General features: G+C 38.5%; 6 protein-coding genes and 2 long non-coding RNA genes across 15 annotated transcripts; 2 read left to right on the forward strand and 6 right to left on the reverse strand.

Annotated features, from left to right (window-relative positions):
• The first annotated feature begins 28,614 nt into the window (after positions 1-28,614).
• Positions 28,615-137,708, forward strand: gria4b (glutamate receptor, ionotropic, AMPA 4b). 6 transcript variants are annotated; one of them, XR_012590433.1, is made up of 16 exons: positions 28,615-29,205; positions 34,535-34,693; positions 80,577-80,816; positions 89,047-89,231; positions 92,029-92,082; positions 93,786-93,944; positions 96,751-96,918; positions 97,772-97,876; positions 99,450-99,560; positions 106,872-107,078; positions 112,482-112,855; positions 123,395-123,593; positions 124,918-125,165; positions 130,592-130,706; positions 132,519-132,911; positions 135,926-137,708. XR_012590433.1 is itself a non-coding variant. In XM_074611897.1 (16 exons), exons 1-16 carry the CDS (start codon positions 29,103-29,105, stop codon positions 136,088-136,090), a joined length of 2,730 nt encoding a protein of 909 aa, XP_074467998.1. In that variant the 5' UTR covers positions 28,623-29,102; the 3' UTR covers positions 136,091-137,702. The 6 variants fall into 6 exon arrangements, 4 of the variants coding, with proteins under 4 accessions (XP_074467999.1, XP_074467998.1, XP_074468000.1 ...); XR_012590432.1 differs by lacking the exon at positions 130,592-130,706 and adding an exon at positions 129,270-129,384 and having other exon boundaries at positions 28,618-29,205; XM_074611897.1 differs by having other exon boundaries at positions 28,623-29,205; positions 132,519-132,656; positions 135,926-137,702.
• A 1,251-nt stretch (positions 137,709-138,959) lies between these two features.
• LOC141752385 (uncharacterized) lies at positions 138,960-160,926 on the forward strand. Its single transcript, XR_012590228.1, has 3 exons — positions 138,960-139,006; positions 158,903-159,151; positions 160,557-160,926. It is a non-coding gene; the product is annotated as an uncharacterized LOC141752385 (long non-coding RNA).
• A 63-nt stretch (positions 160,927-160,989) lies between these two features.
• LOC141752384 (14-3-3 protein epsilon) lies at positions 160,990-176,635 on the reverse strand. The gene is made up of 6 exons (XM_074610265.1): positions 176,418-176,635; positions 169,216-169,415; positions 166,489-166,595; positions 165,453-165,659; positions 165,183-165,319; positions 160,990-162,100 (listed from the first exon to the last, which is right to left on the reverse strand). Exons 1-6 carry the CDS (start codon positions 176,479-176,481, stop codon positions 162,036-162,038), a joined length of 780 nt encoding a protein of 259 aa, XP_074466366.1. The 5' UTR covers positions 176,482-176,635; the 3' UTR covers positions 160,990-162,035.
• Positions 176,636-180,697: 4,062 nt separating this feature from the next.
• Positions 180,698-190,277, reverse strand: LOC141752420 (adapter molecule crk-like). Its single transcript, XM_074610384.1, has 3 exons — positions 189,755-190,277; positions 186,458-187,047; positions 180,698-183,226 (listed from the first exon to the last, which is right to left on the reverse strand). The coding sequence occupies exons 1-3, from the start codon at positions 189,972-189,974 to the stop codon at positions 183,092-183,094; spliced, it is 945 nt and encodes a 314-aa protein (XP_074466485.1). The 5' UTR covers positions 189,975-190,277; the 3' UTR covers positions 180,698-183,091.
• A 2,175-nt stretch (positions 190,278-192,452) lies between these two features.
• On the reverse strand, positions 192,453-205,789 carry LOC141753027 (uncharacterized). Of its 2 annotated transcripts, none has more exons than XM_074611332.1 (13): positions 205,675-205,789; positions 204,755-205,535; positions 199,493-199,553; positions 199,312-199,413; positions 199,024-199,182; positions 198,779-198,922; positions 197,284-197,598; positions 197,127-197,189; positions 196,923-196,980; positions 196,660-196,785; positions 196,460-196,574; positions 194,899-195,050; positions 192,453-193,023 (listed from the first exon to the last, which is right to left on the reverse strand). In XM_074611332.1, the coding sequence occupies exons 2-13, from the start codon at positions 205,259-205,261 to the stop codon at positions 192,897-192,899; spliced, it is 1,929 nt and encodes a 642-aa protein (XP_074467433.1). In that variant the 5' UTR covers positions 205,262-205,535; positions 205,675-205,789; the 3' UTR covers positions 192,453-192,896. The 2 variants fall into 2 exon arrangements, with proteins under 2 accessions (XP_074467433.1, XP_074467434.1); XM_074611333.1 differs by lacking the exon at positions 205,675-205,789 and having other exon boundaries at positions 197,284-197,449; positions 197,486-197,598.
• A 1,712-nt stretch (positions 205,790-207,501) lies between these two features.
• tlcd3a (TLC domain containing 3A) lies at positions 207,502-242,387 on the reverse strand. Its single transcript, XM_074611900.1, has 5 exons — positions 241,986-242,387; positions 231,473-231,559; positions 227,268-227,487; positions 220,971-221,066; positions 207,502-217,839 (listed from the first exon to the last, which is right to left on the reverse strand). Exons 1-5 carry the CDS (start codon positions 242,105-242,107, stop codon positions 217,534-217,536), a joined length of 831 nt encoding a protein of 276 aa, XP_074468001.1. The 5' UTR covers positions 242,108-242,387; the 3' UTR covers positions 207,502-217,533.
• A 13,127-nt stretch (positions 242,388-255,514) lies between these two features.
• LOC141753014 (uncharacterized) lies at positions 255,515-257,149 on the reverse strand. Its single transcript, XR_012590371.1, has 2 exons — positions 256,406-257,149; positions 255,515-256,214 (listed from the first exon to the last, which is right to left on the reverse strand). It is a non-coding gene; the product is annotated as an uncharacterized LOC141753014 (long non-coding RNA).
• A 5,538-nt stretch (positions 257,150-262,687) lies between these two features.
• LOC141752749 (ubiquitin carboxyl-terminal hydrolase 2-like) lies at positions 262,688-273,570 on the reverse strand. Of its 2 annotated transcripts, none has more exons than XM_074610909.1 (12): positions 273,211-273,570; positions 267,920-267,967; positions 267,702-267,825; positions 266,685-266,796; positions 266,471-266,581; positions 265,922-265,986; positions 265,715-265,818; positions 265,474-265,554; positions 265,291-265,369; positions 264,580-264,687; positions 264,339-264,459; positions 262,688-263,567 (listed from the first exon to the last, which is right to left on the reverse strand). In XM_074610909.1, the coding sequence occupies exons 1-12, from the start codon at positions 273,364-273,366 to the stop codon at positions 263,462-263,464; spliced, it is 1,215 nt and encodes a 404-aa protein (XP_074467010.1). In that variant the 5' UTR covers positions 273,367-273,570; the 3' UTR covers positions 262,688-263,461. The 2 variants fall into 2 exon arrangements, 1 of the variants encoding a protein (XP_074467010.1); XR_012590333.1 differs by having other exon boundaries at positions 262,993-264,017; positions 264,120-264,459; positions 273,211-273,568.
• Positions 273,571-282,114: the final 8,544 nt, after the last annotated feature.

The raw sequence follows: 282,114 nt of genomic DNA on the forward strand, positions 1-282,114 counted from the left end.
TCGGTCGAGTCGTAGCTCGACCTTCATCCACTGAAAATATCTAAGAGGCTTTTGCCAAGAGGCCAGATGATGTTCATAAACAGAGCTGATGGGTGATAATGTTCTCAGATATTCTGCCCTCTATATCTGTCCATCTGCCTGCTAATGCAATCAGCTCGAGCTACGATATCCATGTTTGCTGTATATTATTAAGCTGAGTGATTCAAATGAAGTTTGAAGGCTCAAAGTATGTCTGCCTGGGTCGAACACATCTCGCCTGATAGCTTAATGCTTAATATTTAATATGTAACACGGCCTAGCGATCTGTGAACACAAACTGTAATATACATGAGCAAACACGCAGAGTGAGAGATGGTAGCTGCTCCGTGAAGCGGAGGACGTTTGGTCGGATAAGGAGCTGAGCATGAGGACCACTTGACACCAGCAGACTCCATATATCTGTCGCTCGGCTTCCCTTCAGGGTTTGGGTGGAGATGACTGGGAGAGTCTGTGTGGTGGAGATGAAGTGTTCATGTTGTGACAGTGGAGCATTGAGAAACCATTCATGCTTCAGCCTGTTTCTCTGTATTAATGGCTAGTTTTGGTTTTTATAGCTGCAGAATCAGAGCACTCGTATGAATGAGCCAACCGTCTGTCAACTGGAGGCTTTATTCATAGAAGCTACTACTCTAAGAAAGATATTTCAATTCTAAACCTCTCCCTGTTTATGCAGTAGTCATGTTTGATTTACCATTACATTATTATTATTCAGAGAGGGGATTTCAGTACATGGAAAGCATTGTGTTGGACAAATATATAACCAGATTTATCCTTTTATATCATCAAAAGAACTACTTAAATATCCATCCTGTTTACTCATGATAACATTTCTTGTTAGAGATTTTACTTTTATATATTAAGGCACGCTCGCTTGGGTGTGACCAACAGTAATTTCATTACCATAGGCACTGGTGTATTTACGTAGAATTTAATCATTTCAAAAAACTAATTAATCTGCTGTTGAAATGTTACCTGATTTGCTAAAGACACGTGATTTGTGATTTAAAAATAAGATTATTATGCGTTACATTTATCCTTTAACATAGTAGTTCCCAAACCCAGAGGGGAAAAAGGTGGAAATAAATTAAATGTACCAGATGAACAGATTACGGCGTATTAGGGCCATTGTAGGTAAAAAAAATATATAATAATTACGGAGCCTCGGGAAGGGGATTATATTTTGAGAAAAAACTCAGAATGTTCGAAACTAAAGTCATAGATTTACGAGAAAAAAACTTGAATATCCTCTGAGATTAAAGTTGCAAATTTCCGGAAAAAAAATCTTGGATATTCTCTGAGAAATAAAGTGGCAAATTTATGAGAAACAAATCGGATATTCTGAGATTAATGTGGCAAATTCACAAAAAAATTCTGATATTCTGTGATTAAAGGCAAATTTACGAGAAACAAAATGGAAAAATTGAGGAAGGCGAAGGTCCTGAAAGATACATATACACATTTTCTTTTATGTTCTTAATGTGTTCTTTTATTAACATTAGTACTAATATTAAAGAAGTTACAGTAAGGTAGGGAAGAACAACTTTTGTCTTTAACTACACAAAGGCGCGTGTCTTTTATTTCAGCACAGCTAACACTAAAATCCAACTGTTGAGAAGACGTTGCTCTTAAAACACTGCGTTACCATAGTTACACACTGACGCTTTTAACTGTCACTGTGTCAGTGTGAAGGGAAAACAACACAGAAAAGGCACATAACATAACTGCTTGTGTTTTAACCACAGATTATGGTGAATTATGTCCTTTGAGTTTGCTGAGAGAGGTACGATGGCCGTAATACTCCACCGTACTGACAGGGAAGAAAACAAAAACACATGTGATGCTCATTGAGTAAGGTTAGGATTAGTAGTGTGACTTCTGATTGCACTTTTTTAAAGGATAATATACTTTATTGCTAACAAGTCCTGGTGAATCATCTTTACCACCCTCTTATAAGCGCTGCTCTGCCCACTCAGACAGGACTGTTCAAACCGTCCAGACAAGCCTCTCCAAAAAGAGAGATGTGGAGTGAATATATAGCTCCTCATATATTCATTTATTTATGACACCTGCATATGCTGCCAAAGATGAATACAGTCACACAGAATTTGCATTAGTTATAATTAAAAACATCACCATTGGTGTGTTCTAACCGTTGTTTCAGAGGACAGTGATTCACATAAACGCATCTGCAGTTCATTTTTTTTTGGCTGTAATTGTTTTTTTTGAACAGCATTAATACATAGACTGCAGTCAATTAATCAACCCTGCATAATAATACCATTAATATGATGGAAGTCTGTGGCAATTAAAATGCACTGCTTCAGGCGTCATTTGTCATTTGATTTTTTTTTATGTAGCCCAAAATCACAAATTTGCCTCAAAGGGCTTTATGATCTGTACAGTGTACAATAATATCCTCCCATAGAAAACCTTTAATGGGAACAAAGGAGCAACAGATGAAGAATCTTTCTTCCAGGATGGACAGACATGGATGTCGTACGTACAGCGTAGACATGAATCAGTATGTGCAGATTGTTTCATGTGAATCACCTAAATCTGCAGTTTCCCCTCGGCTTTACGGAGCTTTATAGCGAGCACCAGCTCTGTAACCGTGTTTCCATCAATGGATTTGAAGAAAAGCTTTAGAAAAGCTGTATGGAATCGACAAAATTAGATAAAACTTAGATAAAAGGTGGTTTTTGCTACCTTGATGTGCTAAATGGATTATGGAAACACCTTTGCTGAATGAATTCAGACATAGCGAACATTTAACTCACATAACTGATCAGCTGTTTCTGCTGTTGGCGTCTTCCCAGATAACATTTTTATATTGTCTTTGTCTCCGGACATCATGAAACATGACCAATACTCACAAGACCTTTCTTCATTTTTCTCTCGTAGATGGTTTGATGGCCAAGATGACTTGTTTTGTTTCTGGTTCACAACCTCTACTACTCCTTCTCCTCCGTTTACTGGTGGATTACAGCCATGCGTAGCCTATAGCGCCAACTTCTGACCAAACTACACTGTAGCTGAGTTTATTCACTCCAAACTAGTTGTTTTCTTTTTGCAACTTTTGCTTAAAATTGGCTTGACAATTGAATGGAAACAGGACTATTGAGGGAATCATAGCTCTCATAGTGTCGTTTTCAGCCACAGGCAGCGATTCAAGACATAACATGATGTGAAGAGACATCATTGACTGATGGACATGATTTCAGTGTGATATATTATAAAATTTGTACCTGCATTTACATAAATTGTATGGTTATTTTCATATTCCAGTCATTACAGATACCTTAGAGAAGCGTGTCGTGTTAATATGATTCCTCCTCAAGCTTTGTACATGAGCAGGTCTCAAACTTCTCATGAGTCAGCAAGATAATCTGGCATATGTTTAAAGATATATTTCCAAAACGTTATTGATGTGACATTGTTTACATCTCTTTATACCGACTCGAATCAAATATGCAATCTGTGTGAAGACGGTCGATTAAGCCCAGTTCAGCCTTCAGTCTGTCTGCTGTTAAATAGTGGATCTAATTGTGTGTACAGGCACACATTATCTCTCCTGTCACAGTACGCACAAAGTCAAACGGCTTTAAGGCAGGTGCACGTCGGAGGACACCCAAACAGCTCAAGCGGTTCAGCTTCACAGAGACAAATGCGATGAATTCAGCCACACGGACACCATGTCGTAGGAAGCAGAGAGCTCGGGCCACATGCCACACTCCATACAGGCTCCATTCAGCCGCTGTTGTCGCCGAGGATCAAAGCGTTCGCCATGGCGCTCCCTTCCAGTGAAATTTCAGTGCTGTGCAACTCTCAGCTCAGCTGAGGGATTAGGCCAGCCTTGAATTTAAAGGGGTGGGGGTGAATTTTAGCCTACAGGGGGTGGCATGTTTCTATTTATGGCTCGAGTTGCATAAACTCAAGCTTGGTGTCTTGCAGGCATTCACTGGAGTCTTGGCCCTGATTTGAAAGAAATACTGCGACACAATTATGGTTCGTTTATTCAGCATTATGAAGGAAAAAAGGATATTTTTTTCACGGATACTGATATGACTTTTACATACTAAGCATTTTTTTTTTTCCCTAGTTAGATTGCTAAAACTATTTTTAGGTGTATGAGAGCATATCTTGGTTGCATTGATAGTAAGAGTTTTCTTCTCCATGCGTATCCAAGCTTAACCTTTTATAATTAATAGGAACCATGCTGTTTTTGTCGTCTTGTGTGAAACGCAGGTGTCACTAGATCATCGGGGGCCTGCGGCCTGGTGTCACATCCTCCAATCATACAAGAGCTGAGCGCACGTCGACCAATTACACACCAGCTGTGTGAGAGGCGGGCGTGGGCGGGGGGGGGGGCAGTAGAAGAGGATGCACATGACGGAGAGACAGAAATCTGAACAGAGCCGTTTTGACAGGAATGGCATGTTTCCCATTTTCTATTAATAGTTGAATATTTGTCGTTGAGTGAATAATCTCCTTTTCAGCTGGTTGCTGCTTTCCACTCTGTCAGCTTCAACACTGTGATATAAAAAGACATATTCACTCTTTCCCTCAAAACTTTATTCATGTCAAAGAGCCACTGAAGCTATTCACTACTGAAACAGACTTTGAACTTCTCCCACTACCACTAATGTTAATAATATTCATGCATTCTTGTATGAAACCTGATCACAACGTGTGTCTTATTTCAGTCCGGTCAGGTGAAGGGCTTCCCGTAGATATCCAGCGGAGAACTGCTCTGTTATCTGCATCATATCAGAGGTGGTCATGTTGATACATTTCAGTCAGCGTATCCTCATTCAACAGTTCATGTGATATCTTATTTTTGTGCGTTCTCTTGTCCAGCAACACGCGTCAGTTTCCGCTCGCTACATGGATACAGTCTGTTCAAAATAAACTTCCGTCTTCACAGGAAACTACTCGTGGAAAAGTTCACGGTTTGAGTTAAAACAACTACGGAAGTGGCGTTACTTAAGTACTGTAGTTACAAACTACAGATCATGTTGGAATAGAATCACACCAGCCGCGACGGCAGATCGGACCGGGGGCGTTGAGTGTGGGGCCCCTTTCCCCCTTCATACTCTCCTACATCTGGCACCCTTGCTCAAGTCAGACCAAAGGTATCTTTGAACTCGACCTTCATTTTGATCTCAACTACACACCTGTAAAGTTTTGTGACTGCATCTTGTACGGTTGTGATGCTACTAGAGCTGCAGCGAATAATCGATTAGCTGTCAACTATTGAATTAATCGCAATGTATTTTGATAATCGATTAATCGGTTTGTCATTTTTTAAGAAAAAAAAAGTCTAAATTCTCGGATTCCAGCTTCTTAAATGTGAATATTTTCTGGTTTCTTTCCTCCTCTATGACAGTAAACTGAATATCTTTGAGTTGTTGGACAAACCAAGACATTTGAGGACTTCATCCATAAAATCTGGTACACATGTTCACAATCTCCTGACTTTCAACGGGTCAAAATTTACACTTGTTCAATACTTTGGTTTATGACCAAATACCAATACCAATACCAAATATAGATATTGTTGTAAAGCAGCCATTATCACCGTGGAAAGAAATATCTCTGGGAAAACTTCCATTCCTCCAGTCCTGTAACAAGTCCTATTTAAAAATTCATGCAGTTGCCTCTCCTCCACTCAATAAATAAGCTCTTAATAAAATGCTAATTAATATTTAATTGTGTCTTTGTGCATTATTAAAACCATAATGGGCCAGTTAAGCATTCCTCATTGATTGTTTGCTAATTAACCGTGTTGATTTAGACTTGGAGATATGTCTTTATTCGTTCACTTTATGTACTTCTCCTGGCTGAGACGTGGCTCCGAGAGCAACAGAGACCAACAATACAGAAGAAAGAGAGAAACGTACACTGGTGCAGTCATTAAAAATTATTTGAAAAGGATTGATAATGTCCATTTCATTCCATGCCAGTTTTTAATACTTTCATCTTTTAAACTCATATTTATCCCCTCTCTGATGCAACACTAAATAAGCATAATTACTCTGGATATAAAGCAATTAATTAGGCTAATTAATTTCCAATCCGACTGTGATGTAAGGGTTAATCAGCCCACGCAGTCCTGTTTGTCTACAGATGAAGAGCAGACGTATAGCTGTGATGATTTGGCTGTCCTCTCTCTCACAGCAGTGTAGAAGTCCAGAGGAGCTTTTAAAAAGGCTTATGCTCAACAGTGGTTCAAATGATATGAACGAGATGCTTCCATTGGGCTATGTTTCCACCGAGCCGTGGCGTCTCATTTTGGCCTGCTTGTGATGCGTTTAGGGCTTTTCTCAGAACTTAGAGGAGCCCCGTATTTTACCAGATTATGCTGAAATCTCAAGCCTTTAAAAAGGTTCAAACGTTGACACTGCCTCTGATAGGTGGGTGTCTGAGTTCAATCATTTTGAACCGTGTAGCTGTTGAGTGGTGGATTCTTCCTGACTGTCTGATGTGATTAGGACTCTCCCTGATTCCTTTTGTGAGAGCGTTAGCTCTGATCTGCATGTGTCAGCTCTGCTGCCCATCACAGGGCAGGTTTTTTTTACTGTATCTAGATGACCTGCTGTGCAGCGGTCTGCGCTCAATCAGTCTTGTGTCACAGCGTCGGTGGAGCTGGGTGGCTTGTTTTGCAGGCTGTACTGTTGCACAGCTTCGTGTTATGTTGTGTCACAGCAGGGGGTGCAGTTATCAGCATTCACCCCCCGTAGAGCATGTATGCTGCTAATAGTAACTCCCATCTACAGTATGGCTCCTATCACATCCAAAGCTGTGTGATTTGCCTTTAAATGGCATCTCCCCATATTTCCCCCATCGTTTCACATCATGTGCATATTATGTTCTTTTGTACATTTAGTCTGTTAAACCCAGTGAGACACAATACATACTAGTGCTGGGACGATACATCTATCTCCCAATTCAATACTATCACGATACGTTGGTGCCGATTCGATATGTGTTGCGATTTTTAAGTATTGTGATTCGATATTATGATTTATTGCGATTTATGTTAACTTTTTTTAACACTAGAACATGGGAAAAAGTTGAATCATACACTTCTGGGGACTTTTACTTTGGAAAATATCTAAATTAATATAGTAAAAATGTTTGATTTTCAGCATGTATGTAGTCAGAGATGTCCTGAAGTCACATATATCAGGATCATTGTCAGGAATTATTATTTTATTTTTTTTCCAGAAACCCCAAATCAAAGAATTTCCCTAACAAATTAGTGATATTTTCATTTTAATGTATAAGGGACATGTCATGTTTTATACTTCTGGTGAGTATAATCCAATCAATCTTATTTCCATATATGTATTTTCTATATACAGTTCCCTTTGTTAACACCTTATTTTGAAAACCAGACGTAGTCACACGTGTATACTTCCTCTAACTTCTCCAAGTGCTCCGTTCTCTTTATACATCCATGGTCAGCTCCATCGGGGCCGTTTCAATGCATTTAACATAAATGTCAGTATATGGGTGCTCTACAGTTGTAGCGTTGGCCGATTTGACCACGGAGATGAAAGCGCCGGCCGGCTTGACTCGCACCGCAAGGTTGAAAGGATTAATAAAGTTTGTCGTCTTGGTTCAAACTATACAGAGCCTCTGTGTTGTTGTTTTGTAAATATAGACACAACTCAACCCGTTCCGCACAACTTGATTGTTTGATGCCTTTATTCACGGTGTGAAAACTCAACCTTTTCTGAACAAAAAAGTGTCAATATATAAATTATAAAATAATAATGAAAAGTACTCCCTTAATATTCCCGTTCTGTGTGAAAGTATTCATGATGCGCGAATTAAACGCCCCCAGTTTGGAGACTGAAGTTGTTTGTTTGAGAGGGATATTTTGAAAAATGCATTCATTGTGAGTGAAGACTTACTTCCGCAGGTGAGAAGTAGCATTAATTGCTGCATATAGTACAAATCTTCACTGTGCAGATGCACAAAGATGGGTGTCTGAGCCTCTAGCACCCAGTTATTAGCTCAGCCAATACGATATTTACTGCTGTTGTTTGTTACCATTACTGTTTACGGCTTAATCACAGAGCTGTCTCGGCTGTAGACGGGGAGATGGTGGGGCTAAATGTGAGACCTGTGATTTAGAAAAGCTGCTCTTACATAGACCTTTAATTCGATAATTACATTGCTTGAAAATCGCCTATCGGCTGCTGATATTAGTACACACACTGCTGCAGTAAATAAATCATTTAAAATGTTCACTTTATAGGTGTCAACTGGGCCGTTTGCTGGACATCCCTTAACACAGCCCTCGGGGAGCACCAAAATAACCCGCCGACCCCCCACTCAGGCGGAGGACTAGAAACCCAAAGGTGCTCTTGGAACACGACCACAAGCTGCAGTCTAACAGCACATATTTCCCTCTTGTATTCTGAAAAGTGCCATTCGTCAAAATTAATCAGCAAGACAAACACAAATAGTTAAAACTGCATTTGAATAATTAAATAAAAACATTATTTTCGTCTCCGTTTGGAATTCGGTGGCGGTGTGCGGCTGTTTGTGCTGCTCAGCTCTGTGTAATGGGACTAACAACTCCGATAAACCTAAACTGGAAATGTAATGAGAAACAATTCATCATGCAATACAACCGGCCTGTCGTACACTGTAATCTATTGACCGCAGCGGCGTCGTATCTCATTCTTTTAGGAAACATATTGCCTTCCTTGTAAGAATAATGATACCTGCTTCTGTGTTTATGCAGAACTGGCAGATATGCCTCATATTATTTTACTGTGAAATAGATGTATTCAGTGATGTAGTGGAGAGTAAGCTCTGTTTAAGGTGGTAAAGATATGTATGGTGTCACAGTGTAACCTACATTATGGTGCAGCAATCCTTCAACATGATTGGGAGCTTTGCTCATTTACATCACTGTAGTGTAGTATAGCATCCACTACAACAAACACCATCTTTATTAAGTTCTAATGTTTTTGTTGAGGTTGTTAGAAAATGTGTTATTTCAACACATTACGATCACGTCTTATTCGTGGTGATGACTGTCAACTTGCGGGTGTTTCTGTTATTTTATCCACTCCTGTTTCAGGGCTCCAGACTAACGTTTTATATCGGTTACAACAGCACAAAATTTAGGTGCACGCAAAATTCTCCACCTCAGCTTTTGGCGCCGCAATAATACATTTTAAGGGTTACCTTTTTTTGTCAGTTCCTATACACATTGGTAATGTCTTAACACATTTAAGTAAATGATTGTTATCAGGAAAAAAAAGGTGCAGATAAATGTCTTTTGAGTCAGATGAAGTCGGGATGTGATGGTGACAACACCGGTGTATTTGATGACTTTAGACTCGACTTTAACACCAGTTACTCGTGATTTCACTTGGACTTGAGCCTTTTGACTTGAAAATACCTTCCTGCCAAGCCCAAAGATTGAAAAGTATTTTATTTAAAAAGCGTGTACACAAAGACAATTAACTGCTCGGTACTGGAGGTAACTCCAACAGTGTCGGAGATGTTGGGTTTATTTACTTTTTGAGAGATCCTTTATTGATTAGTTTGGGAAGATTGGGGGAAAAAAACTGAACTGAATAAAACTGAATTTCTAAAGTAGTGTTTTTTTGTTGAACTCTGGACTCTTTATTTTTGGTGGATACTATTCTTCTTCTTCTTCTTCTTCTTCTTAGTCCTCTTGGCCCCCTTGGGAGTATAGGGCGTCCACCATGGATCTCCACCTCACTCTCTTCTGTGCAGTGGTCTTTGCTTCTTACCAGGAGGTCCCGATCTGGATACTATTGGGACATGATTATCTAACACTTAACTCCCCAGATCCACTTTGTTTGAACCAATCCGACAGCATCCAATCAAGTTGCAGGAGAAAACCATGAAGAACTAGAATGTCACTTGGAGAGCGCAGACCTCCGCCAAGCTGCCCGAGTACGATTGCCCCCCCTCTCCGTTCAGCTTGCGCCATCATCCACGTGTATTTTTGTTTATGTTGAGATCAGCTGTATGTAGCGGAGCAGCGTAAAACACTTCATTCAAACTGGACAGAAACAAATAAAACTCACTTAAAGTGTTGTCGTTACTCTTTGCCGAATCTACAGGTGTCCCCCCCTCCCTCCAGCCCACGCTCTCTCTCTGTCCCTCTCTCTGCTGGCAGAAGGAAAGTTGCAGGGTGACACGTCATCAGTTACATTACGCATGTCTTAAAGCCTGTTGTGGTAATGCACAGGCTAAGCGGAGTTATTAAAAAAATAGTTCATGAAGCCGGATCATGATCCAGATCGCCACCAAAATCTAATGGATTGTTCATTGTGCCACACCCCACCCCTTCAAAAAATGTCATTCAAATCCATGTCAGACTTTTGGAGTAATCCTCCAAACCAACAAACAAACCAACAAAGAAACCAACGCCAGTGAAAACATAACCTCCTTCCTAGGCCTTCGACCTTGGAAGAGCCTGTTGGCTCCAGTTACTCTGCTGTTAAAATGACATCACATTTGGTGAAGATGCCACTATGACTTGTTTAGGACTTGAAACTCAAAGTTTAGGACTTGGGACTTGAGTGCAAGGACTTGAGTGCAAAGACTTGAGACGTACTTGTGACGTGCAAAGCAATGACTTGGCCCCACCTCTGTCTGTTGGAGTTGTACGATTTTTGTGCTACACCCTCAGAGTAGTAATAAACTGGAACTGTCCTTTAAAACGGTCCTGTTGTACAAATCAGATATGAAAGTATAGTCTTTGCCATCCACCCTGATCGACACCTCTCTTAACCTTAGTTGCTCTCCCTTCAGCTCACATCACGGCTGTTGCCAGTTTCTGTCCTCTTCAGGTCCTCCATGTTGTCCTGGAGTCTCCCGTGATTTAGCTGCGTGACTATAGAGCTGAGAAATTAGAAAAGAGCCGAGCAGAAAGAGCGGGGGGAGAGAGGCCTCTGATGAAAACCCGGTGACAGCAGCTTTAATCACAAGAGCGCAGGCATTTGTTCTGTCAGCAGAAAAGAAAAGCGTCACAGGGGAAAGTGTGTGTTCAGAAACGGGGCTGATATGAGTGTTTCCTGCCTCGGTGGACGCCGGCATGTATTAAGGTGAGGAAAAACACTGCCATGAATGGCAGCACCTGGAGATATGTGAGGCTTTGTCTCATCATTGTCTCACAGGATGAACCCACACAGGGGGAGTCCTGCCTCTCCTCTTCACCTCCTCTCCTCATCCTCCCATCCTTCTCCTCCCTGCTTGTAGTGATTTTGGCACAATTGTTGGCAATCATTCACACCCGGTGGAAGATACTGATGGATGCAGGTCGACCTCTTGGGCTCCCTGGCGCTCTCAAACACAGAGAGAGGAAGACGAGTGGGGCCTTGTCCTCTGTCGTAATATATATCTCTGCAGGCCTTTAAATCACGGAGGCTGGCTTTGATTCAGCTGTAAAGATGAAGTTATGTTGGAGGTCAGAGTCATATATATCTGTTTGCTGATGGGTGTTGGCTTTAAAGAGTTATTGGGTATAAAAAAGTTATGGAACAAGAGTTACGCTGGCGTTTCATAAGGCAAAGGAGAAACAGCTGAAGTGTTTGTATTTACTGTTGTCGTATTTTGTCAGATACATAGATTCATTTTTTAAATAATGAGACTCAAAATACACTAATTTGAATGTACTTTTGATATTAAATCAATCAATTTTGCAAAGGTTCCTCACTAAGATTAGAGCTGAGGTCTAATGTAGATACATTTGAAAGGGTTATTTGCATTAAAACAGGGTTCTGTTCATGTTCGGCCAGCCGCCAGACTCCCTTTAGAAAACCTCTGATTTTCCTGCAGCAGGGTCTGACAGTCTGCCCCGCTCAGTCCTGGTTCTGGTTCTCTCGTGCTGATCCCTTCCCTCCAGCGGGACCAGCAATACGGCCTGGTGGCTTATGTTGGTAATTGTGATTTTCATGCTGGTTTATAGTTTTAACCACAAGTGCAGTACAGCTTTATTTTCCTACATGTGCACACAAGCGGGTGGGGATCGATCCTGCTTTTGATTTCGCTGGTCGAGATTGGAAGGTAATTTCGGTCGACCTCCGATTTAGAATCGAAATCGTGACACCCCTAACGCAGGCGCAGAACGTACGTGGTGGTTGGCCGTTGGCTGTAGTCTTTGCTGTGTGTTCGAGTGCAACTTTTTGGCCAAGACACGGTCAACGTGAGGCGACACAACAGCCTTTATCGCCGCTAGTTGTCTGATGTTGATCGTTCATATTCATCGTCTGGAATCCAGGAATATCTGTACTAAGTTTTGAGGTAATCCATCCAGTAGCTGTTGAGATATTTCAATCCAAACCAAAGAAGGAGACCGACCAGACTTTTTCATCTCTATAGCTACTCTGCTGGCGTGCTCAGATTTAAAGATGATGAGCATCATCAACAGATGTAACCTTGGGGTGTAAGTTCAGCACAGAGGCAGTTGTGTTGCATATGACTCTGGGGACGTGGGGGAAAGGTGGCAGCATACTAATAGGTCAACCTATTTACAAAAGTCCCTAGTTTTTATAGGTCAAAGTCTTAACCGCACATAATGAGTCATGCTCTGTGAGTCACACAGCAACAACAGCTGATAATGGTGGCTTTCTTTGTTCCCAGCCCACCTCAGCCACTCGCACAGTTCAGAAAAGGAGCTTAGAGAGGAGTTCGTAGCTGTGGATTATTCTCACTAATGGTTAAGACCTTCTGCAGTGGCGGCAACCAAGCGCATTGCGGGGACTCCACATTTTATATTCATGAGATGAGCAAAAAAAAAAAAAAGAAGGCAAGAAGGAACGAGCAGAAATGACTCAAGCCCCCGATTCATGCTTCAAGGAGCCTCCAGTAGAAAGGGAAGTGTATCAGCATAGGGTGGGGGTGCAGATCAATGAACCAGTAGATCAGTGAAGAGCTGTCAAATCCTATGTATCTGAAGGCAGAGCTCGGGGGCTTTGGTGACAGGAGGTTTCTTGGGTATGTCCCTAAACAAAAGCTGTGTCGTGTTTTGGAAATAGTGTCTTAATTGCTTGTCCTGAAACTCATTTTAATGACTTAAATGTTTCTGTAGACGTTGGTCGCCTCGGGTTGTTTACATCTACCACACATCGAGGTTAAGAGGGGAACATCTAGATAGGGCTGGAACGATTATTTGGAGTAATTTGAGGAATAAAAACTCAAATATTCTGCCTCAAAATGTTGTTTAATAATGGGGCTGTCATACAGCAGGCGAGATCACATAAACAGTGGGAACATAGCGGGGGAAAAAGGGGAGAGAGCGAGCGCCAAGAATCCCAGAAACTATCTAAGCTTTGGAAGAACTTCAAGTTGAAAGCACTCATGATGCTGTGCTAGTTGTATTTATTTCCACCGAGTAGTTCCTACCACTTTTCAAGGAACTAAAAGGTTCCTTCAGCCCACTGTTGTCTACCTTGTGATTGACAGGTCGCTACCACGGCGTTGTCCGGTCTGGGAGTTGTCTGTGTTTTTGTCTTTCACCCTTTTACAGTGTGTTTTCAGTTCATCAAAGTTAATTATAACAGTTTTGGTCTTATGTCTTATTCAGGGTTCGGTTGTACTTAGCTCCACTCTTTCGTGTCACTTCTGGTTGCAAAAAAAACAACAAGATCGTGACGGCCAAAATGCCAAAGTCGAGGCTTCAAAACCATAGTCCACAAACAAATAGGTGACGTCACGGTGACTATATCCACTTCTTTACATCGACGCTTTGGTTTTTGTCTGAATTCAACAAACAAGTGTCAATATAACACGCCATCACCAACGCATCCCTCTGCCTTTTATGTATTTTTACTCTTTTTTTTGGGCATAAATACGGTCTAAATAAATAAAAAGCCTCCGGTAGCCGAGTATGTGCTGCTTGATGAGAGAAACCGGCTGCAGCGCCATGGGAAACGAAATGAATTTCACCGCAGCAAATGTCATGTGTGTGAGATCAGTAAGGAGGCCAACCTGGTGGAGAGCTAACTGTGTGTTTGTGTAATGGTTGGCGGCAAGAAAAGGGTATTTATCATAAAACACCAGGACTGTTTCCTACTTACAACACAGAGCAATTCAGCCCGGAGCAGCTCACCAAGATTACAAATAACACACAGCAGCACGCAGGCATTCAGCTTCACTCATTCACATACACACATGTGCACTTGAACAAATATATATATATATATATATAAATATATATATGTATATACACCATCCCGGGGGAATGAAAGGTGGAGTGCTGTTGCAATGGGTTCCACTTGGCCTTCACAAGAAGAGACGGCTGGTGGCTGTAGGAGCTAAAGAAACATACAGATGTGGCTAATACAGCTGCAGTGCAGCTATGATGTATATTCTCTCCTGTGCATGAATTAATTTTGGTTCTTGCTGTGTGGCCTGCAGGCGGTAAACAGATTCAGTGTGCCGGTGGATACACTAGATCGATGTTTTTTATTAGGATTACTATATTACTCACCTTTCTCCGGCAAGTTAACCCATCTTCAGTGACACCACTAATGCCGACCGTACACCAAACGACTTTCACTGTGGAATAAAATCACAAGAGTTTTTGCTAGAGTTACGGCGCGCTCCCGTGATCTCGATCGTCTTGTGTAAAGTGGTCATAAAACTCAGTCCAAGCTGTTTTAAGTCTTGACGTTCCGATAAATTCAAACAGGTTTAATCTTACTTGCCAATTTTGAGACCTCAAAAATAAGGAGTATTTCAAACCAAAGCGGGGGGTCTGGTGTTCCTCCCTCAGAAAAAATTTAGTTTCAGAGGCCTACTTTTAATTTTACTTTAAATTCTCAGGAAAGAAAACTCAATAATTTGCCCCTCTGACATGAACTTGTTTGAATATCTGGTATAAACTAATATTCATCAGTTTTCATTCATTCATTCATTTTTTGCCCTGCTTTAGTATTTCTTTCTCTTACTACTCCATTTCTCTCTCCGTCTCTCACTAACTGAAGGTCCTTTCAGTCACAACGTGATAACGGCATCATTGCGCTCTGAAACCTGTTATTTCCAATGGTTTGTGCCACGCCACGATAGCTTTGCTGTGATGTGAAGCGAGCGCAGCTTGAATCGCACCCTGGTGTCACGAGTAGCTCTCCTCCGCCGGGTAAAGACCTTTGGTGTAGCTGTGTTGTCGTCTGGGTGGAAACAGTAGATCTTATAAACGCTGCACAGAGCCAGAAACAGATTAAGATAATGAAAAGGACAAAAAGGTGTTGAAAAATTGCCATAAATCAGAAGAAATGCGGGAGAAGTGTGACACTGGGAGTGGGCAACCCTCCCGGGAAAATCGGAGGGTTAGCAAGTATGAGTTTAATATCATCATAAACAACAGTTATTCTTCTTGTAAATTCCCACCAGGAGCAGGATGTGACATCATCTCTAAAGGAATCTAGTTGTAGTCTTGTAAATAGTGACCCTGAAAGATCCTCAGTCTTCGCAAAATATTAAACTCTGTGACTTAAGACACATTGTCTTTAGATGTGAGAGGGTGTCAGACTTTAGTCTTTTAAATGTTTTCTAGTGTTTGGTAGGCATCGGTATCAGTTAAGGAGTTAATAGTACCTGAGGAGATGCATGTTAAATCGTTTCAGCAGAGTAAAGAGAACCATCTCCATTAATACTGTTTAATGTACACCTCTGAAGGTATTCTCCCGTGTAAACCACTTGTTTAGAAGATTTAAATCAGAGTGCTTATTCATCTTTTCCGAGAGCATAATGATGCTTTTTTCCCTGCTTACTTGAAGGCAGATAGTCCCTTTGCAACGCACTGCTTGACAAGCAGAACGCACCTGAACTGCAGCTGCTGTGTTAAAGTTCGACTGCAGCACTTTGGAGGAATTCCCAAATCAAATAAAGGTGGTGGCGATAAGCTCCGTGCTGATTTGCAGTCTTGTAACTAAGCTAGTCGAGGGAGGAAGTGTCTCGTCTTGTATTATTAATGCCGAAGGAACGCCACGTCAGTTTGACTGTGAGTCCAACACTTTGCTCAAAACTAAATCAGACAAAATAATCTTAATTCAAGCTCCACTTACTTGCTTTTTTTCCAGCACTTTCAGCCAGAACTAAGACTATGTGACATGTTACAATGAATTTTCATGAACTGAAAACACACTATGAGGTTGTAAGACGAAAACATGGACAACTCCCAGACCGGACAACGTTGTGGTAGCGACCTGCCAATTACAAGGCAGCCACGCCCTAATAATAATAATAATGATAATGATAATGATAATGATAATGATAATGATAATGATGATAATAATAATAATAATAACAGTGGAAGATTAGAGAAATTTTGTTTTTAATTATATGAACGTAAATAAATAAAATAAAAATAAGAGATTAAAATAAGTAAATTAAAATAAGTAAATTAAAAGGAAAATAAATACAGAAATAAATATAACATAAATATTTAAATTTAATAAATAAAAAACCTGATGTCAAATATCTTTAAATTAGAAAATTATCTCATAACCAATCAGCAACATGCGATGAATGCCAACCCCTCCCCCAGGGTGATAATAATAATAATAATAATAATAATAAGGCAACAATTTAAAAAAATTATAATGAAATGATATAAATCTAAATAAATAAAATAATAAATACATTAAAATAAATAAATTAAAATAACATAAAAGATGGAAAAATAAAAGATAATTAAAAAACCTGATGTCAGATATCTTTAAATTACAAAATTATCTCATAATCGAATCAGCAGAATGCCATGACATGTGCTGATCCAAGGGAATGAAGCCTTTTAATCTTAACAGTCTTATGATCTTCAATCTAGTACCACTCTCAGAAAAAACATTACATTTATCATTCCTGACTTGTGAGGCTCTAAAGCCGAACAGTATATATCATGTATATATGTCAGTTCTGTCCAACACTTATCATTATATGGGTTATATAGTGTAACATTGCAGCTCCATGCACCGCTCATGGGGATTCACACTATTAGTCTTGTTTTCATCCAGAGACTTTTTATTGCAAAATATGAAAATGAAAATAAATGCTTGATGCCCACGTTACAAGATAATAAATGGTAATAAAGAAAAGAAAGGTGCCTCTCTTTGTAAAACCATGCGGATTGTGTTTTCTGGGGTTGTAATATCCGTGTACAGATTCCCTTAAGGGCAGCTTTATTCATTAGCCTTTATTGTCAACATATTCAAATTGCATTGTGGGAATTCTTAAATGGAATAAACAAAGCACCCATACACAAAAAAACTGTTTTCGGGTGTTGTTGTGAATCTTTGTAAAAGAATAATGCTGCACTCACATGATGGGAATAACTGCCTAAGTGAGTAAATGCTTGGAGAGGACAAACCTTGAAAGTGAATCCACGTTCAAAGTATTTTGAAGCCGTCCTGGTGACAGATGTCGTGTCAGGGTGTCCTCGGTGAGCAGCGAGGGGCTCGGCGGGTTGCATGTGGATGTATATTATGAGCGGCTGTCTACGATGTTCTGTAGGTTTATGGAGGATGAAGGACGTTTGCTGCGGTCGCCTCCTTCCTTTATCCCACAGTGGATACGACAGCACAGTGATTTACTGATGATTTGCTCATTTTAATCCCAGGTTTTATGCTCTTTTGAACCATTTTCATTATGGAATAACAAGTAGTGATCACTTATACATGCACATCCGTGTAGTACTGTACTGTTTTATTTAACCTCTTTTACCCGACGGACCTGGTACCATGTTCGGCTGAGCTGTGTGTTAAAACACTACCTTTAAAAACTCTGAACTGTTTCTAAAAGACGAGGCCTTAACGCTACTAAAACAACACTCCAAGTGTATTTTATCCAAACAATGTTTGTTTGGCAATGATTTCAATATTTTAGTTACAAAATCAACGGTCGAGAAATTTTATTTTTACTTTATGATATTGAATATTGAAGGTACATACTTGACTTTGGATTATTTTTTGTTATCTTATTTACATTGTTATTGATCTTATTTGTTATTATTTACTTGATCATATTTAATTATTATAATAAAACTACTCAATTTGGAGTCAAAATTATACAATTTAGTTTTTTTTTTTATTGATTTTATACTGTGCACAATGGTAGAATGTGATGATGCACAGGCTAAATGTCATGGCCAAAGGCTCCATTGTGTGCACATAGCCTCCTGTAGTGGATGTCAGTAGTATTTTAGAGCCAGATTCCCTTTCAAGAGGTAGAAAACCCATTTGGCACATTTTGGGTATCCAAGTGGCCAAATGGAGAGTCCGCCTGGTCCTATCCTGACTAAACCCTTTGTAGAATCCATGTGCTTTGTGTTATTTATAACTGCTTTGGCACAGTTGTAGTCAAGAAGTTGCTGAATGAATTCAGTGGCATCTCTGTGCATGGCATCATTGCTATAATGGTGTTATCCACTGTCTGATCTAGAAAACACTTTAGGCGAGGATAAAAAATGTAAATATTTCCTTTGGTTCATCACAATTTACTCAGGCATAGTAACAGTCACAATGTTACTGACATTGGGGATACATCCTCTGAGGTCTTACCTATCCATAGAGACCTAGATCATGCATATAGACCTGGTAGTTGTGGAGCTATTCTTGATTTATTTTGGGTATGTCTGTCTAGGCGAACCACACCTTCCAGCACCCTAGGGCTTAAGAGGTTAAATAACAAAACAGTTATCATCTCTATTTTTTCGCAGGAGGTGCAATATTTGTTAAAGGCAAAATATGTGTCCAAATAACATCTTAAATTAAATGTTGTGATGCTGCAGAGATGTCCTGACCTACACATCATATTGTACACACTTACGAAAACATCTTTGTTTGGTGCAGATCCCCACAAAAATTCACACTATAATGAGTATAATAATGAAAATGAGCATAATGATGTGAAAATCATCATTCCCTCGTTCAGCCGTAGAATGAACTGAGCTGCTCCACAGTCTTTCCACATAAATACCCCCCGGTGACTGCAGATTAAGTACCCTCTGGGGTACGAGTACAAACCAAAAATTCAGCAATCGATAGTGTATTAGAGCTGTGATGACAAACCACCATGCCTGGAAGAGAAAGCCGAGGCAGTCTGGGGTAAAATATATTTGAAAAATCTGAGCACATAAAAAGGGTTTATTTGGGAGCCACCACAGGCTCTTAGTTAATGTCCACTAAAGGGAAAAACCTGGATACACAAATGAAATGTCTTGCCCTGAGGGCTTCCCCAAGTAGTCACAGAATTATTTTTGTGATGAAAACCATTCAGGTGAGTTTATGTGAGATGAATACGCTGTTCCTGCCTGCAGGTATGACCCCAGAATTGAGGATAATTGAGGATAAATGTGACTCGTCTATGAACACCGTGTTCCCGGCTTGTAACCTGAACGCTCAGGCCAACAGTATTTCTTGTAATATTTCCCAACTGAAGGTTGATCTGTCTCTTCCATAGATGTGGGAAATGTTTATTTTGGTAGTGGTGGGGAACACTGAATCAGATTGATTCACCTCTGAATCACAATTTCTTTTTTTTACTATTTTGAAATAGATTTTTTAATGCCAGAATCGATATATTTGCTTCATTTGAGTCTATGTGGAGGTAGAAGGAAGTTTTTATTGTTGTAATCTGAGTAACGTGACGTCATATTCGCTTTGTTTCTGTCACCAAAACATACCGCGGCGAGCCGAGACGAGAAAGTAGAAAACAGCGGAGGGTCTGCGTGGATACTGCACCCTCACATGTTAAATCCTACACATACAGTAAAGGATGGAAACACTTTGCAGGAAAAGCAGAGCTAGACATCACAGCTAAAGCTGAATGCTAATATTTTCCGATGTGAAAGTCCCTAGAAGTGTATGATTAAACTTTTTCCCATGGTCTAGCGTTAAATAAGTTAACAAAAATCTCAATAAATCTTAATATCGAATCGCAATACATATCAAATCGGCACACAGTATTGTGATAGTATCGAATCAGGAGACAGGTGTACCGTCCCAGCACTAGTGTTTTGGAGGACTTGTTGCACACCTGTGACACAGATGTTGATTTGTAAATGTGGGATGAAACGAGGAGACTCTGACCGGAGGTGACCGACCGTCTGCCGGCTCTGACATGGAAGTAGAAATGGTGAAGCATCCTGTGAGTCAGACCTTTGCCTCAGTGAGCTTTTCTCAGGGGTTGCTGCAGGGCTTCCTATCCTCTCTGTCTTTTCTTGTCTCTTTCTATTTCCTTCATTTTCGCTCCTCCCTCCCTCCCTCCCTCCCTCCGTCGTGCCTCTCTCTGATGCTGCTTATTGTCTTGGTCTAGCTCAGTCAAATCACCCTCCATCCTTAACTCTTTTCCCCCCATTACCGGCTGGCTGTGGAAATCAATAACGCGCCTTCTCCAGACCTCAGCCATTTAATTTGACATTTGATCCAGTCGTGGGTTATTTATGTGGAGGAGATACAAATGAATTCCTTCTCCCTCACCTCCACCTCCACCTCCACCCCTCTATTCAGCTCTTTGTCTCCCCCTTTTACTCCGGAGAGGAAGTGTGCTTATGTAAGCCTCCTTGATACACCATGTAATGCCCACAGGACCCCATTTACAGCGATTGGTGACGCTACGGAGTCGTCGCCTGTGGTCGAGATCCCCGTTCCAGTTTGCATGACTAATATCTTGCATGACTAGTCACATGCGTCCCGCTCTATATACAAAGTAAGGCAATTGGCAATTTAGATGAGGCCTCACGCAGCTCTGGTGTCTCCGTTAGTTAGAATTAAGTCGCCACCATTTTGTAATCTGGATGACTCGCCCGGGGTTACGACGGTGTCAGATTGTGCGTGCTCGGGGGCTGTGATATTTAATATAGCAGAGGGACAAGGTGAATTATATTAGATCAGACCTTTTTGTGTCTTTCTTCCCAACATGACGTAATAATGACATGATCCGAGCAAGAACTCTGGGGCACAAATTAGATTATGTGGCGTTAAACATAAATTGGATTATATGACAAACGTGTACGTGGTGTTTTCACATGAAAACATGCAGGTTAGAGGAAGGTTGGGGTTAAGGGGTTTTCATGCACTATTTTGCTTCCATATCATGTCTTCTTTCAGACTAGTGGAAAGAAAACATCCAAAATACACATTTAGGTGTTTATTTTACTACTTTGTCCGTTTGCATCTGTAGATTTCTCCTAAAGTCACCAAAAAATATCATTTTTTATCTGTTAAAAAATGTACCTTAAGGGGAGATTTGTCAAGTATTTAATCCTCTTATCAACATGGGAGTGGGAAAATATGCTGCTTTATGCAAATGTATGTATATACTTATTACTGGAAATCAATTAACAACACAAAACAAGGACAGATATTGTCCAGAAACCCTCACAGGTACTGCATTTAGCATAAAACAATATGCTCAAATCATAACATGTCAAACTGCAGCCCAGCAGGCAACAACAGCTGTCAGTGTGTCAGTGTGCTGACTTGACTATGACTTGCCCCAAACTGCATGTGATTATCATAAAGTGGGCATGTCTGTAAAGGGGAGACTCGTTGGTACCCATAGAACCCATTTTCATTCACATATCTTGAGGTCAGAGGTCAAGTGACCCCTTGGAAAATGGTTGGTAACAATGGATTCATTAGGTTTTTTAGAGTCATATGATACCAGTATCTTCACTCTAGTTTTAAAACTGAGCCCGCTACAACCTAAAGATTGCAAGTTGTGTTAATGCGTTAAAGAAATTAGTGGCATTAAAACAAATTTGCACGTTTACTTTGACAGCCCTAAATTAAACCTAAATAATCTTTCAGCATGACTCCTGGGAGGGAATCTGAGATGTTTGATAAATATGACGTCTGTTTCCTGATACCTGGAGATACCTCTGACAAATAATACACCTCTAAACTCTTCATTGAGTAATGTGGTGGATCCATAATGTAATGTCAGTGATTAAGTAGTCAGAAATGATTGAACATCTTCTAATTAGAATATAAACTAAAGGACTTTTTAAATGTTTTTCAGTCACAGTGGAATGATTAAGCAGAAAAGGTCAGTAAAATATCTCTACACACAAACAACAAATATATGTGAATCAAAACTCTCAACTAGATGGAAAAACACTGTGGCACTGTGTTTGTGTCAGCCTAATGAGCAGATGCCAGAAGAAGAACTTAATAATCAGTCAAAATTGTTTTTTGTTTTTTATTATTTATCCCAAGATACATCTATATATCTAAAGTAAATTTGGTCAAAGCAATCAAAGGAGTGGATTAGATGCATTTTAATGACAGTTCCTCAAATTGAATTTCATGCAGTGATTAATCACTACTGCTGCTGTACGCAGTTGGCTACAAACAATGGTTTGTTTTGTATGGACGACATAATCTGCCAAAATAAATTAATAAATTACTTGATAAATAAAGAAATATTTCATTAAATGTAGCAAAAAGAAATATGAAATATAAATGTAGCCATTAATTAATTGATAAAATGTGACATAATTGATATTTCTTTTTTAAATTTGCTTCTTTATTTATTTATCTTTGTATTAATTCCCTTATTTATTTACTCCTCTGTTTAATTTCCCCTTTTATTTATTTATTTATGTATTTATTTTGTATTAATTTTTAAATGTATTTATTAATTTTTGCATTTATGTTTTATTTATGCATTTATTTTGCACTTTTTTTTAATCTATTTTATATTTATTTTTAAATGTACGTATTTATGTATTTATTTATTTATGCACTATTTACTTATTGTTTCCCCAAACTTATTTATTTCTGTTCTTTTCTTTTCACATTTCTTTATGCATTTCTGCCTCATTATGCAAATGAGGGGGCTGTCAATAAATGAATGAATACATAAATAAACACATATATTTAAAAATAAATATAAACAATACGTGCAAAAATAAATAAATAAATAATTAAAAAAAATAATAAAAATGTATTTTATTTATTTATCTATCGATTTGTTTATTTATTTATTTTTTAATTTGGCAGGTTCCGTCCTCTGTAGGCTTTAAGGAGAGTACATTGTTTCTGGTAAGTCCATTTTATTTTAAGCATGTTTTTTCACTAGCTAAAAGTAAAACCCTAATTAATTTCATAGTTAACGTGAATTACGGATGCACCCTGAACTCGAGGCTTCGAAACCGCATTCCACAAACCGATGGGTGATGTCGAGGTGACTATGTCCCCTTCTCATATACAGTCTATGGTCTGATCATAGTTTAAAGTTAACATGTTGATTATATCCTCTTGTCACTGTACTGAAGATGTTGTACAACACATGGTTCAACTGAGCGCTTCAATACAAAGTGAAGTTACATTCAGACTTGGTATATGGTTTTGTTGAAAGGATACTTCACAATGGAGAAGAGAGACTTTTTTTTACTCTGCAAACCTTTTCTTTTGCTGTCTTTGCCGTTTTTCCACTCGGCAGTCCTGGAAATTGTTAAAAGCATTTTTTTTAAAAATACTTTTCAATCCAGCTCAGAAAGACTGGGTGTCAAGAGCTGGAAATTGAATTCTCAAGTTCACTGAAAGGAGGGGGGATGAATCCTGTTGAGCAAACACACACACCTAGGGACGCGCACACACATGCACAGGTAGAGAACGACAGTGTGTGTGTGTGTGGGATTCCCCAACAGCGGTTGAACAACAGTCTCCGTCACCCCCGGTGTGAGCAGGAAAAACCTACTGCAGGCTTCCCATCTGTTCAACTCCAGAGTTATGGCAGAGATCCATCTCACACACACACACACACACACACACACACACACACACACACACACACCTCATTCATAAAGTCGGTCAAATTCAGACCCATGTCCACTGGGAGCTGAGTGTTCAGGAGAGGAGCTCCTCCTGAAGTCTACTTTTAACATACTGAACCACTTACAGCTTCAGCGAACAGATAAAGCGACGTGTCACTTGTTTGAACAAACACTCGCCATGGTTCTATTTAGGCGAAGTTTCGCGCAACTCCAACCTATTTTCACTGGTCAAAATCCACGCTGACAGTAACTGACAATTGTCTATTGACAACTGTCATTTGTATGCTGCTTTTTGCTTGTCATTTGTACGCCACTCTTGTGGGTCATTTTTACACTGCGCACTTTAGGCCTACAACAATGATTAATGAAAGTTAAAATGTTAAAAAATAACCATTATTCATTTCTATATCATTTTTTGTCAAAGCCACCGGGAGCCACTGGAGAGGGGCTAAAGAGCCGCAGGTTGCAGACCCCTGGGATAAGGGGGGTAAAATAAGTTAATAAACTAAGTAAATAAACTAAGTAAAACGCGTACGGAAACAACGTAACACAACTACAGAGAACAAATCACAAACGTAACTTACAAAACATAACACCGGTGTTGAACACGGGTCTCCTGGTTAAAAGTCTGATGTTTGTCTTTGTCTTTAATAGATGTGATGTAAACACATGCTGTAAGGTACAGTTCTGATAAAAAGAGATCCTCCACAGTGTCGTGCTGTTGTTCAAGTGCACATGAAACACTCACTTTACTGTATATGTCACATTACTGCCGTCCATTATCCAAAGCAAGCCAGCAAAACGTCTTTCAGTCCTTTCGGAGCAGTATGAAAATCTACTTGTAGAGACTTGAATCACATCTGGAACAGGTTCAGATCATAATGCCTTTTTTAAAGTTATATTATTAAGGCTTTTAAATCAGTGCAGACCTTCAAAATCTGCACTGACAACCACATTACCACTTCACCAGAAAGATCCATTTGAAACCAAAAAAAAGAAAAGCAGACAAGTTTCAAACCTTAAAGGAAATTGTTGCAAGACCTTCATCTTTGTAAGTTTCCTTTTTTCATCAACATGGATATAAGTTGTTCTTGATCACTGCGTCCTCGGTTTCAGTACCTTTTCTTCTTGCAAGCACTCGAAAACATTTTGACTGTCTAATTTGCACTTGAAAGATTTCTCGTTTCAGGGGAGCACAAGAGAATCCCAACATTTAATACAATGTGTTGTTGCCTTGAGGCGTTTCCATTCATTATACATGATGTCAATAGCGTCTATAGCCTCTGTGCCTTTTGGCTGCATTTGAATATAACCTGAGGCAGAGCCGGACCTTGTAAACCTTCAGGGCTCAGCCCAAACCTATTTTGTTTTCCCATTTACAGCAGCTATATGCGCTATTTTCTAAGCAATTTGAGATAACAGAATGCCTAATACCTGGACACTATTGATCTCCAACTGTCTTCATCATTCTGAAACCATAACACAACACAAATGTTGAGGATGACTAATTTTCACTCTTGCCACCTAAAAAGAGGACTTTTTTTTACTATTTTATAGTTATATAACGTAGGGTAGGAGTTTGGCGTAAACAGCATCAGTAATCTTGAAACATATTTTTGTTGTACTATGCTGTAGGGATGTCACGATACTTTCTGAAAACATTTGAGACGAGAAATAAGCCATGCAGTTTCTCTATTTATTTTGGATTGATAACGTTTATTTGAAAAGATTCTCGGGAGTTTCGAGAGGCGGCGAGTCGCTTCGGACGCCTGTGATTTGCATAAAGTAGACTAGTCCTCAACTTTATGCAAATGAGGAACGGCCGTTGTGATGCTCCGTCTCTCGAATCACGCCGCCACGCCACGAAAATGCATTGCACGGCTGCTTACATAGACAATGAATGGGAAGCGTGAAAGGACGGATCCTGTGGACATGTACCATAACAGCGTCCTGTCGTCCCGGGATGATAGAAAATGTGTTTGGGAAGCAGTAATCTCACTATCGATGTGTCCAGGGGACATACCCCATGAACAACAAATCCATGTTGAAATCGGCAGGATGAGAGCTAGTTAACGTTAGCTGTTAGCTCCATGCAGGAATATGCTGCTTTGATTTACACTATGGTGTGCTCAGGCTCTATTCAGTAAAAGTGAGTATTGGGTGAAGGTAAATTCTAACGTTATCATGATGTGTTCAAACGTAATCTTGTAAAATGTAGTTTTGGGTGAGATACTTGAAGGAGATATTTTCACAGCAATATAAAATAGATAATAAAGGGGGAGTAATGACCATCATCAAGCTCACCACTAGATGCCACCAGATCGTACACACCGGAACTTTAAAACATCCATCTAGCCTCTCAAACCAAGAGATGCTCACACGCCTGTTTTTGCTATAGTCCCAAATCACTGTGTGTTCGATTTAAGTGCGACTTGAATCAAAGTCCCTGTCTCTTGTGCTTTTTGTTCATCATCCTTAAGTGCTAAAGTACCAAAGTAAATATGTTCAGAGAGAGATGTACGTACAGTGTGACGCAAATACCAAGAACTACAATTAGGCAGCGAGTGATCTACCTAACAGTCCGTGGAGGACGATTGCTTTCTGCAGATTTGTTGCACAGCGAGAGACTTTCTCCTTCGTAGCAACAACACTTACAGAAAAGCTCGACAAACAGTGTGTGGTGATCATTTTAGTATTTTCATTTGCCTATATGCTGGAGACTTACATTAATAATGGCTTGGTGATAAGGTATTGACAGACTGATGAGTGTATTCACTGGAATCAAATCAGTTTCTCCAAACGTAAGCAGCATTTTCTCAATAAATAAAATGAATCTTTATTGATCTCCGTGGGGAAATCAGACCTTTGCAGCCGAAAAAATATAATAAGATACAGACAAAAACAGCATAGGAGTTTATTCTTGACCTTGGGAACTGTATATGCAAAACATAGTCTCAGCTCAAAGGTCCGCTTTCAGGTGCCTCGCATGGCCTTCATCGGTGAAAGGAACTGGCTGGAGGACGTCGGTCGCTGGCAGGAATGTAATTTTTGGTAAATGAGATTGATGGGAACATTGTCTATAAGTGCAACCTGCTTTAGAAAGTCAACCCACAGAGAGCAGAGTTTCCTGCTCTTTGTGAATCACGGGTTGAATTATTAAACATCAATATGGTTTTCTGTGGCAAGGTTTCTTTTAATTAGATTGGGAGTTCAAGCTTTCATTGCTGTTATTAGAGGTGGCAGCTTGTCTTTTAGAGTCACAAGATGAATGTCTAAAACTTTTTTCTCTCAAGGATGAATGTGTGCTGATCCTCCTTTGAGCAGAAGTTGTGTTTTTCGTATCTCCAGCGAGATGATTAAGTGACGCCACCAAGCCTTTCTCATATCCACAAAAGCAAAATCAACTTCCTGCGCTGCTTCCAACAGTGTCTCAATGGCTCATTTTCAAGCAGGTCTACCTGAGGCAGCTATCAAAATCAGCCAAACTGCAGCTTCACTATCTCCCGCGGTTCCTACTTTAACCGCCTCGAGGAGACCAGCCTACACTTCCTTAATGTCTCATAACTCTGCCTTTCACTTCTCCTTAGAGCACGCCCACAGAAAGATACTTTATCTTAATTAAATTTGAGAAGCGATGCTGCTTCTGACTGAAATTATGCGATAGTTGCTCAAAGTGACAACGTTTTAGTTCACCCAGGCGGCAACCTCCGGGTCTGAGAAGTGAAGCCAATGCTGAAGTGCCTTAAACTTGCTTTCTTTCTAATAGCCAGCAGGGGGCGACTCCTCTGGTTGCTAAAAGAAGTCTGATTGTAGAAAATGAGCCTACTTCTCACTTGATTTATTACCTCGGTAAACATTGTAAGCATGAGTTTATGTTCTCAATCACTAGTTTCAAGTCTTCTTCAATACAGCATGATGTTCATTTAGTAAATTATGGTCCCATTTAGTCAGATAGACCATAAAGCAGGGGATGCTTTAGGGCGGGGCTACCTCGTGATAGACAGGTCGCTACCACAGCGTTGTCTGGTGGTCTGTGTTTTCATCTTAGAACTTTAACCCTTTCACAGTGTGTTTTCAGTTCATTAAAGTTAATTGTAACATTTTGGTCACTTAAAGCTGAAGTAGGTGAGATTTGAGCAAATGTGATTAAAAAAAAGTTATTTTTATAAAACGGTCGCTATATCGTGACAACAGTACATGAAGAGACGATAACGTTTATCGTCCTGCTTCAGCCCCGGCACCGACCCGCTTTTCCTAGCTTCAGCCTCCGGGGCTGAAGCAGGATTCATGGAGAGACCTTCGTCTGGTCAGCTAACATTACTGCCAAGCAGGTGAAATATAGAGTGATATTGTGGTTTTAGCTGACGTGTGTTGCCTCACTGTTTTGAGCGATGCTCGTTCATGTCTATGTAGAGCGAGCACAAGCGCTGACTTTCGTTGACTTAACGGCCACAGGTGTCGCTGTTAACAAGCATTTCTGATTCTTACAAACAGTCCCTTTAAAAGTTTGCATCTCTTTGCTAAAGAAATAAAGTATTAACTGAGTTCATCTTTGCATGTAAACTATTGAATACAAATTGATACTCACAAAACATATCGCGATATTCGATTTTTTTTTCGATATCTTATTACACCCATATTAATTTGTGCATTTTAAACTGCATGAAGAGGACAGTGAGGACATAACAGGGTTTAGAGTTAACAGTGTGTAATAACGTGTCAGCCATCAGTCCTCTGCAGACATCTGCTGTGTATTTTTTGCATCAGCAGCTTCTGGAAGTTTTGGAGAGATGATGAGCTGCAGGGACTGATTGACTGACTGACTGTCCTCCTGTCCTCCTCTCTCCTGCACCGGTCGCTCTGGTAAAAAGGCGCATGTGTGTTGTTGCTGTGATCTGTGATGTGAGTTGATCCTCATCCAGACTCTCTGGCCGCCTCTGGCTGATGCTCCCCCTCCTCTCCTCCTCCTCCTCCTCCTCCATCATCTCTCTCTACCACCTCATCCTGGTGGTGGTGTGTTTGTGTTGTGCGCAAAATCTCCAGCGCCGGACGGACGGAGACGCAGTTCTGTCGGTACTAACGCTTGGCACTGCGGGAGGATATATACATCCAAGAAACAAGAAACAAGCCAAGCAGACATGGAGATTTAAACGCCTCTTTTTATTTTATCTTTTTTATATATATATATATATATATATATATAACCCTGTGATGTTGCTGCTCCTGGGGTGTTTATTAATTAAAACCTGCTCGATGTCTCTCATCAGTTTATAACCGAAACAAAATGAGGATTTCTTCTCTTCGCTGCTGGTTTCTGTTGATATTCTCTGGCTTCTTCTTCTTTTGGGGACTGGCGATGGGTGCTTTCCCGAGCAGCGTGCAGATCGGTGAGTGTGACACCAAAAAAAAAAATGATGATGCATGTGAATGGACGTCCTGTCCTGCTATTTAACAAAGTGGTTGCTGCAGTTTTCCTCTCTAAAACATCCCAGACATGGGTGCTTTCCATGTGCATGACAGATTCCTCCCCTATGCATGTTTAACACACCTAATGCACTGTGTATCTGCAGGCTGGAGAGTGTGTAATATCCCAATGCACTCACCACTGCAGCAGATCAGAGCAGCAAAGTGTGTGTGTGTGTGTGTGTGTGTGTGTGTGTATTCCCTATGCAGACTGCCTGTGTGCATTGACTGCTGTTAACATTCTGCAATAAACCTCTGCTCCTGCACACTCCCAAAGGCCTGCCACTGTTATTATTACTAAACATCTGCATGTAAACATCTGCATGTTTGCATTTATCAACTTAACAGATGTGGGAGGAGATTAATTTGAAAAGGCACCTTTAAAGGTCATATATCGTGCTAATTTTCAGGTTCATACTTGTATTTTGTGTTCCTACTAAAACATGTTTACATGCTTTAATGTTCAAGAACCCTTTATTTTCCCTCATATACTGTAGACCTGAATATACCTGTATTTACCGTCTGTCTGAAACGCTCCGTTTTAGCGCATTTTGATGGAATTGCCACAGAATTGCATTAACGTTGCGAGTTAACAGTTTGGGTCCATGTGTACTTCCTGTCAGCTGATGACATTCACATACACTGCAACCAGGAATAAACTGGGACACATTTATAAGGTTTTACGTTTAAAATTGTGTGTGTGTGTGTGTATTCCCTATGCAGGCTGCCTGTGTGCATTGACTGCTGTTAACACTCTGCAATAAACCTCTTGCTCCTGTATTCTCCCATAGGCCTGCCACTGTTATTATTACTAAACATCTGCATGTTTGCATTTAACAACTTAACAGATGTGGGAGGAGATAAGAGGTGGTGATGGATTCATGGGGGTTTCATTCCACCAGCAGCAGCAGGCAGATTGACTCGGTTGATTTAAAGGCATTGGGTATGAAAGGAAGGGCAAACTGTGACCTCCAGTTCATCACAAAAAAAAAAAAATCAATTATCAGAGAAGCAGTTTTTTCTTCTCTGTATATGAAGGTGTTAAAAACTGACTTTTTTTTTGGTGGCTTCACCCTCCACTGGCTGCTCGTAGCGGAGTCGAGGCACATCAGGAGCACTGAGGCTGATGAAAAATGACAAGCTGCTCAAATGATTCTCCTTGTCCTTTTATATCAACGTGATACTCGAATCCCCACCCCACCCCACCCCCGACACCTCCAGGGGAGGTCAGAGGTCACGGTCTGTTACAGAACAGCACCCCTGGAACCGAGGACACTTGAGCCGGGTGGGGGTTATTTAAACCTGTGAGGAACTGCTGTGCCATCATGCTGAAACTAATGTTTGCTGCTGATTTAAGCACAACTACATGCTGTGTGTGTGGATTTTCTGCTCACATTGTTTTCAGACACATTTTTTTTTGATATTATAAGCACTTCTCGTTATCGTTTGGCTAACCAATGATAGCAGACGTTGCTGATGTAATACCAGTGTCGTCATATTGCCCCTCTCAGCCCTGTAATTGACCTCTGGGAGTGTAAAAATCCACTATGTGCCACTATGTGTTTCCTCGCACACCAGACTTCATTAACCCGTTACCTAGTTTTGAGCAGCCACCACAGAGAGGACACACATCTCTCCAATCCTTCTGTTGGAGCCCAAGTGTGTATTTAGTGTCATTTATTATTATTATTATTATTTGTTTAGGCCGTTCTTTTGGTTCGTATCATTTCCGGTAATGGGCACATGGGGTGTGGTTTTCACTTATGTACCTGTGCACTTGGACGGAGGGATTTAGAGAACGAGGGAGAGTTAGGCTCGGACATTGTCTGTTGACCGTTACACATCATGTCACTTTAGTTTTTCCAATTAGCCTACATCATTGTTTGTGATTCTTTTCATTTAATAAACATCATAACACGCATTGGGACTAAGTATGGATTTGTTTTAGATCCTACTTTAGCCTCTCAGCTTTTATGATTGATAGTAGTCGCCACTCCCTCGTCAGCTTCAAATAATTGTGAACACTTCTTAGCAGCTCCCTGTCCACATGCCTGCAACACAGAAACAAGTGCACAAATACAGTCATGCTTCACAACATTCAGACACCATGTGATACGTGTTGCTGTAGTGTCTTTTTTTTGGAGTGTCATGGTAGGGCTGCAGCCTGTCCCAGCATGCATTTCTCATAGAGGGCAGAGGGGGGGTGGGGACATCCGTGACAGGAAGTCAGTCCGTCGTATCCAGAAAAATATACTCTTAGAATAATGAATAAATTGATATTCCAAGCAACACTAAAAGGTCCTTCAGAGATCTGGGATTTACAGATTCTGTTTTAAGGATCCTGAAGCTCTCATCACTACTGAAGAAGATCTTAATGTCGTTTGAGTAGCGTGGCTGTTTGTGTGCATGGAAACGACTCTCTAGAGTAAATTTACTGGTGTTGCTAAATTCTGAGACCTAATGAGACTAGTCACAATTACTTGCCAACCCTCTTGATTTATCCAGGAGACTCCGTTTTTCATTGCCCTCTCCCAGTCTCCTCCCTGGGTCACAATTCTCCCGTATTTCTCCCGATTTCTGGCAAATTTTCGCACTTAACCCAGGAATATATACAGGAATATCTGGAAAGATAATCTTTAGAACCATCAAAAAAATAGTGGCTTTGCTGACGATTGTCGGGAGGGAGGAATCTTGTGTAGTGTGTGCCCAGAGTTACGTACAGAAGTAACAACGGTTACGTAACAAATGTAGATACTTTACGTAACAAATATAGTTATTTTAACCCAAACCACAACCTTTTCCTAAGCTAACCAAGTAGTTTTGTTGTGCAAGTAAACCCAAAAAACTAAGTAAACCTACTTTGGAAGTTTATTTTGAAAATAGACTATATGCATGTAAGAGTGGAAACTGACACTCCGTCCCTGACACGTCCAAAACTGACCCTAGAGGGGTAGCTAGAGCGTCATAGTTTGAAGCGTAGGCAAAGAACAAGACCATATATTGCCTATAGTGTTTGTTCCATTGCAACATCAGCGCTCAGCAGCAGAGCTACGTTTCGACTACCAGACACCAGTAAAACATCCGCCTAAAAAGTGCCGCACAAAAGTAAAACAAAATTATTTCTATTCTGTTATCTCATTTTACCAAAATGGCCTGTGTTGAACAATAAAATATCATAAATATAATAAGCGTTTTCACTCCAGAATGGCAGCAGCGGCTGTTGTCATAAAAACATTGAAGTTTCATCTCTTTGCCTCCATGCTCTTTGGCGTTGAGCCATGATTTGACAAGTTGGCAGTGAGAATGTGTTGATATAAAATATGTAAAGGGCATTCCTACTGATCGGTTGCCAAGATAATCAAAATGTTCACACCATTTTTTTTTTATTCACACCTTCTGTAAGCAATGTGTGAGTCAATGAGACATGACGCCATCTCAGTGGAAATGATATGAAATTCAGAGCAGCGCTGGTGCTTTTTCCTAACCATTACTAGAGTTATGCAAAAAGATGGAGGGGATTTACATGAGTGGGCATCATAAAGGAGTAAAATATTCTAAAGTTTACCTTTTAAAGAGGTCAGCCATAAAAAGAACACGCTGGCATTTTGCTTTAAATGACATTTCTACGACTCATCCCGAGAAATATAGCCTTAAGTTAGGTTTCTAAATGTGAAGCAAACTGCTTCAAACCTAAAACACCGCTGACATTTGCACAACCATGAACAGCAAGATCTCCGTAGATGAAGAAGGCCTTAATGTAAAAAAAAAAAAAGAGGAAGAAAGAAACCAAGAGTCTTATCTCTGATGCCAAACTGATTCTTGGCACTGGAGCTGCTCATGCGTAACAAAACTGAATGAAAATCTGTGTTGATCCATGAAGGATATTCTGTGAATAATATATCACTTTTTCTGCTTGCATTGATATGAAAGGTGATTTACATGCCAAAGACTGTATCTTACAAGAGTTGCTATACTGCAGGATTAACACTGAATTGTCAGCGATAGTGATTTACCAAAACCAATACTGGCCTTTTATTACATTTCATCTATTGTCCAGTCAGCTGTGTCCACCTTTAATATGAGTGAGGTTCCTCTCTGACCACAGCTAGCAGCTAAAACAGTCTGAGAAACACTAATACACATTTGGTGAAAGCTTTTTAAACCCCATGTTGAGGTTGTGCTCACTAATGTTTGTTTAAATGTGTAATACAAGGACCTTGTTTTCCTGTAACCATGATCAATGTGGTCGTTCCCTAACCTTAACCAATCAGTTCTCTTTTTAACCATAAAGGTGAAGGTTTCTTGACCTTAAATCATGGCTTTCAATCTATTGATATATTAAATTGCAATTAATCGCATGATTGTCCATAGTTAACGGTGATTAATCACAATTTTGTTTAATCAAAATGTACCTTAAAGGGAGATTTGGCAAGTATTTAATACTCTTATCAACATGGGAGTGGGCAAATATGCTGCTTTATGCAAATGTATGTATATATTTATAATTGGAAATCCATTAACAAAACAAAACAATGACAAATATTGTCCAGAAACCCTCACAGGTACTGCATTTAGCATAACAAATATGCTGAAATCATAACATGGCAAACTGCAGCCCAACAGGCAACAACAGCTGTCAGTGTGTCAGTGTGCTGACTTGACTATGACTTGCCCCAAACTGCATGTGATTATCATAAAGTGGGCATGTCTGTAAAGGGGAGACTCGTGGATACCCATAGAACCCACATAAGTTTGCAGCGTTGTTTGACTTCCTTCGCGACAAGCTAGTATGACATGGTTCTTACCAATGGATTCATTGGGTTTTCTAGTTTCATTTGATGCCAGTATCTTCACTCTAGCTTCAAAACTGAGCCCTTCACTAACGCAAGTTGCGTTAATGCGTTAATGAAATTATTGGCCTTAAAATGAGTTTGCATTAACGCATTATTATCACGTTAACTTTGACAGCCCTAATACAAATCTCATTGTTTCATTCTCTGAAACTGACATCTTCTAGTGTACAGTGAAGATGGGTCAATACTAACTAAACAATAACTATTAAACCCACATAGGCAGTTAAAAAGGAGACTCAATCTGATCAAATAAGGGTGTGTGGCGCTTAAAACCTCATTTGCATTCAAACTAGTGAATATCTGCAGATAACGGTGAGATTGTTTTCGTAGTTTCTTGCCGTCATTTCCCTTGTTTCATGTCAGAAATAGTTGAACTGTGTCTTCTCCCCGTTCTGTTCAGGCGGCCTGTTCATCAGAAACACTGATCAGGAGTACACCGCCTTTCGTTTGGCAATCTTCCTGCACAACACCAGCCCGAACGCCTCGGAAGCCCCGTTCAACCTGGTGCCTCACGTGGACAACATCGAGACGGCCAACAGCTTCGCCGTCACCAACGCCTGTAAGTCGCTCTCATTGTTTCGTGTTGTGTTCGTGCTCTGTGGGGATTTGATCAGGGAAAATGAGGCTTCCTGTGTGTGAGGAGACAGCAAACTCAAACAGTTTAGATAACTAGTTAGTTAGTTTTGGCTTGTTTTGCTGTTAAACTGAAGTCTGGTTTGTCTGTGGACACATTTTGATCCCAAAAACCAAGTTATATACCGAACCGTGAACATTGTGTATCGTTCCACCCTATAATATAATGGGTGTCATCCCAAGTGGAAATGTTCTAACTGACACATATTTAGATTGGGTGTTTCCATCCTTCCAATAAAACCGCTCGGTGTGTGTTTGAGTTTGATGCCGCATGAGTGTACATAATATGTGTGCGTGTGATGATGTGGCAGTACAGCTGTGTGTCTATGAGTGTCTGCTAGTTCACATCTGATCTGAGCAAAAGCTGCACACACACTGAAGAGGAGGACAGCTGCTGTAAACACACACACATGGTTAGATCTCCTAACAGTACTAGGCAGTGATTTTTTTAGTGATGATCCCTGGGGAAACGTCCTCTTTCTGTGCTTCTTTCTATATGAGCGTGAGTGAGTGTGTGTGTGTGTGTGTGTGCGTGTGTGTGCAGGGGGTTGTGGGGGTTCCCACAGAGACCATAAAACACTGCAGCCTGATGTCTTCTACTATCTGTGGTGCGATCTGGTGTTAGAAAAATCAATGGCTAAATTAAGCAGAGAATGAAGTGCTGTTATGTTTGCTTGGTAATCGAGGGGGTGTAGTGTGTGTGTGTGTGTGTGTGATGACCAGAGACAGATGTTCTCATTGTGTGATCAGACTAGGAGAGCAAGTAGTTTGAAAACCCTTGACGTACTGTATATACTCCTACTTTTTAATTTAATGTCACCTTTTAGAGCAGGGGTCTCCAACCTTTTTTTCCTCCGAGAGCCAATTTGACCAAATGAAAGTGACTGAGAGCGGCTCGTAGCTGTACATTGCCAATAGCAGACATCATTTCTGTCTTACTTTTATGGTCCTTTAATAACATTTCAGCCACAGCAGTCATCACCTCTATTACAATCCTGAAGGGGCTTCTAGTGTTTAGTCGGGATGTGCTCCACTAAACGAAGCCTCTGTTACTGCGTCGGTTTTCTTCATCAAATTCGATTTAATTTCTTTAACGCATTAATGCAATCGATCTTTCAGAGTCTCAGTTTTAAAGCTAGAGTGAAGATACTGGCACTATGAAACTAGAAAAACCTAAAGAATCGATTGGTACCAACCATGTCATACTAGCTTGTCACGAAGAACGCTAAATAACGCTCCAAACTTACACTATATTTTGGCGAGGAAAAACTGGCATGGCCATTTTCAAAGGGGTCCCTTGACCTCTGACCTCAAGATATGTGAATGAAAATGGGTTCTATGGGTACCCACGAGTCTCCCCTTTACAGACATGCCCACTTTATGATAATCACATGCAGTTTGGGGGAAAGTCATAGTCAAGTCAGCAAACTGACACACTGACAGCTGTTGTTGCAGCAGTTCCTGTTTTCATTGTACTCATTAATATACGGACAACTATCACTGGATTACTATGATACTGAAGAAAACATAAAAACGTGAGGATTCTCAGGCAAGTTCTGCTTTAAGGAGTTAAAAGGAGCACCTTTTTTTCTTTGATTTCTAAACAAATTTATGGATGTTTGGCTGGAAATAATGATATCCTCAGAAAGTGTAAGTCACGCTAAAACTAAAAACACATGCATCATGTGTGTGTGTTCACATTTGACTGAGTTATGACAATTTTGATGCACCTGTCCGTTTCTCCTCATGCAGTATATCTTTACCTCTGCACCATTGCAGCAAACAAAAAGTCTAGTTTTCTTCTGCAACTTTAAATCGGCTTTTCTCTGGTGGGATTATGGGGAACCTTGAAACCGCACTGACGTAAGCATGCAGTTCTTTTATAACTAAATGTATCTGTACGGGTTTTTTTTTGCTTATTAATGACCTCTAAGATGAAATTACAGAACATGAAGCTGTATTGATCTCTGAGGGGAAATGAGCAGCAGATAATAATGCAGGGAGGAAATAGAAAAGTGGGTTATGAGCACAAGATTAGAATATATGTTGAGCAATTAAAACAATTGCAGGGTGATATATATACTGTATATATGCACACATAAGTGTATTTAAAGTGGACTGTGGGAACAGCATGAATATTAATGTGGCCTTATATTAAAAATACTTAAATATACCGTGTGTTTGATTATTTAAAAGAAACCTATACTTAATAATCTAGATCTAATGTGCTTGAGTATCTTTTTAATATACTCTTAATACTTTGCAAAAGAGACCAGCATCTGAAACATCTTTATTTCAAAAATCCTTTTTTTTATATTTGCTTGTATTTTACTTGCAAGGTTACACCGTCCTCGCAGCATTTTGTGTTCACACGGTCAATACGGACGCTGAAGACAGGAAACGGCGGTTAGAGGAGCTCTCAATGACCAACGCAATGTGAGCAGAGCAGCGGTTGTTCTGCAGCAGAGGCGTGAGTGGGTGTAAACGGTATATTTTCCAGGAACAGAAGAAAACTATGGGATTTTTCACCTCTGGTCTAATGGCTGCACAGTCACAGGAAGCGAGTCTGCAGCGCATTGATTGGCTGAGCCAAATCAGAGCAGAATTACATGAGCCAATCAATGGCTCTGATAGCTCAGGGCCAGCGGGGAATCTGAGATCGAACCACATCGCTTGCTTTCATCCCCCCTCCGCCCTCCACCTCCACCGTTTTACATTTCTCAGTGTCTTTATTCCTTCTCGGCGCCGGTTTCGCTCCATTATCAGAAGCCCTGAGATAATGGTTATGAATAGGCAGCGCTGCCGTGTGACGTTTAAGGGCATCACGTACATTTGGGAAGGGGAGATGAGAGACGGAGCTCATTTGTGAAGAGAGATTAGGCCATTCAGCGGCTCGCCGTTGTGCTGTCAGGACGGCTGATGGGGACAATTGCTGGGAGGACGGGGACAAATGTTGTTGTATGTTCCCCATTGTCATTGATAATCATGGAGTAGACCAGACACTGATAAATCCTGTTTGATTAACTCTATAGGCTCCATATTACTCACTGCGGGTTTACTGGTGATGTAAAGCTACTAATAAAATTTTTCTTTATCTCATAACTTAAATTAGTATTTCACACAGCAGTATAATTTATCAGTATGAAGTTAATTGTGACACTTCGGTATAATTACCATTAACAAATGAGACAATGGTCAGGACATTTAATATCTCCCAAAGGCTGAAAGTGTATTTGTGGTGCCAATATATGGAAATTATAGGACAGTAACTAGGTCCTTAAAGGGCGGGTCCATTATTTTATTTTATTTTTTTGAGGTTTTTAAATCATTCTGTAGCTTCCCCGTGGTGTTCCTTATCTATTAAAATCCAAACATTCACATTTTGATCAAATGTTTTAGCGTCAAAATATTATTTTCCCTTCAAGCCCTTCCAAAAACTCTTCCCCCGCGTGACCTGATGTAAGTTTCTGCATGATGACGCTGCTACATGTACAGTATATATACATCCTTATAGTCAGTGTATTTACGTTACATACAGTAACTTAGCCGACAGGAGTACCGGCACGGAAGCGAAGCAATGTACTGCTGTTGATGCCACGTTAGGCTGTGACCACGTGACCGAGCGGACGCTACTGCGCCTTCTCCATGGGCTCAATGGAAGCGGCAGATTGCCAGAAGATCCGGGTACTATTCCAGTCGGAAGTCGAGCCATTTTGTCTTCATGCGCCACTGAGCGACTTTCATAAGAATGAACGGGGCCCCGCCTCCAACGCTGTATCCAGTTCTCTTTATAAATCCATGGGGTAGTCCTGCTGCACTAAAATGATTAACTTCTCCTCCATATATTTACCGTACACTGATATTTACGGAAGAAAGAAAAATCTGGCGCCGCGCATACCGGCTGTGACCACTCCGTCCTCCTCGCGCCGATTACCTCATTAACGTTATGGTTCTCTTATAGCATCAGTTTAAATCTGAAATATTGCCGAATAGGCGCGTTTGCTTTTCGCTTTGACACCAAATCCTCCACCATCTCTTGGTCTGTCAACTCTCTCTCGTACTGTGTGTGAAATCTGACTCCTGCTACTCTGAGCTGTCAGTTTGTAGCGTCCGTCATCTGGCTATCTATTGACTTTGTATTGATAACACGCCACTGATATGCCAAAATGAACTAAATGGGTTTTATTTCTGTAAAAAAAAAAAAAATGACAGTGTAGTACCGGTAACACCGACTACCGCGACAAGCCTAATAAGCGCTTGGAAACGCTTGCGCGCCACGACAACGTTGCTTTCGCTTCTTAGCTCAGCCCCTAATGCATCGTTGGTTTTGGTCTTCTAATGGGATTTGATGAGAATAAGAAAAGTATAGAATAACAACAGCCTTATCCTTTAAAGCAAGAAGACTATATGAGCACTAAAATTCAAGTGTGCACCAGAGGACTCCAGATTTAATAATATGCATATAGTTAAAGGTAAATGTGTGTATCTGCTACCTGTTTCTTAATTTAAAGGTAGTTCTGGTGAGGAGGGGGGGTGTAATTGGTCTCTGAGCCTCCATTTGGTTTCATTTCATTGAATTTATTTGTCTGCACACAATGTCTCAGACACGATGATCAGATTTTGTGATAACGGGAAAAGCTGCAACTCACTCCTGCATTTTATTTTGGAAAGAGGTCAAAACAGTGACACAGTTGTTACTGACTGGCCTGGAGCTACATCAGATGTGTTTAATGTTGCCTTATGTCACCTACACATGCTGCATGATGAGGCATGAGGCATGCACACTGCAGATTTGATCTGTCTGTGCTGTTTCTGTTGGTATTTAGACAGAGAATCCCTCGTCTCTCACATGTGTGGAAGAGCTGGAAGTAAGATGCCAAAACAACAGACTGCCTGTTTTATTATGAAACAGTGAGGCAGCGTGCCGATCATTTCATGGATCTCTGCCTGCCTGTCAAGGTGCCATTGCTGGTAATGTGCTCCAGTTTGGGACAGTCGGAGTCGGAGTGACTGTCGGAGTCCTTGAACCTGAATGTCGCCTCAACCATTTGTCTCTTTGGACGTGAGGATGTCTCCTCTGGGAGTTAACACTGAAAGTCAGTGAGAACATCCAAAGGTGTTTCTGACAGTAAACAAACTTGTCATCAGCATCAGCAGTGAAATATCTTTGAGAAAAAAAGTAAAAAAGCAGACAGAAAATCGCTGCACTGAGACGTGGTACTTGTGTAATACTTAAGAAGTTGGGATATCCCGTCTATTTTCAGTACAAGGCGGCTGATACACTTGAGAATAATACCTCACCTCAACGATACTTTGCAGGATAATTCTCTAAGCTGACATTTTCCACGTTGAAGTGGAATGAAAATGAGGAGCATATGTGAAGGAAATAATTGAAAGGAGAAATCTTGTTTCTTGGTAACAGATTGAGACTGCAGTGAAACTCCACCCGCTGGATTTTACTTAAAGGTGCAATGTGTTAACATCTGGCCACATGTTCTACTCAAATAGGGGTCAGCATTTCACCTCTACTACTGGGTCCGTACAATCTAAATTTACAGCCAACTACGAACTAACAGCAGGGCAAGAATACCCGTACTTGCCAACCTTGAGACCTCAAAAATAGGGAGGATTTCGAAACCAAAGTTCTCCCCAAGACATTTTTGAGTTTGTTTCCTGCATTCTGGTGACTTTTAAAGAATAAAATAGCAGAATAATAAGTAGCTACACTGAAACTAAATCTTAAATACTTTTAATTCTCAGGAAAGAATACAGAATAATTCGCCCCTTTAGCGTGAACTTGCATGAATCTCTGTATTTTATCGTTTTTTGCCCCTGCTAGAGTATTTCTTTCTCTTTGTTCTCTCCATTTCTCTCTCCGTCTCTCACTCACTGAAGGTCCTTTCAGACACAACGTGACAAGGCACCACTGACAACTTTTCGCTGCGTTGAGCAAAGACCAACTTTGGGTGTGCAAATGTCTTGTTTTGTCAGTCCAAAATCAAAAAGATATTCACTTCAATATGATATAAAACAGAAAAAAACAGGAAATCTCCATATTTGAGAGGCTGAAAACAGCATTTAAACATTACTTTACGTTACTTTAACGATTAATCCACTCATCAAAATAGTTGCCAATCAGTCGTTGATTATTCGACTAATGGTTGCAGGTTTAAATTTGGAATTAGGAGATTTTACAGTGGTGTTGCCACCGAGTATTCGAGCCAAGGATCTACGGGTTACTTTTAAAATTACTTTATAGGGTATGTTGTTGACAAAAAACATGTGTACTCCATCCATACGTTTGGTAAACACAATGTGAGGATGATTTGATAGAAGAGTTGAGGAGGAAAGGTGAGAAAATCTTCATGTTGCAAACAGCAGAAAGATTTGAGTTAAAAATAATATATATTATATATATATATAAATGATTTTTTACAGAGTCTGGGTGAAAAAAAAACTATAAATTAAATGAAAATTTGGACACTCTAACCTCCATCATGTATAAAATTAAATAAAATATGTTTGGGAGCAGCTGCAGAGTCCTCAGCGGCATTTCATCTGCAGCTGAACCTCCTCGTCGTGGTTACCTCTTAACCACGCAGCCACACAAAGGTTTTCTAAGAGGCGTGTGGGTGTGGAAGGGGTTAATTTGACCTCCTACATGCTGCCCCTGCCTTCGCCTTCATTGAAACAGTGACATCTTAATCTGCATTGAGTCATTTATATTCAGCATTGCGCTCTGACTCACTCCAGATCCAGAGAGCGAGCAGCCGGTGCTCCTATATGCACTCATGCAGCATCGGAGAGCGTCGCTGCACTTCCTCTGCTGCTGCTGCTGCTGCTCGCACGTCAACACATGCCTTCCTCGTCTGTCCTCCAGTATTTAAAAAAAAAAGCACTCCCATTTGTGTTTTATGTGTGTCTGCAGGCTGTGTAGCATCTATCCAGGTCTATTATCTTGGCCTCCGTGGGCTCCATTCAGAGGGACTCTGTGCTCTGGGGTGCTGCCCTTTAAATGGCGGGCGGTGCCCCTCATTTGTCTGAGGATCCTTCAGATGCACGGGTGAAGATACGCAGGCCTTTCGGCGATGTATACCTGTGTGTGTGTGTGTGATGGCTTGTGTTAGGGGAAAGAAAGGGTGGAGAGGAAGAGGAGGAGGGGGCTGCTAATGAGAGATTAATGTGGCGAAGCAGGGAGGAAGAGGGAGGATGGAGTAGTGAGGAGATGTGGGATTTTTACAAGCAGGGGATTCATTAGCCCGGTAGGTAAAAGGTAAGATGTAAGCATGATGATGTAAGTAACCCGACTCACTGAGCTACTTTGTACAATAGTAAAAGACAGAAAACAGAGCCATGATGAGGTGCAGAAGTCTAGTTATCTCTCAGAACACTTGAACTACAATATGCTGAAAGGTTATTATGGAATCTTTGCCCAATGATGCCAAACATACTGAAGCTTTAATTGATAAAAGTATTGAAATTGTGTTATAAATAAAAAAAAATCTGACGTGATTTTTCCTAAAATATTACTAAATAACCACAAAACATTGATCAAAAAGATTACTAAATATAGAAACATGAATAGTTCTGCACGTAACGAGCGAACAACGTGATGATGCGAAAGACGAAAGCTGAATACCTTTCTGCTGCAGAAAAAAATGATGCTCTAAAGTTTTCAATCTGAACAGGATCATCATGCAAATAACGATCTCCCGTGGCCGCCTGCGGGAAGTCCACTTCTAAGTGGTTAATGGGATTTGATGGGAATAAGAAAAATAAAGAGGAACAAAAGATTTATCCTTTAAAGGAAGAAGACTCTATGCAACACAATCTGAATTCATGAGCACTGAAATCCAACTGTGCACCAGAGGACTCCAGATTTAATAAGATGCATATAGTGAACGGTAAATGTGTTTATCTACCACCTGTATTTTATTTAACTTTCAGCCGTATTAGCATTTCTCATCTGTTCCCCAGAAATGTGTGACGGTACAATTTGATGAAAAGTGCCCCCTGTATCAATGCAAGGGCAAAACGCAAGGGCGTCCAACGGAAGAGTTGACTTTGCAGTCAGGAGGAACAACACCGTCCTGTTCCCTTTGCATAACAGTCTGCAACCCTGCTAGCCTGCCAAAGTACGCCGAGGTTAATCTATTTATTTTAAGTTTTAATTGACGCACAACACAAGCTTTGTGTGATGGTATTCAGATGTCAGGTTTCTACTAGTAGAAGTAAAGAAGTGCAGAATATCAGAACTGATTTGATCATTTTGGCGTGTTTTTTCCAATAAAAAAGAAATGTAGTGAAGTAAAAAGTATCTCATTTCCCTCCGAAGTATAGAGGAGTAGAAGTAAATTTCTATTTAAGTACAGTAGTAATAGTGTTTATGTACATTCCACCACGACCAACACTACTTAGTTCAGTGTTTTGCACCAAAATAATAAACTTGTCAGAAAGGAAAAGATGCTCAAACGGCATTTAGTTAAATATATATAGTTAAAAAGGTGCATTTTATTTCTTATGAATTAAACTTTTTCTTTGTAGGAAGACAGGATGTGTTATTCCTTCCATCTCTTGCTTGAATTTGAAATTCTCCTGACGGTTATTTAGCCGTTTTGTGGGAGGAAATCTTGGTCCTATTGTCAGATATCTGTAAAATAAACATCTCAAACTCAACCAGAAGATGAATATTTAAATATGGAAGGGTTTTATAAGACGTTATTGTATACAGAATGGTTTTCAATCTGCCACGACACAAACAGAAAGTAATTTAGCACCACGTGTTGAGGCCGTATTGTTAAACTCCTCGTCTATATTTAGAATAAGTCGTATGAATTCTTCCGCTTGGTGCTCATTGAGAAACAGCTGAAGTGTGTCAGCAGGTCATGCCGGACGGTGTAAAGGTAGACGGCAACGCAACACAGAGAATGAGTTTAATGTCCTCCATCATTTAGAGGGAATCAGTGAACATTTCGAGCCATCGGGGGTGAGAAGCAGATGCAGCCTCATCACCTTCTGACTCAATTAGAAAAATCTATTTCTGGATATGAGGATGTTCGGATGGATTCGCTCCAAACTAGGACAGGAAGTCATGCCAGTTGCTTTCTGTTAATCATTTAGAGATTTCTCTTCCAACTTTTAGCATCTTTGAGCTCCCGTTTGATTTTTTAAGGCGTCACTTTGGATACAGAGAGAAATAAAGAAGCCGCAGAATTGGATTAACGATGGCATAATTAGCCGTAAACGAAGCGAGGGTGGCCTTGAATCACTTCACTCTGTGACACACCTACGCTTCAACAGTTACTTTCTGTCAGACTGTCCAATGGGGGAATTTATTTATGTGTTTTGCTTCATGGTTATAAAAGAGTTGAACCAGACTTTGTTGAAGTGTAGTTTGTGCTCTAATGTACAGTAAGACTTGCTTCATGGGTTGTTGGGCAGTCTTGTGGTCACACCCTCACTTTCGCCTGAGGAAGACCATTTGTGGTCGAAACATCATCACATCCATGTAGAATAAAAGTATCATCAGGAACGAGACAGCAGTCCTGTTGATGATTGCCTGGGCGCTCTTATATACGACACAACCTGATCTCATGTGAAGGCGTATAAATAGCACAACATTTTAAGGACAATCTGCGTGTCATGATAACGCATTTTGACAGTAACGTAACTTCTGTACTTAAAGCTGAAGTAGGCGAGATTGGAGCAAATATGATTAAAGAAAGTTATTTCTATAAAACGGTCGCTATATCGTGACAGTAGTACATGAAACAGGTAACCTGACAAAAATCATGTGCCTCTGTGTCCTCCGGTGCTCCTAACGGCATCTGCAAGATTTCACAGGCCGGAGGAAAACAAGCAGTAAGAGCTGATCTGAGGTCTGCTGTCCAGCTGCCGTCTATGAGAGCCGGCTGTCAATCACTCGCAAACTCCGACCAAATGGTCAAACTAGGCAGCGCTGATTAAATATGAATCAATATTATGTTACGTTAATGCCTATTTCTCTCCTCAGATGTTTTCAGAATCATCTTGTAGTGCACGGTTTAGCTGTAAAATGAGAACGTTTGTGAAATCTGGTGAAGGAGCGCCAAGTTCCTGTCACATGACCGAAGCACAGCCAATAGGAACGCTCCCTCAATGAAATGACCTGTGATTGGTCAAAGTTTAGATTTTTAAAGCCTAAAAACAGAGCCATGAGGAGGAGCAGAAGTCTAGTTATCTCTCAGAACACTTGAATTACAATATGCTGAAAGGTTATTATGGAATTTTTGCCCAATGATGCCAAAAACATACTGCCTACTGACACTTTAAGTAACACTCACCATGAAAAGCATTGCAAATAGAGAAAACACAAGCAAACAGAAATGCTGTAGGACGTGCAAACACAAAACAATACAAGTGTCCAGGGGACACTAAAAACTGATGAACACGCTGGTAATTAGTGAAACACTAGCACTACTTGTAGCAGCAACATCAGTCATGCAATCACAATGTAAAAACAGAAAAACATTGTTAGCTCTGTGCATGTTTGATCCATTGTTAATATCAAAATATTGAGCATTAGTAGTTGTTTTGGCCTTTTTGTTGATTAACTAGAGCTGCATTGAAACGATCAATGAAGTCTAATTTGATTACTTTCATTGTCCTCCTTAATTAGGTTCATTCTGAAATGAAGAATTTTTAATTCTTTACAGTACAAATGGTGGCTAATAACAGGGTGAATATGTAAATGCTGAGTTACAAGCTATGATGGGAGTGTGTGACAGCTGACGATGGAGATGCAAACATGGAACCATGATGACTTACTGCAGCTGTTTGTCAAAGCTGTTCAAAGCTTTGGAGAGAAAAGACGTCTTTCTAACACAAGAAACCAAAAATTAAACCCACACGGACACCATCATCAAAAGTCCTTAGACACTTAGGCTGTACAGTATTCCAATGTATTTAGTAGTATGCTAGGATTTAGCCTTTAAACCCGCTCTTAAAGCACTGGAAAAAAATAATAATTGATTTTCTTGTTTGTGTTGTGTTTGTTTACTTTATAAGATACTGCAGGTGTAAACAATTTATTCTAACAGCTCATAGTGAAGTGAGACAAACAGGATCATCAACGAGGGGAGACGGTAAATATAAAACATTGATAAAATGATAAACAAAATTTACTCTAAATTGCTTTTTCAGTTACAGAAACTAAACAGTGGACTGATCTGGTCATGGTCAGTGGTCATGTTATCTCAGCAGAGGCAATCTCAGCAGAGGCAACTCTTTCCCTCTCCACTTCCCTCGCCACTCTGCTGCTGTGTTGCCGCTCTGTGAGCGTCAGTGCCCGGCTGGTGAGCGAGCTACGCCCGCGGGCGATTGTTGAGCTTTTCAACTCCAAAAAGGCAGATAAGAACAAGTTCCTGTTAATTCATAATTGACATTTGTGTTGTGATATTTAAACGAACTATCCGTCAACAAGGAAATAAAAGCCTCTTGTCTACGAGACCGGTTTGTGGAGCTTCTAAACTCTGAAAAACGGTGGAGCAAATGATAGATTCGCCATCTAATACTGTAAAACTGTCAATATTCAAAATCTACACACTTGATTTCTCGCCTCAAATTTTTCAGAAGTGAATTTAGTGATGAAATAGCTACAAAAAATTTAAAAAACAAGCAGTTTTTGGCTGTTGTTGTAACTGTAGCGTGTAACGTTCCAGTGCTTTGCATTGTGGGATACAGTTGGCGAGGTAGACTGGTCCGACGCAAAGGCTACTGGAGATTTTTTTCTAAATCAGTACAACATCCAGGTATTTTTTGGCATACTGGAGATTTAGCTTTTGTTCACGTACTAAAACATACTACATTTTGGCCTAATCAGTACGTACTACTAGTATATATACTAGTATAGTATGCGGTTTAGAATACAGCCTTAGTATTAGATTTTGATCCGACTCTGATTGAACACAAATGCATTTAATGTAATAGTCTGATTATGAGGCTTAAACAATGTTTATCGGTCATAACCTGGCATCTCTAAACCACATTATTGGAGTATTACATTTAAAAATGATCGAGAGAAACAGATTTGTCTCGCTTCCATATTTTGTCTTTCCCAGCAGGGAGGGGTTAAAGGTCAAGAGGTCACAGCTGTCGGCCAGGGAAAGCCAGGTCACGACTCATTCCCTCCTGAGGCCGTCCAGCGGGAGTTTGACCGTTTGACCCCCAACTAATGAACAAAGTCCTCGAAGGGGTTTCTCCATTAAAGCACCTCATCAGCTCACGCTGTAAATCTAATGACCATTAAACCAGAACTGAGCTAATAGTTTGGACACACCTTCTTGTTTAACTAACAGATATCAGTTTGTCTGTTGAGGTTCCTCATATTCTCATCACATCTCATCCGTCTGTTTGTCCATCGGAGCTGCTTGTGTAAATTTGAAAGTAATTTAGGCTCATAATGGTGAATCACCTCGTTAACAGCAAGTGAAAAACGTATTACCATCATCTCATTATCTGCTGTGATTAACTTTTTTTTAGAGCCTCCAGTGTAGGAAAGGAAAGTTGTAGACATTTTGGTCAATATTGAGAATAATAACCTCTTTTATATTACAGATACTATTTTACAGACAAAGCCTAAAGGATAATACCATATTCAATTCCCTTTCAGTTGGATGCATAAAAGGCTGCATTATTTGATTTTCCTTTCTTTCTGTGTGTCTTTATATTTAATGGAACAAGCCGAAAACACAACATCTTGTCAGCTTATACATTTTTTATTAGCAAAGCAAATAATTGCTTCACACATCCAGCACTTACAAAGCAAGATAATCATTCATTTGGAGTCGTGTTCACCTGATGAATGTAAGTCTGATATTCACGCTCTCTTTTCTGTTTGCATACGCACCACCAATAGGAACGCTGAAGTGATCTCCAGCTGGGAGATCAGCGAGCTCGGTCATTCCTATGAGAGTTGCTCATTGGCGCATGAAGCCTAAATGGCTCGACTTCCGTCTGGAAAAGTACCCGGATCTTGGTGGAGTAGCGTCCGCTCGGTCACATGATTTGGTCACGGGGTCCTTTCGTCACGCCGTCGTCACGGCTTGCGCTCCAGCCTCGGTCTGAGTCTCACTCACATGAACGGAGGAAGGGAAATAACTCTGGATTCAGCTATTAGTGCGTTTTACAACTTTAAAAACTTAATTTTTGAAATAAGGGCTATTTAAGTGTTCGTACTGGGAAATTGATTCACCTCAAAAAAAATTATCCGCTGAGTTACGGACGTCTCTTTCCCAATGTAGGTCTATGGGGAAAAGCATTTTTGGGCCCAGTGCATCACGTGACGGACACGGAAGTTGCAGTACTGCCGTTTGGGCACTACGAAAGTCGGGATCGTCGACCGGCGCTCTTTCTGTTTGTTTGTTTTTTAAATGGTGGTTGCTGGTGCTGCATTGGCTCATGTGTTCGACCAATCAATGTACACTTACGTTAATCACGGTTCCTCCTGGGATGGGAGAGTACCTACTCTGTAATAGCAGGAAAACCTCTGAGTGCTTTGAATTGATGCGTTTTCATATCTTGTGAATTCAACTTTTCATCTGTAGAGAATGAATATAGACATATCTCTGCTTTCAAAAGTTGCAGTCTCACTTTAGATGTAAGAAATAACCTCTTCAGAATAAGATGAAGATAAGAATGCAGAGATGTAGAGAGGTAACAAAATGCTCTTTTCACAACATAATCTTGATGGACGCTTTACGTATTTTTCTTGATTACAGCGTCGCTCCCAGTCCTTTTATCAGGATGATTTTTAAGATTGAACATGATCTCCTCTGTGTTGTCCTTCCTTCTTGATCTACATACCAAAGGAATTTCTTGAAATCTGCGTTGATGCAGCTACTTCCTGTCATTTAACAAAATGTGCTAGCTGCCTCATGCGTGCAGTACGTATGAGTATGTGTGTGAGCTGTAACAGCATCCTCCAGTGTGCGAGAACAACTCCCCTGGCCAGAGTGTGTTCCTGTTAAAAACCCATCTGTGAATTCACACGAGTCATTCGCTGTGATCCGAGAGCAGACCTGCTGCTATCTCCCTCCCACTCCCCTCTCTCCGTCTCCGTCACTCTCTTAAAATACTCTGGGCGTCTCTGTCTCGCAAAGCAATTCACTTCAATCCGTTAGGCTTTCATTAGCGCTAATGTTGCATGACCAATGTTGATATTAGCAGCTGACTGATGCGGTTGTTTGAAGGTCGAAGTGGACTGCCAAAGTTTTCCATTGAGGATTTTGTTATGTGCATTTTAGCCTTTTTGCGTGTCATTTGTACGCTCTTTTCGTGTGGCTCATTTTTACGCCATGCAACAAACTATGATAACGGCCACAGTTATGTACTTGTGTCACTGGGTTAGCCATTGTGCCACTGGGTTAGCCTTTGTGCCGCGGGGTTAGCCTTTGTGCTACACATTTCCCTATAGCACTACCGTTTAAAACAACCAGCTATTCAGAAACACGTCTGTGGCCGCGGTGCAACACATTTTAACCAGCCATGTTATATCAGCCAGCATTGATTCAGTGAAACAGTGGGACAACCAGCTTACACTCCACTGCACTCTGCACTGTCTGATGCCCACGTTAAAGTCTCTATAGGCAGACATACAGTCAGTGATGACACACACACACACACACACACACACACACACACACACACACACACACACACACAGACCTCTCACCCGATGCTACTACAGCTCCGTCCCGATGATGAGACTATTATTAGAGCGGATCATTACTAGTTATCAGTTCTCTGCCAGCCATTCACCCTCTGTGCATCAGTGTGTGTGTGTGTGTGTGTGTGTGTGTGTGTGTGCATCACGGTGTGTGCTTGACAAAGCTGTTGTTGGACGGTCTCACCATTTCAACCCACTCTCCCAGTGAAGAGCCCCTGATTGCAACATGATTGGCCAATTATTGCGCTTTTATCCCGCCAGATCCACCCCGTCATTGGTCGGTGGACAGAGGGAGGGAGTGGATGAGCTGATGAGAACAAGTTGGGCATTTTTACTGCCGTGTGTGGTGGCTTAATAACTCCATAGGAAATCACTGAAATGATTGGGTTGATGGCTGTGATTGAGGTCAGGATGCTCGCCGTACAGGAAAGGAAACAGAAGCTGCTGTTTGAAATAAACAAAGACATCTTTGTGGTAAAATATCAATCCTAAAAATCTAACATATAACTCTTCTAACCATGTTCATTACACAATGAAGTGTCTCTAACCTTCCACCGCTAATCAGAAAAAGAATTGTCTGGGATTGTGAAGACAAACTACTTATCAATCCACTCCTTTACTTCAGCAGCCAACAGTCAATACATAACAGACCAGGCTGGTATCAGAAACAGTTTGTACTTATACCTGCTTATATATGCGTTAACACAAATTTGTTTTAATGCCACTAATTTCTTTAATGCATTAACAGTCAATCTTTCGGAGGTTGTAATGGACTCAGTAAAGCTAGAGTAAAGATGCTGGTATCATATGAAACTACGAAAACCTAAAGAATCCATTGGTATCAATCATGTCATACCGCTTGAAAAAAAATCTGTGATTAATTGCGATTAACTACGGACAATCATGCGTTTAATCGTGATTACATTTTTTAAGCGATTGACAGGCCTAGTTACATTACTTTATTACATTTTTTACAAGGTAACTACTAATCTTTAACCTATTGCATTTCAAAAGTAACCTTCCCAACACTGTTCTTCAATGTAAACTGATCGGCAGTGGTCGTAGCAGGACTAGCATTAGTACAGTACAAGTGTTTTCTCCAGCAGTAACGTTGCTTTTGGTTTTAGATACCATGTAAAGATAAAATAAAAGTCACACGATACTGATTATATTTTCAGCGAGGCCCTTATTCTTGCTGTTTTCTGTCTCTGTACACACAGATGCACATTCACACAGCTGACGTAAGGGCTTATTTCCTGAGACAGCTTGCAGTGGATTTGGAGAGCAAGCAGGGAAGCGGCATGTTTATTCGATGCCCTTGACATTTCCCGGCTCCTCACTTTAGCTCAGTCAGAGAATCAAAACGCATTATTATTGAACCGCGGTCCTACAGCACACCACTACATCCAAACCCCCCCCCCCATCCACGTGCCCTGCCGCACCCTGGCGGTGATAATGAATTGTCCTTGAATCCTGACTGGGGATCTTAAACCCCCTCCTCTCCTCTTGCCGTAAATCCGCTGACTTGCCCGATCCTGTGGGAATTCAGACTGCATGATGATGCACATTAATGGCTCAGGGAGAAAAGACTTTTTCCCTCCGACGCCGCATGACTGGGACCGAGGAGATGAAGAGAAACAAAACAAAGGAGGAGATGGAGGTGAAGGACGGAGGGAGGAGAAGGAGTGGGTGGGAGAAACGAAAAGCATGTTTGACTTTGATTCATATTATCAGCTTTAACGGTTGCAGATAGAACGAGACAATGAGGAAACAGAGTAAAGCCAAATGTTCTCGACATGCCGGGTTGACATGCAGGAATACCTAGTTCCTACTGTACTGCTGTTCTGTTAGATCGCCGGGAGCAGCTGTTTGGAAAATTCATACTTTGTTGTCAGCTGTCAGGAACTCATTTTGTTATACAACGCTAAGATGTAAAATTTTCAAGAAGAAAGTGCCAAAAGATGCCGCTGCAGTGCAGACAGGTGGATTTAGATTTTTAATGAGAGCTTTCACAGAAGATCAAGTCTTTCTGCAGGAGTCGGTGCAGGTATTAAATAATGAAAATATACTACACTTCTTCTGCTGTGCGCTAGGTGTTAGCTTGTTTACTGATTTACCTTAAACCTAGGGCTGCACAATTAATCGAATATTAATTGTGATCGCGATTTTGGCTTCCCGCAATTAAATGAACATGATCGACTGCGATGTTGACGTTAAACGGTGTGCTCCGTTTTGGCTTCACTTTTGGGGAGCCGCCATGCCCATAGACTGTATATAAGAAGTGGACGTAGTCACCGTGACATCACCGTGACGTCACCCATTGGTTTGTGAACTGCTGTTTTAAAGCGTCAAGTTCAGCATCTTGACCGTCGCTCTCTTGGTTTTTGGCCGTCACCATCTTTCCTTTTGACCGTCGCTCTCTTGGTTTTTGGCCGTCATCATCTTTGCTTTTGACCGCCGCTCTTGGTTTTCGGCCGTTTGGCTGTTTTTGAATGAAAAATGAAGCTTTTGTATTTTCACTCACAGTGTTGTGTAACGTCAGTTTTAGATACCAAACCAGGTGTTATCTTTCAAATCACATAATAACTAAAGAATACAACCTGCAGTAACTGTTCGGTCTCTCTCATCTTCTTGCTCCCGCCCATCATCACTTTTCATTTCTCCCTGAGCTCCTTTGCCCCATTTTTTTTATCTGCACACACACACTCAGCCATCATTCAAACCAATGCATGGATCCAGCCCTCCTCCCAGTGTTATTTCCTGTCTCCGTGGGGAGCAGAGGGTGGGTTAATGAGGCAGACAGGCCAGATGATGCTCCTCCTGGTGAAGAACATCCAAAGTTCCTTAAACCTGCATTATGCAACATCCCTGTCTCACAGAAAAAAAGCATGAGACAAAAACAGTTTGAAAAAAGCCTGTCTGTGCCTTTTTCAGCTTATAATACTTGTTTAGGAATGTCCTCCCCGTATACATCTAAGCAAACTTAAAGGGAAATTTGGTTATTTTTCAACCCGGAGGCTATTGTCATATTTATGTTCACTATAATGACACTTCTATGTGTTTTTAAAACATTAAATTTAGCGGATATCCTCTCAAACATTGAGTCTTAAGGCGCTTTCACAAGCCAACATTTAGTCTGTTATAATCAAACTCTGGTGCAGTTCGTTTAGGCAGTTGTGAACGCAGTAATCGTACTCTGGTGCGGACCAAAACAACCAGTCCGAGACCGCTTGTGAGAGACGGTAAGGGTAATGTTTCAATGTTCACCTTCTTATGGATGTGTACCAAATGTCATGACAAATCTTTGCATAGCTGTTGAGACATTTCACTTAAACTTATATCATGTCAAGCTCATCGGGCAGTAGAGGAGGGGAAAACCAAATTAATTGGGATTCATCCTCAGGGGTATAAGAGTGTTTGTACAAAACTTTACCGTTAATCCACTCGATGATCGTTGATATATTTCAGTCTGACTAACTGGCGTTGCAGCCACGGAGCCAGTGTTCCTCCCGGGATACTGCCCTCCACATTTGTCATAGTTCATAACTATCTTGTGTGTGAGCCGGAGTGTGTTTGTGTTTGATATGTCAGTCTTGCAAACTAAACCCTGATGATGTGCATCCTTGTTAGATGGTTCAGATAGAGGTTGGTGTCTGTTGTGGCGACTGATGGGACTGAAAGATAATAGGCACAGAAACAGAGAGGGAGTATAAGATGGAAGCGTGCTCGGGGGATAGTGGAGATATGGAGGAGAGGTTTTCTGATGTGGTTTGACACCAGCCTAATATAAAATGTAAACACACACACACACACACATACAGGGCTTCTCATTAACGTGGATAGGTAGCACTGGGGGAATAGAGTTGTGTTGCTACTGCACAAAACTAGAGAGCTGCATGTTGGACCAAATCCAGACGGGTGTCGTCTTTCTCACAGTTTCTGTTTATTACAAGACCTTAAGAAGAATGAAGAAACTTTAATTATCTCTGCGGGGAAATCGGTTGTTAAAGCAGCAAAAGAAAAACAAGACACAGCATGTATGAAAAAATCTGAGACAATGAAAGCAAATGCTTTTAACCTTTTAGACCCCATCTGCTTGCTGGTAAGTTGGGTTAGGGGTTCAGGCCTTTACATACCGGGGGCGTGACAAGTAGAAAGAAGTTGTAGTTTTGTTGCCTAAACCTAAAGAAGTTGTAGTTTTGTTGCCTAAACCTAAAGAAGTTGTAGTTTTGTTGCCTAAACTAAACCTGTTTTTTTGTCTAAACCTAAAGAAGTTGTAGTTTTGTTGCCTAAACTAAACCTGTTTTTTTGTCTAAACCTAAAGAAGTTGTAGTTTTGTTGCCTAAACCTAAAGAAGTTGTGGTTTGTTACCTAAACCTAAATAAGTTGTATAGTTTTGTTGCCTAAACCTAAAGAAGTTGTAGTTTTGTTGCCTAAACCTAAATAAGTTGTATAGTTTTTTTGCCTAAACCTAAAGGAGTTGTAGTTTTGTTGCCTAAAGCTAAAGGGATTGTATAGTTTTGTTGCCTAAACCTAAATAAGTTGTATAGTTTTGTTGCCTAATAGCGACTGATAACGCCTATTTTAATGGCCTGATAACAGTAGAATCGGGTGCTAAATTGATCCGTTTCAGTAAAACCCTGATCCCTTTTCAATCCCATGTTTGCTGTTGTTACCCCAGGTACACCAACTGTTGAACCACATTGCAAGTTGGTGAACAGCAGAGCTGAACAAATAAGTAAACAGCAGCCAGCAGTTTTTAATTAAAGATACCAACACTGACAGCGAGCTCACCTGCTGACTCTCACAACAGACTCTTTGTCTGGATTTTGGTCACAGTTTGCAGGTGCATCACACCTCTATAGGGCTGCTATTAAACTCCACCTGTGATTTGTTCACACTGGAGATGAAGAAATGTTTTCCAAACCCTTCCGGCCACAACAGATCCACATAGTCAGTCTGCTGTAAACTGCATCCTTTCAATTTGGATTCAGTCTTCAGACATTAGATGTGCTTTCAAACACACTAGAGGGTCTCAAGAAATAACAAATCTTTATTTTCTTTATTGAGAAAGACCCATTATCATCTCCTCTGTGTTCATTATTATCCCTGAGCTGTAGCTCTGCAGGGAAGGCACGCTGGGAGGTTTTCTACAAACTACACAAGGCTTTGATCTGGATTTTAGGATCCTTTTGTAAAATCAAAATACAGCTGATAATGTTAAGTAAGAAGTCAAGAAGAAAACATCAAGTCAAGACAGTTTTATTGTAATGTCTTGACTTCAATCTTAAGCAATAGAAGGAGACAGACGGACCAAAACAAACTCATTTTTTATATATTAAATGTCTTTACATTTTCAAGATGATTTTTATTTTGAATTGTCCATTAATGCAATTGAATGCATGTCAAAATTATCATAGAAAATGTATGAAAGCAGACATATTGAACAAATGAGAAAGCCATGGAGCTCTTGTTCAGGCATAATTAATGGTTTACTCACAAATTGTGAAATTACAGCCAGTTAAATCATAGTGACACAATAATACAGTGTAGAAACCCAGAGGTTAATAGCAGGCCTTCAGATATATTGGTGTCAGAGACACTAAATACTGTAGGTTAGTTCGGCTGTGATGTGCTCTCCTGCTTGCCTTTATTTCCATTTGTAGTTTAATTCTTAGATTAGACAGCGTTGAGCCTATCGAGGATGGAGCCTGCCAAAAGAAAAAAAGAAAAGAATAAATGAATAAATGACTCAATAAATAAATAAATAAATATGTCATTAAATGTAGCAAAAATTATATTTAAAATAGATGTAGCCATTAATTTACACATATTTAAAAATAATTATAAAATTAATAAAAAATAAATGCAAAAATAAAAAAATAAATGACTCAATAAATAAATAAATATATTATTAAATGTAGCAACAATTATATTAAAATATATTTAGCCATTAGTTTACACACATTTAAAAATAAATATAAAATAAATACAAAATAAATGCAAAAATAAATGAATGACTCAATAAATAAATATGTCATTAAATGTAGCAAAATAAATAAAAAATAAATGCAAAACTAAACAAATAAATGTCACAAACCAATTGTTTTGACAGCCACAAGTAATTCTCTGCACTCAAGTCCTAAGTCAAGTCCGGTAATTTTCGGCCTGCGCATTTTGCATACTGCAATTTGTTTTTTGTTGGCCGCTGCATAGTTTTGTATGCAAAAGAAATTATCTTTTACATTATTTGTTCTAACTGGCGCTCAGTAACGTAACGTTAGCTCTTCATGGTTTTCTCTTGCAACTTGATTAGATCTGGGGAATTAATTAAGTGTCAACTTGCTGGGAATGAATAGCGTTAACTTAAGTTGATTCGGGAAATGAATTGACTCGTGGCACTCTTTTTAAATAACACACTTTTTAATCTTTGGTCAAGTCTTTTTAGATTTTGTCAAGTCGAGTCTAAAGTCATCAAATTTGTGGCTCGCATCCACATCTCTACTAGACACAAAGTACAGCTGAGACTGATGGGAATGTGAGTAGTTTAGCTTTGGCGAAGTCCTAGAATCACCAGAATCATTAGGATTCATCCTCTGGGAACCATGAATGTCTATACAAAATTTCATTGCGATAAATCCAATAGTTTTTGAGATATTTCAATCCGTACCGAAGGACATTGACGACATTTTCGGCATGAAATTGCTTTTTAAACTGTAATGAATATCAGCATAGATATGAGCTACTGGCAGACTTTTGTTTTTCATAACACCTCATGAGTCTTAACTTAACGTTGCAGTGAAAACAAGCTCTTCAGCCCACCAGTTTCAACGCTGTGTGAGCTTCTTCTGTTCCGCTGTGTGGCAAAAGGAGCAAGGGAGTAGCATGGGGAAGATGAGAGGATAAATCCTGAGACCAAATGGTGTTGATAACGCTTGTTACCAGCCGTAATGAGGTCAGAGTCGCCGCTGTCTGCCTCAGATGGAGATTTATACAGAAACAAAGAGGTCCAGCTGTCTCCCACAGCACATACCAATAAAGATAGATCTACTTGAGTAGCTTGGAGCATGAAGGGGTGACCGGCATGATGGAGAATGCCGTTGGTCTGATACAGAGGTGAGACAAACAAGCTGGGGCATTTCACATTGCAGAGGCTTAAATTGGGTACAATGAACCGTATTCACATTGTTTTTGATGATTGGCCATCCAACACCAAACTGTGCTTTCACATTGTGAACAATTTAGATAATGTGTCGCTCTTTTCTGACCAACAGTGGGTGGTCGGAGATGCTTGATTGCATCCATGTTGGAGTCTGTAGCTACACATCTTTAACACAGTTTTGACTGCTTTGGTCATTTCTTTCATAACAGCGTATTGAGTGTGGACTTCAGTCAGACTGGAGTCATGAAAAATACTAATTTTACTGTATCAGTAGTCGGGTTAAAAAAGGTCAAAAGCCAAAATGTTGAATATCAAGATGGAATCACCAAAACCAAAAAGGTTCTTTTTCAGTAAGGTGTTCAACAAAAGTCTTGATAATGAGCCTGTTTTCCTACAAATGTCCAGCAACATGTGTCCATTTCTGCAAGTTACATGCATACAATCTTTTCAAAAATAAACTTCCGTCTTCACAGGAAACAACTTAGTTAGGTTTAGGCAACAAAACTGCTCAGTTAGGTCAGAGACAGTTCAGAAAGGAGACGGTGCATTGAGAGTCAGTTTCCTGTTTCTGTGTCACGTGGGTTTCTTTAGGAGACTACAGCAGGTCATGAGTCTATTAACTCCAATGGGAGAAGTGAACGCAGATTATGACCGATTCTTTCTCCCCATAGTCATCAAAGTAAATATTGGACCCATTTGTCAAAAGCCACATATCTTCAGAACATTCTGATAATAAAATTACATTTTTCATTCGGACAAATTAGGAGAAAATTAACTTTGTTGGAGACCTTTCTCTGTCTCAGCAACACACTGTTGTGAGATCTGGCAACTGATGTTGTTTGTAATGCTAAATATGGCTGTTAGCTGTGTAAATATCTAATGTTAACAAAAGAAAATATAAATACATTATGCCAATATAACCCAATCTGCTTTCATTCATCCACACAACGTTCACAGCACTTCCAAACGAGGTGATCACGCCATGACCACGCCTGCTTAGGACTGTATTCCATTTCAAACCATTGGTGAAGCTTAAAATGCGTCATCCTTCTTATAGAGCATCTTTGGTTGGGTTTAGGAAAAGATTGTGGTTTGGGTTAAAATAACTACAGAAGCGGCGTTACTTGACTTCTGGTTTCGTGGCGTTTGTCGTTCTTTATACCTCCTGGTTCATGGTTCAATACAGTGCATTCAATTTCAGGTATAGGTATAGGTATAGGTATAGGTATAGGTATATCTCCGAAAGATGTATGAGACCAGCCTGAAGGGCGACATGTCTTGTGTTAAAGTGGACATTTTTGTCCTGATGGTGATGGTGACGCCACAAACATCTAACGTACTGACTATACAGAGTAGCTGCTAGCTAATAACACAGTGTATGTGTTTGTCTGACAGCTCAGACTGATTTAAAACTTAGCAGGAACTCCAGGTAATTATGCATTTTTATCCTCTTTTCTCTGCTTTTTCTTCTTTTGTTTCTGTGCATTCATTAGTTGGAACATTTTCTAAGTCATGCAGATGAATCTCTGCCTTAATTTGCACCACCTTGACCTGTCTATATTATTTACATCTGGACACTAGGTGGGTCATATTGGATAGTCGTTAACTGGTTACCCTTTGGTTACTGGGCATCAGTTCAGGGTCATCAAGTGCAGAATCTTGTCCCAGGTGAAATACTACAGGAGGACTTTACGAGTCTCACCCCAATCATGTGATGTATGAGTTTCTGTGTCTGGGCCAGCAGGGAGCTTCTTGGAAGAGGAAAGCAATTAAACACACCGGCTGAAGGGCTTCACCGTACTGAGCGTTACTGAAGTGTAACCGCAGCAGAAGGAGCAGAGAGAGAGAGAGAGACCAAAGGACCAGAGTTTACCCACCACCATGTCATCTCTTCTCCACGGCGAGAAAGAGACTGCATTAGCTGCAGAACAAATAGCGAGCAGAGAAAGGAATGACTGCTGGGAACGGACACATTTACTGAGAGGAGAGAGAGAGCGCTGGAGAAAGACAAAGAAGAGAAAACACCGGGGATAACAGATGGAAGTGTAGAGCTACAGTGTCTGGTTTGGACCTGAGCCGAATGTTCCCACGAGGATAGGAGGTGACGGTTTACCAAATACCTCTTTCACAGGTACAAAGTAAAGGGATCTGTGAGATGGTCCAGTTGGAAGTAGTAAAGTTATCCAAACTTTATCTCACCCGATGGGATCCTCGACTCTGCTCGGTCTCTGCAGTACTACTGTGTAGAGCTAAAACTGATCCTGCAGCGGATCAATGCGACTTCTCCAACATTGAAAACATCCTGATCCTCAAAATGTTTGAATCTAGACCAGTTAAAACCCACTGATGATGTTGTATAAACCCTCTGAGACCCACAATAGACCCCTTTTGTCTTTTATTAGGGGTGTATTCAGGGGGCGATAGCAGGTCAACAGTAGATGTCACATAGAAATGGTGTACATCATCTGAAAGCTGGGAACCTGAAGATTAATTTGAGATTTCATGAATTCATTAATTATTTAAAATGAATTGTGTGTAAGGGTTTAGAACATTATGATAGAAGTATATGATGGTCATCCTCATGCTCTATTATGTCTTATAAGTTGTTGCAGCAATTTTTGGGTTGATACCATTTTTTACACAGATTTGGTGCTAAATTTAACCATTTTTTACCACTCGAGAATTGATAAAAAATGATAGATAATCCTTCCAAAATACCACATTAAGATAACAAGACATTGAGGAACACCATAGAAAAATCCATGCTGTGATTTGGTTTCAAAAACGTTTTGACATTTGGAGATTTCTGCAAGAATTGCTTTTTTTTCGGCGATTGGATGGCGAGCACTTGTGTTGTGTAAACTGCTCAGGAACCCCCTTATTGTCAATTTAGCTAGGAAAGCCATCCATCCTCTGAATGCTCTATGTCTCTAGTTTGTGGCTGTAATATTTCATGAGGCTGTGATTATCCTAGAGGTCACCACAGGTCATTTTATACAGTGAGGTTACGATTCAAAAGATGGTCTCACTACAATGAAATGTCTACTATGGGACTAACATCATCACACATGAATACAGTTGGGCTCATTGGATCCACAAGAGTCTCAGCTTTACGCAGTTTTCCTCGTAACTTTGTAGTGTTATTTAGTGATTTTCCCGTTATTAGCATTACATGGTTAATACCATGGATTCTTTAGGTTTTCTAATTTCACGTGATATCAGTATATTCCCAATGCCTTGAAAACTGAGCCCGCTACAACCTCCAAAAGACAGAATAGCGGCTGGGCCCGCCAGCAGGAGTTTTAAGGGGTTAACACTAAGAAAAGCAATGATGTAACGGTGTCACCGCCCGTCATCTTCAAGGTGAGAGCTCAGCCTTTGATTGTGCAATTTGGATTCAGGAAACAATCCGTGTTGTATCGTGAGGCGTGTAAATCCAACACGGGGTCTGGATTATTCATGGTCTGAGTTTTAATAATACATCGTGTTTAAACTTTACATCTATATTTCACAACAATAACAGTGGGAGTGAGATGACGGTGAGAAACCCTCGGGAAGGAAAAGTCTTCCCTCGTTCAACAATTACCCTTAAATACCTAGTATCGTGTGAGATTGGGTGTCCACGCTCCTCTGAGCACCCAGATGGTGTTTGCCAGTGACGCCGTTTTTAGCTTCAACCTTCAATCCTTCATCACATACTGTAAAAACCCTCCACACACACACACACACACACACACACTCTCCGTTGGGTCTTTCAGTGCTCCCTGTTGGCGCCGCCCAACACCGCGGCGTCGTGTTCAGGCATGACTCTCTCCTCATTAACCCTCCCATCTGGTTGCAAGTTTGTGGCCGTGTTTAAATGGAGGCATGCTTTCCAACCGCCGTCACTCAATCACCTCTTCCTCTCTCTCTCTCTTTCTCTCTTTCTCTCTCTCTCCGGGTCTGGATCACTCTCTCTCTCTCTCTCTCTCTCATGTGGTTTGTTGTCTCGGTGTCTCTGTGGTTTCCCTTTAACCTCTCGGCTTTGTTCATCTCAACGGGTCAGACTGATAATTGAAGCTGATTGTTGATGTTTCATTCAAAATCAGACGGGTTCAATCTTCCATCTCTGAAATGATAGATGCACAATCATGAGCTATCATTAGCATCAATAAAACGAAATACATTACCAGCTAAAGCTCCTTAACTTTTAGCCACGCTGGCGGCGTGACTCTAGGAATGTCAGTAGAGGTGCAGTGATTAATCGATTAGTTATCAACTATTAAATTGATCGCAACTATTTTTGATAATCTGTTTGAGTAATCTTTTAAGAAAAAAAAGTCTAAATTGTCTGATTCCAGCTTCTTAAATGTGAATATTTTCTGGTTTCTTTCCTCCTCTATGACAGTAAACTGAATATCTTTGAGTTGTGGACAAAACAAGACATTTGAGGACGTCATCTTGGGCTTTGGGAAAAACACCGAACCACATTTTTCACCATTTTCTGACATTTTATAGACCAAACAACTAATCGATTAATCGAGAAAACAATCAGCAGATTAATCAACGAATCGTTAGTTGCGGCCCTTAATGTGACATCCTTCTAAATTTGTTTTATATTATTTTTAATTTAATCTGACGAATTAAGCAATTTGGGAATCTTGGAAATTCCGATCAGCATTTTTCACAATTTTCTGTCTTTTTATTGACGATTATTTTCATTTTCTCGATTAATCGATTAGTTGTTTGGTCTATAAAATGTCACATTACCTACTAAACATCATCATGCAAACATTTTCATTGTGCTTTTTTTTTATAATGAGCACTTTCCTTCAGGTTTGTGTGTATTTTTAGTCCATTCGTTGCAGGTGAAGCAGCTTTTTATATTTCCTGCTTCCACCCATCTTTCTCATAATGTCTCTGCGTTTAAGCTCTCTGTCTCTTCCATTAGTACTGATGTGTGGGTATATACTGTATGTGTGTGCGTGTGTGTGTGCGCTGGTAAGCCTGAAGGTCATTGTTGGTTGATGTCTTTTTCATCCACCCTGTGACCTTCTGTGTTCATCACCCACGGGTGAAAGCATCTCATTATTAAATTAATCACTTTTTGCACACATTCAACTCACTCTTTTTTTTATAAATGTATGTGCATGTTCGTGGAAGTGGTATTGTTGTATAGAGATTTATAATATAAACAGATATTTCTCCTATTTAAATATATTGGTTTCCGCTTAAAGCCTTATAGGCTACATCAAATGTGGTGGAAATGCGCTGTTAGGGCTTCTAAAACGCCGGAGTAGTGTGAACGATGGGTGTAAACGTAGCAAAAGTTATGCGTTTTAAAACATATTATAGCCGTAATCTTATGGGCCCATTTTCCTGCAGAGGGACTGAGTGGTAATCAAACATTTAATACCAGTTTTCACAGTTTGTTTGACATAAACTGATATAAAAATAGCAAATGGGAAACGATAGGATTGCAGCACTCCGCTATCAGACCGTTATTGTCGTCATTGAGACGACGACCTTCTTACCGGAATGTATCGGCGCTCTCGTCTTATTGCTTATAGCTTGTTATTGTAGCTGTAATGTAAATCCATAAGCACCCTCCGCAGATTTATATACCTGAAATATACACTATTTACATAAAGCCATTGCAGCATTTTCTCCTCTTTTTTTCTCTGGTGTTGATAAAAGGCAGCAGAGAGATGGGAGCTCCTCCTGGCGTTTCCCGACGATCAGAGTTGACGCTTACTTTAAGATCTAAATTACTCTCCTCCTCCTCCTCGTCCTCCTCTTCTTCCTCCCTCTCCCGTCTCTTTGCTGGGTAACTCTGAAAATATATAGTGTGCTTTTTGATATTTTCTGCTTGTCTGAGCTGCTTTCAGCGCTTTCTAAAAATAGGACAAATATCTCTACAGTGGTTAGTGCAAGGTAGCGGCAGGACAGAACATGTGAGCTGTGTGACAGCGCTGATGGGACTGGACCACGTTCACATCACAGGAGATGAAACACTTTGTTTTTCTCTGAATAACAGTGTTTTCAGGGATGCACAAGATGGATTTTTTTCTACCGATAACTGATAATTACCTGTTTCTCATGGCCAATACCAATAATATAACAGATAATTTCACTTTTTTTTTTTTATTTTAAAAAGAAGTTTATAACCTATAGGTTATGCACATCTGAAGGTAAAGGCTAAGATGTAGTGAGTAAAGACGGATGATTTAATATTCTGTAGCTCTGACCAACTCTAACTGACATAACTACTGTTAACACAACAAAAACAAAGACCAGTTCTGACTTTTCAAATGTTAAATAGTTTTTTTTCTAGTCAAGTAAAAACTTGCACATTTCAATCGTGTTGTTTTCCTCTGAAACTATGAAAAACATCAACACCGGCGACGACATGTTTGACTCTCTAACTGCACAACGACAACGCCTGTAATTCGTTATCCATGTTGAGAGTAGGGCTGTGTATTGGCAAGAATTTGGCAATACGATACGTCTCCTGACACAGGAGTAATGATTCAATATATTGCGATATATTGTGATACTGTAAGCAAGGAGATATATTGCGATTTTTAAAATTGAATTTTAGGAAAACTGTCAAATGCAGCATTTTTAGAATATAGGCAAAAATAACACATTTGTACTGCATGCAAAAAACTACATGGTTTGTGCCCCAAGGTGCATGTGATTATCATAAAGTGGGCATGTCTGTAAAGGGGAGACTCGTGGGTACCCATAGAACCCATTTTCATTCACATATCTGGAGGTCAGAGGTCAAGGGACCCCTTTGAAAATAGCCACGCCAGTTTTTCCTCGCCAAAATTTAGCGTAAGTTTGGAGCGTTATTTAACCTCTTTTGCGACAAGCTAGAATGACATGGTTGGTACCGATGGATTCTTTAGGTTTTGTAGTTTCATATGATGCCAGTATCTTCACTCTATCTTTAAAACTGAGCCGCAAGTTACATTATTAAAGAAATTAGTGGAGTTAAAAACAAATTTGTGTTATTATCGCATTAACTTTGACAGCCTTAATAAAAATCCATTCATCACCACAGTCCTACTCTTTTCTTGCTACCTTCTGAGATGAAAGCATCTCTAATTCTTAAAAAAAAGGAGCTTCCTGTGAGGATTAACACGACTAATACCGTCATGAATGGAAGTGTGACGTTAGTGAAATACAGAGAGGAAGGTTGATCCGTGGAGGGGAGGAGGGAGCTCAACAGTGCTCTGTCTGGACTCTGCTGTGTTGTGGCTAATGAGATATCACTGTCTGTACTGGCCTCTCGTTATGTCCTCTCTGTGCCCTGAACCTCTTCATCCTCTCGTCCCTCCTCTTCCTGACTCATCGCTGTGATTTACCTCCCCTCACCCCCCCCACAAACACAAACACACGCCATGAATATTCATCTGTTTGTTTGCCTAAATCCTATTCTCTCATTGTTTACTCCACTGCTCTTAAGACAGAGCTTGAGTAAGGCCCAGTGTGTGTGCGCGTGTGCGTGTGCGTGTGTGTGTGTGTGTGTGTGTGTGTTCCCAGCATGCACCTCTGAGGATGAGCGGATCTGACAGCATCAGCCGAAAAAGAACTGTTGTCCTCAGACCAAGAATCTCCCAGCTCTGTTAGTGTGTATATGTGTGCATGCATGTTGGCGTGTGCGTTAGTCTGTCTGTGTTAATGTGTGTGTGTTTGTGCGTCAGTGTGTGTGTAAGTGTGGGAGGATATGCTGTCTCAAAAATCAGTGAAGCAGAGTGTTTCTTCAACCAGTGCGCTTCCTCTTCCTGAATGCCCTTTCCCCCATGATGTCTCAGTGTGCGTCCACTTGTGTGTGCACATCTATGACCTAAAACAGATCCTATTAGAGATAATATTAGCTAGTCGGGGGGCCCTGCGGCGCAGCTCCGAGCTGAGGCCCCTGGGGCTGAAAGCAGACCAGCAGCCACCTGACTGAGCTGAGCAGGTGGAGGCCTCGTGGTGCAGCTCTCCCCCCAGGCCCAGGCTGTGCTTTCTGACCACGCAGTGAGTCATAAACTATTAGCTAGCATGCTAACAGAGCCCCAGTCTTTAATATGACATTAGTTCACATTATATATGGCAACATTAGAGTGCTGCAGGAATGAGTCCTAAAACCTGGAAATGAGTTAACATTTTATCACTTCCTGTTCCCTCATCTGGAAGTCAATGGGTTTTTAGTTAGATGCCTGAAATAAGGTCTGTGGTTAACACAAGCTGAAGAGATTTTAAAGTTTTGTTCTACGATATAAAATACGTCAATAAATATCATAAACGTTTGTTTGCCACAGAGCTTATTTTCTGCAATAATCCAAAACCCAATGGAACAATCCCGTTGGCTTTTTGCGTAGGGAACCAGTGTGATGCTAACTTCCTAATTGGCCTACAAAAATACATCATCCCAGCACCACTATACTGTAGCTTGCTAAAGCCTCGGATCACAGTTTGTCATCTCAAAGGACTTTACAGGCCCACAAGTTTGCAAAGAAAACAGGATGGTAGTTCTCATAGTTGCTGCTATATAATGGCATCGTGCGATACCAGTGATTGTTAGCAATGCTCGTTCATTGGTTACACCTACAAACGTTGGTTAACTATACGTAGCATGTAAGCAAACGTGCAGGCACTCCTGGTTCGGCAGGCAAAGGATTTTGAGGAAGTTTCTTGGCAGTGTAGCAAAGATAAATGTGTTTGGACCTACTGAGCACACGAGGGGATACTTGATACTACTACTATCTCTGGATTACTCTGATACTGAAGAAAACAATGTGATTCTGGAGCTTTTTCTCTCTATGATTTCTAAGTGAATTTATAGACATTTATTAGGGATAGATGGAGATAATGATACCCGCGGGAAGTGTAAGTCACTCCGAATCTAAAAATATGTGTAACATGTCTGTGTGTTGGAACTTGACTGAGTTACGACAGAGTTATGACTCAGAGAGGAAGTACACATTTGGATGCAAATTGCTCCTCGCAGTTTGAAAACCTCTGGACTAGATGTGACATAAAGAGCACTTTAGTCTTGGTTATTTCTGTAACTGCTGACATTTCATAGAGTGTAGAAAATATGTTTTAATACCAACAAGTACTTCAACTATTTTCTCTCTTTGCTTTGTGCAAAACAGTGCGTTGCTTTTTTTTCTTTCCACTGGTTAACAATAATTTAAAAACGACTAAACATGATTAAACATAGGTAGGTGCCTGTATCATCACGATCATATAGTAGTGCACCCCATTCATAGTTCTGAGAGAATAAGGAGTTATTTCCCCTTTGTATTAATGATGCTTGTATGTGCAGTAGAGTGTACAGCAGCTGTCGGGTGACACCGGTGATGTCTGTATTGGAAGAACCACGGCTATATTGGCCAAGTCACCTGTGGAGCAGAGAAACGTCGAGCAGCTGCTGTAAATCAGGCCGCGCAGATATGAAGCAGCAGCAGCGGCAGCAGAGGTGATCGTCAGGGGGGTCGTACTGCAGCTTATTGGTTTTCTCACTGCATGTGTGTGGATGTGTGCGTCTGAATGTGAGGGTTGGACCCATTTAGGGCCGATAAAGCATCACGGTTAAAAGCATGAGAACATTGGGTCTGTACTCGTAGAGGCCGGGGAGGAAAAAGGAGGTCTTCAGGTGACGCTGTAAATAAGGAGCACTTCTCCTATAGTTTTATTCTGTACTGATGTTATATGAGAAAGGGAAAGAAGAACTAATGAAATATATAAATTGGGAAGGAAAAACTTCACTGCTTAAAACAATAAGCTGGCCTTTAGTGATGGATGAACCCTCCAATGGGCAGAATAGCTGTTAAAATGGCAATACCCCTAAAAATAAATGACCTTTCCTCAATGATCCCAACACTCAACAGTAATTAACTTGGCGAGTACAATAATGGCCAAAACCATACAAATAAGAAGAGAATTCTTCTTCATAGACAAAATGACAAACATAGACAAAAAATGGAAATAAAATAAATAAATACATACAGACAAATAATAAATAGTAATAATAATAATAAAAGAAATATCAATAACACCTAAGTTATAATAAACGAGAATTCCTCTTTATGCAAATTTGATAAAAATGGCCACTTTCCCAACAACAAGGGAGGGGGAAAAATGGAAATAATAATAAAATACATAAATACATAATAAGAATAAAAATAACAATAATACAATTAAAGAAAATTAAAGAAAATTATAAAATAATTTAAATAGATGAAATAAATAAAATAAATACAAATATAAGAAATAAAAAATACAATAAATAAAAATGAAATAATAATAAGAAGAAATATAAATAAGACCCAAATTATAATAAATGAAAATTTATAAAATGGACATTTTCCCCAAAAAACATAACATATAATAATATATACATATGATAACAGATAGTAAGTTTAGATTGAAAAACTAAATATTCCAAAACCAGGGAAGAGGAAAAATAAAATAATAACATTACAATAAATACATACATACATAAAAATAGTAATAATGATAATAAAATTAAAATAAATAAATAAATGAGAAATTTAAAAAAAAAATACAATAAATAAAAATAATAATAAATAAATAAATTTGTATGATTAATTCACACACCAGATTCCCAGCACCTACTTATATCCGTGTGGTCCACGTTAATTCACCCGCACAGGAAAGATATAGACTGCATACTCTGTGTTTAAGGCACGTTTACAAAAGAATAAATTAAACTGAATATTGCTGCTTGAATAAAGGGACAAAAAACAACCTTTACACTTGAAAATATCTCTAAAGAACACCCTCTAATGTGAAATCAATGCACATCTTGGCGCACACAGTGATGTTAATTCACTTTAATGGAGTTCATTTGGTGCTTTAGCTGAACCTTGTGATATGTATTTAATATGAATGTTCCTGAGCTGAGATAATAATGTGCGTGTGAGTGTCTCTGAGGGACACCAGCTCACGGCGCAGCAGTTCATAATAGTCTGTTTTTCACACTTTGTCAATATTTGGCAGCCATCTGTCTATCAAATTCTCCTCTGCTGAAATGTGGTTTCCTTAAAAACAAAATCTGTCTGACATCTCCTCAACTCCATCAACTGTGGTCCTCCGTCCAGAATAAGGATGGTTCCTTAAAGCGGCTGTAATCGATATTTTCATGACAATGGGGGGAAAAAAATGTGAAGGTTGCTCATAGAGATGAACCTACAGAGAAATTATCATCTGAATCTGCAGCTCTCCTCGGCTTTCCAGAGCTTTGTAGGGAGCTTCAGCTCGTTGTTTAGCTGTCCGACCGTTAATTTAACTGTTCCTCAACCGGGGCGGACTCTCCTCAGTGCGAGGGGTCTGTGGCGATGTCGGCAAACCACCCGACCCTCATTGAAACACGGACCCCGTCTTGTTTACCAAGCTTTGCGAGTGTGACTTTTTTGCTGTGTCATCACCATTCATATCTTCACAACCAATGTGTTTATGATTAGTTTGTTTACAAGAGCACAATGTTCTTCATTGATCTAGCCGCTAAGTCAACTGAGGGGTCAGTGATGATGATTCGAGTCATCGACTTTCAGGAGCTAGCCCGAGAGAAATGCTCTATTCTCGTCCTAAAGAGGTCCTAAACTGAAACTAGAGTACTTCCTTGTTTTATGAATGAAGCGGTAGACGAGTTGAAGCAGCAGTGCTGTGTGTATTTCACAAATCAGCGACGGTCATCCTTGCAAACTCCACCCCGAATGTTCCTGTGCTTTCAGAAAGTACTACCCCCCCGGGCCATGAATTTAGAAACGCAAGGAGTTCCTCAAAAGGTTCCTAGTTCTGGGAGAAAGTTCCTGCAGTCAAAAAGGGTCTTTAGCAGAACTTACGTAGAAGAGAAAATGAAAGTGGATGGTAAAATGATCACCCAAACTCGTCGGATTGACTTCATTACATTAGCAACAGTGGGACTGACCTCGTCCTTTTTATGTGCTGTATATGAAATAAGCAGCTGTGGAACGGACTCCACACAAGAAGTGGTGCTGATAATACCGTTATTGATTTTCCTTCACGTTTACAAGAACATGATATACAAGTCCATCCGCTAATAGTGAGTCCAGGCCAGGGCACTGACTGCTGGGCTGCCACAAGATAGTCGCTGGCTCCAAACGCCGTCCACTGCTCCGGACCACTTTGTAGTTTTTTTTAGTTTGCTCCACTGTGAGCACTGTGATCCTTTATGTCGCTATACTTTCAGCTTTTAACCCTCTGAGACCCACAATAGACCTGTTTTTGTCTTTCTATACAGAGGTACAGGGGGTCTTTAGGAGGAGATAGCAGGTCAACAGTAGATGTCACATAGAAGTGGTGTACATCATCTGAAAGCTGGGAACCTGAAGATTAATTTGAGGTGCAGCTCAGCACTGTGTGACAAGTTGTTCTAGTCATAAATCAGAAATAAATAAACAAAATAAACTGTGAATGTGTATAAGGGTTTAGAACATTATGATAGAAGTATGTGATGGACGTCCCCTTGCTCTATTATGTCTCATAAGTTGTTAGGGTTAAAATGTAACCATTTTTTTCCATTCGATAATGGATAAAAATGACCAATAATCCCTCCAAATTACCACATTAAGACACAAATACCTTGAGGAACACCATAGAAAAAGCCATGCTGTGATTTGGTTTCAAAATCTTTTGACATTTGGAGATTTCTGCAAGAATTGCATTTTTCAACGATTGGATGGCGAGCACTTCTGTTGTGTAAACTGCTCAGAAACCCTCTTATTGTCAATCTAGCTAGGAAAGCCATCCATCCTCTGAATGCTCCAGGTCTCTAGTTTGTGGCTGTAAAGTTTCACGAGGCTGTGATTATCCTAGAGGTCACCACAGGTCATTTTATACAGTGATCTCAGGGGGTTCATCTTATCCCTGGACTGTTTTGTTGCCTTTCTGACACACGTTGTGTTTGTTGCTCGCAGCCGTCCTTGTTGTGATGAAACATCTGCTTGACCAATCTCGATCAGCAGCGCCGCCGGCCGCCCCTGAAAGTACCAGGAGCTTTAGTATTTAGGATTTAGTTTCACCCACAGAGCAGCGCTGGCGTTTCGTTCCAGGAAGTTGTCATAGTGGGAGAAGTAAAGGTGTTACTAATAACATTAACGATGGCTCTGTTCTGTTAAAGGAAGTCGTGACAGCGTGACGGCGAGCCGGCGAGCACAAAACCGTGAAACTGAAGCAACCAAATGGAATTCAGCCGTCATTAATTTTGTTATTTACACCTGTGTGCTTTATGTCACAAAAAGGTTTTATGTTATGGGGCTATAATGTCATTTAGTGTCCATTCCCTCCTCCACAGCCTCACTTCCACCGTCACTTCTTCCTATACCAGAGCAGAAATCTTAGCAGGAAGCCCGGCCAGCTTGATTGGCTGTTATCCATTATTCCCCAATAACTTTCCCCCTCTCTCTCTTCCCCTCTTCCTCGCTCTCCCCCCTGGTTAGCTCATGTTTTATGGATGCTAAGTGGTAAAGGATTTACGAGGCGTTTAGCTCACTCATCCCTTGGTGGTTGCACTTAAAACATTGCATAGTTTGGAGCGTTTTGTGCCCCTTGCTGATCTCTCTGAGGATCTCTGCTCCATTATGAGCTGTTATATTTGTTGTTTTTGGACTTGGAGATCTAATATGTGTTTTCCCCGCTCTTTCCATAGAAGTATAGCTGGTATATATAGAGGGCCATTAGCGGAGCTGGTGGCTGCTGTATATGGCTGACTTACGGTCATAGCTGTATTTGACCCATCTGTCATATGCTGTTTTTCCCCACAGGGGCAGCAGTATATGAAGCACTTAATGTAATTGTGTAGCTCCAGTTCACTTTCTGATTGTGAGATTTCATGCGTGTCACTAACATTTTGCCGATATCTTTGGCCGATAGCTTCTGATATGATTGATATGGTGCAGTTTGTTTGATTACATTTATTTACTGCAGGGTTTGTAATGAGGCTTTCTGAATAGATTTTAGAGTTTATAGATTTTATAGAGGTTCTAGTGGGCTCAGTTTTAAAGCTAGAGTGAAGACTATGACACTAGAAAACCTAAAGAATCCATTGGTATCAATCGGTCCTACTAGCTTGTCGTGAAGGAGGTTAAATAACGCTCCAAACTTATGCAAAATTTTGGCGATGAAAAACTGTCATGGACATTTTCAAAGGGGTCGCTTGACCTCTGACCTCCAGATTTGTGAATGAAAATGGGTTCTATGGGTACCCACGAGTCTCCCCTTTACAGACATGCCCACTTTATGATAATCACATGCAGTTTGGGGCAAGTCATAGTCAAGTCAGCACACTGACACACTGACAGCTGTTGTTGCCTGTTGGGCTGCAGTTTGCCATGTTGTGATTTGCGCATATTTTTTTATGCTAAATGCAGTACCTGTGAGGGTTTCTGGACAATATTTGTCATTGTTTTGTGTTGTTAATTCATTTCCAATAATAAATATATACATATATTTGCATAAAGCAGCATATTTGCCCACTCCCATGTTGATAAGAGTATTAAATACTTGACAAATCTCCATTTAAGGTGCATTTTGAACAGATGAAAACTGTGATTAATATGCGAATAATCACGATTAACTATGGACTATCATGCAATTAATCTCAATTAAATGTTTTAATCGATTGACAGCCCTAATTGTAACAATTTATTCGCCTGAAAATGTCTTATTCAGAGTACGGTTGTATTAGCTCCACCCTCTTGTGTCACATCTGGTTGTAAAAAAACAAGAAGGCGACGGCCAAAATGCCAAATTAAAAGCTTCAAAACGACAGTCCACAAACCAACGGGTGACGTCACGGTGACTACATCCACTTCTTATATACAGTCCGTGGTTTTATCTGAATATAGGAGGTTGTTTCCGCAGGATAATGAGAATATTTGAAGTTGTTTGATGAGATTTGGTGAAAGAAGTGTTTTAAGGCTCTTACCATACTGTAGTTGTGACACCATGGGTTTTAACCAGCTTCCTCCTTGTACGTGTGCACAAGGCTACCTCTAGTTCTCTTAGCATTCAACCTCAGGCTGCTTGATTTTATGACCAAGTGGAGGGAAATGGAGGAGGAGGAGGAGGAGGAGGAGGAGGAGGAGGAGGAGGAGGAGGAGGAGGAGTGTAAATGATGTGCAGAGCTTCATCTTCCCTCACGCCCTGCACCACCACCACCACTCTTTAACCCAGGGCATGGTGGGAGACAAAGTCAAGCAGACAGAATATAGCGCTGCTGCACACAGCGCATGTGTGTGTTCATGTGTACATGCATGTGTGTGTGTAGTGAGACGTGGTCTGTCAGTGGCACTCATGCATTATGTGGAAATGTGCTGCGATGATGTCCAGTGGGATTCTCTCTCTCTCTCTCTCTCTCTCTCTCTCTCTCTCTCTCTCTCTCTCTCTCTCTCTCTCTCTCTCTCTCTCTCTCTCTCTCTCTCTCTCTCTCTCTCTCTCTCTCTCTCTCTCTGTGTGCTTTGTGTGTTTGGTGCCAAAGGAAAAGTCATGTGCACAAATGCGTACATGCATGCAACATGCACTTGAATGCACACGAGCACGTGGCACAAAGGCCTTATTCAATCTGACACACACACACACACACACACACACAAACACACACACACACAGGAAATGAAGGAGGCAGTACAGACACCATGTGTACGTCTCACACAGAGTTGTATGTTGTCATTTTCAGAGACGCGTCGGTGTTACCTGCTGGTGTAACACGACACTGATTCAGTCTGCAGCCGTTGAATGAAAGATGCTCCAGTTTCTCTTCTGTATTTGTCTGCAAACGAGGTTGTTTCCTGTCCCACTGGTTTGTTTGTTAGTTTGTAAGTAGGATATTTGAGGGAAAGTCACGCAATAGACCAGGAAACAAGATCACATTTTGTTGCAGATCGTTAATATTTTGAAATAGGATTTCTTAACATTGCAAAGCATTATTGATTATTGTTGGTATTTTCTTTATTAAAGGTTCGCTATACGATATCCAGAGCATTAATGTAGCATCAAACAACTGTTGTCTATGTAAAGATATAGAGGAGTAGTGTCTACCTGAGCAGAGAATGAAGTCTCTCTCCCTCTGTGTGTGTTGTAATCAGAGCTTCTCCGTGCTTTGTTAGTTGGGCCTTTGCATGCTTTTAGTGCATGTTCTTGCATGTGAGCGTGCCCAACTGGCTATAGCTCACACAACGTTCGTAGCTATACCTACGGAAAGTAATGCACTGTAATTCATATATATCCCACAAAATGAATTCCACGTAATTGTGAATAAAGTATAAAGAGCGGCAATAGAAATGCTCCCGATCTCGCATTTAGCACCTTTAAATCATGTATAAGTGACCTTTTTGACAGGTGTATTTTCCCATTCTGAATTGCTCCTTGTTGTAGGAGTCATGTCCAGTCGTTAACTGAGTGTTAACCCTGGACACCACCAGTTTAAAGGTTTAATTGCCATGATTTAAGTGTTAAGAGACTGTTTTACTGTTATGGGTCAGACAGCTACAGTGATGAGGACTCTGTTGTCCAGCCGACACAGTGGGAACCCGTTCAACCCGAGTAATTAATCCTTTAAATAAAGGGAATATGAGCTTCATTGAAGCCGCTATATTGTGTCTGACAGTGTCAATAGAGGTGTTGAATTGAGCGATGGCTTGCCGCTGTGTTCAAAGCGGCTGCCTGCCCGGCGTGAGCGACGTTTACGGTCGGTAAAATACTGATGGTTTCTTTTCATCTGGGCCGCTCAGACAAGAGGTCCGTATGGATTTTTACCTCGTTGAAACTATTACGGACACAAAGGGGCTTCATCCTCGCCCCTTTCCATCCTTCTTTCATTAAAGACCTCCGCTCGCCTCTTTCTGTGAGTCGATGAACATGTATTACAACTATTTGACACACTTCAAGAGCGGCTGATGATACAAAATACCGTCATAAACGGCCTTATTACAGTAATTCCAGTCACCGGATCTCACTGGAAAAGTTTCCTACACACAATGTATTTGTGTTGGAAAATATTCTTTTGTGAAAATCTAAAACATTTCATCCTCATTGTTCTTTTTAAGAAACTATTGGTGTGATTACTCATAACTTTAAACTGATTATGATGCAGTGTCTAAATTGCTTTTCCACCATCACAAATAAAGCAGCCGGTTAGACTGTTATCAGCTTATTAAATGGGTGTTATCAGTAGTTATCAGCCTCATAAATGTGGGTCACAAGGGGCCTGCTACACCCACTAGATGGTTTTTATCATCTATTCACATGGTAGGAATAAAAGAACACAACAGCGACCTCTAGCAACCGTAGTAATTATGACCCGAGCAAAAACGGAAGTGAGGCGCTGGCGAGACTGGAGTTTGCATCTTGTGTGAAACCAACAACGTGTAGTTGCATTTATGTTCACAACCTTTAAGTATCACTTTCACTTTTCAAACATAGTTATAACCAAGTGGTTTTTGTATCCTAAACATAAAGAAGTTGTTTTGCTGTGTTCAAAACGTAACATTTCATTCGGTTTGACAACGTTTTGCTTTTAGCTTTCACGTTTACAACGCAGTAGGTGTAGCAGGCCCCTACTAACCCACATCTATGAGGCTTATAACGACTGATAACGCACATTTAATGAGCTGATAACAGTCCGATCGGAAGCACCAAATAAGAGAATTTGTGCAGCATCCAATCCAGAAGAATGCATTAAACACATTCATACTGTAGTATGAATGATGACTCAGGCAAATATGTGCTAAATATGGTACACACTTTATAGTTAATTTTTTAATGTATTATATTATTATTTGAATTATTATTAGTGTTTAAACGTTTATATCTTTGTAGTTTTAAAGTTTTAACTTTTTTAAAGTCTGTGAAATAAACCCCGCATGTAGACGTAATCACTGATTGATTTTTAGGAATTTTATCTTTTTTTTTTTGCCTTTTTTAAAACCACCTATAGTGACAGCTTTTCCGTACGTGTGGCTGTTTTGTTAATGTAACTGTGTAGTACTTCAGTTCAAGTCAAATCTGATCTTGTGGAATTTATTGTTACTGGAGGAGAAATCCAGGACGCCATAAATAATACAGGCTAAACAGACGCATATATTCATCAGCCACTATTCCACTTTCCCCTGAACTGTAATTGATTAAAGCAGATTTGAATATCTCAAATGATTTGCAAAGAATTCGCCATAACTCAAAACTCCCCGGCAGAGAGCATTGGATGTTTTTTGCTCTAAAACAAGTGGTGAATAATGGAGGTTTGTTCTGTGCAGCTGGGATCGATGATATATTGACGGGGGCAGAGGTCGGGGGCAGCCATCGTCAAACCGCCGCGCGCTGTGGGCGGGGCCTGACACCTGGGGGACCGAGGGGAAAGTGTGTCACTGGACCTTTTTCAACCCGCCACGGATTTACACAGATGACGAAGCAGTTTAAGTCCTGCTCATCGATAGGACCAGATTGGTAAAGTTTATCTCACCTTATAGCTTAGCGTAGCTTAGCAAACAACACGCTTAGCTTAGCTTTGTTAAGTTTCCGATGATCCCCGACACTTCACCCACATGAGGTTTACTTTACTAGAAGAGATGTTGGTTGGTTTCAGACGAGTGTTATGTAAAATGACAGCAGAGCTTCTGTTGCTCTGTTAGTGTGTCACACGCACTATGTCTGGCCCATTGATCCCAGCGAGCTGCAGTGAGTGTGTGTGTGCTCTGACCTGTTTGTGCAGTGGAGTGTGAGGCCAGCGGATGCTGTTTCAGGGTCAGCGCTGGTGTGGGACTAAATGGACCAGTCCAGGAGGCCGGGCCGGCCCACTCACTGTCAGTACTACTGCTGTCACATCACTACCAGGTCATACAGAGCAAACTCTTTGATACAGCTTGACTCTGATGGATCGCTGCTATCGGACGCCGCGGTCTGTTTGCTCTGGAGCAATCCTTCGCCATGTGTCACACACTTGTCACATCTCAGACTGACTTCAAGACGCTTCGATTTTTTCTGAAATTGAATTCTTTTTTTTGTGTTGTCATGAAAATGGGTTGTCCTGTTTTGCTGTAAACGTCATTAATAGGCAGATCGCAGGCGATACCGACCAACTTTACTGTCTTTCAGATGCTGTAGTAGGTTCAGTTTTAGAGCTAGAGTGAAGGTCCATATATCACATGAAACTAGAAAAACTAAGCATGTCATACTAGCTTTTTGGAAAGGAGGCTAAAGTTATGCTAAATTTTGGGGGGAAAAATTGGCAGTCCCTTGACCTCTGACCTCAAGATATGTGAATGAAAATGGGTTCTATGGGTACCCACGAGTCTCCCCTTTACAGACATGCCCACTTTATGATAATCACATGCAGTTTGGGGACAAAAAAACTGTAAAGCTGAGACTCTTGTGGATCCAATGAGTCCAACTGTATTCATGTATGATGATGTTAGTCCCCATAGGAGCCATTTCATTGTATTGAGAAAAACATTTTTAAACGTGACCTCACTGTATAAACCGACCTGTGGTGACCTCTAGGATAATCACAGCCTCATGAAGCTTTACAGCCACAAACTAGAGACCTAGAGCATTCAGAGGATGGATGGCTTTCTTAGCTAAATTGACAATAAGGGGGTTTCTGTGCAGTTTACACAACAGAAAGTGCTCGCCATCCAATCGTCAAAAAATGCAATTCCTGCAGAAATCTGCCTGTAGTGACGGCGGCTGTGTCCTCGTAAAAGCCTTTCATTTTGCTTTGTTCAATTTTAAATACATCTGTGTTTATAATCTACTCCAACGATGGATACTACAAGCAACCACGGACGCATTCAGCTGAAAGTAGAGTCACTACGACTTGCCACCGCTGTAACGATGGCGGAACACACAACAACGTGGTTACCGGATTCGTCTAGGATCTTTGGTTTTTCTATCCCCCATAAAGGGGAAGTATCCGTATGTGTCCGGTCTGGTCTATAGCATAAGCAGACTTTGTCATTGTTTCTCATCCTGGCTAGTCCACATCTTAATATTGGTCAATTAATTATAAGTCCTCATTACAAGACGAATGACCGAATGGAAATCCAGAAGTGATCCTCATGTTTGTCATCGGGGGAAAGATGCTGAACAAAGTGACTGGTGAAGAGGCGTTGGCCGAGCTGTTAGCTGTTTATGGTTTTGATGGATTCCTCCTTCGTTGCCGAGGCAATCTATTTTAATGAAATGGATAACACTCATCATCTGCCATTTGGCACATAGCTCCGTCCTGTACCGTCCAGTCTGCCAGAGCTTCTCTGAGCAGAACCGTCTCGTTGGCTGCTCCTCCTGCATGTGTGGAGATGTGACCTTGAAGGGATCCTTTGTAATGTTCAGAGTTGGACCGATGGTGAAAAACTTAATGGAATATTGCAGCATCGGAGGTGCCAATCGGACAGCTGCTGCAGGGTTTCCGAAACGCTGATGTTTTTCATGATGCTTTTAACACGTTTTTTTGTGGCAAGAAGATTCTCTGAAATACAGCTTTGAGATACTTGTATTGTCCATTTTCTGGCACTTTATACTTCTGCTGATCTACTGATTAGAGAGAGTGAGAGTGCAGCAGTTAAAATAACATCTTTTGTAGTGGTAGTATTGTTTTTATGTATTATCAGTTTCAGGAGTCGGTGGTATGAATGAGGCAGTAATTAGAGACAAACGCAGCAGAGGGAGACAAAGTTTGATCAGGTTTTCATCTCAGACCGGCGGCTGTCCTCACATGTTGATGTGTTGTTATTCAGTCCGGTATTTCTGCATGTACAGTAGCATCTAGAGAGACGGTGGGGGTGGGTTGACATATTTAGGGATGTGTGTGCTTTTATGTCATCTCGTCCCTTGAGGGGACATCAGTGGGCTGTGTGGATTTACCAACCTCTGGACTGCTTTCTTGCTTGAGTGGACGCTCTCTCTACCACGAATCCTGCGAGCCTTCATCAGTCGATATGGACACACACACACCCTCAGAGTAAATGTTAGTCAGTGGTGTCCTCAGGGAGAAGGTGTGTCCATATGTGCAGTAACTGCAGTATTTTTTTTGTTGCTCCAGCATTCAGATCTTCTCTGTAAATGACCTGTTCTCTCTTTTGAGATTAAAAAAACAAAACAGTACCCAACATACAGAGAAATGCATGTTATATATTCTCAGTTTTCATGACGGCGCCCCCTATCTGTGCAATAATCAGTCAGAATGCTGTTGTTTCTTTTACCTACATAGTGCGTCTCATGCAGCGGTGCGCCAGCTGCAGTGTGTGAGCACAACAGACAACTTAGTCCCCAGTTCACCCGTCCGGGAGCGTTACTGTAGCAGCCACGACGCTGCGTGTAGTGTCGAGGACACATGCAGCCACTTTCCCAGTAAAAGTCTCCACCGCACATTTAGTTTAGTTTAGCAGGTTGTCATCTGTGTGTCTGCCCGGCGCGGTGTCCGACAGACCGTGTTTGTGCTACGTAAGCAGCTGTAAAATGGTGCGTAAATTTAATCTTCCTGATCAGTTTTACTGCCATTTCCGCATCACCTTACTGTATATTATCTTGAATAGGAAAACCAGCCACTACAAAGATATTTGATAAATCAAATAAATGCATTTAGAAAGAGTTAACAGGCTCTGTTTTTTTCCTCTCATCAGTAAAACAAGCAAAATGTACACTAGCCTTTCACGTTAGATTCAATGTCACAAAAAGGCGTGTGAATGACACGATATTACGCAAGGCAAAAAGTGTGCAATAAGAACCCCATTCTTGCTTTAGGCGTGTCATTTTCATCATGTAGTCTGTACTAACTGCAATGTAATGATGTAAAAGAGGAGAATTCAGGTGGATGGGTCCAACAAACACGTTTTCTGTAGTGATGTTATGTTGTTGCCGTACATATTTTACTTTGGTTACGTACTTATTTTAAGGCCAAACATGACGTTTTTCCTTAACCTAACTAGGTGGTTTTGTTGCCTATTCCTAAGTCAATGGCTTTGTCGCCTCCTGCTGCTACTGCACGTCAATACAGCTGTGTAATATTCCTGTATCTGCGAGGCAAATCGTGACACTGACACGCTATCCTCTGGTGGACAGGCGGGTCTATTGCACACTTTGGTGTGAAATCGGGTTGGAATATTCACTGCAATCAAAGGGACAACTTTCAGGTTTCAGTTTGACTTGAAAGTCGACAGTTTCATCATTTGAGATGAGGCATCACAGGTCTAGTCAGGTGCAATTCTTCAGATCTATGAAGATAAATATTTATAGTAACATCTCCCCGGCTGACACCGACACTGACTTTAAATGAGTCATGACACGAGGAAGAGCAAACTTTCAGCTGTGATGTTACAACAAACTCCACCACCGTGTGTTTTTTCCTGTAGTTCCCGGCACCTCCATGTACTTTAATTGTGTGTACAACCGTCTCTCTGACTGTTTGTCTCAGTGAGGCAGGAAGCTGCTCTCTGTCTCTACAGTAGAGTTCGTCTCTCTGTATGGAAACAATGGCTTTGTCAGTAAAGCAGCCTTCTTGTTTGCTTCCCCCCCTCCCCCTACCCCCATTTTCCTCTAACAACAGGAACATCTTGAGCTCTTCCTCCAGTTTTTACCGCTCGCTCTGATTTCTCCTCGTACCCGGAAACTGGCAGAGGATGCTCATTATCTTCCCTTTCTGTTGTTGTGTGTAAAAAGTGTGCAATTATGGCGCGTCTCTTGTAGACAGCCAAACCTTTCTATAATGAGGAGATCTCCTTAAGCGGGCGACACTGTGCATGTGTACACAGCTTTACGACGACGTGGAGTTTTAATTCAAAGTCTGACCAATAAAACACGACAGACGCGGGTTCATTTTGTGTTGTTTTGAAGTCGTGAAGCGGCGTGAATGTGTTATGTTAACTGGGAAGACGTCCTCCTGAATATATCTACACAACAGCGAGGGGAATGATTCAACGCGCCACGAGGAGATGTCGCTACTTTTGTCGGTGTTTAAATGAGATGAAAGCTTCAGAGGAAACGGATACGTTTGGGTTTGATCTGTGTTTACTGCATTCAGCGGTTCCCTTGAAAGGATTTAAAGTGGTAATCAGTGGGATAATGGTTTGTTGTTTTGTCTCCAGTCGTGGCGCCAAGCATTCATTGCTGTGGTGATTTCTGCATGTCCCAGCCATCAGTTGTCATTCAGAACAGCGTGCCTTCTTTTGTCTTCATCATCTGCTCAGGTGCGTTTGTCCAATAAGATGGATATCACGTCGTAGTTCTTCTTGTATTCATTCAAAGGAAACTGGAAACTTCCTCTCTGCTGGTATTAGCTTCCTGGCGTTGCGCCGAGATTTGTATCATTTAAAAAAAAAGAAGAAGCTGTGTTTGTCTCTGGAGATGAGCCCTCATTGTGTGTGTTGTTGATTTGCTGCTACACAATGAAATGATCACGGGGGGGGAAATGTGCTTAATAAAAGATATGTGAACTGATTCACAGCCTGACAGCGTGCTCGTTGTATAAACTGTGTGGATGCTTCATTTGAGGATAATAGATGGAAAACAATTAGCTTTTTGTTCAAACAGGAGAGGCCGATAAGGAAATGTAAATATATTACAAATGTATTATGTTTAAAGCTGCATCCATCTTTTATTTATGTAAACAGTCGATCAAATGACAGCTCTACAAAGACTTTTAACCTTCTTTAGCACATTGTTTTGGTTTCCAGTTTGTCTTCATTTGGCTGCTTTCATTTTATGTAAATCATTTGACATGTTTTTAAAATATTTTAGAGTATTTCTACTCTGTTTTATTACAATTTTTACTAAATGTTAATATAAGGAACTTTCATTTAGTTTTGATTTTGGCCCCTGTGAACAAAAGCTATCTTTAGAAAAACTCATTTGACTTCAGCAGGGTCTGACAGCCCCACTAACTCCATCTTCATAATTATTAATATTTTTTTTTTCTCCTCTCTCCCCCAGTTTGTTCCCAGTATTCCCGCGGTGTCTTCGCCATCTTCGGCCTGTACGACAAGCGCTCGGTCCACACGTTGACATCCTTCTGCAGCGCCCTGCACATCTCCCTCATCACGCCCAGCTTCCCCACCGAGGGCGAGAGCCAGTTCACCCTGCAGCTCCGGCCGTCCATCCGGGGGGCGCTGCTGTCCCTCCTCGACCACTACGACTGGAACAAGTTCGTCTTCCTGTACGACACCGACCGGGGTGAGTGATGACGACGGACTGCTTTTGTCCTTCCTCTGGAAGTTTAAATAAAACGTGCAGCGTCAGCGTGTTCTAACTGACGACCTTTTAAAGCACCGAGTGAACTGATTCTTCCACTCTGGTGACTTTATTGTGTTACACAGTAAAATAAACCCATCGTCCATGGATCGTTTTAAAAACTAAAAAAAAAACTCCTCTGTCATTATGCCTTTTGCATTTCCTGCATCATGTTACCAACTTGCTAGCTTGCTAAATCGTTATATATCCGTTGCCTAGCAGCGGTGTTCTCACGACTTGAACACCAAGCATATCGTGTACACGACTTACCATGTTGTAAACACGAGCTCACGAGTTAAATATAGGTATATTTAATTCAAAATGATTGGATTTAATTGCACTAAATGTGTCAGCAGCAGCAGGCGGGTTTGTGGTGTGTCTTTGTCCTTGTGCCCCCTACATGGCGAGCACAGAGGTGTGAATGGACGTGGCGCAAAAATAATGGCTGTTTTTAAGCCCCGACATGTCTTGGGGCCACCGAGTGATCAATATTGCTGTGCAGCTGCTGTTAGAAGTGTTGTGGATGGTGTTAGACCTCTCTCTCCATCTGTCTCTGGCTCCGTTCCCCTCCTGACGAGCAGGACACAGTATTTCTCTCATTCTCTCTCTGTGGATTTTTTCATTTTTTCTCCTCTTCTCTCACCACATACACACACTCTCAGAGTCAATAGGTTTGTACTTACTCACCCCCCCCGTGTCACATTTCCATTACAAGACAGAATGGATACGGGCTACTGCTTGGATCACATCTCCACATCTCGCTTTCATACATTTTCCACCAGGTAGTGGTGGGGGGGGGGTTTCATTCTGTCTCTGCTGCGGAGGAGACTGCAGTGAGTGTCTGAGCAGATTGGCTCTATAGGAGCTACAGAGTATCAGGACCGCCTCCCTTCAGAACAACTCATTCCCTGCCTTCTTTTCTCTTATCTCAGGTTGTACACGCTTCACTGGGTAAAAAGCCTCCTCTCCTCTCAACAAAACCCACTAGTATCTGATCAAGTGTTCTCAGAAAACACAACAAAGGTTCCTCTATCTGTACGACGGCGCTGCCCCACAGACACGGGAGCTGACTTTTAGTTTGCTTTAAGCCTCAATCTGCCATCAAAACTAGGGGTGTCACGATTTCAATTCTAAATCTGAAATCGAGCGATCATCAAAATTAAAAGCAGGATCAATGATTGTTTCTATTTTCTGCACCACGCCCCCTCCTGTGCGTATGAAGGAAATTACAGCTGCACTTAAGACATGTAACAGCCACCTCACTCATGGTTTGAACTATAAACCAGCACAAAAATCACTATTTGCAACATAAGCCATCATGTTCTGACTAGACATATTACACTAACAAAACACTAAAACAAACACTTAAACTACTTAGTCCAGCACTCGGGACAAGGCAGGCATGATGGGAAATGTAGGCCGTCGCTGTCGCTATGATACTCAGGGCACATCCTGCATGTCTGTGGCATTTTGCACTGCATGAATTAGTCTAGCGGCTAGCGGACTTTAGTTAGTTAGTTAGTTTCCTTACTCATCGTAGCTCTTCTACTCTTAACTTTTTGAATGTTAAGTCACTGCATCTCCCGACAGAACAACACCACGGTTGAATTTCAGCCTACATGCATGTTTTTTTTAGCTCAACATTGTTGAATCAGATCAGCTGATGTTGGTAGCGAAAACCTAACGGGACTGCCTATTGCCGTCTCTTTGCTCCGCTCACAGGTTGTCAAAAGCTTCGCCTCTGCCCTCAGTGACACACAGCGATCAGAGTAGAGAGAGAGAAACAAGCACGACAGTACATGACAAGAAAACCATATTTTTATAGATTACAGCCCACTTGTAACTCACTGCAGAGAGATTTATGTTTTGTTTTTGTATTGATTCTGTACTGAGGTGGGTCACACAGATACTGGTATTGAAAAGATGCAGCTTTTTATATTGTAGACTAATTTTTGAAACACTTTCTAAATGAAAGGGAGTTCAGTTCTCTTCTTAAAGAAGAATTTGAACATGTAAATGACAAAAACAATGATCTGTTGATCTTTACGAATCAGGACTCCATAGTCGAACAACGACATGTTTAAATCGAAAATCAAATTGAATCGTTGATTTGGAGAATCGTGACAACCCTAGTCAGGATGTAAAGAGAATATCAATTATAGCAAAGATGTTTCTAAAATCTTTACCAACTCTACCTTTAAAAAGAAAACCAGTTATATATGTGGTGAATTCTCTGGAGCTCAACAGCCCTGATGTCTCTGTCCGTGGTGCTGAAATCAGTCAGCAGCCGTATTTCAACAGACTGTTGGCTGATGTTTGAGCTCAGCCGCTCTGAGGAAGTGGCTGTCATCCTAACAGTGGGAAACACTGGCTGTCGAGGACATACTGGATGCAACACAGCAGATATGAAAAACATGACTGGCTCACCGCGGGTAGCTGTGGTTGGATGGAATGAGTCATTCTTCATAGATAAACTATTTTGTTGGATTTCTTTCAGAAGGACTCCGGTCGTATTTGAGGGCAATTTTACTAGTTGTTTCATGTTGTAATGAAACATTTGTAGACGTGTTTATTGATTGCAATCACCGTAAATCTCTTTTGCTGCCTGGTTTTGCATGAAAGAGAAGTTCTGTACGAGCATTTTTCAGTCAAAGTCTTCTTTCTGCGAGGAAAGCAGAAGCACCGTCCTCCAGATTATTTTTTTTTTTTGTATTTCTTGTGGAGTATTTGTACTGCACACTCTATCCATGAAGTAGTAGTGTGAGTAGGAGTGTACTCAGCTTCTGAAGAGGCAGACGTGCATATTTTAAAATCCTCAAATGTCATGAGGACTTGTGTCTTTGTTAGAGGGAATGAATGTGTGTGTGTGTGTGTGTGTGTGTGTGTGTGTGTGTGTGTGTGTGTGTGTGTGTGTGTGTGTGTGTGTGTGTGTGTGTGTGTGTGTGTGTGTGTGTGTGTGTGTGTGTGTGTGTGTGTGTGTGCACGTCAGCAGTGACTGGCTGGCTGTATACGGACGTATTAGTGTGTCTGTGTGCGCATGCGGCTGCCTTTCAGGAGGCTTTTGGGTGCAGGCGGCAGCACTTTGGCCTGAGGATTTTGTTCACACACACAGGGCCGGGCAGCCATTCATCCAGTATCGACTATAATGTAGAATGAGCCCACGCATGGCCGAGCTCAGTCAATGAGCGCCAGTCTGACTCCCTGAATCACAGCTACCGCAGCTCCACAGCTCCACAGATACTGTAGTCAGAGCTGCTCCCTTTAGCTTCCTCTACTAGTCCCATAAATACTGTTATACGCACACTCATATAGTACATAAAGGTACATATACACACAGAATAATATATAATATATATAGTATATAATAATATACAAAAATAATCCATGAATTTGTAGAGTAGAGGAAACAAGAGATTAGGAAACAATACAGGAGAGTAAATGAAAGGAGAGAGGAAACTATGAGGGAGAAAATGAGAGGAAAGGTAATAAGAGGAGAGTAAACAAGGAGGTAGGAAAGGAAATGAGAGGAGAGGAAACAAGGAAGGGGGAAAGGAGAGTAGAGGAAACAAAGAGGTAGGAAAGGTAATGAGAGGAGAGGAAACAAGGAAGGGGGAAAGGAAATTAGAGGAGAGGAAACAAAGAGGTAGGAAAGTTAATGAGAGGAGAGGATACAAGGAGGTAGGAAAGGAAATGAGAGGAGAGGAAACAAGGAAGGGGGAAAGGAGAGTAGAGGAAACAAAGAGGTAGGAAAGGTAATGAGAGGAGAGGAAACAAGGAAGGGGGAAAGGAAATTAGAGGAGAGGAAACAAAGAGGTAGGAAAGGAAATGAGAGTAGAGGAAACAACAAAAGGAAAGGAGAGGTAACAAGGAAAAGAGAGAGGAAACTAGGGAGAAAATGATAGGAAAGGTAATGAGAGGAGAGGAAACAAGGAGGTAGGAAAGGAAAGAAGTTGGGAGGAAATGAGAGGAGAGGAAAAAGGGAAGAAGAAAAGGAAATGAAAAGAGAAGAAACAAGGAAAGGTAACGAGAGGAGAGGAAACAAGGAGGTAGGAAAGGAAAGAAGATGGGAGGAAATGAGAGGAGAGGAAAAAGGGAAGAAGGAAAGGAAAGGGGAGGAGAGGAAACAAAGAGGTAGGAAAGGTAATGAGAGGAGAGGAAACAAGGATGTAGGAAAGGAGAGAAGATGGGAGGGAATCAGAGGAGAGGAAACAAGAAGGAAGGAAAGGAAAGGAGAGCAGAGGAAACAAGGAGGTAGAAAAGAAGAGGAGAGGAGAGGAAACAAGAGGAAAGGAAAGGACTCAGTGAGGAAGGAGGAAGGATGAAGACGCTGACGATATCCGTCACACACTGAAGAGATCAACAGGGAAGAAACACACATAAACCCAGATGTGCACTTCCTGTCCTCGCCGCACGCTGCAGCTGTTTCCATCCAGCGTCCAGCTCGGCTTCAATCAGAACAACGTGCGTTGGCCCGTGGCGGTGGCGGTGTCTTTGACGCTGATGCTGATTGTGGCTGGCTGCTGCTCCACATACAGCCTCGGGGCTACACATTTATCAGCTGGTAATCAGCTGGCCCCCCTCGCACGCCGCACTCGCCTTCACTGCCACCACTGCGGCTTCCTGTCCATGCGGCACAATAGGGCATGATGGGATACCGTAGATACTGAACAAGCAGCTCACTCCAGCTGCTGATTTGTATCTGGTGAGATAACAGCGGAGTGGGTTTTAATTTAGTTTTCTATTCTAATACTATTAATTCTAGTAATTAGATTTTTGTTAGTTTTACTCAACAGTTGAACCTTTTAGTCTGATATGAAGTCATGAAAGTGCCGGGTGGGAGATGAGGAAGATGGGCATTTCCTCTGCCTCGAGCCGACGCCATCTTGGCTCTTTATGTTGTGGCTTCATCCGAGACGACCATGGACTGTATATAAGAAGTGGAGGTAGTCACCGTGACGACACCCGTTGGTTTGTGGACTGCTGTTTAGAAGCCTTGAGTTCTGCATTTTTTCGGCCGTCGCCAACTTGTTTTTTGGACGCCACTGTAATGGCCTTATATTTAATTTAAAGCAATTTAAAGCAAAAGTCACATGAGTCACTAGTCAGTGAAGTTAACGTCAACCACGACCGTTTCCTAACTCTAACTAAGTGGTTGTGTTGCCTAAACCTACCCTCGTGGGAAAATGTAAATGTATTTTGAAAGGACACTATGCATGTAACGAGCGCTTATTGACACGCCGTCCTCTCTCCGTCCAAAAGCACTTTGTCTCCGATGTCAAAGGGCGCTGACCAAGCGGCGGTATTTGACGAGTTAGGAGTGAGAATGTGTGTTTAAGACACATTTTATCGGCTTCTCCTTTTAAAATGAATCAGCTGGAAACATTAAAAAGTCAGTTTGTAGCATAAAAGAAACAAAAAATGTTGGTTTGTACAAACAAATGAAATTCATGGAGACTCCTCAAAAGAAGCTATTACTCTGCAGTCTGGTGTCATGTTGTGATTAAAAGCATAATGAAGCAGTTCCACTACTTATTCACAGTGTAGGTTTTACATTACACCATCATACTATCGCACCTCTGCCCTCAAACATATTGACTCCATGCCAAACGAGAAGGATAGCAGCACAGCAGAGTAATGACATGTTTCACACTAACAGTGAGCCAAAACAGCTGCTCATTTGTAGCTGAAGCAGCTTCAGTCAATACAGTCAATAGCAGCAAAGTAGCTGCAGCTACCGCAGGGAGTTGTTTTTATCCCTGCCTGTGGCGTCTCACCCTGCAAACACACAGTCTCTCCTTTTACTCTGTTTATTTGTCAATGCAAAGCTTCATTTCCAGCAATAATAGGAGACGCTTTGTATCTGATTTAGCCACCAGCTAGTATCCGACTGCGGTGCGGTCCCTCGGCAGGTAGACACAGACGCCGCTAAGTAAAGAAATAAAGTGTGTTCACACCAGGAGAGCTGGAGACGTTGAGTGTCTTGAAAGCAGCTTTTTTCTGTTTTGGGTTTTCCTCCTTGGAGAAAAAAACAGATGTGCATTGTAAACTGAGATTGATCAATTAACAGACGACTATCTTTGTCCCCAAGAGAAGATAGAAGACTGAAATATCTCAGTAACTGACTCCGGATCGTCATGAGCCACTTGCTCTGACTGGGCTGGTTATGCATGATCTCCTCGTCATATTTCTTGGCAAAAGTGGTAAAAAAGTAAAATCCTTCTATACGCTTCAACAGGCAAGTTTGTCGAGTAGAATATAATAAAATTCTGGCCTTTAAAAAGAAAAAGGGGGGCACTGTGTTGCCGACTGTGAACCGCAACATCCACGATTCAGGTCCAACAGGAGACCTTTTATTCGCCATCTCTCTAATGTCAACTAATAATAATGGCATAAAATAAAACAGAGAACAAAGACCTCATCAAAGCACATTTGATCTCTTCTAGCTTTTGAAACCCCATTTGTCTTTTGTTGTATCTGAGAGAATGAAAAATGATTGCGTCCCATCTGGGTTTCTGGTCATGAACCAGGTCTTCCTTCAGGGGTAACTGAGGACATCCGGAGATGATACATGGCGTGTTAACGTCTCAACCAGCAGTCCCTCCTGGCACCGACATCCCTCTAATGGGGAGCAGGGATCCGGGGAGGGGATAGAGGAGGTGGAGAGGGAGCCGGGTTGCCAGAGCACAGGTTAATCCACTAATTGGGAGCAAAGGGAGACGGGTTGCCAGATTGTGATGGCGACCAGGAGGGGCCGTTTAAGGGGGACATCTGTTCCTGCTGGAGAACAGCCGCCCTCACAGCTCCTCGGTTTCCTCTCTGACACTCATCTTCTTCATACACAAACCTGACAGCAAGGGTCCCCCCACACACCCACGTCGAGAGTCTAGTGTCACATCAGACTCATGGAGTCTGGACCAAAAGCCAGGAGCTGGTTGGAAAAACTTAAGAGCTTTAGAGGAGTTTCTTTTACATTGGAAAGAGATTGTTTTGCCAAGGACGTTGTGTCAACTAAAGCCAGTTTGAGAGTCAAACCAGTAATTATAAGCAATGTGTTTTGTCTTTTCACATCATCCAATGTGCCATATTTCAGCCAGGAAGTAAATCAGCCTCAGTTGCATCAGTAAACAAATTCAGGAGGTGTTACACTGACAGATAACAAGCATTCAGGGAAGAAACAGAGAAAATGGATCCAGATCTGCATCAAAATACGCACACAGACAACCATGCGATACATGCACTATTTTTCATTTGCGTCTTGGTTTTTGGCCGTCATCATCTTGGTTTTTGGCCTTTTTGGCCGTCGTCATCTTGGTTTTTGGCCTTTTTTGTCATTGCCATCTTGTTTTTTTGGCCGTTGTCATCTTGGTTTTTTGCCGTCACCATCTTGGTTTTTGCCCGTCGTCATCTTGATATTTTGCCCGTTATCATCTTGGTTTTTTGGCCGTCGTCATCTTGTTTTTTTGCCGTCGTCATCTTGGTTGTTTGCCGTCGTCATCTTGGTTTTTGCCCGTCGTCATCTTGATATTTTGCCCGTTATCATCTAGGTTTTTGGCCGTTATCATCTAGGTTTTTGGCCGTCGTCATCTTGGTTTTTGGCCGTCGTCATCTTAGTTGTTTGCCGTCGTCATCTTGGTTTTTGCCCGTCGTCATCTTGATATTTTGGCCGTTATCATCTAGGTTTTTGGCCGTCGTCATCTTGGTTTTTGGCCGTCGTCATCTTAGTTGTTTGCCGTCGTCATCTTGGTTTTTGCCCGTCGTCATCTTGATATTTTGGCCGTTATCATCTAGGTTTTTGGCCGTCATCATCTTGGTTTTTGGCCGTCGTCATCTTAGTTGTTTGCCGTCACCATCTTGGTTTTTGACCGTCGCCATCATGTTTCTTTGCAACCAGAAGGGACACGTGAGGGTGGAGCAAACTACATCCGAAAGCTGAATAAGACATTTTTAGGCCTTTAGACCAGGTCACCTCGTTACACAAAGAGAACACCTCCTCTTGCACTGAATTGTCCAGTATAATCAGATTTGAGAGACTAAACAAATGAATAGTACATAAATACAACATTATTTTACATTATGATACAGTAAATAAATAGATAGTAGTGTGTTGTGTGAAGTTAAGCTGTTCCCTGTATTTTATTTGACGTGTCTGGTCCTGTGTGTCTGACTGCATCAGGATACGCCATCCTGCAGGCCATCATGGAGAAGGCGGGACAAAACAACTGGCAGGTCAGCGCCATCTGCGTGGAGAACTTCAATGACGCCAGCTACCGACGGCTGCTGGAGGATCTGGACCGGAGACAAGAGAAGAAGTTCGTCATCGACCTGGAGGCCGAGAGACTGCAGAACATGCTGGAGCAGGTGATGCCACCGTGACAGCAGCGTTTAGTTGTTATCTGTGTAAATCTCTTTATATTCATACCATAAGATCAGCAAAATCACTTTAATTACTAAACTTTTTTCTCTGAAATGGAACAACAGGATTCCAGAAACTGAATATCTACTACGAACAGAAGTTAATACTTTACTCACTGTTTGTGTCACTTTTTTTTTAGCATGTTTGTGCTAATTAGAAAGTTTTGAACATGAGAACAGTCTGTTTGCATCTCAGGTGGTGTTAGTTGGCATAAGCACACTCAGAATATGATATGTGCCTTCCTCCTCCTCCTCCTCCTCCTCCTCTTCCTCTCCTCATACCTCCATCTTTCCCCGGGACAACTGGTGTCTCTGTAATTGTTCAATTATTCAGGAAATCTCCACTCTGACATCTGTCACAGTTCTAACAATTTACTCTGCAGATGTGTGAGAGTCTCTTTTGCCGCAGACAGCAGATGACTTCCTACTCACAACATCTCACTAGTAGATGTGACGGACTGTCGTATTTGTGTGATGATACACTTGTTTTGTGCAGGCGGTGGTCCGAGTCGCTGCCAACAACATGAAGATCTATTTTAGCCTGTATTCATTCCAACTGTCGTCCTCTTCATCTTTGCATCTTGCCAAATGCTCCTGATCCAGGACCAGGATTTGAATACATAATTGGGCCTCATTAGCTGCTTATTAACAGCGCGGTCAGCACATATCAAGGCTTAGAAGCAACCAGATGTTACTTTGAATGTCTCCGAATGTGTTTCACTTACAGATGGGAGTGTAATGTGCTGGCAGCTCATTTGCAAGTTGTACAAACTGTACCGTAGTAGCTGCAAAATAATTGGCTTAAAGTTGAAATTAAAGTCCAAGAAAGGTGACTAAATGTTCCAGTAGTGTACTGAAAAAAGCCCTTTTCAGACATGCACCTTGTAATTTATTCTATGTTTTATCTAACCTTTATTTAACCAGGAGAGTTTTTTTAGACCCCAAAAAAAATCTGTTTAAGTGCACACTATATTTAGGATATTTTCACTGCTTTACCTTTCCGACGGGAAACTGAAGCCGTTGTATTCATCTTCGCTCTTGTCAAAACCACAAGACTCCTGTAATTTTACCTCGCAGAACACGGGAGTTGCCTGTTGTTTGTGTTATTGTGTAACTTTGGGTTCACCAAAGTCACACAATAACACAAACAAACTAACCAATCGAGGCAGCGAGTCTGGTTGCTTTGGTGAGAACATAGATAACAGCTGCAGTCCCCCGTCGGAAACATGGACTGTATAGCTGTCTGACAGCGAGGTAAACTGGCGAAAATATTCTAAATATAGCGTACACATTAACTGATATTGATTCTTTTAAGTGTGTAAAATAAGTTTTGCTGCTGCCCCCGTCCACAGCAGTACATTGCTTTGCTCCCGTGCTGGTACTCCTGTCTGTTTCTCCAAACTCCATCTACTGTAGGCAATACACTGACTATGGAGAAGTACCTCATACAACCCCACTTCAAAACACCTGAACTATCCCTTTAAGGGATCTGCTCCTAATTCTTTCGTTTTAGATTTAAATGCATTTAACAGAATACAAAAAATCCCTTTTTCCAACTTCCGTACATGCATTTTGGGACAGAAAGCATAAAGAAGTCCTGAGAACGCAAACGAGTATTGTCCATCACTTTTCTGCATGATGAGGAGCAAGGACCAAGAATTGCCTTATATATATATAAATGTGTCAGCAATGTTTCATGTTGGCGTCTGAATAAACAGCAAAGTCCCATTTCCTTTAAAGTCACTGATAGGTCGGATCTGTAACATTTCCAGCATACACAAGTTGAATGCCAGCGCATTAACGTAAAGGCCGCAGCAGCTTAAGGTTAAATATGCATGTCTTGTTCTGCCTTTTAAAGAGCACTGTATAAAATGTAGCACTTAATTATCATCTCTTACACACAAAACAAGCGTGATAAACCATAAAACACTGTAAAGAGCACATTTTAAGTTGTTGAGGAGATCAATATTAAAAGGATTTTTTCCCCTCAATATAACCACAATAATAATCAGACAATATTAGAACAAATTTATTGAGTTTTTTCCACTTTTATGCAAACATTCACACACAAAATGCATTGGAGATACTTATAAACTATAAGTATGTTCATAAGTATTCAAGACAGCCCTACTTTCAACTGACGAAATGAAAACCTTCAGATCCTTTAATACGAACAAACTGACTCATGTCCGACCTCTCAGTAGTCTGGATCGGATGTTAATCTCTCCTCCAGCTCCATGTTGTGATCCAGATCAATATAATGGATGTATGTTCGTATTTTAATCTTTCATATTACAGCTGTCGGAGAGTTTCACAACCTGCTGCCCAGGTCTTGACAGCAGTGGAGCATGTTGGGGAATTGACATCAATCAAGAGTATTTTTTTTATTAACTTATTAACTGGATGTCTTGGATGTCCGGTGGGATTTCTCAGCAGATGTCAGCTTTCAAAATCAGTTTTTATCACCAAGATGCAGCTCTGTGTTTGTGCTCCTGTGTGTGTGTGGAGAAGAAGCATTGTCATGTCTGTGAAAGCGTGAAGTGTTTACTTCCTCAGTGAGACGCTGACATGACCGCCCGTTCATTTGTTTAGACGTCCCATCTTCTATGGATTAAACCTCGACGGTCCCACCGTGTCAAGACGCGCCACACTCGCCTGTCACATGCATCGTTTAGTGTGATTAACGTATGCTATGCTGTAATCCAGTCAGGTTAACGTTGATTTCTGCTCCGCCTCCTCGCAGATCGTCAGTGTCGGGAAACATGTCAAAGGCTACCATTACATCATGGCCAACCTGGTGAGTTTCCTTTCTTCTCTTTACCGCATGTACCTTCTCATATCTGCTCACCATCACCTCCCTGTACTTTCTGTCCATTCGTTCCGACGGTGTTTATGTGCAGACTGTGTCTTTAAAGGTCCCATATCGTGCTCATTTTCAGGTTCATACTTGTATTTTGGGTTTCTACTAGAACATGTTTACATGCTTTAATGTTCAAAAAACACATTACTTTTCTCATACTGTCTGTCTGAATATACCTGTACTCATGATCTGTCTGAAACGCTCTGTTTAAGTGCATTTCAACAGAATGGTAACGGTATTGCGTTGCTAGGCAACAGTCTGGGTCCATGTTTACCTCCTGTCAGCTGATGTCATTCACATACACTGCAACAGGAAATAAACTGGGACACATTTAGTATGTTTACGTTTAAAACTGTGAAATGGTCTAAATATTGTAAATTTGTGACATCACAAATGGACAGAAATCCTAACAGCTTGTTTCAAACGCACAGTTTCTGAATACTGGCTGTGTGTGTTTCTCCATGGATTGAGTGTTTTCACAGTAATTATATATCACTTAAATCTGCTTTATAATATAAAAGACGTGGAAATCTCACTTTTTACAATATGGGACCTTTAAAGGGCTATAGACCCTTTTTGTGTCAACGTCATGATGACGTCACGTTGTTATCTGGAGGCAAAACAAAAGAAAGTTACACATCTACAAACTATGAGCAACCCTTTCTCTCCATCTGTGAAACACTTCGCCGATATTGCACGACTCTCTTTTTGACTGACTTTACTGAAGGATAGTTAACTATAGACATCCAAAGATTTATACGCCCTCAATTTGTTTTTACAGCGCTGCTATTGGCCACCAGCCCGCTGGCTACTTAGCCAACTTAGCTTGCTAATAAAGTCTCAAGGTTGGCAAGTATGTTTGAAGGAGATGTTTTCATAGCAATGTAAAATAGATTCTGTAATAGAGAGTGAATTATAACCTTTTTAACTTCCTAACAAAAACCAGCATGCAAACGGTAATAAAGGAGTGGACATTGAGGTACATGAGATTTATTGTTTTACTTTTGTTTTTTCGAATTTGTATCGAGAATCATGGAATTTCACTGGTATTGGTATCAATTACTAAATTTCTGATATTGGGACATCCCTACTAAAGATCAACCAAAGCTAAGTGGAGTTAGTCACATCTAGTGTGCGTCTTCTAAAGTTACTTTTAGAAGAAGTTCCTCTCTGATGTATTGTCCCTCCACTGCAGCTCAGCAGGGAAACACAAACAGACTCTAATGATGGAAGATGTTTGCTGAAGCCTCTTGTTACCGTCGCTTCAATGCGATGTTTTGTGGATTTTGTCCCTCATCTCTATTGGAAGATGAAGGGATTTCTTCAGGGCCAGTATGTACAGCAGGAACATTTTCCTTTACAGTGTCCATACGGGCATGTGGGTATTGGATTAAACAGATGTTCAGCTCCTTCTGACGGCCTCCAAGGAACATGATAAGTGGTATGGTGATCCTGGATCAGCGCTAATGTGCCTTTAGACCACCTGCTCTTAATTACCTCACAGTAGTTCAGTGGTAGTTCAGTGCTCGCCAGCTGTGATCAAATCATCAATACCTACCGAGTGTTTTTTGATGTTACTGGTTTGTTTCTTCCTACCATCACTTGATTCAGTCCGCTCTCTCCCCTTGTCGTCCCTCAAGGGTTTTAAGGACATCAACCTGGAGCGCTTCATGCACGGCGGAGCCAACGTGACGGGCTTCCAGCTGGTCGACTTCAGCAACCCCATGGTCATCAAGCTGATGCAGCGCTGGAATAAGCTGGATCAGAGGGAGTACCCGGGCTCGGACGCCCCGCCCAAGGTATGTAAAATCAGATCAACAATGCAACATCTTATTGTGATTTGGTTCTGTAGCTGTGAGCATGCAGGACCCCTCTGGAAACTCTTTTGTGGTGGATTCAAGCGTGCCCCAGCCGTGTGCATCACTTTTAGTGTCCCCTGGAAACAGTTTCTGTTGGGTTTTGAGCTTCTTGCAGCGTTTTTTCTAATTTTTTTTTCATCAAATTGATGTTTCGTCTGTTGTCAAATTGGTGAATGTTTTCTGAATGCTGCGTGTGTGTCGTCATGAAGTTGGTGAAGATGTTTCTTCATTTGCTTGTGTTGTGTCTACTTCTACTTTGAGCAAAAGTTGGTGCTCAAAAGCCAACGCTCAAATCCCATTTGTGAGCTTTCAGGTCAGTTTTAAATCTCTACAATTGGATTTTTCAGACTGTAGTGAAATGAGCGGAAACCAACCTGTAGGCCGGCAAATGTGATGACATTTGTGTGAAGAATAGTGCTACATGCTATTTGTAGTCAACGGGCTCAAACATGCAAAGGCACGGTCCTTTAATTCCTCTGGGGGTGACCGGAGTTGTTACAACAGCGAAAAAATAGCAGATGCAGCAAAGAAAGATAATACAAGAAAGGACAGATAAGATGAAAAGGTTATGAATATATAGCAGCAGCGTGTTTGCAAGGTGTGCAGGCAGCAGCATGCTGATACAGAAATGCAGTGAAAAATGTCTCTATGAAAAAACTAATAAATAACAAACTATGATAAAAACACATTCACACGGAACAAACATCGTCGTCATCGGCAGCAGCAGCAGCAACCTGCTCCGCCTCGTCCACCGCTGTCATCTGCAGAGATGTGACAGACTGACCCACTTTACATTCGTCTTCAGGCACACAGATTGCAAATGGCACCGGGGCAAGAAGGCATCACGCCACGGTGGTCTGCAAACCTTCTCTACCCCCGCAGCAAATCTGTGTCCAACTAAGATTTCTATTTTAAAAAGCAGCTGCAGCGGAGTGGAAACGGAGTGAGCCGAGCAGTGTGTGTGTGGCTGATGGGTCGGGGTGGATCAAATTAAAAGTTTACACCACCGGGCGATATCACATGACGTTATGTGTGTGTGTGTGTGTGTTTTTATCCCCACTCCATTTCTTGATAAATTGCTCTCTCCTCGAAATCCACTCAGACTAAATTACTCTGCTCCCCATTACGTTGGACTACAGTCTCAGTCAGCCCGTCTTTCTTCTAATATACTGACACTACCGGTGAGTTTAGACCTTCCTCTGGCATGTTTACTCACTTTGCAAAGACAAATGTAATGACTGGTGTGTTAAAAGTTCCAGGAATCAGCAGGTAGTGAACTAATGAGACAGGCCAGTCACACTAAGGCTACAGCCACACTTAATATGTTTTCGTTTTAAAACAAAAACGATCTCCGTCCAGACGAGCATTTTAGGGCCGTTTCAGAATTAATCTCCGTCCATACTACGCCTGAAAATGCATATCACATGACCATTGTAATGCCGGTGTAAACAGAAAGCAGTGCTAGACGGGGGAATTAATGCAAAGGGCTCGAATTATAGCTTCCCTCCTGCTCATATAGTGGCATTATAAAATTTTGCAGCACCCCGATATATATATCTTTTCATAACATATGAACCTACATCTGTGCCAAATGTGTTGCACAATCATTATGAATATTTCAGCTTAGCTGCCCGTATGTGACCTTGACAGTGACCTCTGATGAACGATCTTTACGCCTGGTATTAATAAGCTTTCTTAATAAGCACTTTTTGTGTTTAATCAGGCTTCATGTGTGACATGGAAAGAATTAATCAACTCCCTTTTGCCCCCGTGTCCGTGTTCGTGTCCCTAATAGCAGTGAAGATGGTCCCGGCTGTTAGTGAGTTCATCCTGCACCTCGGTTGTTGTTACTTTGGGCAGCTTGTCAAAGAGTAACAGGGGGATAGAGTGCAGCCGTCTCCGTAGAGAGCCATAATGTCACAGTGAGCAGTGGGCTAATGAATAGGATTCACCCCCAGCCGGAGGCCAAGTTAATGAACTCCTGCTAGCCGGGATAATTAATGCCAGACTGCTACCCGGCCGGACAAAACACTCGCCTTTTCCCTTTCTTTTTCCCCGGCTCACTCTCCATCTTCCTGCCGTTTCGTCATTCACTCAATTAGTTTTGTGCCGCGCCGGAGGTGAATTTTGGGGAAATGTATGGTTCGTGACAGAGAGAGTGATTCTTGTGGACGCAGATAATCAGAGGCAACACAGAGTCTTCGGGGTCAAAGATGGATTAGGGGAAATTGGGGATGGTTTACACTGTGGGGGGATACGCTCTCCCCTTCTCTTTCCATTTCCAGAAAATAATGAGCGTAGTGAAGCTGCTGCCGCTCTGCAGCAGCCGAGCCGTTACGACGGACTGCTTGGCCCTGCAGAAACTCAGCGTGCTCTCAGAGGCAGACTTACGCAGATCGTTTTTAAGGGGATCTGACCAGCAAATATTGCACAACATTTTGCCCGTCCAGCTAAATCAGCATTTAATTGGCCTAATACCTTTTCTTAGTGTGTGTCCCCCAGCACTGTATGTACCCAAAACAGACAGAGCAGCAGGGTGGCTTCCAGGTTACAAAGACTGTAATTTAGAAATCACACGGTGCGTCCACACCAGGTTTTTATCTCCTTTTAATAAATCTAATAGGCCAGAGCTGAGCCATAATTCCTACTGCAGTGTTTAAAGCTGTTTTTTCTCACTAGAGAAACCTGCACATTACCCAACACACAGTAACGTCTGTATCTCTGACCTCCTCCTCTCGTCTCCCAGTACACCTCAGCGCTGACATACGACGGGGTGATGGTGATGGCCGAGGCCTTCAGGAACCTGCGCAGGCAGAAGGTAGACATTTCCAGGCGGGGGAACGCTGGCGACTGTCTCGCCAACCCCGCCGCCCCGTGGAACCAAGGCATCGACATGGAGCGCACTCTCAAACAGGTGAGAGGATAAGACATCTCAACTTACTTCCTTTTCTTTTACTTTCAAAAACTTTTGTTCTACTACTCCAAAGTACCAAAACAAACATGGAGGTGAACACATTTTTCTTCCTATGCTTCGTCAAGAAGTGTAGGAGGGTGTAGCCCGTGTGTTTATTTTTAGTTAGTCAGTAGACATGTATTTTTACACCACTACTATCCCTTCAATGCTTGAAATAAAGCCGGGAAAATGTCCCACTGGGTTGTGATTTCCTGTTTCAAGGAAGAGTACCTTATTTATCCATCTATTCATGTATTCTAGTCTGGTCTGCTTCTTGGTATAAATGCCAAGTTAGAGTTTTTTTCATCTATTTCTAACCCTGCCTCTGGTGTATCCTCACTGTAAATTGATGAGATGTATTCCAGCATTTCCTCTTTTTGTTTTTATTTAATGGTGTTATTATAGAATGTTTTATTAATTACGAGGTAATTATTCGCTGTGGGTGTAGATGAGGGAGGTTGTATTGTGTGAAGCACTCTGTGTTACATTTTATTTGTATGAAAAGTGCTATACAAATAAAGTCTGATTGATTGATTGACTGTCAATCATCTATCGAGTGACACGCCCATTAAGCGTCCAATACTGGGAAGCTGCGTGACCCCTCGCGTACAAAAACTCCCCCGTGGACACGTACCATGAGGGTTTGGCCGTGTTTTTCCTTTTACTTGTATTGATTTGCTTTTTTTCACCTTGTGAAAAGCTGCTTTATTACAAACTCTTGTAGTAGAAAATGGACCTTGATGTGCTGACGTTTTTCCTTCAACCTCTCTGTGGAGTAAATTAATATTATTTCTATTCATATCATTGTGTGCAGGTCCGGCTGCAGGGATTAACAGGTAATGTCCAGTTTGACCACTATGGCCGCAGGGTCAACTACACTATGGACGTGTTTGAACTGAAGAATAATGGACCCAGACGGGTAAAACATCACACCACACTGCTTACATTTCTGTTATGAGTGTATATTTGTCCAATACTGTATATTTTAGCATACACAATATATCCTCTGCTGTCATGTGAGGTATGTGGGGGATGGGACGACACAGTTCGTAGTGTGGCGTTTTTCTATTATCATAAGTAGGTTGTAAAAAACAAACCTCTGCTGCTGGTGTGAGAGGATGGATGTCTGTTGACGAAATTCAGGGGGAAATGGGAAAAAGAGAGAGAGAGCACTTGTGAGAGTGATGGTGAGAGGATGAAATGAAATAGAGAGCAATCAAGGTAGAAGAGGAGGAGGAGGAGGAGGGGTGAGGAAGCAGAGAGGAGTTCCCATCAATCAAAAGCTGCTTTGGCCTGTCTTCCTGTGCACAGCGAGGGTCCTGTCAGGACACCGTGTGTGTGTGTGTGTGCATGTGTGTGTGTCACAGCGTCTCTGCTACATTTTCCATGTTCCTCAATCATCCCAATGCCCCAGCACGCCGGAGGTGTCAGCCAATCACAGCTCTCCGTTCCCTCTGGCTGCCCACCAACGGCGGCCCAACCAGCAGCCAGCTGGCTCGCCCAGCACCTCCACTCTCTCTGACTTATAGCTGCTTATGGTCGCTGTCAAAGCTCTCTGTCTGTTACAAGATCAATACATCACTTTGACACAATATTGGTTCGCAGATATTAAAAAAAAATTCACATGCGGTGCCGACCGGCGCTGCCATGTTAGTATGTTCCTCCTCTGGATGGACAGAAGATGCTGTTATTGTGACCACAACATATCATGTCTGTCAGTTCCAGTCGGTCAGTTTGACCCTGAAGGACTTCTGGAAGCTGAACATGAAATCGCTTCTGACAAAAAGAAGCAGCACGACATCGAGCTTGAAATTGTAATCTTGCTTGACGGCGTCTCGGCTGAGGAAGGAATCTCAGCATGAGGAACAAATGTTTAAAAATTACAAAGAAAATTAACATGAAAGTAAATTTTTGGCTTTGCAAAAAGCAGTTTGAAAATATAATCTTGAATCTACTTACTTGCTACGTCCAAAGCTTTCACCCACATCACATGGTCATCATCATCAGCGGATGTGAAATGAGGTTAAAAGATGTTAACAAAAAGATGTTTTAAATAGAATTTGAGTCCAGATTATTTTATCAAACCAAAAACTACTATTTTAACAACTATGATCAATTCGCACATCAATATAGTTTTTAAGAAGTGGCAGTGGAAAGCAAACATTACTACTCCTTTCAACCTTGAAGCCAGATTCACTCCTTCCGTTCTTACCTTTCACAATAAAAGCCCTATACATATAATATTCGCAGGCGAGTATTTCGCATTGTCGTGTTGTTTATTCGTCACGCCTCCAGTGTGTGAAGGCCTTAATCCGAAAGTAGTAACCACTCATTTTGACGCTTAAAAAACGCTACCTTTCATCACATCATAAAGCTTCATTATACTTGTGATGTGAATGATGATTATAATGCAACATGCCTTTTGCAGTATGCCGTTATACAGTATGTTAACACGTACACATGCACAATCTAATACTTTGTTAACCCTGCAGATCGGCTACTGGAACGACGCAGACAAACTGGTGCTGATCCAGGACTCTCCGTTGCTTCCTAATGACACCTCCGGCATGGAGAACCGCACCGTCGTAGTTACTACCATCATGGTAAGAGACCGGAATGTACTCGCCAACACACTCACTCACACATTCAGTCATATTCTTAACAAATCTGTAATGCCAGGAGACTTTATTATCCAGCACATATAAACTTGTTGGAGCATTCATCAACATTCACAACAACCTGGCATTAAAGTCTGGTGGTCAGCTGCTCTGCTATCCTTCACCTCCTTTCCCTTGTAAGGTGCCTCAGTTTTTAATAACGTGCTTTACAAGTACAGTACTCTGTGTATTTGTACACTGTTAACAGCTGTTCTTCATGAACCTTGCATTCCTGGGTAATTGTTCTTGTTTGATGCTGTATTTTATCATTGATGCACATAAAGTAAACATCCGTGATTTCACTGTGATTTCATTGGTTTAACTGTCAAATTCGTGGCTAGTAGCGTCAATCGTTTTATCCAATTTACCTGAGAATAAACCGTCCATCATGTGTTCATGCTACAATGGAGCTATCATTAACGGTAATTTAAAATCAGTAATGTCCGGGTAAATGTTAAAGTAACTTAGAACAAGCCCAGCAGTTCATGTAGTGTTTTTTAAATGGTTCTTAATTTGACTTATTTATATTGTGTTGTGTATTTGAAACTGTGTAATAAGTAGGAATACTCTAACGTGTTAGAAGAACGCAGCCGTCGAGGAGTCCGAACCAATGAAATCGACGTTTAACCCCGCCTAAATTCGACAGTTAAACCAATCAAATCCTGGTAGGTGGGATTATACGTTCGAAGTTGAACCCCCCGCCCCTGATAGAGTTTGACTTCTTTTGGCTTTGTCAAAAAAAGTATGTTTTGTTGCCATCCTTTAGAGCAAAGAATGGGAGAAATCCATCATAAAAATGGTTAGAGATACCAATATTAGCCTCAATAGACCAGAATACAGGAGCGGCAACAGGATTTGTGGTGTGGCAAGATAAACTCCTTGAACATCACATTGATTATATGCTAGGATTTATAGTAAAAGTATCCAACTGATGACAAGAATGCTCAGATTTCAATACTTTATGTACCCCTGAAGTCCCTTATGTTGTGTGCTGTGACTGACCAGAGTTCAGGGATCACACATGCTTTGTTACGACATGATAACAAAAGTCTTTCTTGCTTTTACTCCGATAGAAACGTCAATAAACTCCAGAATCAACTACCGTCACTTACATTCTCTTTTATTGCACCAATAAACATCTCAAAAGGTAGTCAAACAGCTGCCGTCGCTGAGGTTTTCTGTTCTCATTACACGGATAAAAGAGTTCATAAAAATAGTTTCATACAGCTACAAAATCAATCCATGCATTTTACACATGATAGAAATGAATGGCCTTTGCATGGCATGTCAATCTCTGGCTGTAGCGGTGACTCTGACTACAGCTGAAGCAGCCAGATTTTGAGCGTACATGTGGCAGCTGAGTGGAGGAGGGAAGGAGGTGGGAATGGAGAGTCACAGCTCAGCACAATCCTCCCTCTTTTCAGCCCCTGATGAGGAACCCCATTTTAAGAAACTGAGCCCCAGTTGGACGCAAGCAGGATATGAAAAGCCCTTAATGGCAGAGTGACGGACACAGCAGCCCGAGCCAAAATGAAGCCCTAAAGACACTGGGCGAGAGGAGAGACACGGCGACTGTGTTAATGGACGCCCTGTTCAGACAAACTGAACAAGAATTGGAGCCACTCAGAGCCGTAATGGAGCCCCTCGAGAGGAAAATGAAATGCAAATGGAGGGAAAAAAGACTGTCTTTTTTTAAGGACGGTGCTCGTGAATGGACACCCATTGAGGCTCCCAAACAGCACAGTGTCTGTTTACTAGCATAAACAAGCTCCCACTACACCTGTTTGTGTGTGTTAGATTCATACGATGTCATGCCCGGTGTGTGTTTGTGTGGCAGCTTGAATCCCATCCTGATTTGAATTTGTAATTTTTCTGCAAAGATTTACGGACCCTGAACTATAAAGTGAGGCGGTACCAGAATGTGAATATGCATTATGTCTAAGAGAGTTCCTGTCTGCTCTAAATCTATCACTTTCCCCCCCGACTACCTGCTCCACCGTACAGTACATTACACACTCAGACAGATTCCTGAAAGCTTTAAAACAGCTTAGAAAGACTAATGCTCTCATAATCATCCAAGTTCATATCCATCATGCTTTTTATGCAGCATGATATTATAGTTACATCATGACGGCTGCCTTTCACCGCTTTTAATGTTTGTTTAAACTTAATGAAGTGTCCCGGTGTTATATTGCCTCTGTGTCGGAGGAACTTGTAAGAAGCAGTTATAAAAGAGCATGTTGGGAAATGCTCTCGTTTGTCATTAAATGGAGGCTGGTAGCTCTCTGGTTTCAGCGTGTGATTAAGCTAGGCTAATCATGTCTTGGTGCTGTATGCACAGCAGTGAAATCACTATCAATTGTTTCTTAAGACTGTCGACTTGAAGGTGCTAAATTCAACATTTAGAGCGTTCATATAGCAGCAAACAACTATCGTCTATGTAAAGATATAGAGGAGTAATGTCTACCTGAGCAGAGAATGAAGTCTATCTCCCTCTGTGTGTTGTAATCAGAGCTTCTCCGCGCTTTGTTGACATCGCCGAGCCAGCCATATATTCTTTTAGAGCGACACGCTAAAGTTCTGCACGAGACCAGAACCCAAACTCGTACCCATGCCTTTCAGACAGGTACTGCCGAATTTGAAACCTAACCCAAGACCTGAGGCTATATTTTTGTTATTTCCCCCTCCAAAGAAAAATTGATGTGCTTGCTTTTGGAAAGGTTTTCTCACAAATACAAAATAATGAATCTAACAATGGCAACACACAGTTAAAAAGCTTTTCGATGGGAAACAGTCCAAAAGGGTGTCGACTGTAGCTACTGCTGTTTGTTAGCGCTCTGCTGGCAGCTGCTTCTGGCTTTTATTTGGATCATTATGGTTAGATTTTGACTGGTTTCAGAACCCTAAATTTGTTAGCAAATCCATTTCATTAGCCCGTTCACTTTTACTACTTATAGATCTGCAACCACCTCATGATCTTTAGTCTGGTGAAATTTAATTCATAGTGTAAATAGCCGTTATTTGTCTTAAGCTCAAAGTATAACAGACCTCTATGACGTCTCAGAGCTGCCTGGATGTTGGTGCGTCAACAGTGAAGCTCCCAGAGAGGAGGACGATGTTTGACTGTCACTTTATTGGCAGGACAAGGCTGAAAGCTTTGATGAAGTGTGTCTTTGGCTTCAAACTTGTCCATTGCACTTTAAACCTGGCACACTGTCAATCTGCCAGAGGGCAAGAAGTACAGACAAGGTCCTGCTATAATTATGTTTCTGTTTGACCTTTGTTCAAGGAACTCTGAGAGAGGAGGACATGTTTGGATTTTGTGGATAGAGACCGTCATGACGATGCAGCTACATAGATGTTTTAGAAGACATTGGGCCTCATGCAAGAACCTCTTGTCTGGGCAGATTTGTTCTTTACGTACGAATGATTTAAGAGAACTTGTTGCATTCAGCAAAAATGGTCGTACTAGTAGTCCAAGTAAAAAATGTCCTTATAACAAGAATGGCAAGACCTTAATCTGAATGAAATTGGACTTTAAATATCACCAAAATCAAATCCTGGCTTGTCAATTTAGGTTTGACAACTGCTTTTGTTGTTTAGATTTTATTGGCATGGAGTAGAATATCAATACAATTTTTGCGTGCCAATTTATACAAGTCAGAAGTTGCTAGGAAAATGCAGAGCTTTTCTTTAGCGAGACATTTTTTGGCATCTAACTTCATGTTAAAACATTTCGTCTTTGTGTCACAGCTTTGCAATGACACAGCGTTGCCAGGGGTAGGGATATTTTTTTTTCGGGTTCTACTGAATTTATTATGTTAATGTTTTGCCGCTCTGCAACAGCAGGACTTGAAAATTGCCCACAAAATTAGCAGCAGAACAGGATGCCTTACACAGCAATTAGGAGGCATTAATTCTGCTAACAACATAGACTGTATATAAGAAGTGGACATAGTCACCATGAGGTCACCCATTGCTTTGTGGACTGCTGTTTTGAAGCCTTGGGTTCAGCATTTTGGCCATTGCCATCTTGGTATTTGGCCGTCACCATGTTGGCATTTGCCCGTTGCCATCTTGATTTTGACAGTCGCCATCTTGGTTTTATGGCCGTCGCAATCTTGGTTTTTGGCTGTCACCATATTGGCTTTTGGACATCGCCATCTTGGCATTTGACCGTCGATATCTTGACTTTTGGCCGTCACCATCTTGACTTTTGGCTTTGCCATCTTGTTTTTTGGCTGTCGCCATCTTGGCATTTTGCAACCAGAAGCGACACCAAAAGGGTGCTATGTACAACCGAACACTGAATAAGACATTTTTAGGCGACCAAAATGTTTCAATTAACTTTGATGACCTGAAAACACACTGTGAAAGGGTAAAAGTTGTAAGACGAAAACACGGACAACTCCCAAACCGGAAAACGCCGTGGCAGCGACCTGTCAATCACAATACACGCCCTAAAGCATCCCCTGCTTTATGGTCTATCTGACTCTAAATGGAACCATAATTTACTAAATGAACATCATGCTGTATTGAAGAAGACTTGAAACTAGTGATTGAGACCATAAACTCATGTTTACAATGTTTACTGAGGTAATTATATCAAGTGAGAAGTAGGCTCATTTTCTCATAGACTTCTATACAATCAAACTTCTTTTTGCAACCAGAGGAGTCGCCCCCTGCTGGCTGTTAGAAAGAATGCAAGTTGGCTTCACCTTTCAGACCCAGAGGTTGCCGTGTGGCTAATAATCACATCAGCAGTCATTAGGTTGAAACAAACAATTTACTAAACATTTTTACATTGAAGAGAGTTTGCTAAATCCAGCTAGGAACCGTTGTTTGATTTAATCTTACAAAAATGAGTAAGAGAGATTTTGGGTAATAATACAAAAATGGTATTGCATGAGGCCAGTAGTATGTTTGTGGCAACATAGTAGGTGTGTAAATGGTAACTGGCAAAAATTAGATTACATTAAAAAAGAGAAATAAGCAGCTTTTATTTGTAAAAAAAAAAAAGAGAAATGTCGTGATTTATACAACCATGCTTTAATTTTCAGTTTTGCTGCAGGTAGCAAACAGTGACTACTGCAAGTGTACAGGTTGTAAATGAGCAACAACATTCATTAAAGCCCTATGGTGATCTAAAACCCTTGACAAGGCCGTAATGCCCCACTGCAGCAGCCGGTCGAGTGCACTTCATGTAAAAAAAAAAAAAAAAAAAAAGCACAGTGGACATTTGCAAATATTTTTCTATTTATGCTTTAAATGTGCTCCCTCTTTTCAATGTCATCCAACCACATTAAATTACAAATAAAAATGGGATTAGTGCCTCAAGTGGCTACTGATGACTGAGACCCAGAAATGAGTCAGTTCCTGAGAAGCATTAATGTGTGTTTGCTTCATAATATTATGTTTTTGTGGTCAAGTTATTGTAAAATATGGAGCATCATTTTGCTGCTTTTTACGAGTCATATTCAAACTGAATGTGCAACAGATTGTATATCTTATATGATGCACAAAACGCACAAAACCAAACTTGTGTGGCAGCATACAGTGTCTGTGTGTTGCGCCCTGATGTACGTATGGATTTGTGACATCACTGGGCCCTGTAATGCGTGTGTGCTTTTAATGGCATGTTTAATTAGTCTCATTAGGCTGTGAGTGAAGCGGTGTGGTTGGGAGTATTGACCAGCCTGTCAGCCCTGCTGGCCTTTGCTGTGAAGACCTCTGAGGCGCTGCTCTCTTCTCATGCCAGAAAACACTGACTGCATCCTTTATCTCCGCCACACAGCGCTGTCATACACCCGGCTATCATACATCACGTGGATTAGGGATGTTTTCCCCTCTCATATACATCCATAACATCTGCAGAGATAAACTTGTAAATTGAGTCATGAATTCTATTTTTCAGCCGTTTTTGCAGAGTTGTCAAAAAAGTAATATTGCACATGTTGGACATTAATATTGCACACAATGAATAATAATAAAAGTCCAGAGTCAAGTCACAAGTCAAGACAGCCAAACAAAGTCATTTTTGATCAATTTTGAGGTAAATATCGGGGTAATTTGGCAGTTAATTCCACAGAAATTTCAAATAGGTTACTTGCTAATTATCACCTAATTACCATGAAATTTGCAGACCTGTAAAATGAAGCCAACTCTGTTATAGTGGCATTTTTCTTGTGCTAGAGCACGAGGTTGTGGAAACACAGATTTCCGATTCTGAATGTCTTATTTTGACTCTAAACCTGCACCATCATTTTGTCGTACAGTAACATTTTATTGAGCCGCGGGCTCAGCCGAACATTTGCATCTTCTCCCCACTGGGGAGTCTTTGGTTCTTTACTCTGGCCCGGGGCAAAGTCAAGCCAACACGTCTCAGGGGAATAAATTACTCCCGACCTCCACTGCCAGGGCCTTCCATGACAAAAGTGATTTGTTTGGAAATATGAGCACAGAAAGCTGGCAAGGTTTACGATTATATCACGTTCTTGGTCATCTATAAGCGACCGCTGGTCACAAACTGATGTAGCCACCTCTGATTACTGTAAATGTACAAGTGGAGTCAGGCTTTAAGTGTTAAGTCATTCAGTCTGACTACAGCTCATTTCTCACTTCCCTTCAGCTTTATGTCTGCCTTCGTTTCTGCTGAGTCATACTTTCCTCCCTTCTCTTTGAGTCTCTCTGTTTATCATGAATCCACATTAACACTTTGAGGATTTCTTTTCCTGCCTTAAACTCCCTCCGTGTGAGGCTGTCATTATGATTACACAAGAAGCCCCTTTCTGCTGTACACGAAATGATCTCCCAGCAGTCGGGATCAAGTTAGTTTAAAATCATCGTAATTTTTAGGAGACAGGGCTGCTCCTTGTGGCCTAAGAAAAATGTCAAATATATTTCCTACCTTATAAAACATTTAAAGCCTACATTGTTTACATCCGTGTTTGCTAGCTAGCTTCTTCTGCTGCATTTCTATGTTTCAAGGGGTGTTACTGCCACCATGTCTTTCAATGAAATAGCATGACATCATCAGCAAAACGCATCACCTGCATGCTTGTACAAACAAAAACATTGCTCCATTAGCACTCCTAGTGGTCACAGTCTGCACAGGGTTTCCTTTAACCTCAACCCTGGTTAATGAGCTACAGCTCCTGCTTGTCATTCTGTTGTTTGTTGGTGTGTCAATGAACCATTGTGCGAGCCCTCATGTCCGTGTGTCTGTCTGTCTGACGGTTTGGTTCACTGGTTGTGTAGGAGGGTCCCTATGTGATGCTCAAGAAGAACTGGGAGATGTACGAGGGCAACGACCAGTACGAGGGATACTGCGTGGACCTGGCCTCGGAGATCGCCAAACACATCGGCATCAAGTACAAAATCTCCATCGTTCCCGACGGAAAGTACGGCGCCAGGGACCCGGAGACGAAGATCTGGAATGGCATGGTCGGGGAGCTGGTGTACGGGGTAGGAGCTTTTGTTTTCCTTTTACTCTCTTGGTGACAGGAAGTGATTCTTCTCCTGAAAGCACTATGAGCTTTTCATCTAAGCTGACTCATCTCATTCAAACTTTAATTTATCAGAAAGATTCATGACAGTTTTTAGAGACAATACTGTGTCTTCTTCTCGGCAGCTTGGCTTGGCTGGTTCGTAGAACTGGAAATAGCCAGAAATTAGTCAAAATTCGTTCAATTTAAACTGTAAATCCATAATAGCAAAGATATATTAAACAGACAACATAATTTGTTCATCATTTTTCATCCTAATGACCTTTTGATAATCATAATAAAGCCATAGAAATATGACTTCATATATTTGTGCTTGTTAAAATGTAATTATGGAAACAACACATTCTCAAATAAAAGCCAGTATACAAATAAGAAAAGGCCGTTAGGAAGCAAGCTATATTAAAAAGACATAGATCTCATAGTAAATTAAGCTTAATGAGCCTTTTCATATCTCCATCAGTACAACAACAAGTCATGTCATACCCACCAATCATTAATCGCTTCTGCTTTTTTGCTTCTCTCAAAGAAACTCAACACGTCTTGCAAATATTTCAAATTAAAAGCTAACCAAGAACAGGAGTTATTGAGCAGCTGGAAGACTTTTATTGTGAAACATCACAAAGTTTTGAGTGTGAAAAAAATAAAGTCAACAGGGATTTGGACAATTATTACAATTTATTAACGTACCAAACATATAATTAATACGCTCTCCTCAAAGCCAACTAGACTCCAGTCAGGAACTTTACCTCGCTGATCATGGAAACACACATTCAAACTCGACAGAAACAAAATAAAACTCATAAAAAACGTCTTTGTTAGTCTTTCCACTGTTCCAACAATCACCAACTCTGGTTTGGTCGAAATAAACCCTTAATTCACGGAGTTAGATGTGAAAAGAAAGGGACGTTATATGCTCTCCTCAAAGCCACCAGACTCCATTGACAGAAACAGTAATTTTACCTCGCTGATCATTGTAAAACACGTCAAAACCACCGCAGTTAGTCTTTCCACTGGTTTGAAAGAGAGACTGAATAACAGATGTAAAAAAGAAGAAACCATCATAACATTTTATAACATTTACTAACGCTGTTTTCGGGCGCGTTTATGACATTGAATGTTACACACCACAAAAAAAAAAAGAAATACAGAAAGGCATACTCGTCTACTAGCAACGAGAAAGGAGTCTATCCCGTGTTTAAAAATGCAAAAATAGGAGCGACTAGAAATAACGAGTGAATGAAAACTATATATTTTTGTGAGAAACTCAAAGCAACAAAGTGGTGAGTATGACGTGTTGTTGTTGTAATGATGAAATTATCCTGAATTTATCCAGACAACAGGTAAACAGTAAGTGTTCAGTTTGCATCAACATCAAATGAAAACAGGAGCAGATCATCTTATTAAAATGTGATGATATGAATGCTGGTTCTAAATAACGGTCCTGCTCCACGTTTTAATAATGTACAGTAAGTTAAATAGATTCTCTAATATATAAAACATGTCTTTTTGTGTGCAGAATAAAGCTTTTACTGGAGGTTTAACTGGACAAGGAATCTCTGTACAAACAGTATTTCTTGATCTGCAGAGTTAATCTGTGTCTGAAGCTCCTGTGTGTTGTTTACTGTGTAGATAATTAAAACCCATCCAGCAGTCTCTGGTGGTTTTAATGCCAGCAGGAATTAGTGGAGCGCTACAGCTGAGCTTTTGGAGGGGGGTTAAAGAAGAAAAGCGGAGGTGTGGAGCTTGTTAGAGAAGCTCTGAGGTGACGTTTTGATTTGAGGGTGAGCGAGGTGTCTTTCTGCTGCTGACCTTGCAGTGGGATCAAAGTGGATTCAAGCCTGAGGTTTCCTGTTTGGGAGGTTGTTGGGATTTCATGGCCTGAAAAGAGATCAAAGTGAGGAAAGAGAGGAGTGTTCTTGTACTTGAATGTTGTTGAAGGACAAAAACACGATAGAAAGTGAACATATGGTCACTAACACGTAATTAAATTGGATTCAAGTTCAATCCAAAATATTTTAAACAAATAAATGTTATATTTTTTTCCGTCTGTGTCACTAATGAAGCAGCCCGGTCACACGAAATGGCGTATGAATGACACGATGATTCGCAACATGCAATGAGGACACTGTTCTTGCTTTTAGCTTGTTATTTGTACCCCATGTAGTCTTTATTGACTGCAATGTAAACACATCCATATAAATATGATACACTCAGAGTTAGTGACGTAAAATAAAAAGTGAGCAGGTCAAACAAACACAGGACTTTCAACCAGGAGACCGGTGTTTTGTTTTAGAAGTTACGTTTGTGACGTGTTTTCCGTACTTCTGTTATATTGTTTCGCTGTGTATTTCACTTAGTTTACTTACTTATTGTAAGCCCAACCATGATGCTTTTCCTAAACATAGCAAAGCGGTTTTGTTGCCTAAACTATAAGGCTGGCCAACACTAGATCCAGATATTAAACTATTTAATATTTATGATTTGAAATGCAGCCAGGATGGACTTCAGAGCCAATCGTAGGATGTAAAAAACACTCTTAACATACCTCACACCACAGGAATATCTGGAAAGATAATCTTTAGAACCATCAAAAAATCAGGGCTTCGCTGTCAGGAGGAATCAGGCCTAAAATCAGCTTGATTCTCGTGTAGTGTGTACCCGACATTGGTGAGTGGTTTGTTGCTTAAACCTTACTGCAGACGTTACCGTAGATTTGTTGCGTGGCGTACAAATTACACGCAAAAAGCCTAAAATGTGTCATCATGACACGCGGATCATCCTTGTAATGTTGTGCTATTTATACACCTTCCCATGAGATCAGGTTGGATGGAAGCAGTAGAACAATTTAACCTTTATCCAATTTTCAAATTTTCTTTCTTTCCCAGAAATCATTCTCTCCTGAGCAAGAAAAGATTTAGCAATAGCAATTTGTTTGAGATGAATTTGAGACCAGTTTTTCTAGTCCTTTTTTCTTCTTTTTTGATGAGCTAAGTGGCATTATCACAAAGTGGCATTTTCCTCGCCTGCGCCTCTTTGGTGCTGCAGTGACTCACCGTGAAGCGAGTGCGAGGAGAGGCACAGTTCAGGATATGTCAGGACTGATCAAGCACTACACTGCACTTTTGGTGTAAAGACTAACCAGGGTGGATCCTGAGCAAAGGAATAAAAAGTGCAGCTGTGTTCTCTGCTATTTCCATCCCTTTAAACAAGCGCACTGAGCAGAAATACATCCTGTCCTGAAGCTTTGCTTTGAACGGACGACATGACAACCAAAATACCTTCAACTCAGAACAGGAAAACTTAATATTGTCCTTTGTTTGTTGTTTGCTACGTCGCTAGTGGTCTCTGCCCTCTTCTTTTAATCCTTCATTTAGTGTTTGCCCATATGAATAGATGACAAAACCTACTATTGGGTGTAGCAGGGCTCTACTCACCCACATCTATGAGGCTGATAAGTAAGAGATAATGTACAGCAAACCGGTCATTGTTGCAAAATAGACTCTGACAGGGGATTATTTCACAAAACACGTAAAATGACGGTCCAAAAGAAGTCACCCTGTTACCAATCAACAACCTGCAGAATACAAGATTGACATCACGTTGGTCAAACCCTTTTGATTTAGTCCTATTTATCGAGCTGTAGCTAGCTACTAGTGTTAGATAACACAGCAGTTAACTTGTTGTAGCAGCCCTGAAGGACCCGTGAAGCAGTCCGTCGCCTATACCGAGATCCAGTCCCGGAGCACAGCAGCAACGTCAGGCCGCTGCATGCCACCGTATACCGCCGTATACCGCCGTGGGTCAGCACGGACCGCTGAGTGAGGACCAAGGCTGCCTGGGGCGGGCGGCAGCAGCATTAGTCGGACTCGACCTGATGTGGGCAACGGACTGCTGTACGCGCAGTTACAGACATTACAAGCGCTCCTGATTAGGGCGGCACAATTAATCAAATATTAATCGCGATCACGATTTTAGACTTCCCACGATTAAATGAACACGATCACATGCGATATTGACGTTTAAATATATCATATCTAAACCATAATCCTGCAGCCCTACTCCTGCGGCTGCAGTGATTGTCTTTAAGAAATCTTATAAGCCATTGTTTTACTGCTTAATTTTTCATTTTACATAAGAAAGTAGAGATAACCTAGACAACTAGTGTAGTAATAATAATAATAATTTATATAACACTTGTCAAACTTAAGCGCAAAGTGCTTTCCAGATTAAAAGATTTACAGAATAAAAAGAAAAAAAATCTGAATCCCATGTGAGCTCCCCCTTTATGACATATAAATATTGGGAATATGAGAGCACATAAAGCAGCACTGAGTCTTTACATTAAATGGATGTGCAAGTGCAAAATAAGAGAAATAACTAACTAAACTGACAAGACGCCGTGGGTTGTTTTTCCTCCTGTCCTCCCCAATCTTTTGAGTCACCAGCCGCAACTGCTGTGCACCAGTGTGTGTATAGCAAGTGTTGCACTGAAGAGTGTATTATTGGGGGAATAGGGGAAGCTGGCAGCTTCTTCTACGGCGTTCATGGGAACGTCTGAGGACATGGAAACTGTCAGCACTTTGCTTAGAGACCATTCATTTCTTCCCCCGGCAGCCTCCGTGCTACCACCACAAAAGCCCTGCCTCCTTTTACCCTGCCATGTTTTTTAGCGCACACCAAACACCCCGAGGCTGTCGTCTTAGTGCATTTTGCTGAGAATGAAAGAACTTAAATCTCTTTCATTTTTGGTCCCTGTTTTCTCCTTTTCCTACCTCTTTAAGTGTCAGTAATGAAACCTTGCTGATTTTAAGCCCTTTTGCTCCCAAGCCGGCCGGACAAGGTCACGAGTGTTGCTAAGTCACAAACTGTAATCTGGTTTGTGGATTCTCTGCAAGCACTTTTCCCCTCAGCTGCAGACCTCAGAGATGCCCATTTCTTTTTGCCTTCCTGTGCTGTAAGCATATTTCTCTGACACATTATTTTATCCTCCCTGCAGTTCCAGCTAAGCCTCTCAGCCTCAGAGCGGGTTTCTTTCTCAATTTCTTTTCTTCCCCTCTCTCTGTCTTAACTTGATCACTCCGAGGTGTATTCAGCCGCCGTCTAAACTTTATCGCTGTGAGATTTGTTCAGTCGGGGGAGAAATTCAGATAGCTGAGGAGAAAAGAAAAGATGGTAATTGTTGTTTTGTTTTCTGATGCCTGGCTGGCTCGCTATTGGCCTCCGGCGTGTCGTATCTGTGACTAAGTGATGTTTGATTGTTGCGTGGCCCGGCTCAGAGAGATGATCCATCATTTGCGTTTGTTTCATCATTTGGATTTGCTCTCATTCAGACAGCTGATCAGATTGCTTTTTACATCCACAGAAAGCGGAAATCGCCGTGGCCCCATTGACTATCACGTTGGTCCGGGAGGAGGTGATCGACTTCTCCAAGCCCTTCATGTCGCTGGGCATTTCCATCATGATCAAGAAACCCCAGAAGTCCAAACCGGGGGTGTTCTCCTTCCTGGACCCGTTGGCCTACGAGATCTGGATGTGCATCGTGTTCGCCTATATCGGCGTGAGCGTGGTGCTCTTCCTGGTCAGCCGCTTCAGCCCGTACGAATGGCACACCGAGGAGCCCGAAGAGGGCACCGACGGTCCGCCAAGCGACCAGCCCCCCAATGAGTTTGGTATCTTCAACTCCCTCTGGTTCTCCCTTGGCGCCTTCATGCAGCAGGGCTGTGACATCTCCCCGAGGTAAGACGACGCACTGTCATCTCAAAAAAGTACAACAGTTACTGAATGCTACAAAGGCTGGGGACACATTACATGACTGTTAGGCCACTTATAATCGCTATGTGCCATCACGTCCGACTGGATTATATCTGGACGAGTACTTAAATCTCTCGCCTGCCAATCCAGTTAAGACCTTCATCATCATTTCAAACACGTTTGATTGACGCACGTCTCGACACCCTCCAGTGACAAGCAGTAGAAATCAGTCTGTTGTTCAGTCTTGATTTTGTTAATCATCTTTAATTGTTGTTGGCACAAAGAAAACGGTTGTTTAAAAATTCAGATAAACTGTGTAACAGGAATATTCTGCTGTTATTATGAGTGTGTTTTTTTAATATGTTCCCACTCCTAACAGCTGTGTAGTGTGTCCTTAGCTTGAGTCACAACTGATGTTCACATTCAAGCTGGAAATTACCTAAAAAATCCTCCCATTGTGACTTTTCTTATTGATTTATTGAAGGTTAAATCCACTTGAACTACGATTATGATTTATATATGATACATTTCCACCATAATGATGTAATAGTTTAATCTCTGGATATTATTTTATTTACTTAGCAGTACAGTATATTACTTTAAAGGCCTTTACACAACTGTTTTGTCATGAATACTTTCACACAGAACATTAAAAAGCAACTTTTTTTCGGAACAAGGTTGATTTTTCTGAGCTTTCTCACCGCAAATAAAAGCATCAACCAATCACGTTTGCACATATTCAATAGGCGAGTATTTCTCATATTCTTGTCCTTTATTGGTCACGCCCTCGGTGTGTAAAGGCCTTAATGCTGTGAAAACCTCATAATTTAGTAACTGTCAAACTACTTAAAGATTTGATTTAATTTAAGATTTTGGATTATTTAATTCTGTATTGGTTGAACCTAAAGATGAAAACAAAAAAAGGAATTGTGGTTCAAAGAATAGTTCATGCTTTGGGAAATACGTTTGTTTGCTTTCTCTCTTGAGAGCGAGATAGAAAGATCGATATCATCTGTGTGTTAAGTGCAGAGCTGTTAGATTAGCTTAGCATAAAGACTGAAAGCAGGTCTGAACAACTAGCCTAACTCTGTACAAAGTTAACATAAATGCCCACCCAACAACTCTAAAAAGCTCTTTAATTAACATGTATATTTGTTTGCTTCTGTACACAAACAGAAATGTTGTACATGCTGAGTTACGTGATGTAATCTTGAGGAACAACAATTTATCTGTTCACCCAGTACGTCAACAAGCTCCACACAGTCGGTTGTACTTAGCTCCCCCCTCTCGTGTCACTTCTGGTTGCAAAAAAACAAGATGGCAACAGCCAAACTGCCAACCTGAGGCGTCAAAACCGTAGTCCGCAAACCAATTGGTGACATCAGTTGGCGTTTATTTAAACTTCAGTCAGGCTAGCTGTTTCCACCCGTTTCCAGTCGTTATGCTGTCGTTTTGGCTGAGTTTTCTCTTCCATTCTCCAGTAAACTTGCGGCGGTGACGCGCTTTGAGTTCAGGCTGGTGCACGCTAAGGGTAGAGTACGAGCAGGGAGGCATCTGATTGGTTCTTTTCCAAGCGGACCGCGAGGCAGTGATTGGTAGACGTTTTTACAGGATTACAGCAGCTACAGATGACGGCTCTTTTCCGGACGTTTTTCAGAGCTCATCAGTAATGGATCGCTGTCGGGGTGTAAAGACCATTTCAACCAATATAACAAATAGTGTATACTGGAGAACATCGTCAACCCTGCCTTTAACAAACAGATGTGATAAAGAAGCATATTTTCCAAGAAGCTGAACTATTCCTTTAAACTTCAACTAATTACACTACAAACTATTCTCTTAGTTTTTCTTTTATTGACTCAACATTGTGGAGATGAGGTTTTCATCTGCCACAATGTACGTCATCTTACCAATAGCAGCCTACTTATATTATTTAAATAAGTTAATGCATATAACCTGCTGTATATGAGTGGTAAGTTGCATGGGAACTGTAGTTGAAAATCATAATATAAAGGTATTAAGTACTGTGCTTGTGTTGCACTACAGTGTCTGCTGCTCATGCTGTGTGTATACCTGTGCGTGGTATCACACTTGTTGGTTGTATATGTGATGTGTTTGTGAGTCAGAGAGAGAGAGAGAGTCTATGCTAGTATTGATTTCTTCTCTCTCTCTCTCTCTCTTCTGCAGCCATATTGTTCTTCACTGTCTGACTTGCATACACACTGTGTTGTCTGCTTGTAAGGGAATTAGTTTGTCTCTGCGTCTGTCAGCTTCAGCGGTTGTGAACGAGCGACCGCGTTGGTTGTGTAGAGCTGCTGTCTGCTCCATATAGTATATGATTCATTAAGAACAAGGTGTTGTCTTCCACCGTGTTTGTGACTTCTCTTCCCTTTGTCCAAATTACGAGACTCAAATCCCAGCAACCCTTATGGGCTTCAGACCAGCAGGCTGGCGTCTAGTGAGCGAGGCGTACTTTGGTGCAAGGGTGGAGAAATTGGAGCTCTTGTCTTGGCTGTGTTCCTCTCCAGCCTTTAAGGGCTGGTCGTCTTTGTTTTTCAATCAAAGATCAGGCTTCCTGTCCGTCATCACACACTGCTGACGTCCACTGTCATGGTCAAACCTGGTAAAGCCTGTAATTCTTAATAGTTTCCCATTTCCTGTAAAGCCTTTTCTTAGCTGCTTTGTCAAGCTTAAAGTTCCAGCAGATGGATTGTTTGGGTTATTTTAATTGACTCCCATATATAGTTATTTTTAAGTCTTTCATATGATATGTCTTTTATCTGCTTTAAAGGGATATTTCGGGTGTTTTGAAGCGAGGTACTTATCCATAGTCAGTGTGCTAGCTCAGCAGTACATTGCTTTGCTCCTGTGCTGGTCTGTCTCTCCAAACTGGAGGTGTGCCGACCGCCATCTACTGTAGGTAATACACTGACTACGGAGTGGTACCTCATACAACCCCACTACAAAACACCCAAACTATCCCTTTAAGCCCTTATGGTATGGATCTGTAATAGAGTTGGTAAGATTTTAGGAGATGAAAGGTGGACCAAACCAGCCTGTATCTTTCAGCTTCCCCCCACACCAGAGGAGAACACAAGACGGAGGATCCCGAGGTACATTATAGCCTCACGTAAGCAACCTTTAGAGGAGACTGTAGTGGGCCTAAGCACACTTTATTTAAGGAGTACACTTGCTTTGTTCACATGTGTGCAGACCACCCACCCACCACCACCACCACCACCATAACCACCCTCCGCCCGCCACATCTTCGCCTGTGTACTGCAGATAAGGACTTTAGAGCAGCACAACAATGTCGGCTTCAGAATGAAAAGTCTACATTTCAAACGTCTCTGTGTCTCTGGCCGCTGCATTCCCCCCCCCCCTTACCCTGTCACTGCTAATCCCACGGGCCTCTCCCAATCCATCAGCACCGAGCCCCAGAGCCCCAGAGCTCCGGAGCGCTTCCACTCCAGTTTAGCCTGACAGGGCAACATGCAAATCCCCCCTCACACGGGGGAGATTAGACGGCGCGGTGGGAGTGACAAGGGCAGAGGTGAATGGGACGAATTTTGGGGCCGAGGGCCGCAGTGCTCACTCGTGTGTTGCAGTCACGAGCTGGCTGGACGGTGGAAACTCGGTCTGCATGCTGACACTTTTGGGAGGCTACAAAAGGAAGAAGAACTTCATGAGCTGTATGCATTGTTTACAGTATTTGTTGCATGAAACAGTTTAGGGTAGCAGGTTTGGGTAGGTTTAGGTTTCATCCAGGACACAGATAACGCAGCTACAGCTTATTAGTCAACAGCTACGGTAGAAAACGACTAGCCACTGGGCAGAAGAAGCCTCCAGAGCTGGATTATCTGCTCAACATTTGACTCATTTCATGACACAGCTCCAACAGGAACAGCAGAGGTTGAAATAGTAGTGAACATCTCCCCCTCCTTCTCTCTTAATAAGGGTTAATACTCCCCTCCTGCTCCCTCAAGGCAGCCCATAATAATTAACTCAGTGATTAATATCCTGGTCTCTGATGGTAATGTCTCCGTGGTAACAGGAGGAGAGGGGAGCTTAAATGAAAACGGTGACACGATCGTCTTTTTAATTGACTACAAATCCCTGATGAATAGAAGTGAAGTTATTCTGTTTTCTCTGCAGGAAGTCAGAAACTATCAATATGAACATGAAGGTGTGACAGGTCATTCCAGTCTGTTTTCAGTCACTTCCGTCTCCTCGTTTCACATGGCGGATCTTTTTCTGCTGAGTCATGGTCGCCTCTTCTCTGGCGAGCTAATGAGGACGCTGTGATTGGCTTGATTAGTCCTGATTAGCTCCGAGCAGCGTGCATGCTGATGCGAAATCTCCTGATGGCAACAGATGAAGCGTAACTTTTAATTTGACTTGTGTGTGAATATAGGCTGAAAAAGAAAAAATGACTTTCAAGTGGTCTATCTGCACGATTCCCATTATTCTATTAATTCAACGCCAATTAGCTTTGATATCCAGCTGACACGCCACCGCCGCTCTCCTGCATCACTTATTGCTGATGTCAGCAGTTCTTCGTCGTCCTTCACACTCGGACGATTTATCGCACTGTTCTTGCAAATTACGGGCATCGCTCGAGGCTCTGATTGCATCTGTATGTACAGTCGAGAGCCAATTTACTGTCTCCTGCTTTGATGTCAGGGCTAATTAAGTAGCTTTCATCAAAAAACAAACATCCCCAGTTGCCATTGAAACTCTTGTTTGTGGAGCCGCGGTTCAATCTGTTTTTTAGCTTGTGACCACATTGAGTGCCCCAATGAGTGCAGGTCTATGAGGTTGTGTGAGCTAAATTGTGCTTCATTTAAACCATTTTACAGGTAAAACAAAACACAGGAAAAGAGCAAAGAACAGTTTAAAAAAATAAACATAATGTTCAATAGCAATTTTTTTGTTTTATTTTATCTTTATTTAACCAGAGTCAAAGTCAATGGAGGACTCCATTTCTAACCAAACGTTAGCTACGGTTGCACACTGTTTGCACCCTGTAGCGGAGTTGAAAATAAAGGCACTCACGAGCACGCATGACGTCACATCCGTTGGATGTTCCCAGAAAGATGATGGAGGAAACCCACAAAGTTGCGGAAGGTCTCATTATTTAGGTTAGGTTACAACCTGTTCACACATTGGCAACAAAAAAACACATTAGCAACGATAAAAAAACATTTATACATTTAAAAACTTACACCTTTAATTTGCTCAAAACTTCTTCCACGTCAACAACAATAGTCATGTCTTGTAACAGAAAAACAGTTTTCACTCACAAATTATTTCCCGTTGCTTCCAGTCTGCAGTTAATGAACTCAACACTTCATAAATTTCACATTAAACGATTTTACAGCAGCTCAAAGAGCATAATCCCCCCCGTGTTCAAATTTCCCCACTGTGGGACTAATAAAGGAATATCCTATCTTATCTTATTCAGCGAGTCTTTTAATGTGAAAAATCAGCAGGAAGAGTTGAGTTTTGCTGTCTGTAGTTTAGCAGCGATGGAAAGACATGGAAAGAAAGTGGGAACTAGAAGTGCACTCGGAGAGCGCAGACCTCCGCCAAGGCAGGTTTTCATGTACGTCACTGTGGTGGCCTGTGGTGTTAATGTTAATTAAAGAAAAATTCCCAAAGCCATATCATGAATTGTTCATTGTGCCACACCCCACCCCTCCAAAAGGTTTCATGAAAACATAACCTCCTTCCTAGGCTTTTTACCTTGGTGGAGGTAATAATATGTGAAAGAAATCAGTATTGTTTTGATAAAAGAGGAGCAGTGTTGAATGACTGTTATTAGTTTTACTACAGTAAAGCTAAATCCTTTGATTTGTACCTAACTTGTATTCACGACCGTGCCTTTATTTGTTTGTGCTGGTTGTTATTTGACAGTGATACGCAGTGTGTAAATATTACATCAGGGCTGCAGCTGAGGTGAGGAGGGATCTGGAGTGACATTTTGTCTGCTATGAAAGTCCAATCGTGTAGTCTGGCCCCAGGTAACACATCTCCTCATTTATTAAGGCTCTCTGCTCAAGGTCAGAGCTCTCCACGTCTCTCTCTTCATCACCTCCTCCTCTTCATGTTGCTGTGTTTTCTTTCTCTTCTTTCTCTCTGTCCCACAAACTTCCCTTTAAATCCTGTAGAAAACCACACACACTCTGCACCAAATCATCTCTGACAGCAGCTTTTTATTTCACATCAAAGGAAATAAAGGAGGGAAGTGGGGAAGACCGGTCACTGTTACTTATGTGAACCATATCGTATTTAATCCTGAGATGAGATTTATTTTGCATCAGTGTTTCTTTTAATCTTTGAATTTTCATTTAACCTCTTAAAAACTTGTATAATTTAGTTTAAAAACACCTAAAATAACCCAAAATGAATCAGGTCTCCTCAACCATAAAGCTTATATGCATATAATTGGTCTCTTTTGAAGGTAAGAAGCTAAGGAAGATGATTAAATTGTAAGTAAACTGTATTATCATGGAGGTCTTGGTAAAAAAAAGGAAAGTTCCTTGCTTTGTGAGGTAAATTAATAGATTCAATTGATAAATTGTTGCAGATGAGTGTAGAAACGCCAACATGTAGACCATGCCAGCCTCTTCAGATCTCTCCTTAAATACAAATTAATTTATCTTAATAACCAGTAGGGGAAAAGTGCTGACTAATTGCTGTATAATTGGTGAAATTATTCTCTCTTTTTTTGTACGTTTAGTATTCTTTATACCCCGAGGCGTCCTGGACTGCTGCGATGAATCCCAGTCCCTCAACAGTGGAGCCAATTTCTGTTTTGTTTCCACTTTATTTCTTTCTAATACCTCCCCCGTCTGGTTTCTTCCACTCGTGGGAAAACTGAACTCGTACATCATTACAGTCAAGTTCTCTCCCCACAACGTTTCTCACAACATCCAAACTGCAGTGAAACAGTTTTCGATTTATTTTTTCTTTTGCAGATTGCACAAAAACACTTGTAATGACCACACTCGAATAAAGACACATGTCTTACTAGAAATGAAAAATGATTCATCATAACCCTCAGAGCTGAAAACATAACGCTGACATCAACGTCTGAATCAGGATCAGGGGGGATATTGGGTTTCATTGCTCCCATACGTATGTAAAAATATGTGCACTGAACTACAATATAACAACAATAGATATGGAAATAACAAGTAAAATATGTATTCTACAATATATAACAAGAGTGTAAATTATAAGATTGCTTACATCTGTTGTACTTACAAACCTTTTCTCTTTCTGTAGATTATTATTGTTTTATTTTGTTTTTATTTTATATTATTTTATTTTGTAAGTTACGTTAGTGATGTTTTTCACAATTTTTAGTGATGCACATGTTTTTAGTTAGTTTGCGTGCTTATTTTAAGCCCACAATTACACAAACCAACAGATCGAGCTAAAATTACTGTTTTTGTGAATGGAGTCTGGTCTGGTGAAGACAGCTTCAGTTACCCGTCATACAGGGCTATCTGACAGCGAGGTAAAGCAGTGAAAATATTCAAAATATAGCGCACACTTGAACTAATATTGATGTTTTTAGGTGGCTAAAATAAGTTTTTTTGATGCTCCCGTCCACAGCTGTTTCAGCTAGTGCTAGCCGACCCAACCATGACGTTTTTAACCCTAAACCTAACTAAGTGGTTTTGTTACCGAAACCTAACTGCATGACGTTACTGTAGTTTTGTAGCATGGCGTACAAATGGTACGCGAAAAGCGGCACGCAAATGCTGCCTGTCCGTGTAATATTGTGCTATTTATACACCTTCCTGTCGTCACTATGTGTCGGCCCTGTGATTGACTGGCGACCTGTCCAGGGTGTACCCCATCTCTCGCTCAATGTCAGCTGGGATTCGCTCTTCTCATGACCCTCAAGGATAAGCTTGTGTAGCTAATAGATGGATAAAAGTCTCATGATTGACCCCACCATATTGTTATCATCATATATATGATGTAGAATCCGTTTGGCATTGTCATCATTAATTCAAGGTGAATAGAGAAAACACAGAAAATGACCCAAACTCCCCCATCATCCCCTCTGTTTACTGCAGGCCCATCACTGTGTCACTGTGGATCAAACACAGCACTGAGGGGATGGCACTCCTCCTCTTGTCACATTATTACACTCCCACAATCCACTGCAAAGCGAGAAAGATGTAGCCGGTGTGATAGGGAGAATGAAGGGATTTTTTAGCAGGTAGGAAACGGAACTAAAGCAGCAGTATCTCATCAAGCCGTCACCCCTTTTACTCATTATTTTACAGCTCTAATTCTCTGCGCTCAAAAGCCACAAATCGTCTCGAGGGGTAAGAAAAATGGAGTGTGGGGAGAAAAAGAGAGGGAAGTCATTTGTATTCAAATCCAGAGCTAATACGTCAAGTAAGTCTATTTCATGGGCGAAGCTTCCTGTGTGTGTGTGGAGGAGACATGCTCGACTGCAGCACTTTCTCTATTGGACGTCGCCTGAGCCGCTACAGGCACTTTCATCGGCACAGAGCGAGAAAACAGAGGTTTCCTCACCAGTTCTGTGGTTAGAGTGACATATTTGTTCAAGGGAAAAGGTTCTTTAGTGATCATAGCATTTATGTGGATTTCAATTGAGAGAAAGGACGCTACCTACTGTCCTTTTTTGTAAACACATGCATATGGCAAGCCGCTTTAACATTTAATAGCTAGACAGGATATTCATTAGAGATATCTGCAACGTCATTTTGCCTCGTCATAACTCTAATTCAAGATATTCGTAATTACATTCTGACTATACGAATCAAACTACTTTTGTCATTCATGTGTATGGGGTTTTGTCATTATGAATAACCGCAATTCAGTTGCAGATATCTGCAACTCAATTATGGCTAGTCGTAATTCCAGTTCAAGGTATCTTTAATTTCCCTCAAATAAGCCTATATACTTGAACATCCACAAATTTATATTTCAAAGTTTGTATAGCTATCTTTTCCTATGCAAAATGTTAAATAACTGTAAAAAAACAAAACAACAACAACAACAACTGAATGCATGTTTTATTTTTATAATTTTTTTGTTTGCTGGCTTTTTTGTATTTTTTATTTATTTATTTTTATTTTATTTTGTATTTATTTATTTTTATTTATTTATTTTTTTTGTTATTTAAAATACTTTTTTTTTTATCTCACTACTCAATTTTGAACCATCATTCCCTGTGTAGATATGTTATTATATGTTATTTTGTCTAGGCAGTGGGCGGGTGGGAGAAAGTGAAAATGCTCTACAGTATGTTAAATATCTGTGAATAATGTTATTTTTCTTAAACAAAAAACTCCCCTCAATTATATATGATATCTACATTGTCTTTTTTAGATAACTAAAATTGAATTGTGACTAGTCATAATGACGTTGTAGATATCTCTAACTGGAGTTACGGATAGTCAAAATGTAACTACAGATATCTTGAATTAGAGCTTTGACTATAGGTGAAATGACGTTGCAGATATCTGTAGTTACGTCAGAAGGGAGCCGGACGTGACGGGAGGCGGATGCTATTCAAACATACGATGGCGCTGCACTGCAGCTGTATGGGTTTATAAAGTGTGTCCGGAGACAATAACGTCTAAATGCAGTTGTGGATATCTGTCATGTTAATTCCAGATAGTCAAGCTTCGCTATTAAATGTTAAAACAGGCTTATTATAACATGCATGGAGATTACAGGACATACAGGCTTCCTGTTTGTATTGGGAACACTGGAATATGGCCAGATGTGCAATAAGACACAGTTTGAAAAACCAGCCAAGAAACCCCCTGACTGTTGCAGATGCCTCTCCCCTCCTCATCTCTCTCTCTCTCTATCTGACAAGGAGGCCTGAGGGTTTTGTATCCTCCGCTGTTTGATTTGCACCGAGGGGAGATCTTGTTTGTTCTCCTCAATGCAGCATTTATGGTTTAAGATTCTCCTCACGACCTTCTGCTGCTCCTGAGCAACGGGCTATCTGTCTCCCCCGAGCGAACAAACAAGAAAAGAGCAGCACCGCCGTCGCCGCCACGCCGGCCGGGGGACCTGCAGCTCTTTTCATCTCACCAATAAAGAGGGGGGGGAAGAGAAGGGACAAGAGTAGCCAATCTATTCTTTATCGAAGCTGGTCAACACAAGCATGTGGGATGATTTTATGAGGCTCTAATGAGGGCTAAATACAGCTCTGGGAGGTTTGAGTGTTGTCAGAGCTCCACCGTGTGGTGGCACAGCTGCATTTTTGGTCTCTCCATGCTTCAGTCATATTTCATTACCTATAAACTGCTATTTCACTGTATTTACCAAAACTAACTGTCTGTTTTCTGTCTTTCTATCCTCTCCTCCTCCTTACCCTTATTTTTACCACTCCAATAATCATTTTTTCTGGCACTACTTTCTTGCAATCCCCTCCTTTTTGTTCCTTCCTTTTCTTATTTTTTCTATCTTGTCCATCCTGTACCCGCAATATCCGTCCACCTCCCCCTCCTCTCCAAGATCGCTATCGGGTCGAATCGTCGGAGGAGTGTGGTGGTTCTTCACCCTCATCATCATCTCGTCCTACACGGCTAACCTGGCCGCCTTCCTCACAGTGGAGAGGATGGTTTCCCCCATCGAGAGCGCCGAGGATCTGGCCAAGCAGACGGACATCGCCTACGGCACTCTGGACTCCGGCTCCACCAAAGAGTTCTTCAGGGTGAGCTGGTGCTACTGGGGTCAATGGGTTTACTCTCAGACACCCATGCAGTTCTCTTTGCAGGATCATAAAGGAGCTTAGCTGGTTTCCATGGCAACCCTGTGTCCTAGAAATTACAATTATGTTGTCCTAACTCGTTTGGTTAAATACATTTAGGAGGAAACGTACTCGCTGCCCCCTGATGATGCTCAAAGGTTTTCCAAAGTGAAGCACATTTTTGTACCACACGCAAGTTGTGCGGAGGAGGTCTGGGTGGATGTAAGAGGATAAGATTAGATAAAACTTTATTGATCCCTGAGGGGAAATTCACACAGAAACAAGCTTAGAGATTAGAGAACAGTTACAGTTATATTAGAGTGAATAATTGAAAAATAAAAAAGAGATTATTAAAGAAATAAAACCATCTGAAAAGTAACTCAAGCTGTCAGATAGATGTAGTACGATATTATTATTATTATTATTAAAGTACTAGTAGCACAAAATTCTACTTTAAAGTGATAGTTAGGGTGTTTTGAGGTGGGTTGTATGAGGTACTTCTCCATAGTCAGTGTATTATCTACAGTAGATGAAGTTTGGAGAAACAGACAGAAGTACCAGCATTGGAGCAAAGTAATGTCTACGGTTAGTTTGTGAATTTGTGGCTAAATTGTTACACAAATAGTCACTGGTCATGTCTATAATGTTAAATCCAGCTGTACATGTCCACCAGGTCCGCCGAGGACACTAGGAGACGCGCTGTTCCGCTCAACTGGACGTTCAAGCGGTGACGTGGAATGCACGTGATTGGTCCCTGGTTTTCTGCTCGCTGTTTCAAACAGGAAACAACATTGTGGCCTGCTCATAAATTTTCTGTTATTCCGTCTAAACAATCCACCAAAATCTACCTCTGAAAGCATCGTAAGAGAGAAATAGGCGTTGCTGCTGCTGAGTCTGGTTTCATTTTAGAACTAGATTCGCCTAGTTTGACAGCTTGGTCCAAGTTTCATGAGCCGGACGCGTCGAGCTGGACGGGCTCATTTGCATAAAGGACTGTTCCCAATGAGGAAACTCCAACACTCGGTCAACCAATCGTGTAAAACTGGTGGCGTGCTGACCGTCACCTACTGTAGGTAGTACACTGACTATGGATAAGTACCTCATACAACCCCACTTCAAAACACCCAAACTATCCCCTTAAACGCTTCAAAACTAGTAAACGAGTCATACCAACTTTTGAACTGAGACTTTTCTCCACCTGTTGTTGTTGTATGTGGATTTGCTGTCTCCTTCTTCCCTCCACCTCTCATCTACCTTTGAACCCCCAACCTCCCTCAAAACCCCACAGCGGTCAAAAATCGCCGTCTACGAGAAGATGTGGGGATACATGAAGTCGGCCGAGCCCACGGTCTTCACCAAGACCACGGCGGAGGGCGTGGCGCGCGTCCGCAAGTCCAAAGGGAAATACGCCTTCCTCTTGGAGTCCACCATGAACGAGTACACAGAACAACGCAAGCCGTGCGACACGATGAAAGTGGGAGGAAACTTGGACTCCAAAGGCTACGGAGTAGCTACACCCAAGGGTTCACAGTTAAGGTGGGTGGAATAGTGTAACAATATGTTCTACGTGTTGTTATGGTATTCCACCTTCCCTGGTGTGCCGCCTTTTGTAATTTTATCTGTCTCCACGTATACTTTGCTCGGTGTGGGAGGGTGGGGTGTTTGTGGCTTTTTTGTCATCTGTGTTTTGTGGCATGCATGTCGGGGTGATTATTATTTTTTTCTTCACAGATCTCCACATCAGGTAAATCTTTGTGCTTGCTTGTTTGGGCAGAAATGTTGGAATGGCATGCTGGTAAACTTACTGAAAATGTCTTATTTAGAAATAATAATAATCTGCATTTTTATATCTACCTTATTCCTGGGGGGGCGTTACTGTAGAAATCATTATGGGCGTAACTTCCGGTGAGGTAGCGGAAGAAGCAGTAAGCATACTTTCCAACCTGTGGCTGTGCCATGAGCTCAAACTGCGTTGTGTCGTGAGCATAGACTGCTCTCTTCCGCCGGGAAACGACAGTTGGTGTAGCTCTATTCGCCTTCAATTTAGCAAATCCTGCTTTATTTTGAACAGATGTTTAACTAATGTTAAATTAGCATTTTTCTAAAATGTCCTTGCGGAGCTCTGGTACTTGTTGCTCTGTTCGCAGCTGTACTAACCAGACAAAGCTAAATTTAATTTAATATTCATCTGAGGGCCCTTCTTCAGGTCGTCTCATCCCTCGATAGTAGAAGGCAGAGGTATGATCATAAAATCCTGATTGAGCTGTAATAGGTTTTGTTCACACATGTTTTACTGGATTTTTTAATACACTAGGAGAGAGGATTAGCGTACCGTTACCATGGAAAACGCCGGTTCCGGTTCAGTGACACGACTTGCCGGAAGTTGCGCCCATAATTCTCGCTAGGAAGGGCTAGGAATAAGGTGGATATACATGTAATTAGTAGAGATATTTGCTACTTCAGCTTTCCTTCACGCTTGACTGGTTCTTTCTTTTCAACTAAAGTGACTGAAATAGTGTTTTGGGAGCCATTTGAATGCTCAGCCCTGGGTAACTCTGCCAGACTCTGTCACTGCCTCCCGCACATAGTGGAATTTACAGACCTGCCAGAGAATACAGTGTCATTACTGTGGGGAGTTGCACTTTCAATCCGCGCACTCATCGATCAAAACCCGCCGGCAAGGTCTCACTGAAGGGAATGGATAAATATACTAAAGGCAAAAACTTCACAGGTGTGTATGTGTGTGTGTGTACAGCTCTATGATTGCTTGCACTTTCATTTATTCCTGTGGAGAACATGTTAGAAAATACCAGTCAGAGCACATTTCTTTATAAAGGCTCTGAGCAACTCCACTGTTTAAATAGATAATAGTGGAGCGTCATTGATCATGTGTTATGATAGAGTACATTAAAAACATTAAAGGGGACATATTATGCTCATTTTCAGGTTCGTACTTGTATTTTGGGTTTCTGAACATTATTGTTCTTAGGGCTGCCCCGTCTTAGTGGATTAGTTGACTAATACTCTAGGTCATTTTGAGCTTTGCCAATGCTGAAGTGCCTTAAATCTGCATTCTTTCTAATATCCAGCAGGGGGCGACTCCTCTGGTTGCTAAAAGAAGTCTGATTATATAGAAGTCTATGAGAAAATGAACCTACTTCTCACTTGATTTATTACCTCGGTAAACATTAACATGAGTTTATGGTCTCAATTGCCAGTTTCAAGTCTTCTTCAATACAGCATGATGTTCATTTAGTAAATTATGGTCCCATTTAGAGTCAAATAGTCCATAAAGCAGGGGATGCTTTAGGGCATAGCTACCTTGTGATTGACAGGTCGCTACCACGGCGTTGTCCGGTCTGGGAGTTGTCCGTGTTTTCGTCTTACAACTTTAACCCTTTCACAGTGTGTTTTCAGTTCATAAAAGCTTATTGTAACATTTTGGTCGCCTAAAAATGTCAGCGTTCGGTTGTACTTGCCTCCACCCTCTCGTGTCACTTCTGGTTGCAAAAAAAACAAGATGGCGATGGCCAAAATGATGAACTCGAGGCTTCAAAACCGTAGTCTGTGGACAAACCAATGGGTGACGTCACTGTGACTACGTCCATTTCTTATATACAGTCTTTGTTCTCAAGCTGTGGCCGGTTTCTTTTGTGTGAGTTTTTCATGATATGTCCCCTTTAAGGTTTTTTATTCTGTGTGAATACCAACAAAGTAATTTGTTCCAAAGCAGCCAACACCTCACAGCCAGTAAATCAAACAGTTGTTTTCTGTAAATTCCTCTGCACATGAAGCCTGAAGTAGAGCAGAGCAGCTACTGGTATGTTTTGCAGCCAAGCTGGTGCCAATTTTCAGCCACTGCTTTGACCAGGAAGAGTCCCTGACAGATCTCGGTAGTCCCCCTTCCCTCCAGGCCTCCATCTTGTTCTTTTTGGGGATTATCATCTTCTGCCAGTCACTTGTCCGGATACCAGCGAGGGAACACACCAGCACCATCGAGATCGGGCAGCGTTGTTGTTCAGGGCTGTTACTTCACATGGCTCCACAAAACATCATCAGCTAAAACTGGAATATCAGCTGTGTCGCTTTGTGTTTCTGATCCATCCCCATTTCTGACTGTTTTTATTTTTCATAATGATGCAGATAAATTAAAAGGATCAGAACATACGCTGAAGCAAATCTCTCCGCCATCGTCACAGCAGCCTTCAAAAGAACCCATGAAATTAAAACACGCTCTTATTTTAAACGGCTTTTCATAGACATTTTTATGCAAGTCAATCACGATTTTCCAGAACAGCTTAATGCTCGGAAATCCTGTGAGCTTGAATTGGCTGACGAACATACTCTATATGCATGTGTAAAGCAGGTCCAAATTATTCGGAGGTGTCTGGTTCTCAACGCGTTGGCTGGTGCAGACAATTTTGGGACCAACGGCGCCAATGCCAACATTTTGTGCCAATATTTCATGTTTTAAATCAGACCAGAAAAAGGAGAAATTAATTACTAAATTAAGCATTGTGTTTGCCATGCTTTTATCTATGTTAGGGTAGGAAAACATGTGACACCTTCATATCTGCATGCATAACATAATATATTCAGGATATTTGCACAGTAGTTCCCAACCTTTCCGTCTTATGATCCTTTAAAGCGAAGACGTGTATGTCGCAGATTACATTCAATAGGCTATATCGATGAGTTTCCAGCTGATGTTCCTTGCTCTGGTTGGTTCATTTGGATAGTTTTTGAGGCCTGAAGACATAAAACTACACAAACTTTGGTCTTAAACCAAAGTATTGGCCAGATGAAACCATGAATGTCTGCACCAAAATTAGTGCCAATCTGTCTGGTATATGTTGAGATATTTCACTGGATAATTGAGAAAAATCTGACCGGCTGTTGGCGTTAGATTAAAAGTCGGGGGATCACCGAACCATGAACTTCCATTTAATATTTGTTGAGATATTTAAGTTTGGACTGAAATATTACATTACCAGACATTGCCATCCCAAGAGCAATGTTGCTAGTGGAAATAAAAAAAAAAGCAGAAACATGTTTTTTCTATAGGCCGTTTTACAGCTCACATCATGATTATGTTACAGTGTTAGCTGGAGGCAAAACAAAGGAAAGACTGGAGGCTAACACAAATCACCTCAGAGTAGTAGACTGAAGTTAAAATGTCATCTTGCTGTGTGCCAGAATTGATATCTCATACATTTGAGATGACAAACTGTGATTCGAGGCTCTAGCGAGCTACAATATCGGCGAAAGAGTTTCAGAGATGGATACATACACGTAATCAGCCCCATTTTAGTCGTGGACAATATTAACTGACATCAGATTTTGTAATATAAAAAATAAATATTGGCCCTATATATCAGGCTTAGATTATTAACTTAAATAAGATTAATATTATATAACATTATTTTACATAAAACAGCACATTAAAGGGGGGAGATTTGTGTTCAGTGTGTGTTTTGGTCCTGGGATGTAACCGTTTAGAGCATTAACGCACTTTTCCACCCTTGTCCCTCTCTTACTGCTACTCCCCCCTTTCCCCTTCCCCACCCCTCTCTTCCTTCCCCTCCCAAATTGGACAGCATACTCACCCCCTCTCACCAAATATGTTTTATCGTTTTCAAGAAGTGCAGTTAACCTGGCCGTGTTAAAACTCAATGAGCAAGGCCTGTTGGACAAATTGAAAAACAAGTGGTGGTACGACAAAGGAGAGTGTGGCAGCGGAGGCGGTGGCGAGAAGGTTAGCCGCTATGTCGCTATGCCCATGTGACCTTGATGTGGGTAAACGAGAAATGTGTTTTGTTGGCAACAGGAGCATCTGCCGGGTCGACCCCCCACCGTGACTTCCTAGTGAGTAGGAAGATTTTAATCTTGAGAGGAGAGCGAGTACTGTCGGAGCAAAAATATTCGCTGTATGTAGCGATAGATTGGAAAAGTAAAACTGATGCTTAAAATTAGGGCTGTCAAAGTTTACCTGATAATTACGCGTTAACACAAATTCATTTTAACACCATTCATTTATTTAATGCACTAACGCAACTTTTTAGCTTCTTTTAGCTGGAGTGAAGATACTGGCATCTTATGAAACTAGAAAATCAATCCTTACGTTTTTACGTTACGATTTTATGTTATGTTACGTTATGTTACGTTGTTACATTACATTGTTGCATTACATTGTTGCGTTACATTGTTGCGTTACATTGTTGCGTTACATTGTTGCGTTACATTGTTGCGTTACATTTCAATGTTGCATTCTTATGTTACATTGTTGTTAAGTTATGTTGCTGTTACATTTTTACGTTACGTTGTTACGTTACATTGTTGTTACTTCATTAAGTTACATTGTTTTTACATTACGCTGTTACGTTACGTTATTATGTTACGTTGTTACTAGGGCTGTCAGAACGTTGTTACGTAACAATGTAACTTAATTTACGATTAATCCCGATTAACTATGGACAATCATGCGATTATTTAAATATTGTAATCGATTGACAGCCCTACTTAAAAAGAGTCTTAGAATATGACAGTAGTCCCATAATGGGTGTTTAAGCGTACATACCAAGAAGAAAGTAAATTTTCTGAGCCAATAGTTTTGGACTGACAGTACTAGCCTCTGTGCTTGTTGTAAGAAAGGTCCCGGCAGTATGCTCCCGTTCCAGAAAAGCGATGCAGCCGGGGCCCCCACGTATAAATATATGTCTGTTAGCTCAGCCCCTTCCCTTTAATACCTCCCAATAAACCCGACCCTGCAAATCTCGACCAATGAGCAAAGAGACATGTAGCACAAGTGGGGCCCCTTCCCGGCTTCGTCACTTTGTGAAGAGTACTGGCCTGCTCTTGTTGGGCTTCTTCTGATTGAATAACATAAAATAACATGTCCTATGATGTTATTTATGTTATTTTCCCCACCCCATCCTTTCCCCCGTCCCCCCCGTGATTTGAAGAACGCCTGTAAACCTTGCCGTATTGAAACTGAGTGAAGCAGGAGTCTTAGACAAACTGAAAAACAAATGGTGGTACGATAAAGGGGAGTGTGGACCCAAGGACTCGGGAAGTAAGGTCAGTCTCCACCAGCCGGGGAGCCTCTATGCACACTTTTATAACGCTGGCAGTACTGTTCTGTTATTACAGCAGGCTGGCTGATGTGACGCACATAATGCTCTGAGATGTGACAGACATGCAGGTAGAGATTTAAGGCGTAGCCCGAAGGGATACAGCATGACAGAAACAAGGCATGGTGCAGCGCTAACAGTTTTACAGCAGCTAAGCTACGTGTTGCCACTGCAGATGAAGAATCACACTCACATTGGTTGTCACCTCAGATGGTCCCAGGGCATGTTGAGACGTTACTGTATGTCACACTAGATGCCTCAGCTGTAGTAGCACACACACTAGACATGTTGATGATGCACTGGAGCATGGAGAGATTTTAAATAAAGCAGCATGCACTTTCCACATCTATCATGTCCTCTTAATCAGATACGTAAGTGCAGGACACTCACTGCAAATGAGACTAAGCATGACGGGCAGTGTTTTTTGTGTTAAGCTAAGACGTTGAATGCCCCTTTAAGGACATAGGTGATCTATCGTAGAGAGATAAATGACAGGGAGGAGCAAAGAGTCATAGCTCAGAGAGATCAGCTGCATACATTTGAATAAAAGGGTTTAAAAGGCGAATGTCACAGCTGACAGACAAGGCAGGCTGTTGCAATACTGTATGGAGGGAAATTAAAGGCCTAGTTCATCCAAATTGCAAAAACAGGTTTTCTCATTTACCTCAAGCCATGCAGATAATTTTAATTGCGTTTTTGAATATCAACGGCAACATCTCTTTTCGGGGAACATTGTCACTTTAGATAATCCCCAGAACGCGCTGTCAGCAGTTTTCATAGGAACTATCTCTACAGTAGAAAGTCGTTTAAGGTCCCTTTACACTGTGTGAGTTTGGGTTGTCTGAGGCCAAAGATTGTGGGAGAAACGCGGTAAAATCTTTGGTCAATATTCCAAAACGGGGGCCCTAGATCGCACCCTGACACAGCCCATTTCGAACATCTTTCTCTTCACGAGATCATGCGAGAATCGCGGGATCACATATCACACGTAAATCCATCTCGTCAGGCTTGTAGTAATGTGTTTGTGTCTGGCCAGCCAGTACACGTACCAATAAGCACCCTGTGAGGAGCTACTGGCAGCTACAGGCGTGGCTTTGGTCTGTGTGAGGCGTCATAGAGAGGTGAATGTTCGTTATAAACAACAATGGCAGCTCCTGAAGAGGTTAGCATAGCTGCAATAGCATCAGTTACATCAGAACTGGAGAGTATTACTTCATTGAAAGAAGAGCAAAGAACGGCACTGAAGCCTTTTCTCGATGGAAAAGATGTTTTTCGCTCTTCTCCCGACTGGCTTCGGCAAGAGTTTGATTGACAGATGGTTCATCCAATCACCTGCCAAGTATTTTGGCTGGTCCGTAGAGACACGCGGAAAGTACTTAAAATACCGTGCTATTTATACGCCTTCCCATGAGACCGGGTTGGTCTGGCACCACTGGGAATAAGTGAGCTTTTTTTGTACTTTAGGTGAACTGATCCTTTAAGGCAGAGCTAACTGATTTCTCTATAATGCTTTCTAAAATATTGTAGGCAGGATTAGGAGATTACTTTTGCTAGCATGGCTACATATGGCTGTGCAACAGTAGACTAAGAGGACAGAGGTAGAGTAGTGTTGTGAGTGTGAGTGCATAATGTGAAATTGAAGTGTTTCCACATTGTCTTGTGTATAAATGTTGAGTGTTTGTGTGCACCTTTTGCTGCTTCTGCTAAAGCTATCGCTGACGTCTGTGTTTGTTCCTCTCCCCACCGCCGCCGGCTACAGGACAAGTCGTCCCAGGCCCTCAGTCTGAGCAACGTGGCGGGGGTCTTCTACATCCTCGTCGGGGGCCTGGGCCTGGCCATGCTGGTGGCCCTCATCGAATTCTGCTACAAGTCGCGCAACGAGGCCAAGAGAATGAAGGTGGAGGACCAGTCCCAATCCCAGTCCCAACACTCCCATTACCACCATCCCCACGAGCACTGCAGCCCCCACCATAGCCCCGAGCCTAGCCAGAGTCCGAGGCACAGCCCAAGCATCCCCAACTTAGCCGAGTATAGCGAGGTTTTCAATGCGTATGGCAGCGATGGGGAAGCTGATAAGATGTAGTTGGGGTTTCCGTAGAAGGTCTACCTAAAGCCTTTGCTCCCCCCCTCAATAGCTCCCTGCACAGAGACTGTAAGTGAAACCTGTGATCGTATCCCCGTGCTAGCTTTGCCATGCTGAGTGACTGTCGTGACCAGTGGCAAAAATGCTTCCCACTTCTCTGTCCTATCTGCTCACCGTGTGGTCATGTGACGTCCTGGTCTGCGTTCGAGCTTTTTCTTCTCAATGTGACAGGAAGCGATGAGTCATCATCAGACATGACGTCGCCTCTACTGCTTCGCAGCTTGTGTGGCTGCAGACGTTGGCCCTCATTTATCAAGCGAGCATACCGTATGACCCATTTTCCTGGCAAAAATCAAGAAATATATTACTCATTCTGAACTCGGTGGGAAGATGATAATCATATCTGGTGCTCATAAGAATTCAATAATGTTGAAAATACACGATAAATGCCATGATTGATCACCCTTATCAAAATCTGATAATGATAATAAAATGTGAGTGAAAAGTTTATACGAATTAAGTAAGATTAGGTAGCTTAATTGGCATATAAATGATAGGAACAGTCTTAGAATACATTTTTAAAGTTAACACAGGGCATTTAAATTTGAAAGTGTTACTGTTCAGACCTGCTTTTCCGCTGCACTCTTGTTAACAGGTAGGAAAGGCATGTTAAATGAGGACCAATGTCTTACTTGTACACACACGTCTACACTTGTGAGGACATTTCATCAAACTGCAGTACATTCGTTCATCTAGTGTCTGAACCTCTCAAGCTCCTGGCCCAGTCGCCAGGAAAGAATGTTGGCATTGGACGTTTCTGCAAACCAGGGATACGTTGAATGTTTTTCAACGTATCGTTTTTGCATTCGGTCAGAGTGAACGTTCAGTGCCATTTTCACTGTACAAACATAGTAGTTTTAAGCCCAAACATGTAGTTATTTCCTAAACCTAACTTTAGTGATTTTGCTATGTTGTTAAGCTACGTTTACGCGACATTGTTACGCGACATTGTTACGCGACATTGTTACGCGACGTTGTTGCGCGACGTTATTGCGCAACGTTATTATGTTACGTTTTTACGTTATGTTTTTATTTTATGTTGATTCGTGACAATGTTTTGTTACGTCGTTTTGTTACGTTGTTGTTTTGTTACGTTGTTTTGTTATGTCATTTAGTTACGTTGTTGTTTCATTACGTTGCGTTGTTGTGTTATGTTGTTTCATTATGCTGCTGTTACGTTGTTGTGTACGTTGTTGCGTACGTTGTTGCGTACGTTGTTGCGTTACGTTGTTGCGTTACGTTATTGCGTTACATTGTTGCGTTACATTGTTGCGTTACATTGTTAAATTGCGTTGATAGGTTACGTTGTTATCTTCATTGATATGTACTTACATTATTATTTGAACACAAACCATGATCTATTTTCAAACCTTAACCAAGTAGTTTTGTTGCCTTAACCTAACCAATCATTTCACGTTAACCACGTGACATTGTGCTTATCTGCAAACGTGATACGAGGCTGATATGAAACAGATTTTTGGTTCAGAAACATCGACATTCAACATATCCGTGGTTTGCAGAAATGCCGCCTTTTTTTCTGGCAACTGGGTTCAAACTCCAGGTCCTTGTTTTTCTCATAGCGAACCATCAAAAGTCCTTCTTTTGTGGCCCAAAAACATGTGCACACACTTGAACCTGAGTGCTGTAACAGAGGGATATTACCGTCTCAACTCTGTCAGTTACAATAGGCCATCAATGTACAGCCGCAGAACAAATTTAATGAGAAACTAGCCCTGAGCACACAGGAAGCCCTATATAATAAACCCACTTTAAACACTGTACATTGTAAGGCTTAAGTAAGTGAAGTATCCCTCAAGCCGAGCTGACTTTATTGAGCTGTTTTCTCCGGATATTTCCCCCAGGTCCTCGACCATTAGACTTTCAGATATCTTTTTTCACACTCGGTGTATATCTGTCCAACGTGGTTATGTGTCCCCCATCAGCACTTCAGCTCAAACTCTTCATTAGCTTGACTGTTGCTTAGTCAGCTTCCCTGTCCTACTGCCTGCAACTATCACTCACTGTGTAACAATTCTGTCGCTAATGGATTTACATGTAGTATGGGGCTGGCTTGATACTGTACTGAATGGCTATGAAAGGTGTTTTGCTACACTACTGTATATACATTTAACTGTACCGTTTTGTGAAGCTGTTCTACCTGTTGTTTTTACAGCTACTGTTGAAGCAGATTGGAGTTTTCTCAAGTTTCTTTGAGATAGAAGTAATGTTGATGATTGGCTAATGGTGAAAAAATAACAACCCTGTGTCCTGAAAAATTACGTTCCCATACAACGAAACTGCATTATGAATTATGTTTCGAAGGAAACATATTTTGGCACGGATTACGTTTGTTTTTGACGTTGTTACATTGTTACGTTACGTTGTTGCATTATATTACGTTGTTGTTACATTGTTGTTATGTTGTTACGTTACCTTGTAACGTTTCGTTTTGTTGTTTCATTTCGTTGCTGCTTCGTTTCGTTGTTGTTTTGTTACGTTGTTTTTATGTTACGCTGTTGTTACATTACGTTGTTGTGCCATTTTGTTGTGGTGTTAGGTTGTTACGATATTTTGTTACGTTACGTGTTACGTGTTACGTTACGTGTAACGTTGCGTTGTTAAGTTACCTTGATAAGTTACATTGCAAGGTTACATTATTAGGTTAGGTTAAGTTGTTATGTTACATTGTTATGTTAAGTTGTTACGTAACGTTATGTTGTTAAGTAAAGTTGTTAGGTTGCGTCATTAGGTTTGTTCTTGCAAGTTTGTTCATTGGGGGCTGTTGTGGTGCTTGTTTGGGATGTTTAAGACTTGATCATTTTGGATGAAAACATGGATTACACATGGATGACATTAATGGGGATAGCTTTGTCTCTTTCAGAAAAACATTAAGCTTTATAAGATATCTTTATTGATCTCTAAATAATCTGTAAATATGTTTGGCCTAAAACTCCAATCTGCAAATGCACACATTTTTCTGATATCCACCTGCTTCATCACAAAATCTTTTTATTTCTCCTCAGCTAACTTTTACAGAAGCCATGAGGAACAAGGCCCGTCTGTCCATCACAGGCAGCGTCGGGGAGAACGGGCGGGTGCTGACGCCCGACTGTCCCAAGGCCGTCCACACCGGGCCTCCCCTCCGCCAGAGCTCCGGCCTCGCCCTGGTCTCCTCCGAGCTCCCGTGAAAACCAAAAACCTCTCAAGTGCCTTATTCCAATAACAAGAAACAAACAATAATCGCACCGCCCACGAAACAACCAGAAACTTAACCACGAAGAAACAGGATTCACACACCCAACGGGTCACCTCCAGCGGGCGAGACGGGCGCTAACAACAAATCCCGCTGTTAGAGGTTACGACTTGTTGTGTGGCTCGATGATTTCTCTCAGAAATCTGTGGAAACCAGAGGCAGAACAATCTCGATTTTTCTTTTTACGGAGGCGTACGTTTGAATCAAAAGGGAATCCACTGGAGCCATTCAACCTTTCCAGTGACGTGAAGAGGAGCAGGGGGGGAAGAAATAATATCATGATATATGATAAAGATGAAGACCAGAAAACTGTAAACTTGAAACAAAACTGTGCATTTTTTGGATTGCTGTGAATTGGCAAAAAAAAAAACTGAACCACAATCAAGATTGTTTTCAAACTGAACAGACATGAGCAGCGTCTAAGAGACAACAATCTCACTGGATATCAACAAGGACACTGGGAACACTGGGAGAGCTGTAGCCCGGTGCCATGACGATATGACGGAAAAATATTTGTATTCATAATAACAAAATAATTGATATTGAATATATGAGCAAACGTAGGAAACTGTGAAAATAAGTAAATATGTATATTCCATGAAAAACAAAATGAAGAATTTAGCTGTACATAGGGACGACTGCTTGCTTTTTAAACAGATGTACATAAACAGATACTGTAGTGGACAGTTCTTTTTTTTGTAAATCATCTTTAAAGATTTTATTCATCGCAATAATGAAAAAGATGATGCCACTTGAAGGAGGAGACGTGTGTTAAAAAATCTGTTACGTGTTGAAACTGTATTATATAGGAACTCTAAATGTGAATGGGGTATCAACTGCCCAGATATTCTGATACCTGTCGCGTACAAATTCATTAATATATTCAACGATGAATGTTAAGTAGCTCCACCCCCAATCCTTAAGCCACACCCCTCACTGTGCAGACGTAGACCCAGAGAGTTGCTCATGAGTAGAGCTTTATAAAATCAAGTTTCAGTCAGAGTATAACTATTTTTTTCATTATCTTTTGATCTATTTTTTGTACCGAGAAATTAAAAAAAGTGTTTTGGTTTTAAATGTGGACAGTCCAGTACTATCTGGGTAGATATTTTAGACCATTACGTGTGTGGAGACATGAGTTGAAACCATGATGCGAAATTGAAAAATGCCATTTCTCTCTATATGTTATTTGTCTGTTTCCCGAGCTGATGAAGCCACTGTTTGTATGTTGAACAATGATTATAGAGCCCTTCCTTATTGAAACACTGTGGATCCTCCGGGGAGGCTGCACACACCGTAGCAGAAATGTATTTGCTCCGCTGACTGAAGTGTCCTCATCTCTTTATTTTGGACAATCTGCAATAGGACGCAAGAAGCCACATCTTCAGCAACGCCAGCCGACGATGCCGTTGGTTCTATTTTCGTTCATTCTCATCCGGTCCGTTCCCGTTGCTGTGGCAGGATGGGGAAGTTTGGCAGCGGGAAAAACCAGCTGAAATATTTCAGGTCATGCCTTTTTTTTTGTCCTGCCATCCGTCTTTAGAGCTGAAGTTGTACATCTTTATTTTGATCTTTTTTAAGTAAAAACAAATTTCAAATTGCAATGTACTGTCATTATTTGACGAGATAGGCGAGAAGTGTTTATGTCCTGCGAGCAAAATATGTCGACTATTGCTGGAGTGTCATGAAACTTTGCATGTATATTTATGGTCCTCGTAATGAATCTTAAGTTTTTTGGTGACCAAGGCTGGATTACTTCCTTCCAAGAGGCACCAAAAGCCTCAGATTTGCTGTGTCGCAATTGGTTTATAACAATTTGAATGACTAACTTTGTTTGGAAATATGTATCACTAAAGCACAATATCAACTGACATTATAAGGTTCTTAAAGGAATAGCTCAACATTTTTGGAAATGCACTTAGTCCTCCAGGAAGTCACTACTCACGGCCAAGATGTAGTCCAGCATCTAACCTCCCTGTGAAAACATTAATGTCACTTTAACCGTCAGACAGAGCCGGACTAGCTGTTTCTAGTTTTAATGCTAAGATAAACCGATGAGAGTTGTAGCTATCTTCTCGTGTGTCTGTATGTATATTCTCATTAAGGTGGAGGGTATAATTACAGCAGCCTATATAGATATAGCCAGCCATATAGGCTTGAGGTGGTTTGAGGCATAGGCCATATAGACCTAGGGCGCCACCTTCTGGGGGGCGCTGGTTGACCTCAATAAATAAATACAAATATATAAATATATTTTTTTTTAAATACCGTTGAGGTTCCCCATTTTCTGTATTGACGTAACAAATGAACAAATAAATAAAAAGATTAAAAAAACAAATATACAATATCAGGGACCAATTGTTTATTTATATTATAATAAATACAGTTATATATATATATATATAAATATGTTTTATAAAAAAACTTATTAAACAATGTTTAATATCAGAATCAGAAATACAGTTGTTCCATTTTAGAATAAAAATACACAAACATAAAAAAAGTTATGAGAAAAAATAAAATAAGAATAGAGATGAAATGAAAATATGTGTGCATTATCAAAAATAAATGCAAATATATAATTAACTATTAAATAAATCACATAAACGTAAGTATAGGGGACATCCGATTACAGCAAATTATTAATTTTTTTTAATGAATGCATTTTATAATTATTTTTTTTAATGTGTACTAGCCTGTGGTTTAATAAAAAATAAAAAAAATAAAAAATAAAAATTGTGTCTCACTATCGCGTCAGGTGCGTCAGGTGCGTCAGCTGCGTCAGGTGCGTCCTACGTCATCATTAGGCACCTGAGTGACTGACAGCAGCAAAAGTTTGTCGCCAGCTCAGGTAGGATGTGTTTACTGATTTATTTTAGTGATAAAACCATTAAAACGTTTGTTTGTGAAGCGCCAAAACACAGTTAGTCAAGAAGAGTCAGTGAGTTGACTCATTAACGTGAGTTCATGTTAAACAAGGCTTCACAGTGTCAGCTCAGGTGTTGCTAATTGGTTGCTAATTAGCAACACTGGAGCTACTGGTTAACTTCTCATTTGAGAGGATATTTCTTGTCATGTCTTGCTTTAACTGACAAGTTCATATTTATTCAAGTCTGTCTTAAAACAACTCACATTATGTATATGTTGAGTATTCCTGTTTACTGAACTGTGGTGGAGGGATAGTACATGTCTTACATGAGAATATGTTATGAAGTGATCTGTTTGTATTGCTATCGACATTGACAGGAGGAATGATTACAGCAACCAATAAATGGTTTTATACTATGAAATGTTAACAGCATACTATGCAGACTATGACTTTTCTGTTAATGACATACTATAATATGATATTTTTATGGCATATTATACTATGACTTTTTGTTAATGACATGCTTTACTATGATAAATTGAATGGCATACTATTCTATGACTTTTTCTTAATGACATACTATATTATGACATTTCTTTATGGCATACTGTACTATGACATTTTAATAATGACATACTATACTATGATATTTTTTATGGCATACTATAAAATGCCATTTTTTATGACATTTTTAATGACATACTATAGTACTGTGACAGCCTCAAAAATGTGAGCTTTTCCCTCATATCATGACTTTTTTCGACACACTGACTTTTTTCATGACATTTTTCGACATACTACACTAGTACCTTTTTTTTTTTACTTTTTTCAACACTTTTTCATGAAAATTTGACATACTATACTACGATATTTTTCAACATACTACAATATGACGTTTTTGTGACATTATTTTACATACTATACTACGATATCTTTCGACATACTATTCTATGACTTTTTTACACTTTTTTCGACACACTATGACTTTTTTCATGAATTTTTTCGAAATACAATACTATATCTTTCGACTTACTATACTCTGACTTTTTGCGACACACTACACTATGACTATTTTCGACATACTATACTATGATTTTTTCAACATACTATACTATGACTTTTTTCATGACATTTTTCGACATACTATGCTATGACTTTTTCGCCATACTATTCTATGACTTTTTTACACTTTTTTCGACACACAATACTATGACTTTTTTCATAAAAATTTTCGACATACTATACTATGACTTTTTTCAACATACTATACTATGACTTTTTCAATATACTATAATATGACTTTTTTCATGAAATATTTCGACACACTATACTATGACTTTTTTCATGAAATTTTTTGACTTACTATACTCTGACTTTATGTGACACTACACTATGACTTTTTTACACTTTTTTCGACATACTGTACTATGACTTTTTTCATGAAATTTTTTGACTTACTATACTCTGACTTTATGCGACACACTACACTATGACTTTTTTACACTTTTCGACACACTATACTATGACTTTTTACATGAAATTTTGACATACTATACTATGACTTTTTGCATGAAATTTTGACATACTATACTATGACTTTTTGCATGAAATTTTTCGACATACTATACTACGATATTTTTCAACATACTACAATATGACGTTTTTGTGACATTATTTTACATACTATACTACGATATCTTTCGACATACTATTCTATGACTTTTTTACACTTTTTTCGACACTATGACTTTTTTCATGAATTTTTTCGAAATACAATACTATATCTTTCGACTTACTATACTCTGACTTTTTGCGACACACTACACTATGACTATTTTCGACATACTATACTATGATTTTTTTCAACATAACTATACTATGACTTTTTTCATGAAATTTTTGACATACTATGCTATGACTTTTTCCAACATACTATACTATGACTTTTTTCATGAAATTTTTTGACTTACTATACTCTGACTTTATGCGACATACTACACTATGACTTTTTTCATGAAATTTTTTGACTTACTATACTCTGACTTTATGCGACATACTACACTATGACTTTTTTCATGAAATTTTTACTTACTATACTCTGACTTTATGTGACACACTACACTATGACTTTTTTACACTTTTTTCGACATACTGTACTATGACTTTTTACATGAAATTTTTTGACATACTATACTCTGACTTTATGTGACACACTACACTATGACTTTTTTCATGAAATTTTTCGCCATACTATTCTATGACTTTTTTACACTTTTTTTTCGACACACTATACTATGACTTTTTTCATGACCTTTTTCGACATACTATAGTATGATTTCTTTACTTTTTTTTCGACGCTATACTATGACCTTTTTTACTTTTTTTTGACATACTGTACTATGACTTTTTTCATGAAATTTTTTGACTTACTATACTCTGACTTTATGCGACACACTACACTATGACTTTTTTACACTTTTCGACACACTATACTATGACTTTTTACATGAAATTTTGACATACTATACTATGACTTTTTGCATGAAATTTTGACATACTATAATATGACTTTTTTCATGAAATATTTCGACACACTATACTATGACCTTTTTTATTTTTTTTGACATACTGTACTATGACTTTTTTCATGAAATTTTTTGACTTACTATACTCTGACTTTATGTGACACTACACTATGACTTTTTTACACTTTTTTCGACATACTGTACTATGACTTTTTTCATGAAATTTTTTGACTTACTATACTCTGACTTTATGTGACACACTACACTATGACTTTTTTACACTTTTTTCGACACACTATACTATGACTTTTTTCATGACCTTTTTCGACATACTATAGTATGATTTCTTTACTTTTTTTTCGACACTATACTATGACCTTTTTTACTTTTTTTTGACATACTGTACTATGACTTTTTTCATGAAATTTTTTGACTTACTATATTCTGACTTTATGCGACACACTACACTGACTTTTTTACACTTTTTTCGACACACTATACTATGACTTTTTACATGAAATTTTTCGACATACTATACTATGACTTTTTTCGACATACTATACTACGATATTTTTCAACATACTACAATATGACGTTTTTGTGACATTATTTTACATACTATACTACGATATCTTTCGACATACTATTCTATGACTTTTTTACACTTTTTTCGACACACTATGACTTTTTTCATGAATTTTTTCGAAATACAATACTATATCTTTCGACTTACTATACTCTGACTTTTTGCGACACACTACACTATGACTATTTTCGACATACTATACTATGATTTTTTCAACATACTATAATATTACTTTTTTCATGACATTTTTTGACTTACTATACTCTGACTTTATGCGACATACTACACTGACTTTTTTCATGAAATTTTTCGCCATACTATTCTATGACTTTTTTACACTTTTTTTCGACACACAATACTATGACTTTTTTCATAAAAATTTTCGACATACTATAATATGACTTTTTCAATATACTATAATATGACTTTTTTCATGACATTTTTCGACATACTATAGTATGACTTTTTTCGACATACTTTAGTATGATTGTTTTTACTTTTTTTTCGACACACTATACTATGACTGTTTTACACTTTTTTTGACATACTATACTGTGACTTTTTTTATGACATTTTTCAACATACTATACTGTGACTTTTTTCGACATACTATACTATGACTTTTTTCATGACATTTTTCTCATACTATACTGTGACTTTTTTTATGACATTTTTCAACATACTATACTATGACTTTTTTCATGACATTTTTCTCATACTATACTGTGACTTTTTTCATGACATTTTTCGACATACTATAGTATGACTTTTTTCGACATACTTTAGTATGATTGTTTTTACTTTTTTTTCGACACACTATACTATGACTTTTTTACACTTTTTTTGACATACTATACTGTGACTTTTTTTATAACATTTTTCAACATACTATACTGTGACTTTTTTCGACATACTATACTATGACTTTTTTCATGACATTTTTCTCATACTATACTATGACTTTTTTCATGACATTTTTCGACATACTATAGTATGATTTCTTTACTTTTTTTCCGACACACTATACTATGACCTTTTTTATTTTTTTGACATACTGTACTATGACTTTTTTCATGACATTTTTTGACTTACTATACTATGACTTTATGCGACACACTACACTATGACTTTTTTACACTTTTTTCGACACACTATACTATGACTTTTTACATGAAATTTTTTGACTTACTATACTCTGACTTTATGCGACACACTACACTATGACTTTTTTACACTTTTTTCGACATACTATACTATGACTTTTTACATGAAATTTTTTGACTTACTATACTATGACTTTATGCGACACACTACACTATGACTTTTTTACACTTTTTTTGACATACTGTACTATGACTTTTTACATGAATTTTTTTGACTTACTATACTCTGACTATGCGACACACTATGACTTTTTTCATGAAATTTTTCGCCATACTATTCTATGACTTTTTTACACTTTTTTTTCGACACTATACTATGACTTTTTTTCCGCATGAAATTTTTCGACATACTATACTATGACGTTTTTTTATGAAATTTTTCGACATACTATACTATGACTTTTTTTTTCATTAATTTATCAACATACTATACTATGACGTTTTTTTATGAAATTTTTCGACATACTATACTATGACTTTTTTTTTCATTAATTTATCAACATACTATACTATGACGTTTTTTTTCATTAATTTATCAACATACTATACTATGACATTTTTTTTCATTAATTTATCAACATACTATACTATGACGTTTTTTTTCATTAATTTATCAACATACTATACTATGACTTTTTTTCCGCATGAAATTTTTCGACATACTATACTATGACGTTTTTTTCCATTAATTTATCAACATACTATACTATGACGTTTTTTTTCATTAATTTATCAACATACTATACTATGACTTTTTTTCCGCATGAAATTTTTCGACATACTATACTATGACGTTTTTTTATGAAATTTTTCGACATACTATGACGTTTTTTTTCATTAATTTATCAACATACTATACTATGACGTTTTTTTATGAAATTTTTCGACATACTATACTATGACTTTTTTTTTCATTAATTTATCAACATACTATACTATGACGTTTTTTTCATTAATTTATCAACATACTATACTATGACGTTTTTTTATGAAATTTTTCGACATACTATACTATGACGTTTTTTTTCATTAATTTATCAACATACTATACTATGGCGCTTTTTTTCATTAATTTATCAACATACTATACTATGACGTTTTTTTTCATTAATTTATCAACATACTATACTATGACGTTTTTTTTCATTAATTTATCAACATACTATACTATGACTTTTTTTTCATTAATTTATCAACATACTATACTATGACGTTTTTTTATGAAATTTTTCGACACTATACTATGACGTTTTTTTTCATTAATTTATCAACATACTATACTATGAAATTTTTCGACATACTATACTATGACGCTTTTTTTCATTAATTTATCAACATACTATACTATGACGTTTTTTTTCATTAATTTATCAACATACTATACTATGACGTTTTTTTCATTAATTTATCAACATATATGACGTTTTTTATGAAATTTTTCGACATACTATACTATGACGTTTTTTTTCATTAATTTATCAACATACTATACTATGACTTTTTTTCCGCATGAAATTTTTCGACATACTATACTATGATGTTTTTTTATGAAAAATTTCGACATACTATACTATGACTTTTTTTTCATTAATTTATCAACATACTATACTGACTTTTTTTAAGGAAACTTTTCAACATACTAAACTATGAATATTTTTTTCATGAAATATTTCGACATACTATACTATGCCTTTTTTTCATAAAAAATTTCTACATATATACTATGACTTTTTTTCCGCATGAAATTTTTCGACATACTATACTATGACGTTTTTTTATGAAATTTTTCGACATACTATACTATGACTTTTTTTTTCATTAATTTATCAACATACTATACTATGACGTTTTTTTATGAAATTTTTCGACATACTATACTATGACGTTTTTTTTCATTAATTTATCAACATACTTTACTATGACGTTTTTTTTCATTAATTTATCAACATACTATACTATGGCGCTTTTTTTCATTAATTTATCAACATACTATACTATGACTTTTTTTCCGCATGAAATTTTTCGACATACTATACTATGACGTTTTTTTATGAAATTTTTCGACATACTATACTATGACGTTTTTTTTCATTAATTTATCAACATACTATACTATGACGTTTTTTTTCATTAATTTATCAACATACTATACTATGACGTTTTTTTTCATTAATTTATCAACATACTATACTATGACGTTTTTTTTCATTAATTTATCAACATACTATACTATGACGTTTTTTTTCATTAATTTATCAACATACTATACTATGGCGCTTTTTTTCATTAATTTATCAACATACTATACTATGACGTTTTTTTATGAAATTTTTCGACATATATACTATGACGTTTTTTTTCATTAATTTATCAACATACTATACTATGAAATTTTTCGACATACTATACTATGACGTTTTTTTTCATTAATTTATCAACATACTATACTATGGCGCTTTTTTTCATTAATTTATCAACATACTATACTATGACGTTTTTTTTCATTAATTTATCAACATACTATACTATGACTTTTTTTCCGCATGAAATTTTTCGACATACTATACTATGACGTTTTTTTATGAAATTTTTCGACATACTATACTATGACGTTTTTTTTCATTAATTTATCAACATACTATACTATGACGTTTTTTTTCATTAATTTATCAACATACTATACTATGACGTTTTTTTATGAAATTTTTCGACATATATACTATGACGTTTTTTTTCATTAATTTTTCGACATATATACTATGACGTTTTTTTTCATTAATTTATCAACATACTATACTATGAAATTTTTCGACATACTATACTATGACGTTTTTTTTCATTAATTTATCAACATACTATACTATGACGTTTTTTTATGAAATTTTTCGACATACTATACTATGACGTTTTTTTTCATTAATTTATCAACATACTATACTATGAAATTTTTCGACATACTATACTATGACGTTTTTTTTCATTAATTTATCAACATACTATACTATGACTTTTTTTCCGCATGAAATTTTTCGACATACTATACTATGACGTTTTTTTATGAAATTTTTCGACATACTATACTATGACGTTTTTTTTCATTAATTTATCAACATACTATACTATGACGTTTTTTTTCATTAATTTATCAACATACTATACTATGACGTTTTTTTATGAAATTTTTCGACATATATACTATGACGTTTTTTTTCATTAATTTTTCGACATATATACTATGACGTTTTTTTTCATTAATTTATCAACATACTATACTATGAAATTTTTCGACATACTATACTATGACGTTTTTTTTCATTAATTTATCAACATACTATACTATGACGTTTTTTTTCATTAATTTATCAACATACTATACTATGACGTTTTTTTATGAAATTTTTCGACATATATACTATGACGTTTTTTTTCATTAATTTTTCGACATATATACTATGACGTTTTTTTTCATTAATTTATCAACATACTATACTATGAAATTTTTCGACATACTATACTATGACGTTTTTTTTCATTAATTTATCAACATACTATACTATGACGTTTTTTTATGAAATTTTTCGACATACTATACTATGACGTTTTTTTTCATTAATTTATCAACATACTATACTATGAAATTTTTCGACATACTATACTATGACGTTTTTTTTCATTAATTTATCAACATACTATACTATGACTTTTTTTCCGCATGAAATTTTTCGACATACTATACTATGACGTTTTTTTATGAAATTTTTCGACATATATACTATGACGTTTTTTTTCATTAATTTATCAACATACTATACTATGACGTTTTTTTTCATTAATTTATCAACATACTATACTATGACGTTTTTTTATGAAATTTTTCGACATATATACTATGACGTTTTTTTTCATTAATTTTTCGACATATATACTATGACGTTTTTTTTCATTAATTTATCAACATACTATACTATGAAATTTTTCGACATATATACTATGACGTTTTTTTTCATTAATTTATCAACATACTATGGCGCTTTTTTTCATTAATTTATCAACATACTATACTATGACGTTTTTTTTCATTAATTTATCAACATACTATACTATGACGTTTTTTTTCATTAATTTATCAACATACTATACTATGACTTTTTTTCCGCATGAAATTTTTCGACATACTATACTATGACGTTTTTTTATGAAATTTTTCGACATACTATACTATGACGTTTTTTTTCATTAATTTATCAACATACTATACTATGACGTTTTTTTTCATTAATTTATCAACATACTATACTATGACGTTTTTTTATGAAATTTTTCGACATATATACTATGACGTTTTTTTTCATTAATTTTTCGACATATATACTATGACGTTTTTTTTCATTAATTTTTCGACATATATACTATGAAGTTTTTTTTCATTAATTTATCAACATACTATACTATGAAATTTTTCGACATACTATACTATGACGTTTTTTTTCATTAATTTATCAACATACTATGGCGCTTTTTTTCATTAATTTATCAACATACTATACTATGACTTTTTTTTTCATTAATTTATCAACATACTATACTATGACGTTTTTTTCCATTAATTTATCAACATACTATACTATGACTTTTTTTCCGCATGAAATTTTTCGACATACTATACTATGATGTTTTTTTATGAAATTTTTCGACATACTATACTATGACGTTTTTTTTCATTAATTTTTCGACATATATACTATGACGTTTTTTTTCATTAATTTATCAACATACTATACTATGACGTTTTTTTTCATTAATTTATCAACATACTATACTATGACGTTTTTTTATGAAATTTTTCGACATATATACTATGACGTTTTTTTTCATTAATTTTTCGACATATATACTATGACATTTTTTTTCATTAATTTATCAACATACTATACTATGAAATTTTTCGACATACTATACTATGACGTTTTTTTTCATTAATTTATCAACATACTATACTATGACGTTTTTTTATGAAATTTTTCGACATATATACTATGACGTTTTTTTTCATTAATTTTTCGACATATATACTATGACATTTTTTTTCATTAATTTATCAACATACTATACTATGAAATTTTTCGACATACTATACTATGACGTTTTTTTTCATTAATTTATCAACATACTATACTATGACGTTTTTTTTCATTAATTTATCAACATACTATACTATGACTTTTTTTCCGCATGAAATTTTTCGACATACTATACTATGACGTTTTTTTATGAAATTTTTCGACATACTATACTATGACGTTTTTTTATGAAATTTTTCGACATATATACTATGACGTTTTTTTTCATTAATTTTTCGACATATATACTATGACGTTTTTTTTCATTAATTTATCAACATACTATACTATGAAATTTTTCGACATACTATACTATGACGTTTTTTTTCATTAATTTATCAACATACTATACTATGACTTTTTTTTCATTAATTTATCAACATACTATACTATGGCGCTTTTTTTCATTAATTTATCAACATACTATACTATGACGTTTTTTTTCATTAATTTATCAACATACTATACTATGACGTTTTTTTTCATTAATTTATCAACATACTATACTATGACTTTTTTTTTCATTAATTTATCAACATACTATACTATGACGTTTTTTTTCATTAATTTATCAACATACTATACTATGGCGCTTTTTTTCATTAATTTATCAACATACTATACTATGACGTTTTTTTTCATTAATGTATCAACATACTATACTATGACGTTTTTTTATGAAATTTTTCGACATACTATACTATGACTTTTTTTTTCATTAATTTATCAACATACTATACTATGACGTTTTTTTATGAAATTTTTCGACATACTATACTATGACGTTTTTTTATGAAATTTTTCGACATACTATACTATGACGTTTTTTTATGAAATTTTTCGACATACTATACTATGACGTTTTTTTATGAAATTTTTCGACATATATACTATGACGTTTTTTTTCATTAATTTTTCGACATATATACTATGACGTTTTTTTTCATTAATTTATCAACATACTATACTATGAAATTTTTCGACATACTATACTATGACGTTTTTTTTCATTAATTTATCAACATACTATACTATGACTTTTTTTTCATTAATTTATCAACATACTATACTATGGCGCTTTTTTTCATTAATTTATCAACATACTATACTATGACGTTTTTTTTCATTAATTTATCAACATACTATACTATGACGTTTTTTTTCATTAATTTATCAACATACTATACTATGACTTTTTTTTTCATTAATTTATCAACATACTATACTATGACGTTTTTTTTCATTAATTTATCAACATACTATACTATGGCGCTTTTTTTCATTAATTTATCAACATACTATACTATGACGTTTTTTTTCATTAATGTATCAACATACTATACTATGACGTTTTTTTATGAAATTTTTCGACATACTATACTATGACTTTTTTTTTCATTAATTTATCAACATACTATACTGTGACGTTTTTTTATGAAATTTTTTTGACATACTATACTATGACTTTTTTTTTCATTAATTTATCAACATACTATACTATGACGTTTTTTTATGAAATTTTTCGACATACTATACTATGACGTTTTTTTATGAAATTTTTCGACATATATACTATGACGTTTTTTTTCATTAATTTTTCGACATATATACTATGAAGTTTTTTTTCATTAATTTATCAACATACTATACTATGAAATTTTTCGACATACTATACTATGGCGCTTTTTTTCATTAATTTATCAACATACTATACTATGACGTTTTTTTTCATTAATTTATCAACATACTATACTATGACTTTTTTTCCGCATGAAATTTTTCGACATACTATACTATGACGCTTTATTATGAAATTTTTCGACATACTATACTATGACGTTTTTTTTCATTAATTTATCAACATACTATACTATGACGTTTTTTTTCATTAATTTATCAACATACTATACTATGGCACTTTTTTTCATTAATTTATCAACATACTATACTATGACTTTTTTTCTGCATGAAATTTTTCGACATACTATACTATGACGTTTTTTTTCATTAATTTATCAACATACTATACTATGACGTTTTTTTTCATTAATTTATCAACATACTATACTATAACGTTTTTTTTCATTAATTTATCAACATACTATACTATGACGTTTTTTTATGAAATTTTTCGACATATATACTATGACGTTTTTTTTCATTAATTTTTCGACATATATACTATGACATTTTTTTTCATTAATTTATCAACATACTATACTATGAAATTTTTCGACATACTATACTATGACGTTTTTTTTCATTAATTTATCAACATACTATACTATGACGTTTTTTTTCATTAATTTATCAACATACTATACTATGACTTTTTTTCCGCATGAAATTTTTCGACATACTATACTATGACGTTTTTTTATGAAATTTTTCGACATATATACTATGACGTTTTTTTTCATTAATTTTTCGACATATATACTATGACGTTTTTTTTCATTAATTTATCAACATACTATACTATGAAATTTTTCGACATACTATACTATGACGTTTTTTTTCATTAATTTATCAACATACTATACTATGACTTTTTTTTCATTAATTTATCAACATACTATACTATGGCGCTTTTTTTCATTAATTTATCAACATACTATACTATGACGTTTTTTTTCATTAATTTATCAACATACTATACTATGACGTTTTTTTTCATTAATTTATCAACATACTATACTATGACTTTTTTTTTCATTAATTTATCAACATACTATACTATGACGTTTTTTTTCATTAATGTATCAACATACTATACTATGACGTTTTTTTATGAAATTTTTCGACATACTATACTATGACGTTTTTTTATGAAATTTTTTTGACATACTATACTATGACTTTTTTTTTCATTAATTTATCAACATACTATACTATGACGTTTTTTTATGAAATTTTTCGACATACTATACTATGACGTTTTTTTATGAAATTTTTCGACATACTATACTATGACGTTTTTTTTCATTAATTTATCAACATACTATACTATGAAATTTTTCGACATACTATACTATGACGTTTTTTTTCATTAATTTATCAACATACTATGACTTTTTTTTCATTAATTTATCAACATACTATACTATGGCGCTTTTTTTCATTAATTTATCAACATACTATACTATGACGTTTTTTTTCATTAATTTATCAACATACTATACTATGACGTTTTTTTTCATTAATTTATCAACATACTATACTATGACGTTTTTTTATGAAATTTTTCGACATACTATACTATGACGTTTTTTTATGAAAAATTTCGACATACTATACTATGACTTTTTTTTTCATTAATTTATCAACATACTATACTGACTTTTTTTAAGGAAACTTTTCAACATACTAAACTATGAATATTTTTTTCATTAAATATTTCAACATACTATACTATGCCTTTTTTTCATAAAAAATTTCTACATATATACTATGACTTTTTTTCCGCATGAAATTTTTCGACATACTATACTATGACGTTTTTTTATGAAATTTTTCGACATACTATACTATGACGTTTTTTTTCATTAATTTATCAACATACTATACTATGACGTTTTTTTTCATTAATTTATCAACATACTATACTATGACGTTTTTTTTCATTAATTTATCAACATACTATACTATGACGTTTTTTTTCATTAATTTATCAACATACTATACTATGACGTTTTTTTTCATTAATTTATCAACATACTATACTATGACGTTTTTTTATGAAATTTTTCAACATATATACTATGACGTTTTTTTTCATTAATTTTTCGACATATATACTATGAAGTTTTTTTTCATTAATTTATCAACATACTATACTATGAAATTTTTCGACATACTATACTATGGCGCTTTTTTTCATTAATTTATCAACATACTATACTATGACGTTTTTTTTCATTAATTTATCAACATACTATACTATGACTTTTTTTCCGCATGAAATTTTTCGACATACTATACTATGACGCTTTATTATGAAATTTTTCGACATACTATACTATGACGTTTTTTTTCATTAATTTATCAACATACTATACTATGACGTTTTTTTTCATTAATTTATCAACATACTATACTATGACTTTTTTTTTCATTAATTTATCAACATACTATACTATGGCACTTTTTTTCATTAATTTATCAACATACTATACTATGACGTTTTTTTTCATTAATTTATCAACATACTATACTATGACTTTTTTTCTGCATGAAATTTTTCGACATACTATACTATGACGTTTTTTTTCATTAATTTATCAACATACTATACTATGACGTTTTTTTTCATTAATTTATCAACATACTATACTATGACGTTTTTTTATGAAATTTTTCGACATACTATACTATGACTTTTTTTTTCATTAATTTATCAACATACTATATTATGACTTTTTTTTTCATTAATTTATCAACATACTATACTATGACGTTTTTTTTCATTAATTTATCAACATACTATACTATGACGTTTTTTTATGAAATTTTTCAACATATATACTATGACGTTTTTTTTCATTAATTTTTCGACATATATACTATGAAGTTTTTTTTCATTAATTTATCAACATACTATACTATGAAATTTTTCGACATACTATACTATGGCGCTTTTTTTCATTAATTTATCAACATACTATACTATGACGTTTTTTTTCATTAATTTATCAACATACTATACTATGACTTTTTTTCCGCATGAAATTTTTCGACATACTATACTATGACGCTTTATTATGAAATTTTTCGACATACTATACTATGACGTTTTTTTTCATTAATTTATCAACATACTATACTATGACGTTTTTTTTCATTAATTTATCAACATACTATACTATGACTTTTTTTTTCATTAATTTATCAACATACTATACTATGGCACTTTTTTTCATTAATTTATCAACATACTATACTATGACGTTTTTTTTCATTAATTTATCAACATACTATACTATGACTTTTTTTCTGCATGAAATTTTTCGACATACTATACTATGACGTTTTTTTTCATTAATTTATCAACATACTATACTATGACGTTTTTTTTCATTAATTTATCAACATACTATACTATGACGTTTTTTTATGAAATTTTTCGACATACTATACTATGACTTTTTTTTTCATTAATTTATCAACATACTATATTATGACTTTTTTTTTCATTAATTTATCAACATACTATACTATCACGTTTTTTTTCATTAATTTATCAACATACTATACTATAACGTTTTTTTTCATTAATTTATCAACATACTATACTATGACGTTTTTTTATGAAATTTTTCGACATACTATACTATAACGTTTTTTTATGAAATTTTTCGACATACTATACTATGACGTTTTTTTATGAAATTTTTCGACATACTATACTATGACGTTTTTTTTCATTAATTTATCAACATACTATGGCGCTTTTTTTCATTAATTTATCAACATACTATACTATGACGTTTTTTTTCATTAATTTATCAACATACTATACTATGACGTTTTTTTTCATTAATTTATCAACATACTATACTATGACTTTTTTTCCGCATGAAATTTTTCGACATACTATACTATGACGTTTTTTTATGAAATTTTTCGACATACTATACTATGACTTTTTTTTTCATTAATTTATCAACATACTATACTATGACGTTTTTTTATGAAATTTTTCGACATACTATACTATGACGTTTTTTTTCATTAATTTATCAACATACTATACTATGACGTTTTTTTTCATTAATTTATCAACATACTATACTATGACGTTTTTTTTCATTAATTTTTCGACATATATACTATGACATTTTTTTTCATTAATTTATCAACATACTATACTATGACATTTTTCGACATACTATACTATGACGTTTTTTTTCATTAATTTATCAACATACTATACTATGACGTTTTTTTATGAAATTTTTCGACATACTATACTATGACGTTTTTTTTCATTAATTTATCAACATACTATACTATGAAATTTTTCGACATACTATACTATGACGTTTTTTTTCATTAATTTATCAACATACTATACTATGGCGCTTTTTTTCATTAATTTATCAACATACTATACTATGACGTTTTTTTTCATTAATTTATCAACATACTATACTATGACTTTTTTTCCGCATGAAATTTTTCGACATACTATACTATGATGTTTTTTTATGAAATTTTTCGACATACTATACTATGACGTTTTTTTTCATTAATTTATCAACATACTATACTATGACGTTTTTTTTCATTAATTTATCAACATACTATACTATGACGTTTTTTTATGAAATTTTTCGACATACTATACTATGACGTTTTTTTATGAAATTTTTCGACATATATACTATGACGTTTTTTTTCATTAATTTTTCGACATATATACTATGACGTTTTTTTTCATTAATTTATCAACATACTATACTATGAAATTTTTCGACATACTATACTATGACGTTTTTTTTCATTAATTTATCAACATACTATACTATGACTTTTTTTTCATTAATTTATCAACATACTATACTATGACGTTTTTTTTCATTAATTTATCAACATACTATACTATGAAATTTTTCGACATACTATACTATGACGTTTTTTTTCATTAATTTATCAACATACTATACTATGACGTTTTTTTTCATTAATTTATCAACATACTATACTATGACGTTTTTTTTCATTAATTTATCAACATACTATACTATGACTTTTTTTTTTATTAATTTATCAACATACTATACTATGGCGCTTTTTTTCATTAATTTATCAACATACTATACTATGGCGCTTTTTTTCATTAATTTATCAACATACTATACTATGACGTTTTTTTTCATTAATTTATCAACATACTATACTATGGCGCTTTTTTTCATTAATTTATCAACATACTATACTATGACGTTTTTTTATGAAATTTTTCGACATATATACTATGACGTTTTTTTTCATTAATTTATCAACATACTATACTATTAAATTTTTCGACATACTATACTATGACGTTTTTTTTCATTAATTTATCAACATACTATACTATGACGTTTTTTTTCATTAATTTATCAACATACTATACTATGGCGCTTTTTTTCATTAATTTATCAACATACTATACTATGACTTTTTTTCCGCATGAAATTTTTCGACATACTATACTATGACGTTTTTTTATGAAATTTTTCGACATACTATACTATGACGTTTTTTTTCATTAATTTATCAACATACTATACTATGACGTTTTTTTTCATTAATTTATCAACATACTATACTATGACGTTTTTTTATGAAATTTTTCGACATATATACTATGACGTTTTTTTTCATTAATTTTTCGACATATATACTATGACGTTTTTTTTCATTAATTTATCAACATACTATACTATGAAATTTTTCGACATACTATACTATGACGTTTTTTTTCATTAATTTATCAACATACTATACTATGGCGCTTTTTTTCATTAATTTATCAACATACTATACTATGACGTTTTTTTTCATTAATTTATCAACATACTATACTATGACTTTTTTTCCGCATGAAATTTTTCGACATACTATACTATGACGTTTTTTTATGAAATTTTTCGACATATATACTATGACGTTTTTTTTCATTAATTTTTCGACATATATACTATGACGTTTTTTTTCATTAATTTATCAACATACTATACTATGACGTTTTTTTTCATTAATTTATCAACATACTATACTATGACGTTTTTTTTCATTAATTTATCAACATACTATACTATGACTTTTTTTTCATTAATTTATCAACATACTATACTATGGCGCTTTTTTTCATTAATTTATCAACATACTATACTATGACGTTTTTTTTCATTAATTTATCAACATACTATACTATGAAATTTTTCGACATACTATACTATGACGTTTTTTTTCATTAATTTATCAACATACTATACTATGACGTTTTTTTTCATTAATTTATCAACATACTATACTATGACGTTTTTTTTCATTAATTTATCAACATACTATACTATGACGTTTTTTTTCATTAATGTATCAACATACTATACTACGACGTTTTTCTATGAAATTTTTCGACATACTATACTATGACGTTTTTTTTCATTAATTTATCAACATACTATACTATGACGTATTTTTATGAAATTTTTCGACATACTATACTATGACGTTTTTTTTCATTAATTTATCAACATACTATACTATGACGTTTTTTTTCATTAATTTATCAACATACTATACTATGACGTTTTTTTATGAAATTTTTCGACATACTATACTATGACGTTTTTTTTCATTAATTTATCAACATACTATACTATGACGTTTTTTTTCATTAATTTATCAACATACTATACTATGACGTTTTTTTATGAAATTTTTCGACATACTATACTATGACGTTTTTTTTCATTAATTTATCAACATACTATACTATGACGTTTTTTTTCATTAATTTATCAACATACTATACTATGACGTTTTTCTTCATTAATTTATCAACATACTATACTATGACTTTTTTTCCGCATGAAATTTTTCGTCATACTATACTATGACGTTTTTTTTCATTAATTTTTCGACATATATACTATGACGTTTTTTCCGCATGAAATTTTTCAACATACTATACTATGACGTTTTTTTTCATTAATTTATCAACATACTATACTATGACTTTTTTTCTGCATGAAATTTTTCGACATACTATACTATGATGTTTTTTTATGAAAAATTTCGACATACTATACTATGACTTTTTTTTTCATTAATTTATCAACATACTATACTGACTTTTTTTAAGGAAACTTTTCAACATACTAAACTATGAATATTTTTTTCATGAAATATTTCGACATACTATACTATGCCTTTTTTTCATAAAAAATTTCTACATATATACTATGACTTTTTTTCCGCATGAAATTTTTCGACATACTATACTATGACGTTTTTTTATGAAATTTTTCGACATACTATACTATGACTTTTTTTTTCATTAATTTATCAACATACTATACTATGACGTTTTTTTATGAAATTTTTCGACATACTATACTATGACGTTTTTTTTCATTAATTTATCAACATACTTTACTATGACGTTTTTTTTCATTAATTTATCAACATACTATACTATGACGTTTTTTTATGAAATTTTTCGACATATATACTATGACTTTTTTTTTCATTAATTTTTCGACATATATACTATGACGTTTTTTTTCATTAATTTATCAACATACTATACTATGAAATTTTTCGACATACTATACTATGACGTTTTTTTTCATTAATTTATCAACATACTATACTATGACGTTTTTTTATGAAATTTTTCGACACACTATACTATGACTTTTTACATGAAATTTTTTGACTTACTATACTCTGACTTTATGCGACACACTACACTATGACTTTTTTACACTTTTTTCGACACACTATACTATGACTTTTTACATGAATTTTTTTGACTTACTATACTCTGACTATGCGACACACTGACTTTTTTCATGAAATTTTTCGCCATACTATTCTATGACTTTTTTACACTTTTTTCGACACTATACTATGACTTTTTTCATGACCTTTTTCGACATACTATAGTATGATTTCTTTACTTTTTTTTCGACACACTATACTATGACCTTTTTTACTTTTTTTTGACATACTGTACTATGACTTTTTTCATGAAATTTTTTGACTTACTATACTCTGACTTTATGCAACACACTACACTGACTTTTTTAGACACACTATACTATGACTTTTTTCATCAAATTTTTTGACTTGCTATACTATGACTTTTTGCATGACTTTTTTCAACACACTATACTATGACTTTTTTCATGAAATTTTTCGATATACTATTTAACTGATGTGGTGGATCAGAAGGTATCTCTTTAACTGTGATGTGGTGGGTCAGAGGGTATCCCTTTAACTGTGTTGCGGTCGGTCAAAAGGTATCTCTTTAACTGTGATGTGGTCGGTCAGAGGGTATCCCTTTAACTGTGTTGCGATCGGTCAGAAGGTATCTCTTTAACTGATGTGGTGGGTCAGAGGGTATCCCTTTAACTGTACTGCTGTGATGTGGTGGGTCAGAGGGTATCCCTTTAACTGTGTTGCGGTCGGTCAGAGGGTATCTCTTTCACTGTACTGCTGTGATGTGGTGGGTCAGAGGGTATCCCTTTAACTGTGTTGCGGTCGGTCAGAGGGTATCTCTTTCACTGTACTGCTGTGATGTGGGTCAGAGGGTATCCCTCATGAAATTTTTCAACATACTATACTATGACTTTTTTCATGACATTTATTGACTTACTATACTCTGACTTTATGCGACACACTACACTATGACTTGTTTACACTTTTTTCGACATACTATACTATATTATGATATATTATACTGACTTTTGTATGTCTTTTTATGACAGTGTTTATTGCAAAGTGTGACGGCAGCAGGAAGGAAGAACCTGCGGTATCTTCTCTTGAAAGGACATGTCCTTCATCACGGATCAATCATTCTCCACTGGATCGAGGGGACTGTCAGCAGTTGAGATGACGCTGCCCAAGCAGACCACCCCATAGAGGATGGTTGATGCCACCACAGAGTCAGGAAATTTCCTCAAGTGTACTCTGTCCTTTCTTTATGTGTTGTCCGTCCAGTCCACTTTATTATTCAGGTAAACACTTTATTACAAATAACTTTATTACAAATTTTATTATAATCACATACATACATACACATACAGGTATACACTTGACTACCAAATTCAACCCATCCTAAGCATTTAGGGGCTATGGGCTGCTATGAAGTGCCTGTCAAGCAACTTGGGGTCTAGGCTCTCACCCAAAGATACTTCGATATGGGGATAGTAGGAGCCGGGGATTGAAAGGCCAAACTTGCGGTTAAAGGACTCTACGGTCTGAGCCACAGCTGGCCCAACACTACTACTTGTAAGATCATGTCGATAATGTCCTAGAAGTCATAGTATGTAAAAAAAAAAAAAAAAAAGTTTTAAAAAAGCCATAGTATAGCATGTCGAAAAAGTTTTAAAAAAGTCCTAGTAGTATGTCGAATAAAAAATGAAAAAAGTCATAGTATTGTATGTCGCCAAAAAGTCTAGTATGTCGAAGAAAAGTTTTAAGTCATAGTATAGCATGTCCAAAAAAAAAAGTCATGGTATAGCATGTCAAAAAAAGTAAAACAAAAAAGTCAGTATTGAATGTCGAAAAAAAGTAAAAAAGTCATATTATAGTATGTCAAAAAACAAAAACAAAAAAAGTCATGGTAGAGCATGTCAAAAAAAAGTCATAGTATGTCTCAAAAAAAGTTATAGTATGTCAAAGTAATAAAAAAAAAAGTCACGGTATAGCATGTCAAAAAAAGTATAGTATATACTAAATAAATAAACAATATCTCTAAAGTTTTATAAAGTGTTTAAAACAAATAAAACTAGCAAAACAAATTCAACTACTCGACTGATAACTGTACACCATCTATGCAGTGCTATTACATTCCATCACACTGGGCCTCTAACAGCAGGATGTGACAGGTACTGGTTTCTATTCATTTATAAAGCCCGTAACTTGCCATATCATATATATCATATATTACACCACTACTGAACTAATAGATCAATTTAAAACCATCTTATCCAACTATTTTACTCTTTAATGTAACTTTTTAAATGTGTTCTGATTTTGTCTGTTTATTTTTGTGTGTGTGTATTTATTCAGTTTTAATTGTACTCTGGACATCATTGAAACATGTCCTCAATGATTCCTCGAGATTTAAATAAAAGTTAAATGAATGAATTACGTCTTAAGTCGCTAACAACAACATGTAGCACGTCTCTACCAGAGACAGAGTCAGAGTGAAGTGGGGTTGCATGACATGACGGTAGATGACGGTCGGCGGCATCGAGAAACAGACGGGAGTACTAGCACCTGAGAAAAGCAATATCATGCCGTGGACAGGGATGGCAGAAAGAGAGAATTTCACTTTCAGTTCCCCGTCGGAAAACGGCAAAATAAAGAACGGTGCAAATGTTCTAAATATAGTGTATACTTACAGATTTTTTTTAGGTGGCCGTCCACAGCACTTTATTGCTTTGCTCCGGTGTCTGTTTCTCCAAGCTTGGGGCACGCTGACCGCCATCTACTGTAGGTAATACACCTACTATGGATAAGTACCTCATACAACCCCACTTAAAAACACCCAAACTATCCCTTTAAAATAGGCTTGTTGCAGTGGTTGATGTTACACGGTGGTCGGGCATACACCTATTACATTACGTACCCACCGCCACCGTCATTTTTACAGAAACAAAACCCATTTAGTTTGGCGTATCAGCGGCATGTTATCAATAGATAGTCGGACGACGGATGCAACAAACTGACAGTGAATGCATCACTGTCAGTTTGTAGCGTCCTGTTCAAGGGAACCATAACATTAATGAGGAACCACATCCCTACTTTAAAACACACCAACCAGAAATGACAACATCTCACACGTTAATTTAACATTTTTCAATTTGAAGTTTAATGTTAATTCCATGCTGTGTTTCAGTAAGAATACAGATGGTACTTGTGGCTCCGGTGAGAATATCCAGTAGTACAAATCAGATTCACGTTACACATACCGAACAGAAGGAAGAGAGGAAATGAGAAAAGTAGGAAAGAGACAGAGTTGAGACGAGAAAACCTGAAAGAGTCAGGAGAGTAAAGATACAGCAGGCCTCTAGTTCCCAAACTTTTTTTTTTTTTTTTATGGTGCCAAATGCAAAACTGCATTACGTTACAATCAAGAGTGTTGAGCAATCCCCTCCCACGCACACACACACATTTAGCCTGCTAAAAAGCCATTACCTAACTATCTGCCATTAGCAAAAGCGCTACAGCCTCGCAGCACAATACTTGGTCCAAGAGTGGACAAGAATAGAGGTCAGAGTGATGCTTGGAGAAGGGGGGACATTCTGCTGTTTGTCATAAAAAAAAAAAAAAAACATATTGATGAGTTGAAGGTTTGGTAACCACAAAGTAAAGAGGGCACTTAGTTCTTCCTAAAAGCTTTCACACATCCCTTTTAAATCTCCCATCGCCGCCTTATTTCCTCAATTTGCACACTGAAATGTTTCAAAACGGACCGACTGAAAGAAGCATGGACATTATATTGTTCATAAACACACGTACAGGAACAAAAACAGCAAAGTATTGTCTTTAAATAAACCCTTGCATATGTGTGTAACAAATACAGGCAAGCGTACTTGGCAACAGATGAAGTAAAGCAAAATAAAAAAAGAGACGAACCTTAAAGGGTACAGGCTTGCAAAATGAGTCATCAGAAATAAGGTAAACCTCCTGGGAAGTTGAAATGGAGACCCGAGCGTGCCATGACATGCATATGAGGAGAAAGGGTGAGACAGACGGGTAGAAATGGGAGGGAAAGGAAGAGAAAGAGTGTGGGCTGCAGTATAAACCCAGTTGGAAACTGGCTGGGGACAGGAGCGAGTGCTGGGAGGAGAGAAACAAGGGAGGAGGAGGAGGAAGAGGGGATTGTGTTGTTCAGTCTCTCAGGGGGGTCTCTTCCTCCGCATCTTGCAGTGCTGCTTCTTTGTTCTGTTCTTCACCTGAGAGAATGACACAAACATGAAACAATGTTATCTCTACTCACTCAATTAGACATTTTCAGAAGACGGATGAATGTGAAGCTCGGCCCTGCTGGGTGTGAAGTCGACCAGGAGAGAGGCTAGTTCAGTTTCAGATGAGTATGTTGCTCATAGAAATAGAACGGAAGATTCCATTCAAATCAACACGATGGTCAGAGCGGCGGATGTTTTTATGTGTACCATCACAGGCGAACTTCTATATCAACAACACTAACCCTCTCTCCTAAAAGATTAAACATTATGTCCATTCCTACACAGCTCTCCAACCATGTATATGTAGCTATGACGTTATAGCTGGCTTTAACAATAACAAAATAAAACTACTGTAAAACTAAAGCTTGATATATAAAAACTAAAACTAACCCTTTCTGAAAAACTAAACTAAAACTTGCAAACACTCTGAAAACGGACTAAAACTAAATATATAAAAACTGAAACTAACTAAACTAACTCTTTCTGAAAAACTGAAACTAAACTAAAACTACCAAACACTCTGAAAAACTAAAACTAAATGTATAAAAACTAAAACCAACCCTTTCTGAAAGACTGAAACTAAAGTAGAACCAGCAAACACACCCTAAACTAAAACTTAATATATAAAAACTAAAACTAACCCTTTCTGAAAAACTGAAACTAGCAAACACTCTGAAAACTAACTAAAACTAAATATATAAAAACTAAATATATAAAAAATAAAATAAAATTGAAAAGTCAAAACTAAAATGAAATAAAAACTAATTTAAAATTCAAAGCTATTATAACCTTGGTGCTGACAAGCAGATAATTTTGTCCTCTCAAACACAAGATGTATATTTTGTTTTAGCACAAAGCCACCCTACGCAGTTCCTTTATTCTAGAGAGTATAGGAATGTATTGAGGTTAAGATCAGAGTTGTTATTTGATGATTTATGGTCATTTTAAAGAGTTAAAACTAAAAATTCTGCTCAGTTAACATCACTGAAAGACACTCTTTCTATTAGAGAGGATTGGGATCATCGGATCAGTCAGTCAATCGTGCAACAAACAACCCCAACATTTAGAAGTTGTGTCAACATGCAGTCCAGTGAGCAACAGTTAGTCCACAGTGCCTTCACAACAAGCCACGGTCAGAGACGTACTGAGGGGGTAAAATGCCTTGTGAACCTGTACAACTGGTTGCTTAGAAAGGTTACCATAGAGACAGCACAGCCATCCGTGTAATGAAGAATTAAGAGGCACAAATAACAAAGGCTTGAGAATCCATCATGATTAAAATAGAAACCGTAACAGTGCTCATTAGCGCCGCAGCTAACTGGGATGTGAGAAAGCCACAGGAGATGGAGCGGCAGCCTCGCATGCTGTTACTGCAGTTTATCTGTTATATCACACTTCAATAAGCTGCGTTCACAGGTTTCCAAACTCTGCCGAGCACCGATAGGATCTGCTGTACCGCCCCGGTGGGCTGCGTTCAGTGATTCTGACGTGCACGGTGAAGGAGAAGGGTTTCCGCAAGTCAGTCTACATTTAAAAGCTGGAATTACTTTATTTTTTGGTGGAAAAATGAAGTGATGTTTCTGCTCACATTTCCCAATTAAGTGTGAATCATTTACCTTTTTTTTTTATTGAGAGCTGAAGTGAAACCTGAACTTCAGAGCACTACTGCTGTAGCAAGAATGACTCATTCAAAAATCATACTGACGTGGGGCGTTCTAGTGGCCTAAAAACATGCTGACATTTAACAACACAAAACTAAAACTAAAAATCCAGCCCTGGAACATTACTTGAATTAAACAACAGTATGTCAGGAGGGTCACTACATTTGTGGAGACAATGACTGTAAACGATGCAATATCATTATATAATATTTCTGTAGTTAACGGCCTTGAATTAACAAAGCCACGACCGTCGCTTGTCAACAGCATGGGGGACTGTGTCTAGCGAAGTGGCAAACTATAAGAATGAAGTGGGAGAGATTAACAGTGTAGTAGGCCTGTCATTAAAAAAATAAAACATGGCTCGCTCACTATTTTCCATCGACACAAAGAATTAGGGACGTCACGAGAACTGATAGTTCTGTAACTTCGGAAAATGTGACGGTACTAGTTTTTCTACAGTACCACAGGTACCGTAGATAGATTAACAAATACTGTGCCACCGTTGATTAGAAAAATGCAGAAGGATATATTGCGATACAATTTTGATTAATTGTACAGCCCTACTAGAAAGCAATAATACTCATCTCCCGATCACATATTTTTACTCAATATCTGAACTAAATGCTAAAAGCAAGTACCGTAGTAGATACTAATTTATCTTTGAATATGTAACATGTTCCCCTTTAAAAAACGTGACAAATAAAACCGTAATGAGATATTACTGCTCTCTATTGAACAGTATTTTTTTTAAACACAATCGTGTATGGTTTAGACTTTTACTGACTTGCGGACATCCTAAAGACACTAAAACAAGCAGCACTCTCTCGTGCAGAAGAAAGGTGGCAAACACGTGAAGATTGAAGAGAATAGATTATAAATAATGCAGCTCTGTAATCCTTCAGAGCAAGAGAGGCTATCACCTCCTCTCACTACAAAACAATAAACAAGGCTGGACTTTGTGATGTGAGGAGGTTAGTGAGGGATGTCAGGGGAGTGAGACAGGAGAGAGCTGTGAAAACGCCAAAGACAGACAGGAGGAATGACTTACAAAATACACTTCTATAATGGAAGAGTGAAGGAAGAGGGCTGTCCTTAAGAATCTACAGAAGAACGAGGGAGAGATGAGAAGTTAGAGCAGTGAGTGAGTACTGAGGGAGAAACCACTGAGATATGAAGGGGAAAGGTTAGAGAAAAAGATGCTTTTAGATGGTCAGCACTTAAAGACGAGTATCTCAGAAGCTGCAATCAAAGACGATCACAGGCGATTTGAAGAAAACAAATCAGCTTTAAAAAATACAAGAAAACATCTGTCAAAAAGCCAGTAATGATGGTGATAGTAGGGACGCACTCATCTGTCAGTATCACCACAGAGATAATACTAGTAGATGTTTATTCAAGGTCTCGCTCACCATCTCCCTGCACGTCTGAGGTCCATAGTGTCAAGTTGTCACGTAGCAACTGCATGATAAGTGTTGAGTCCTTATAGCTGTCCTCGCTCAGCGTATCCAGTTCTGCAATGGCATTGTCAAACGCGTCCTTCGCCAACCTGTCAGCAGAGAGGACACAAAACAAGAGTTAAACACAGATGGAAACTGGGACTGGTTTCAAGGTTTTTTAAATGCCGTTATATTTATATAATGATAACAGTTAAACAGACAACATAAAAAGATCACACTTACTTGCAAGCACGATCTGGCGAGTTGAGGATTTCATAATAGAAAACTGAAAAGTTAAGGGCCAATCCCAGACGAATGGGGTGCGTTGGAGGGAGTTCGATCATGGCGATGTCGCTAGCAGCTTTGTAGGCGACCAAACTGTTCTCTGCCGCCTCCTTCCTGTCGTTGCCTGTGGCGAACTCTGCCAGGTACCTGTGGTAATCTCCCTTCCTGAGCAGAGGGAACAACACAAATAAACACATGCATTAACAAACCGGCAGCGCTGAATTAACTGTCCGGTACACGTACATGAACTGCGGCACCCCTACAATGAAACACACCCGTGATGCTGCACAAGCCTTTTTAATATGTACATGCTGTGTATATTTACAATTCTTGGTTTGCAACTTTAACAAATATTCAAATGAAACACAAATTTCTTCTGACATCATCTTGTCACAGCGTATTTCATTAAATTATTATATTATATAAATGGTCTTTGCATTATTGTCTCATGCTGGTGTTTTAACTTTAATAACTGTGGGAAAAAACTGACATTTTTAAGGAAGCTGTATAATACAGGTTGGATAGATCCTTATAAAGCAAGTCTTTTTCAACTGTAGCAGTACTGTATATATCAAGATAACAACTTAATGAGACACATCACCTCAGTATCTACAGCCCAGCTCATACTGAGCCAAGTGAATAAAGAACCCTGCTTTGGTTACTTAGTAGACGTGCAGTGAAAAGACTACTGCCGCCTTAAAGTCCCCATCTAATGAAAAATACATTTTCCCAGTTTTAATCCTGTGTCCAGGGAATGAAATTAGCACCTGCCAAATACAGGTAAATATTTCAGGTGGAAGAAAATATCATGTATTGCAATACATCGAAAACCGAGTCTCAAAAACCTTGCATTGATTTCTAATTAATAGTTTATATGCAAAGATTAACTCAGTCAATACTTTATTTTATTTGCAAAGATATGCGCTCTCTGTGATAAATGCAAATCCTACTGTTCTGATTGCATAAAAAAAAGTAATGTTATGAAGATACATACATTTTGTAGTAGAAAACCTTAGACTCTCCCGTGGTTGCAGCTAAGATGAGGTGCTTGTCCAGTACATCCAGAATGTCGTTGCAGATTGATTTCAGCTCGTTCTCAACCTGCAGACCAAAACACACACACAAAAACACTGCCGTCAACGGTCTGTGTGGTCAAACAACACATTACAGGTCATCAAAGTTTCCTTCCAATATTCAGTTGTGATTCAAAGCTGATTTGGTATAACTCAACTCAGATTCAATGTCAAATAAACTGTAAATTAATTAATGTTTATGAGTTGTGACTGGCAGTAACTCATTTAAAAATACCAATTATTTCCAAAATGTACCACACCAACAGCTTAAAGTGTGCAGAGACACACAGGGCAGCTTTGTGGAAGCATTTGTCACAGAAAAGCCGACAGTGTGACTCAGTTCCAGGGTCAATGTCAGACATCGAAATATGACATGTTTAACTATATGGCAGCATGTCTTTGTGAATAACACAGCTCTTTGGATATAGTTTTGGACGTAGTGTTGACTCCAGCTTGTGTCACCTTTTTTTTTTTTACTTCAGGCACATACATACAGTACATTCAAGCACATTTAGTTTTAACAGCTTTTGACCTATTAAATCGGTAAATATCCGCACTAACATGCTAATATACACGGCCTTAATTACAGATCATTTCCTGAGCAGATTTCACAATCAGCAGATGGATTTATTAGTAGTTAATCTTTTGAAATCATGCTAAAATCACATATCTGCTATCATAATATCCTGTGGTTGGTTCGTTTGCTTTCACACCTCAAACAAACTGTACCAGAGTCCGCTTGACCAACACCACCTTTGGTCCACACCACGGTTCGATTGACAGCTTTCAAACCAGCCCAAACGAACCACACTAACCTGGCAAACGGACCGGAGTTCATTTTAACCGAACCAAATGCTCAAAGTCTCTTAACTAAGAAATAACCTACCAGAATGTATACAGATTCTCAGCTATAATTTAAATGTTTGGTGTAAGTAAAGTGACAAAAACACAACTTTCACACATTGAGTGTGGGTGAAATCCATTATCCTACATAAAGTCATGTACATGTTTCCTACACCTTTTCCACAGTAAAATTCAAGCACTCTTCAAGCATTTTCAAGGTGCATTTTCAAGCTTTCCCAGCACCTTACAGCTGTGGTAAATTACATTTTTATATACAGTACAAACTGTTTATACAGTATACTGATTATTTCATTTCTTCATCACATTAAATCAGATGTTTTAGGGCTACAAATGACCAAAGACTGTGCTATGTTTCGTGACAGTGGAAATCAAGCATATTTACTGTATTCATTTAGATATTTTCCAAAGTAAAAGTCCACAGAAGTGTATGATTCAACTTTTTCCCATGGTCTTGTGTTAAAAAAGGTTAACAAAAATCACAATAATCTTGACTTTGAATCACAATACATATTGAATCGGCCCCCAAGTATGGTGATAGTATTGAATCAGGAGATGGGTGAATCGTCCCAGCCCTAGCGGAGTCGTCTTTATTTTGTGTGAAAGGCAAAAGCAATATTTTATTTCTTTATCTAAAAAGCAACCTATTCAGTCAGATGGTGATTATAACACTGGTGTTTTCGAGGATTCCCAGCATCCATAGGAACCCTGCATATAAATAATCCCCCCTCCCTTCACTAAATGATGCATTACACTCAGTGGTGCCGCCAGTGACTGGGAGTTGCTCTGCAGCAGAAATGTAGAAAAAGAGATTTACAGCCGATTCATGGTTGCCGCTGCCTCATTAGTTCACTCAGACAAGTGTTGGGCTGTGAAACCTCAACGTTCGCTCTCATGGTGGAGAGGTCAGTGGAGGAGAGCTTTAAGAGTCCTCCCAGAAAGGGTAAAGCATCTCTGGCGAGCTGCCGGCTAGATATGGAAATTAGATTATCTGAGAGGGCATCAGCTACACTTATCTCCATGAAACAACACAGTAAGTAGCAACCTGAAGTTCTACTTAGAGTGGCGATATTGCTTTAACTTATCATGATGAAGTAAATGATGATTGCACGATGTAATGGCTGTAGAATAATGACACCATCTGCTTTTAGATTGGCGCCCTATAAGCCTCGCTTCCACTAGTTGTGCCTATACTACTGAATGTAATCATAAGTATAGGCACAATAAATCACAGTAAAAGCCCTACACACTGCAGCACTGCTTACCAGAGAGTCCAATTCAGGACTTTGTGAACATTAAAAACCAGAGATACCTGCTCTATGAACTAGTGGAAGAGAATCTGTGACTGCAACGGGGTTAACAGTGACTACTTTTGCTCCAGTTTCTCATCTAACTGAAACCAAGTCGATGTGTTAAAGTACGATTCACAGAAGACTTAATTAGGGCCGGGATGATCCACCTATCTCCCGATTTGATAGTCACGATACTTGGGTGCCGACTCCATGTGTATTACGATTTTTAAGTATTGTGATTTTGATTTATTGCGATTTTTTTAACACTAAACCATGGGAAAAAGTTGAATCATACACTCCTAGGGACTTTTACTTTGGAAAATATCTAAATTAATACAGAAAAAATGTTTGATTTCCAGCATGTATGTAGTCAGAGATGTCCTGAAGTCAAATATATCAGTTATTGCCAGGAATTATTTATTTCCAGCAACCCAAAAATCAAAGAATAAAGACATTTCCCTCACAAACTAGTGGCATTTTAAGTTTATAACTGACCGTTTTCCTGTATTCCTTGATCATCTTTAGTTTGTCTTCTCCGCCTTTGTTTTCTTCTTTCTGTTCCAGGCTGCTGATTATCCTCCAGGAAGCTCTTCTGGCTCCGATCACGTTCTTATATGCTACCGACAGCAGGTTCCTCTCCTCCACCGTCAGCTCCACGTCCATACTGGCCACGGTCTTCATCGACTCCACCATTTCTGAAACACACAGGAAAGCAAAATGGCATCAGGCTCCTCAAGTCTCTCAGCACAAAAAGTTATGAACAACTTGAACACTGTGTGAAAACAGATGTTGGTGATGTTTCAAAGCACCAGAGTATGGAGGCAAATGTGTCATCCTGAAGGTTCACCTCCACATTGAACTCTCAAATTCAGTCACAGAAAAACACAAGACTAAGTGAGAGTTGTCTTTTTCTACATTTTGTTTGGTTTTGACAGTTAAGAGGTATTCTCTGGACAGTATTGTTTATAGTCAGCTATCAATTATTTTAGTAATCGAGTATTCTACCGATTATTCCACAGATTTATCGGATGAGAAACACTTTTGCTTTATTAAAGAGTAGGGATGCACCGATACAGACATCGATATCGCGCCGTTACCGACTCAACTGTTGGATCGTGTATCGGTGACAATGGGCCCATCTATACAATTTAATTCTATGTTTATATACTATACACATTATATACTGGAATTTTAATTCCTGTTTAAGTTTTGACCAATTTGTTGCTGCAACAACGGGTTGTTAATTTTGAAGATTTTTTACCAAGTTGCTGCTGAATGTACTTTCTTATTATATTTTTGATTACTCTTATTTTTTATATTTTATTATCTACTTTCATGTTGGGCATTGGGAAAAACTGATCCGACCTTTTTCACCATTTTCTGACATTTTATAGACCAAACAACTAATCTATTAATCGAGAAAATACTCGACAATGACAATAACCGTTAGTTGCAGCCCTACATCACAGCTATATTGTATTGCGGTACACTTTTCAACACTCATGGTGAGAAGTTGACTGAGCATTCCTATGGCAGTGTTAAACGCTGTTGTGACCTATCATTGAAGCCCTGCAGAGGGTATCAGGCTGTGCTGTTATAAATCTACTAAGCCCTCTGACAGGTGACACCATTCTCTACCTCTGACCTAATGTACCTTAAACTACCTTTAAATCCTACCCTCGCCCACGCAAAGAGCACATACTCGACGGCTTCACATGGCTTTATATCAAAACTCTATCTGCCAAGGTTGAAATATGTTGGTCGGTTCTATTTGATAAGCGTTGGTAGTAATTTAATAATGATAATTTAATTTGTTTTGATCTTTAGTAGGGCTGTAGAGCAGTTTATTATGAGCGGCTCCCTGTTTATTTCTTGAACACTTTCTAGAGATGTTCCAATAGCATTTTTTCCTTCCCGATACAGAGTACTGTAGGCCTCAAGGATACACACAATTGATCGATTGCGTTAAAGAAATTAGTGGTGTTAAAACAAATTTGCGTGAACGTTGACAGCCCTAATTTCAACACAGCATGATAACCTTAGAATTTACTTTCGCCCAATACTCATTTACTAAATAAAGCCTGAACGCATCTTAATGTAATGGTAGAGGTACTATGTTGAAATCATGACAGCCAATGTTAACTAGCTCTCGTCATGACGATTTCAACACTGACGCATTAGTCTCTAGCCCTGACGATTTCTACGGTACCTGTGGTACCATAGAAAAACAAATACCGTCACATTTTCAGAATTTTGGCATCAACTTGGTACCGAAGCATCTTTTCTCGTGACATCCCCAGTACATAAATCGATTTTCTTAATTGAAAATGAGCACATCCTCCTCCCATTAACCAAGAGTTTAAACCCCAGTGCAGAGCCTTGAAAGGTTTCTGTCATCCTCAGTATTTTATTAATGGAGTGCCTGGGACACTGCCCAGGTATAACCGCCTCCAATGCAGAAGATTCACCACCTATGATGGGAGACGGGGAACGGAGCCAGGACAATGAACCGGAGGGCTGAGAGCTGGATCAAATGTGATGTCTTTCTTTAACATCCTCAAAGTGATTCAGTAGGGTGTGGTGTGGAAAAATGAATGCAGAATCCACAATGAAAACAATTTGACACTCGGCTCTGAAGGAGCTACTAATTAGTACAACAAGCCGTTTCTCTGGGGATCAACAAAAAACAGACAACATGGGGCCTCTTCAACCGAATAAAAAGCAGCTCAAGGACGTAGAGAAGGAACATAAACATCTAAATAAATTAAACTGGTTCAGCTATTGTCGGTAATATATTGTATATCATTTCTGGATAAACCTGAGAGTATATGAAACAATATTAATACACATTCTGTGGGCGACATCTCATTTTCTAACACATAAGTAGCATCATGTGTCTAATGAAATTTAAAAATGTAATTATTATCTTCAATATAAAACAAATCTGTGTCTCAAGCTGCAGATGAGTCACACCTTCCCATGCTACCCTGAAGGTAAGAGAGTGGTGTGTGCCAATCATTTGGCTTTTAGCTTCCCAGACAGGGTGTTATCTGTTGAGGCCAATAGCAGGGCGCTACGCAGCGTGTTGGAGAAACCTGAGACACGATGGTTTCCAGCCAGGAGGAGCACCATACTGCTCAAACACACTCAATGACCTCTCTGGGCTTTTTAAAAAGCATTTATCAGCATTACAAGCTCTAGACAGATCTATTGAACTGATCACAGACACTAGCTGAAACAAACTGGGCTTCATTAACCCCTCTTTCGACACCAACTCTTAGGGATGAAACGAAAAGATTGAAGAAGTCAACCTGCAAAACTGTACTTTGTGCAGTATATCGATAAAAAGCAGTCTTCTTACACATAATTATTTAATTGCTGCTAAGAGCTAAGACAGCATTTGCATTATTTTAAAGATTGCATTTGTCCTAGGGATGCACGATTATGGCCAAAATGATAATCACGCTTATTTTTTATCAATATTGAGATCACGATTATTCATTGATTTTAGCGACAACGTATTTTTATTGCCCTTTTCACATTTAAATAATGCTGTGCTACGTTCCTGCTAATGTACGATGTTGGAAAAAACTGACATTGCAATATTTTTTTCCCGCAATGTGAAAAAAATACAGGAATATTCACCCTATCCTTTTGTTTGCTACATTTTAAAGTTAAATGCTTCAATCTGGTGCACTTTGCGAGCAACTTTAAGATCCAGATAAACAATTGTGCGCTCTCAATTTAATCATAAACACATTGGTTGCATGATAATATCTATATACCCAAAAGTGAAGCCAAAACATCTGGATCACCGGCTAGTGGCTGGATGTTAGTTTAGGAGTTTTCTATAAGCAGACCGAACATTTTAAACGTGAATATCGCAGACGATAATGTTCATTTAATTGTGGGAAGCCAAAATCGCGATTAATATTCGATTAATTGTGCAGCCCTAAAACAACTAATGGAGAAAATAATCAACAGAGAAATTGACAATGAAAATAATCGCTAGTTGCAGCCCTTGAAGCGAATACTGCAGTATCATTGCTAATTGGAAAAAACAGTATCCATTAGTCTTTATACCATTTGCTCTTTATCAATGGAGACCTCATAAAAGCATTTTAGCTTGTCTGGAAGGCTGGCATTTTAATTTTTTTGGTGCAAATTGAAAATGCACATACACTCGTGGATGGCAATGTGCCTTTTGATAACTGAGTTACTCTCCAGCTGCATCACTGTCGTTCCAACAGTCAGTCTCTCTCTCGCTCTAAAAATAGCACCCAGTGGCTTGTTTTTATTTATACGGTCATTAACCCATAAAATGCATTCTAGTTTTTTTGTGTTTCTCATTGCAAACACATGGGTCTTTAAAGACATTTAAAAATAGACCAGATGAAACCAGAGCAAAGAAAAGAGTCGTGCCTGACACATCTGGTGGAAACAGCAGCTGCAGCACAGCTAAGACACAATGCAGACACGTCCAGTTGACATCAGTTCATTCAATAACAATAACTTAACTGATAATTGGTCAGCTACTTTAAATAATTTTGAAAATGCAACTGCATCATTCCCTCTAATATCGCAATATCAGTCAAAAATAATCACAATTCGATTTTTTTGTTTTTCAAAATTGTGCAGCCCTAGAGAGAAGTCTGAGATGGACAGGTTAACACACTGTTGACTATTCACACATTAAATCTTTTCTATAAACTGCCAGTGTCGCTTTACATCAAAATGAACGGGGACAGGCTGTAACATAAATAGAAAACAGTCACAGTGGATAAGACTCATATGTTGGACTGACTCTCCAGGCAGAGTAGAGCCCTCTCTAAAACTGACAAGTGTTATGTTTTCAGATAATAAGGGCAGGCAGGCTACCTACACTATCCAGGTAGTTTACCAACTGTCAGAGCTGAAATGATTTGACAATCAATAATTAGAGTTGTTCCGATACATACATACATACATACATACATACCAGTATTGGAAATACGTCCGATACTGCCCAAAATATGGTATTGCGTATCGGCAGTTTTAACACTTTTGATTTTTTTTAAATGGGCGTAGTACCCCTTTTATTCCCTTTCCATTAAATGCCTCCTATTTAGCCTTTTATTCCATTCAAAACTGATTAAATGAAAAATGATGCTTTTCCATAATTCCTTTAACACATCAACTCTTTTTTGACAAAGACAAACAACACCTCAAGCAAGTGTAAAAACTTTCTTTCGCAACTTAGGAAGTTTTATTTAATTTCTAATTTTGCCGTTTCCATACAGCTTTCTGATGCCTGACAATGACTGATATATTTGACTTCAGGACATCTCTAAATCTAACATTTTAATATATTAATTTAGATATTTTCCCAAGTAAAAGTCACTAGAAGTATAGAATTCAACTTTTCCCCATGGTCTAGTGTTAAAAAAGTTAACAAAAGTCGCAATAAATTGTAATATTGGATTGCAATACTTAAAAATCGTAATACATATCAAATTGGCAACCAAGTATCACGACAGTATTGAAATGAGAAATAGATGCATCCCAGCCCTATCATATAATGGCTCCTCTATCACTAGAGATGCACAGATCCAACTTTTTCAGTCCTGATACGGATACAGATACCTGGGATTTGCGTATCGGCCGATACTGAGTACCGATCCAATACCAGTGTTTAATTAATAAGCTGTATGCTTCACTGTGTGGGAGAGACTGGGACCATTCTTTTATGTGTAAGGCAACATCAGGCTTGACTTAAACATTACTTTCTTAACTTTGTTCTTTAATCGTGCACCAGCAACTTGGTAACAAATCTTCAAAATGATAAGAATTTTTATTTATTATTAAAATGATAAATCGTACACCAGTAACTTGGTAAAAAAAAATCCTCAATTAACAGAATTTGTATTTATTATTTAAATAATAAATTGTACACCAGCAATTTGGTAAAACAATCTTCAAAATTAACAAATTACAATGCAAGTGTTAACCTTCTTAATGCAGCAAAAGAAATGGTTAAAACTTAACAGGAATTAAAATGTCAGTATATAAAGTATATTGTATATGAACATAGAATAGAATTGAATAGATCGGATCCATCGTCACCAATACCCGATCCAGCTATTTGAGTCAGTATCGGCCCGGTATCCAATCCGGTATCGGTATATCCATACTAAAATTATTATTTTAATGCTGCAGTGGCTGAGTCACTCAATCTGCTATGGCAGTGTACTGTCCGTAGAAAAGATAATTCAACCAACAAACAATGGAGCGAAAGACATGTGCACCAGACTTGTATTGCTAAACCAACTACACTGTAAATTTACTAATAAACAGCTCAATTAACGTTGCTTAAAAGTTGGCTCAAGGCAAATTTACGGCCAAATCTGTTGTTCGGCTTCCAATCACACAGTAACAATACTCTCTGCCCCGCCTACTCCTGTACACCATTGGTGCCACCTATCAATCAATTAACCCCACCATGCAGTCGCATGATACTGGCCTCATTAAAAGTATAGTTAGCAACCAATTTCATAGTTTTTAAGCTTTATTAAAAGTGTGACGAATTGTTCCTGCTGCAACCCAAATTCAGTTAAACGAGTTGTTGAAGAGTAATGTCACTCTTGAATTCGGCTTGCAGCCAACAAGATCTTAATATAGTTGTCAATCTGCTATAAATTAACTGATTTGTCAGGCTGAAGTGTCTTTTCTTACACTTTGTGCGGGCGGATTGTTGGCATTTAACTGTGGTACAATTTCCTGCTACGTTTTTTCGATTAATACTGCTGTTTGTTTGACTAAAACCTGTTGTTTGGCCACCAATCACAAAGTAACACTCTCTGCCCCGCCTACTCCTGTACACCATTGGTGCCACCCAACAATCAATTAACTACTCCTGTACACCATTGGTGCCACCCATCAATCAATCAACCACTCCTCTATACTGTTTTTCTGAATGGACTTTGGTGCCACCCATCAATTAATCAATTAACCCCACCATGCAGTGGCACGATACTGGCCCCATTAAAAGTACAGTTGGCAACCAATTTCATAGTTTTTAAGCTTTATTAACGTGTGCTGAATTGTTCCTGCTGCAACACAGATTCAGTTAAACGAGTTGTTGAAGAGTAATGTCACTCTTGAATTCGGCAAGATCTTAATGAAGTTGTAGTTGTCAATCAGCTATAAATTAACTGATTTGTCAGGCTATAAGTGTATTTTCTTACACTTTGAGTGGGCCGATTGTTAGCATTAACTATTGTGCAATGTTCTTATATGTTTTTTTTATTAAAGCTGTCTATGTTTGATGAAATGTGGACGTTTTGCTTTAAATCTCAGTTTTTCTGAATGGAGTCTGGTGTGACGCGTGTCGGGTGCTGCTGAAGAAAGGCTAGTTAGCAATGTAGCTTAATGTTAGCTTCACTTAGCTCACCAAGCTAATGCTAACCGTTTAAACCAGCAGGCCACGTGACACATACAAAAAAAAAAAATTCGCCTAGCAACAGAATGCCCGTTGAAACGTTAACGGTTACATTTTAGAACGTTTAAACTGATTCAGTTTGGCTGTTGGAGAAATCTCCGCCATTTTGTGTCTCACCCCCAACAAGATCCATGTGAAGCTGCTTGTTACCTGCATCTCCTCAGCCTCTCTCCTGCAGCAGGGAGACACTGAGGAGACGGTAATACTGCGGGTGTCTTACCGTCGTATCTCTCCGCTTGTTCGGCGAGTTTCGCCTGGTAAACTAAGTTCTCTCTGTCCGCCATGGCGCTCCGGGTTTGCTCGTGTGGCGTCCCAGTGGAAAGGGGAAGGATTAACGGCTGGTTGTGGATCAGCAACAGCAAACCGTCGCTCCGCTGAACTCCAACTGAAGAGCCACCGGTAGTAACTAACTGGCGTAAAGATGGCGACGCTGCTCCATCCGGGATACCCACGCATGCAGCAGGAGGCTCATCATCATCAACCGCCCACGCCCACCGAATACACCACTCTACCAGGTTACTGCTATAAACTACATTAAAACAAGGAGAAATCAAGTTTTAGGCGATTTCTGAATAGATTTTAACAATTTAATGACTTTATTGTTATTGAATTGGTGCATATCTTCAATTCGGCATACATAAAAAGCACAAATAAGCATTTGTTTTATCATTTTATTCGCTTTAACTAACTAAATAACTGACTATTCTTCTAGATTAGAAATCTGATTTTCGAGAATAAAGTCATAACAATACAAAAAAAGGTGTAATATTACGAGAATAAAGTCGTAATTTTACAAGAATAAAGTTGTAATATTACGAGAATAAAGTCGTATTTTACGAGAAAAAAAGTCATAACAATACAAAAAGGTGTAATATGACGAGAATAAAATCGTAATATTACAAGAATAAAGTCGTAATATTACAAGAATAAAGTCGTAATATTACAAGAATAAAGTCGTAATATTACAAGAATGAAGTTGTAATATTCCGTGAAAAAAAATCATAATTTCATGAGAAAAGAAGTCGTAATGTTACAAGAAAAAAGCCGTAATTTTACGAGAAAAAAAGTCGTAATATTACGAGAATAAATTCGTAATTTTACGAGAAAAAAAGTTGTAATATTACTAGAATGAAGTCGTAATATTACGAGAATAAAGTCGGAATTTTACAAGAAAAAAAGTTGTAATATTACGAGAATAAATTTGTAATTTTACGAGAAATTTTTTTGTAATATTACTAGAATGAAGTCGTAATATTACGAGAATAAAGTCGGAATTTTACAAGAAAAAAAGTTCTAATATTACGAGAATAAAGTCGTATTTTACAAGAAAAAAAGTTCTAATATTACGAGAATAAAGTCATAACTGTACGAAAAAAAGTCATAAAATTACAAGAATAAAGTCATAAATTTACGAGACAAAAAGTCGTAATATTACAAGAATTAAGTTGTAATTTTACGAGAAAAAAAAGTTGTAATATTATGAGAATAAAGTCGTAATATTACGAGAATAAATTAGTAATTTTACGAGAATTTTTTTTGTAATATTACTAGAATGAAGTCGTAATATTACTAGAATGAAGTCGTAATATTACTAGAATGAAGTCGTAATATTACGAGAATAAAGTCGGAATTTTACAAGAAAAAAAGTTCTAATATTACGAGAATAAAGTCATAACTGTACGAAAAAAAGTCATAAAATTACGAGAATAAAGTCATAAATTTACGAGACAAAAAGTCGTAATATTACAAGAATTAAGTTGTAATTTTACGAGAAAAAAAAGTTGTAATATTATGAGAATAAAGTCATCTTACGAGAATAAAGTCGTAATATTACGAGAATAAGGTCAATTGAGGGTGAAATGGTACAAAAGCAAAATTGCAATAAAATCCCAAAACAAAATAAACATCTGGCATGATGAGACTTGTTTCTTCTTGAGCTGTAGAGGAGATAAGGTGCACATTGTAGGATCATCAGTGGTATCTTCTTAAAAACATTTTCTTTTTAAGTATTCATTGGTCTTCAACTAACTGCCATGACAGCAGTTACAATAACATAATTATGTCTATAAAATGAGAATGTTTTCTCTAAAAGGCAACAATCAGTGAGAGTTCAGTTCCATGCATCTTAATGCAATACCCGAAGAGCACTTTGCATAAAGGCATTACAACAAATACAAAAAAAAGGATTACAAAAACCTTTTAAAAAATAAGTGGTACCACTACACAGCGGACAGACCAGTCTGTGGAACACAATTATTTCTTCTTCTCGTTCAAATAAAGGATATGACTACAGGGAAATGTGGCATAAACAACAACCCCCTTTTTAAAAAAAATATCCAATTGATGTAAAAATTAATTAATAAAAATGCAAGTGATGAAAATGCATGTGAATTGATAAATGGAGCCATAAAAAAATGGATGTGTAATGAAAAATGATCAAGTGATTTGATTCATTTAAAGCTGATTTGACGAAAACAGTTGTGATGTGATGAAGAAAAGAGCCATGTTTCAGCAATGTTTTCAGGTGATTATACACTATTGAAAACATACTTATGAATACTATATTCCATTTCTACTAATAGATTCCCCGAAATGTTACACACTGTTCCTTTAACAAAGAAAAGTGGAATATGGGGACTTATTGCAATTGTTTATTAATCCATACAGGGCTGTAAATGACCCACAGGTTAGGCTCAAAATTTGTAATAAACATGTCACGGTAATAAAAAAATATGGCGTTTTTAATGCAGTGTACAACAAAAATAATTTCCTTAAATTTGAGTCTCAAAAACAAGAAATGGAGGGGAAGTTCTTACATATATGGGTAAATACTGCTCTCTCCTTACATCCATTTTATAGAGTTGTAATAGAAATTGTGCGCAGGTTCACAGGCCTCGTTTCAACTCCCACAAGTCGGCCAAAACTGGACACAGACACACCTTCAAATGTTTGCAAATCAACACTTGTATTTTCTCCATCGGTCTGAAAACATGGCATCAAAAAGAACACAAAAATAGCACCAAATATCAGTTGATTTAAAAAAAAAAGTTTTCCAACAATATACAGCTGGGGCAACTTATGGCACATGGAGCACACTAAATTAAATTTGATTGCATATATATTATAGATAAAAGTTGATGTTTAGACTGCAAAAGTCACTCGCACTTTGTGAAATAGTCTTATAACCTAAATAGTCTTATGTTTCATTTCTGCTTTACTACGTCACACTCTTAAAGAAAACCATGCATGTTGTTCCGATGTTACCTGCTGGTGTGGAGTTATTTCATCTCACGCAGGCGCAGAACGTCGACGGCTGTTGTCTTTGTGCGACTTGTTGGCCAAGAAAAAGGCGACGTGAGGCGACTCAAAAGTCGGCCTTCGTCGCCGCTAGTTCTCTGATATCGGGTTGGTGTGTCTGGGCCTTAACTAGCTTTTTTTGAGGGCGTGCCAAACTAGCCGCTAGGCAGGTGTTATGCAAATGTGTTACTTGGTGACATCACCATGTTACGGAAGAAAAGGTGGGACTTCAATCACGGCGTTTCAGGCAGTTCAGCAGTTTCTGTGGGGGAGAGTAACTCCCTTTGGCGTGGACCTTTTACATGCACAAAAAACTCAAAAACACCAAAGGAAAGGGGAAAAACACAAAAGCATAACAGGTCCTCTTTAACATATTAAAAACAATACCGACTGACTGATCGAGCCAAGTAGATTCCTGCTCAAAACTCATCTTTTCCAACACAAAACATGAGGTAGAGAGGACGTAACTGCAGATCCTCCCTGATGACTGACAAAAAAACAACTTTTATGTGCAGCTGAGGTTCGTCACTCCTACTGTAGTTAACCACTGTATACAAGAAGCATCCATTGCATTTGTGCGTCATGGGAAAGTTGACAGATACGAATATAAGGTACAACCCAATCTTAGTTTGCTATAAAACACAAGTAATAAGACCACAGGATGATTTTTTTTCTTTAAAAAACACAGTGTTATTGTCAGTCTCATTGCCATTTACCACATTTTACAACCATTTGCAAGCCACCTAGTTAGCATTCACCAGGTTACCCAGAGTAACAACAGGGATAATGTGAAGGAGGACATCCCAAGATACATCAGACCGGCACATACGGGTACTTCGCAAAAAGTCAAGGCCGCACCCCCCCGAAACAGCCTCAAATGTCAGTGTGAAAGCCTCGGCTAACCCGCTACACAACAGCTTTTCATAATTTTCTCTCCTGTGACAGCAAGTTTCTTTCCCCCAAAAGGGAGCTATTACCGGTTTGTTTAAAGTAGAAGTTTGGAGACATGTTTCAACTTCTCCTGTTTACTGTTAGCGTCTATGAGGGCTTGTTTTCCCACAAAAGGGGCGTGGTCACGAGAGCCTACTCTGGATCACATATTGCCGGTCTGATGTTTTGGTGATTGCTCTGCCTGCTTTTGAGGAAAAGGTCTAATCTGAAACAGGATTTTGTAAAATAACATTTAGCTAAGGAGAGCAGTAATACACCATTGCATGATTTATTTTCATATTGACATAATTCTCAGTGTTTAAAAAAGCTTTATGTGTAACTATAGCATGTGTAAAAAAAACTGATGAGAAACAATAAACCAAGAAATGACATGAAGTGATCTGTTTTACCGGTTATACATAAAAAAAAAAAAAAAAAAAAATGCAATACAATTTAGTGTTTTAAGGTGGATTTTATCTTAAAAAGCCATCTCTGAATGACAGTCATAAAAACCCTGCTGGAAGACAAAAATAAAATCCCTCATCTTCTAAAACAGCCTCCTCTTCCTCCTTGAAAGGATGCTCATTTTGTTCTTTCACACCGCTGCATTTGAAGTCTGAATAGTGTTTTTAAAAAGAGGAACATATAATAATAATAGGTGTACAGTCTCTGGTAACAAAAAGTTAAAGAAAATATAAGAAAGAATGTTTACAGTATTTAGCATGGAAAATGTGTGTATATATATATAGTCAATTCTATCATAATATTTTCCACTTTTGGTACAAAAAAAGAGGACTTGGGTTTGTAGTGTTGGGATGTAAGAAGTCGTCTCCTCCACATCAGGAAAAGTTTTTGTTCGTTTCACTCCGAGGTTCACAGTCTACAAAAACTCACTGATTCATGATTCTGTGAGAGACGCCGAGTGTTTTGTCTCTCGTGTGCAATCGATGTATTTCCCTTCTGTATGAATCAAATGCAGCGGGTAACACGGGAAGGGAATAGTGGTCGACTCTGCTGTGAGTTTGACGTCAATACTGGGCTGGAGGTGTGTAAACTACGGTTCGACTGATATCGGTTCCTGGCGCCTAATACTGACCCGTTTGGATTGAAACTTTTGCCAATTTAAACCAAAGGGGAACACCACCTAAATTAAGAACTCCAATATGTTATATCCATGGTCTAGTAAAGTTCAATCAATATGTGTGAACATGAGCTTCTCTCTCTCAAAGCCAGAAACCAGAGAAGTAGGGCTGTGTATTGGCAAGAATCTGGTGATAAGATACGTATCATGATACTGGGGTAACGATTCAATATAGTGTAAGCAAGGCGATATATTGCGTTTTTTTTAGGAAAACTGTCCAAGTATGAAGAATAGAACATAAAAACACCATTTTAGAATAGGCAAATAAGCCACATTTATACTGCATGCAAAAAACAGCATGGGATTATCATAAAGTGGGCTAAATTTTGGCGAGGAAAAAACGTCGTGGTCATTTTCAAAGGGGTCTCTTGACCTCTGACCTCAAGATATGTGAATGAAAATGGGTTCTAGCGGTACCCACGAGTCTCCCCTTTACAGACATGCCCACTTTATGATAATCACATGCAGTTTGGGGCAAGTCATAGTCAAGTCAGCACACTGACACACTGACAGCTGTTGTTGCCTGTTGGGCTGCAGTTTGCCATGTTATGATTTGAGCGTATTTTTTTATGCTAAATGCAGTACCTGTGAGGGTTTCTGGACAATATTTGTCATTGTTTTGTGTTATTAATTGATTTCCAATAATAAACATATACATACATTTGCATAAAGCAGCATATTTGCCCACTCCAATGTTGATAAGAGTATTAAATACTTGATAAATCTCCCTTTAAGGTACATTTTGAGCAGATAAAAAAAGGGCGATTAAATACTGTAATCGACTGACAGCCCTAGTTTTTGGATTTGGGAGAGAGTTGTTCTTGTTTACTAATATTTTTGGACTGTCTTAGACCATCGGAATAATATGTATGAATTTTGAAAACTGGCGTAGTTCCCCTTTAATTCCTTTTCGACTGAATATCTCTTATTTAGCTTTTAATTTTGCCGTTTCCATACAGCTTTTCTGAAGCGATACTTCAAAATGCAAATAAAAACATGTGCATAGAAACACGGCTAGTGTCTTATTTCTACAATAAACATCATATAAAAAGTAAATAAAACTGCTCTGGAGTTATTGTCCTATTCTTTTCTCATGACTTTCAGTTATGGTGATAAGTTAGGTTAAGATGAAGCTGATAATCAATACTCCCATGTAATTCTGGTTAAGACAACACACACGTTTCTTTAACATGTAACATTCATACAGCAATCAATAAATGCTGCTATCTATCTGAATGCAAGACATATTTAATTGCAGGTTTAGGAAGTAGTCAAAGAGGAAACCGACAATGTTGACTTTAAGCTAATATAGGCGAACCGATATCAGTGTGACCTTAGTGTAAACTCTTCAAAATGACAGTAGGCAAGATCATCCAACACGTGTTGTGTTGCGACAGGGTCCGGTGGAGCTCGTAGGTTCATAAACTTGTGTGCTTGTATAAATCTTTTCTTATTTCCGAGCATGAAAAAACGACCAAAAGAGAAGGGATGTGCTGGACGCCTTGGAGGTGATGGGAGTGTGTTTCTCAGCTCTCGTCGTCGGGTTGTTGTTGTTCCAACAGTCGAACGTGAGTGAAGGGGAAGTGGCCTCGTTTGCCCTTACACTCACCCTCCCATTGGCCGTTCACGTTGATCTTGGTCACTTTTACCGTGTCGCCCACCTGTGATATGACAGAAAATAGATAAATACAGGGGTACAATACACACGGAGACACTTCCTCTCTGTGTTAACTGGCAGCATCGGTTCATGCAAGTCGAACACATCAATACGAGGTCAATGTGCGACAGCCCACAGAAAGAACAGTATTGACGTAAAATTGACTGACCCATCTTCGTCTTTACAACTGCAGCAACCCAACATAGACATCCTAGTTTCATTGATATACATAAACAGTGTGACACCAGTTGTTTGATTACTTATTTCTTGTAGAACTGATTCATACTAAAGTGTCAATGGAAAATCTTTAATATAAATTCATGTTTGATTAAATTTTCAGTTCTACATGTTCATTTTTTTCACTTAATCATCAGCTGCTTTCGCCCAACTAGTTCAGTGCCCGTTCGGCTGAATGCTTGACTATTGGTTTTGCTGCTTGAAGCTTTCTCGAGAACCGTATATCCGAACAACTCAACGCGACACTTCCTCGGGTCCTCAGTAGGGATGTCCATAATTAACCGTTAACTGTTAACCGACATTAAGCATTTTAAACGATTAACGCTATCGGTTAAAACGGTTAAAAGAAATGTTAAACTCAAGAGCTGAGCGACTCAGAAGAGCGGCTCATCACTTTAAGGAGAAAAGCTGGTCCACCTTAACCGCCCACCTAAAGAGGCGGAGCCGGAGTTGCAGGACACAGGAAGTTGGCTCCGGTCTCTGACTCGCTTGAGAGAAGTGAAAGAGTTTGTAGTTTCGTAGCATTTATTCACCGACAAATAAACTGTTCACACACTGCTACACCTACGTTCACAGCTATAACACCAACAACAACCTCACACTCACCGCCAACTAAACTAAATTAGATGTGCGGTGAAGACTTTTACTGGCAAAGTGGCTGCATGTCCGCGACACTACACGCAGCATCGTAGCTGCTAAGTTAACGCTCCGGGACGAGTGCACTGGGGACTCCCGTCAACGAATATCTGTTGTGCTCCTACAGCTGGTACACCGCTGCATGCGAGGCATAAATCTTGTCGGTTAATAATCGGTTAACGAGGGTCGGCTATCGGTTAAGAACATTTTCCAAATTGAGCATCCCTAGTCCTCAGCAATATACCCGCCAAGTGTGAAGTTGATCGGATGAGCGGTTGTCGAGAAACTCAAGGGACATTCATACATGCGTACAGGCAGACACTGCTTTGTTAGATAATCAGACTGAATTGCAATTTCCTACTTTTTTCTTTTCTTAGATGTTCAAAAGAAGTAAATTAGAGCCAGTAGATGGAACTCACAGGATGTTGTAATTCCAGGTTATAAACTCTTTTGCAGACAACACACTTTAAATACTGTAGGATTTAATTTAAAATTAACACTGTAGATAAGGACTAACAATTATTCCGTAATTTACAGTGAGAGCATCGTGTACAACTCTGGGAATCTGGACTTCTCTCAACAAATAGTCGACACTTCAGCAGGCTGCACGAATATACTGCGACCTATTTTAACAAGCGGCAGCAGAGGTTCGTAAACAGTGCAAAGTCATCCGGTCTGCTCTATGTCACGCACAACGTCTGTGTCTGTGTTTTTTGAGAGGACTCAGATAAACAGCGGAGGAATTTAAGAGCTGGCTGTGTTGAAAGTTGGTACCATGTGTGTAGATTGATTACATTCATTTCAGTTGTAAAATTATCTTATTGAATTCAGCTTTAGCTTCTGAATCTACTGCCTGAGTTTACTACAGACCCACTGGACGCATCACTGTGATGGAGATAAGCTGGGAGAAGGAAGGTTTGAGAGAAAACCCACAGACACAACGACCACCACCGCCAAAATAAACCACGTATCACAGGTCGCCGTAGCTCATAGACGGTGGGATGCAGCAGGAATGTTTTCAAACACGTCGGAGGTAAACGACGAACGAGAACAACACGGATGTGTGGCGAGACATTGACGTCCGCGGTGAGAAAGAAAAAGGCGGTAGATGACGGGACGGTAAGAGACAACGTAGTGTAACATTTATAACATGAAAAAGCTGCTGAATGAGAAATACATCCACCATAATGTTACACGGAAACACAAGGTGTAAGCCGACCAGCTCACGGTACCGCCAGCTGTGAGCGCATCTGTTTTTAAAGCGTCTTTGCACATGTTCAGTTTGTAACGTTAACTTTTTTGTAATTTTCCAAATAAACCTGCAAAAAGATCCATCTGTTTCTGTTACAAAGTAACAAACCCAGTCCTAGTTCATTACATTATCGAGCAATTGGCAAACTAAATGAAATATAAACTAAAGAGGAAGTATATACGTGTGATTACGTCCGGTTTTCAAAATAAGGTGTGTAACAAAGGGTATATACAAAATACATATATGGGAATAAGATTGATTGGATTATATTAACCAGAAGTATAAAACATTACATGTCCCTTATAAATTAAAAATAAAATGCCGCTAATTTGTGAGGGAAATGTTGTTGCTTGACAGGATTTAATAAACAATGCCTGACAATGACTGATATATTTGACTTCAGGACATCTCTGACTACATACATGCTGAAAATCAAACATTTTTACTGTATTCATTTAGATATTTTCCAAAGGAAAAAGTCCCTAGAAGTGAATGGTTCAACTTTTTCCCATGGTCTAGTGTTAAAAACGTAAACAAAAATCGCAATAAATTGTGATATCAAATCTCAATACATATCGAATCAGCACCCAAGTATCGTGATAGTATCGAATCGGGAGATAGGTGTATCGTCCCAGCCCGAGTGACAACACTAACCGTGAGTTTAGATCACCGTGGGACGGCCTCAGATGATGTCAAACACTCTTCATTAACCTCCACTATTGTTTGCGTTTTGTTTACTAATCTGAGCAATCCTTGTTTATTTATCTAAACTAAAACCAGCGTGGCTTGTCTCACTGACTGGGCTCCAGTATTAATGAATGTACAATGTAATGTTCACATTAACCCAATGGACCGTGAAGAGATGCGTACATAAAGAGATGCCATTGTAAAGGATCTGTGTCCGCCTTTCTCTATAGCGCCATCTCCACTGCGAGTGTCTTCATGTGCGCCGTCAGCTCGCGTTTGTAAAGAAACTTTGTGTGTATGCTCGCATGCATGAGTAAACCATTAACAACAAGGACAATCTAGCCTCAGCTGAGACTCACAGACAGAAAACAGAGAGGAGAAAAAGACAGTGAATAGAAAGAGAAAATGAATGGTGGGTGCTACCTCCAGAGCGAGCGCTGTCTTGTCGTAGGCGTTGGGCACCCTCTTCTGAATGGCTCGCGCATAGACGGGCCCGTTCTGTAGGTTAGGGAGCTGGGCGTTGACTACAGGTTGAGCGTACTGGCCCGGGTCCCCCGGAGGAGCTCCTGTCCCGTCTGTGCTGCCCGCTACCCCTCCAGCTTGCCCCCCCTGTCCACTCCCAGCAACAGGGGGACCCGGGCCGGCAGCCGTGGGCGAGGCGGGCCGGTACTTCTCCACGTAGGGAACGGGGATCATCCCGGCTCGGCCCTCCTGGTTGGCGGCGTTCCACCACTGCTCCTCAGGCTTCTCCAGCACCCGCAGGATGTCACCCTTGCGGAAGGGGAGGTCCTCCTCGTCGTTGCCGGGGAAGTCAAATACCGCCCGTACAAACTCGGCCTCGTCGGTTGGCTGCGGGGCGCCAGCAGAAGCGCTGACGAATCCCGTGTGCTTGGCCTTGTTTACGGGCTCTATGAGCGTGGTGGTGTCCAGGTAGTGGATCTTATAAAACTCCAGCAGGGCCGGCAACGCCTCAAACTCCTGATCCCCAATCCGAAACCGAGGAGGAGCCAAACCTGGCGGAGGAAAGAATCAGAATCAGTTTTTATACAAGGAATTTGACCCCGGTGTTTATGCATCTTTCTAAGCGCAAGTCAGAAGGGTGCAAGTAAAGCCCAGTGGCGCAATGAAAGTGAGGGCCGGCGCGCGCCGCCTGAAGTGGGATCCCGGCCCCGCGGGGGCGTGAGCGCGTGCAATAAGACCCGAAAGATGGTGACGAGAGTCTAACGTCACGCTGCCGTAAAGTGGTATCGGTGCCATTGTATCGGAGCCGTTTTACGAATACGAGTATGAGTACATGAGCATAGTATCGGACCCGATACTGGTATCGATGCATCCCTATTAAAAAGCCTTTAATGAGATGGCTATTTCATTGTGAAATATTACATACAGTGCTGGTTCATTATGAGATAGGTTACAACTAGGGCTGCACCATTAATCGAAATCACAATTTTGGCTTCACACAATTAAATGAACATGATTGACTGCACTATTGACGTTTAAAATGCATGCTCCGCTCACAGAAAAGTCTTATTTTGATGCAAAGATATGTTACTTAGCAGGAATGTAGAACAGAGTGAAAGTGAAAGCAGTGCTCTATTGATTAAATTTTGGATAAAAAAAAATGGATACTGTTCCTACCCACAATGCCCCACACAACTGATACTATGGGGAAATAAAAATGCTAAGGAAGCCCAGAAAGGACAAGAGTTGAGCACCAGCCATAAAGAGGTACAAGCACAGCTGCAGACCTGCAAGCAGGGCTATGTATGTGCAACAGGGGCAGGATCACAGACATTCCTGAAGTGCCAATCTGACCAGTCATCCTCCAGTTGTGACAGCCCAGTCCCATTCAAACCAGTAGCAGCAGCAGCCCAGCCCACCTCACCAGCGCTCGGCTACACGAGGACAAAACACCGCCTCAATCCGAGCAGTGTAAACCACATGTAAAAGTTTTCATTTTTGTTCAAAACAGTGGATATTATTATACCACATATATGCCGAAGTTGAGAGTATAGTCTGAAAACACAGAAAATACTTAAATATGTGTGATAAAAGGGCGGGTATATCTTCAGATTGACAAGATAATGTTAAATTAGGAGAATTAATAATGGGAGTCTGGCGTGGGGCTAAATCAAAGCAATTCACTATTAAAATTAAAATATTATTATATCACATATATGCCGAATTTAAGAGTATAGTCTGAAAACACAGAAAATGCTTTAATATGTGTGATAAAAGGAGTAAAATACCTTCAAATAAACAAAATAATGTTAAATTGGGTGAATTCATAATTGGAGTCTGGAGTTACTTCACTATTAAAATTAAAACAGTGGATATTATTATATCACATATATGCCGAAGTTGAGAGTATAGTCTGAAAACACAGAAAATACTTAAATATGTGTGATAAAAGGGCGGGTATATCTTCAGATTAACAAGATAATGTTAAATGGGTGAATTCATAATGGGAGTCTGGCGTGGCTTGTCAGAGTGGGGCTAAATCAAAGCAATTCACTATTAAAATTAAAACAGTGGATATTATTATATCAAATATATATGCCGAAGTTGAGAGTATAGTCTGAAAACACAGAAAACACTTAAATATGTGAGATAAAAGGAGTAAAATATCTTCAGATTGACAAGATAATGTTTAATTAGGAGAATTAATAATGGGAGTCTGGCGTGGCTTGACAGAGTGGGGCTAAATCAAAGCAATTCACTATTAAAATTTAAATATTATTCTATCACATATATGCCGAATTTAAGAGTATAGTCTGAAAACACAGAATACACTTAAATATGTGTGATAAAGAGAGTAAAATATCTTCAAATTAACAAGATAATGCTACATTGGGAGAATTTATAATGGGAGTCCTGACAGTGGGGCTAAATCAAAGCAATTCACTATTAAAAATAAAACAGTGGATATTATTATATCACATATAAGCCGAATTTAAAAGTATAGTCTGAAAACAGAGAAAACACTTAAATATGTGAGATAAAAGGAGTAAAATATCTTCAGATTGACAAGATAATGTTAAATTAGGAGAATTAATAATGGGAGTCTGGCGTGGGGCTAAATCAAAGCAATTCACTATTAAAATTAAAATATTATTATATCACATATATGCCGAATTTAAGAGTATAGTCTGAAAACACAGAAAATGCTTTAATATGTGTGATAAAAGGAGTAAAATACCTTCAAATAAACAAAATAATGTTAAATTGGGTGAATTCATAATTGGAGTCTGGAGTTACTTCACTATTAAAATTAAAACAGTGGATATTATTATATCACATATATGCCGAATTTAAGAGTATAGTCTGAAAACACAGAATATACTTAAATATGTTTGATAAAAGGAGTAAAATACCTTCAAATTAACAAGATAATGTTAAATTGGGAGAATTTATAATGGGAGTCTGGAGTTACTTCACTATTAAAATTAAAACAGTGGATATTATTATATCACATATATGCCGAATTTAAGAGTATAGTCTGAAAACACAGAATATACTTAAATATGTTTGATAAAAGGGTAAAATATCTTTAGATTAACAAAACAATCTTAAATTGGGAGATTTCATAATGGGAGTCTGGCGTGGCTTGGACAGAGTGTGGCTAAATCAAAACAATTCACTATTAAAACACACATTTTTTAGTATCAAATGAACATATATGGAAAGATTAACTACACAGCTAAATAATTAAACATTTACCTGATCCAGATTGCCGGTTGTTAGTGATGCTGTTGATGATATAATGGGACACTTTGGAGTTCTCTGAGACGGACAGCACGTAGTCACCCGGGCTGGTTATCGAGTCTCTCACCAGGAAAACACCGTGTCTCTGACCCTGGAGGAGGGAGACAGCGTCCTGGCGGCTTAGCCGACCCCAGTACCAGCTAGAGCGGTCTTCGGCGTCAAAATTACCCGCCATGGAGGCTCTGAAACCCGGTCAGGAGGCTGGAGGCCCTTCACCCTTCGCCTCTCCCTCTTATCCAAAACTCATACAAAAAACTTTAGTTCACTAACCTCCTGGAAAACACACTAAAAACACTACAAAACCACACTTTTTTACAACTTTTACGACTTATATCAAACAATTAAAGTTGGCGGAACTTCTATTGCACACAAAAACCCCAATATGAATTGTTTAAAAAGGTTAAAATGACTAATTTAAAACTTAATGTGCAACAAGAAAAAAGAAGTCCCCCGACTGGAAAATGGCGGATCTGAGGGGAAAAGTTGACCTCATCTACCGGAAGAGGGAAAAGTTGACCTCATCTACCGGAAGTGATGCCTGGTGAATGGGAATGGTGCGTTCATGCTCCCCTGGAAAACACAGTTAAAAATGATTCAATGATTCTTCTATATCCTCCTGGAAACAGAGTTAAAAAAGTTACCTTTTTTGTGATTTCCTTCCTATTTAGGGTTAAAACGAAAATCTTAACAATTCAGGCTTGTTAAACGTTTTAGAGTATTAGGGCCACATTGAGGAAAAAACATAAATCTGAGATTTTTGAGAATAAAGTGGTAATATTATGAGAAAAAAGTCATAATATAATGAGAAAAAAGTCATAATATTACAAGAATAAAGTCATAATATTATGAGAATAAAGTCGTTATATTATGAGAATAAAGTCGTTATATTATGAGAATAAAGTCGTAATATTATGAGAAAAAAGTCATAATATTACAAGAATAAAGTCCTAATATTATGAGAATAAAGTCCTAATATTATGAGAATAAAGTCCTAATATTATGAGAATAAAGTCGTTATATTATGAGAATAAAGTCGTAATATTATGAGAAAAAAGTCATAATATTACAAGAATAAAGTCCTAATATTATGAGAATAAAGTCCTAATATTATGAGAATAAAGTCGTTATATTATGAGAATAAAGTCGTAATATTATGAGAATAAAGTCGTTATATTATGAGAATAAAGTCGTAATATTATGAAAATAAAGTCCTAAAATTATGAGAATAAAGTCGTTATATTATGAGAATAAAGTCGTTATATTATGAGAATAAAGTCGTTATATTATGAGAATAAAGTCGTAATATTATGAGAAAAAAGTCATAATATTACAAGAATAAAGTCATAATATTATGAGAATAAAGTCGTAATATTATGAAAATAAAGTCCTAAAATTATGAGAATAAAGTCGTTATATTATGATAATAAAGTCATAATATTATGAGAATAAAGTCGTAGTATTATGAGAATAAAGTCGTTATATTATGAGAATAAAGTCGTAATATTATGAAAATAAAGTCCTAAAATTATGAGAATAAAGTCGTTATATTATGAGAATAAAGTCGTTATATTATGAGAATAAAGTCGTAATATTATAAAGTAGTAATTTTATGTGTTATTTTCTTTTTTCTTGTTAACTTCTGACTTTTTTCTCGTAATATTATGACATTATTCTCATATTACAACGTTTTTTCTCATAAACTTCTGACTTTTTTCTCGTAATATTACGACTTTATTATCATAATATTACGACTTTTTCTCTCATGAAGTTATGACTTTATTCTCGTAACATTACAACTTTTTCTTCGTAAAGTTATGACTTTATTCTTGTAATATTACAACTTTTTTTCTCATAATATTACGACTTTATTCTGGAAATCTCAGATTTTTTTTCCCCCTCAATGTGGCCCTAATACTCCGTAGTACATTTGCACTTTGGCCCTCACTGCATTAGACTTATATACTATATACTTAGACTATAAACTGTGTTACCTTCATCACAATGCTCAAATGTTTTGCGGCTCCAGACAGTTTATTATTATTATTTTGTTGCCTAAAATGGCACTTTTGATAGTAAAGGTTGCTTTGTTTTACAGTAAACCAATGTCAAACACAAACCAAAAAAGATTCAGTTTAAATTAAAGTTTTCAAACAAAACAAATTGGCTCCTGGAAGTTTTTTTTTTCCCTCAATATTTCATCTCTTTCTTGGACTGAATTATTGTTATCAACATTATTGACATTATTAAGAACACACATGGGGAGTATGGACAGTAATTATGAAGATTTAAGTAAAATAAATAATTAAAAAATGGAATTTTATGTCAGTGGCCTTCTGCACTACATTTATTCTACCAGTAGATGGCATCAAACACTCTGTTATAAAGTATTTTTTCTCTTCTTCTTTGGTTCTTGTTCTGTTTTCATGTATTTATTGGTTTTAATGGATTGTTGTCTACTGATTAGTTTCCTATACATGGCACTGAGGTGAGATGTTTTTCTTGTCCCTGTACTGAATAATATGCATTTATAATTAATACTAAGTTGTTTAATAGTGTAAAAAAAAATACACTTACAATCCACCTCTTAACCTTACTTGTCTTTGCTCTGCACATTCACCACAATGATGTAAAAACTTCACACTAAAAATTTAAAAATATTATAAAATTGCTTTATTTCACCACGTTGCAAGACTCAGACAAGACTCCAATTCATTGTTACTGGAGCATCTCTGCGCTGGTTCATTACTCTTGTAGCCAAACACTGATTGATCAACAGCAGCTATTACAAACTATTATTAATCTTCCCTTCTTTGATTTGAGAACTACATAAAAACCAACCTCCCTCTTGTAAACGCAGCTACATCAGAGCCACACACACACACCACCATACATGTCATAAGAATTTAAGAATCAGTGTCAGTCCTCTATAAACTCTAAAGGAAACTGGTGAATGCACACATACAGTATAAAACTGAAAACACTAAAGTCTGTGATTCAAACAACAATGGTTTCCTATTAGAGGCCAGTTTTGGGCTCATTCAAAGTGTTCTGTGGTTAATAACATCTCTTTAGCTTTATAATCTACTCTGATACAGAGTTACTCAAACTTCTTCAGGTGGCTGTAGAGCGACTGGACGTACGTAAACACACACATGGGGTCTGGCTTGTCCCCCATCTCCATCATGTCCTCCACCTCGATCAGACGGAGGCAGTCGGCCTGCTCCCTGAAACGTAGAAGCATAGTCACGGGTGTGAAGATGAATAAACAGATTTATCTGTTTAAAACTGAAAGACAACAGAAATGCTGACATGAAGTTATCATTCAAAGTGCAGAACTCTTTCTGTTTGGGTTTGAGAAGTCTTTCGGTTCATATATGGGCTGTCAAAGTTAACACAACAATAACAACAAGTCAGTTTTAACGCCACTATGTTCTTTAACGCATTAACACAACTTGCGATTTTGAGGTTGTAGTGGGCTCAGTTTAAAAGCTAGAGTGAAGATACTGGTATCATATGAAACTAGAAAAACCTTAAGGATCCATTGGTACCAAACATGTCATACTATAGCTTGTCAAGAAGGAAAATAAATAATGCTCCAAACAGACATTTTTCGTTCATTATTTTGACATTTTTTGGGATATTTTTCAAACATTTTCCTGACTTTTTTTTAGGTCTCTTTCTGGATATTTTTGTCATTTTTCAGACATTTTTTTGACTTTTAAAAAAAATATTTTCCGAACATTTTTCAGAATTTTTGGGATATTTTTCTGACATTTTTTCAGACATTTTTCGGATATTCTTTAAAGAGTTAAGATACTTGTATCATATGAAACTAGAAAAACCGAAAGAATCCATTCATACCAACATGTTCTACTATAGCTTGTCAAAAAGGAAGATAAATAATGCTCCAAACAGACAGTTTTCAAAAATTATTCTAACATTTTTGGGATATTTTTCGGAATTTTTCGGACATTTTTTTGACTTTGTTATTTTTAATTTTCAAATATTTGTCGACATTTTTCAGAATGTTTTTGATATTTTTTTGATATTTTTCTGACTTTCTTTCGGTCTTTTTCTGTATATTTTTTGGACATTTTTTTTACTTTTTTATTTTTATTTTTCGAATATTTGTTGACATTTTTCAGAATGTTTTGGATATTTTTCAGAAATTTTTCAAAAAATTTTCGGACTTTTTTTCTGACATTTTTGCGGATATTCTTTAAAGCGTGAAAGAGTGAAGATACTGGTATCATATGACACTACAAAACCTAAGACATTTTTCAGACATTATTCTGATAATTTTGGGATATTTTTCGGAATTTTTTTCTAACATTTATCTGACATTTTTTCTGACACTTTTCTGAAATCTTTCTGACTTTTTTTGGTCTTTTTCTGGATATTTCTTGGACATTTTTTTAATATTTTTTCGAACATTTTATTTTACATTTTTTAAACTATTTTTCGGACTTTTTTTTTCTGAAATTTTTCGGATATTCTTTAAAGCGTAAAAGAGTGAAGATACTGGTATCATATGAAACTAATCCATTGGTACCAACCATGTCATGCTAGCTTGTCAGGAAGGAGGTTAAATAACGCTCCAAACTTACACTCAATTTTGGCGAGAAAAAACTGTCATGGCCATTTTCAAAGGGGTCCCGTGACCTCTGACCTCAAGATATGAAATGGGTTGCTTTCTTGGGAGAGAGTTAGATGAGAGATTTGATATCACTCATATATCTGTGCTTAGCTTAGCACAAAAACTGGGAACAGGTGGGAACAGCTAGCCCGGCTCTGTGCGAACGTAATAAAATCCTCCTACTAGCTCCTCTAAAGCTCACTACTTAACACGTTATATTTATCTACATATAGACTGTATTAAAAGACGTCTGAGGGATCGCCTAACCGAGCATAAATATGTTATTAGAATTAGGAATTGCCCCATCATGGCTAGACACTTCAGTGAGTGTCAAGCCCTAGCACCTTTTGAACTTATTTTAAAACATCACCGAGGTTAGAATACCTCTAATTTTAGTGCTTCAGTGTAATCAGACTACGCTCACTCACTCACAGCCTCACTCAGTCAGTGTTATCCAGCTTACTCTGCGGTGGTGAAGGCCAGCTGCAGGTTGTGTTTGCGCTTAGTCGCGTCCAGCGTGTTGTAATCAAAGTCCAGAGGGAAGAAGGAGTGAACCAGAGCACAGAAAGCCATCCCGTCACTCCAGCTGGACGAGAAGTTCTGGATATCGATGTTCTGAGAGAGAGATGGTGACGCGTTAAACACATTAAATCTTTCATGTATCTTATTTTCATGCAGTTATTGAGCTGCACTTATTTTGTATTTCTCGATAAAATAGCAGTCCAGTGTGAGATAAGAGAGAAGCGTCTTAAAGCTAATATAGATATATATATACATTATTACAGTATATATACATAGCAACGGTCTGTTATACATAGCAACGGTCTGTTACACATAGCAACGGTCTGTTACACATAGCAACAGTCTGTATTACATAGCAACGGTCTGTTATACATAGCAACGGATAGAAACGGTCTGTTATACATAGCAACGGTCTGTTACACATAGCAACGGTCTGTTACACATAGCAACGGTCTGTTACACATAGCAACAGTCTGTATTACATAGCAACAGTCTGTATTACATAGCAACGTTCTGTTATACATAGCAACGGTCTGTTATACATAGCAACGGATAGCAACGGTCTGTTATACATAGCAACGGTCTGTTAGACATAGCAACGGATAGCAACGTCTGTTATACATAGCAACGGTCTGTTAGACATAGCAACGGTCTGTTATACATACATAGCAAAGGTCTGTTACACATCGTAACGGTCTGTTACACATAGCAACTGTCTGTTACACATAGCAACGGTCTGTTATACATAGCAAAGGTCTGTTACACATCGCAACGGTCTGTTAGAAATAGCAACGGTCTGTTACACAGAGCAACGGTTTGTTACACATAGCAATGGTCTGTTACACATAGCAACGGTCTGTTATACATAGCAACTGTCTGTTACATATAGTAACGGTCTGTACACATAGCAACGGTCTGTTACACATAGCAACGGTCTGTTATACATAGCAACGGTCTGTTATACATAGCAACTGTCTGTTACATATAGTAACGGTCTGTACACATAGCAACGGTCTGTTACACATAGCAACGGTCTGTTATACATAGCAACGGTCTGTTACACATAGCAACAGTCTGTATTACATAGCAACGGTCTGTTACACATAGCAGTGGTCTGTTATACATAGCAACGGTCTGTTACACATAGCAACAGTCTGTTACACATAGCAATGGTCTGTTACACATAGCAACAGTCTGTTACACATAGCAACGATCTGTTACACATAGCAACAGTCTGTTACACATAGCAACGATCTGTTACACATAGCAATGGTCTGTTACACATAGCAACAGTCTGTTACACATAGCAACGATCTGTTACACATAGCAACAGTCTGTTACACATAGCAACGATCTGTTACACATAGCAACGGTCTGTTTTACATTGTGTTAACGATCTGTTATAAAGAAATTAGAATCAAGTATTCAACAAAGCCGTGTAATAAAGAATGTTAATTGGTGAATATGCGTACAGTATGATATGATTGATTGAAGAGTCATACCTGATAGCCAATGGTTTTTGAGCGGCACCACTCCAGCAGAATCTGTTTTATGCCGCTGGCGCTGGACGCCCCAAAACTCTGAGCGCGCTTCAGTTTAGGTTTGGAGTCTTTTGGTCTGCTCAGAAGAAATACAACTATGACGACACGGCATTGATAGATATGGATTAAGAGGAAATGGAGAGTATTTTAAATACACTTACTTTATAGGCTCAGAGTTCATCCTCTCAAAGAGAGCTCGCTTGGCCTGAGCCCCGTTGGAGCGTGAAAGCGTTTGTGATTTCATCAAATCCTCTTTAAACTCAACGCCCCCGACCTTGTTCGCTTTCCTGTGGAGAAACAGTGGATACATTTACATTTGGACTGTCAATAGGCTGTAAATGTACAAAACACCACATCCATCTAAAAGCAATCAACAGTGAGTTTTGCTTCATGTTACAAAACACGACTCACGGTCATGACTTACTTGTCCAAACTAGGTGAGAAACCAGATTTTATGATTGATTTGGAGGGAAGCAATTTTTCTGCAGAGACAGAAAGTCAGAGTGAACAAGAGAGATGGCATGACATATATTAAAAAGAGACAAAAACAAACAAAAAAATAAATAAAACAACAACAACAAATGCGTACTGTTATAAACAGGACCAATGAGGGTTTCCTATGTTTTACCTGCAGGCTGAGGAAAGCTCACACTTCTCTTCAGACTGGGACTGGGTGTCTTGAGAATCGGCACTGAATAGATGAGGTGAGACAAAAACAACAAAATGTAGGAAAACAGAAAAGAAAGAAATCTTTATTTGAGAGACAGATCCCCGGTTGAACTCACCTCTCTTAAAGGGGTATTCTCCAGGTTTTAATGTAGAGTCCTGTGATGCTGAAAGACTTGAGGACGAAGCTGTTACAGCAGAAGTCTCAGAGCTGCTTTTGGTCACCGCTGTCTGAGAATGACGGACCAAACCCTGAGATACAGAGACTGACTGCTCCTGGGATACCTGGGATACCTGGGAAACCTGTGATACCTTGGAAACCTGGGATACCTGGGACACCTGGGAAACCTGGGATACCTGGGATACCTGGGATACCTGGGACACCTGGGAAACCTGGGATACCTGGGACATCAGCTCCTTTGTTCCAGCCATACCTGCACAAGTGAAGATGGAATAGAAGAATCAGGAATAAATGGAGTGAAAATACAAGCCTGAAAGTAAAAATGTTGTAACTAAAGTAAAAACAATCACAAAGAGACACAAAATGACCACAAAGAGACACAAAACGACCACAAAGAGACACAGAACGACTACAAAGAGTCACAAAACAAACACAAAGAGACACAAAACAACCACAAAGAGACACAAAACAATCACTAAGAGACACAAAACGACCACAAAGAGACACAAAACGACTACAAAGAGACACAAAACAACCACAAAGAGACACAAAACAACCACAAAGAGACACAAAACAATCACTAAGAGACACAAAATGACCGCAAAGAGACACAAAACGACTACAAAGAGACACAAAACAGCCACAAAGAGACACAAAACGACTACAAAGAGACACAAAACAGCCACAAAGAGGCACAAAACGACTACAAAGAGACAAAAAATGACCACAAAGACACAAAATGACCACAAAAAGACACAAAACAACCACAAAGAGACACAAAACAATCACTAAGAGACACAAAACAATCACTAAGAGACACAAAACGACCGCAAAGAGACACAAAACGACTACAAAGAGACACAAAACAGCCACAAAGAGGCACAAAACGACTACAAAGAGACAAAAAATTACCACAAAGACACAAAATAACCACAAAGAGACACAAAACAACCACAAAGAGACACAAAACAATCACTAAGAGACACAAAACAGCCACAAAGAGGCACAAACGACTACAAAGATACACAGAACAACTACAAAGAGACAAAGTGACCATTAACAGACACAAAACGACCACAAAGAGACACAACATGACCACTAAGTGACACAAAAAAAAGACTACAAAGAGACACGAATGACCACAAAGAACTCAAAACAACTACAAAGAGATACAGAACGACTACAAAGTGACCATTAACAGACACAAAACGACCACAAAGAGACACAAAATGACTACAAAGAAACACAAAACCACAGAGAGACGTGTAACGACTACACTTGAGTAAACGTACAACATTCTACCACTACTACATACTACCACAGGTGTTGCTATGGTGTTCTAAGTAGTTAAAAAATCCAAATCCCATTATTGCATCTCCATAGTCTGTAGTGTTATTATGTAAATGAGCCACTAACTGGCCTCTTATATTCACCTGTTGGAGCCTCCGCTGTAGGAAGACCGGCTGCTTTAGGCACCGATGCTGGAGACTGGGCAGGTTTGGTGGCGACCAGACCTTCTGGACTGGGTTTGGTTGTCATGGCAGTGACAGGGAGATGGGGCCGGGGTTCACCAGCGTCTGAAAAACAGAGAATCTGAATAGTTGAGATTTTGAGTAATGAGTTTGGTTACACTGACAGAACAGATTCAGACAGAGACAGATATAGGCTTCTCTCTCACCACATTTAGCAGCAGACTCTACTGGTTTTACTAGATTTTCTCTTGTTGCTCTGGCTGCTGAGGCAGCAGACAGAGGGATGATTGGAGCTTCGGAGCTGGGTCTCATCACTGCAGTGAGGGGCTGATGGGGTTTGGTCAGAAGACCTGGTTCTTCATGGTCTGGAAGGAAAGAAGATCCACTGAATACATTCATTAAAACAGACCAAAACGATCAGGTATGAACGCACCCTTAAACTCGTTCCGATAAAGCCGCCTAAACTTGTAAAACATGTGGAGGAATCAACTGACCAGGCATGTTGGTGGTTTCCACGGTCAACTGAAGAGAGTTAGTTATGGAAGAAGACTCTGTGCTTGACTTCGTGATGGTGCTGAGGGTCAGGTGGCGGCTTTCTGAGGAGACAAACATAACCGAAGGTGAAGTCAGCTCATCAGGTTACCTGTGTGGAACTCACTCAGATTACCAGCCTACCTGGGTTCCCGTTCTCTTGTGCTTTCGTGGCAACATTCTTCTCTCCTTTTGCATCAGCGCCCTTCAGTAAAGACAAGAAACATACAATTATATTAGTTATCTTTTCAGGAATAAAACTGTTACATCCACAAACTGGTAGAGGGCCCTCTATCTATCCATAGCCTGATGTGATATCCACTTATGAAGACTTATGAACACTTACTGTATGTCAATAACGCGTTAACCCAAATTTGTTTTAACGCCACTAATTTCTTTAACGCATTAACACAACTTGTAATTTTTAAGTTTGTAATGGACTCAGTTTTAAAGCTAATAGCTTGTCGAGGAGGAGGATTAGAATATTGCTCCAAACTGGCCATTTTTCTAACATTTTTCATACTTTGTTTCTTTTTTAGATTTTTTTTACTTTTTTTCTGATATATTTTCTGATATTTTTTAGACTTTTTCCAGACTTGTTTTCTGATATTTGTTTTTAGATTTTTCGGATTTTTTTGCAGACTTTTTTCGGATATCTTTGAGAAATTTTTCGGACTTTTTTTTCAGACATTTTGGATATTTTTCTGACATTTTTCGGACATTGTTCAGACTTTTTTTCTGACATTTTTTCTGATATTTTTCAAACTTTTTTTCAGACATTTTTCTGATATTTTTCAGACATTTTTTGGACATTTTTCAGACTTTTTTTCTGACATTTTTCTGATATTTTTCAGAATTATTTGACATTTCTCAGATTTTTTTCTGACATTTATTTTTTTTATTTTTTCAGAATTCATTTCTCAGATTTTTCTGATATTTTTTAGACTTTTTTCAGATATTTTTTTAGAAATCTTTTTCACTTTTTTTTCGGATATTTTTCAGACATTTTTTTGACATTTTCAGACTTTTTTATGACATTTTTTTGATATTTTTGAAACATTTTTCCTACATTGTTTGGATTTTTTTCCAGACATTTTTCTGACATTTTTTGACATTTCAGACACTTTACATGCTTTTATCGGACATTCTTTAAAGCTAGAGCTAAAAATCTTGACCAGACAACAGACAAGACACCTTATCTATCAAAACTAGGGCTGTCAGTCGATTAAAATATTTAATCGCGATTAATCATAAAATAATCCCACATCTATCTGTTCAAAATGTACCGTAAAAGGGAGATTTGTCAAGTATTTAATACTCTTATCAACATGGGAGTGGGCTTTATTATTGGAAATCAATTAACAACACAAAACAATGATAAATATTGTTCAGAAATCCTCACAGGTACTGCATTTCACCTTTAAGAAGCTGAAATCAGAGAATTTTGACCCTTTTTTCCTAGGAAATGAGTCAAACCGTTTAATCAATTATCAAAATAGTTGGTGATTTATTAATCAATTAATCGTTGTAGCTGTAATTTCCTTTGCCAGCCGTTACCTCAGGAAGGTAAATAAGTTGTGTAAGACATGCCGCTAACTGTGTCTGTGTCTATTTATACATTTGTCTCAGCAACATCACTCACACTGATTGTTCTTTTGTCTGTCAGACTGCTGTGGAGCTAAAATTAATTTCAGGCCTTTATCCTCAGTGGTAAATCTGTGTGTGTGAGTGGGTGTGGGTGTGTGTGTGCTCACTTCTCTGAAAGTGTGATCTTCAGCTGTTAACAGCTGAAAGCTTCTCCTTTAATGACAGCTGTGTGGCCAACAAACCCATGTTCCCACCGAGAAGCTATTTTAGATTTTGCAATCAGTCTCTTTGCAAGAGTTTCCGCTGCACTCTTCTTACATCCCAATATAGCCCCAAATGGATGCTTTGGAAATCGGGGAGTTATAGCCGGAGCAGTTTGAGTATATCAGCTTGGCCTGTATTTGCCCCTTCTCTAACCCCCCCCCCCCCACCCCCACTGCCTTTTGTTTTCCAGAGACACACAGTGGTCTGGCAGCCACGCAATAGAGCCATATCAGCCCGCCCGTCAACTGGTCGTCAGGAGGGGGATTAGCACCACGGTGATCTGGGGGCTCCACAATAGCTCCTGTAGGATATCACAGTCCGACTGTCTGACCCCGTAAATCCTTTCAACCTCTGCTGGCCTGAGCTCCACATCACTTCTTAGAAACATGCAAACATTCTTTGGTTGGGTACTGACAAACACACACCATTGACTGATAATCCTGACTGTTAAAGCCACAATGAAATGAAACTAGGGCTGTCAATCGATTCAGATATTTAATCGGGATTAATCGCATGATTTAATGACAATTAATTGCAAATTAATCCCGTTTTTTATCTGTTAAAAATGTATCTTAAAGGGAGATTTGTAAAGTATTTAATACTCTTATCAACATGGGAGTGGGCAAATATGCTGCTTTATGTAAATGTACGTATATATTAATTACTGGAAATCAATTAACAACACAAAACAATGACAGATATTGTCCAGAAACCCTCACAGGTACTGCATTTAACATAAAACAATATGCTCAAATCATAACATGGCAAACTGCAGCCAAACAGGCAACAACAGCTGTCAGTGTGTCAGTGTGCTGACTTGACTATGACTTGCCCCAAACTGCATGTTATTATCATAAAGTGGGCATGTCTGTAAAGGGGAGACTCGTGGCTACCCATAGAACCCATTTTCATTCACATATCTGGAGGTCAGAGGTCAAGGGACCCCTTTGAAAATGGCCGACAGTTTTTCCTTGACAAAATTTAGCGCAAGTTTGAAGCGTTATTTAGCCTCCTTCCCGACAAGCTAGTATGACATGAAGACAGTCTCTCCTCGAAGGCATTCATGGCGAGACTGGAGAAGTTTCAGTCATGTCTACTTTTTCACTCGCGCTTGTCAGATTGTCGGCTTTGGAAAGTTACAAAAGTTGTTGGACACAACTAGGGATGCACCGATACCACTTTTTTTCAGACCGAGTACAAGTACAAGTACTTACATTTGCGTACTCCATTTGAGTACGAGTATGTCTCTAGGCCAAAAGACCCTCATTAACAGCCAGCTGGAGAGTCCCGCATATGAGGCGGTGCGCCGCGACCAGCTGTAGGTTGGCTTGGAAAGGCTCGGGGCGGAGGTTGCTTGCGGCCGCAGCTTTACAGCGCTCTCCGCCCGGACCTCGCCGCACCGTGGACAAAGGGCTCGCTGCACCCTCTCTCCCCGCCGGGGACGCCCCTCTGCTCCCGGTGCGACTGTCGACCGGGGCGGACTGTCCTCAGTGCGCCCCGACCGCGTCGTGCCGCCAGATCGGGGCCCGGCTCACGTAAAAGGCGCCAGGGGTCTGCAGCGATGTTGGCAACCTACCCGACCCGTCTTGAAACACGCACCAAGGAGTCTAACGCACGCACGAGTCAGAGGGTGCAAGCAAAACCCCGTGGCGCAATGAAAGCGAGGGCCGGTGCGCGCTGGCTGAGGTGGAATCCCGTTGTATCGGAGCCATTTTGCAAGTACAAATACGAGTACATGAGCACAGTAACGGACCCGATACTGGTATCGGTATCGGTGCATCCCTAGACACAAGAATTGCAAACTGAAGCGATGTGGTTCCTCAACAAAAAAAACACCCACTATTTTTCATTACCACATTTTTGCACTCCACTATATGTTTTTTCCTTGTAAATTTATGACTTTATAATCTCGCAAATTTGTGATTTTTTATTTTTGACTTTAGGCCCTGTCTTCACGTATATCCTCTACGTTTTGGCCTCTCGTCCACACGCAAACAGAGGTTGGGGTCACAAAAACGGATATTTTTGAAAACGCTTACTGAAGTGCAGATTTTTAAAAACTCAGTTTACTTTGGAATATTACCCCCCTCTCTCAGCTCCGTAATTATTATTATTTTACCTACAAAGGCCTTAAAACACCGTCGTACAAATTTGAACCGATAGAGCAGAGTATTGAGTGATGAATCAGAGGGCTATCTTGGTACTGGGGGGTTGAAGTGTGGTACGTCACGACGGGTCGGAGAGGACCAGGTGATTTCAGCGGAGAGGAATGCTCGCAGGGTATTCGTTTTCGACAGGACAGCTGGTTCTTCCTCTCAGGGTGTCGGCGGGGGGTATTATTGACCGGGACGTAGACGCAATTCAACTTTCCGTTAGGAGATTTGAGACCCGGATTGGCTGGGAAACAAGATTCCTGAGCGATTAGGGGACGGGGATTTATTTTGTACCTGACGTCATAAGAACAGAATATGTGTAACTGCAAGCACTGGTAGAAGCATGATGTGTAATATACTGGTCCCCGACTGTGGATCTGAATTCACTTTCAACATGAACTAAGCCGGTATGGGCTCCAAAGAGCTGCAGCTCAGTCCCAAATCACAGACCCCAAAATACATGTGCCCTTTGGAGGACCTGCTGTCCTGGGGGGGGGGGGGGGGGGGGGGTGTACATGTTAGTGTGTAAGCATGTGTGTGTAGTGGGGTTGGGTCAATGTAAGGATAGCACCCTGTAATGGTAATGGTTATATTTGAATATTCAAGGTTTATAATGCTTATAATGGTTTATAATGCTAATTAATTGAAAATAATGATATGATATAATGATATATATTAGTGGCGTTAACACAAATCCACAAATTTCTTTAATGCATTGTAACAGGCTTTTGGACATTTTTCGAACTTTTTTCAGACATTTTTTGGATATTTTTCTGACATTCTTTAAAGCTAGAATGAAGATACAGTCATCATATGAAACTAGAAAAACCTAAAGAATTCATTAAAAATAATCATGTCATACCAGCTTGTCACAAAGGAGGCTAAATAACGCTCCAAAGTTACACTAAATTTTGTAGAGCAAAAACTGTCATGGCCATTTTCAAAGGGGTCCCTTGACCTCTGACCTCAAGATATGTGAATGTAAATGGGTTCTATGCATACCCACGAGTCTCCCCTTTACAGACATGCCCACTTTATAATAATCACATGCAGTTTGGGGCAAGTCATAGTCAAGGCAGCACACTGACACACTGACAGCTGTTGGGCTGCAGTTTGCCATGTTATGATTTGAGCATATTGTTTTATGCTAAATGCAGTACCTGTGAGGGTTTCTGGACAAGCTTTGTCATTGTTTTGTGTTGTTAATTGTTTTCCAATAATAAATATATACATACGTTTACATAAAACAGCATATTTGCCCACTCCCATGTTGATTAGAGTATTTAATACTTGACAAATCTCCCTTTAAGGTACATTTTGAACAGATAAAGAATGTAATATTTGAATCGATTGACAGCCCTACTGCAATATTCTTTATTCTGTAAACTGTAAAAGAACTCACGTTACTTTCAGCATGTCTCTTTGCTCTCCATGGAGGAGGAGCTGGGGTGTTGCAGGGAGCAGCAGCAGCAGCAGCAGCAGCAGCAGCAGCAGCATGGCTCGATCCTCCAGTTGATCCTGATGTTTCACAGTATGTGGATGTAGACTGGCTGCTCTCTGAGTAAACCAGACCTCTCTGCTCTCCTTCTGCCTGTCCATTCTCTACACTTTCCTTCACCTTCACTTCAGCAGCACTCCTCTCCAGCTTTACCCCGGCGAGACCCTCCACCAGGCGGCCGAGGGCCTCCAGCTTGGCCCTGAGCTGCAGGTTCTCCTCCTGCAGCCTGGTCACGGCCTCGGCCAGGGGTCCGTTGGAGATGCTCAGCACCTCGATCTTCTGCTCTATGCGCTGCTTGAAAGCACTTACGTCCACGTGCATCTCCCTCACGGCTGAATGCAACGTGGACCTAAACTCAACAAGAGCCTCACTCACCATTGCCTCCTGAGCACCATGTGCGACTTCATCCATGGTAGTGACCCTCACCACCCCTGAGATTCAAGTCTTTTGAGTACTGGGGTGGTCGGTACGGAGCTCAGGAGTCTTTCTTTAGTTCGTTCTCTGATTCCTTAAAATGAAATGTTCTGAGTGGTGTTCCATGCCAATATTTCAGCCAAGATGCAAAAGGTTTTTTTAAAGGATGACTTGTTGCAGCACGACCCCTCGGCGGCGACTCATTAAAGTCCCATCAAGCTCCATTGAGGACTTCTCTCAATGTGCGTATTCTCTTACTCCCTCCTCTCATCTGGTCAAAGCAAGAGCAGTTGTTATTTATAAGCGGTGGAAAACTCACGCACAATGTCATCTTGGGAATAGAGATTACGTACAGCTCAGGCAGATCGGGTTCTCGGTGCATGCAGGAACTGAGGAATGATCGAACTAACCTTTCAGAGGGATCCAGTTGAAGTGGTGTTGGTGCGTCTACTAACTGTGTGTTTCCTAGATACTTACCCCTGCTGCCCCCAGTGTTGTCAAAGCTATCTATATGTCTCCTACGCTGGGGAGCAACAGGTTTGTGTCTGTATTTTGGGACAAAAAGTGGGTGGGGAAAGGTCAGATGGGGAGGAGGGGCCGGGATTATTCAGATGTTTTTGTCTATTTGCTGCTGGTTAAACTGTGGTACTATACAGCGTGGCAGCAGATTCCTGGAGTTCCATTTCAACACATATTATGGACACTTCATTTTACAGGTCCGCAAATTGCATGGTAATTAGGTGATAATTAGCAAGTAACCTATTTGAAATTTCTTTGGAATTACTGACAAATCATCCCAATATTTACCTCAAAATTGATCGAAAATTACTATATTATACACTATTTAATAATTATATGCTAAAATAGAATATAATGGTTAAAATAGGGTCCTTAGGCGTGAGAAGCGGCTGCTCTTCATCAGAGGTGGAAAACCAAAATCAATAGAAATGGGAAAAAGTGGAATATAATTATTAAATAATGTTTATAATAGATATAAAATAATAATAATAATAAAAGTCCAGAGTCAAGTCCCAAGTCAAGACAGCCGAACAAAGTAATTTTTGATACATTTTGAGGTAAATATTGGGGTAATTTGGTTACCTGCTAATTATCACTGAAATTTGCGGACCTGTAAAATGAAGTGTTACCCAGTTTTCTTCTGAAAGGGACTTAAACAAGAGGAAGACCAGATGAGTAACAAGGGAGAAAACCTAATATTTTATTTATTTTTTAGAAATTACTCCAGTGTTTAGATTAAAGACACAGAATGAGTTTAGGTACTATACTTTTTAGGTTAATTTTAGGTTTAATTTGAAATATATATATATATATATATATATATAAAATGTATATATAAATATATATAAAAAATATATATATATAAAAATATATATACATATATATAAATAAAATATATTTATATGATATATATATATATTATATAATATATATATTATATATATAAAAATAAAATATATATTATATATATAAATATATAAATAATATATATTTATTTAATATATATATATATATATATATTATATATATGTATATAAAACCTTCAGGATCATAAACTGCCTCTTAACTTTTTAAAGATTTGTGTAAAACAGCTTGCACAAACATTGCTGTACTGGCTGATATAAATAAAGTTAAAAAAATAAAGTTATGGTAATTATTTCTATTTGAAAGTTACATTTAAAGAAATATAGTGCTCTAAAAGTGATTAAAAAAACTCTACTACTATCAATTAAATGTCAGATAAACAAATCAGAGAAGCAGGATGATCTTCACTACACACCACCGTCCACGTCTGTCAGCTTGAGCCGGCAGTGCCTCTGGGTGGCCACGACTCCACATTACAGCTCAAAGAAACACCACGACCAGGCATAGACACTGTACACACTAGATCAAAAAAGAGGAAGTGAGAAGAAAATGTAGATTATTTTTATTTAAAGCAGACACAGATGATGACAGTGGTTTCTTTCTCTATAAGTTTCTTGCTGCAAATTATCCTCAAATTCCTTCGTGATGGATTTTATTCTCTCTTTCATTTCTAGTCTTATCATTTGCTATAAAAATATAGATTATAGCTGCTTTAAAATAAAATGAAACGCATGCTACTGATTGGGGCAAAACAAAACAAATTAACCCCCCTCCGCAAAACAATACAATTATTGATGGTGTGCAAATGCAGATTACAAGACAAGGCAAACAAAACAGAGACTTGTTCCAAAACAGTCTATCAAATCAAATTTATTGAATCTTAAAGGGGTGCTCTGAATTCACAAGTTGCAGCTACAGTACATAACTCCTCTCACATCAATAGTTTTAAGCTATTTCGTAAAACAGTCCAGTCCTCTTTTCAGATTTCAGAAATTTCCTTCAAATAAGTTCACGCTAAAGAACAAAAAAAAAAAAAGACAGATGCATCAAATCTGATATATTTATGTATGAAAAATTAGAATGCTATCAAAAATAATGTGGGGCAGGAAGTGTTAAAGGTTGTGAAGGTGCTGCGTTTAAGTCACACTCTGTGAGTGATATTACGGACAGCAGGTCAAATCTCCAAAACATACACATCCAGACAGATGAAAGGTCTAAAAACAACATAAAACACAGCAAACAAATTCACAATATGTCTATGCTTTAAAGGGGATCAACCTCAAATAGAAAAAAAAAACATTATGGGATTTGCTTGAAAATATCGATTAAATGTTATAAATCAAATGCTATAAAATATTAATATATAGGCCTTAAATTTAATCAGAATTAAAGGACAAGTTTTATTCTCATTCTAGCAGTAAATGCAGAGCAAACAGTTTCAACCAGTTAAAAAAATGAATGATTTTTTAAAACAAACAATGAGACTTTTCTTGATGATTGCAGTGAAAATGACTCCTTTGGATGATGATGATAATAAACACGATAAATACAGCCACAACCTGTAAACACCGCCTGCCAACTTTCACACTGGCTTAAGTGGGTTATCACAAGTAGATTTTACACAAGGCACCACTGGAGACCAAAATCTGGTTCGCCGTCTCCACAGATCAAAATCAGTCCCAGCAACACAAGTTGGGTTTTCGCTTAAAATCAAAGCTCAATCCGAAAATCTGTACGATAAAACGTCTATTTTTTTTGTGCAGTTCACCACCAGCCTAATGCCGCATTCACATCATATCAGAAGAAATCAAACAACTAAATATTGTTGCTGCGTGTTTAAAGACACCACTTTAGATGATATAGCTAAGTTTTCTGCTGCAAACCCCGCACATGTTCCACTTGTAGTTACTAACGCCGGGATCAAACTACACCATATTTCTGCCTTTTTGAGATGGTCAAGACTACACTCAGTCACAGCTTGGCGATGGGAAAGGAGGCACCAGATACTGACTTCAATGTTCCACCTGACGGCACCAAAACAAAATCCTTCATATCAAAGTCACTTCTTTGTGCATGGACATGCATGGACATAAATGTTGTCAAACTAGGTGAGAGGTGGCCAAAAATAAATATATTTATCGGTACATTGTGAGATGCTATGACACACTACACGATGCTATGACACACTACACGGGCGGTAAAGAACGATCGGCTCATTTTTAGTTCCCGAGGCTATAGAGTGCTCCGGGGTTGACGTATTTTTGTACGCCAACCCGGAAGTTAGCATCGCCCTGGGTTCCCTCAACAAAAAGGAAATGTCATTTTTCCATTGTGTTTGGGATTATTGCAGAAAATAAGATTTGTGGCGAACAAATGTTTATGACATGCTTTGTTCAGCAAGATAAATCTTCACAAATGAACTCTCTGAAAGTTAACAAGTCTAATTACTGCGCTAAAGTGTTAGCACCAAGGCAATAACTTAAAAGTGTGAGATGACTCGATATATAAAGTGCCAAGTACTGCTCAACATAGCATAGGCCTATGCTAAAGTAATAGCCTATCATGCAGCCTGCTATCACTTAACAGTGTGTGATGGCTTGGATTCAACTAGCACTCAACGTACATTAAGGGATAGCGTGGTGTTTGCCATCACTCAAAAGATTACATGCGGTCTGCAAACACTAGTTCAATGTGCTAAAGCGTTGGCGTGATATGTACTTTCACTCAAAATAATGTAAGCAAGAGGCTTAAGTGTAAAGTAAAAAGCTAAGTTAGGCGATAAACGAACAACACCACGATCGCATGAGAAAACACAACGAGGTTGTAAAAGCAGACGAGTCAGCGTGATGGCGTTTAGTAGGCTTATTTAGCCACTTGTTAGCATCCGCCTTTTTTAACACACATAAAGGCTTCAAAATTCATGAGTGGGGTTTTTATTGACGTATTTTATATCATAAAACAAAACATGAAAATCTCTGTGATAACCACAGATCTTATTTCAGGCATCTAACTAACTTCCTGTAGCACTCTATTGTGTAGTCTGATCCCAGCGTAAGACCATGCAAAAGCTACTCTCCATCCATTAGCTGGTATCTACATCCAACATGACATGAACGTGGCATTAGACCACAACTATTAAACCCGTTCTAGCTTTGAAAAACCTTCATTCAGCCTCGTCTGTGGGAATGCCTAATAGCCACCTCCAGTTCAAATCCTGCACGGCCCAGGACAGATAGACCAATCCTGAATCCATGTGTGTGAATACAAAGCAGCAAATTATGCAAAAAGTGTAATGGGGTTCCCAACTTAAATGTCTCCTAAACATTACGTTCCCATACGACTAAATTGCATTCTCAATTACGTTTGGAAGGAAACGTATTTTGTCGCTGGATCACGTTTGTCTTTTACGTATCACAAATACCTTTGAAAATCTGCGGGTGACGTAGTATATTGAGCAACCGTGAATGAAAATACATTAAATAAAAACATTGAATAATAACGAGAACTTTCCCTAAGAGGCCGGTGTTCGTGTCCTGTGTGAAACGTAGTCATTTCTTACGTTTTTGTTTTGTTTTTAAGTAATTTTACTAAGCCTAACTCAGTAGTTTTGTTGCCTAAACTCGTTAACTAGGTAGTTTTGTTGCTCGTTTTTGTTTTGTTTCCATTTACAACATTAATCACATGTTTAAAAGTGCGACCTTAATCTGGGAGAAAATGCCCTCAAAACATATTTTGGTTTCGCAAGTTTAGGTGTATGGGAACGTCATTTTGTGGGAGACACGGTTGCTTAAATGACGGGAACATGGACACCAAAACCAGCCACGGTTGTTGAATATTGTGCTATTTACAGCACCTCAAAATTTAAAATACATGTCATTTACCTTCAGATGATATAACCCTCACTCAAAATAAAGTTAGCAAGAGGCTGAATATTGCACTAAAGTGTAGTGTAAGTGTAAGATAAAGTGTTTGCATGGACTCTACTACATTGATACTAAAGCGTTAGCATGCAGTGAACTCTCAAGGCTTGTGATAAAGTTTGCGTGATATGGCTCGACAGTGTAAGATAAAGTGTTAGCGTGAACTCTACAATCGTTCAACATTAAGAACGATGCTTAAGCGTTGGCATGCAGTGAACTCTCAAGGCCTGTGATAAAGTTTTAGTCAACCACCACTCAACATGTAGCCTGTTAAGTGATAGCTTGGGGCTTGATATGTTCCGACAACGTAAGATAGTGTTAGTATGTTACAATCGTTCAACATAAAACGATGCTAAAGTGTTAGCATGGAGTGAACACTCATTCAAAATAGTGTTTGCAAAGAGGTTGAATATTGCTCCGCATAGTGTAGGCCTATGCTAAATAGCGTTAGGATGGTGTGGCAGAGCCATCGCGGTTCAAATGTTCATTTTGGTGTCCATGTTTCCATTCCCCATGTGTTTTTTTTTTACTGTATAATGTGAAACGTTTCAGTATGGTCAATATGTAGGACTAACATGTCACTTCCCCATACAGTTGACTTAAATATACCGGTAAGTCTCCACTAAACCAACAAGTTGGTGACTCTCTGGGACCCAAAGAAAGGTGGTGAGTCTGGAGGGTAGTTGTGTTTTTTAAAGTGAGAAGTGGTTCACTTTGCTATTAAGACAAATCATCTACAGCATGTTCTAAAACACCGAGAAGCAAATGGTTCTCTCTCTTCATATCACTACAGTTACTTTGATTAACTGACAATCTTTGGTTTACCAACCCTAAGAAGTTGACGTCATGTCAGAAAGCATAAATACAAGAAATAAAAATCTACACGGAAAAACAAAAACGCTTCATTTAAGAAAAGAATCAGCATACCATTCTAGATGTGATCATCTTTTCTCTCAGTTTCATCATCTTAAAATAAACTTCTATTACACACACATGTTAACAACTTCATCAAACTTCATCAAACCCTGAGCAAAGAGGATGCACTTAAGACTTTCGTTAATAAGAATCTAACAAGTGAAGATATGTGTACTCCGTGCATGCCTTGAACCTTTCATAACTCTTGACTTGAGGGATTCACAGATTTAGGATCAGATGCTGTTTATTTATGAGGCGGCGATCCAGACTCCTAGCGATGGAAATAATGTGGCTCGTCTTGCCTTTGCTATGAAAGTTACAAGATTTATGTCGTCAGGTCAGTGTGATCAGATCAGACCAATTAATCGTTGTTTTTAAAATATCGATATAGGTGTTATTTTGCAAGTTTAGAAATTACATTTGAATTTTGGACACTTACAAATATGTAATTTAGCTTTCTTAATTACCAGAGGGACACAATGAGAAGAAATGGTTAAATAAAGAACAAACAAAACAAAAAAAATATGATCAAATTTATGAAAATGTTACTGAAAAACTGTGGAATGTTATATTTTTTTTCTATATTTATTCCATGATTTCCAAGCTAAGCCTGGAGATTTAAATCTTAATGAACCTCAAATTTAATTTGGTCCATTTAACAGTTCCCGTGACGCTCTGTTAAATTTGACAGATGTCCGTAACTGTCGGTCAAATTTGGACCTACTAGTACTGTGCAAAGGGGAGTTTAAAATGACTTTCTGAAAATCTAAATAGTGATTCTAGTAAAAGTCAATAGGGGCATTTTCTGCCAAGTACAAACACGCTCAACTTTAGGGTGAGAGCTGCGACTATGCCTCAAATAGTTTTGTGTCATGATGTTATAAAAGCGGTTTCAATGGCTTTTCTACCTCGAGATAAAATAAGAATGAAATTCTGACAGAAATGTAATTGTTGAAAATTGTCATATTTAAATAATCCAGTAACACTTAACAATAAATGGTTAATTGTTTCAATAGGGAAATGCCCGCATAGGCCAACTAATCCTAACTGCTGAGTGGACAAGCAGGTAATCCTGACGACAGATGGCAGCAGAGAGGAGGGAGGATGAGGGTTTGCTCAGCTCTCAGCAGCTTTCTATCACTGCAGATACATCACATCAGCCAACAGACTGAGGGATGGAAGGAGAGCAGCAGGAAGTAGGTGACACACAATTTAAAAAGGAATGACCTGCAGTTTTTAAATCTTAAATACAAGAATACAAGTGGTCGACTTGAGTGACCACCATTGGTTTTGAATACAGTAAATGTTCTGAAAAGCTGTTAGATAAATTATAAACTGAAGTGTAAGGAATAAAATTGATGAACAAATTATGAATGTCTTTTTTTTTGTGGCTCTGTTTTGCCTTGGAGGTCAGAGGTAACCACCATTTCAGTTACACCGCTACATGTCTGGAGACTAAGTGGGTGTATAGCTGGGCATACACTGTACAATTTCAGCCTGTTTCTGGCCCGAATTTTGAGCCGCACCACTAGCAAAAAAACGCAACCTTCCTCGGAGCTTTCAAACCAATCTTTATTGACAACTGTCAACAGCCAGAATGGGCCACAGGAGCCGATCGGCCGTGTTTTTTTCTCTATTTTACACGTACAGTGTGAGCTGACGTGGCCGACGATCGGACCGTACAGTGTGAACACATAAGTCGTGAGCTTTGGCTTTACATCGCAAACGACCTACTCGTACAGTAGGAGTAGGTAGTACACAACAACATCTATGAAATCGTACAGTGTGTGCCCAGCCAGTACAGTGGGAGAGTTGGGGCTGAAAGCAGCACACTGAACCTGGGATGTTTCCAGTTAAGAGTGGCCTGGTCAGCAACGGACAAAAGGAGGCCTGCACTCTGCTGGGCTCCAGCCAAACGAGACAAACAAGCCCATCATTCAGCAGCTCGGCTCCCCTTACTCCCTCGTCCTCATGCTGCTCGTCAGCAAACCGGCTGTCCGTCTACCAACAAGAAGACTCATCACCTTTTCCCAAACACTGCTGTTTCCCAACAGACGACGTGGGATACCAGTGGGTTTAACCGTAGCGCAGTGCAGGACAATGAGATGCTCCACACAGGGCACAGCAACACTGCTGAACCCACAGGGGTGTAACAAATCATCTACTACGTCGATGTATTGATTTATACCCATTTACTTCCAGACGAGGGAACCGGAAAATGCTAATTCATTTCCAGGTTTTAGGACTCCTCTACTCCTGTAGAACTCTACTGTATATAAAGATGGACGATGCGTCTCCATTTCCTCCCGCTGTACCAGAGTGAAGCCAAAATATCCTGGATACGATTGCTGCCATCTTGAGATTCTGACGTAATTTGGAGCCAGAGTCTGGACAGCAGTGATCGGGAGGCTGGAGCCGCAGTATTGAGGTGCCGCCCGAGCCAATCACGAGCCGAGTACGGCCACGGTATTTGACGTGTACTTTGACTTTGTATTTTGGCCCATCTGCTAACATGGAGGAGGCGGGCTTTACGACCTATACTGCAGCCAGCCACCAGGGGGCGATCAAGATGTTTTGGCTTCACTTTTGGGGAGCTGTCATTTCGTCCATCTTTATACACAGTCTAGATGTTTGAAAGACAAAACTTCTTTTAATTTGAAAATTGAAAGAGCCCTCAAGTCACGGGGCTGCCACTTTTTTTTTTTATTAGAAATTTGAACATGGGGAAAAACATTTTATCTGTAATGATTTGCCAGAATCAAAAATTCACAGTAAGCTCAACAGGCCATGCCATGCACACCAACAAGGGACTCTTTCTAAAATAAACTGTCTCTTCGTTAAAGCAACACTATGTAACTTATGAAAGAAGAACAAAGAAAAGTTGAATTCATATCGCACTTTGCTTCTACAGCTATAAGGCCTTTACACAGCAGGGGCATTTTGTTTTTTTTGTTTGCATGTCAATATATTTTTTCAAACTGTTGTTTTTGTCATGTATACTTTCACACAGAACGCAAATATTGAGCAGCAAAAAAGCGTATTTTTTTTAGGAACAAGGTTGATTTTTCACACTGCGAATAAAGGTATCAACCAATCACGTTGTGCAGAATGGGTGGAGATGCGCCTATATTTATAAATCATCACCACAGAGGCTCCATAGTCCGAACCAAGACGGCAAACTGTATTCCTTTCAACCTTGACAAAGGCAGAGCAGACCACATCCACTCCTTCCGTTCTTACCTTTCACAATAAAAGCGTTAGGCATATGATATTTGCGGGTGAGTATTTCTCATTTTTGTTTATTCGTCACAGCCCCGATGTGTAAAGGAGTCTGGTATGACCAGTAGCTGCTAATAGCTTAATGTTACAAAACGTTAGTTAGATATTGTCGTATAACTGACATTTCTGAGTTCATTTTATATCTTTTCCCCACTTGTAATCATGTCGGACTACGTTTTAGCATTCACAATGATCCAAAACTTCACAGCAGCCGCTGTTCAGCAAATGTTACAAAGGCTCGCTTTAACATGAAGTGGATGAAACTGGCGATCATGACACAAAACCAATCGAGGAAGTCATGCGTGGAAACAATTTTGGATTTCGAAACCAAAGATTACAAAAAATGTGGATAAAAGGTAAGGCTTTTGCTGCCTTACAGCCACGTTATCAAAACTTGTAAAGCTTGCTAGCCATGTCGGTTCTAATTCGAACTATTTTCGTATTCGTTGAAACTTGATTTTTTTGTAAAAGTGACAGCCCTAACAAGTCAGTATCCAAACAGGAAAACTGAGCTGCAGTTGTAAACTTGTCGGTGTATGCTACAAAAACTGTTTCTTTTCAGCGTTACATGAATTTAAATTAATCAAAACACTACTGAGGTAAATTTAAGAGACAAGCAAAAAAAAACTGAAATGCAACACAAGACCATGAGATGTAGTGTGGAGTCCCAGAAGAAATGTACAGGAGAAAGAAATGTATGGTCCCAAAGAAATAACAAACGGAGGCGTGGATCAATTTCGATATGACATTAGTGTTGTATACATGCACCGCAGCCTCTTTTTGCATAGATTGAACATTAAAAAAAGGCCATAAACGCACACTTAAAATCAGTTAGTTCACTATAAAGCTTGAATGACCAAGAATATTAAGAGTTAAATTAACCTCAGGGTCTAGACTGTGTATGAAACTAACCCTGCTGCATTCTTATGAAAATAATATCTTCTATGTATTCTTTGATATGCATGTGAAACATGTGATTTTTTCTCTCATAAATGCCTTTAAGATTAATGTCTTTATGCAACCGTGAATCCAGCAACAACAACGAAAAATTGCTTTGCATGATAAAAACAAAAAATGGTCCTCTCAGGTCTAATTACGGGATATAGGTTTAAAACTATTTTTGTGATGAAACTAAAATGTATATCTTTAAAAACATTCAGTATATACAACCTTGTGTGAAGTACACAAGTGCATATAAATCTGTGGAGCCTAAACAGTTACTGGATGTTATAAATCAGGAATAATCACTCCTGATATCCTTCAATTTTGTGGCTGATTGCTCAGAAACTTATACGTCTGTATAAGTTTGCCCTGGCGAGCCTCTGCTCACCTTATTGCTCTGACCATGGCCCTGAGTTCGTCGCACATTAGGCATCACCACGTCCCCCCATCACCCTCCTTCTTACAGGAGAAAATATCCTTAACATTTGACCTTAAGTGAACCTCAAAGACTGCGTCGGCCCAAGCTGCCCTACATCAGCGTTTTTCTATGGCGGCTGCAAACGTTCCAGTGTCGTCTAAACGGGAGATCGTGGATTCAAAAGATGAATCTCTCAGTAGCAAGAAACCTAACACTGCTCTGTGATAAACCCTCATACATGCAAATGATATACACCTAGAAGTTAAAATCCTATTTTGTAATCTTATCCCCATCATGGCTTTACATTATTATATTTAGACATTAAGAGCATTCTGGTTGTAATTTTTTCAAAAGGTGAGGTCTTTGTATCAAGCTAAAATAAAATGGTTTTACGCCATGCATATCACGAAAAAAACTGAGAAAATGAAGAATGGTTTCCACAACTGAGGTAATCTCTTGTTGGTGCCACCATTCTCCAACTCCCACATTGGAGGATATTGCCAAACTGAATTCCTGAAAGCTTTCTAGAGCATGAGTGCAGCAGTAAATTAAAAGCATACCCCGTCGAAGGGGATGGCTTCTGGAAAACAAACGAGCCAGGGCCGTGAAAAGTGTTACAGCGAGGGAAATGGGATTGTTGCTGCAGATTTGCAACTGATGCCAAGATAAAAAGCTGTATGGGACACTACAAACAAAAAGAACAGGGGTGAAAAGTCACATTAACGGGGGTGTTAACAAAATGTAGCTCTAAAATGTGAATGAGGTGACATGTATTCCTCACAACTATTCCTGCTAATACTGCCTGAATTTGCCACACACGACTATTCCTAAACCTTCTCGTCGGTGTGATTAGTGAATGGATGGGAGAGGAAACGCAACTATCCCGACAGCAGCAAAAATCATGAAAATAAATACAACCTGTCGTAACAGCCACAAACACTGTAACAGACCTTCCAAGTCAGCAGAGGCTGTAAACACAGTAGGAGTAAAGAGATAAGATAATGTCTCTCCGTGGAAGCTCTTCTTCAGTTTCTGGTGCTTTTTACTCCACGTTTTACTCTCAAAGTGAAGCAAACATGAACCTTTCTTCAGTGTTGTAAATGTTGACAGACGCAGTGTAGCACTTCAATAAGATCCAGGCAAGAGCCAAAATCCCCAAAAAGAAAAAAAAATAATCATCAGTAGTAGAGCTGGATCGGTGGAGTAGGTCCACCTAGGCAGCAGATTTTGTAACGGAGGATTTAAAGTGTGCGGAAAATGCCCAGGAGTTGTGGGACAAGAGCAGGCAGTCCTGGTGTACTACAGTACAATGGTGGGGTTTGAAATGTGTTAAAGTCAAACTAGTGCCTTTGCAGAAGTAGTTGCGTTAGTAGCTGAGTGTGCGGCTTGAGCGAGCAATCGTGAACCGGATATCAATCATCCTTAGAATTGTCAGTGACAGCGGCCGCAGGAACCGGGTCTGGCATACGGCTGCGCCGGTAAAGACGGTAGCCCTTTCGGCAGAGAAGGACGAACCAGTAGACCTGCGGCGCCAGGATGCAAATGTTGCCCAGGTTGGCGGACAGTGGCAGATGGAAGGGCACGCTGTAGAGCGGGACGCCGTAGTGGCGGCCGTACACCCAGTACATGTAAGGGAAGAGGGCGATGCGGCACATGAAGAAGGTGAGCAGCACCATGCCGCCGTTGGCCTTGTGCAGCCAGCAGTCCTGGAGGCTGAGCTGGAGAGGAGACAAAAGCAGAGAGGGAGGGATAGAAAAAAGGACGTGGATGGTGAGGACATTTTAAAGAAGCACTTAAAGACGTATAGCACTTTTCATACAGGTTAGTGCAGAACAAGTGTGGACCGCAAAAACAACAGAAAAGACAAAACAATCTAGCAATTTAACAATTTGATAATTTGAGACCGATGCATGCCAGACAATAAAATTATAAAAAAAATTAATAAAATAGAATAAAAGCTATATCAACAGTAATAGTAGTAAAACAGTGTGAGGTAAAAACTAGATTAATAAAATAATAAAATAGAATGAAATTGTACAACTCAAATACAATAAGTGGATAATAAAAGAAAATAGAATACATTTTTACATACAATAAAATAAGTAATCAATAAAATATAATAAAATTATACAAATTAAATACAATAAAATAAATGACTACTAAAATAGAATAAAATTATAAAACTTAAAGACAATAAAATAAGTGATTAACGAAATAAAATAGAATAAAAACACACATACAATAAAATAAATGATTATTAAAATAAAATAGTACAACTTACCTACAATAAATAAGTGACTAATAAAATAACAATAAAATAGGAATAAAATTATACAACTTAAATACAATAAAATAAGTGTTTAATAAAATAAAATTGAATAAAATTATACAACTTACATACAATTAAATAAGTGAATAAAATAATAAACATTGTTAATCAAAGGCCTGGCTGAATAGGTATATTGAAGTAAAACTTGAAGTCATGTATGTAAGACTCCAGACTGCTGAACTCTGAGGAACATTTCTATTATTTTCACTCAAATAGAAATTCTAAAACAACCAGGACTGAAATCTTAAAGATTGCCTCTTTAACATTAGCATGCTTACTGTAGACATGCACGTAAATTCAAGCATGTTAGCATGCTCATGTCAAAATGTGCATGGTGATTAGCTAAAGCTAGGGCTGGGTATCAGTACTCGATAACTCAATACCAAATAAAAAAAAAAATAAGTTGCTGAGGGGCGTGTACGAAGGAGTAAATTTATCGTTTTCATCTTGAGAGCTGCTACTTCTATGCAGGGAATCGCAGGCTTTGATATATTGCTGTTTTTTTCACTTTGGCTCGGCACTGATCTACTGTGCACACAAATCCCTCCTCCTTCAGTTCATCTGGAATGACTTTATAACCGTCATTATTTTTGTGGACTTCATTTAGCATATTCTGTATGTTCTCTTCGGCCCAGATGTCAAGCAAACATCGACAAAGTCCAGGTCAGTCCTCTCCTACTCATGTCCTGACCTGTCATTTACCTGTGTCCACCTCAACAAATGCCTGCGCAGGCAGCCTGCCTTTTGGTTCACCTGGAAATGGTCCGAGACCACCTCTCGCAAGCAGTTGGGGACCGGTTGTTTTGGTCCTTATGAAAGCGCCTTAAGGGTGCTGGTATTGGACAATACAGTAAAAACACTTATTTTTTGAGACCTTAATTCCTGGGCTTCAACCGTTGTTGCTACCTCATCATCATTCTTTATAAAGTCACGCCAAACAACAACCAAACATATGTGATTCTATGATCTTCTTCTTATCTGTGATGTGAGAGACTGTGGGAGCCGCTGGTCTACACAACAGAGATCAATAGGAACCAACACTGCTGTTGAGAGCAGTAAAAACGTCTGTTAGTGCTGATCCAGTCCAAAGGACGGCAGCGTTTTTTTAACAGACAGAGATGAGCAGTGGAGCTTTGCTTTGCTCTTTTTCTCTGCTGACACCAGATGTCAGCAGAGACCTGAAAGCCCGCGGTCCACTGACTTCACAAGGCTCTTCTATTCTTAGATTATTTCACTGAAACACTCAGTCAGAGGCTGACTGTAAAGAACACGTGTTCTGGTCAAAGTGCAGGATGTGATGCCCACTGTATGAACTAATGAAGGCATAACTGCTGGTAATGGGTTAAGAGGCAGGAAGGGTGAACACTGCCACTCACCGATTTTTTGTTTCTTTTGGGTGAGCCATGCATCTTAATTATTGATGGTACAGTGACAAGCTACATCCCAAAATGAAATGGAGATACTCAGGTGATGTGCAGTGCCTTGCATCATCAAAAACCTGAGTAGGAACTGCAGAAGAAAAAGGATGAATGACTTTGTTTTGCCCAGTCAGAGAGCTTAAAGGGGACAGTGTGTACTGTAGCAGTAAGGTGGATCCATTAGCAAAAATGGAATATAATATTAATAAGTATGTTTTCTTTAGTGTATAATCACCTGAAAATAAGAATCAATATGTTTTCGTTAGATTAGAATGAGCCGTTTATATCTACATAGGGAGCGGGTCCTCTTCACGAAGCCGACCGCCATGTTTCTACAGTAGCCCAGAACGGACAAATCACACACTGGCACACACAAAATTTGCACTCGAACACACCACAAAGACTGCAGCCGATGGCCAGTTAGCACGTACAGTACATTCTGTGCCTGCGTGAGATGAAATAACTCTCCACACCAGCAGGCGGCGGTAGTGGTGGTAGCATGACTATCAGGCGGCGTAAAACACGCGTGTGGCACGTTCAATAGCATAGATATAATAGCATCCAGGACCGGCTTCCACCGAGTGGGGAAAACTATAGAGTGGATGTGCTAGCAGCGAACAGGGCTTTTTTAGCGTAACCTGTTCCTTGGCTTTGGAAGTACTGGTTGGTTCCTACTGTAGGTAGTAAGCTAGTTAGCCGGACATGAGAATGTTTGCAGATTATGTTAAGAGCAGACAAACACTGTTAAATCTATTTCTTACACTTTTACTTGTGTTTTTGGAAAGGCTCACTCTTAGAGCCCCATGGGTATTATTTCTGCATGTGGAAAAATCCAAAGCTTGACCTATTACATTTGCTAAGCTATGATTGGACAATTGCTGATTGTTTAGCAAATGACTGCCTAACTTGGCTGTATGGTAGTTGACCTGTGTGCCAAAATTAAGGTGGCCAATCTTGAAATGTTTACCAAAACCTTCGGCTGTGAGGAGGTTGAGATATAAGTGAGAGGTTGAGATATAAGCGACAGCAGACAGTAACATGACGGGTGTATGACTCCCCAGGTTTGCGCCTGGTGAATGCACATTTGTACGCGCCGTCTCACCTGAATAAGTATCTTCCCCAGGGAGACGAAGGGTGTGCTGAGCTCTGTTAGAAACAAGCAGCCGACGAAGAAATCCCCCTGGTCCCGTCTGAAGAACTGAGGAGGAGACAAACAGAGCACACACCGAGTGAGCAAACAAACATGAGCATGGAAAAACAACACAGCTGACATTCAAGGACATTTTCTGGAACAGTCTCAGTGGAAACATGCTAAGAGACGCTTCAGAAGACATTACAGGGCAACATCAGGTTTTAAACACACAAATCTCTAAAGTTTGATTCTGGAGTGAAGATACGTTTACCTTTAAATAGTTATATATAATATTCTGTATAGTGTTTTATAGCAGAAAGTCTTGGACAGGATTTGGACCGCCTCCGTTGAGTTATCAGTCGACAGCAGCTCTTTAGCGGCTTGGTGCACCTGAGAGATGTCACCGAAACAAAGCTAACACCAAAATGGTTCCCTTACTGTTGCATGCTGCCGTCTTTGATCAAAACTGCAAAAACAACTGAGCTGCGTTGTTAAGAGGTCGTGGTCATTTCACGCATTTCTGTTAGATCACGTTGGGTTAGACACAGCCCCAGGGATGTCTATGGCAAGCCGTTTTAACATTTAATTGCTAGACAGGATATTCATTAGAGATATCTGCAACGCCAACATATCCCTAATTCTATTTTGACTTATCTTAATACAAAGATAAATAAATAATTAAGCAAATTAAAACAAAAAATATCAATTTATGTCACATTTTATCAATTAATTAATGCATACATTTATTTTCAATATTATTTTGGCACATTTATTGGCGTATTTATTTATTTATCGAGTCATTTATTGATTTATTTTTTGATTGTGGCATGTTCCGTCCTCCACATTAATGTATGTGGTCCAGAAGTACAGACTTTCTGTGACCGCGATCTTGATCGACACCAATCTCTACAAGCCGGTTGAGTTCTACGCTAGAAACTCTAAAATGAAATGTGAATATTTGACTTTATTTTCCAATAAATACTTCCTAAAGTCTCTTTAGCAAGGATACAAGTACTCTGCTGCACACGCACAGTCGTACTGATCATGTTTCAATCCTAAAATTAGATTTAGGTGGATGAAATTTAAGACCGACACCCAGATTAAAATCCTTTACCGGATATTGGTATGACAATCTCTACGATTTTGTACAACGCCAGAAATCACGAAGGCAGATGTCTTATTCTACCACAACTTCAACATGGCAACGAAAAAAAGGGCGTGTGTTGAGGCGAGCCGGGGCAGAGGAGGGAGTGATGTCCTGTACATAAGTAATGAATGAAGCTTTCAAATATTGACCAGCAGCACAGTGCTGTGTGGTTAGAGAGGCCATCCTAAAATAGGTGAGATGGATAAAGAGACTCCAGACAAAAGACAAGCGCTGTCTGGTAGCCTAGCTCGCTGTGTGCTAGTGATGAATAAAGCATGAGTGGCTCCAGACGTGGCCTCGCCATCTGCCCATGAAAGAATGATTGAGACCACAGAGGGGAACTTTACACCAGGACTAACAAACTACCTGGCTACCTCATCCCGCCCCACCTGCCATGGGCGTAGGTTACCTTTGTCCAACCTTTTTGAGACTACCTGAAAGGTATAGAGTAATATGGAGGGCTACTTGTTTGATATAATCTTCCCGAAAAATATAAATTAGCTCGGTTTACCTTTAAATAATGAATGTAATATGGAAGACCGAACCTACCAAAATCAAAAATAAATAAATGTCTCAATGAATGAATAAATAAATAAATATTTAAATAAATGTAGCAATAATATAAAAAATAAATGCAGCCATTAAGAAACAAATTAATACAAATAAATACATAAATAAATAAAAGGGAAAATTAAACAGAAGAGTAAATAAATAATAATGCAATAAAATAATACAAAGATAAATAAATAAATAAGCAAATAAAAACAAATATCAATTTATGTCACATTTTTACAAAAAAATGAATGGCTACATTTATTGTTAATATTATTTGTTCGCACTGTGGTTATAGATTATATATGGTATGTCTTAATGTAAATATTTGTACATATTTCTTATATTCTCATTTCTTATTTAAAATGGTATTACTTACTTATATTACTATTACATATATTGTGTTTATATTGTAGCATTATGTACATGTTACATACTATTTTTATTTCTATTTTCTTACATCATACATCTATTTTAGAGCAACTGTAACACCCAAGTTTCCTCCCGGGGATCAATAAAGTATTTCTGATTCTGAGTATCTTATGAGAACAATCAGAGGCTTCTTAAGGGGCAGTTTACAGTGTACCAGAAGTACTCTAAATACATCAGTAAAACTATTCCAGTAAACTATTATATTGTATTATAATAAAACATATTGAATACTTTTACTTTTGATATTTTAAGTACATTTTGTTGATAATACTTCTATACTTTTATTCGAGTGCACTTTTGAATGCAGTACTTTTACCAGTAAATAAGTATTTTTACTTCACTAAAACAACCTGAACACACTATTCTAATACAACGCTACTCTCAACTAGTTTGCCTGCAGCCACTGAGAACAATAGATGTATTTGTGGTTGCTAGCGTCTGATGTTTACCATCTGTACAAGGACATATTTGAGCGTTCTGCTACATACATTAGCCTGTGTGCATTTACAACATGTGAACCACAATTAGCCACGAGCTAAAAGGTTGACATGAACATTAAATCAATGTCATGTATCACTGCACACTGTAGTGCTTTACGCCAGTCAAATCCCAACTCTCCCACAGCTTCTTCTGGTTTGTTCTGTCCCGGGTCAATGCGTTCCAGGTCCACCTACAGGTCTCCTCCTCCACACAAGGCAATCCTGAACCAAAAGCCCGACCCATCTCAACTGGCCCAGGAGCAGTGGTTCCACTCTGAGTTCATAATCTTATCTCAATCGATGCAACCGCAGACCAGCAACTCCCATGTTCTGAGAGGTAAAATTACTGTTTTTGTGAATTGAGTCTGGTGTGGTGGCTTTGAAAACCGCGATTGAGGCTTCAGTTCCCCATCGGAAAGGCTTGTCTAACGGCGAGGTAAAAATATTCTAAATATAGCGTACACTTAAACTTATATTGATTTAAGTGTACGCTATATTTAGAATATTTTTACCGCTTTACCTCACCATCAGACAGCCCTTTCTGACGGGGAACTGAAGCCGTTATATCGCTTTCTTCAAAGCCACCAGACTCCATTCACAAAAACAGTAAATTTACCTCTCAGAACACGGGATGCCACTTCAAAAAAATCCAAACTAACCCTTTAAGTTATTTCCAAACTTATTGCAGCTAACTTTGACTCAGCTAGTGCTAGCGTTCACATTATTCATAACCTTATTGATTAGCTTTGTTTCCATTTGATCCAGAACGCAGATGGACCCGCCCTTTATTTACAGCTGTGCTTTTCCTACTATGTCCAAATGTCTGCTGTAAAAAAGGCCTATTGTTAATTCAAAAGTTTTTAATATAATGTCTAACATTAGAGCTCACGGTATTTCTGAAATTAGCCCCGCACAAGTTCTCCAAATATAATATTTATTCCATCCTTAATAATGCTAATGTTTAGTTTTTTTAACTGTCTTGTTGGATGGCTCCACCAGCTCATGTGTTACCCAGGCGAGCCAGAGTGGCATAAAGCTGATGAGTGAGGGAACAAGAGGAGAATGAGAGGGAGGGGTGGTGAGTTTAGAGAAAAGAGAGGATGACTGCAGCTGGAGCTGAATAATGTAGGGTAATGTGATCTCATATTGCCACTGCAAACAAAAGGGCCGGGTTTCTACTGCACCTGGCCTGCTAACCTGGGTACTACTCGGAGAGGAGACATGTTTCTGTAAACTCTGAGGCATATATACACTCTATCGGCCGGTAGAAGACAGTCTGGAGAAAGCTCCTGAATAAACGTGCTCAAGTGCGAGGTACGTTATCAACACTGAAATACCCCGAGTAAGGCATTAGTCAGAAAATGGAGCACTACTATGAACTTCCTCGCATGCTATACTGCTCAAACTGTGTTCACAGTGAACTCAGGTTTAACAGTTCAGTGGGTTTCCAATTTGCCGTTCATACCTGCACTAAAAGTCATTATGGTCCACAGTACCTCTCCTCTTTTGTCGCCTGCTTCCCTCGCTTAACAACGGACTGTGTATTCATCCATTCAAATCATTTTTTCCGTGCTTTCTTCCTCTACATTAAGATCTTTGCTGGCGTCCATTTTCCTCTCGACATTCCTCAAACGCTCAGCAGAAAACAACCAGCACCTTTCATTTTCTCTTCCTGTCCATTCTTATTGGATCTGTCCACTTACAATTCAAGGACGTGAAAGAAAACAATTATTATTTGTTGCTATTTGTTCAAAGAAAGTGATCAATAACTGATAGATTACTGTTCTCTTCCCTTTCCTGCCATTTACTACATTGAAGCCTGAACACTTGTTATTCCTTTGAACTGATGAAGCTGGACTGTAAATGGAGTACACAGTAAATCAGTGAAGTCTACTGCAGAGAAAAACCTGAGGACTTGAGGTTAGAGTTTGACCAATACTTCAGTATTTAAGTACTGGGATTTAATCATAAAATGTATACTGCCTCATTGGTGTAATCCACCTCTGATGCTTGAAAAGCATTACCCTAAAAAGCAGTTGAAAAGTCGTAGTTAGGCACGATTAACTGTTCAAACAGGAATAATGGTGCATGTTCTCGAACAGTTATTCCTCCAAGGCATTCAAATTGTGTTGATGCAAAAATATAAAATGAAAATTAAGGTGTGAAAAAGAGAAAGAAGTTCAAACCCAGTAATTCTGCAGGTAGCACAGTGAGATAATAGATGTTTTGAGTACAGGTGGATGAGCATGTTTGCAAATTACTGTACTTTGTATTTACATTTTTTTTTAAAAAATTCAAACGTATTGTCTCCTCTCCACATTCCTCTAGGTCCATCTCTATCAGGCTGAAATCTGACTTGCAGAGACTTGAAAATTACTTGATTGGTAATCCATGACCGTGACCAGCATCATGTTTATTTTATTGATGCCACTTAAGTAATCATTAGGAGATAATGCAGCTTAAAGCGAGGATTGATTTGAAAACCATGCACTACATTACAGCACACACTAATAACGCATTACTGGCAGCGGACAGCACTGAGAGAACTCATGACTTATCACGACTCTCTTTGAGGTAACGTATAATGTCAACAACTATCAGTATAATCCTTTTTAGCTCACACACGCTCACCTAAATTCAGTAGGACTGATTGTCTCCATTAATAAATTATTAACTTGGTCTATAAAATATCAGAAAAAAAGAGAATACCGGCCCTTGTGATTTTCCAAAAGGAGTACGAATTAATTTTATTCATTTCTTTATTTTTATTTCTTTATGATTATTTATTTTAAATTTTTAAATTATTTTTATTTAAAAAGTAAATAAAAGTAAGTAAAACATTTTTTTAAATAAAAGCAAGAAAGTAAGTACATTTAAAAAAAAAAAAAAGAATTATTATAATTTTTATTTTATTGTATTTTATTATTTTAACATTATTATCATCATCATTTTTTTTTCTCCTCCCTTGTTTTTGAATACTTTGTTTTTCAATTTACAGGTACTATCTGTTATTATATGTACGAATTACTTTATTTGTTATGGTTTAGGTTGTTGTAGTCAATTTTCAGGATCCAAAGCGCAAGTTGACATATCAGAATTCCTTGTTTGGTCCGACCAATAGTCCAAAACCTAAATAATATATTCAGTTTACTATCATGGAAAACAAAACAAAAAAATAGCAAAAAAAATCATATTTGATTTCCTAATTTGGCTTGAAAAATTACTTATTTCTGTTGATCGACTAATTGATTAAACAACTAATCATTTCAGCTCCAAAACCCTCTGAAATAAGTCAAATGTTTTGTTTACTATAAACAAAGAATAGTAGCTTTAGACAGCAAAATCCAACTGAAATATATTTACTTTTCAGCGGCAATAACAACCACAAACTGGTGTCAATATCACACAGTGAACAACCCCATGAGATCCATGAGAGTTGTAGTAAACAGCCGGTAATCCCTCAGTTTAGATGAAGATCTGTGGTGCTAATCGTTTTAGCATCAGCGCTGCACAACAGTGATTCCAGGAAGCTAGTGATCCATCACTACCAGTACTGCCTGCATTACATTCAATTTTGATCTTAATTATTGGCCTCGGCTACCGACAACAACACCTCATCAATGCTGCCTCATTTTTCTCACCACCCTCCCTCCTCACCAGTGTGACAGGCAGCAGGATGGTGAGCAGCGCGATGTGATGCAACACCAGCAGGAACTCTCTGCGGACGAAGGAGTTCACGGTCCTCAGTGAATGCCGCTTGTAGTCCTCGTGCCCTTTGACGCGGAAGCGGTGGTAGTGACTGAGGTACATGGCGAAGATGTCGTATGTCATGTAGGGTACGCCGTACCAGATGACAAAGTAGGTGGCCAGCCAGTGCCTGAGGAAGAAAAAACAAAATACATGTAAATACTCAACATTAGATGAATCATATTAAGAATTCTGATTCTGATCTCAACTCATGCTTCTGTCTCGTTTTTTTCATTTGACAATGATTTCGCCATGTTTGCATTAGAGGGGAGATCAGTTGCATCAGACCAAAGTACTACCAAAGTGTGAGTTACTCCACGGGACAAACTGTGTGCAAGAGGAGGGGGGCAGGACATGGATGTAAATAAATTAGGGCTGTCAAAGTCAACGCGATAATAGCGCGTTTAGGCAAATTCGTTTTAACGGCACTGATTTGTTTAACGTTTCAACGCAACTTGAAATTTTTTGGTGGTAGCGGGCTCAGTTTTAAAGCTAGATTGAAGATACTGGTATGATTTTGAGGTCAGGGGTCAAAAGAGCTCTGACCTCAAGATATGTGAATGAAAGAGGGGTTCTATGGGTACCCACGAGTCTCCCCTTTACAGACATGCCCACTTTATGATAATCACATGCAGCTTTTTCTTTATATTTACATTACTTACTTTATATTCTTCTTATTATATTTTGTTTTATTTTGTTGCATAAAAGCCTATAACATTTTTTTTTAAAAAGAAGCGTGTCCTTTGCCAGTAATGATCATATTGTTGTACATAAAGACAATATGGATATTTATTCTAAAAAATGGTCTCCTCAAGAATCATGTAAAAAAAAAAAAAATCTTTGAGTGGGAACATTTTGGCCTTACTCAACATTTATCAGTCTTACATAAGATGAGCAGGCCAAACAGGCCATCTCTCAGTCAATGATTAAGTAGCATTAGAGCAGAGATGGCCCACTAGATGACCTTTAGTTTCAGTAAAAGTTAACACACACACAAACTCATTTAACCTATACGTCTTGCCTCTCTCATATAAGCATGTGCAGGCTTATGTAAGTACAGTATAATAAACAGCTTGGATGGCAGCAGCACTCTAATGAGCACCGATTACCGTGATGGTTAATTATGTGGACAGCACGGAGTAAAGCTGCAGGGCAGAGCTGAGCTACTGACCTCTGACCTCTGACTGGGCTCTTCAGCTCTTAAGGTCAGTGAATGGAGATTAAGAGCAGCAAGGCAACAACAAACAGCTCAGGGTAGAAACATCAGTATATATTTTCAGTTTTAAGGGCAATGGAAAATACGGAAGAACTGTTTTTGTGAGCACATACAGAAGAACAGTCTTCTCCATGTAAATACATGTACATACCAAATAGGGACGTCAACGGTTAACCATTAATCGGTTAACCACCGAGAACATGACCAATTACGCATGTCGGTCTATATGTTAATTTAACATGGGTGCCGAAAGGACACTTCAGCACCCATGTTAACCAATTGAGCTGTTCAGACAGGAAGGATGCACTGTGGCAAGCTCTGCTGCGCCGGGCCCGGTGTGTGCGAAACAGCTGGACACACACACGCTCTGCTCCGCGGCACCAGGCCCAGTGTGTGTGTGTGTGTCCAGCTGTGTCGCTCTCAGAGCGAATTAAAGAGCAGGCGAGAAAGCAGACAAATGAGTATTGTAAACGTTTCAACTCAGAATCGGTGCGTCATCTGATCGCCTTTATAGAGACCAACGATCAAATCAAGCGTCCGTGACCTGATCAAAATGCGGCAATACACTTCAACAAAGCCAACAAATGACAAAATAAAAAGGCATTTACAACAAAAAACATTCAATTTGCGGGATATAGCGCTTCGAAATGCGTCGCCAAAGCAAACTGAGTCAGAGTAAAAGGAAAGCTCCTCTTGTATTTTATGTCATTTTGCTCTTAAAAATCAACCGGTTAATGGGTGTCGGGCCATCGAAACACATATTCTATACACTTCCTCTGTGCTGCATCTTTCAACTGATCGGACGACTGCTTTAGGTTCAGGTAGTTTAGAGGAGGGACTGACCAAAACAGGAATAATATTAAAGCTACCTGTTTATTTGTATATATACAGTAGCTCTGCAGCTTTACAGCATATGTATTGTTAGTACTGTAAAGTCTTTTTTGAGGTTTCACTATTTAAGGTATAACTCCAGTTTATTACAACTTTGGCCTTGTTTTTGTAGCTTTAGACATTTCGATTGGTTAAAATGACAACCGTTCAATGACTGTACAAACCGAACCAGGGACTTGTTGGACCGTTGCACAACTATTACATACATGCCTGCTAATTATTTGATGAGGTGCCAGAGACATAGAGGAATGTCCTGCTTAGTACATATATTAGTCACAATTATTAATAATAATAATAATAATAATAATTAATTATTAATAATTATTAATAATAATAATTTAAACAATTTATATATAAAAAAAATAAAATGAATATCAGACAAAAACTCTTAAATAACGATATCAGTAACAACCTAAAAAAATCAGTTGGGCTCTAGTGAGTGCACCCAAAATGTTGACAGCAATCCCTTATTGCCTACGTAAAGCAGGGTGGGTCAAATTTGAACCAGGAAGTCGTATGTTTTTAAAAATCCATCTGGTCATGTTTCGTGTCCCATCTGATTTTTTTGTTGTGATGTTGTTGTATAAAAATCCAACGTCAGTATTTTTTCCCCCACTGTAAAAGTCAGCGCAACAGAGGCAATGAGGTCTAAATAAAGTGACAGATTGTGATGGAGTATTAAGAGTATTCATGGGTCTGACTCTGGAGCATGTGTCTCATAAGCTCCGGGCCGTGTGCACGTCACAGGACAGCAGAACTGAGCAGCGCTGTGGAGGACTTAAGCCCTGTGGGTGAAGGGGAGGGGCGGCGGAGATTAGCAGCCTGAAACTGGGCCTGCCCGGGTCTGGCCGCTGACTCAGTAGGATTAATACGCTAGCATTAGCTTAGCGGCACACTTCACTAAACGGCACGCTGAGGCTAATGCTTTGCTGATGCTAACTTAGCTTTTTTTGTTAACCAGACTGTACATGACGTAACAATCGCTTAAGCATTGAGGAACCACTGTGCTGCACCTTTCAACCCTGTGACGTGTCTATGACATAATGCAGTAAAGTCTGAAGATCATCAAGATGAAAACAGTGTTGTGGCAAACTCTCTAGTACAGATATAGCACAGCGGTAAAACTGCTTTAACTCAATTAAACACAGAGTTTCTTTAAAGTTTCTAAATATTTATCATTTGCTTTTCCAAATACCTATTCACTTTTCAAAATCCACCTGAACCACTCTTCACATCGGCATCAATTAGATAAAATAGATTTAAAAGAAAATCCGTCCCTTTTAAAGCTGGCTCGTTTGTTACTCCCGTTGTTTCCCTCTTCCAAAACACTGATGAAGAACACCAGGAGCAAATGCCAGGAGCTGAGTTTTCATTAAAACTAAATTATGACTGGTGTTTTAACTGCATGCCAAATTAATCACAGCTTGCCATATGACCAGTTGCTGACAAGCAATGTATCATTTAAAAGGCTATTTTTTAAAACTGAGTCCGGCATGTGACAACAGGGGTGGAGGGGAAACCTGGGGGAGGGGGTCGCCTGTAACAATAGGAACTTTACTGTATGTGCTGCATTTGCACGGTCAAGTTGTTGTTCGACCTTTAAATAGCAAAGACGTGTGGAAACAGGCTATTTTTTGAACATGTGCGCCAATGACAACATCAACAAGAATAACTAAAAGGAAAGTTCTGCGGATTGCTTGAACAACTGTCTCGTGCATGGTATTACGTCATTTATCGTGTCACTTTCTCCTCATCGGGGATTCCTCCCGGTGAAAGATCTTGTAGTGTGTGACTGCCTCTGTTGCCGGTCAGTCATGTAGTGTGAAAACAACAACGACTTAAAGACTCCTGATTACAAGACAGCAAGTTGTGTAGTGTGAACTTGGCTTAAACTCAAACCTCTGACATGACACTGATGGGTACCGGTAAGACAGTGGAATGATTGAGTGGGGAAATCAGTATGGGTGACCACATATTTCATTTAGGGATTAATGACATGAAGTCTAACCTGTCGTTAATGACACTGTCCCGGCATGATGCCACAACGATGACTCCTGCTGTGGTTGCCATGACAGCATGGATGGAGGACACCACTCTGAGAAAGAAACACATAGAGAGAAAGGGTCATATAAAGTGAGCCAATACATTCAAGAACATTCATTATTCACACAGCTTCTAATATAACATTAGGGTATTTAGGTTTTTAGCCATGCCAGTCAATGTGGGTCTGTCAGTCCAAAGTTAGCATGCTAACATGCTAAGCTAAGATGGTGAACATGGTAAACACTATGCCTGCTAAACATCAACATATTAGCATTAGGTGTTTTCAGACAAGAGGCTAAACCAGTGGCAAAAAGGCTAACCCAGTACCACAAAGGTTAACCCAGTACCACAAAGGTTAACCGAGTGGCACAAAGGCTAACTCAGTAGAACAAAGGCTAACTCAGTAGAACAAAGGCTTACTCAGTGGCACAAAGGCTAACTCAGTAGAACAAAGGCTAACTCAGTAGAACAAAGGCTAACTCAGTAGAACAAAGGCTAACTCAGTAGAACAAAGGCTTACTCAGTGGCACAAAGGCTAACTCAGTAGAACAAAGGCTAACTCAGTAGAACAAAGGCTAACTCAGTAGAACAAAGGCTTACTCAGTGGCACAAAGGCTAACCCAGTGGCACAAAGGTTAACCCAGTAGCACAAAGGCTAACCTAGTACAGTAGTCCTCTTCCAACTGGCAATGTGTGCAAGCAGCGCTGGCCGGCTTACGTCACTTCAGCGCTCCTATTGGCGGTGCGAATGCAAACAAACGGACCTCAAAGTACTGCTGTGCCTACATACAACCTCACAAAGCCAATATGTCCTATAAAATCATATTTGATTTGTTGGCCTAGCCATGTGATTGATAGCTCAATGAACAGGGTAAAACCTGACAAATCTGGGTCAAGTTTGGAAGAAGTGTCCCTTCAGGTGAACAACTCAAGCAGTCAGTGTACCATCATGGGATTAGCAGTGCTTGACCTCAACTTCCCTCGTCTATAAACAGACCTGTGACATAGGAGAACTTGGTACATCTCTATTTGAAGTGTCACGGTGTGAGGTGGCGTAAGACACACATAACATTCATAGGTGTCGCACCCCTCTGAAGAGTATACTCACAAGGCCTGAACTTGTGTCGTGTGAAATAGTAACTTGTACATTAAAAAAACGTACTGACTGTGATGTTCTGTGGCAAAAAAACATCAGAGATGCTGATTTGTTTTCCTAATGGTTCAACAGAGTTAATTTCTGGCCATTTTAAACAGGACGTTGGATTATATCACCAATTTGTTCAAACTATGAATGGCCGCTTTTGCTCAGACAAGCTCTCTCGCTGGCTGCTCTCCAACTTGGCAGCGCTGACAGTAAGCTGCTTTGAAATCAGAAAACATGTAATTTATTCCCCAACACTCACTGCAGCCATAATAGACAGTCGGCCCTTTAACACACCACTGTGTTTCAGCTTTTAGCTGCACCTTGTGGGTCTGGTTTACATTCACCACCTACTCATCACCACCTACAGCCATGAATGGAGACAAACACAGGTTACCTTGTGAAATTGCACCGACAATTACTCAGCCCTGGCTCGTTATAGATAGCTTGTGTGGGCGAGAAAGAAAACTAATTTTGAATCTAAACATTTTCTTGTGGTTTGTAGGCCTTGTTTAGGGTTAATACTGGATTAGGACAGTATTTTCAATTCATATTACCGCCAGAAATTAATCATATTTGCATTAGGGCTGCAACAAACAGCTATTTTCAATGACGATTAATCTGTTGATCATTTTCTTGATTAATCGATTAGTTGTTTGGTCTATAAAATGTCAGAAAATGGTCAATCAGTGTTTCCCAAAGCCCAAGATGATGTCCTCAAATGTCGTTTTGTCCACAACTCAAAGATATTCAGTTCACTATCATAGAGTAATTATTCTACGTGAGTCAAGTAACTTCCGTACTTAAGTAACGCTACTTCCACAATCTTTTCCTAAACCTTACTAAGTAGTTTTGTCGCCTAATCCTAACCAAGTCGATCTTTTATTTTGAAGAGACTATATGCATGTATTTTGAAGTTTATTTTGAAAAGACCGTATGCATGTAACCAATGAGACCCAGACCAAGGCTGGAGCGCAAGCCGTGACAACGGCGTGACGTTGGGACCCTGTGACCGAGTCATGTGACCGAGCGGACGCTACTGCGCATGTTCCATGTGCCCAAGATCTGGGTACTTTTCCAGGCGGAAGTCAAGCCATTTTGTCTTCGTGCGCCACTGAGCAACTTTCATAGGTATGAACGGGGCCCCGCCTCCAACGCTGTATCCAGTTCTCTTTATACATCTATGGTGTTGCTAGACATTCGAAGGAAAACGCACAGAAAATGAGGAATAACTTCATATATTATATGAAATGTATGAGGATAAACTGGGACTGTACTCCTGGAGCTAATCTTTCCGAAAAGAAAAAATGGAAGGAATCATGGGGTTTGAAGGTCTACATTGAGTCAAAAGTCAGAAATATAATCATTTACTAAGATTCTGCTGTGCTAGTAAGATGTTGTCAGTCTGGGTCACTCTGTTCATCCAGCTGGTTGATAAGATATCTCAAAAACTAGGGGTTGGACTGACATGAAATTTGGGTTAGAGATTAACTCTCCTCAGTGGATGATTCCTAATACGACCTTTCCTCTACATCCATCATCAGACCATAAAATGCCTTGTCCCTGACTGGTATCGTATAGATAACTCCTCATTTCAACTCTACAAATCAGCCGTTCCTCGTCTATTGCGGCGCTTTCAAAGCGAGCAACAGGAATGAATAGAAACAGCACATCCAACAAACGTTCAACTCAAAACGGCGCATCGTGCTGTCATGGATATAATGTGGAGAAATTAGGGCTGTCAATTGATTAAAATAGTTAATCAAGATTAATCGCAAATTAATCACATTTTTTTTTATCTGTTCAAAATGTACCTTAAAGGGAGATTTGTCAAGTATTTAATACTCTTATCAACATGAGAGTGGGCAAACATGCTGCTTTATGCAAATATATGTATATATTTATTATTGGAAATCAATTAACAACACAAAACAATGACAAATATTGTCCAGAAACCCTCACAGGTACTGCATTTATCATAAAGAATATGCTCAAATCATAACATGGCAAACTGCAGCCCAACAGGCAACAACATCTGTCAGTGTGTCAGTGTGCTGACTTGACTATGACTTGCCCCCAAACTGCATTTGATTATCATAAAGTGGGCATGTCTGTAAAGGGGAGACTCGTGGGTACCCATAGAACCCATTTACATTCACATATCTTGAGGTCAGAGGTCAAGGGACCCTTTGAAAATGGCCATGACAGTTTTTCCTCGCCTCCTTCCTGACAAGCTAGCATGACATGGTTGGTGCCAATGGATTCTTTAGGTTTTCTAGTTTCATATGATGCCAGTATCTACTAGCTTTAAAAAGAGCCCGCTACAACGTCTGAAAGATCGATATTGCAAGTTGCGTCAATGAGTTATACCATCAGCTATTAATGGTGTTAAAACAAATTTGGTTTAACGCGTTATTAAGGCACTAACTTTGATTAGCCTCACAAAAATATATATCTGAATAATTCGAAGCTATGTGTTTTTTTTTTTTAGAATGAATCATAATTTTTGGCCAATTTTTGACAGACCTAATCCACTCGGGTACTGGACATATTGTCAAAGCCAACAGAACTGCGACGCAAATCTGATTAGGGTGATTATCATTTGGACCCAGCCAGACTCAGGTCCCGGGTCAGGCCTTAATTAGTAGGAACCTGGAGGACCTGTGAATTCCCCTAGAGCAACAAAAGCTTAAGACTTTTAGTCCTGCTTTAAATAATGACCAGTTTTACAAGGCCAATAAAGGCTGCTTTCTTTCTCCTAGTAAATCGTGTGTTGCAAATGGCAAGATTGAGAAACAAAGAGTGTATTTGTGCCGTTTCCTGCTTGAACCTGCTGTCACCTCGCACCAATCTCCATGGGAATGCGGCCATGACACCGGCATCGGCAAGGCAACGAAGGCCACGTGACCGGCGTCTACAAAACCACAGGCCCGAGCTGGAAAAGACTAACTGGCCTCTCTCTCCATCCCCAGAAGCACACACACATTTTACCCCCACGCCTCACTGCCTTCTAGGGCTGTACGGTCGCATACTCTATCACAAGACCCAGATTTTACACAGCCCATTCATTGTGTGTCCGCCAATAACCCCCGCTCTCTCTGCTGATGAAAGGTTGAGGTTGGCGGGGTGAGTAGCGTGCAGAGGGGAAAAAGGGAAGAATGCTCTGCTGCCTTGTTCGGCAATGTTGTCTTTTCTTTCCTGCTGTGTCAGGCCGGTGAGCAACCTCGGCTTCCCTTTCACTACAACCAAGTCTTCCTACTGACTGCTCCGTTATACACGGACGACTAGCTCTTTCATGTTCTGTCACACGCTCAGTGTCTGACAGTCAGGAGTGGCATTTTTTTTTTCTGCTCCTCCAGTAAATGGGCTACGTAATCTGTAGTTGCATTGGCGCTGCAGCAGAGCGAAAGAAAAAGTGACAGCAGAGGCAAAAAAAAGAAAACGGGGTAAAGTGCATTTCATGGCAAGAAGGAAGGAACCCTCCCTCTGGATGCAGCTACATCTCTAACTGCATTGTTCCTTAACCACTTAGGTAGGATTAAATAAACACTTAATCAATTAGACAATCAACAGAAAATTATCTTGATACTTTTGCTAATCGAATTTGTTTGAATACCAGCTGGATCCAGCTAATGTGACACCCCTCTAAATTTGTTTTACAAACCAAGAAATTTGGGCTCTGGGAATTTCCGATGGTCATTTTTCCAGGGCTGCCTCCTCGATTAGTCGACTAATCGGTCGTTTTTGGTCTTAGTCGACTAAGATTTCTTTAGTCGATTAGTCATTTATTATGCTGTTAGGACTTATTTCCAAGAGACTTATGAGCCCATCTCTGGTAAACACAAGATTTAAAGTGGTGCTTTTGTGAGACCCTTTGTGAAGAAACTCTCCGTTTAAAATCGACTAATCGATTACTCGACAAATTCCTATGCCGACTAAGAATTTCTTTAGCTCTACATTTTACACAATTTTCTGTCAATTTATGGACTACGGTTAATCAAAATCAATAGATTTAACAATCATTAGTTGCAGCCTTAGAGGTGAATGAACTATGGCCTCTAGTCAGTGGTCATCATTAGGCAAACAACCAACAATATAAGGAAAAAAATCTCCAGATTTTTAACAAAGGTATAAATTATTTTAAATCTATTAAAAGACACTTCACTCACGTGACTTACAACTAGGGCTGCAACGAACGATTATTTTCATTGTCGATTAATCTGTCGATTATTTTCTCAATTAATCGATTAGTTGTTTGGTCTATAAAATGTCAGAAAATGGTGAAAAATGTTGATCAGTGTTTCCCAAAGCCCAAGACGACGTCCTCAGATGTCTTGTTTTGTCCACAAAGATATTCAGTTTACTGTCATAGAGGAGTAAAGAAACCAGAAAATATTCACATTTAAGAAGCTGAAATCAGAGAATTTTTACTTTTTTTCTTACTCAAACCGATAAATTATCAAAATAGTTGGAGATTAATTTAATAGTTGACAACTAATAGATTAATTGATTAATCGTTGCAGCTGTTATCGAAATCAATAGTTTAAACAATCACTAGTAGCTGCCCTAAAGTTGAGTGAACTACGGCCTCTAGTCAGTGGTTATCATAAGGCAAACAACAACCATCAATGTAAGGGACAACGTCAACACAATTTTAGAACGGCATCAATTATTTTAAATCAATTAAAAGACACTTCCCTCATGTGACTTACAACACCATTATATAATCAAATTAAATTTCCCTATGGTAAATATTAGCTCTGAGAAACGCACTATTTTCAGAAACGTTTATTCAACTATGTGGTAAGTTTAGGTTGCTTTCACAAGCCAACATTTAGTCCGTTTTAATCGAACTCCGGTGCGGTTCGTTTGGGAGGTTATGAACGCAGTAATCATACTATGGTGCGGACCAAACAACCGGTCCAAGACCGCTTGCGAGAGGTGGTCTCAGACCATTTCCAAGTGAACCAAAACGCAGGCTGCCTGCGCTGGCATTTGTTGAGATGGACACAGGTAAATTACGATTGCGGTGAAGGTTAACATGAGTGGGAGAGGACTGACATCTGGGCCAAAGAGAAGATACAGAATATGCTAAATAAAGTCCACAAAAATAGTGACATTTATAAAGTCATTCAAGATAAACTGGAGGAGAAGGGATTCGAGTCTGCAACTCCCTGCATAGAAGTGGCAGTTCTCGAGATGAAAAAGATAAATACGCTCCTTTGTAAACGCCCCTAAGCAAATAGTTGTTGAAAATTTGGTCCGCTTTAATTTGTGTACTGTGAAACCGAAGCAGACTTAACAGAAAACAAACCAAAAGTATAAATTTCACTTTGATCTGGACTAGCCAAATGGACTATGGCTTGTGAAAGCACCCTTAGGGTGTTTGGCTGGTGGTCATTTGAGGCCCGGTGAACGATTAAACTGTGTACTATAGAGGCAGAAAGCATTATTAACCATCTATAAGTCCTTATAAAGAGCACTGCTGCTGTATGAAACTCACATACGTTAACTGTGACCATGAGACTCTTAAACTGAGAATGTGCCGGGTGATTATAATCCCTGGTGAAGTCAACTGTTGTTCTTTAAAGTAGGCTAAAGAAGTTGCACCTGGTACTACATGAGATCCTATTAGCTGTTAAGCAGTCATCACTGCAGGTTTTCATTTTTGGTGCTAAGCTCCGAATGCTGTATTGTTTCAGAGATCACCCGTCAGTCAAGTAATGTGGTCTGTACTATTACATCTTTTTGTCAGCTCAGACATTATCATTGCTGACACTCTTTACCCACTTCTCTCTTTTCCAGACACATTGGACTCCTAAAGGGAAGTTCCCCCTGTGTGGCAGGCATGGAAAATACAGCTGAAATGTCCTAAAATGGCCACTAGATTGACTAGATTGACTAGATGCGTTGCATTGTGTGAATTGTAGGACCCATTGTTTTAGGGACTTGACCCATTCTAGGGACTAAAAATAAATATCTCTGCTTCTTCTGATTTGATTTTGAACATTATTCTTTAAATCTGTCTCTCACAAGTCCCCCAGCATTGTTTTTACTACCTCACTAACTACAGTAACCTAATTTATTACTTAGAACACTATAAATTATATTATATTACATATATAAGCTCCTAGCTACAGTTAACTGACATGTGCTGCCTGTTATGGTTCACAACATGTATTTAATTGGAGGCAGAACAAAACTAATCATCATCGTCGTCAGCCAATCAGGGATTTGCGTTATTAATATAATATTAAATGGACAACACACATCTATTTAACAAAATTAGATTTGTACAGGGTACAGGAACCACACAGGGAATTTAGATAACGTGAAATCTGCTACAACACTAGCCTGATCCATGCTTGAGACCTGTGTGGCAGAGTAGATACAGTAGACTTTAGAGACTGGTTAAGTTGTGAACAAGTAGTGCAATATCCCCTGAGGCGTGTAAGAACATTTTCCGTTAGATGAGCATTAGTAAATTAGTAGAAGCGTTATTCGGGAGTAGGGTTCAGTGTTTTCCAGGGCATAGCTAACTCAGCAGTCGACCCTGACCGGAGCTCAGAAGAGGATTAGCAAGAGTGACAGCGTACAAATGAGCATTGAACTGAGCTGTGCACATGTGAGCAAGTCACACTGACCCACACACGCATATACACTAACTATATCAATTATTACTACTTTGCAATGCCCATGAGCACCCCATAAAGTATTTCTGATGTAAAAGTTACTGAAGAGGCTGCAGATGTAATTACTTTAGTTCACAGAATTTATAACACATGGATCGAGCTCAAGGTTTGCCACTTACTGACAAGTTACAAGCCCATAGTTTTGCTGTGATATTTGTATGAACCACCATGAAAACATGCAACCTTTGAATCCTTATACATGCATGATGTTCATTGTAAAAGACAGCATACACATGCACAAATAAAACTCCTAATAACATGTTTATCAAGGCACAGGGTGCCATGAAAACATGCAACTTTTGAATACTTATAGATGCATGATGTTACACATGCACAAATAAATCTTCTAATAACATGTTTATCAAGGCTCAGGGTGCCATATAAACATGCATGTTAGTACAACTTTAGAGATGCATAATGTTCACTGTAAAAGACAGCACACATACACAAATACATCTTCTAAATAACATGTCTATCAAGGCTCAGGGTGCCATGAAAACATGCATGTTAATACAACTTTAGAGATGCATAATTTTCATTGTAAAAGACAGTACACATACACAAATACATCTTCTAAATAACATGTTTATCAAGGCTCAGGGTGCCATGAAAACATGCAACTTTTGAATACTTATAAACATGTTATTAGATGTTTTATTTGTGTATGCTGTCTTTTAAAATGAACATCATGCATCTTTAAGTATTCAAAATTTGCATGTTTTCATGGCACCCTGAGCCTTGGTAAACATGTCATTAGAAGATGTATTTGTGTATGTGTTTGAATACTTAAAGATGGATAATGTTCATTATAAAAGACAGCATACACATATACAACTTCTAATAACATGTTTATCAAGGCTCAGGGTGTACTTATACTGTAGGTAGTCCTTTATAGTATGACTATAGCATCCCCATATATACCTACAGGGACCCATAGTTTTGCTGTGATATTTGCAAATCATCCTTGTATAAAAGACTCTTTAGGGATGCACATTTTACACAACAATAAACACCAATTCAAATGGGGTAAATTACACATAAAATGCTGGTAATTCAGCATTGATGGATAGCAGTAAGCTACATGACAACATTAGCTAGCTAACTGAATGATGGTGGTGGAGGAGGAGGGGGGGAAACCATTACTAGCTTACAAGCCACCAAACACTTTTTTGTCTGATGGGTCTTACTTATCTTTCTGTCTATGGTAACAGTATGTCTATTGTATGTGTACTTTCTCTCAAACTGAGCTGCCTATCGATGCAAAATTAATTTCAGAGCAAACTGACAATAAAGTTGTATCATATCGTATCGTATGATGTTCATTGTAAAAGACAGCATACACATGCACAAATAAAACTCTTAATAACATGTTTATCAAGGCTCAGGGTGCCATGAAAACATGCAACTTTTGAATACTTAAAGATGCATAATGTTCATTGTAAAAGACAGCAAATAAATCTTCTAATAAAAGACAGCAAATAAAACTTCTAATAACATGTTTATCAAGGCTCAGGTTGCCATGAAAACATGCATGTTAGTACAACTTTTGAATACTTAAAGATGCATAATGTTCATTATAAAAGCATACACAATCTTCTAATAACATATCTATCAAGGCTCAGGGTGTACTTATACTTTTGGTACTTCTCAGTCCTTTATAGTATGACTATAGCATTTACATATATACCTACAGGGACCCATAGTTTTGCTGTGATATTTGCATGAACCCACATGAAAACATGTAACTTTTGAATCCTTATAGATGCATGATGTTCATTGTAAAAGACAGCACACATACACAAATACATCTTGTAATAACATGGCACCCTGAGCCTTGATAAACATGTTATTAGAAGATTTATTTGTGTATGTGTATGCTGTCTTTTACAATGAACATCATGCATATATAAGTATTCAAAAGTTGCATGTTTTCATGGCACCCTGAGCCTTGATAGATTAGATAGATTGATTTGTGCATGTGTATGCTGTCTTTTACAAAAAACATCATGCATCAAGGCTCAAGGTGCCATGAAAACATGCATCTTTTGAATACTTAAAGATGCATAATATGCATTGTAAAAGACAGCAAATCAAACATCTAATAACATGTTTATCTATAAGTATTCAAAAGTTGCATGTTTTCCTGGCACCCTGTGCTTTGATGCATGATGTTCTTTGTACAAGACAGCATACACAAATACATCTTCTAATAACATGTCTATCAAGGCTCAGGGTGCCATTAAAACATGCATGTTAGTACAACTTTACAGATGCATATTGTTCATTTTAAAAGACACATATAAACCTTCTAATAACATGTCTATCAAGGCTCAGGATGTACTTCTACGTTTCAGTGATCCTACAGGGACCCATAGTGTTGCCGTGGTATTTGCAAATCATCCTTGTATAAAGACCCATTTTACACAACGATAAATACCAATTAAAATGTGGTAAATTACACATAAAATGCTGTTAATTCAGCATATAGATAGCAGTAAGCTACATGACAACATGAGCTAGCTAACTGAATGATGGTGGAGGAGGAGGAGAACCATTACTAGCTTACAAGCCAGCAAACAAGGTCAAATGCTGCTAACACACATTAGCTCCACAGTGTTATAGATGTGATGACCGTTAGTCGTTACCTCTCGCTGACCAGCACCACGTCGGCATCGCTCCAGTGTCTGAACACACACGGTAGGATCCTCCTGAAGGCGAAGAAGAGACCGGGGAAAACTACGGCGCCACAAGCTAGAACTTGCAACATCCTGCCCGTTATTTTTCCCGTTAAAATCTGCCCGGAGACTCTGCTGGACCTCTCTACCTCTACCGCTGTCCCCTCTGGGCCACGCGGAGTTACCGGCCGTTGGTTTACACGCGGCGGCGACGGTTAGGCATTTTTAAAATGCGCTGCGCTGCGGGGGCCGTTGGTTTTTCACCGGGAACAGTCCACCATCCACACACACACACACACACACACACACATATACGCTCTGCTGAGGCTCAGCAGCAGCACCACTAACTGACTGTCGAGCTACAGACGAAGAGACACACGGAACTTTCTAGGGCGCCTATCAAAATAAAAGTCTTGATTGACCCCGGCGCCGGAATAAAGGGGGTACTTCCGGTGAGAAGGTTCACGAGGCTTTTATTTTGAAGGTCAGCTACTTTACTGCCTGTAATTAACTTGAAAATTAAAGGTTTGTTATTTTTTAGGGCTGTCAATTGATTAAAATAGTTAATCGCAATTTTTTTATGTGTTCAAAATATACATGTAAAAATTGTATAATTTTTTTTTATTAAGATTAATAATTAAGAAAATAAAGCCATGATATTACGAGAAAAAGTCGTAATTTAATGAGAATAAAGTCATGATATTACGAGAAAAAGTCGTAATTTAATGAGAATAGTCATACTATTTCAAGATTTTTTTTTTTTAATATTACGAGGATAAAGTCATAACTTTACGAGAAAAAAGTCGTAATATTACAAGAATAAAGTCATGATATTACGAGAAAAAAGTTGTAATTTTACGAGAACAAAGTCGTAAAATTACGAGAATAAAGTCAGAACTTTACAAGAAAAAAAGTTGTAATATTACGAGAATAAAGTCGTAATATCATGAGAATAAAGTCATAACTTTACCAGAAAAAGTCGTAATTTAATGAGAATAAAGTCATAACTTTACAAGAAAAAAGTCGTAATTTAATGAGAATAAAGTCATACTATTTCAAGATTTTTTTTTTTTTAAATTACGAGAATAAAGTCAGAACTTTACGAGAGAACAGTCATAATATTACAGTCCACCATCCACACCCACACCCACACACACACACACACGCACACACACACACACACACACACACACATATACGCTCTGCTGAGGCTCAGCAGCAGCACCACTAACTGACTGTCGAGCTACAGACGAAGAGACATACGGAACTTTCTAAGGCGCCTATCAAAATAAAAGTCTTGATTGACCCCGGCGCCGGAATAAAGGGGGTACTTCCGGTGAGAAGGTTCACGAGGCTTTTATTTTGAAGGTCAGCTACTTTACTGACTGTAATTAACTTGAACATTAATTATATTTAGGGCTGTCAACTGATTAAAATAGTTTTTTTTATCTGTTCAAAATGAACATTAAAAGGGAGATTTGTCAAGTATTTAATACCATACTTGTCAACCTTAAGACCTCAAAAATGGGGACCAAAGCGGGATCTGGGGGGGGTACGACGGAGTAATATTCTGACTTTTTTCTCGTAAAATTATGACTTTATTCTCGTAAAATTATGACTTTATTCTCGTAAAGTTTTTACATTATTCTCGTAATGTTATGACTTTTTTCTCGTAAAGTTATGACTTTTTTCTCGTAAAGTTATGACTTTATCCTCGTAATATTATGACTTTAATCTAGTAATATTACGACTTTTTTCTTGTAAAGTTATGACTTTTTTCTCGTAAAGTTATTACTTTATTCTCGTAATATTATGACTTTATTTTAGTAATATTACGACTTTTTTTCTCGTAAAGTTATGACTTTTTTCTCGTAAAGTTATTACTTTATTCTCGTAATATTATGACTTTTTTCTCGTAAAATTATGACTTTTTTCTCGTAAAGATATGACTTTTTTTCTGGTAATGACTTATTACTTTAATGTTTAAAAATAAACCGTTATTTTCCTCTCAAATCTGCCCGGAGACTCTGCTGGACCTCTCTACCTCTACCGCTGTCCCTTCTGGGCCACGCGGAGTTACCGGCTGTTGGTTTACACGCGGCGGCGACGGTTAGGCATTTTTAAAATGCGCTGCGCAGCTACTGTACTGACTGTAATTAACTTGAACATCAATTATTTTTAGGCTGTCAAGTGATAAAATCGCAATTTTTTTTATCTGTTCAATATGTATCTTTAAAGGGAGATTTGTCAAGTATTTAATACCATACTTGCCAACTTTGAGACCTCAAAAATGGGGACCAAAGCAGGATGTGGGGGGGTACGACGGAGTAATATTACGACTTTTTTCTCGTAAAGTTATGACTTTATTCTTTTAATATTATGATTTTTTTCTCGTAAAGTTATTACTTTATTCTAGTTATATTACAACCTTTTTCTCGTAAAGTTATGACTTTATTCTCGTAATATTATGAATGTTTTCTCTTAAAGGGGAAAATAAAGTCATAATATTACAAGAAAAAGTCGAAAATACTACGAGAATAAAGTCATAACTTTAAGAGAAAAAAAGTCTTAATATTACAAGAATAAAGTAATAACTTTACAAAAAAAAATTGTAATACTGCCTTTCTACACATCCAACAGACACATTATCAGTTATTTGTCTCCCTTTACCTATGGTTTGGTCCCCACCAACTCCTGAGAAAAAAATATCTGTCTCTTTAGCTGCCAAAAACAAGAGGCTAAATTGTGCTACAAAGTTGAAAGAAATACCACAGTTGAATCAACACCTCTCTGTATCTGCGCTGCATGCTTAACTGAGGCTATCAGCGATCTGATGCTGCTATCAGCTGTCACGTAAACGCTCCCTTTAAAGTCAATTGACCCGGCTTCACTGGTCTTGTTGGGTAGTGTCTGATAGCCGCTGGTTAAAGAGTGTCTGGCATCAAGATAATCACCATAATCTAAGTAAGCTTCCATATTGTAGCTGTGACAAAGGTTACACTAATATACTACTGCTCTGATCATTGGATTTTAAATGTGTGAATCAGGTCGATGAGGACAGAGAAATTAAGTTTACAGTTTTTGAAATTTTCAGCAGAACACTGTTTACTACACCTCTGGATGGCTCCTACTTCACGTGCACAACTCAATATTAATCACAGCATGAATACTTGGTTGCAATTTGCAACCACACCACTAGATACCGCCAAAGCTACACACTGTCCCTTTAGTCTATAAAATGTCAATAAATACCTGTCACAATCTCCTAAAGCATAAAAGTCTATCAAATCACTTGCTTTGTCTGACCAATAGTCCAAAACTCTAACGTCACACCCTTATCTCACACAGTAAAGTCACAATGCAAATTAAATTGTAAAGTCAAATGGATTCCCAATAACCAAATTGTGCAATTTTAAAATACAACTGCCAAATCTTTACAGTGGCCTGCAACACATATTTTTCCATGATGAATAGTGGTGTGACCAAAGTTAAGTCAGTCAGAATGAAACTTTCACACCAGAGAAGTCTTCGTTTCTCGTGTCTGGAATTTTCCATGACTCATAGCTTACAATAACTTTAAGGACCAGTGCATCCGTGGCTTCAGATAAGCTGCAATCACCTGAATATTCCTTGAGTTTCCTTATTGCCACTGTGACCACCACGAGAGCACAGTTAACTTTTGATTCCTCACTGTAAACGCTGACTTTGTGAACCCAGGGTCATCAGAGACATAGTTTTATTGTTTCAGGGTGTGCTACAGAGGCCAGATAAAGTCTTCTCTGACAATCTCAAAAACTGATTAAAAGTGTAAAGGCTTGACTTTAGCTCATCAAACATGTATGCGTTCTTTTGTTCTCGCAGTGAGCACTTCAGCCGCCACTCAACGGTGATAGGAGTAAGGAACACAATCCTCTGTCGTAAGCATGTCATGTATCTGCTAGATCACCAAGGCAAAAAGATAAGTGAAAAGCCATTTAAAGAGTAACGAAACTTGGAATCACACAGTTTTACGCCCTTTGTGAGCCAGAGGTCAGTTTGCTTTACGTCATGGTTTATCTAGTAAATTGTCCTCGGTGCTTTTATGGGTTAAGGTGTGGTGACTGCTCAAATCAAATTATAACTCTCGTTCATATGATCTTGGGTCGTCACGCTTTCAGATGGATGTTAAAAAACGAATTTATTCACAAAAAAGGAAATCATAGTCTACATGGGTCATTCATTCAGAGTTGTCGGACTGTACGAATACTACACTAAATCCATTTTAGAGGACCATTTTAAGCCATTTCACCAAACTGACCCAGGTACAAACATACACGTACTCTAGAGACCAAAGCGTAATCTAATAATAAACCATATTACCATAAAAGGGGCTGCACGGTGGTGCAGTGGTTAGCACTGGCGCCTCACAGCTAGAGGGTTGCAGGTTCGAATCCGGCTTGGGACCCTTCTGTGTGGAGTTTGCATGTTCTCCCTGTGTTAGCGTGGGTTTTCTCCGGGTACTCCGGTTTCCTCCCACAGTCCAAAGACATGCAGGTTAGGTTAATTGTGGACTCTAAAATTGCCCGTAGGTGTGAATGTGAGCGTGAATGGTTGTATGTCTCTATGTGTCAGCCCTGCGATGGACTGGCGACCTGTCCAGGGTGTACCCTGCCTGCCTTCGGCTGGGATCGGCTCCAGCCCCCCCCGCGACCCCTAACGGGATAAGCGGTTGCAGATGGATGGATGGATTACCATAAAAGAAGGCATGGTCAACCAAAATAAAACCCTAATGCCCTGTCATAACCATAGATAAACCCATAAAAATCCAGTGTGATATCAGTTCTTAGCCACACAAATCTCAATGTCAAACCACTTAACCATTGCTGCTTTGATTGAAGAGTCAGATACACACAATATTGACTAATAAATCGCCATATTGCATACTTGAAGTTGGACATTTAAAGTACAACTTGTCCCACTCTCGTCACATACTGACGCTTTGTCAGACCCCTCTGCGTCACTTTTTCCTTCACCCTTAACACGTGGGTAACAACCGCTCGGCGTCATTTTACAGTCGCAGTAAACACATGCTTAATGTTATGACTCTTAGGTTTAGGTAACAAAACCACTTAGTTAGGTTTAGGAAAAAAACAACATGGTTACTACGCTTATACAGTGCAAATGGGACTTGGCGTTATGACCACGGGACACGAACAGCGGACTACTGGATGAAAGCCTTGTGTTTGTTGTGTTCCACACCGGAAGTATAGCACAAATATCAAGACAGCTTACAGTCTTTGACAAAACAAGATCAAGCTGTTCATAACAGGTATTCTTTTAATATGAAAGATAAGAGTATCTGTGTTCGTTTGGTAGCTTTAAATCTGCTACAAACAAATTCCACAGGGATTCCACAGGGGTCTATCCTTGGCCATTTGCTTTTTGTTTATACATGATTCTGCTTGGCAACGTTATATTAGATGGGTCTCACCAAATGGCGTATGAATGCCACAATAATGTGTAAGTAAACTTGCGTGCAATCACAACGACGTTCTTGTCATTTCACGCCATGTAGTCTGGACTGACTGCAATGTAAACGCATCTGTGTGAGTATGCTATGCTCACAGGGCCGGCTCTAGCTGTTTTGGCGCCCTAGGCGGCGTAAGGGTTAGGGTTCAACCCCCCAGAACCCTGGTTCCATGATAGTTTATAAATAACTGTATTTGTTATAATATAAATAAACAATTGGTCCCTGACATTGTTGGTTTAACATTTTTTAGTCAGTTTTACTACAATTTACGATGATTTATGATGAATTTAAGATGAAAAAGTGGGGAGAAAAGTGTATTTACTTATTTATTTGTTACCTCAATACAGAAAATGAGGAAGGGCGCCCACAAGTATTGTTTTATTTATTTGTCTCTTTCTTTTTTTTTTAGAAGGTGGCACCTTAGGCGACCGCCTATATTGTCTATGCCTTAAACCGGCCCTGTATGCTCAGAGCTAGTGACGTAGAATAAAAAGTGAGAAAGACTGTGTATGGTGGAGTTATTTCGAAGTCAAGTTTCCGTAATTATGTTACGCTGTTTACGTATGTATTTAGCGTAGGTTACGTAGTTAATCCCATCCCATAATTTAATCCCAACCATGATGTTTTTTCCAAAACCTGACTAAGTTGTTTTGTTGCTTAAAACTAACTGCGACCATTATCAGAGTTTTGTTGCCTAAACATGTCCACGTTTATTTCACGGCAACATCGGGGTGTGTGTGTTTAAATGACACACAAAAAGCTGTTTCATAACGTAAACCTCGTGGCATGAAATGACTCATGAAAAGCTTAAAATGCGTTATGAGACGCGGAATGTCCTTGAAATTGCATACTATTTATAGACCTTCCCATAAAATACGGTTGATTATACAGTATATACAGTAAATGAAGATAATACAGTTTATCATTTACATTCTGAGATAATCTCTTCCTCATCGGGCTATCTCAATAAACAAGCTTGTAAACTCTGCTGATTTGAATTGAACAACTAGGACGTGATTTTATCACTTGAAAAGTACAATCCAAAGAAGATTCTTATATCAAAATGATTCTGGAGAAAAAGTTGTGCATTTATGTCAAACAGGTAAGACAACTGTAATGCTCTTCTGCTTTACCAGTCAAATATACCGTATTACTCCAGGACTTAAACCACTTCAGTGGCTCCCAGTGCAATACAGAAACAATTTCAAAACTCTAATAGTCTAAGTAGCACTTAATGGTTTGGCTCCAGTACGTTTCTGACCTGCTCACTGATTACAACCCAGTCCAGTCATCACGGATCATCATGCAGTGGTTTCTCCAACTCAACCTAAAAGATCGTTTTGGTACTTTGGTCCTGTTCTCTGGAACTGACGTCGATCACCACTGTGTCCTTTAAAACTATGGTGCATTTATTTTGTTTTCTTGCATTTATTTTTCTGAATGCATTTTAATGTAAGTATTTAGGGCTGTCAAAGTTGCAAATTTGTTTTAACGCCACTAATTTCTTTAACGCATTAACGCAACTTGCATTTTTTTGTTTGTAGCAGAGCGGGCTAAATAACGCTCTGTCATGGCCATTTTCAATCGGGTCCCTCAACCTCTGACCTCCAGATATGTGAATGTAAATGGGTTCTATGGATACCCACGAGTCTCCCCTTTACAGACATGCCCACTTTATGATAATCACATGCAGTTTGGGGTCAAGTCATAGTCAAGTCAGCACACTGACACAGTGACAGCTGTTGTTGCCTGTTGGGCTGCAGTTTGCCATGTTATGATTTGAGCATATTTTTTATGCTAAATGCAGTACCTGTGAGGGTTTCTGGACAATATTAGTCATTGTTTTGTGTTGTTAATTGATTTCCAATAATAAATATATACATACATTCGCATAAAGCAGCATATTTGCCCACTCCAATGTTGATAAGAGTATTAAATACTTGACAAATCTCCCTTTAAGGTGCATTTTGAACAGATTAAATATGAGCGATTAATGTGTGATTAATGACAAAACAAAGTTACATTTTTACTTTTTTTCATGTCTGTGACATTGAAACTGTAGTAATGTAGCTGGTATGATGTCAATATACTGTGAAAAGATAATTTTCATTGTCTGTTGTTGCTGTGAACCGCGCGCATCTCGTGGTAAAAATAGATGACACTTCAGACCTCTAGAAGAAACGCAAATGACACGCAGCCCAGCCACGTCTGAGCGAAACTACTCAAACAAGCAAATATTCCGGTATAAAATATGTTGTAATAATATATTTATTTTTAATTTCCATTGCAGTTAAACAACAGAAAAAGCAGGGGTTGCTGCAGCACCCTCAGCACCCCCCACTTCGCACGCCAATGACTTTTATACTGGCCATCAATGTGGAAAAAGCTCTCTGGGCTGCAGGGGACTGTTTTTGTTGCAGGTTGGTTGTTACTGGGAAAAACTGGCAGCTGTGACTCTTCCACACCGTCTCCATGTAAATGACATGCTGCTGTGGTGACTGTGTGTTTTCAGCTACAGTCTGCTGCGCAGCTCACCAAGCAGAGCAAACTGAAGGACGTTCTGACAGTAACCTTGTTCTGTTGGATCAATCTTTATTGCTCCAGCTACCGATGTTAGCTGGCTAGTTTAACTACTGCTGCTGACTCAAGGACAAGCTAAAGAAAACCACTGCAAACAGCTGCAAGAGAAGATCAATTCAATCTGTAAGTGTTTCTATAACCTAAGGCCTTGTATCTAATGTAGAGAGCACAATTGTTTTCTGATCTGTTGGTAAAGGTTTGGTTCGGTTTCGGCACAACAACTATTTGGTGAAGGCTGGACAAAGATTGTTGAATGAAACCAATGTTGACTGTTGATAGGAAACAGGAGGCGAACAGCAATCACAATCTTTGCTGACCCGACCATCCACCCCAACTTTATTCAGAAGGGGTTCACTTATAACAATGGGCCTCATGCAAGAACCACTCGTAGGAACAGATTTGTTCTTAAGTGGCTTGTACGAGTGAACTTTTCTCTTAGGTACGAACACAATTTTCGAGTGGTCCAGACCTGTCGTAGGAGTCATGTACAGTTAGTTTACTGTTAACCATAAATTTTTTTTAATGCATTAACGCAACGTGCGATTTTTAGGTTGTAGCAGGCTCGGTTTTAAAGTTAGAGTGAAGATACTGGTATCATATGAAACTAGCAAACCTGAGGAATCCATTGGTTCCAACCATGTCATACTAGCTTGTCACAAAGGAGGCTAAATAACTCTCCAAACTTAGGTTAAATTTTGGCGAGGAAAAACTGTCATGGCCATTTCCAAAGGGGTCCCTTGATCTATAACCTCAAGATATGTGAATGAAAATGGGTTCTATGGGTACCCACGAGTCTCTCCTTTACAGACATGCCCACTTTATGATAATCACATGCAGTTTGGGGCAAGTCATAGTCAAGTCAGCACACTAACACACTGACAGCTGTTGTTGCCTGTTGGGCTTCAGTTTGCCATGTTATGATTTGAGCATATTTTTTATGCTAAATGCAGTACCTGTGAGGGTTTCTGGACAATATTTGTCATTGTTCTGTGTTGTTAATTGATTTCCAATAATAAATATATTAGGACTGTCAATCGATTAAAATATTGAATCGGGATTAATCACAAATGAATCACCCATTTTTTATCTGTTCAAAATGTACCTTAAAGGGAGATTTGTCAAGTATTTAAGCAAATATGCTTACTTTATGCAAATGTATGTATATATTTATTATTGGAAATCAATTAACAACACAAAACAATGTCAAATATTGTCCAGAAACCCTCACAGGTACTGCATTTAGCATAAAAAATCAAATCATAACATGGCAAACTGCAGCCCAACAGGCAACAACAGCTGTCAGTGTGTCAGTGTGCTGACTTGACTATGACTTGCCCCAAACTGCATGTGATTATCATAAAGTGGGCATGTCTGTAAAGGGGAGACTCGTGGGTACCCATAGAACCCATTTACATTCACATATCTGGAGATCATAGGTCAAGGGACCCCTTTGAAGATGGCCTCCTGGGGCTGGATGCATAGCCTTATTATGGTATCATTGGGGCGTTAATTAAGCTAATTTACACAGCTCATAATGCACAATCATTTACGCACTGGTGGCATTCATCATTTACACAGTTATCTAAAGTTAGGAGCGTTTCTGATGTGGCACACTCTTACAAGCCCACGGTACGACAAAAAGGAAAGTTAAGATAAGAACATGAAAATGTTGCATGAGACCCAATATTTCTGTAGCTTATAAGACAAAAAAGTAATAATTCACATGGCCTGTTAGGTAAACATCGATCATTTTGGGGCAAGTCCCGACCAATGCTGTCCTTTTTCTTTTTGGTGTTTGCGTGCTCTACATCGCCTTATATATCCGACATGTTCTCGATTGGCTGCCACAAAGATACAGAGAGCTTTGACAGACTTTTCACTACGGTATTGATTATTTCTCTTCCTATTAAAGACGTTAAAGTTGAAAAATTGGATTAGCCAAATCCTCCTCATTCACTTGCACAGTTAGCTTGCCATCAGGCTTTGTCCACCCACACACTCCCAGCTCCTCTTCTTGCTTTTATGCATTACAGTGAGATGATAAGTACTTCCTGACCAGCGACTCCTGCAGCGAGTGAGCCATAAAAAAACAAATATAGCCCTGTGGTAAGCATTAATAAACCTATTAAATCAATACATGCCTTGTCCTCATGGCTGTGGTGATGTATTACAGCACACACACACACACACACATAAAGATGGGAGGGTTAGGGATGATGGGGGATGTGATAAAGGGGTCATAAAAGCAGAATATCCTCTGGTCTTACGGGAAACGAAGAAAGTCATCATTGACAGCCTCTCAGGTGAGTAACACAGCTCTCCTTAAAGTTATCTTAGATCTGTTTTAGAAGTTCAACAAAGAAATTTACATGCAACACAGACAACTCTAGCTTACAAAGACAGGTATCTCTGTACCAGTTTTTAGTAATCCTGCAAGGTAAGAATATTTCACGTGAAAAAACTAATGTAAGTCCAGGTAATTAGAGGCTTGAGACTTATTTACGTTTTTGTTATTGGTTTGTATTATTTGTTAGGAACTATGATATGGTGGTAAATTACAGGGTCATTAAACAGCAACTGATATGAACAAAATTTGCATTTCATTTCAGAATAGCATTCATTCTTTGCTTAAAGGATTATTCCCACATTTCATTTATGTTAATTCGATGTTTACGGTACATTTCACATAAATGATAAATTTGGGTCAGCATAAAATGGGGTCGTAAACTCTAATCGGCGAGTAAAAAGATGGACAAAGTGAATTTAGGTTGATTTTATTTGCTAACCAGAACATGTTAGATGTGTGCTTGCACAGAAGTTTAACTGTATGTTTGTGCTTTTTTGTTTCCAGCAGCTCACAATCCCCCAAAACATCTACCAAGACAGATTTATTCCCTGTTTTTGTGGCCCTGAATCTCTGAGACGATGCAGCTGAATATTCCTGTCCTGGCTCTTTGCCTTCTTGGCACAGGTAATAAGGTTTAAGGTTCACTTTACAAAGAGGTTTTAAGTTGTGACTAAATGTTAAATAAATGGTGCGAAGGTTGGGTTGAGGAACATTGGACATGTGTAGCTTTACCTTCATCAACTCAGTTTTAATTCCTATTTTATGACCTAAAACTTTCCATGTTGAGTATGAAATTGTAGCAGTTTATATCAAAAGTTTAACCTTATCTTTTTATAAATAACTTGAGGAATGTAATGAAAATGCCATTTTGTGAGCATGTACTGCTGTTTATTGTTAAAATAAATGTATTATTTTACAACTTTATATTACGAGCAGCCAGAGAAGATAGAAATGTTGTATATTTCCAAAGGTTGGTGACAGGCGGTTGATGGATAGAGGTCATAGCTTCAGGCTCATAAATGTTGATAGTGTTTGTCAAAAGGGTTAGTCATAGTCATTGTGAAGCTGTTTTAATGACGCTATTGGGTCAAAGATTACGTTTATTATCTTTTCCATTGTCCACGTTATTAATATTAACACATGAAGTTCTGACACAAACTAAATTGCACCATAAATACTGTTGATTATGATTAAAGGTCTTATTGATAACATTTTTATGCAGAGCTTTTAGAAAGGTGCCGAATAAAAGTATGGCTTGTCCTGAAAGAAAATATTATGATTGTGAATTAATCATTTTAAAAATGTTGGCGGGTCCAAAATTAATGTTTTGTTATAATAATATGTTAAATAATAGTTAAACCTAAGCATTTTTGTTTAATTCACAACGCTAAGCACGTGGTACCTCAACACGTTCTCATCCCAACTCGTCACATACCGCCACTTTGTCACGCCCCTTGGCGTTGGCGTCACGCCCCTTGGCGTCACTTTAGGATTAGGCAACAAAACCACTATAGTTAGATTTAAATACATGGTTGGGCTTAAAACTACTACGTTTGTACAGTGAAAATGACACTGAACGTTGTGAATGCGGGACACGAACGAACAGCTGAATGTAATGTGGAGCACGGGACACAAACAGTGATTTCCTGGATGAAAGCCCTATGTTTGTTGGACCCATCCACCTCTCCTCCCACCCACCCGGTGCGTCTCTTTTTGCTCTTTAAACTACGTTATCACACTCCCGCCGCACTTTCTCAGAGCGTTTACTGTTGCTGAGAATGAGTTTACATTGTAGTTAATGGAACGCCCGGTGCGTTTCACACAGGCGAAGAGTATAGAAGCAAAGAGACGAAACTCGGGTGTTTTTTTGACACCATGTTGGACTGAAAAAGCTAATTATATTTATAGTGTTTTATAGTTCAATACAGGCCATTTCAGTAGAATATTACAACAGAATAGAAATTATTTTGTTTTACTTTTGTACGGCTCTTTTTAAGCGAACGTTTTACTGGCGTCTGGTAGTCGCTTTCAGTCCAAAATGGAGGAAGTGTAGCTCTGCTCCAGGGCGCTGTTGTTGCAATGGAACCAACAATTGACTTTCAGTTCTTGACAATATACAATACGTTCTTTGATACCGGCGCTAAGGGGTGCCTTGTGCGGTGGTATTGAACGCCGATGGCCGTGACAAATCCTCGGTATTTGACGCCCTGGGAATGAGACCGGGCTGGTTTACTGCGACCATAAAGTGACGCCATGGGTTCTGACAAACCATGAGTATGTGGCGAGGTGGGATGAGAACGTGTTGATAGATGCTACCTGCATTTGTGGAAATATTTTAAAAGTTTTATATACATTTTTAATGAGGTAACATTTTAATGATCAAGTCTTTTTGTGTTTACACAGCAATCCTGTGTTCAGCGCAGAACTCAACTGATAGCCCAACTTCATCGACCATCATCAACCCAGATACAACAGACGCTCAGAGCATCTCAACAAGCCAATCACCAGAAACCGGTGCGTCAACGTCACCTGGGCCGTCCACCACACCTGGGCCGTCCACCACACCTGGGCCGTCCACCACACCTGGGCCGTCCACCACACCTGGGCCGTCCACCACACCTGGGCCGTCCACCGCAACTACACAAACCGCACCTACTACAGAAACGCCTGTGAGCGCCACCACCGAGTCTGTGGGGGGTGGTGGAAGTGATGAGCTTTCATCTGGCGCTATCGCCGGTATTGCCATCGGCTCCATCGCCGGGGTGGCTGCTCTTGGTGAGTTCAATACAAGCACACCTTTTATATAACACCCACTTTCTGCTTCCTCAATAACACATCATCCTGTTATCCATTAACAAAGACACACTGGAGATTTGATTGATTGAACAATGCAGGGACAAGAAAGGTTTCCTCGCCACTGCTGCTGATCGCGAGCATCTGAATTAATGCAAATCTCACCATTCAAATCAACAAGAAATCCACAGTAACTGGGGTTGTAGTAATATGTACTGTAAACTGTGGAAGCCCATTCTCACCAAGAATATATATATATATATATATATATTTTTACAAATGATATAAAAATTAAAGTCAGAGTTATGATTCTAAATCAAAATTTTGACATTTGAAGTCAAAACGATGAGATCATAAATGATTTTATCGGATAAAAACTACTTTTGCTTTATTATTAAAGAGCAACAGTAAATATACAAGAGAGATAATAAGATGAAACAATTAATTAGTGTTAGGAAGTTAAACAGGTCATAAGTCTCTCTCTAATCAATTTTTTACGATGATTTTTAGTGATCAAGTTACTCAAGAGATTGTTTCAGCCCTACACTAAACCATAATTTAGAGAAATTAAGTTTACTTATTATCTCGTATTGTATTATATATATATATATATATATATATATATATCGTATTTTTATTTTTAGCAGTCCTAACTTTTCATCCCTTTTTTTTTATTTTCCTGGCAATGATGGGCTTCCATATAAATCCACTGCCCACCTGAACAACGCACATTGCTGTCAAATTGCAAGCAAACACATGAAAACTCATATTCATAAATCATTGCCGTTATATACTAAATTCAATCATATTATGAGTATGCAGCACATCCACACAGAGGAATAATTAAAAAGAAAGCAAGCAGGATTAAAGTGTTAGTTGTAATTTAAAACTTATTTAAAAACTTCAAATTAAAACATGTGATTGTTATATACACGTCTTAATGCAAATATTTGTACATATTTCATATGTTCTCATTTTTAATTTGAGTACTTATATTTCTTAACATATTCTGTGTTTATATTGTAGCATTATGTACATCATTTATTTCTATTTTCTTACATTTCTTTTATGTTTATGTTTTATGTTTATACAAGAGCAACTATTACGCTCCAATTTCCCCTAATAAAGTATTTCTGATTCTGATTGAACATTAAAAAGTACCTTTTTTTTATTTTCAGGTGGTGGTATCTTTGGTGCGCTGAAGTTCACTGGGAAGATCTGAGACCAGTTATTGCTAAACAAGGATGGTTATGGATCGTGTAAGCTAAAACAGTTGCCATCCTGAAGTCAAACAGATTAAATCCTGACCCTTTAACTGGAACTGAAATGTCTGAGAGGCTCAAATCAGAATAAAACAACATAACATGATCATAATGACGTGGGCCATGAGGAAGACATTAAAGTAAATTTTACTACTTTGCTATTTTGATTGTCAGGAAATAATCTTTAGTTGATCAAATGTAACTTTTTGCTGTGATGGAAAATGTATTTTATAATATTTTCATGTTATTTTTTTTTTTGGCAGCTATGTTCAATTTAACTGCCAGGAGGGTTTGATTTAGAAAAATTATTTCTCTTAATGTCCTTTACATCGGATAACTGTGGCCTTTTGGATTTTAAGTGTGTTGGGAAGCTAAATAATGAGCCAGATTTTATAATAATTTACTTTTTTCTAGTGTGTGGAACGCCTCAGTGCCACTGTGCCTATACAAATACAGAAAAATACTCAGCTTTCTTGTCCTTTTTTAAAAACTATGTAATTATTACAGACATTTTAAGCGGAGTATTTTTTTTGTTAATTATTGTTTTCATATAATTAACTGGGCTTTCTGTATATTCTGTATTTTCTTATAGAGAAAAAGACTTTGAAATCACTTTATACATTTAATAAATAACTGTTTCCCATCGTGTTCTTAATTGACTTCTGTGACAGGATATTACAAGCTGTCTGGGTAAAGTCCAGGTGTCGATTTTGCAATTACTTCCTTGTAAACCTGAGTTGTTTGTTCATTTTATGAGTGTATGTAGTGGGGTTATGGTAAATAATATCAGTGTCGTCTTAAATTAGTGTTCGCAGCTTATGATAAAGAAACTTTCCATCTTATTTTAGACAAACTGGTTTAAGCTCGGTGCTTCAATTCAAAAGTGAAATAAAATGTGCTAAATGTGATGAAGGTAACATAGCTTATAGTCTAAGTATATAGTTTATACTGTAAGTCTAATGCAGTGAGGGCCCAAGTGCAAATGTATTACGGAGTATTAGGGCCATATTGAGGGCAAAAAAACTGAGATTTCCAGAATAAAGTCATAACTTTAGGAGAAAAAAAGTTGTAATATTACGAGATTAAAGTCATAACTTTACGAGAAAAAAGTCATACATTTACGAGAAAAAAGTCGTAATATTACGAGAATAAAGTCATAACTTTACTAGAAAAAAAGTCGTAATATTACGATGATAAAGTCATAACTTTACTAGAAAAAAAGTCGGAATACTATGAGAATAAAGTCATAACTTTAAGAGAAAAAAAGTTGTAATATTACGAGAATAAAGTCATAACTTTACGTGAAAAAAAGTTGTAATATTACGAGAATAAAGTCATAACTTTACAAGAAAAAAAGTAATAATATTACGAATAAAGTCATAACTTTATGAGAAAAAAAAGAATATATCACGTAAAATGAATACTTTATAATATCTTTTAAACCTATGACTTTATTCTTGTAATATTATTACTTTTTTCTCTTAAACTTCTGACTTTATTCTCGAAATCTCATATTTATTTATATTTTTTTTCTCAATGTGGCCCTAATATTTAATCGCACCATAGACCTACAACAATGATAAATAAAAATGAAATTGTAAACAAAAAACAGTTATTCATTTCCATGTTTATAAATCCACAGAGAGCCACTGGAGAAGAGCTAATGAGCTAAGATTCAACATTAAAAGGTAACTATTAGCAAGTCAAATATGATCTAGACTTTACACAGAGAGAGTAACAGAGTATTTGAGTAGAAGAGTGAAGAGATAAACACAGAAAATCGAGGAGGGAGAGTTGTTGATCTCACAGCAAGCAGCAGAGTTCTTCTTCGACGTTTCCAGTAGTTGGTAGTTTCCTCCCTCTACTGCCTCCCTCTGGATATATATAACTCCATTTAACACCACACTCTATTAAAGTGTTAGTTGTAATTAAAAACTTATTTAAAAACTTCAAATTAAAACTTGTGATTGTTATATACAATTTACTTATTTATAAATAAATAAATATATAATATTGTTATATATTATAATATATAATATAAATATATATAAATAAATAAATAAATCAAAATAAATCAAAAATAAATCCTGTTTGGATAACGCAACAACAAAAGGACGATATCTACACTTAATCCAAAATAAAGTAGGTAAGTATGGAGGACAACAAGAGTCACGTAAATAGTAATAAAGCATTTAATTGATTAATAGCTAATTGTACAATAAAAATAGGCTTTCATATTTTTGTTTGCAAATTAATATGATTTATTAATCTATGAGTAAATAGACTAAATTAAAAAGTATTTCATTATTTTACATTTTATTTGACTTTTTAATTTGAACTATTTATTGCTGGATTAATATTTCACTTGTAAATTTTTTTTTTGTATAATGTGTCTTTTAATTCCCCATTATCATAATCTAAGAATAAATGGACTAAATTAAAAAGTAATTAATTATTTGACATTTTAATGGGCAATAAAAAGAAAAATTATAAAAATAATTTAAAAATGAAATAATAATCCAGCAATAAATAGTTCAAATTAAAAAAAGTCAGATAAAATGTCAAATAATTAATTGCTTTTTACTTTACTCCATTTATTCATAGATTAATAAATCGATTTGTAAACAAATTTATTTATTCATATTTTTATTGTAAAATTTGTTATTAATCAATTAAATGCTTTATTACTATTTACGTGACTCTTGTGGTCCTCCATACTTACCTACATTATTTTGGATTAAGTGTAGATATTGTCCTTTTGTTGTTGCGTTATCAAAACAGGCTTTTCCTCTATGATCTTGAAAGTCTAATATTAATTAGATAAACTTCTACAACTCTAATGTTGATATTGGTGGTTGTTCTGTGGCCAGTAGATACATAATGTCTTACAAAAAAAAATAGTATTTTATTACATAACATATACTAACATGATTTTGGCGCCCGTGATGTCACGGCTGCACTTTAAAGTGGACTTTAGCCCTGGTGAGGCGTTCAGGGTTTTATGGTAGGTCATTAGCTGTGGAAGTGTCAACACAGGGAGCGCTGGGTTACAACACTGAACTCAGCTCTGCTGCTCCCATGCAGGCAAATTACTGTTAATACCCTGAGCTGTGTGATCAGCCCATATGGTGTGTGCATGGGAGCCAGAGGGACTGTGTGCATGTGTGTGTGTGCATGTTGGGGGAGGGTATTTGTGTGCAAGGATAACATGAAATGAAAATCAAACATAAGAGTTTATGGGTGAGGGTATATTTCTAATTGGGTGTATATTTGCAATTGTAATATTTTTTGAGGCATTTCACTAAAAAACAAAAATGACAGAGGTAGAGGAAAAGTCAGTAGGCGTCCTCCTCTGGGAACCATACATGTTTGCACATGATTTCATGGCAATCCATCCAATAAATCATTATGAGATATGAAGTCTCAGTATACCAGCAAACGTTTCCACAATAAATAAATCAATCAAACGGCATCATATTTTTAAATCAATGTTAATCAAATGGACACTGTCTGATTTATTTATTTATTCTTACTTTATATTTATTGACTCAGTTAAACCATTTATGTACTTTTTTCTCCAATCATCATAATCATCATCAGCAATATTTGTATGTGAAGGAAAATAAATAAATAATAATAAATAAATAAAAAGAAAAAGGAGAAACTGCCAGGCAAAATAACGATAATAATAATAATAATAATAATAATAATAATAATAATAAAAATAAAAATAAATGATAATAATAAATACAATTTAAAAAAGAGAAGAAAAACGAAAAAATAGAGTAAAAGCAGACAAAATAATAATGATAATGATAATGATAATAATAATAATAATAATAATAATAATAAAACAACAACAACAGCAATAAGTAAATAAGTGAGTGGAAAATAAATATAAATGAATTAAAAAATAATAATAATCCTGATCATATAGAAAGAAAACATATTATTATAATAAAATAAGTACTAACAAATTAATTAGGTAAATTAATGCTGATTATGAGACAGTAATAGAGAGAAGGGACTATAGAGTATGTCACCATAATAGTTCCCCATGTCTGATTAATAATAATAAGTTGATAAATACCTACAACCCCTTGTAAACAGCAGATTAACATTGATCTCACTGACTGTGTTTGTCCAAACGGTCCCAGTGTGTTGTTGGAGAGACACAGTTAGAGTTACAGCCGCAACAACACTCGGCCTCCTCCGATAACTCTACTTATTCTCCTCACTAGCAGATCATCTGTCTAAACCACAGAAACCCAATATCACACACACATGCACACACACACACACACACACACACACACACACACACACACACGCACACACACATTTCTTTTCACTCTGGCTTTAACAAGCTCAGTGGCTCAAGGATGTAAGAGGAACTCAAATTGTTGTGACTACGTCCATTAAATAATAAAAAAAAGAATATATACATACAATGGATTACGTTACTAATTACAAAATTGCCATGTAATTTGTTTTCAGTAACTGATTACATTTCAAAGTAATCTGACCCAGTTCATCACCACAGCTCCCTCTAGTGTGCGTCTACTGAGAATCACCTCTGTAACATTTATTTAATTATTTAATATTGAATGATTCCACAGCATTGTCTGTATTATATCATCCAATGTCAGGTTGTATCACTTCAAGTCAATGCAGTTAAATAAATAAATAAATACATAAATATATAGTTTTTTTATTTAATTTTTTAAACATTTTTCAAAGGACTACTTTAAATTATTTCAGGGGACTCATTTATATATGTATATTTACATTTATTTATATATTTATTGCCTCATTTATTTCAGAATTTATTTCATAGACATATTTATTTATTTCATCGGCATATGTATTTATTTATTTATGTATAAATGTGTTTATTTAATATTGAATGTTTACATAGCAATGTCTGTATTATATTATCCAATGTCAGGTTGCATCACTTTATAAAAAAAAAAGTCAATGTAGTTAAATAAATAAATACATTATTAAATAAATAAATACATACATATATAAATAAATAAATAAATATATACATAAATAAATAAATAAATGTTTTTTTTAATTTTATTTTATTTTTTAAATGTTTTTCAAAGGACTACTTTTATTTATTTCAGGGGACTCATTTATATATTTATATTTACATTTATTTATATATTTATTGCCTCCTTCCTTTATTTCAGAATTTATTTCATAGCCATATTTATTTATTTCATTGACATATGTATTTATTTATGTATATATTTATTTATTTGATATTGAATGATTCCATAGCAATGTCTGTATTATAATATCCAATGTCAGGTTGCATGACTTTATAAAAAAAAGTCAATGCAGTTAAATAAATGAATAAACAAATAAATAAACAAATAAATAAATAGCTTTTTATTAATTTTTTTAAAATGTTTTTTAAAGGACTACTTTTATTCATTTATTTATTGCCTCATTTATTTCAGAATTTATTTCATAGCCATATTTATTTATTTCATCGGCATATGCATGTTTTTATTTATTTAATATTGAATGATTTGATAGCAAAGTCTTTATTATATAAGCCAATGTCAAGTTGCATCACTTTATAAAAAAATAGTCAATAAATACATAAAAAAATCTAATTATAGATATATAAATGAGTCAATATAGTTAAATAAATAAAAAAATAAATGGGTATCTTTTTTTAAAAATGTTTTTCAAATGACTACTTTTATATATTTCAGAATTAAATTTCATAGCCATATTTACTTATTTCCATATGCACATTTATTTATTTATGTATTTATTTATTTACTATTGAATGTTTTTATTATTTTGATCTTAAAGCTGCACACAGACAAAGTTAGAGACGACCTGATGAACACAATGGAGCGTTTAGCCAATAAAGAGCCAGATATTTACCTCAGGAGGTGGTTGATACCAAAAACAGATCTAAAAAGAAAGCAAATATAGGTATAAAGTCTATCATGAGGCCAGAAACACAACTTTAAACAAATGCTGTTGTTGCTCTGTGTCTGCTGGACATATAAAACGGCAACCATACATCTTTATAATATGTAAAATAATAAAACAATATATAAAATCTACATTTTTACCCTCATGAGCTCTTCCTCAAATGGCTGGCTGAATAAACAAGGGTTAAATAAAAAAAAAATACACATGATGCAGTGTAAATTAACATTGAATTTTATTCATTTATCGAGTTTGAACTGACTTGGACGTAAAGTCAGCAACATTATTGCTGGAAGAAGAATTATTGATGCATTTTTCATACAGCTGCTTTGGTATGTTTTGGGCTCTCCCACAGTACAGTTACATTCACTGTGCCGTCCATAAATAATACTGTACAAAAATAATATGTGCTTCGACATAAGACATACTCTAGATCTAGATTTCCACTGTTTTTAAGAGGAAACAATAAGGCTTTGATCAATCAATGACATATACAGTTACTGGCATTATGTTAAATAGAATAAATTAGATTTTGCAGTTGCTGTAATGTCGTCCGTGTTCAAAGTGCATGAAAAAAGAAGGGAAATCCACTGGAGTGTGTGTAGATTCAGGTCCAGGCACAGCTGTAAAATGTCTTATTTTTTAAGTGAGTCCACTGTTGCATGTGCACCCTGAAGAGGGTTCATTTTAAGTTGTGCCTTGAGCTGAATTTCTACACCTTTTTTTGACAATGTAAGTAGTGTTTTCTCTGTTACATCCAACGTGTGAGCTCAGGTTGACATCCTCAAGTTCAAATGTGCCGTCACAGCCCTCAAAAACACGCCGAGAGGAAGGTCAGAGGGCGTTTTTTTTCCCTCTCAGCAACACATCTTTGTGCTCCATATTCACAGTCTGTAATGGCAGGACTCTCTCCACTAGGCGGAGCCGTCTCCTAGCAGGCAGCGGTATCTTGACTCCACCAGTTTAGTTCAGCTTGTCAGCTCCTCCACGGCGCCTACAGCCGACACATCTGATGTTTGCTGTGTGAGGACGGGGCCAGCTCGTAGAAGAGGACGTAAGCGTTGCTGCTGCGAACCTGGCTTGAGGACACGGGGCTCACCCTGTACAGAACACACTGGAGTTATTACCCCGAGTACCACAGATCAAGGTGTCTTTAAGAACAAACCCAACCCAACACACATGTACACACCCAGTCTTCACTTTTAAATTGCTTACAAGTTGACACAGCTTTCATAGTAATTTGACAGCAGTTGCGTACAGTGTAATTACTGTAGACAGCACAGCTGTCTGTCAATCTGATAAGATGCCATGTGAGGTAATGTGATAGGGAGTTACTGTTGGGTCTTTATTATACAATCAAACAGGAACAGGTGTGAGATCAAAGCTATCGACACTGCAATCAAAGTACAATAAATTTGTGATTAAAAAGTTTTGTTTGCAAATTGCAATTGTCTTTGCAAGTAACATTTTTGGATTCACAAGCAAAACTTTTGTATTTGCAAACTAAACAATTAGATTTGCAAGCAACATTTTTGGATTTGAAAACAAAACTTTTGGATTTGCAAAGTAAACTTTTGGATTTGCAAGCAAAACGTTTGGAATCGCAAAGAAAACTTTTGGATTTGCAAAACATTTGGATTCAAAAAGAAAACTTTTGGATTCGCAGCTAAATTTTTGAATTCTTAAGCAAAACTTTTGGATTCACATTAATACATTTTTTGATTGCAGTGTTGACAGTTTTGCTTTTAAATCTATTTTTTTTTATTGTGTGGAAAGTTTGGTACTCAAACCTCGTCTGTTTAATTGCATAATAAAGACACAAAACTAACTCCATAATATGATGACATGCGAGTAGATTTAAGAGTAGTTACCTGGCGTCGTTGTAGCTGTACCACTCTCCCAGCGCCTGGTTTTTGCAGTAGGCCGTGTAATGGCCTCCCAGAGCGTTTCCAGAGTGGTTGGATACGGCATACAGGTTATACACGGGGCGCTCTGCAGGGAGACACAACACACTGTCAGTCAACACTGTCCTTATCCATCAAATCCAGCTGACCTTGGAAAGTGCACGAATTATCCTCCTCTGGTGACAAGCACCTTCGGGAAAATACTCACCGCCGCTCTCTGAGGCGAACTCCCGCAGGTCCAGCTCTTTGAGAGCGAAGTTGACGTAAGTGGAGAGTTTGCTGGTTCGGATGCTAGAGTCTGAGAAACGCTTCAGGTCTGAGGGGAATGCTGAGTCAAGGAACAGACACGAGTTCACAATGACATTATTGTGCTTTAAGTGCAATTTTGAGTACTTCTACTCCAACTTAAACTTTGATTTAGAGGAAAATATATAAATTAGTTTTATACCACAATATCTATTTGAAAGTTTTACTTCTCAGCTACTTTACAGGAAAAGATTCTTACAGATGAAGCATATGATCAACTTCTACTGCTACAGATTGACCTCATTTTCTCATAGACTTCTATACAATCAGACTTCTTTTTGCAAAAAGAGGAGTCGCCCCCTGCTGGCTATTAGAAAGAATGCACGTTTAAGGCACTTCGTACTGGGAAGTTGATTTACAGATATCTTTTTCTCAATGTAAGTCTTTGGGAAAAAGTCTTTTTGAGCCAAAAGACATCACTTGACGAACCCGGAAGTTGTAATTCCACCGTTTGGGATTTACAAAATTTGCCTTGAAGCCCGATGCTGTTCATGGGGGCTTGCTCTGAACCATAAAATTAGTCAATCATTGGCTGAGTGTACGCTAATATGTTAGCAGGAAAACTGCCGTCATTTAACTGCATTAAACAAACCAAAATGTGAGGAAAGGATACGAAGCACGAGGATCTGAGGGAACTTCTGGATGCTGAATCTTTTGGTGCATTTCCTTCTGGTTTTGCATCTGTTGCAGGTCTGAGAGAGAGAGAGAGAGACAAAGACAGAGAGGGCGGTGAGATACTGCTGCTGTATGATAATCCATCATATCATCTTTAGAAAAAGGAAGGTGGAGTCCTTACCGGCCTCTCATCCCCGTCCAACACATCCTCTTTTGTAAAGAGCCTTAAACAGTCTTTGAGAGACACTTCGCTTGAGCCCTTCTGTGGAGACAAAATCCAGTCAGCAAACTACATTATATTTATGGTATATATGATACAGCATGACAAGACTACGCTTTTATCATCAGAATTTGACAATTACGGACTTGTTTTCCACTGTAAGATAAAATCCTTTATTAAAGGCTGTTTAAGGTGTTCTGACCTGTGCAACCGGTATGGATAAATCCCAGAACGGATCAAACACGGTAGAGCAGAAGCCACAGACGGAGCAGGTCACCGAGCTCTTCAGCTGTCCAACAAACAGATCTAAAAGGCAGAAACAAGAGATGGAGGATTACGTTTAATATGCGTCTAAATCAAGGATGGTTTTAAGGTGTTTATGCAGCCCCCATTCAGGTAAATCTCTTACCCACTACTTTGCTGTCCTCTCTCTCCAGGTACATGTTCCACATCCGCTTGCCCTTTTCCTCATCCCTGTGAATGAAACCAGACAGCTCAGGTCAAAATGGTGCATTTCTAAGACTTTGTGTGTTTATTTTGCGTTTTAATTTGTATTTAAGTCACTTTAAGACATTGTAAAGGTCCTTTCTCAGGTCTGTAATTCCAGTATATAAGTATAGTATATATGACTATTGTCGTTTAAAAGGGTGGGTCCGTTATTTTGAGGTTTTTATATCATTCATACATCAGTACGTATGTTTTAGCGTCAAAATGCTATTTTCCTTCAAGCTCTTCTAAAAACCTTTTCCCTCTTCTGAAGAATAATGTGAAGTTCATAAATGGCCATATAACTGTAAAACCTTGAAGGAATTTAAATGCATTGTATTTCTAAATAATTACACAGTTTATTTCCATGTTTCAGGCGTGCAGCAGTGTTTTTTGGCAGTGAGAGGTGTCAGCGATCAGGGAGGTTATGAGTGACTTATTAGGAGCGGTGGTGAGAGGTGTGCTGACTTACGACAGGTGGTCAAAGTCCTCGATGGACACCTTGGGGCGGACGGTCACTCTGTTCACCTCATTATGGAGGCCGTCCAATAAGAAACGCAGGAACTCCTGGGCGTCCTGCTGACTGCAGAGACACAAAATCATTACTTTCTTTCCTCTGGATTGAATGAAAAGGTTTAAAAGCCGCAGCAGGAGGAGGAGGAGGAGGAGGAGGAGGGAAGACTTACCTGCAACCCATGAATTTGGGAGCGTATCTCTGGATCTGGCTCCTTAAGTCAGAGGGACTGACGGCCTCGTTGTTCACAGACGTCCACAGGCTCTGAGTCAGCTTTGCGAACTCTGAAGGAAAGACAAATAAAGACAGAAAATGAGGCCATAATCATGAAAAAAACACCATCCTTTACTAAATTCAACATACTTTTATTAATAAAATGACGACTGGATCCACTTTGGGTTGTATTTCTTTTCCCAAAATCTGCATTTTGCTCCAAAGTCACCAGAGAAATTGGTATTCTTTAGCTTAAGATGCAGAGTTTTGACCTTGACTAAGACATTTCTGTAAATCCAGCCTGTACTCATGGGAGATTTGTACTTATTTGTATGAAAATAAACATTATGTTTTGAGCTTGATGTGTATGAAAACAATCGGACAGCATGGACTCAACCAGGGCGGATTTTTTTTTATGGTAAAGTAAAATAATAATTATTTTTGGGCATCGAAGGTCGTTCTTGACCTCAGCTGACTGTCCGCTTACTATGAACTGCACTTAACTGGTCTCCATCAGTGAATGGAAGTGGCTCAGGTGTCGCGGTGACGTGGAAGTGGGTCACGTGACGACACCTGAGCCACTTCCATGCACTGAGGAAGAGTCATCTCACTAGTGTTGTAGTTCAGACCACCTAAACCGAGGCCAAGTCATGACTACTAATTACAGAGGCAAAGATATGGCCTTTTATACTGAGTGTTAATACCTGTTTTTATTAGGATATATTCACACGCTGTAGTGAGTGACATGTGAGAACACCCTAAAGGAGTTTCATTTTGACCAGTATTATGTAAAGTATTACCTGTCTGATTGCAGTTTGGTCTGGTCACAGCACAAAGGTCATATAAACTGACAGTATGGGACCTTACTGCTGAGTCATAAAGTGTCATAACATTAACAAGGAGCTACACAGGTCTACAGTGTTCCTCGTTATGCTGCTAACTTGTGTTGTTTTAACAGCTCGGCGTCTCGTCCTACCTTCCATGAGAGCAGCGTTGGTCGTGCAGTTGTTGTTGAGGTCGGACCGATGGACGTTTCTCAGGCAGTAATCTCTCAGCTCGGGGGTGTTACTCAGACATTGAAGGATGGAGTTCATGAAACACTGGAAATCAGCAAAAAACACAAACATTAATTCAACGAGGTTCCAGGTCAAAGTGCAGCGTGTTTTTCATTAGACCGAAGTAAAAATCACTCACTGTGTTGCCCAGGTTCTTCAGTCCCACCAGGCCTTGAGGACTCTTGTTCTATTCAAACAGAAAAGCAAAGAGATTTTAGTGTATGCACGCATTTATTGGAGAATTGTAAATTGAACACATAAAAGGTATAATACAGCAGCAGAAAGACTCATTCAGTATAAAGAATCCACCTATCATAGTGTCAGTATGATGTCACCACAGCATGATATCAACCCTGTTACACTCCTCAAGTGTGAATAAGCCTCAGATGACGGTCTGGCATTTATTCAGTGCACACCATCTGATGGTCACATGCTTGGATGAAACACCACAGTGTGTTCCTGCACTGATGAGCCTACCGGCCGGCCTTCACTCACACCGCAGTGGCGTCACGCCAGCATGTGACGCAGGCCGAAGAGAAACGCTCCACTGAGACTCTGCAGAAACACAACGTGGTGTCGAGTTGTTTCTGTGAAGAGTCTCAAATTGCTGCCCGAGTTTAAGGATCAAGGAGTTTATACGACATATCTGGTGGCACTGGTGGCATTAATCATCTGCAGGGCAGACTGATGCAAGGACTCGGAAAGCCAACGCAATGCTGATGTATGTATGACTTTAGCAAGCACAATCTTGTTCTTGTCAGTATGGAAACGCTGTGAAACAAACATTTAGATCAACTAAATCACATATATCAAGCCTCTATAGGCTGACCAGGCATTGGGTTTGCAGCGGACGAAAGAAAAGTTGGCCAAAGAATCACTTTTTGTAATGCGTTTGAGTATCAACAGGTGACATATTAGCTTGTGACCTGTAGCTCATCCTGAATGAGGGAACATAGTGACAGTGTAACGTGATGACTTGGGAGCCAGTAAGTGGCGTCACGCGCCAACACTTTCGCTGACGGCAGAGGAGCTGCATGTGGAAACAACAGCAACGCACTGACGGAAGCACACGCGAGGGAACAGACGCACATGTGTACGCACACAAATAAACTATTAACTGCCTCTATTTAGTGTAAATATACCGTAGTTTATTCTGAATTGTACAGTAAGTTCTGCTGTCTGTTTGTGGTGGGTGTTTGCCTACAGTGTTATCATAGCAAATGATATGTGAGGTCAGACGTGTGAGATATGAGGTGTGAGTACAGTATTTGCTTGCACTTCACACAAGGCCTTTTTTTTTTTAAGTAAATAGGAACAGGTTCCTAATGTGCAGAGAGGTTTAGTGCCCAGTGATGGTCGTTAAAAGCTGAAAATAGAACCTGACAATATAAACTATCAACAGCCCTCTTGGCTGAAATCTAGTGTCTCTTCTTCTCTGCAGTATTTGAAGGTGACCATATGGTGTTGAGTCCCAATCTGCTGCTCTGCTGTAGTGAATACTGACCAGCGGGGCTCGGCACGCTCAGCAGGCAGCTACAGATCTAAAAATCCTTAAAAAACCTGAGGAAGTGATGCGTTCAGGTAATCTCTCTGAGCCCTCCACTGGTTGGCTTGACTTCAGAGAGAAAGAGAGGGAGGTAGAGGAGGCAGCGATATGCATGCCTGCTCAAGGCCGTATACTGTAACACGTGACGAAGACGGACGGTGCCAGCTATGCCACTCCCTTGGAGAAAGTATGAGTCTCCTGTTATATAATAGCTGGACTGGGAGAGCTACCAAATACCACAAGTAGAAGTACTGGCGCGCTCCTGACACTGTACTAAAATGATCCTGATGAAAAATACCTGCTAGTTTGAAGAGACAGAAATTTTATTTTCTCAGCTGAGGACTGATGACAAAAGTTGCGCCCTGATGTATGTGATAAACTCCACTAGGGCTGCAACCAACGATTATTTTCATTGTCGAAGATTTTCTCGATTAATTCTAATAGTTGTTTGGTCTATAAAATATCAGAAAATGGTGAAAAATATCGATCAGTGTTTCCCAAAGCCCAAGATGACATCCACAAATGTCTTGTTTTGTTCACAACTCAAAGAAAAAGCATAAAAGATGACTAATCGACTAAAGAAATCTTAGTCGATTAAGACCAAAACGACCGATTAGTCGACTAATCGACTAAGAGGGGGCAGCCCAATTAATCGATAATGAAAACCTGATGATGGTGCTAGAGTCATTAGGTTTAATCCTCTGGACGTCATTAATATCTGTACCAAATTTCATGGCAATCCATCCAATAGTTGTGGGGATATTTCAGTTTCGAGCAAAGTGGCGTTACCAACCGCCCAATCGCTATAAAAACTACATTAAACTACTCAATTACACCAAGACAAGTCAGAGCAATAAGCTATTCTGTGTGTGTCCAGTGTAAACACGAGCATGCATACCAGCGAGAGCACACAATATCCCCTACAGTATTATCAAGGACAAAGGCTTGAAGTGCAGCCCGAGCTGTAAACACGTCAGGCCATGTGTTAACAAAATGTACTCTGCAGATGATAAGGTGACAGTCTGGACGCATTCCTTATCGGCAGCGCTGCTTTCCTATTATGCAACAAGCGTTACACTCGAATTGTTGCTTTGATGCGGGCGGCCTCTGTGCTCGACGACCTCCTGCATTGTGTTAATGCCATGTGTGCTTATACAGCCTCGTCCTTCTCCACTTAAAGGACAGATAAGGGCCTTAAGGTCAGAGCTGGACGTCCACAAAGCTCTCTGTGGCGTCCCATGTGGTCTCACAGTTAAATAAGATGAGAACTGATTTAAAGATGGCTGTGATTTTACTATTTCTGCTTTTAAAAGCTGCACAAGCTGACGTTTTTGTGCAAAAGGGTCACTTGTCTGCCTCAAAGACAAAATTCTCTCTCAATTTAATGACCTTACTACACCGTACTGACTCTAACACTAATTCATGGTGTCTATTTTAGCTTTGCCATGATATATTGTTACTGGATATGAGTAGTTTTACTGCGATATTAGCATAGAAATACAGTGAAATGTTAATGTCAGCATACTTGATCTACTTTATACAACATAAACTAAAAACACATCAATTCAGCCAAGCCTTTAATCACGAATGGTTATTATTTTATTCATATATTTTATTGTATTTAAGTTGTAAAATGATATTCTATTTTATTGTTATTTTATTAATAACTTATTTTATTGTATTTAAGTTGTATACATTTATTCTATTTTATTGTTATTTTATTAATCACTTATTTTATTGTATTTAAGTTGTATAAGTTTATTTTATTTTATTGTCATTTTATTAATCACTTATTTTGTTGTATTTAAATTGTATAATTTTATTCTATTTTATTGTTATTTTATTAATCACTTATTCTATTGTATTTAAATTGTATAATTGCGTTGTTATTGTATTAATCACTTATTTTATTGTATTTAAGTTGTATAATTTTATTCTTTTTTATTTTTTATTTTATTAATCTAGTTATTACTTCACACTATTCACACACTTTGGTCTTATTTTATAAACTTATTTTATTGTATTTAAGTTGTAAAATTGTAATAGATTTTATTATCTTATTAATCACTTGTTTTATTGCATTTAAGTTGTATAATTTTATTCTATTCTAGCATTTACGTCACACTAGTTTATTACTGTTATTGTAGCTTTTCATTCTACTTTATTACATGTTTATCATTTGACTATAGTCTCAAATTGTTAAATTGCTGAATGTTTTGTCTTTTCTGTTGTTTTCATGGTTCACACATGTTCTGTCTTATTATCTGCATGTCAGTCATCTGTGAAGCACTTTGAACTCACCTGTATGAAAGGTGCTAAAGTTGGATTCATTTATGATCTATAGGCCTATAACAAAATTTGTTCACATGCCTTCACCCAGGTTTAAAAATGCATCAGAGTTAAATTTGCAATCACATTTGAAACAAATTGAAGAAGTTGTTTCCCCCTTTTTTGCAAGTAAAACAACTCAATTATAATATAACATTATTTTTTCATCTAAATGCACCTTTTCTACACTTATCTGTCCTTACTGCCACACTGAACAAATACCATAATAAAAGTTTTATTAAAAGCCAAACAAATCTAGTTTCCATGGAAACAGAAGTTAGCAGGTGAGCACATGGATGACACACAGGTGACCCTCAAGATGAAGGAAAACAAGGTTAATCATCTTTTCTTCTCTAGTATTTAGTGCGTGTCCTCACCATACAGCTTAGTAATTGTGTATTTTGAATTACATTTAAAAAAATAACTTAAACATGTCCTTAAAAAGATATTAGAATTTTTAATATCTGTTATAAAAAACAACATATTTTACTACTATTATTTATTTATTTATAGAAAAAAATATGAAAATATAATAGAAATTTTAAAAAGCAAAATGTATAAAATGAACATTATTGTAATGTTGCCTTAAGGACATGTAGTATAAGAACAAGTGATAAAAAATGTAAAAAAATAAACATGTTACAGATTAAAATCTCAACCACTATATGTAATGTTGTTTACCTGTTTACATGTGTATGTTTTTTTAAATTTGGGAGTCAAAAGTGACCAAAGTTGCAGAAACGCCCATATATATGTTCTATATAGTAGTACTCCTTAGAACATACTAGAACAACTTTAACAAGTCTGATGTTGATGTTTTTCTTTCTAAAAAACAATAACATATATATGAAGAAGAGGCAGACAGGTGAGATAGAAGCAGTGGTGGAGTGGTTTTATTTAAAAATTAAATTAAAATTAATGTTGAATTCATGTATATTGGATCCTAAGAGTCAAAGCTAACGTAGCACACCTTGCTAACTGCCATTTACCTGCAATATTAGCAAAAATGTCCTTATATAGATATTAGAAGATATTAGAATTGCAATATCTGTCATAAAAAAACATTTTTTTTATATATATATGTGTGTGTGTGGTTACTGTCTATATTTTTTAGGATGTAGAGAATGATCATGATTTAAAAAAAAAAAAAAAAAGTAAAATATTTATATCAATATTTACAATGATGCACTCATGAAAATTAATTGAAAAAAATTTAAATGTTATAGAAATTAAAAAAGCAAAATGTATAAAATATTATATTATTGTAATGTTGCATTAAGGACATTTAATAAAAGAACCAGTGATAAAAAATCTCAACCACTCTATGTAATTTTGTGTACCTGTTTATATTGGGAAATATTAAAATATAAATTGGGAGTCAAAAGTATTCCTTAGAATATACTAGTACACAACAACTTTAAAAAGTCTGTAAAGGCAGAAACAATTTAGTTTTTCTATAATAATAATAATAAAACAATACAATGTATATTCTGAAGAGGCAGACAGGTGAGCTGGAAGCAGCAGAGGTGCAGTGGAGGAGGAGGAGGAGGACTCACCTTGGCCTGGTTGATGATCAAACCCATGAATGTGGACACCAGCTTGGACCGAGACAACGAGGGACTCTTCCTCCGCAGCTCGGGCTTCTCAAACGGGAGAGCAGCCGGCAGCTCCTCCGGTACAGTCACCGTGTAGGAGTGTCGCAGAGACGGCATGTTTATGGCTGGTAGGCGCTGTTGAATGTTGTCTTTTAGTCTGGTAGTCAGTCCAACAGCAGCCAGTGAAACCTCCACTGACAGACTGGTTATTAATCAGGTACTAATTAATAGATAGACGGTCAGGTCCTGCAGGTTTCTGTGCCTCTTCAGTCCTGCTTCTTGTTCACAGACCTGCCCTAGAATAACACAGAGGTGGTATGTGCTGGAGTTTCAACTGCGTCCTATAATAAACATCTCCTCCCACAACACTGAGGCGCTGCCTTCAGGTGCTGTAGGAAATAGCAATACTGCTCTTGGCGCATTGGTTATTTACAATGATGCACTGATGAAGATTAATTGAAAATAAAAGAAAATATTATAGAAATTAAAAAAGCAAAATGTATAAAATGAACATTATTGTAACATTTAGTGATAAAAAACACAATATATATATATATATATATATATATATATATATATATACACACACATATATACATATATACATATATATATGTGTATATATATAAATACATATATATATACATATATACATATATATAACATTTTTTTAATTTTTTTCTCTTCTTATTATTTAGAAGTCACCTGCCACCATGGCAGACAGGTTTTCCTTATATAAAGAAATATCTTTTTATATACATACATACACACATACATATATATCAAAATAGAAGAAAAAAATAATAATTATACAAATAATAATGATAATAATGAATATGTGTGTATGTGTATGTGTATGTGTATGTATGTATGTGTATGTATGTATATATATATATGTATATATATATATTATATATATTATATTTTATTGTTATTTTATCAATCACTTATTTGGTTGTATTCAAGTTGTATAATTTTTTCTATTTTATAATTTTATTAATTTATTTTATAGTATTTAAGGTGTATTAAATTCCTGCATTCAAAATCGTACCAAGTATGTACCCGCAAAATAGTAGTAAAGACACTCAGTTGGCAGTAAAAATCCTATTATTTTATATGACATTATAGAGTCCTACAGAAATGAGCGGGAATGAGTTTAGCTCTTCCATTCTTTTAAAGGTCTTATAAAACAACTATTTTATTGTTACTTTATTAATTACTTATTCTATTGTATTTAAGTTGTATAAGTTTATTCTATTTTATTGTTATTTTATCAATCACTTATTTTGTTGAATTCAAGTTGTATCATTTTATTCTATTTTATTTGTATTTTATTAATCACTTATTTTATTGTAGTTGCGTTGCTAGGCAACAGCTTGGGTCCATGTTTACTTCCTGTCAGCTGGTGTTATTTACATCCAATGCAACGGGAAATAAACTGGGACACATTTAGTATGTTTACGTTTAAAACCGTGTAATGGTCTAAATATTGAAGATTTGTGACATCACAAATGGACAGAAATCCTAACGGCTTGTTTCAAACGCACAATTTCTGAATACAGGCTGTGTGAGTTTCTCCGTATATTGAGCATTTTGATAGTTTAACAGTATTTATATAGCACTTAAACCTGTTTTATAATATAAAAGACATGAAAATCTCACTTTTTACAATATGGGACCTTTAATTCATCCATGAGCTCTTCCGGTTCTCTCGTCCCTATCATTGACAAGATTATAAATCAGCCTTAGTTTATGCTGTTGGAGCAAAAAAACTGTTTAAACAGTAGATATTTTTACTGTTTTTTCTGAAATTCAATCTATTGTGTAGCTAAAACTGAATATGTGTGTGTTAGCGTAAAATAAAAACTCTCATCAGCCCAAAAACTTGAGACTTGCTGACTTTGACTTCGATCTTTAGACTTGATACAGAAACAGCTCTGAGTCTGATAAGAGGCTTGATAGCTGGCCTTGTAAACCTTTACAAGTCCTTACAAATCACTGAGTCCAGTGCTGTCAGAGCCACGTAACAAGCCATACTTAGCTGATGAATCAGGTTTTATACCTATTTATATTATTGTATATGGGGAGGGGTGAAACCACACAATATGGAGTGAATGACGGAAGGGTTTACTCCCTAAAGCTGGGGACACACCAAGCCGACATCAGGGAACGTACATGAAAACAAATCTGACTAGAGGTAGGACAAAACATTAAAACCCCATTCACTCCCATCTGCCACACCATGAAAGCAATTACAGCATACACAGTCCGTCATGGAGGGAACACCTTAAACTGTTCCGGACCCAACAGAAACACTTTGAGAAGAATGTGGACGGCTTACTTTGGCACATTCCAGTCCTGTCAGATTCTCACTGTATGTTCGACAGCTTTAATACGATCACATTCCTGGTTCATTACGTCAGGAAGGAGTTGCAAAAGAGCACAGTGATTGCACTGAAGTGGGGAGCTGCTGACAAAACTCAACTCTTAATTTGGTCAATCATACAAGCTCCGCCAATCCACAGACCGGCAATACGTCATCGGGAAAACAATCCTGTGTCCCTCGTAGACGGTAACAGAGTAAACAGAAGAAGGTGAAACATGTCTCCAAACTTCTACTTTATTAAACAAACCGCTAATAGTAATAACGCTGTCGAAGAGTTGCTGTGTAGTTGGTTGCACCAACAATAAATCCCAAAACACTGATGTCTGATATGTTCCCTTGCCATGTCCTAAAAAAGATCTAATAGAGGGGCTTTATGGCTCCAAGCTATAGACCAGACCATCATGACTTTATGGCTCCAAGCTATAGACCAGACCATCATGACTTTATGGCTCCAAGCTATAGACCAGACCAGCATGACTTTATGGCTCCAAGCTATAGACCAGACCAGTATGACTTATGGCTCCAAGCTATAGACCAGACCAGTATGGCTTTATGGCTCCAAGCTATAGACCAGACCAGTATGGCTTTATGGCTCCAAGCTATAGACCAGACCATCATGACTTTATGGCTCCAAGCTATAGACCAGACCATCATGACTTTATGGCTCCAAGCTATAGACCAGACCAGTATGACTTATGGCTCCAAGCTATAGACCAGACCATCATGACTTTATGGCTCCAAGCTATAGACCAGACCAGCATGGCTTTATGGCTCCAAGCTATAGACCACACCAGCATGGCTTTATGGCTCCAAGCTATAGACCAGACCATCATGACTTTATGGCTCCAAGCTATAGACCAGACCATCATGACTTTATGGCTCCAAGCTATAGACCAGACCATCATGACTTTATGGCTCCAAGCTATAGACCAGACCATCATGACTTTATGGCTCCAAGCTATAGACCAGACCATCATGACTTTATGGCTCCAAGCTATAGACCAGACCAGCATGACTTTATGGCTCCAAGCTATAGACCAGACCAGCATGGCTTTATGGCTCCAAGCTATAGACCAGACCAGCATGACTTTATGGCTCCAAGCTATAGACCAGACCAGTATGGCTTTATGGCTCCAAGCTATAGACCAGACCAGTATGACTTATGGCTCCAAGCTATAGACCAGACCATCATGACTTTATGGCTCCAAGCTATAGACTAGACCAGCATGGCTTTATGGCTCCAAGCTATAGACCAGACCAGTATGGCTTTATGGCTCCAAGCTATAGACCAGACCAGTATGGCTTTATGGCTCCAAGCTGTGGACCAGACCAGCATGGCTTTATGGCTCCAAGCTATAGACCAGACCAGATTGGCATGTCTGGATAAGCAACATCCGTCCACTGTGTTTGACGAGGGAAGACTGAAGGGACATGGTGGCCATCAACCTTCATTTATTAAGGTATTGCCAACGCTCAGGTTCAGGCAAGGTCGGAAAATAATTATTAAACGTCTGTATAACAAGAGATGAATGCATACTTGGCAAAATTACAATCCAAACATACGTCAAATTGCATTGAAGTCTATGAGATCTTTGGTTTTCTATCCCCCAAAAGGGGGCGCAGCGTTGAATTTTTGTGCTCTGACGTAAAGCAGCGAGTCTGTCAGATTATCATGAAAGTTGCTGAGCACATTCATATTTGACAAATCCACTTGCCTTTTTTTAAAATGACCCCCCGTGGCCTTTTGTTTTCACACCTCTCTGAAAACAAACGTTACTGAATCATTAATGTGTGATATCAATAAAATGTGGCTAAGCTGTCATGTAGTTTAGATTAAACTTGATGAGAGAGATATGATCAAGATAACAGCCATGTGCTTTGAACTATTGTTAATAATCACCTCTGAATGCCATGTTACGTAACAAGACAAGAGCACATGCACGCAATAAATATTATCTGACATACCGGTTTGACGTTGCTACTGTACGACAGAGAAAATGGCTGTGAAAGTACTCACTAATTACAACACTTACAACTTTAAACACAGCTTTTACAGCTTAACAAAGGCGATCATTCCTTTCAAATAGGTAGTTGAACTTTGCTCCTCCACCCCCAGGCGAGGCCTGCATCCTGCACACACGCACGCACGTCAGCGAGGGAATACCTCAGGGTGTTACTCACGTTTGGTGCAATATTTACCACAGTCACCACTTTTGTTTAGTGTGGTAGCATGATAACTAGGGCTGTCAATCAATTAAAATATTTAAACACGATTAATCGCAAATTAATCGCATTTTTTATCTGTTCAAAATGTACCTTAAAGGGAGATTTGTCAAGTATTTAATACTCTTATCAACATGGGAGTGGGCAAAAATGCTGCTTTATACAAATATATGTATATATTTATTATTGGAAATCAATAAACAACACAAAACAATGACAGTTATTGTCCAGAAACCCTCACAGGTACTGCATTTAGCATCCTCAAATCATAACATGGCAAACTGCAGCCCAACAGGCAACAACAGCTGTCAGTGTGTCATCGTGCTGACTTGACTATGACTTGCCCCAAACTGCATGTGATTATCATAAAGTGGGCATGTCTGTAAAGGGGAGACTCGTGGGTACCCATAGAACCCATTTTCATTCACATATCTGGAGGTCAGAGGTCAAGGGACCCCTTCTTTGAAAATGGCCATGACAGTTTTTCCTTGTTTGGAGCATTATTTAACCTCCTTCGCGACAAGCTTTAACACTGAGTTCGCTACAACCTCTGAAAGATCGATTGCGTTAATGTGTTAAAGAAATGAATGGCGCTGAAACAAATTTGCGTTAACGTGTTATTATTGCGTTAACTTTGACAGCGCTAATGTTAACACTAAAGGTCCCATATTGTAAAAAGTTTTTTATATTATAAAGCAGATTTAAGTGCTGTATAATACTGTTAAACTATCAAAACGCTCAATATTCGGAGAAATACACACAGTGCGTATTTAGAAATTGCGCATTTGAAACAAGCTATAGTTCTTTCCATTTGTGATGTCACAAATCTACAATATTTAGACCATTACACAGTTTTAAACGTAAACATTCTAAATGTGTCCCAGTTTATTTCCTGTTGCAGTGTATGTAAATAACACCAGCAGACAGGAAGTAAACATGGACCCAAGCTGTTGCCTAGCAACGCAATTCCGTTGCAATTCCGTTGAAATGCACTTAAACGGAGCGTTTCAGACAGAGGGTGAATACAGGTATATTCAGGCAGACAGTATGAGAAAAATTAAGTTGTTTTTTTTAACATTACAGCATGTAAACATGTTCTAGTAGAAACATAAAATACAAGTATGAACCTGAAAATGAGCACGATATGGGACCTTTAATGCCACTATCATCACAACAGTCACAAAGTGTACAGCTGATGCTGATAGGGATGTGGATGTGGTCAGTGCTGTAGGTGTTTGGTTATAGCCTTGGACAAATAAAATCTTTACCTGCAGGCTTTTGGTACTTTAAGTGTATTTTGATGCTAGTAATTTTGTACTTTTAATTAAACCAGCAGTAGGCAGAATGTTTTTGGCATCGCTGGGCTAAGATTACACAATTCAGCATGTTGTAATTCAAGCGCTCTTTCAGCCAACGGCAGCGGATATACAAGCTGTTGTTATGATACGTACATGAAAACAAATCTGACTAGAGGTAGGACAAAACATTAAAACCCCATTCACTCCCATCTGCCACACCATAAAAGCAATTACAGCGTACACGCAGTCCGTCATGGAGGGAACACCTTAAACTGTACACATGTACAACCCAACAGGAACGCTGATGTGAAGCAATCCCTTTCTAATTAACCTCCCAAATGCATAAAAGTGATGAACACATTAAAGCATTTCTTACTGTAATCCAATAATATAATATACATTTTTCTGATACGGGTCATTCTGGATAATCAGTATTTTTACTTTTGGTACTTTAAGTGTATTTTGATGCTAGTACTTTTGCACTTTTAACTAAACCTGCAGTGGGCAGAACGTTTTTGGCATCATTGGGCAACAATTACATAATAATCTTTCAGCATATTGTAGTTCAAGTGGTCTTTCAGCGTGAAAGCACTCAACTTCAAACACACCTTTTCCATCTTAACAAAGCCACTTCCGTGATTCAGACATGTAAATATGGACATACACTTTGTTCCTCCACCCTCAGGCAAGGCCTGCATCCTGTACACATGCACGTCAGCGAGGGAATACCTCAGGCAGTTACTCACGGTTGACCAAACCCAGGGAACCCTTTTCTATCGGTGTCATCTTACCTAAACTTTACATGCTTTACATAGAGCAGTGAATCATGCACAAATACCAGCAACATGACGGACTAAAAGAAAAAAAATTGAAACTTCCGTTTGCAGTATGGTCCAAGTAGAGCAGCTAATTAAAGTAATCATTTATCTGAGATAATAATAGGGATGAACCGATCCGACCTGGGCTTTGGCTCCTGGCCGATGCAGAGTAGAGATCTGATACCAGTGTTTAATTAATCAGCTGCATTCCTCGCTGTGTGGAAGTGACTGGGATCTTTCTTTTATGCGTAAGGTGACATAAGGCTTGACTTAAAGGGACTGTAAGTAAGTTTTTATATGTATAAAGAGTTTTTTTATTGACAATGTGTGAACAAGTTGTAACCTAATCTAAAAAATGAGACCTTCCGTGAGTTTTTGGGTTTCCTTTATCAGCATGTAGACTGCTTTTAATGTTAAAAATGCAGGATGTTTTTTAGTCATAGGCGCTCCGCTCACAGGGCTAACAGTGTGCAACGAAAGCTAATGGTCGGTTTGAAATGGAGTCCGCTAACGCCAACGAACGACCAGCCGCCACCACAACTCAGACTCCCAACACAAACTCCACGGAAGCACAAAAAAACACAGGTATCACTTTTAAGCAATTTTTTTATTCTTACGTATAGCCCCTTTAAACATTGCTTTCCTTTGTAAAACTAAATGTGACCAATAAATACATTAATATTAATTTAATTAATTAATTTTTAATATTTAAATAATAAATAGTACACCAGCAAAGTGGTAAAATATCTTCAAAATGTACTTTTATTTAATTTAAATTAAAATTAAAATTACAGTATATAATGTATATAGTATATAAACATAGAATTGAATTGAATAGATCAGCCCCATTGTTACCGATATACGATCCAGTATCGGTATATTCCTAATACTAATTGTTGCAGTTTTATTCAGTATTTTTAAGAAGAGATTATTAGTATTTAGTACTAACTGGCCTGCAGGTGACTACAAGACATGAAGCATAATGTTTGACAGCTACACATTTGTAGTTTTTACAATTTAACTCTTGTTAAATTAATATTGTTTTCACGGTTCTGTTGCTTCGAGTAAAAAGGTCATCTCCGGTCTTCAACTGCATAGTGAGGACAGCAGAAGACGTATAAAGGAAGCCTGAAACCTACAATGTAACAAAGGCAATAAATTGCATAGCAATTATGTAATTTCATTTAGCCTTGTTTGAACCAACGTACTTCCTTTCATTCCAACATTAAGCTACCATTGAATGTGACTGATAGCTGATGGATGACTACAGCTTGAAGGCATGTTTCATCGTGGAAAGAATTTATTTGAATATGATGTGTAACGTCCCAGCGATTGAAAACAATCACAAGGTGTGGACTGAATGTGACAGATCTTTTCGTTGGAACTACGTTACTAGGAGACAGTTTACTTCCTGTCAGCTACTGACTACTATAGGACAAACGTTTGGGCCTGTTTTGAACGCTCATACTGTATAAAAAAGAGCTTTTTTTTGGTGTAATGTAATATAACTGAATATGTAGTCTTTATTATTTATGTATTTATATATGTCCCATGTTGATAAGAGTATTAAATACTTGACAAATCTCCCTTTAAGGTACATTTAGAACAGATAAAAAATGAATTGCGATTAAATATTTTAATCGATTGACAGACCTACCAATTATAATCCCATTGACTTGACTTAATTAAATATATATTATTCTGCATAATGAGTACTTTTTATTTGTGGTAATTTAAGTATATTTAAGTATAAGTATAAGTATATATATTTTGGGAGCGGGTCCTCTTCACAGAGTCTGCCAAGTTTCTACAGTAGTACAGAACAGACAAACAAAACCACGGCTCTAAAGAGAGCCTTTCGTGTTTTAACGTTACCTGAAGGCCACCGTAATTCTCCGGCACGCTTGTGAAACTGTGGTAACGTGAGCCGCAGAGTGCAAAACCGTGATACTGCAAGCTGACTTCTGTTGCTCCTAACGAACGGCGTTACCATGGTTTTGCACTCTGCGGCTCACGTCACCGCAGTCTTGGAAAGGAAGGATTGAGCGTAGGGGTACTCAGTTGGTTGCAATCTGCAACCGTACCACTAGATGCCGCCAAATCCTACACACTGCACCTTTAAGTAACATTTTGAAAGCGG

The sequence above is a fragment of the Sebastes fasciatus genome, chromosome 16 (genome assembly GCF_043250625.1).
Source record: "Sebastes fasciatus isolate fSebFas1 chromosome 16, fSebFas1.pri, whole genome shotgun sequence".
NCBI lineage: Eukaryota > Metazoa > Chordata > Actinopteri > Perciformes > Sebastidae > Sebastes > Sebastes fasciatus.

Excerpts from the sequence above, each read along its gene's own strand:
- gria4b (XM_074611897.1), top strand. The coding sequence starts at position 29,103 with ATGAGGATTTCTTCTCTTCGCTGCTGGTTTCTGTTGATATTCTCTGGC. Across the intron at positions 89,232-92,028 it reads TGCAGAACATGCTGGAGCAG|ATCGTCAGTGTCGGGAAACA; the intron begins GTGATGCCACCG and ends GCCTCCTCGCAG. Across the intron at positions 125,166-130,591 it reads CCCAAGGGTTCACAGTTAAG|AACGCCTGTAAACCTTGCCG; the intron begins GTGGGTGGAATA and ends CGTGATTTGAAG.
- LOC141753027 (XM_074611332.1), bottom strand. The coding sequence starts at position 205,261 with ATGGATGAAGTCGCACATGGTGCTCAGGAGGCAATGGTGAGTGAGGCT. Across the intron at positions 196,981-197,126 it reads GAGCTTTCCTCAGCCTGCAG|AAAAATTGCTTCCCTCCAAA; the intron begins GTAAAACATAGG and ends CTGTCTCTGCAG. Across the intron at positions 193,024-194,898 it reads CTGGCCTTCACCACCGCAGA|GGAGCAGGCCGACTGCCTCC; the intron begins GTAAGCTGGATA and ends TCTACGTTTCAG.
- tlcd3a (XM_074611900.1), bottom strand. The coding sequence starts at position 242,107 with ATGTTGCAAGTTCTAGCTTGTGGCGCCGTAGTTTTCCCCGGTCTCTTC. Across the intron at positions 231,560-241,985 it reads GTGGTGCTGGTCAGCGAGAG|AGTGGTGTCCTCCATCCATG; the intron begins GTAACGACTAAC and ends TTTCTTTCTCAG. Across the intron at positions 227,488-231,472 it reads GACAGTGTCATTAACGACAG|GCACTGGCTGGCCACCTACT; the intron begins GTTAGACTTCAT and ends TTTCTTCCTCAG.
- LOC141752420 (XM_074610384.1), bottom strand. The coding sequence starts at position 189,974 with ATGGCGGGTAATTTTGACGCCGAAGACCGCTCTAGCTGGTACTGGGGT. Across the intron at positions 187,048-189,754 it reads CAACCGGCAATCTGGATCAG|GTTTGGCTCCTCCTCGGTTT; the intron begins GTAAATGTTTAA and ends TTCCTCCGCCAG. Across the intron at positions 183,227-186,457 it reads AGACAGCGCTCGCTCTGGAG|GTGGGCGACACGGTAAAAGT; the intron begins GTAGCACCCACC and ends GTCATATCACAG.
- LOC141752749 (XM_074610909.1), bottom strand. The coding sequence starts at position 273,366 with ATGCCGTCTCTGCGACACTCCTACACGGTGACTGTACCGGAGGAGCTG. Across the intron at positions 267,968-273,210 it reads TGATCATCAACCAGGCCAAG|AACAAGAGTCCTCAAGGCCT; the intron begins GTGAGTCCTCCT and ends CTGTTTGAATAG. Across the intron at positions 264,688-265,290 it reads CCCTCAGATCCTCGTGCTTC|ACCTGAAGCGTTTCTCAGAC; the intron begins GTATCCTTTCCT and ends CATTCCCCTCAG.
- LOC141752384 (XM_074610265.1), bottom strand. The coding sequence starts at position 176,481 with ATGGCGGACAGAGAGAACTTAGTTTACCAGGCGAAACTCGCCGAACAA. Across the intron at positions 166,596-169,215 it reads TCAAGGAATACAGGAAAACG|GTTGAGAACGAGCTGAAATC; the intron begins GTCAGTTATAAA and ends TTTGGTCTGCAG. Across the intron at positions 162,101-165,182 it reads CTCAGACGTGCAGGGAGATG|GTGAAGAACAGAACAAAGAA; the intron begins GTGAGCGAGACC and ends TCATTCTCTCAG.